Raw genomic sequence first — 243,793 nt, 5'->3', positions numbered from 1 at the left:
TGGAACGACCAACACCATGCTTGAGTAAATCATCTACCGAAAGACTCGCTTCGGTAACAACACCGTCAATTTCGACATCTTTGGAGGGTATGTAAACTTTATACTCTTTATTGAAATGTTCCGAAGAGACAATATCATTCGCGTGTTTCAAATTATTTACCACAACACGAATTTTATCGTTATTTACTTTTATGATCTCTTTGATTGAAGAGTATCGTGATGTCAAACCTTTATTAATTTGAAAAATGTTTAATGGCTTTGATATACGTCTAAAAAAGACTATCCAAGGCCCAGAAGAGCTCTCCTGATATTTTTTCGTTCGTGGGGGTATCGGATTCATGCTAGGATTTACGTCCATGGATTCATCCATTACATTAAAATTTTTAACTAAACTTTAAAATAAAATTTGAAACCAACACTACACAGTACTCAATCAAAAGGAAAAGAAAAAACTTCTACCTTGAAATTGTTGTCTATCTCCGTTGCACTGCCGTGTAGATCCTCGTTGCTCTAGATGTTCTTGTTGGATGTATCTGGACGTTGATGCAATGCTGAAGCTCACTGTAGCGATAGAATATGATGTGATGCTACTGCTACCTGACATCCAGCACCACTCGAATTCCGGTTTGCTTTCGTCTTCGCCAGCTGTAACCAGCGCAGGTCACCGGTGTATACCTGCGTGTTGTATGGCAGTGGAAAGACCGAGTTGTCTTGTCTCCTTCTTCCTTGTGCTCCGCACCGATATGCTTCTGCACCGAAGTGCCTTCGCACCGGTGTGCCTTTGCACTCTCCTGCTTCTATGTGCCTTTGCACTCTCCTGCTTCTATGTGCCTTTGCACTCTTCCTCTTCGATGTGCCTTTGCACTCTCCTGCTCAGCTGTTCGAATTTGTAGTAGTTTTGGTTTTCAAAGAGGTTCTGGGATGTAAATACTTCGATTTGTCATATTTTAGTCACTTTTTATAAGAATGAGAATTGAAATTCTGCTGATGCTCCCTGAAGACGTTAATTTGGTTTCGTTTTGTCATAGAGGAAAGAGTTACGTTGGCAATTATGCTCTTTCTTTTTTCAATGAGAAACGAGAATGGTTCGTCTCTCTTAGTTTGTTCTGGTGTCGGTCATTTACGAATGAGACAGCAAAATATTGAAAATGAGGTTGTTGGATTGGATTCTTTCATTGAGAATGCGTGACAATTTCAAGCTCTGCTCAAAATAACTGGTTCGACCAAATACTCCACTATAAGTTGTTTGATACACATTGAAATTAAACTTTTTTGACAGCAACACTTAAGCACTGCATAGCACTCTCAGTGGTGCCAACTCTCCCGAACTGTAACATTCTTGAAAATTGTTCATACATTTATCTATTTTAAAAATCTTGTTTGCAAATGACCAAATAATCTCACTTCAGTTATACCGGTCTTCAGTTTCCGAATCCGGAAGTACCGGAAAAAGTGATAATAACTCTGAAATGGAACTCACTCAAATTTCTCATAGATGGTGAGGTCGATTTTCAGGAACATATCTCACATAACTTCAATTAGATTTGAGTTTGATCCAGATCCGATTTCCGGCTCCGATATCATAAGGTGATAAGCAAATAATATAAAAACTAAAATAGTGCTATAAACTATTCCAGTATGTGTATGTTTGTCCTTGCTAGTTTATGACCAATCGAACTTTGACTATACCGGTTCCCAGTTTACGGTTCCGGAAGTACAAGAAATAGTAGTCCAGTATTCTCAAACAGAGCTCACTCCGATTTTTCATAAATTCAGATTCAAATGAACTCCCGGTTTCGGAATTAACAGGTGATAAAGACTTAAATTTGACTCAACACTGTTTGCAAATTGAAAAGGTTATACTGTTTCATGTCCAAATGATCTTTCATGATTTTATACAAGAAAAGTTTTTTTTACAAAATCCCTTAGTAATATTCATTAGGTGGATTGAAACAAGATTTTTTGGCAGGATAATGCATTCAATAATTTGTTTTAGTCTTGTTAAAACAGATTGGAAAAATAATATGCGAAAGCAACTATGTAAAGAAAATGCTACCGCAGGGACTGAACTCGAAGCCGTAGCTAACTCCTAACCGGGGACTATAAGTGACTGTTGTGGTGGCCAAGTAAAGCGAAGGATGCTTGGTTCTTCTAGTCAATTGGGCTGACATAAATTTTAGAGTCGTTAGTCTGGTTTATGTAATACGATAATTACCTAAAAATGCGGAAACGCACTTGAGTTTGTTTTTGGGTAGGTTTCTAGACAAAATTAGGTAGCGGCTGGTATTAGTGTATTAAGTATTCCGAAAATAAAATAAAAATATTGTTTTGAAAATGTCACAAAGTCCAGACGGACTAAATCCCATCGACTGCCATGCCAGTGGACATTTTTTGCCGTCGCGTCGAACCGTACAAATTAAATCGAGATAATTAATTTGAATAATTAATTCATTTCCAATTCGCTTTGCTCCGACGAATGCCGGTCGCCGGTGCCACCGACGCACGTACGCCTGTAAAGCACATGTATCTACAGAAATAAGGGACAAAGGGACGAAGATCATCGTCGTTACCGTCGACTGGCAATGTTTACACTGGTATTTTTGTCGGTTAGCAAATAAGGAGCAGGTGAACGTGCGTCCGTGCCTCCGAGATCCAACGGACAGATTTCGAAGAAAACCCATAGCGCCCTGGTAACGTTCCACTGACACCGAGTTTCATGACCGATCCGTGCTTGTCCGGTTGGTGCGTCTGTCGCGGTACAATAAAACCACTGCTCATCTTTTTTCGGCCTGTAATGGCAAATTTTACGAGGTGTGCTGAGGTAGGGATTGAAAAAGGATTGAATTTAGAATGCACTGACTGTTGTTAGCCGGAATGTCGCAGGCAATGCTAACTCCCAACCATCGGATTTCGACGAATTTGCTACAATTGACTGGTTGACGCCGTGTTGATAGACGTGTTACCAATTTTAATTTTTGTATCAATAGCCTTTCAAACGACCAAACTACATGCGTTAGACGGATTGTTTCGGGTCCTTATCTAATTCCAGCGTGATCTAGGTGTCTAGGTTTTAGTTTCAGTACCGGATCGGCAGTTCAGAGTGTAAGGCAAGCCGAATGACGTATGTCCGAATTCCGATCTGGAAGGATACTTAGCACATTCCCACATTATCGAAATGACGGAATGAGCAATGAATTCTTACTCGACTGCATGATTTTTTAGTGCTTGATCGGTTCAGTGCTAGAATTTTCGCCTGAGTTGTCATGAATATTCGCTCATTTTATGAATGTGTTAGTGAAAAATTTAGGCGACTTAAGCCATTTCACTACACTCCAGCTAGAGGAATGGATGATGCTGACTAAGGTAGGCCGTTTTATTAATTTCCAGAGAATTTCAACACCCACTTAGAAAAAAAACGTTCAATGGTGGTCCTTCATTGGTCCAATACGTTGGATCATTGGTCCAATGAAAGTTCAATCAATCGTTCAACGGGAGGCCAAAACGGGACTCTCGTTTGCCGATTTTGAAACAGACCGTTGAACCGAATGCCATTTTTTTCGTTCAACAAACCCGGCAGACAGAGGTCCATTGTTTAGCCATTTTTAACATGAGGAGTTGGAGCCCCGTTGGACTAGTTTTACTGCAGAATTTCTGAAGTTTATTCCACTTATTTGTTTAAACTAACAATACATACCTGCACAATACTTCTACTTCACGTAGAATAACAACAAATTTTCTTTCTATGTAAAGGTAACACTTAATTTTCACACTATTTTTGCAAGAAAAAAACAACAACAAACCGTTCCAGCAAATTGAACGAATATTTCGTGCAATATATCGTTCAACAAGCGCTCAAAAATCAACAAAATTGAACGGCCTGCTGAGAGGGCAGTTTATGTTGGAATTCTAAGAAGAACTGGTTGTTTACTAGTTCTGTATATCCGAAAAACAAGAAGATTTAAATTTGCATATTAAGTTATAAAATATTTTCGTTTAAAAATAAACTGAAAATCAGCACGAAAACGTGCGAAATCGGGAAAGAAGAAGAAGAAGATGAATTGACAATTCAGTTCACAATTCTCATTCAATTCCGACAGATTTCCGGATCAACCGGTTGTAGGCGAAATTCATTCGGAATCGGTTGTTGCACTGGAGTTGGAATTGATTCGGAATTCCATATGATTTCCACATGGAATTCCGAATGAAAATTTCTCGCCGATTCGGAATTGATTCGGAATCCATTCGGATCTGATAATGTGGGAAACATTGAACCGATCAAGCACTAAAAAATCATTCAGTCGAGTAAGAATTCATTGCTCATTCCGTCATTTCGATAATGGTGGGATCTGATAATGTGGGTTGTCGCAAAACTTAAGTACCGGTAGCGACATCTGCAAATGAAAAATGAAACCAAGAAAAGAAGGGTTCTTCCGAAAATTGTTACATTGGCAACATTTTTGTCGTGAATACGACTTACTTTACTATGGGGTGCCTTTTCAAAATTAGCCATATGGAAGAATGGGCAGAACTTAATCGTGAATATCTCGACTTGTATTAATGGTAGCAACATAATTCTTTCACCATTTCATCAAAAATATGATCAGGAATTCAGGATAATATTTTGAACAGTGTGCGATAACCACAAACAACTCAAAAATTAAGTTTTCTTAAAATTTGAAAACAACGCGGAAAACTTTTTACTTTCGCTTGGGTTTTTCGCGCAAGGACGACGATTTTGAGATAGTCAGGCACATATCTTCAACTGAATGCGTATAAAAGAGGAACCGTGGTCGAAAATCGATCATTTCTTTTCGTGCGTTCGATGGAAGCAGACGTCGTGGGAGTGGAATCATCAACCAGCAGCGAGAGAGAATGCACCTTCTGCGTGGTTAATAAAAACCTCAAACGCTCAGGTCGCATCTCTCATTCGCTTGCTGGCCATCGAGGCGAGAGGACCAGCCAGCAGCAGCAGCGGGAGTTAAACTTTCCACCAGCAGCGAGAGAGAATGCACCTTCTGCGTGGTTAATAAAAACCTCAAACGCTCAGGTCGCATCTCTCATTCGCTTGCTGGCCATCGAGGCGCGAGGACCAGCCAGCAGCAGCAGCGGGAGTTAAACTTTCCACCAGCAGCGAGAGAGAATGCACCTTCTGCGTGGTTAATAAAAACCTCAAACGCTCAGGTCGCATCTCTCATTCGCTTGCTGGCCATCGAGGCGAGAGGACCAGCCAGCAGCAGCAGCGAGAGTTAAACTTTCCACCAGCAGCGAGAGAGAATGCACCTTCTGCGTGGTTAATAAAAACCTCAAACGCTCAGGTCGCATCTCTCATTCGCTTGCTGCCCATCGAGGCGCGAGGACCAGCCAGCAGCAGCAGCGAGAGTTAACCAGCAGCGACGGAGAATGCACCTTCTGCGTGGTTAAAAACCTCAAACGCTCAGGTCGCATCTCTCATTCGCTTGCTGGCCATCGAGGCGAGAGGACCAGCCAGCAGCAGCAGCGGGAGTTACACTTTCCACCAGCAGCGAGAGAGAATGCACCTTCTGCGTGGTTAATAAAAACCTCAAACGCTCAGGTCGCATCTCTCATTCGCTTGCTGGCCACCAAGGCGAGAACCAGCAGCGACTGAAACTGGATTCTGAGTGTTATTGGATCTAAATTTAGGTCTTGAACTCAGGGTCCAGTTCTCTATTCCAGACTTCTATTCGGTTGTTCTTAAAACCATAATAATACTCCTAAAGAATTATGCGGAATTTACTTTACTGTACCTCTATACAACCCATACCCATACAACAACTCAAAAATTAAGTTTTCTCAAAATTTCAAAATAATGCGGAAAACTATTTACTTTCGCTTGGGTTTTTCGCGCAAGGACGACGATTTTGAGGTAGCCAGGCACATATCTTCAACTGAATGCGTATAAAAGGGGAACCGTGGTGAAAAACGATCATTTCTTTTCGTGCGTTCGATGGGAGCAGACGTCGTGGAAGTTAAACCTTCAACCAACAGCGAGGGAGAGGGCGCCTTCTGCGTGGTAGCAACTTTCATTCGCTTGCTGGCCTTCAAGGCGAGCAGACTGTCATCACGAGAGTTAAACCATCAACCAGCAGCGACGGAGAGAGCGCCTTTTGTGTGGTTAAAACCTCAAACGCTCAGGTAGCAACTTTCATTCGCTTGCTGGCCTTCAAGGCGAGCAGACTGCCATCGCGAGAGTTAAACCATCAACCAGCAGCGAGGGAGAGAGCGCCTTCTGCGTGGTTAAAACCTCAAACGCTCAGGTAGCAACTCTCATTCGCTTGCTGGGCTTCAAGGCGAGCAGACTGCCATCGCGGGAGTTAAACCATCAGCGACGGAGAGAGCACCTGCCATCATTTGGTTTTCGGTAGTCATAACGAGAAGTTCAATTTTCAGATTGTAGTTCCGCAATATAGGTTTAGAATTCAGAGCCTGCGTGCTGAAACTGGATTCTGGAACTGTATTCCGGAACTAATTTGAGTTTCGAAATTGCAATTCTAGAATTGAAACTGGATTCTGAGTCTGTTATTGGTTCTAAATTTAGTTCTTGAACTCAGGATCCAGTTCTTTATTCCATACTTCTTATATTCGGTTCTTTTTAGAACCATAATAATACTCCTAAAGAATTATGCGGAAATTTACTTTACTGTACTCTATAAAACCCATTCTGGTAGTCATGGCGAAAAATCGTCTTCATGTTTTAGAGCTTAGTTCTGGAATATGGGTTTAGAATTCAGAGTCTGCGTGCTGAACTAACTCAAATCGTCACCATTTTTTTATTATAAAGAACTATACTGCTTATTTCATAGTATTTAAGTGCGTTTCAGAATGTTTAATGTAACTAATCTGTAATTTAGTCTAGGCGCATCGTTTAAATTTCTAGTAATGAAAGAGGGGAAAGTTGCACAATTCAAACAATCGATGAACTACCAATTCGAATTCGGAAGCATAAATAAAGCGTGTCATATTCGTATTCACGACATCCAGTTATGTCTCTGACATTACACACCCGTACTTTTTTTTTCATTATTTCAATAGTACAAATAGATATCCGCAATAAAAGTGAACTCGAAGTAGAAGAAGATCGATTTCAAAGTGATTACTACTACTTTTTTTTAGTGTAAACTACGATTAAACATGGAAAATCTTCAGAAATGTGTAAAATCGGGTAAGGTTAGGTTTTTTCGGAGCAACATGTTTTCAAACAGAAACCAGTGTAATGTTGATTTCTCGAGTACTAGAATGTATAGCGTACGAGTACCATTTATTTTGGATACTTTATTTGTTATTTCCGGGCATTAGAAAAATGATGTTGAACCAAACGTTAGTTTTAGCAAAATAAATTAAGATCAACGTTACCACCTAAGAGTAAAAACACTTTTACTATGATTTTTCAAATGAATTTGCCCGTTTTTTTTAGGAAATCGTTTAAAATATGGAGTAATTTAAAATTTTCCTTCCATTTTGACAGCTCTTACTGTAGGTATCATCTTTAAACAAGCAGCGCCCCTACATCTCATTCTAACGTCATTGTGCCAATAGTGCTGTACACTTAGCTGTTGAAACAGAAAGTCTGACTTTGCTTTGCTATTAGAATAACTAATTTTCGGATACACATCACCATCATCATCGTTCTGCATTCTTCCGGAAATGCAGAATGGTGTCGCTTTTGTAAAATCTATAAATCCTCTCGAAGATTGGAGATTTTATCAAATGTGCATTTTGGCACCTGCAGATCGTTCAGCATCCTTTCGTGGATGCAGAACAATTTTTTTTCGTTGTTTTCTCACCTTCACCCACTTCACAATTCCCTTCCATATTCCTTTTATCATTCTTTCCCCATCAGGAAAATGTTGAAAAGCCACGGCAAGACACAAAACTTCAAATAACTAGGGGAACGTGCCATTTGAGCCAATCACTTCTGATTCCAGTTTCACCTGTAAATGTAAATGAATTTTATTATTGACGTGATTTTCAGTTATATAAGTTTTAACCTTAAGTTGGGAATCGAACCCAAGTGGGCTGCGTGAAAGACATCGACTATTCCATCACGTTATACCCACAGAGAACTGACATCCAAGCTAGTACAAACTTTTTCAAAAAAGCTGTGTAAAGCATTCAAGTAAAAATGTGTTAAAAATCACCATTGAGCACCACTTTGCACGCAAGAATTACCATTGTATGAAAGCTCGAACGCAAGAGCCTATAAGGGATTATTGGGCTGTTAGAAGCACCTCTACAGGAGAATTGCTTCTTGGTGGTTGCTTTCTAAAACCACCGTTAAATTTCTTACACAAATTGAAATCTCAGCATGGATATCTGTTCTCTGTGGTGCAACTGAGCAATGCCACACTTCCAGCGCAGTTACCTGCAGGTATGCATGAAAACAAAAAAAATATCACTTTTTTTCTCACAATTGTTCGTTTATTTGAACTTGAGACGCCCATTGCAATAAATATTTTTTTACTGATAGCCTCTTCGGGGGCCAGCGTTAACGGAGTTTTACTTATATTCCTTACACAGCTTTTTTGAAAAAGTTTGTACTAGCTTGGATGTTCGTTCTCTGTGGTTGCACAAGTGACACCTCATAGAAACGTTTCATTTTCCATTTACAGTCAACTGTAACGTTTCATTACTCGTTTGTGGTACGTGTCGTTGCTTGGTGTCATTGTTAAACTGCCAACACGGTAAATCAAAAATGACAGTTTGATTAAAACAACAATCGTTTAGTTGTACCAAATTTTAACCAGTAAAATTCAGAAAAACAACTAGCATTTTAGTTGTTTTGCGATCGTTGGCTTTTGCGTGTAGAAATGCTTAACAAACGATCCATTCTGCAAGTGACTCCACTTTCTAAATGCCCTATTAATATTACTTAATAACTACTTAGAAAAAACTTCGTTGTTCAAATTGTAAGTTCAAATAACTGAATAATTGGTTGAAAAAACTGAGCAGTGCTATAAAGTTTTTCAATTCAATTGAAATCAAACTACTGACGTTCACTCTACTGCAGTAAACTTCACATTTTAACACATAACCTTTGCCGTTGCACCGAATGAGCATCATCCTGTTCTTCATTCGTTTCACTTTCTAGCGAAATTCAGTTTATGATAACTGAAATATCAATTACAAAACAAACATAAATTAATAGTTCCCTCCTTCAGTTTTCATTTTTTATATTTCGAAACACATCTCAATACATTTCAAATAGTCGAAATTATTGATTTTACTCAAACCGCCACCCTCTATTCATCATTATGGCCGGAGAGAGTCTTGGTTATCGAGTAAATGTTTATGCCGATTCATTCGCACTTGCTCACTACCCTCAGTGAAGATAATGAAACAGGTAGACTACTTGGCACTACAAAATGAGCAAGCAAAACTTCAAGTGACGGTTATTCAATTGACGGTGCATTCTGGGAGCTTCGGTAACAAAAGTAAAATGAACGAAAAGGGATATGCTGACAGTCAACGGCCATAAATTTTATTTTCATCTAATAATATTCGATTGAAATGAAGTTTTACCGCACTGCAACTGAGACTTTTTTTTTGGTTTCATGCATGCAGGTAACTTTTCTGTTGAGCAAATGACACCTCAATGAAACGTGACACTTCAGTTGAGCGAATGACACCTCATTGAAACGTTCCATTTTCCGCTTAGAGTGTAGGTCAATGCTCAACTGTTTCATTTCATTTCCAGCTTGGGGTGCATGTTTATAAAAACAACAATTGATTAGTTTTTTTTAAATTTAAACCACTTGAAAAAAATAAAAATGTTCTTCCAGCGAGCCATTCTGTAAGTGAAGTAAAAATTTCTTGATGCTCTGTGAACCTTTTACTGATTAATTCCATCTTAGGAATTATAATCCATTGTTGCATTTGCGACTTTAGTGTTGAAACTATAAGCAGCTACTTAAGAAAAATTTCGTTGCTCAAACTGTGAACAAATTGGTGCTCATCAAACAAAAAAAACAGTAGTTTTAAACCGCATTGAGGTAGTGATGGGCAATACGGCTCATTTCAATGAGCGGCTCTGAACCGACCGCTCTTTCGTAAGAGCCGGTTCAATTGAACGGCTCATTGGCTCTTTTTCAATAAACGTCAATGTGGAGAATCGGTTCGAGAGAGTGAGTGTGAGATCCACGGAAATGAATGAGCGGTATGGGCGATCTAAAATTGTGTTTCACAACTAGAGGTGTCCGTGTGCGAGGAAGCGGGATATTGAAATAAATTAATTGAAATTCCATTTGGAAAAAAATCTATTTTTCTTCTATTACGACAGAATTCTTTGAAAATTCACTGCTGAATAAATGTTCCTATTTATTTTTGACAGTTTCATTAGAAAACATCATCGTTTAACCAACAATGCAATCAAATTTGGGGGTAAACAGTTACATAGATTTTCCAAGTTGAAACGCAGATTTTAAAATGACGGCTCTCTCTTGAGAGCCGCGGTTCAATTTTGAAGAGCCGTGGTTCGTTCGCTCATTGCTACGAGTCGGTTCAAATGAACGGCTCGTGAGCGCTCGCCCATCACTACATTGAGGTGCTTTGAAACCAAGATATCGTAGATTAATACAAAATATGCTTGATCAAAACAAAAGTTTTCCTGATTCAAAAGAATAAATCGACCTCAACTACAATGTCTAGGCTTCTATATGGAAATTGTATCCAAATACTTTATATTGCGACATATTCCGAACAGACTGACAGTAAAAGGCATTTATTCTCCCCGGTGAACGACCAAAATGGCTAAAGCCGGAGTAAAATAAATGATATAAAAAAAAGAAAAGTATTTTTTGCAATAGACATTTTAGCCCGTTTGAATATCCGCACAATTGGTTGAACCACCACAGACATTCTGTGCTTTCATGAATACATATAACCACAGATAACAGATATACAGGCTAGAACAAAAATTTTCGAAAGCCTTTATTAATTCTAAATTTGCTATACGTTTGAAACAAGGAGCTCACTACTGTCACATTCCACTACATTCCAGAACGATTACAAAGCTTTCCTGCCTATTATAGAAATCTTTAAACTACAACGATATGAACACTGAACTTCATCTCCATGTCGTTTAAATCACACGTGAATTCAGTCGGAGTAAACCCAAAATAAATTTGCAATTTGACCCAAATCCAGGCTAAAGTGAATGTAACACCCAAAATAGTGTCTCATATGATAGTGGCATACAAAACAATGTCGATTGTGGTGACATCTGCTATTATTCTCCACGCTGGAAAAGTAATCTTTACACATTATTCATATGCGAGCCTGTATGTCTGTTTCCTGTGATTCCGATATATAGCACAGCGAAAAATTGTTATAAGATAATGCTTAATTACATTTTGAATGCAAATTTAATGCGCATTGCTTTAAAGTAGGAAGGATTAGTATAATTTTACCACAGACTAACAGACAGGACACTCAAATTAGATTCTTCAATCATTTTAACGGTCATTTCGAATATTCCTCTAGTTGGGACAGTACACGCATATGTCATGACGTCGCCACTTTACCCTATCAAAAACATCCTGTCTGTCATCTAGACTGTGTTTATTTTTTTCATTTACCAACAGAGTTGCCATTCATACAAAATGACTTGTAATGTATTGATTTGTATACGTCCATGCGAATTTCATGCAGGATACAGATTTAAAATATTATTACCAAAATTATATACATATTTGTGCCTACTTCTCATCCTTCAACGAAATACAAAATCGAACCCGTTTTGTTACAATATTTACTTGCTTCTGCTCTGCCGCCACCTTATTTCGGGTGAAAACTATCAACACAATAAAAAATAGTCTAGATGAACAACGTTGAGTCAAATAAATGGTTACCTTCCAACATCGCGAAAAAGTTAAATATATATTCAACGTAATCCAATAATTTATTGTGACGATTCATTTTCAAATATTTTGATGAAATTATGCATCCCTGCAAGCAGCTGATCGGTGTTGACAAACGAGGGGAAACCAACTAGTAAAAAAAATTTTACATAACACAAGGGGTGTACCGATAGTAAATAGTTCGCGCAGTACAATATAGGTGGAACTAGTGCATCACGAAAAATTATTTTCATAAGAATTCACTCATACTGTCATGTCTGTTAGCCTGTGATTTTACATTAACAATGTCAAAATAGAGTTGTGAATGTGCAATGACGTAATGCATACACTCTCATTGTACATAACTCAAAATTGAGTGACACATCACTCAAATTCAAAAAAAGTGCACGCACTCTAAACTTGTGTTACCACCTATCTACTCATTTTTGCATTAAGGGACGAAATTGTCAAAACTTGAGTAATTTTTACTCAAAATAAGAAAAAAATATTCTGTTCGAAATTTGAGTAAGTTCAACGCAAAATTTGAGTGCCTTGCTCTCAAAATGAAGTAATTTTTCTTCGTAATTTTCATATACAAAGTTATTCTTCTTGCTTTTGAATGCGCAAAGTAGTGATTCAAAACCGTTTCCTTTTGAACGGTTTGGAGTGCAAATTGAATTGTTTTGATATCCTTATGTTGCGCTTTTCACTAAGCATAATTGAAACCACAAAACATCTATGATTGACGTTGATTCATGTTTTTAAAACCGGATCTAGAAACGGCAATGGAAAACGACGTATTCTTGCATTCTTTATTTCGATAAGAATATTCCGAGAATGAAAACACACTGAACTGCAAGAAGTATTTTTTTCACTCAAATGTTTAAAAACTCAACGCTTACTCTAATGTATGAATGAATACGAGAGTACTCATGGCAACTTCACTCAAATCCATACTCAAATTTTGACATATTGTTCCAGTTTATGAATTTGAGTAATCGCAACTCAAACCATGAGTTATGTTCAAAGAGGTGACATAAGAGGTGTTGTGTTGTGACAATATTTAATTTTACACCCATTTGAATAAAATAAATTAAATTTCAGTGAAAATATAATCTTGTATCGTCATGGTTTAATGTGCAGGAATACGGATGGTCAAATTTGTGTTGTGCAATAGTTTCTATATCAGAGCTGTAGATGCTTCCGATTCACGACGATCCTTATGCACGAATGATCGGGCGCAGTTGAGAAAGTTGTAAATTTTCAAATTTGTGTGTTTCGCGCTAACAGCGCCCCTATACACATCCTGTGTATTATGAATATTGATGAAATATTTTACAAACATATTTATTGATACTAGAATCATAAAATAAAACCAGTTCCGACAAAATCGGTTAGTTCTCGAAAAATGAGAGTTCAATTTATAGAGTGTAATTATCAGTGCATCAAAGCGTACAGTTGAGTAGATATCGATAGTAATAACTTTTTATTAATAAATCATTTATAATAAGTGAAAAACCCATGAAGATAAATGCATTTTCTTGCAACTGCCATTTCAATCAACGTCAAAACGCTCCATAGCAAGATGGCGTTGAAATTGACTCCATCCCGCATAGCGTTTTGGCTACCTGGGCAGCCATGGCCACCAGAAGGCTACCAAAGTTGATTCAGTTACGGTTGTCAAATCCAATTTGACAAAACAAAGTCGCCTGTATCCAAGTTAGCCGAGCGTTTTCATCTTCTCACCTTCGCTGAAATGTCAAAGATTTCAATGTGGAAAAATCCTGGTGGATACGGTTGTATCGTTTGAGTTGTATTCCTGGCAGCGGTGAGGCAGCCGGTCACCAGAATGTCTGCCAGCCATATTTTTCCAGCTGGCAGCGTTTAGTCAGCCATCTGGCAGCCATGCGTATGCGGGATGCATTTATTTTACGTCCAGATGTCACTCAACAATTATTGCATCGGCTCTCGGTCGTCGTCTGTCAGCGCTCATTCTACTGTCATCATCGTTTGTGTTTGTCACTCGCAAGAAAGCAAGAGCAACAGAAGCAGCAGCATCTTGCTTACATACATTTTTTTTTGTTGGCTCTCTGCCTGCGCTCTGACTTGCTCATTCAATAGAGCGATTCGCGACGATTTCAGTCATCAGTCCTCGTTTGGTAGTAAACTTCTTCGCCGTCGTCGTGTCGTGGCGTAGGAAGTCATTCCGCCGCACTGTCGTGGTGTATTTAGCGTATAGTGGAGTGCATTGTAGTAGTAGGCTACATTGAAGTGGATGCAGTGTGTAAAATTTTATCGCAAAAAGGAACGTCTTTCCTCCCATCTCACACTCGGTTCGTAATTTGTCGTGCAAAAGTTTTCATAATGATTTGAAAAAAAATGGAAGTTCTGTGATTTGTGCTAGAGTTGCAAGTTTTCTATTGTGGGGCAACAAAACCAGGGCGGATAAGAAAAAAAATTGAAGTGTTTCAATAATTGGAAAAAATAAGTCACCGAAGATGGCAATCGAAGTGCTCTAATGGTAAATTGGGAAAATTTGCTGGTTCCGTGTGTGTCCTGGGATAATCCCGGTTGGAAAGTGAATTTTTTACAGCTGTGAGGCGTAAATTACCAGTGGCTAACGCCCCATCCGAGGTGTATCTGGAGAAAAATCTACTCCCACCTACTTCACCACCGCCGTCTGCAGTGGTTCTTGTCGTGCGGCGACTGTCATGAACTCCAGAATAAAGTAAGTTTTCGTACCGTCTGTCTGGGGCACACGGAGCAGAGGAAAACAAACAAACGCGTACGCTAGGAACAAAACATCCGGCCCGTGTTCTGGGAGTCCCCGAATAGGCAGAATCCATTTAATTGTGACGTTCTCAGTACCCGCAGCAGCAGCGGCAGTAGCTTCGACGATAATCACGCAAAGGCCTTGAGCATTTAGCAGTGTTGCCAATTGGTGTGCGCTGGAGGAGTGTTTGACGAAAATGGATCAATCGAAAAGTTGATAAATTTTATATGTTGCTTTTCTATTGAAGAAATTTTGCGAATAAATTTGAGCTGAAATGTTGAGTTTTAATTTTTACTGTTTGTGTAGAAAGATCTTCATATTGAAGTCAGCACCAAAATAATTAAAAAGCCTACTTAAATTTTCCATTCTAGCTACTGTCAAATCGTTTGTTCGATAGCAGTGTCAAACCTCGTTTCAATGCCATTGAATTGAAATTCGGATCAATTTTTGACCTGATTCTTAAAACTGGTTCGCACACACTGCCGCTGCTCAAATGTGAAGTATCCAGGGTTTCCTAAAAGTAAACCACGTCCGAGTATTTCAAAACGACTAAAGCTCGAACCATGAATAAATACAATTTTCTCGCTTATATTCAAACACATGCCTTTTTACCCAAATGGCAACCACAGCGAAATGGCAAAAGCGAAGGCTGCATAAGTTGACAATCGGAACATCATAATGCCCAACTGGAGCATGAACTTAACAAACAGAAGCCTAGCCCTAGAAACCGGGGAACTTCGTCCCAGCTAGCTAGCTCACGTGAAAACTTCAGTCCGCATGAGATAACAGATAATGACAATGAGAGGAGTAGAAAGCCATCGATTTTCCTCTGCTCCAGTTACCAGTCGGACAAAAAAATAAGAGCCTTTCTCAACGTGACACAAATTGGACCTAACAGAGACTTCCATTTTCCTGCTTTTTTTTTATCTCTTTACCGTTTCCGTAATCTCAATCCGTGCCGTGATGCTGCCTTGGCGAAAAAAAAAACGAAAACCAAATCTAACGTAATCTGCCTGGCCCGAAACAGGGAGGATGTCAGCCGACTGTTCGAGTACTGGTGTGAAATTGCTCCCGGGACTGCGACGCCGACGACGGCATCGCCTTCGTCTCCCGGTCCTGGTGGGAACGACAACAACAGCTCGGGTTATATTGTGCAGAGCTTTCCGGAGTCGTTCAAAGATGCCAAGGTGATTGCCGATATTCCGGCGTTCGCCTATCCGTGCTCATTCGAGAGGTAAGTTTTGCTTGACCAGATGTGCCTGAAATAAATATACCTAACTAGGGAATAGTTTTTTTTTTTGGCAATGAGTGCCATTCGGACAACGGAAACGAATTAGCGTATAAACAGATTGAATCTGATTGTTGGCTCAAATTCAATAAAACTGATGCTACTATGTGTGTGTGTATCTTCTAATGATTTTTAATTAGAATTATGTTCCAATTAGAAGGGAGAAAGTGTCCCTATTTGTCTTATAACTTTTGTTTTCTTAGCTCAAAACTCACTTTTTAAAATTGTAATGCTCTCTGTATCGGCCACAAAGTGGATATTACTAATAGTACTTGAATTAGACAACATGTCGTCAGGTGGTTTCAAGCATTCTTACGCCTGGAATTGGTCACCAATTTGGATTAACTTGTTGCAGTTGGGGTGAATATCAATATATCACATTCGTCCTGATTCGAAAAGGAGAACTATTATTATTAGGATTAAGAATAAATTGACATTTTATGAACCGTTAAGGAACTTTCAAACTTTTCCGATCCGGTTCGGTACCGGCACTGATGTTATGCACATTGCAATGACGACAAAACTGATTCGATCAGGTGTAAATACACTCTCAGATCGGGGAATGGTTTGAATGTACCTAAATATCTCCAAATTTGACACAGATGTCACCTTCTAACTAGAAGCGTGGGATGTGTGTTTCTGGAATAATACTGTTCAAGTGGACCATTTCATGTAGTCCTTGTTATATACAGCAATGTTTTTGATTGTAGAACTCTTTGTAGCTTCGCTTTCCACAACGCTTTGTTTCCACAAGAATTCAATGATTTACTAATCATATCATTCTCACAACTAATAGATTGACTTAATTCTGAATTGTAATTAAATATTGAAAAGTTTTTTTTTACTTGTGAAGCCCACTATTTGCGATTCATTGACCACCTGTTGTCAATTTTGAGTGTATTATCCACTAAAAACGAACTAGAGCTCACCAGTGGGCTGTAGGGACCAGTTTAGGAATCACTGGTCTGAAGTCTGCACACCTAGTAGTTTGATTACATGTTAAATGTAGCTCTCTCTAAGATTGCGTTGTAGAATGCTTAGTACTTTCTGCTACACTCACTCATCAATCATCATTCATGCGGAAGCTAAAAAATACATCAACAAAGATAGAAACAATTCGCATAAAAGACTATACACTGAAGTCTTTTTTTATGCGAATTTACGTACCGCATAAAAAAAACCGCATAAAAAACCGCATAACTCTGAAAATACGCATAAAAAAAAACCGCATAACTCTGAAAATTCGCATAAAAAAAACCGCATAACTCTGAAACTTCGCATAAAAAAAAAAGGGCAAACCGCATAACTCTGAAAATTCGCATAAAAAAAACTGCATAACTCTGAAACTTCGCATAAAAAAACCGCATAACTCTGAAAATTCGCATAAAAAAAGTCGCGCAGAAAAAAAAAACCGCATAATAAAAGACAGCATACAAAAAGACCTCAGTGTATAAGAAATCAAAACCAAGATCGAATTTTAAATTTTCGCAGTTCTCTATAGAAAGGATATAGAAATGCTGGAAACCCTAACCTTTGATCTGAACTTCGGAGACCCCTAGTGCTATTCGATTCATCTCTACGAGAACGGAAATTGTCTGTATTCGAGATCGGAAAATTTTCCCTGAGAAGGTTGAACCGTTTTAAGCAAACTTAGGTTCATTTGAAAGCTACTATTGGATCATTGAACAGGTTCGAAAATCAAACGGCTGTCATTTCCGGTTCCGCGGATATTATGGTATAAGTGACGTAACCGACAAACCACACTTTTTTCATAGGAGGAATTTTCACGAAAGCTTATTTAAAAGTTGGTATGAGATTTTTTATCTAGTTCAGAAGGGTTATGGTAAACGATTCGGAAGATGGAATCTTATAGGTGACGTAACGTCTGAAGCAATTTCAGCAATCTTAGACGCGTTCGAGAGTTACTTTAGCGTTATTTGATAAGTTTACAGGTCATATGGCTAACGCTATTGGTTCCGGATATGAGTCCATTATGCGGGTACTTTTCATAGGGGAAACATTTTCTGGAAGAACAGTAAGTATAGATTTCACTCGTAAAGCGCGAAAATCCATATGAGACTAATGGTCGAGTATATTACCCTTCCAAGTCCCGCCTATATAAATATAGGAAATCTCTTAAGATATGGAACAGTAATGCGTTAAATTTCAGTATAGAAATGCACTTATGCATGATGCTACATAGCTGTTAAGACTTTCAATTTGACACGAGATATCTGCAATTCTTGCAGGCGTGTATTTGAAATACCTGCTGGTAGAGCATTCTTTCGTAAAAAAGGCGAGCTGGTAATGTCAGAGACATAACTGGATGTCGTGAATACGAAAAAAAAACTGGCACGCTTCACCCTTCACACTTCCGAATATAAATTAGTTGATCGATTGTGTGAATTGTGCAATCTTTCCCCTTTTTCATTACTAGAACTTGAAACGATTCACCTACTAAACTTGAAACAATTCCTTTTTAATTTGTTTATATAGGCAAGGTACAACAAATTTGCAGTTTATTTTTTTTTTAAAACTATGAAATTCGAAGATATCTGATTCTTCACGAAATTTCAGTAAGAGACAATTGTAATGGCCTGTTTTGTAATGTATTTACGATCTTGGTAATTCAATGGTATTTTTAATAATAATAATAATAATAATAATTAATGTTATTATTATTATGAAAATAATACTAATAATAATGAACAAATGGTCAATTTCCATAAAGAATGTTAAAATAATAATATCAATCATTCAAAATATCCATCATTCAGAGCCGATTCAAGCTAATCAACATGATGGAAAATTATTGGAATATATCAAGAACTTTAACTCCGCTATCCGTAATATTATTACACTTCGTAATTAGTATTGAAAAATCTGGCACGAATCCAAGATATAGGAAAACCAACATTGACAATAACAATAATATCTTATGATTGTTAGTATTATTATTATTATTTTATTATTACTATAACTTTCGTGAAAACCACATAACATCAAAAGTATGTTCATAACTATATTGAAAAATATATGCCAGACATGATAGAATAATTTAGCATGAACATACCATGTCGGCTTCGAATAAAAACCGGATTTTGAATACCGCTCACTCCAAACACTTTTTAAACAAATGTGGATTTTTAACGGTATTAAGAAACTCTCTTCTTTTGCAACATTTAAATCTTTATTTTACAGGAGAAATAAAATACAGATTAATATGTATAAGTGACACCCATACTAGTATAAAGATGTGTTCTATAACAATACTTTCATTTTCGCATTTCGAGGGAACCTTGCCGTCTTAATTGAATGTGTTAGTATCGGCGCAAACTTTTTCAAATTCCATTTTAATGAATCTGCTGCTTTTGGCAGAAAATGAAAAAAAAAATCAATTAATTCTTAATGATGATCTGTAGCACTGAAAAGTGCCTTGAATTGTCACAACCAACAGGATCTGCATTTAGATCCGAGATGGTTCTTGGCGTGTACACTGATGACTTTAGCTGGTAGGCATCTGGTGTAGTAACGCTGTGTGCTCGGCCCGATAGTAAAAGTAAAATCTTCATCTTTTATATCGATATTTTGTTCTCTTCCTCAAAACGCGTTCTGATTGGCTGGTGCTGAAATGGGTCAAATCAGACAGGTTTTTCAAAAGTGTACTATTGAAACACTTCAATGGTGTTGCAATGCACGTTCAAGTTGAAAAATTTCGATTCTACTGGTAGTTAGATCATATTAATCCTTCCACAGATCACTGAGCTATGAGCTTTCAAAATACGAGAAAGGTAAACAGTCATCATGTGTTTTCCTTCCATTTCTGAAAAGTTTAATTTTGAATTATTTGAGATTATGTCATACAACTGAAAATTTTATCATAAAATGATGATCATATTTCTGGTGGGATGTAGCAAAAATCATGTTGATTCGTTACCCGAGCAGAGTGTGAGATCAAATAGAAAACTCATTTTGATGTTGTGATGTTGGCATTTATCACAATTTGCTGTTGTTTTGGCCGTTCTAAGTATGTATGTATGTGTGAAGCCACCATCAGTTCAAGGCATTACCAGTGGATGCAGGTAGACTTACAGTAGATCCGAATTTGATTATCAGATAACTTTCATATTACTGCTGTTAAGAAGGCCAAAATGGGCTTTGAGGACCCGGCGCCTTCCAGCAATAACATCCGGCCATATAATAAAAGAATTCGCTGTACCAGCTTAAATCTGCCTGATGGTTTGTTTGTTAGAAGGGTGCGTCTTACTCATTTCAGACCTTCTGGGGAAAACACACAGCTTTCCCCTGTGAATCGGGTTGACATTTCACTCCTTCATCCAGTCATTCACTTGTAAGATACCCTGATGCACTCCCATCCCTCTTCCCTTACAATGTGCTTGAGCATAGTATTATATAATGTAACATAATACACTTTAATATAATTTCCGGCAGTATAATACAATAAAACATAATATAGTATAAAACGATGCAAAATCGTATGGTACAGTGTATTATAGTCTACTATAATATTTTATGATGAATATAATAGTATCATAATGTTATGTGACATAATATAGTAAAATATACCATAATATATTATAATATAGTTTGGTCACTATACGACACTGAATATAATAAAATATTATTATGCATAAAATATAAAAATGTAATACATCACAATGCAATATAATACACTTATAATTGTGTATTTAAAAAAATGCATTACAATACTATATAAAACAATACAAAACATTGTACCATAATATAGTATAATATAGTACAATATAATATAACATAATACCACAAAATATGACGTAATATAATATGATACAATTTAATAATATATGTGTAAAATGAAATGTGTAGTATGGAAATGAAAATGTAGCTGATAATGATAAAGATTATAATAATCATTCAGTAATAGCCGTTCAACCGAGAAGGTTGTGTATAGAAGCGTACAGTTTAATAACGCTGGTTAGTTTACACGCGTTAAATACGACAACGGTTGAACTACAGGTAGAGACCTGTTGGCAGCAGCCGTTAAAACGTAAAATATATACACCGTAACGTAAAATGTATACACCGGTAACCTGCGCTGGTTGCAGCTGGTGAAGATAAAAAAGTATCGGAAATCGTGTGGTGCTGGATGTCAGGTAGCAGTAGCATCACATCGCATTCTATCGCTACAGTGAGCTTCAGCATTGTATCAACGTCCAGATACATCCAACAAGAACATCTAGAGCAACGAGGATCAACACGGCAGTGCAACAGAGATAGACAACAATTCCAAGGTAGAAGTTTATTTTTTTCCTTTTGATTGAGTACTGTGTAGTTTTGGTTTCATTTTTTATATTAAAGTTTGATTAGAAATTTTAATGTGATGGATGAATCCATGGACGTAAATCCTAGCATGAATCCTATACCCCCACGAACGAAAAAATATCAGGAGAGCTCTTCTGGGCCTTGGATAGTCTTTTTTAGACGTATATCAAAGCCATTAAACATTTACCAAATTTCTAAAGGTTTGACATCACGATTCTCTTCAATCAAAGAGATCATAAAAGTAAATAACGATAAAATTCGTGTTGTGGTAAATAATTTGAAACACGCGAATGATATTGTCTCTTCGGAACATTTCAATAAAAAGTATAAAGTTTACATACCCTCCAAAGATGTCGAAATTGACGGTGTTGTTACAGAAGCGAGTCTTTCGGTAGATGATTTACTCAAGCATGGTGTTGGTCGTTTCAAGAACTCTATGCTTGAGGGTGTGAAAATACTGGAGTGCAAACAACTGTACTCAGTAGTTTATGAAGAGGGAAAAAAAGTTTATCGCCCATCAGACTCGTTTCGAGTGACATTTGCCGGATCTGCGTTGCCGTCCTATGTCTATGTCGATAAAATTCGCCTCCCTGTTCGGCTTTTTGTTCCAAATGTAATGAATTGTACGAACTGCAAAAAATTCGGACACACAGCTACTTACTGTAGTAACAAACCAAAATGTATTAAGTGTGAAGGACCTCATAAAGATAATGATTGCAACAAGGAAATTGAAAAATGTATTTATTGTGGGGAAAGTCCTCATGAGGATATTTCAGTATGCACTGCATTTAAAGTGCACAAAGACAAAATTAAGCTTTCTTTAAAAGCACGGTCTAAGCGCACATATGCAGAAATGCTTAAAACGGTCATTGATGTCCCCCCTTTGGAAACCGAAAACGGGTTTTCAAGTCTAGAGGAACCAGAGGACTCTGACTCTGACGAAAATAGTGAAGGTAATTCGTTTATCACTACCCAAGGGTCAGTTAAGAGAAAGAAGTCTTCTTCCAAATTACCAAAAAAGACACCTAAAGTTTCATCTTCAAAAAAAGATCCCCGTGTTAAACAAAAAAAGTCAAAACCAAAGACTGTGCCTCCTGGTTTGTCAAATTCACAAACCAATCCAGGATCTAGCACAGAAAAAGGTAATAATCCTGTGGGCTCCATTTCACAGCCACCAACAGGATTACTGAAGTTTTCGGAAATTGTTGAATGGATTTTCTCAGCATTCAATATATCTGAACCCTTAAAGACCCTCATAATGGCATTCCTTCCAATAGCTAGAAATTTTTTGAAGCAGTTATCAGCTCAATGGCCAATTGTCTCAGGTTTTGTATCTTTTGATGGATAATTTATCACCCGCCGCAAATGATACAATCACTGTCCTGCAGTGGAATTGTCGAAGCATCATGCCAAAACTTGATTCATTTAAAATTTTATTGCATAGTCAAAAATGTGATGTATTTGCTTTATGCGAAACATGGCTTACTTCAAACATAGCTTTAAATTTTAATGATTTTAACATTATACGTCTCGATAGAGACTCTCCGTATGGTGGAGTGCTTTTGGGAATTAAGAAATGCTGTTCCTTTTATAGATTAAACATCCCTTCAACTTCTAGTATAGAAGTTGTTGCTTGCCAAATAAACATTAAAGGCAAAGATATTTGCATAGCTTCGGTTTATATTCCTCCAAAAGCACAAGTTGGACAGCGACAGCTTAATGAAATGGTTGAAGCCCTTCCTGCTCCACGATTGATTCTGGGGGATTTAAATTCGCACGGAATGATGTGGGGTTCCGTTTACAATGATAGCAGATCATCTTTAATACAAAACATTTGTGACAATTTTAGCATGACGGTATTAAATATGGGTAGCATGACACGGATCCCAAGACCTCCTGCACGCCCAAGTGCATTAGATCTATCTCTTTGCTCAACATCAATTCGGCTAGATTGCATCTGGAAAATATTGCCTGATTTACACGGTAGCGATCATTTACCAATCATCATCTCAATTAGCTGTAACAAATGTATTGCTAATTCAGCTAGTATTCCATATGATTTGACAAAAAATATCGACTGGATTAAATACCAAAGTAGAATCTCTAGTATTTTGAATTCAATGGAAGAGCTCCCTCCACTTGAAGAATATGACTTCCTCGTTTGTTCGATTCTGGAGGCCGCAGAACAATCCCAAACTAAACGCTTTCCTGGGCCAACGACTAACAGAAGGCCTCCCAACCCCTGGTGGGACAAAGAGTGCTCAGAGGCTAAACTCGCAAAACAAAATGCTTGCAAGACGTTTCTAAAACGGGGAGGAGGAACTCCTCAGAATTTTGAAAAACTTATGGTTTTAGAAACCAAGTACAAGAGCATACTTCGAGCCAAAAAATGTAGCTATTGGAGACATTTTGTCGAAGGTTTGTCAAGAGAAACCTCAATGAGCACTCTTTGGAATACGGCCAGACGAACGAGGAATCGTAACGTGGGCAATGAGAGTGATGAATACTCGAACCGATGGATATTTGACTTTGCTAGGAAAGTTTGCCCAGATTCTGTTCCTACGCAGAGCATTATACGGGAATCTCCTCCAAATAATGGTTTTATTAATAACCCATTTTCAATGATGGAATTTTCTATAGCACTCTTGTCTTGTAACAATAACGCCCCTGGGTTGGACAGAATTAAATTCAACTTGGTGAAGAATCTGCCCGACCTCGCAAAAAGACGTTTGTTGGAATTGTTCAACAAGTTTCTTGAGCAAAATATTGTTCCACCTGACTGGAGACAAGTGAAAGTTATCGCCATTCAAAAGCCGGGGAAACCAGCTTCCAATCACAACTCATATAGACCCATTGCGATGTTGTCCTGCATCAGAAAATTGTTCGAAAAAATTATTCTACGACGTCTCGACACTTGGGTCGAGACGAACGGTTTGTTGTCAGATACTCAGTTTGGCTTCCGTAGAAATAAAGGGACGAATGATTGCCTTGCATTACTTTCGTCTGACATCCAAATTGCCTGCGCTCAAAAGCAACAAATGGCATCTGTATTTTTAGACATTAAAGGAGCATTTGATTCAGTTTCCATTGATGTTCTTTCAGACAAGCTCCACCAACATGGACTCCCAGCGGTTATAAATAATTATTTGCACAACCTTTTGTCAGAGAAACGCATGCATTTTTCATATGGCGATTTGACAACATTCAGAATTAGCTACATGGGTCTACCGCAAGGCTCATGCCTCAGTCCGCTCCTTTATAATTTTTACGTGAATGACATTGACAGCTGTCTTGTAACCCCATGTACACTAAGACAATTGGCAGATGGCGTGGTTTCAGTTACTGGGCCCAAAGCTATTGATCTGCATAAACCATTGCAAGATACCTTAGATAACTTGTCCGTTTGGGCTGTTCATCTTGGTATCGAATTCTCTGCGGAGAAAACAGAGTTAGTCGTCTTTTCAAGAAAGCATGATCCCGCGCAGCTTCAGCTCCATATGATGGGAAGAATGATCCAACAGGTTTTAACTTTTAAATACCTCGGGGTGTGGTTCGATTCCAAATGCACGTGGGGAGGACACATTAGGTATCTGATAACGAAATGCCAACAAAGAGTAAATTTTCTTCGAACAATAACAGGATCTTGGTGGGGTTCTCATCCGCAAGATCTAATAAAATTGTATCAAACAACGATACTTTCAGTGATGGAATATGGATGCGTTTGTTTTCGTTCCGCTGCAAACTCTCGTATTATCAAACTTGAGCGAATTCAGTACCGTTGTTTGCGAATTGCCTTAGGCTGCATGCATTCAACACATACAATAAGTCTTGAAGTTCTGGCGGGAGTTCTTCCATTAAAAGATCGATTTTGGGAGCTTTCATCACGCCTGCTAATAAGATGTGAGGTGCTGAATCCCATGGTAATTAATAATTTCGAACGACTAGTCGAGCTTCGATCTCAAACAAAATTTATGACAGTATATTTTAACCATATGTCACAGGAAATCAACCCTTCAAGATATATTCCTATCCGTGTCAGCATCCTAAGTGCCCCTGACTCAACTTTATTTTTCGATACATCTATGCAGCGTGAAGTGCGTGGAATCCCGGATCATCTACGCTCGACGGAAATCCCAAAAATATTTTCAAGTAAGTTCAGGCATATTGACTCTGAGAAAATGTTTTACACGGACGGATCGCGAATTGAAGAAGCGACAGGGTTTGGTATGTTCAACAATAATGTTTCGGCCTCATTTAGGCTTCAAGAACCTGCATCTGTTTATATAGCAGAGCTAGCAGCAGTTCATTATAGTTTGAGTGTAATTGTCACATTATCTCCAAACCATTATTTCCTCTTCACAGATAGTCTGAGTGCAATTGAAGCCATTCGCTCAAACATGACTGGCAAGACTGAACCGTTTTTCCTGGGCAAAATAAAACAGTGCCTGAACGACATATTGAACAATAATTATCTAATCACTATAGTCTGGGTCCCGGCTCATTGCTCCATTCCTGGCAATGAAAGAGCCGATATTTTAGCCAAACGTGGTGCTATTGAGGGTGAAATTTATGAGCGACCGATTGCTTTCAACGAATTCTATAGCTCGTCTCGCCAAAGAACACTTGCCAGCTGGCAAGCTTCTTGGGATAGAGATGATCTGGGTCGGTGGATGCACTCAATTATTCCGAATATATCGACAAAGGCATGGTTCAGGGGACTGGATGTGAGTAGGGATTTCATTCGTGTGATGTCCAGACTCATGTCCAATCACTACACGTTAGATGCACATCTCCTTCGAATTGGGCTCTCCGAGACTAATCATTGTGCTTGCGGAGAAGGTTATCGGGATATTGATCATGTCGTTTGGACATGCGTGGAGTATCGTGATGTCAGATCTCAACTAATAAATTCTTTGCGTACCCAAGGTAGACTATCCATTATCCCAGTTCGAGACATTCTTGCTTGTCGTGACCTTTCATACATGAAACTTATTTATCATTTCATAAAGAAAATTGGAGTTTCAATTTAATAAAGACCCCTTTTAAGACTTAGTTCTGATCCCAGCTGCTTCCATGAGTTCAACCAATAGCTAAATTAGAATAAAAATTATGTAATGATACAAACAAACTCGAAACAGTTTATGAAATTATCAACAAAATGTCTGAAAATAACAGCTTATTTTATAATTTATAGAAGTTAATCGTTTGGTTCAAATAATATTTCCGAGTAGATTTCATAATTAATGACGAGTTACCTAAGATGATATTTAAGCTATAAGAGAATATGTTTTAATAAATTCAAAACGTTGTGACTATGTTAGAATTAAATTAGGATAAGAATATTATGTAAAAGTGATGCTACGGCGAAGAAAAACTTATGTAAACTGCCTTAAGAAATAAACGTATTTATGGAGAAAAAAAAAAGATTATAATAATGGTAACGATAGTAATAATAATAATAATAATACTTAAATACTACAAAATTATATAATATAACATAATATAGTATAATATATTTTAATTTAATATAATATAATACAATGTCATACAATATAATATATTATAAATCAATATACAAAATAACAGTTAATGTAGAGTGTCAGTTATGCTCTTCTATCTTCGCAATACTGCAGGAAGTAGAATATTTCTCTTCTAATAACAATAATAATATCCACATCTATAAAAATAATATATGTTATTATTATTGATGACGAATTAATAATAATAACAATAAATATAATAATGAAAATAATAATAAAAAACAACATAATATAGTACAATGAATTATATAATAAATAATAGAATGAATAAAATGATATGTTGCGATATGCTATGATATTATTCAATGTATATGTCATTTCTCATCCTCTCATTCTGCCATCAACGCATTCCATCGACCAATTGTCACCACAGATACACGTGTAGGCATGAAACAGGAACCAGTGAGGACCAAGCTCACCTTGTGACGACCTTGATATTTAGTTAAAAATTACTTTAAAAATGATAACTTATAAGGATAACAAATTTATATTTTGCGCAGAGGTACGTAGTACTACTCATAATAAAGCCTATAATATAATATAATATAATATAATATAATATAATACAACATAATGAATACAATATAACATAATATAATAGAATACAATAAAATGTAATAAAATATAATATAATATAATATAATACAATATAATATGATATAATGCAATGCAGTATAATACCATACAACATAGTATATAATAACATAAAATAGTGTAAGACGATAATATGTGAAATAATATGCTATGATACAATATAACACTTAATGTCGCAGTGTGAGTTACGCTCTAATAATAATAATAATAATAATAATAATAATAATAATAATACATGATGTAATAAACAACAGAATAATATGTTGTAATATACTATGATAAACACTGCACTTCAGGATGGGCTTAAACCTACAAGCCATTTCGCACCCTCCCATTCTGCTACTAACGCAGAAGGCGATAGCACCCAGTCGACGCCGTTCTATTGACCTAATGTCATCATAGACGCTCGGAGAGGCATGAGATAGGGACTTGTGAGGACTTAGTTATCTCACTATTTGACGACCTGCTGTTGTTTTGGCCGTTCTAAGTGGCAAAAATTCAAAATCGAAAGCAAAAAGATATTCCGATGACATCAAATAGAAAACTATTTTTTTTAACAGTGAAAGCAAACTGAAATCTAGATAAGATACAGATTTTTTCTTGTTGATAACAAAACTAGTTCTCAATTTGAAGTTATTATCAAACAACGAAAACAAAACTGAAATGCATAATCAGTTATTGATTTGCTTTAAAAAGACATTACTGGAAACAAGCAAGTCGCGAGCATAAGCTAAAAATAGATTGGGCAAAAGACCCGGGATAGTATACCTTTAGGCGAGATTACTAGCGACAATATAAAAAAAAATCGCTCCACAGAGGGACTAGGTTCGAACCTAGGTGATTTGGACTGTGCCGTCAACCTGTAAGTGGATCGAAAGATCATATGACAAGCAGTGTTGATCCGCAAAGCTGTATACAGGTAGTTTTAGCCGATATATACTCGTTTCGTCGCATCCGTCCCGCAACCATCATGAATAGCAGTGCGGCTATTTGATAGGTATGAAAATGTGCTCTTCGTCTTTCTCGTATCCAGAAGCTGTAGCATGTGAACATCATAATATAAAATTGAGTTATTTATTTGTTCTGCTGAAAGTCCACGCATTTCGAAACAAACTAATGAAAACGAATGAACAACTGCACAAGTGGTTAGAGAAGAGTGTAAACAACAGGACGCAGCCATAAAAATTGACAGATTCTGAACCATTGCGAAATGGCAGCGGTTTTTTGTTGCGTCCATACTTTCTGGGACAGTCTTTAAGTGAGGGTCACAAAAATACTCACAAGAGGCAGGGGGAATAAATATTAAGAATATTTACCAAGGGAGGGAGAATATTTACCAAATTGAACTGAATTGAAATCATAAAATTAATATGCATTTTTTCATGTAAATTGATAAAACTGTCGATCCAAGTTGATAAAAATAAGTATTTCAATGGTCAGGACAATTTCAGCCTTCGAAATACTTATTTTTATCAAATTAAACGCGAAAACTGTTAGATAATTTGATACTTAACGCATGATACACCAGAAGGAAATCGTTAACGTCAAATGTATTTTTCATATCAAGTTCCTGAAGAAGGTCTTTCTGTGGCTGACGATCAGCGAGATGAGAATGCCCAAGCCGCTATTAGTCCTCGAAAGAGAATGAGGGCTTTTGGCCGGATCTGGTGAAGGCTCAGTGCGCCAGGAGATCGCTAAAAAGATAAACTAGCTTCAGATAAACGTGGCACCAATGATCGCCAACCTATCCAATGTCCTCCAGATGTGTGGTGCTACAACAATAATATAAAGGATTATTGGTGTGAAAGCTGCAAAAGTGTTGACAAAAATCTTTTCATTGATCACGGTTATGATTCCGGACAACATAGAATTAATAGAATAATTGTTCCATGAAAATTTATTTTTGCATTTTTGAATTTGTCCTATTTTCGATGCAGTTATTAAGTTGTTGCTTTTGAATAATCATTTTTGGAGTTTCCCAAAATTTTTGCCTCGCAAGTTTTTTTTCCTATAGTAACGGCAAAAAGATAACATAATGTGATATCAATTGAAAAATTGATGAGCTGAGAACAAATTAAGATTTCAATGTGATGGTGCTATCATAATAAGATTTCGATTTGCTCTCGTTTCGATGTTTGACTCAAACACTCTCGCAGAGGGTAAATTTTGAAAACGTGCCCCATATTAAAGTAAGTCGTATTCACGACAAAAGCTGCTAATTTACTTCTACTTCCTGTTTCTCAAGGTATTTGAAATTTGCTGAATCATAACGTTATTTATTATTTACTGCCTGTGAAACAGAAAAATTCTCTGATTAGTTTACTGTTGATGTTTGCCAATTTTTTTTTCGTTTCGTCCAACGTTTATCAATTGGTCATTCGAACACGTCATCATATGATCAATCAATATGTGCCATAACTCCACATTGGACATCGTATTTCTTCCCTGCACCTTCCTATCTTACCAGTTCATGCTTCGTCGACTAACCTTTTTGGGCAGGGTACTCGGCCAACTGTATCAGTAGATTCGAATCTACAGAAAGATAACGAAAATATGGTCAAAATCGGTTTCGTCCGATCCCACCGCGGATAGCTAATGTTTGTGGTCGGTTTTTACTGGACTCACTTTCATTGAACTTGGATTTCTCGGTAATAATATCGCCCGGTTCGTGCTTCAATGTTGATTATGCAAAAGTGTCGGCTTCATTTTCATTTCCCGTTCAAACCATCATTCGCTGCACCCAAAGTGGTCCGGTAGGTTTATGTTTCGAATCGGTCGGATGCCCATCGGTCGGTCGGTGAGTGTTTATATTTTCGCAATCTCCGATTTCAACATCGGTCGGGCAGAGACAGCAGCTTTGGAGGAGCACATGCATTCGAGTGTTGAATTTGTTTTCACTTTCACTTCGATACCCCGATAATGGGCCCAGTCAAGGTCTCCGGAAGTCTGGCCGATTTTGCCTAACGGTTGACATTTTAACTGAGAATAGGAAGTTTTCAATAATCAAGATATATGGCAATGGAACGGTCACAAGCTGGAAACTTTCCGAAATTTCAAACCGACACCTAATTAGCATATTTTCTTATTTCTAGGAAACATAAGCTTGCCAGAAAACCGTTGATGATTTGTAGCTACGGCGGTTCATTTAAGCGCACCAAGCTCCCATCCGACTACAAGTTGTCGTTTTGATTAGCAATTCTCATCGCCACCGCCATCAGCGTGAATCTTCGACTTCCTTGAGTAACCTCGAGGCGCACTTGAAGCGTATCTTCCGCATCATAAATCCACCTCCTCCTACGGGGGCACGCTCATCCATATACAATGGTGATCTGTGTTGCTGTACAAAACGAAAAAAAACCCCTGTGATAATACCCACTAATGAGTTAATTCAATTTTTATTGAACCGTTCTTCCCGAACAACAGCGGCGTACAAATTGTTTGCGGCTTCGGTTAGCCTCGACGACGACGACGACGGTGATGGCAACCGTTACAAGGAAAAGTGTTCATACACTGAAATGCACAGCAATCCAGGATGATTGAGTGCCATGGATAGCATAATCAACAGTGATCATAGCTGAACGACCGACCACCACTGAATCAAATGTAGTCGAAGTCATCGTTGGTTGAAATTGGAAATTGGAGCAAAGTGGGTTCCGACTGATGGACTCGCTGTTAGTTGCGCTTCGTTTGGTCAAGCTTCTGTGACCCTTTGCATTGATACGAAGAAAGTAGGCTAAAATGTTGATATATGCCATTTTGACTTTATAAATACGTTTCACGCTTGCTGGTTTCTCGTAGGAATCTATCCCCGGGATAAGGTTTTCCAAACGACAAAGCTGAAGCTGATAGTTCTAGCCTGATTCCATTCGGAATAAGTTACACAATCAAAACTACTAGCTCCGCCAATCGCATATAGGACTGATCGAAGCTCGAAATCACGCCACCACCGCCATCATCATCATCAGTGATGCCACATTAGCTGGAACGAAATGTCAATAATTCCTGGGAAGACCTGTGCGGTAACGACAGTAAACAAATGCCCGCAGTTTATGATAAATCAGTAGCGTATCAGTAGTAAGAACAACTTCCTTGAAAATAAAGAGAACAAAAAAAACACACACACACTTACGAGCATTAACCAAACGGCATAACGGGAGGGAACGGTGTTGAAACCGCATTGGCGCGAGAATGATTCATCTATGAATTACGCCGTCGAGCCGGTTTTCCCCTTCCGCACTGACCGCAGCAGATGACGATGATGAGGGGAGGTGATCGCGCGGTATCGATGTGTGAACGAATCGAATTGAAAATCGCTGAACAATGTTCAATCAGCTGCGCGAAGCTTGTCAAACACGATCTGGAGCTGGGTTTGAAGTGATTGGGTTAGATACGGATAGATGTGTTCATTCGTTACTGTTGGGTATTACTCATATCTGATTTTTTGGAAATACTAATAGCTAGATAGTTGATTTAGCATGTAGTGATAATGTTGAGGTAGTGCCGTTCAGATAAGATTTCTACTAATGGGATGACTATTGATACAATAGCTCTATGACAATTTGGATCCGAAATGAAGATTTTTTAATAAGAATCGATCACGATCTATGACCCAAGCATGGACATCGCTTAAAGTTGTTAAATCAACGAAAGTGCATTCGACTTCGATACTTGTGGAATGGCGATAACCTTCGGTAATATATCTAGACGATCGTTAGAAGCGAACCTGTAAGAACGATATGGAAACAATCGTAATAAGCAATTCACCAGCTGACTAGATCTCTCTCCACTTTTTTTTTAATTCCAACTGGTAACACTCATTGGTTGGGTGACAATTCTGGTTTCGGAACTACCAGTCGTTGAGTGCGGTCAGTTTGCTAAGTCCCAATAGTGCCACATCATGAACGCGGGGAAATATCTAAACAAAAGTGTGCTCAAAATTATCATTGATTAGCAGGTTTTGACGATTGATGCCTCACTTAACCGAATGCATTATATATCAAGATTGATCACTCTACGGAATCCAATACAAATCGAAATAGACATCGGAATTTTTAATCAAATTATTCAAAATTCTTTGGAACCTTCATGTTTTTAAGTTTGTTAATTATGATCATCTTGAGACAATACTTGAGTAATGCTTAAAGTTGTGTGAGATTTCGATCGGAATCATAAAATTGGAAAAGTTGTCGACTTTGATCTTGTCCATCGTTTGCAGGGAGTGTTTCATTTCCTTCCTTGGGAGCTGAAACTTGTTTCTGAAGACCAGTATAGGTTCTTAGAATATGGTTTGATTTGTTAAGTGAATTCATGTTTCACTTGGCTTCCGATATGAGATCTATATCCTAGCCGATTAGTTCTAAGGTGGTGGAATATATACCTGGTTGAATAAATCATTGCTTAACTTGCAATCCTGAAGTCAATTTGATTTGAAACTAGATCACTTGTAGAAGGATTTCTTCTAGAAGATAAACTAGTAGGGCTATTTGGAAATAAAACTGGCTAAAAACCAGCGGAGAGTTCATCAAGAAGAACTCGCACTTTCTGATTATTTTCCAGATTACTTCACGAGAGATGCTTAGCATTTAGAATCCTGTTAGGAAAAAATTGATCGATATCTAGTCCGTTCTTGCGGCTATCATTTGACTTATTTGCTCGTCAACGCATTGAAATCGTAAACGTGCTGCATTTCAAAAATAGGTTAACATGAAATTTCCGAAATCGATCATTTTTTACCTTTTTTTTATAAATATAAAAAATAGGTATAGAATTCGCTCAAACTTTAGATAAATTTTCCGAGGCCCGGAGGGCCGAATATCATATACCAATCGATTCACCTCGACGAACTGAGAAAATGTCCGTGTGTGTGTCTGTATGTGTGTTGTCAACTAAGAGGTCGAGATCTCAGAGATGGCTGGACCGATTTTGATCAAACTAGTCGCAAATGAAAGGTCTCCCCGTCACCCAGAACGCTATTGAATGGTTTTGAGATAGGATGTTTACTTTTTGAGTTATACGAAGTTTTATGTCAAAATATTCAGTTTTTTGACAGTATCTGTCACATTTGACCTTGAAAACAGAATATGTTCCCAGACTTAGATTCCGCACGGTTATAGCTATCCAACAAGCCATAGATTGTTAAAATTTGTCCATTTTTAACGGAGATATTGACATTCTTATATTAGCGACTTTTCCCCCTATTTCAGCAGTAGGAGTTTTACGCGTTTGATGATAAAGCACTGATTCGAAGCCAAATGAAACACTGTTTTTATACTGTTACATACAATTGTTTCTAAGTACCAAAAAGACTGTGTACAGCATCTTTTTTCATGGCATTTTACTTCGGATCGATTTTAGCACGATTCGTTTTTGGCAACATAATCGTTCAAGTATGACATGTAAACTAGATGATGGCAGCATTTTCAAGTTGAAAGTAATTCCATAATTATTTTGATTTAAACTTTTTACAGTAATAAATGCTGGAAGAACATACCTACCATATACCATTCGACTCAGTTTATCGAGATGAGCAAAAGCGTGCGTGACAAATAATTTCACTCCATTTACTCGGAGATGGCTAATCCGTTACTAGTATGGGAGGATGTTACAACAAGCTTCCTGAATTACGTTTGGATCCGACTTCTGATTGCGGAACCACAGGATGATATGTGAAATAAAATTAAAATAATTCAACTCATTTTTCTCGTTGATGGCTGAACCGATCTAAGATTGAAATGAAATCTAAGAACCATCTATGATTCAAATGAGTGGTTTTAAAATCTTAAAACATCTTACTTTTTAGTCAGATCCGACTTTCGGTTGAAGAGATTCAAAAACAAAAATTCAAATTAAAGGACTTATGGTCCCATACAAAATTGATGAATTTTATCCGATTCTGGAATTACAGGATGATGAGTTTTTAAAATTCATACAGATAATTTGTTAAAATAAATTGTTTGGCGTATTAACTTATGGCCATACAAATCATTTTGGGTTATGCTAGTTCCTGAATACCGGCTCTGAAAGTACCATAAATAATGACGAAAAACTCTAAAGTGGAAATTACTTTGACATCTCATGGAATGTTCAATGGATTGTCACACGTTAAGATTGGAATTCGATACGATTTGCAGTTTCGACATTACAGGGTAACGAGTGATTAAAATCTCAACTTGCCGTTTAAAACGACGATAATTAAAATAATGTCATGAGAACTAAAACACCGAAAAAAACACATGCGGATTGATAAAAAAAAGGTATCATCTCACTGCTAGGTGCATTGATCACGTTTTTTCAATACCATATGTCTTATAATTGCCTCAAACATCGAGATCTACTGTCATCTCAAAACAAATTTTTGAAAAAACTCGACTATGGGACCGAAATAGAAAATTTATGTTTATGCCAATTATCTTAGATCTTGACGTTCAATTTCGGAAATCTCAAAATTCAATGTCCCAGAGAGTTGATTTTTTTCAAAAAAAAATCGAGATGACACTAGATTAGGTATATTAGAGTTTTGGTATATTTACCAAAATTCTTGATGTTTTCTGTGAAACCGAAGTTTCATTTTTCTGCAAATTGTGGTTAAAATCGGTTTCTAACTGAAATAATAAAAAATATTTGTCATAAAATTTCAAAGACTGTGATTTTGTTTGGTAATTTTTTTCTAATAACATAAATTCTCTGAATTTGTACAAAATTTCTTGAGATTCTTTGAACGGATGTATAAATTTGTTCATCCATACATTATTTCTGGTCAAGATTCCAGTCTTTTGGAGCAGAAAAATGTAAATGTTATCGTTTTAATTTTCGACATGTGAAAAAATTGAAATATTCATATATATATTTATAAATTCACCGATATTTTAAGGTTTTCTTTTGATAGTGTGAAAATGGTAGTTGGGGGAAAAATGTAGCTGGTATCACTAGCAATCAAATGATTTGTGGAAATATATAGATCACTGCTTTGAATTTCGAGATATTTACGAAGTCTCACCTTTCACCATCTATCTACAGTTTTCATTATAACTTTGTGTAGACAATTTTTCGTTTGTTTCAGTGAATCTGAAAGTAGTACCTTTCCAATAGTGAACAAATTTGGACAATCGGTTGAAAAAACCTGGAACGAGAAAAATCAAATTTTCATTAGTTTATCTTATCCAAACGTAAGCTATAAAATTTTTCAATCAATCTACGAACTTCATAAAATTCGAAAGTGTAAAATTTATAAAGTTTTGTTGAAAAACAGCTGAGCTATGAAAGCTCGAAGTTACCGTTCCAACTTTTTTTAGGCTTGATATTTGGAGTGTTGAAAAAAACTAAACAGAGGCAATTCTAGCCTATTTCACAAACCGGGAATTTTTTTCTCGCAAACCGGGAAAACCGGAAAAAACCGGGAAATTGAAATCGGCAATTCACTTGCCACTCATCTCATTTTTCGGAAATGCTAAAAGCTAGATAATAGATTTAGCACACAGAGATAATGTTGAGGTAGCGTCAGTCAGCTAAGATTTAGGAGGGTATAAAAATAAGAACCCGAATAGAACAGATTTTCAAATAAGATTATCGATCTATGGCTCGAAACCGCACAACAATCGACCGAACGGTGCTTCGAAGGCGAGCCGTTGTTCTAAACTTTCATCTATTATAAAAATCGCTACACGAAAATTATTCAACTTCTTTGTATAGACGCCAAACAAAAACTAATCGTACGATATGCGTCAAAATTTGGTAGAATGTGTATAAAAGTGTTGCCAACGCTGAGAGGATAAAAGTTTACCGATTGGACAAGTGCGGAAATTTTAAAATGAAAATTCCGGTTCTTTTTTTTATCATAAGGTATATATATATATATATATATACCGGTCTTTTTATACGAATTTAGGTACCGCATAACTCTGAAAATTCGCATAACCAGAAGTAACGGCCAAAAATTCCAAAATGGATCTTACATCGATTTCTCAAAAAAGTCTGGACCGATTTTTACGAACTTAGATTTAAATAATTTTGTAGTCGCGCCTGATCTTGTCTGATTTATGGTCTTATTGTTTCAAATTATATATCTTGTGAATTGTTGTCCCAACAAACTTTCTTGATTTTATTCAAGAGTCAAGGAAAAGTGGTTTAAAGATTTCGACAATAATATATACGCCTATGATAATCATCACACAACATTGTGCACCATCGCCGACAGTTTGGTTACGCCTCCAATTTTATGAAAAATCAGTCAAAGCGCCGATTGTCTTGTTTTGACCGCACTGCCGCACTGATTTATTTGATCGCACCGATGTAAAATATTATTGTCATTGAAGTTGATTAAACTTTTTCGATTTTTTGTTATATTGTATCTCTCCGCAACCAATCCATGATTTAGAAAATATTTTTTCGATAATTGAACCTGATTAATGTATAAATCGAATAAATCCAATTTACTAGAACCAAATACAAATAAGGGACTGGGGTCCAAGGGCGAAAAACCGTGAAAAAATGATTGCGGTTGATGAAAATCGATTTATAATACGAAAAAAGGCCTAAAAATAAGATTACAGATTGATTCAATGACCGCACGAATCATGTTGTACCGTTTTACCCCAATTTATCCTTAAACGGTTACGGTCGCGTGGATTTCGTGGATTTGGCGCGATTTCTGCTCATATTTTGATGCGATGGCGCGGATTTCGCGCGAATTTCAAGAAACATCATTTCACATTTGTGAATCGTTTATTCGAAAAAAAAGTTCTTTGCAAATTTTTTATGCTTGTGAGTTTTATGAAACCCCAAAAAATTAAGGAAGGGCGCACGTTTAGGCAATTGGTCGAGCTGGTCGAACTGGTGAATTTTCACCTTGATAAAACCCAAATTTTCGAGAAGGCGGTTCTAGCAAATGTTGTCTTCTGTGGACATAAGTTCGATTTTATGTTCTCCGATCTTGAGTGGTACAAATTACTATTTCAGCAGAGCTGTTAGGGGCTGCCCATAAAAGACGTAACGCTTTTTTTTTTTGCAATTTTGGACACCCCACCACCCCTTTGTCACAAATTGTCACAGCAGCAAAAATACCCCCCCCCCCCTTATGTCACATGTCACGAATGCAAAATAAATAAAATTCATCTCAATACATACTCAATATGTATGGCAAACCATACAAATATGAGGGAAAAGTCGATTTATTACATACTGTCATTAGATTAAAAAATATCTCTGAAACTACAAAACCATCAAAATTATTTTAATAATATTAATTATATGATTTAACAAAAGTATTTGATTGAAATTGATGAAACATTTAAATCATCTGTTTTAATCCTCCTAGGGGTACATAGATATATTATTTCTTTAGCTAAACAATAATACTACCTTAGTGTAGCATACAGGGCTGTGAAAATAAAGATCAAAACCTCATCAAATCGAGATCACTGCTGAAGAAAATCGTTTGTGATCTTTCCCAATAAAGATCACTTCAGATCTGATCTTTTGAAGATCAGTTGATCAGTGATCGTTAAATCACATCGATCAAAATCGGTACTGATCTTCCGTCACACAAAATCGGTAGTGATTTTGAGCTAAAATGATTCTTGATTCATGTAAGTTCTATCATTGGATGATTTGATCAGCTTTGATCTTGGTAGAGGAAAATCACATATAATCAAGATAAGACATGACATGATCTACGTCTGAAATCGTTGATCCCCCGCTAAAGGGGTGTGAAAATTAGTAACAACAGCAATCCTACAGTAATTAATAACTAAGGATAACGCGTGTCAATGAGATTTTTACAAAATCATGGAACATTGTCAAATTTGTATCTTTGGGAAATTCGCAATAAAATGAATACTAGATTAAGAGAAATAAATGCTAGATTTAAGTTTCATGAAAATAGTAATTAATGATTATAGCGACAAAACACTTTGTTTTGATAGATTAGACAAAATCTATTTAGCATCAAGATTTGTTATTATATCTTGTTTCGTTATTGATGAGGCATATCAATTTCATTACGTACAATTGGTCCAGTGATTCCTTTTTCAAATGGAATACAATTGAATAAACTGCATCAGAATCAGATAAGAGAAATTCCTATGATCCAATGCTAGAAAATCAAATTACTGAAAAATTCGTCTTCTATAAATGTTTTGCTCTTGCTTTGATGTTACAATGCCAGAATTTTATATTTTGTTGCTATTTTCTCATGCAGACTTTCCAATGATTTTTTAAATATTTTAACTCTTATTTCAAACTAAATAATATTATGTTCTACCATTGAGATGTTTGGTTTTAATAATTGGTTTGCAAATCACTTCTATCCGGGCTGTTACTTCTGTGTATGATATTCAAGCTAACCGATGACTTTAAAATATTTCATATAATCAAATCTGCAGCTCAGAGTTCCTACAAGAACATTTGGATTATTTAACTAATTGGTGTAACATCAACAAAACGGTTTTAAATTCCACTAAATGCTCAGTCATCTTTTTTAGTCGCAAAAAGTCTGTTTTCAAGTTCAACTATAATATTTCAAAAACTGTTCTCGAACGCGCATCGTCTGTTAAGGACCTGGGTGTCCTTCTGGATTTCAAGTTAAATTTTAAGAAGCACATAGGCTTTACTATCTCCTAAGCCTCTTAGCTATTAGAATTTATTTTCCACGTTACTAAAAAAATCTCTGATGTACATTGCCTGTAAGCTCTGTATTGCGCTTTAGTTCGCTCAGCTTTCGGATATGCTGGTGTTATCTGGTCACCTTATTACCAAAATTTGTTCGATTCGCTCTCCAATGTCTTCCATGGACATATCCTTTAAAACTTACCTAGTTACCATGACCGCTGCAAACTGATTGGTCTCGGTTTATTATCTGTCCGTCGCGATGTTTGTAAGGCTAGTTTTGTGGCAGATCTACTTCAGTGTCGCGAATCGATTGCTCCAAGCTATTGCAATTGTTACAATTAGACATTCGACGTCGTAATCTTCGATACTATTTTTTTCTTCGGATTCCCTATGTTAGAACTTATTATGGATATAAAGAGTTATTAAGTAACCGTTCCTCATGTTATTGTCTCATTAGATTTAGTTGCTATAGGAAGCACTAGATTTAAGGAAATGTATCATTTGGATGATTGTAATCTGTTGATGCAAAAGATGAGGAGGTTTTATGCCTGCTGTAGAGCAAGTTTGACACAAACTAACTCCAGTGGGCTTTTCCCTTCTCCAAATAAACGAATAAAAGATGAGAAGGAAAAGGAAGACATTCAGAATAAAATCCGACAACGGGAGAAGCGCTGTTTCAGAAAACAAAAGCTAACCATAATCTCGGCGACAAATAATTGAAACTGAAATTAAAAAGAGATAATCAGGTGATCCTGATGTGGTCTACCTTAAAATCACAATTGTAAGCAATTTTAACTTTAACATTTTCCGTACATCGGAGAGTGTAAATTACCTAAGGACAACGAAAAAGATGGAGAATAAAAATTACAGTCGTTCGCCGGACATGAAATCGTTTTCATGGGGTTTCTCATAGTGACGTGTTGTATGCGGACTTATTTATTGTGTTCATATGACAAAATTACGCAGATTTTTAAATTATATTTATGTGGATTTTTAAGTTCTGTGGAAAGTATCACCTGCATAAAAATAGTACTCTAATGCTTCGCTCGAATATCGCACGTTTTAGTCTTCGCCTTAGCGCGGATTTTGAAATTTTTCGTAACAAACCTGAAAATAAAAAACAGAATACAGTTATGTGCGGTCATTTTTATTGGAAACAATCCATTTATCGAACTCATGAACATGCCAAGAGTAACTTCCGATTAGTCGAATTCATTTTTTAAGAGTTTCACAGTTAGTATTCGAAGTAAAGTCAGAAAAAAAAGAGAAATTGGAGCAAAACGGGCATGATAGTGCATTTTGCAGATCTTCTAACTATCACCAATCGATGCTACGGTAATTTTTGCATAAGAAACACCAAGTTTGAAAATATTTGCTTAGGTTTTTATGAAATTGTTGAGTAAACTCGCGTTTTTGGTCGTCTTTTCCCCACTGTGCTTTGGTGGGTATTTGTTTGACAAATTAGGGATCTGTCTGGGAAAAAATATGATTTACATATATAGTCTGAGTAGGACTTGGGCCCTTCGAGTGGTCTCAAGTCTGATTTCTTTTTGATTCTGACGTCGGAACTGTCTGGGCGTTTACTGTGATAGCAGGATATGTGGTAAGACGGCAGGGTAGTTCACTGTCTAGTTGAAAGTGGCATTTAACTACGCGAAAGAATACTTGAAGAATGGTTGGCATCTATTCGAATACTAGTAATTCGATCTACCATACGAACCAAAATCTATTCCTGATTCACATCAAACCTATATGTATGTAGGAATATTCTTAGAAATAATTCCCGACAATATCTTTTTTGCTGGAAATTTTATGATTACATTTTCTGTACCGTTTTGCGATTTTTTTTCAACGATCAACGAGCAGTCTAGTGACAATAGGAAATAACACTTACAATTCCATATTCAACCTCTTTCGTTCTCGCTTATGTGCAAGGTTAGTTCGAACAAACAGTTTTGTGAGCAAGCATTCCCACAAAACAACAAAAGATTTTTCGAATATACACAACATGCATATTCGGTACAAAGTAGCAAATCATTCATACGACTCAGCCCATAATAAGTCAGCCGTGCCGATAGCACATTTTCGCTATCGCACATTGAATACATTCGCTTCTATTGCCCATACACCATAGTTGGCAGCGGCAAAAAGGGAGGTTCTGAAAACATTGCTCGACTGAGAAATGGAAGAGAAAAAAAACATTATTGAATCATGACCTGTGCAAACGTCTCCGTTCTCCGCCTTTGTTATCTCAACTGTGCGAGAAACCCGTTTCGTTCGATGATTCAATTCACTTATTTTTAAATTACTATCCTTTCAGGCGCACGATCCAGGTGCACTCGTTCGTACTGACCAACATCGACTCCAAGTGGCGTTTCGGATTCTGCAGGCATGATCCGAAATCGCCCACGGCGATGGTCATCGTCACCTACCTGCCATGGCACGATACCTTCATCCGGTTTCTGAATGTGCTGGCTGATGTGCGGAAACATTCACAGACCGAGTTTGAGTCATTCCTGACGGAAGCCTACAACAAGGGTGTCCCCGAACCGGGCGGATGCCTCAAACTGCAGTACGATAGGCCCGTGCAAACGTTTAGCTTTCAGAGGCCGCAGCAGTTTCTGCTGCCCAGTATACCAGAGAATGTAAGATAAATGATCCCATACTGGTAAACTGGTACTACAACGTATTTTCTTTTTCAGCACAATCTGAACCTGTACTACAACTTCGTGGAGCCGAAGTTTATGATAGGGATTTTCGCCGCAATGCTGGCAGAGCGACGAATAATCTTCGTATCCCGTCGGTTGGACATTCTAGCATCCTGCATTCAGGCCGCCAATGCATTCCTCTATCCGATGGTGTGGCAGCACATCTTCATTCCAGTTCTGCCGATGAAAATGAAGGACATCCTGGGTGCCCCGATGCCCTTCCTGATCGGTGTACCGGAGGCCGTGTACGAATCGCTCCGCCGGGAAGAGGTGGGCGATGTCGTCATACTGAACTGTGATAAACGAACGCTGGAAACGCCGTTCGACGATGTAAAAAACATGCCACCGGAGCTGGTTGCCTCGCTGAAAAAACATCTGGCCAATCCGGCCGAACATCGGGGCGATCGTGTGTCGAAGATATTTTTAGGTAAGTTGCAGCGTCGGTTACGCGCCACGACTTTTCCCCTTGGCTGATGATGCATAATTTTCAATGCTAAATAGGTATATTAGTGCAATTAATTGGCGGGTATCGGGACGCGGTGAAGTTCAATGACAAGATTACGTTCGATCCGGACACATTCATCGACACTCGACCGTCGCACCTGAGACCATTCCTCACGAACATGCTACAGCTGCAAATATTCCAACAGGTAACCGGACGCGGTAGCACTGGATACTTGAATACTACTACTAAAACAAGTTCACTTTCAGTTCATCGAAGAGCGACTGGACATGCTCAATACCGGTCAGGGGTTTTCGGATGAGTTCGAGGTGGAGTGCTTCCGCTATGCGGAAAAGTCCGGACGCAAGGTGAAACAGTACAAGGATCTGCTGAAGAATTTTAAAGATAAGGTATTTTCGATTTTTACAAAGTGATGGTTCGATTGCATTTCGCTTTATTTTTCTGTGTTTTGTGTAACAAAGTTTTCGATAAAAGTTTTGGCTTAGCCTTCTTGTTCGACTTCATGCTCATTGTAAACGTTTGTCACATTTGATCTTCTTGCATAATGCCATCGATTAGCACACATTTCCGCATGCGAACGATGAAATTAGACGTGTCCAGTCAGCCGGCTACCTGGTCGAGGTGTTTTACGTTAGTTAACGTGAACTGAATGAATTATTAGCCTCTACCTGAGGTTGCGCGGTGGAACATTGTCACTGTTGTGGGGGTTATTTTGATTCAATGGCAACTCATTCACCACGATGTTTGTACCTAATTATTATCCAATTTATTTTTGATTTCACAGTGAGCCACGTTATTAGATTTTTTTGTAATTTTTTATGTGGACATACGTCACATGTAGTTTATTGTTGGGTACTATGCGTCTTTTTTCTTTCACACACATTTAAAACCTATTCCAAAGCTCGGCATAATGAAATGCCGAATTAAATCGGCAACACGACATTTGGCATAATATGTTACTGAACTTGTCAGTAAACAACTCAATTACTGACAAGTGTGTATCCATGGATGAAATTAAATCGTTGATTTGCACAATTTGCAATGCGAACTTTTTTATCTTTTTTTGATGAGATAATATCAGGTGTACAACTTTGCTTCCGCCCTTTTTTCCAAAATTTAAAGCTTTATTGCGAAAAAGTGCTTACAGATATATTATTCAAAGTATTGTCCGTCGCTAGCGACAACTTTCTCCCATCTTTCCGGCAATTTTCGGATCCCGGCTCGAAAAAAGGAGTCCTCTTTTGACGCTATCCATGAAGCAATTCATTTTTTCAACTCTTCGAAGGATTGAAAATGTTGATCTGTCAGGCCGTGTGCCATCGAACGGAATAGGTGGAAGTCAGAAGGGGCGACATCTGGGGATTACGGCGGGTGGGGCAAGACTTCCCATTTCAGCGTTTCCAGGTACTTTTTGACCACTTTTGCGACGTGAGGCCGAACATTGTCGTGTTGGAGGATGACTTGGTCATGTCGTTCTTAATATTGTGGCCGCTTTTCTTTTAGCGCGCGACTAAGGCGCATCAGTTGCGTTCGGTAGTGATCTGTGATGGTTTCACCGGGTTTTAAGAGCTCGTAGTAAATCACACCGAGCTGATCCCACAAAATACAAATCATAACCTTGGCGCCGTGAATATTCGGTTTTGCCTTCGACGAAATAGCATGCCCGGGCTTTCCCCATGATTTTCTGCGTTTAGGATTATCGTATCGAACCCAATTTTCATCACCGGTTACGAGTCGATGTAAAAACCCCGTACGATTTTGTCTTTGAAACAGTTGCTCGGTTTCAACTCGTACGGCACCCAGTTTCCTTCTTTCTGAATCATGCCCAGGGCCTTGAGACGTTTTGAAATGGCTTGCTGACTCACTCCCAACGATTCTTCTTGGGTTTGGCACGAATCTTCATCAAGCAATGCTTCTAGTTGTTCATCTTTGAAGGTTTTTTCTCTTCCACCACCATGTTTGTCTTCGACATCGAAATCACCATTTTTAAAACGTTGAAACCACTCCCGACACGTTCTTTTACTCAGAGCAGCATCACCGTAAGTTTCTGAGAGCATTCGATGCGCTTCAGCTGCATTTTTTTTTCGAATTGTAACAGAAAAGTAAAACTTCCCGCGAATGGCGAGAATTGGGCACATAAACAGACATTTTCGAGCGTGAATAATACGAAAACAAGAAAAACTGTCACTGAAACGGCGATGACAATTCGTTAGGCACTGTACACACTCACTTTAAAGGCATTATCATCTATGTATTTTGACCAGCCTCAGCCGGTACAGCCACCTATCGGAAAACGGCGGAAGCAAAGTTGTACACCTGATAGTTTACTAAATTGTATTCTAAGTTTTATAGAATTACCATACTAGCAAACATTTGCGAATCATAATTATTATGCCACATTAATTGAATGTCTGCAGAAGCGGGATCTCTGACTGTACCTTAGCATACTGTGAACTGTCAGTACACTTTTTTTATTCGATTGAAAGGAACAACCCAGAAACTAATTGCACATCTTTACTTCGCACCTCGTTACGAGCACGTGTTCGTTCATTTTTAGAACACACTCAAGCCCTTTTTATGCAACGGATACTTACGGAAAATATCAACTTTGAGACTTAAATTCTGAGATTTTTGGAATCGAAAATTATTTTTTGATTTCAAATGTTTAAAAAATTATGAAACATCGAGATTTGGTGGTATCTTGAAAAAAATTGTTTTAAATCGTAAATAATTTAGATCCCAAAGAGTCGACACAACAGAAAATAATTTCGTAATAATACCAGATCTCGATCTTTTGTTCAATATTCGAGCACAACGAAAAAACCGTAAAAATTAGAAAATTTGCATAAAAAACACATAAAAAACCGTATAAAATAACCGGGGAACGACCACAATTTGGTTAAAGCCGGGTATAAATAAACGATATTAACAATCTATCTATCTATCTATCTATCTATATATATAAAAATGCAGAGATCATTCTTTGTAATCGCATCACGTAAGAACGGATGGACGGATTGAGATGATTTTTTTTTGTTTGATCAGTTTTTACCCCCACCGGGTTCGTACATCAAAAAAATTAGGAAAACTTACCGGAAAAGTGGGAAAAACCAATAAGTTATTTTGTATGGACAATGGAATTTTCCACTGAAAAAGTCGCCAATGATTGCTAGATCATTGATAGATGTTTGGCGTTTAACGAGTTGCGTAAGTGTTTGGCCGTCGAAGAAAGGAATACTAGTTCGTTGAAAGAATCTTTTGGCGCGCAACGAGTTGTTTTGTATGAAGTTTTCACATGCATACTTGATTTATGTGATTCGTCATTCCGAGCCACGTGCTTAATTGGGTATCAACATTGTTGCCTACTAAATGACTGGTGGAATTCCAGAATGTGTGTAATGGAGTCAGATGAATACTATTGGTCAGTGGGAATCAACAAAAAGTTTGTGCTCTAGAAGCGCTGAAGTCAAACTAAAAGATTTTTCTTGCATTTTGCTTTCGAATGGTTTGAATTACACGAAGCGCACATAATAAGTGGCAATTAGATATCAATATTCAAGATGGATTGATACTATTTCTCTAAATTGTATACAACATCGTCAATCTGGTAGATGATGCTACAAGAACTCACTGCCTCTCAATGCATGAACCGTGAAAGATTTTTTCTACATTTTTTCGCTCCATCTCATACTTTGAGTATTTTACCGCCCCTTACCAAAATAGATACAGTTTTGCAATAATCGGCGCTGTGTGGAATTTAACAAGGGATAATCGCAATTTGACAATTATCCCAGAAAATCGAATCGATGAATCAACTTGATGATTCTCATACTAGGTTACAATATTTCGAAACCTTTGTGTTGAGCATTCACAGATATTTTCATAGACACAACTTATGCCGAAGTTATATGTACATAGTTAGAATAGGCGACAATAGTAAAATGATTCTATCACAATTATCCACTGCCCGTATAGAATCGGATTAACCGATTAGTCGTTTGACCATTCTGCTCTTCGAACACATAAATGCGAACAAATAGTTTTTGGGCGAGACGAAGTTCGACGGGTCAGCTAGTAACCGTATAAAATTCTCGAGTGTAAAGAACTCCATTGCCTTACATTTCCATCTCTCTTTATGGTAGGTCCATGAACTATCAGGAATCAGAACTAATTGGTTCAAGTGGCACGTTCCCCTACACACTTTAAAAAAACCTTGTGATTTTACATATTATTAGATGCACATAAATGGAGCCTCGCAGTTCACGCAAATTTACGTGGAAGAACATTTAATATTGTGTCTAAAACTCCATGACATGAAATTCATTGAAATAAAAAAAAAAATACTGATAGCAACCGCCGTGACTTGAACCGACAATCATTGGTTCGCAAGTACGTATGTTAATCGACTGAGCCACAGAAACATGCATTTGCTTGGTTGGTAAAAGGAGCATTTAAATTCATACAGTCGCACCTGCTAGCAGAACGCAAGTTACAGTCGAAACCAGTAAAATTCAAGCTCATCTAGCATTAAGTCAATACAAATAAAATTTTCCGTCATTTGACAAATTAGGTCTTTATGAATTACATCGTATGAGGGATTAAATCACCTGTAGAATTCAATTTTTTCGGAGTGTAGCTATTTGAAGATTTGTGACGGCAAGAATAAAAGGAGCATGGAAGGGAATTTTTGAGTGGGTGAGGTGAGAAAACAGCACGAAACAAAAAGAAATAAATCGTTCTGAATCCACGAAAGGATGCTGAACGATCTACAGGTGCCAAAATGCACATTTTATATAAACCTCCATCCCCCGAGAAAGCGGCACCATTCTGCATTCCCGGAAGAATGCAGACCGATTCGCAATATGCATGAGCAGAAGAAAGTTCGCCACCCCATAAGAGATGCCAAACATTCTGCTAAAGCCTTTTAAGGTCAATACAGCAAGGATTCATTCACTCTAGATGGAACGATGAACCCCTCTGACAATAGCTCCTTACCACATTGGGTGAGAAAAGATAGAATAACCTTCAATTTTAGCTTCCCATACACAGATTCAACCATGTATTGAGAACCAAAAATCCGTAGTTGTGTCAATGCAAGATAGTTGCTTATCAATTGCTATGAAGTACGCAAATGCCCTTACACAAATCACAAAAAATAATACTCAGCACACTATCGTGCAATGATGCTAGAAAATGCAATAGACATTTTGACATTTTCAGACTAAAATCTGGCAAAATACTGTTGTCTGAGCGCAAATTTGCAAGCTGCGCTATAGCTGACATGTTTGGATACAGCCCAAGAAAGAATCTTGCGCTTTATCCAACTAGTGATAGAGCTAGATCTTTCATTCGTGCTACCAGACTGACAATTCCCAGCATTCGAATTTTCAACCGCGGGTAAAACTGCATCATCCATATTATGAAGTCCTGTCTCGAAAACGCAATAGTTAAATCTTCCCGGCATTTAAAATTCAGATACTTGAGTGAATTTCGTAGTCATCTAAACAAGCCTTACAAAAAGCTTTTTGCTTTGCAGAACCCACAAACGACCCGTAATCGTCAGTGTTCAAGGATAAGAAAGATTATGTACAATATCACACTATAAAAAACTAAGTAACAGTTCGGCTGAAAAGTTCGTATCGTTTAATAGAAACACACATTTTTTTGCCAAAATTCGTTTTTATTATTCAACATAATTGCCATCAGAGGCGATACAGCGATTATAGCGATCTTCCAACTTTTCGATACCATTTTTGTAGTACGATTTGTCCTTTGCCTCAAAATAGGCCTCAGTCTCAGCGATTACCTCTTCATTGCTTCTAAATTTTTTACCAGCGAGCATTCTCTTGAGGTCTGAGAACAGGAAAAAGTCACTGGGGGCCAAATCTGGAGAATACGGTGGATGAGGGAGCAATTCGAAGCCCAATTCGTTCAATTTCAGCATGGTTTTCATCGACTTGTGACACGGTGCATTGTCTTGATGAAACAAAACTTTTTTCTTCTTCAAATGAGGCCGTTTTTTTTTAAATTTCGTCCTTCAAACGCTCTAATAACGCTATATAATAGTCACTGTTGATGGTTTTTCCGTTTTCAAGGTAGTCGATGAAAATTATACCATGCGAATCCCAAAATACAGACGCTATAACCTTACCGGCCGATTGTTAAGTCTTTCCACACTTTGGGTTCGGTTCATCGCGTGCAGTCCACTCAGCTGACTGTCGATTAGACTCCGGAGTGAAGTGATGGAGCCATGTTTCGTCCATTGTTATATATCGACGAAAAATATCGGTTTTATTTCGATATAACAGCTCCAAACACTGCTCAGAATCATCAATTCGTTGTTGTTTTTGATCGATTGTGAGCTCACGCGGCACCCATTTTGCACAAAGCTTTCTCATATCCAAATATTCGTGAATAATATGTCCAACACGTTCCTTTGATATCTTTAGGGTGTCAGTTATCTCGATCAACTTCACTTTACGGTCATTGAAAATCATTTGGTGGATTTTTTCACGTTTTCATCGGTAACAGACTCTTTTGGACGTCCACTGCGTTCATCGTCTTCGGTGCTCATATGACCAGTACGAAATTTTGCAAACCACTTACGAATTGTTGCTTCACCCGGTGCAGAGTCTGGATAACACTCATCAAGCCATTTTATGGTATCGGCGGCACTTTTTTTCATCAAAAAGTAGTGTTTCATCAACACACAAAATTCCTTTTTTTCCATTTTTTTCACAATAACAAAAGTAACTTCACTCAAAATGCATCAAAATTTATACACGTATCTTTTGAAGGTTGGTACTAACTGAAAATGGTATGGATTTAATGCTAGTGGCGCCCTCTCATAGAAACGATACGAACTTTTCAGCCGATCTGTTAGTAAGTGTAACAATATCGGAAAATCATTCAAATTTGGCCGAGTTGCAGGCCTTCAAAAACTGACCACTAGTTGTAAGGTTTAATTTTCCGTATTTTGAATTTGAAGCCCCTGTATAAAAAACAAAAACGTGAAGATATTTTTAGAATTGCGATTATAAGGTTGCATGGCTCTCGTGCATATGGGTAAAATGCTTAGCATAAAAAGGTGCAAGAAAGATTGGTAGCAGTCGAAACAAGTTTTGCAGCAGCAGTTGAAACAACTTGAAACACTTTTAAAGGTTTGGTGAGAATTCCCAAACTACGGAGTTCTTTTGTACCCGGTTAATGATGAAGGGATTACTTCACTCCTCATGATTAGCAACTAATTTCATTGCAAACCTTGGTCCGCTAGCAAAACTCTGCTCCGACAATCGCACAAAAAATGATGGGATTGATTGATAATCTTTAACTTTTATACCCATGGAGCTGAACGAATAGACTAACGTTCTACTCACGAACTAGAAACAGTCGTCCGTGATTGGGATATCTTGATTTTTTTCCATAACCTCTCACTGGTTGTAAAATGTTCTGAAAATTTGGTTGAACTTATTTAGAATGAATAAAGCAAAAAACATGTTGTTATATTTAAATACATTCAGCGATATTCACGACTAAATTGAAAATAAGTTAATTTGTGATTTGCTATTACTAATGGCGTTTTCGTTTTTAATTTGCACTACACCGGTGCAGTGCTACACTGAGGCATGAATAAACGAACAAAAATGACGAAAACATAAACAGTAACCATTGACTACAATACACGATTCCATTGCACAGAGCTACACCAAACTTTTGATGAGTGCTACACCGATGGTATCGGTGCAGAAAAAGTGTAGCACTGGTGTAGTGCAATTGGTAAAAACGAACGGTTTAGGTGGAGCTTTCGCTACACCGGTGTAGTGCAATTTGAAAACGAAAACGACATAAGTTAAATGGATTTTTAACACTAGTCACTAAATCTTCAAATTGAATTATAAAGTGTACAGCTGACACTTCTCAAACCAATAGTTCTAGTCTAGATTCTAACACAGTCCTAATAAATGATTGATTTGAATCTCGATATAATTTCGATCGTGTAAATATGATAAAGTCGCGTAACTGTACTACAAATAAACATGTAAAATAAACTTATTTCGTTGTGGAATATTTTATGTCTAGTTTTTTTTATTTACTTCAATGATCAGTTCCATGCCAAATCTCAAGCATGCTTTTTGTGACGTTTCATTCATTTCATATCAAACACAATGCGCTCCATCGAGGGTGTAAGAACGAACAAAATCATTTCATATTCGTACCATATTGCCACGGCTTCTAATTCGTGTTCCATTCGTTTCTATTGCCTATTTGCTACCATCGTGTGCTTCGAATTCAAAATATTCTCGGCACTGCTTTGTCCTGTTCCAGACCAATCCGGCTGTTCGATCAGCAGTGAAATCGGTGAGTAAGAATTTCCGATTCTACCGTCAGCTAACTCGTCGCTTTCGGAATAATCCAGTGAAGTCAGAAAATTTATACATTCTTTTCACTGCTTGTAGGTGAAGGAAGGCGGCAAAGGAGTCAAAACGGCCTACAAGGGTCTTCGGTCTAAGTTCCGAGAGACAACGCCACCAAAGTCGAAGCTAGATAGCAGTCTACACTCGCACATGTCCCAGTACGACATCGGGCACCAGTCGGCACCGAACTCACCCGTTTTTAACAAACGACCGCAAACGATCGCCCTGCCGGACGATTCGTATCACAATCACGCGCAAATGTTGACTCCTTCGAGCACTTCGCTGTACAACTCGCCGCACATCATGATGAGCAATAATAGCCATAACAATTACAACACCATCACCGGATGCAGTACCAGTGCGATGAACAACAATTTCAGCTCCAGCAACAACAACCATCACAACCACAACTACAACACCAGCAGCAGCAGTGACGTGCGCAGTCCGTCGCTCAGTTTGAGCCCTACCAGTTCGAACTCGTCGTCGGAGATGAACCTGCTCCAGGAGTTGCAACATTTGGCACTGTTTAAATCGCCGGCGGTCAACAGAAATGTAAGTAGCTTGATTTTTGCGCTGTAACACGTACCCTACCGTAGCTGTAGACCTGGGTTTCGGATTGTATTGCAATAGATTGCCTCGACTTCCAGTCCTTGTTTATTTCTCTAGTATGAATTACAATTATTGTTTTCCTTTAGTACAGTCTTTAAAATAAATCGCTTCTGTTCGAACCCTTCAGTTGATTGATCACTAACACATTTCACATGGATTGAATCTTTTGCATTAGATGAAAAATGGCTTTAAATACATACTAACCGGCATAGAAGGTTTTCGGCACGACACGAAAAGAGCATCAAATGAGTGAATGATTTGCGTTTTTTTCTCGGTACGATTAAACAAATTAAAACTTAAAAAACAGTAACAGTTGAATGTGTAACATGCATGTCACTTGCTTTGGAATAAGTGAAATATTTTGATATGATAGATTAAGTAAATAATGGAGAACATGGCCAGCACTAACTATCGAAAGTTGTTCGTTAGTGTAAGCATACGAGTTAAAACCCACCCGCACTAAGCCGATCCGCCGCAGGATGCGTAAATTTCTGCATTTTTTTGCATGGGTGCATAGAAAGACAATTTCAAAGCACCTCGGACACGCGGAACTCAATTCCATAAACGACTGCTCTCATCGAAGTTCCGACCACAGCTGAGGTAGATAAGTAACTGCGTTCTTCATGGGAATATCATCAGATTAGGAGATTTTTAAATAGGGTAACGGTACCCCCATTCATCTCAGCTCCAGTAGTCATCTCATATACGACGAACATTAGTTAGAGTGAAATCTATCTCAACTTCGATAGATGGACCTTAAGGGTAAGATGAAAATAGGATCACTCGCTACGAGTTTTCGCGTTGCTATAGCAGCAGTATTGTAAAATTTTCGAATGATCTTTTTGCGATATTGCTTCTTAGAACCGAAGCAAAGATATTGTATCCGATTTTATCATAACTTGTTGAAGTTTGCTAATGATGATCATCTTGAGACTTGTGCTATGGTCATAAGCTGGGTGAGATGTCCATAGGACTCACAAAATCGGAAAAATTGTCGACTTTGATCTTATCCACTGTTTGCAGGGAGTATTTGATTTCTTTTTTTGAGAGCTAAAACTGGTTTCTGAGGACCAGTATAGCATCTTAGAAAGATTTAGAAAATGATTTGATTTGTTCAGTTAGTCTATGTTCAATGTTCGTTTACAGGTTCTGAACTATTCCTTAGTAGTATTGTATCGATATTTCCCAAAACACATTTCATGGTTCACATTACTTTCGATATGAGATCTGTATTCTAGCCGATTAGATCTAAGGTGGTAGAATATAACCAAATTGAATTAATCATTGCTTCATTTAAAATCCTGAATGTTATTGGCAAATGATCGGAATCAAGGTCAGTGTGACATTGATCATCTAGAACTACATCAATTGTAGAAGGATTTCTCTTAGAAGATAAATTAGTTGGACTGTTTGGAAATGAAACTGGCTAAAAACCAGCGGAGAGTACATCATGAAGAACTCGTACTTTCTGTTTATTTTTCTGATTACTCCATGAGAGATGCTTAGCATTTAGAATCCTATTCGGAAAAAATAGATCGATGTCTTGTGCGTTTTTGCAGGGCATTGAAGTCGTAAACATGCCACATTTCAAAAATGAGAAGACATGACGGATGTACCTATTGTTTATCGACTAACAGATACATTAGAAAAAACGAGCTTAATCCACCTAGCAGTGAGATGATACCTTTTTTATCAAACCGCATTTGTTTTTTGCATGAATATTCTTCGGTGTTTTCATGACATTATTCTAATGGCAATTTGAGATTTTAATCACTCATTACTCTGTAATGTCGAAACTGCAAATCGGATCGAATTTGAATCTAAAAGTGTAACAATCGATTAAACATTCCATGATATGTCGAAGTGATTTCCACTTTAGAGTTTAGGGTAATTTAAAGTACTTCCAGAGCCGGTATTTAGAAACCAGCATAACCCAAACCGTATGGCCAGATGACGAATAAATTGCAATATTTTTGAGTCCAAGTGCGAATTAAATTTTTGGGTGCCTTTCGAAACGCAAACTGAATACAACCAAAAATGAAATAAGTTTATTTGGTTATCGACTATCCAAATCTGCTAACCCGATAAACCTGATTAATTTATGTGAAATAGACATTTTTATAGTAATCACCCTATATTTCCGAAACCGGAAGTTGGATCTGACTGAAAAACAAGATGATTTATAGAATTTCAAAACTTTTCATTTGAATCTTAGATGATTCTTAGATTTCATTTGAATCTTAGATCGGTTCAGCCATCTACGAGAAAAATGAGTTACACAGTTTTAATTTCGTTTCACATATGATCCTGTTGTTCCGGAACCAGAGGTCGGAACCAAACATAATTCAGGAACCTTCTTTGGGAGCATACGACTTTTCATATGAATCTGAGTTTGTAGAAATCGGTTGAGTCATCTCCGAAAAAATTAAGTGAAATTATTTGTCACACACGCATTTGCTGATCTCGACGAACTTATTCGAATGGTATATGGGTGCTATGTTCTTCTAGCATTTATTGCTGTACGTAGTTTAAAACAATATAATTATGGAATTGCTTTCAACTCGAAAATGCTGCCATCATCTCGTTTCCATATGGCATATTCGAACGATTATGTTGCCAAAAACGAACCGTGCTAAAATCGGTCCGAGGCAAAATATCATGCTGTACACAGTCTTTTGGGTACTTAGAAACAAATGTATGTAACAGTATGAAAGATAGTATTTTATGTGGCTCCCAAGCATTTCTTTGCCAGACAGCGCTCAAAACTTCTACTGCTGGACTAGGGAAAAAAGTCGCTTACACAAAAATTTCGATATCTCCGTTAAAAATGGACGGATTTTAACAATCTATGGCTTATTGGATAGGTATTACCGTGCGGAATCTAAGTCTGAAAATATATTCTATTTTCAAGGTCAATTGTGACAGATACTGTCAAAAAACTGAAAATTTTGACATAAACGTCGTGTAACTCAAAAAGTAAACTTCCATTCTCAAAACTATTCAATAGCGTTCTGGGTGACGAAGAGACCTTTCATTTGCGACTAGTTTGATCAAAATCGGTGCAGCCATCTCTGAGATCTCGACCTCTTAGTTGACAACACACACACACACACACACACACACACACACACACACACACACACACACACACACACACACACACACACACACACACACGGACATTTGCTCAGTTCGTCGAGCTGAATCGATTGGTATATGACATTCGGCCCTCCGGACCTCGGAAAATTTTTCTAAAGTTTGAGCGAATTCTATACCTATTTTTTATATTTATAAAAAACCAGTTTTATTCCACCTAGTGGTGCAATGATGCCTTTCTCATCTACATATAATATTGTGGTATTCTATTCAAAAAAATCCTCTTCGAGTTTTGAAAGAAACCAAGAGATTGTTTATGCATAACATACAGAATAAAACAGTGCTTTGATTGCGTAAGCCATCCTTAAGAAAACGAAATGGGTTCACTATTATATGCACTTTCCGGAATCCGGAACCGGATACCGGAAACCAGGATAGCCGGAAACAGTTTGTTTAGTTGCCTACTGATAATGACTATCGATTTGTGTAGTTTTGAGACCAGTTTAGACAATTTTTTACGTTTTTTGTTTCGCCGGTTTAAGTGACGGTGTACAATATTGAACACACTTTACCCTATAATTCCGGAACCGGAAGTCGGATCCGGATGAAATTCAGGAATTCCGTATGGGACCGGAAGACCTTTCATTTGAATCCTAGGTTGTCAAAATCGGTTCAGCCATCTCCGAGAAAACCTAGTGAGATTATTTGACACATACACACACACACACACACACACACACACACACACACACACACACACACACACACACACACACACACAGACATTGCTCAGCTCGATGAACTGAGTCGAACGGTATATGACACTTGGCCCTCCGGGCCAATTTTCACTGGTCGGTTTTTCAAGTGATTGCATAACCTTTCTATATGAGAAAGGCAAAAAGGTAAAAATGGTGTTTTACAAAAGCAAGTCGTGGCAGCCGAACAGTTTTGCTGAATCTTAGGTATATGTACATCTAATGATTTTAAATTAAATTTTATTACATAAGAATTTAAAATTTTTGTCTACTAGGACATTGTTAATAACTGGTTTTATGATCTCCAGCTCAATCCAAGCATGACATTTCATCTGAGGGTCTCGTTTATTGAACAGACGTGCTTGCAAGCGAATTACCACAATTTAAACAGCGTATGTCCACATGAAAATTTGTTGTACCATGGCCGAAAGCCTGGCAATGTAGATATTGCAGTGCCATCATGCCGGTCACAATTTTTTCGCCGAACTGAGATTTCTACTTTCACTTCCGGAAGGAATGAAGAAAGCTTTGTACAAAACGCTTCTTGTTGGTTTTCCAGAGTGGTAAGCAGAGTTAAAAAATTCATTTTCATTGACTGAATATTCTGCACCGTCATCGGAATATGTAACTGAAAGACACTTTTGTGAAATTTATTGATTACTACGATGAACCAGTGGCTACTCGTCCTTATGTGCACCTCGTGCACTGCACAACCGATCAAATTCAAGGATTTAATTACATCGCCATCCGCATTCTATATTTTTTTAGATTCTCAATTTAAGGACTATTCACACATATGCGGTCCGGTTCAGTGCCGGCACGACACCGTGCACGGATACTGACATTATTTCATTCGTTTTTTATGCGCGCATTCACACTTATCCGTCACCGTGCCGTTTCAGTGCAGCTCACCGTCAGTGTAGCGTCCATCCGGCAAACTCAAATTCGTCGTCACCGATATTTTTTATTTTCACTGAAGTCGGTATGTCATTGCATTTGCTGTGCCGGAACGGAAACAGCACGGAAAATGAACGGAATGGTTCCGATAAAAAAAGGTTTTGTGAGAACTTGTATGCACACGTTCAGGAGAGGCTGTGTTGGCTTATGTTTATGGCCGTCTCCAGAGATGCCTGGTTCACAGATTAATCTGAGTTTCACAGATTTGGAATATGCTGCATAGATTTCTGAAATCAATCACAGGCTGACAATGAGCCCCTAAAAGTTTTTGTATTACTAGGGAAAACGAAGTGTCCTACAGAGCGTTTAAATGTGGCGAGACCTGTTTTTGTGCTCAGACTGATTTTTAGTTCGAACCAGCGTTGCCAGGTTGCCAGATTTGTCTGGCAAATGCCAGATTTTTCTCGTTTTGCCAGACACTCAAACTAACCAGATCTTTTGCCAGATTTTCCAAATTTTCCCAGATTTTCAAATTTTCCTAGATTTTGAAGGATTTCGCTAGATCTCAACGATTTTAGGCCTCTATACAATATGTGGGGAGACCTTTTTTTCTTTTTTTCGCTTACTGAAAATGAAGCCCGGCAAAAATTTCCTTGTATATAGTAGAACCAGACAAATCCAGATATATTTTTGAGTTTTGACAGACTTTTGAAAAAATATCCTGGCAACTCTGGTTCGAACACCGATTTTAAAAAAATAACCTGGCATCCTTGGCTGTCTCAGATGCAACGTCGAAGCGAGAGAGAGATTTGCTATAAAGCTGCTCCAAAAGAATATCGCTATCTCACTGTAAAACACAAGCGAATATCAATTCCTGAATTTTCACTTATAACTAACTGTTACATCTGATATAATCAGCGCTAGAGATGGGCAATTCGTTCGCGAACAGTTCATAAGAACTGTTTCTTTTGAAAGAATGAATGAGCAGTAGTTCTTTTTTCGAGAACGATAGTTCCTCAGTTCAAAGTCGTGGGACCTTTTTTTTTGCTCGCTTAACCTTTTTTCGAGAACGGTAGTTCTGTAATAAGAAATCTGCATCTCGAAAGCTCAGTTCTAATTCGTGGGACCTTTTTTTGCTCGTCTAACCTTACAACATTAAATTTTCATTTAGTCTTTGAACAAACAAACCAACTATGAAAAGAACGAACGAACGGCTCTGGAGAACTAGTTCTTTCAATAGAACTTTGCATCACTGAACGGTTCTTTGAAATGAACTGTTTTGCCCATCTCTAATCAGCGCACAACCAGTAAATTTTGTCACGATACGCCACTGCGATGAACATTTTAGGTTCGAAAGTAAACCCAGTTTCATTCAACCCGGATAAACTCAAACTCATTACGAAATGAAAATACTGCTTTATTTAGCTGTGACACACAGCTATCTGACACTGGCACCAGCCATTTGAAAGTATACCGATTACGTTGAGCCCCTTGCGTTTCGAGCCCCAAACACTGCGATGTTTTGATACTCATCGCGACTCTCAAATTGTGAAAATTATCTCCACTTAATGTCCCAAAACACTGTCTGCTGTATTTTAGGTGAACCGACAAGTTATTGTGAGAGAGTCGACACAAAATTTACTAATTTTCGTGCACTGTACAAGTTAAACGCGTTAAACAAATGCATTACTGTTTGTTTGTTTACGTTGCAATCAGCTGATTTTGAAGTTCCGATTTTGATCTCATCAAAATGGCGTCGTGACAGAGGGCCGGTGATACACTGAATGTCAACTCATGCTTACTAGATTTAAATGTTCATGTTTAGTCTCTTTCATCGATCTTTTCGATTCTGCTTCTTCAATTTTTGGAAATTTCCAGGTATACATTTTTGTAAAATAACTAATTTTGTTGAAACAGAATATAAAACCGAGGTCTAGAATTGATAACCTCGGTAAGGAAACATTTCGTTCTAATTCAATTTCTAAAGCGGCCCTTACACGTGACAATATTATTGTCAATCCAAAGTATTGTCAATACCGTCAATCCAATTGACTTGGTAACTTGAGTCCGCATTTTTCGAACAAATCAAGCGTTTGAAGCTTCAAATATTGCAACTGAACATTGAAACATTGAGAGGAGAGTTCATTGCACATATTTGATAGTTTCTTCTCTGAAGAGAAAGTATTGTCGGATTGATGAGCAGTTTTGATTTTTTGACAATATTTTCGTCAATCCAATGAAGTTCATTACACGATCAAAAGTATTGTCAATACTCCTTGTATTGACAATAATATTGTCTCGTGTAAGGGCTGCTTAAATGTGTCAAAAACAGAGACTCTCTGAGTGTTATGGGAATTATTATTCACACAACAGAAAGAGATAAAAGTGCAAATGTGTGAGCTTCTGGATATGAAATGAGATTATGGAAAAATCGCAGATGGCTCTGATGTTGCCGTGGATGGGGAGTACTTTGAAAGGGACAATATCGATTTTGATGAATATTCTTGTATTTTTCATTCTCTTGAAAAATTTCGGGAATTTTTTATCAAGGTAATAATCTGCGAGTGGTACCACCGGCAAGTGAAAATTAAGCTGCTTCGTCAACGTCGATTTTTGAAGGATTTTAGCAATCCATTCCATGTTAGATTGTTTCGTTTTGATAACCTAGAGGAAATTATCAAAACCATCCAGCGGAAAATCATTGAACTCCACTTACTCTTTGCTCTGAAACAATGCGATCTCTTCTCCATTCTTCGGAATTCGTCGAGAAGAAAAGACAATTTAGTAAAGAGAAAGTCATTTTCATACGTTCTTTGCTTCATAGTTACAGATACAAAAACGAGTGCAAATAAAGGTTCTTTTTTAAACAAACGGATCTTTTTCGAATACGGTAGTTGATCAAGAAACGTGCAAATCAACAAAATAGATGTGACTCAAAACAGGAACATGCGTTAAAATTGTATCAACAGATACCTGCAGTAATTACTTGTGCGACTGTTACCTGATGAGAACCTAAAATATGTAATTTATCTGAAGTAGGCTAATCTATTATATATTTTCTTGTTAACATTACAGTAGATTATAGTATAGTATTGTATGAGTCAAAGTATATCAACGTTGTAAGAACTTATAAATCAACCAGTTTTTGTTATAGTTCTTTCATCTTTTAGAAGAATCGCGTTAAAAGATTGATATAACAAGTTAATAAACTTCCCAGACAAAATTCAAAAAATAGTTTGTCAAAGTTGCCTCCCGGTTGCTCAAAAACCAACGATGGTGAAACAGCTAAATTATCTCTTTCGTGCGGTACCACTGTTTTTTTTTTTTGTAAAATATCTAATGCATTATTATATTGTATCAATATCTCCTATGTAATATTTTTTTAAATATTTTGCTGAATATTATTACTAAAATAATCGTCTTTCTGATTTTTTTTTGTAAAAATCTGGAAATGAAAAATTTCATTGTAAGCAATTAGTTTCATTCACGACGTTATTCAATTCAAACTAATGGTAAGCGTCCATTGTAGGAATCGGTGTTCCTTATTGATATATTTTCTTCATTGATACGTTTTAAATCATATATACACCAAAATGTTATAAAAACAGTCATCTACGCTCGGAAAACCCCGGTTACGTGTAACCAAAACGCCTAGATGACTAGAAAAAGCTTTTTGTTTTTTTATGCATTAGTAACAATAATACTCTATTTAAACATCGAGATACCTAAGAAATACTTCAATCCTTGCCTATTACAATGAATTTTTTGGACATGGGATATCTGTTCAGAGCTTGAATTGAAGGAATATTAAAAAAAACCTAAGCAGAGGCAATTCTAGCCTATTCCAAAAACCGGAAATTGAGATCGTCAATTCACTTGCCGCCTTGAATATGATATATACAATATTCAAGTACATCTCTAGCATCTGGAAGTACATCATAACGATTTATGTCATTTGCGACATAACAAGATAAGTTAAGAATGCAACACTTTTCAATTGCAGCACATTTTTACTCCAGCTTAAACCACTGCCGGGCGAGCTTTTTTCCTTTCCACAATTAATGGATACTCTAATGAATATGACTCTGAATGAACTCAAATTCAAATATCAATATTCAAATATTCTTGGTAACATAGAGATTGAGTATTAAATAGTATGTCAGTATTTGACCTAGAAAATTCAATTTCAAGCAGAACAACAGAGTCATACCGTTTTCGTTTTTGAACCTAGACGCGGGCTACTCTGACTCCGAGTAAAACGAACACGTGGTACGCGCCCTAAACAACAACTCATGAAAAAAGATAAAATCAGCCATCTGACACCGGTATGTCAGCACCAGCCAATCGAAAGTATACCGATTACATTGAGCCCCTCGCGTTTCGAGCCCCAAACACTGCGATGTTTTGATACTCATCGCGACTCTCAAATTGTGAAAATTATCTCCACTTAATGTCCCAAAACACTGTAAACCGACAAGTTCTTGTGAGAGAGTCGACACAAAATTCACTAATTTTCGTGCACTAAACAAGGTAAACGCATTAAACAAATGCATTACTGTTTGTTTGTTTACGTTGCAATCAGCTGATTTTGAAGTTCCGATTTTGATCTATTCAAGATGGCGTCGTGACAGGGGGCCGGATAAAATAAACAAACTCGGCTGGATGCGTGGTGCGACCCGAGAAAATTTTCAGAGCGAAACTACGCGATTGGAGTCGGATCTAGAGCGACCTCAGGTTGCTAAAACAAACATATCAAACGTTGTTTGGGCGACTCTGGATCAGCTTTCGGGCTGCTCTGATCAATAAACGAAAACGGTATAAGCTTGTATGATAGCTATCGGGAGAATCATATAATCAAAAATGGTGAAGGTGTAGCATAGCCCATATATTAATCATTGTAAATAGGCTCTAATCTAGAAACGATATTTGATGCTCTTTAAGATCAAAATTGAACCCAAAAACATCAGTACACTTATATAATAAAACACTTCTCTATCGTGTGTCTAAATTTTATTTTATAATTTCTGCTTTCCATTTCTTTTCAAACCCATTCTGTGTCGCCACGAATGATAAAAACAAAACTCATCCAATGTCATATCTTTACCATAATTCAACTTTCGCATCGAAAAACATGCATCCACGTATCCGTTCATAACCGTGTCCGTGTCCGTAATCATATCAATCGTACTCGAACCGACCATTCGTAAAATGATAGCTCAAACCAGCGTACAGCATGGACTCAACCCAGCGGCCATCGTCCCGGACGGGAGCCCCCCTGAGTCCGCCCGGTTCTGGTCACACGCTACCCCGAATACAAGAAGCGCCAGTGCCGTTACAGTTGGATCTGAACGCTGATCGGAATCCGGTGGGATCCGGGAATCGAGAAAATGGTCGGACTGAAAATAGCTACAACAACAACCTCAACGATCACAACTTTGATCTTTCGCCAGACATGCCCTGTCCACCGGTGCCACCGCGCCGTTTCCAAACAGCAGCCGAAGCTCTGGCTGCCATTCAAATAACACCCCCGCCCATGTCTCCCCCTTCGTCTTCCTCGTCGACCTCGGCGTCCCCCTATCGAAACTATAACTTCCTTCATCAAACTGCCATCATGATGCAATCCAAAGTAAACCAAACAGTTCCGAATCCGAACACGACCGGACCAACGTCCCCGTCAGTGAATGGTCAATCGCCGCCGCTTCCATCGCCACCACCGCCACCGCCCCTGAAAGCGACCCAGAACGATCCGTTAGTGACGCAGTTCGACGACGACGAACTGATCACCTTAATGCCAAATAATTCCACCAATGCTAGTAGCCAAATCGTACTGCAATCGACGGGCGGAGGTGGTGGCGACGGTGAAGGCAACATCATCAGCCATCATTCCAGCAGTACGCAGCCACCACACGTTCCTTTTCACCATAACAACCACCAAAAGCCACAGGCTCCGCAGCCACCGCAGAGGCCACCGCTGGCACCGAAGCCCACCTTCCGAAAAGAGGTAACGCTGCTTTACTACCTTTACAACTTCATCCATTGCTTGATAATATTTTACCTGCTCTACTATTCGCTTCACATTGGATGATATGATACACGCTACTGATACTACTACTATTCCTATTACACCTTCCCCCCACCAATTGGAACATGATGATTGGCTTAGACGCTCGCAAATCGCTGCTAGAGGTCTTCACGAGTATGTGTCAAATTTGTGCGTGTGGAAGAATGTATGCAAAGAATGATTGATCAAAAATGAAATTCATTATTAATTATCTTGTCAAATTTTATCGTCCCGCCAGAGTGAAGTTGAACCACATTCCCCCCCTCCAATTTTGATCAAACGAAATTAAGCTTTATCTTGAAAAAAAAATCACCCCCAGCCTGAGAACAGTAGAGTAGATGATTTTCCGCTTGTTTAGCAAACTCCTAAATATATATATTTTCTTCTATTTTATGATTTTACCACCACCACCCGAAATGCTACTAAACCGACGTCGAACCTATGCTCCCTGTTCGATTTACGACTCGAATGGTCCCTACCGTAAACTGCTTCCCCAAACAACCCCTCTCACCAGTCGAGATTCCGCGTAGAGCGCAAGTTCAGCATGCAGACCATAATGAATCATGACGTTTGAGTACAGAGCCAATCCGTGTTGGGGTCCCAAAAACAGAATTGGGGTCGTTGAATTACGAAACCTTAACGAACCTAACGAAAGCTCTCTGTATGATTTTTTTTTCCTGCTCGATCTCACCACCCACATTCTCACCCGTTGCCAACGTGTAAATCGAATGCCTCGCACGGCATGCGGAAGACGCCAAATAATTGAATAATCCAATCGAATCGAACTGAAGGAAAGATGCCAAATAACCCAACCGCCACCACCAGCAACCGTACAATCCAAATAACCAATAAGCATTAGCCAGAAAGAACAGTAACAATCACAACAACAACAACAGCAACGATAACAACGAATCGAGCGCAACCCAAACAATGGAACAACAATGGTCCTGCCAAGAACAAAAATCCTTTAAAAAATCTAGCACCAAAATCCACAAAAAAATGCATTTAAGTAAGAGTTTAATTTTCCCAATGCTAGCTTTCACAATTGCAACAAAAAAAAAGAAAATGAAATAAGCAAATGTTTTAGATCACTGCTACCACCTTGTTATAGATTTCTGTTCAAATCACCAAAATTTATCAATGTTAGTTTTATCTCGCATTCTTTCACAATCCACTTGCATTTCATGGTGTTGTGGCACACGGTTTCAAAAATCATCTCGTCCATCATTCATCGTCGCTCGAATTGCTCAAACTCGGAAACCACACCGTGGTTGTTTCATCCATTTACTCATTCATTGCACACAATCTTCGATCGCTGGCTCCACTGTTCACTGTTCCTGTTCCTTCACCACTTTGTTGTTTTGTTCGTAGTTCGGGTCATTCGTTTGGTTTTCTAGCAATTGTACTTTCCTTCATGTTTGTGCTCAATGTGGTAGTGTTTTTTTTCTTCTTTTTTTATTGTCGTTCGATTGCTTTTTTCAGGTTTCGCGCTTTTCGGCTATTTTGGAATTTGATTGTGTCTGTGTGTGCGTGTTTGTAATTTTAGGACCGGATGTGTAGTACCTTGCAAAAGATTTCTCTGCACGTTTAGCAAGATTTTGATTTTATCAGCTTGAAAAACAAATAATAATTATACTAATGAAAACCAATTTTCAGCACAGTAACTTTTTTTACATTTGCGGGATGTTTTTTTTTGTTGGTGGGTAAAAATCGTGGTACAATCTTTGACGATGGTAAGCTCTTTGTCGCAGGAGTAATAAAAGCATCCGTAACTGGTAAGTAAATTACTAATTTGAGAAATAATAACTTGAACTTCAGTATGCTGATTATTAGCCAGTTCATGTACAATTTAGTCAACTTTGCGATCCAGATTTACACTACAGGTTTACTAAGATCGGGAAATTGAATTTTGTATTAACTATAGAGTAATAAAAAGTTTTCAGACGTTTTTCAGTCCTGAACTGGGTGCATTTTCAAAAATTTCACTAAACGAAACCGCAACGGAGTTCCTCCAGATTTGATTTCATATTTGCTGTTACTCTTTCACTAATCAGTAGTAAAATGTTGTAAAATTGTGGCCAATATCACGTTTATTTATTCTCTTACCATTTGAATAGTGTCATTAAAACATTTATAAAACTATGTTCTCGGTCATTAGTATTGTGAGCTTATGAAATATTCTAATAGTAGCTTTCAAACGCGCCTAAGACTTTCGAATTGATTCAGGTATCTCCGAGAAATTGAATGTTGATTTGTCGGTTACGTCATTTATAAGATTACCTCTCTCGAACTGTTAGACATAACTCTTCCAAACTTGGTCAAATGCCACATTGTAGCTTTTAAATATGCCTAAGTTCATTGAAATTCGTTAAGTCATCTTCGAGAATATTGAGCTGATGTAACTGTGCGATTAGTCGGTTACGTCATTTATACCATTATATCTCCGGAACTAGATGTGACAGGCATTGATCGTCGAACTTGATCGATAGGTAAATAGTAGATTCCGAACGAGTCTAGGCTCGTGAAAATCAGCTTAGCCATCTCGAGTAAATCGAGCGGAGAAAAACAGAAAGCGCTTATCCGATTACGTCACTTATACCATTATATTTTCGGAACCGGAAGTGACCGTCAACTGATCGAAGACTTGATTCACAATTCAACGTTTGCACGTTTGTTAACATCATTCAACGTGTGACAGCAAAGAGTGTTGTTTCGAGTGCCATTTATCGATATTCTAATGATTCTTCGCATTGAGCTTTGAGAAGTTCAACTATTCGGTCCTTTTAGGAACCATTAAATCAATTTCAAAAATCAGGTTTCTAGTTTTTTTCATTCAAACAAAATGAATAGTGCCACTATTAAATCAAGGAACAGTCTGTTTTGTGTTTATTACATTTTTGCTAAAGTTAACAATTCCAAAATAGACAACAAGTCAGCAGATTTCACCTACTCCAATTCGGGAGGAGCTATGCACACGCTTTCAGTATAACAAAGCATTCGTTTTGCAAGGATGGAGATCCTGATTCGACTCAAGACTGATTTTTAAAAAAGGGTCTATGTATGCACTTTCTTCTAAATCAGAAACTAATAATTTTATCGAAATGGTGTTCAAGAAGAAGATAAAGAAAGTTAAGTTTATTCTCTAAAAAAATATACACCGAAAATAAGCCAATGATTTTTCAATATGTCTCTATTTTTTCAATCTTGTCTTATCTTTATTCCCATGTCTGCAAGTTTTGCGTTCTTTTCAAACCATTAAATTTTGCACATCTTTTTTTTTTTGAATTGCCAGTTTTGAATTTCATGTCGTCTTTGCTAAAAAAAAGGAAACTGCAAACACTGACCTAAAAATTAATAAGGTTGCCAAAACTATGTAGATTCAGGTTGCCAAAATTATGTAGATCGGAGAGCATCATTTCGCTCATATATTTTTCTTCCCCAAGAGATTTACAGCCATTCTTGGCATATATTGTGTTCGAAGCAGTTATGACAACCGTTTATATCACAAAAAAATGTCAATTGACAAGGAAACTAATGAATGCTTTAGAAAGTTGGAGAGAAGACAAATAAAATAGTTTCCCGTGGAAAAACTTTTTAACAATTTTCGAAAAGCGATATTTTATTAGAATAAATGTATCTGAGCAATGAAATATTATTCTTTTGCTACGTTCAATGAAAAAGCTCATCGAAAGCTACTTCCTAAATGCAGTCATTTTCGAGAAAATGGATATTTCATGAGAATACGCCCTTTTTTAATTTAATCTGGGTTCTCCATTGTCAAAATTATTATTTCCGCAATCCTCATGAAATTTTGGATAAATTATTTCTTGACATCAAGACGATGCGAGTAGCTGTTTTCGAGATATTTTGAAAACAAAATCGAAGAAAAACCGGTGGTTTATAAAAATCACAGTGTAATTGATTACCTACAACTTCTTCTTAGGCATATTTTTGTAGAAGCTTTAGATTTCTAGTTATAATTGTTTGAATTGAGGCTTAAAACACATACACCCTTTTCATGAATTAGTCTTGAGTAAAAAAAATCTCTAAACCAGCGAAAAATACTTCATTTGCTATAACATGCAAAGTTTCATGCAAATGGAAGGGGGTCGTGCCAAAAGTCTGCCGATTCCGCATGGAATCGATCTTTTATCCAAAGTTTTATCAATTGAAACACTTTCAAATTCAACTATGATCAGAGATGTTAGGTGAAAATTTTATAATAAAATTGAACTGCAAGCTCGAAAGATGCACGGAATTGGTTTAACGAACAGAAAAAAAGACCGCGGCGTTTTCAAAAGTATGTAAATTTTAACAAATATCTACGTTTTAACAAATATAAACGTGATTTCAAAAGTCTCCAACGTAAACATGTCTGCAGCTTATTTACAGACAAATCTACAGACCTGGCATCTCTGATTATGATAGTTGAAGGTAGTTGTGACTAAAGGCACCCGCCATAGAGGGTGTCTAGCAGGGCTTGTATTGTGAATCCTCAAACGAACGAAGCAACAAAAAACATCTGCTGTGAACACTTTGCTTGACATAGCTGAATGAGAGACCTATATTAGAAAGAAACTGGATGCGTGAGAGTATATGCTACTGAGCAGACCAATTCCCCTTGCCAAGTAAATTGTCTGTGCTCTCAGTCTCAGTTAACACATGAACTAAGCAATCCATGACAATGTAATGAAATGAAGGGCTCGCTCTCGTTATAGTATTGTACGAGAAAGAAGACCTTGCTTCACGGCGTGCTACAAGACGCGAAGCAAAGTCATATAGGCAATGTTTACGGTTTATTTTTAAAGTGTAGGTTTACAGAAATCATTTTTAACATAATGTTCGCATTCCAAGACCAAATTTGATCACATTTCAAATATTAAAGTATATTTTATAGCAGAAATTTTGCATTTGAGTCCATTTTCAAAACGATCAATTTGTTTCTTGGCAGTTTACACTGTGTATATATCCTAGAAACATTAAAAGCAATGTTCTATCAATTAATATTCATCGGAACTAAAAGTTATGAATCTAGTTTCCTCATAGGCATGTACAATATGAGAACCATTTATCAAATGCTAACCTCATGAAGCATAGGTCTCAGCAAGCGGGCATATTTATGAACTAATGAACGAACGAAGCAGCTCTCCTTGCTTGGGTTTCGCTGTGAATTCTACCTGACATACGAATGTGTGTGAATAGCACAGATGGTGAAACCCTTTTGTTCATATACGTTGCTTCAATTTGCAAGCCCTGGTGTCTAGGGGTCAAATGTCAACATACTTTCAACTTCAATTTTTGTGTATAATTTTCAAAAGAGTTTGTTTACAAAAAATCACAACGAAGATAAATTTCTCGGCTTCAACTCGTACGCACTCAATGTCCAATCCCCAATGCTCTTATGCACAGAGAAATGACTTTTTGTCTTCCAAAAAAGTCTACACGAAACCGCAAAACAACCTAATTTTAAGTACATTCGACCCGGTTTGGGGTTCCGTTCAATAACCTAATTTTGGTTAAACGTAGTTTCCGTACACTCTTACCAGCCGCTATCTAATTTTGGGTCAACACCTAGCCAAAATCAACTAAAGTGCACCTCCCCAATTTTTGGTAACGAGTGATGACCTCAAAATTTAGACAAATGTAAGTTTACCCAAAATGTTATGCCATAACAAAGCACGCTACCCATTTTTTACGATCAAGTTAAAGTTTGAATAGATAACGACCTAATTAGTGTAGCTTATAGAAGAGCTCGACAATGAGTGATTTCTTCTCAAACAATTGGTAAAAATGATTTTCAGTGCAAGGCACGTGCAAAAAAATACTTTAAAATGAGTTATATCTACTCCATGGTAAGTTACATTTACTCTACAGTTGAGTCCCATTGACTCAATTTCAGGTTGACGTTTACTGACGGTTTACTTAATTTTAGTTTATTGAACGAAACTCTCACTGTTGGGTGGTTTGCTCTTTGTATTTAGACAACAATGGAAGAAGCGAATGAAAGAAGAGATTCAAAAGAACTCAAAATACAGTAAAAAGAAGTCAAATAATAGGTAGTTTCTATTTTCCGTGAATGTTTTGCATTAACTCAGGTTTTCCGTTGCCAGTAGTATTAGCCAGACTGTTCAGTATATTGCAAGAATTCCGCTAAACTTTTTTGTCCGAAATATAAGTTTAGAAGAACTTGAACAACGACGAAACAATTTTAAAATTCAATCCCCCTAAATTGCTCGGTTATAGAGTTACTTTACATTAGCTTAGAAACCAAAATCCCGTAAACAGCGACAAACGAGCCTTCCATCGTCCAAGAAACGTACCATAAACAAGTCAAAAGCAGTCAGACTGTACTCACTACCGTACCAAATTGTTCTAATGATCCTCTCGCTCCAGCTACCATCTCGCTTACAACTCTCCACTGTATCATTCCAGTCTAACATCGACGTGGCTGACGCTAATGCACTCACCACAACCGCTACCGCATCCATATCTCCTGTGCCCAGAACGGGGATCACTACCCCCATCAGACCCCCGTCGCCATTCGCCAACGAGCCAGACAGTTCCCAAGACCTGATCAACCTGGACACGACCAACTCCAGCTTTGAGCTAGAAGACTTTGATCCGCTGAATGACAATGCTAAGCCAATTCCGACCGTACCGTCGGTTCCATGTGCACTAATCACACCCAGCACTGCCCCGATCAAGGCCAGCCGATCCCCGCCAGTCGCACACGCTATCGGTTTCGATAATCCTATCTATCCCTACTTTACACCGACACATCTCCACGGTGCAACCAAATCGTTAACGTCGTCGCCGCTGTCCACGTCGTTCAATGCCGGCACCACAACCAACAATCCACTACTGAAAAACTTGCATCACACACATCATCAACATTCACTGTCACAAGGAAACTTCATCACTCCGGCACGGGGCGGACCACCGACTGTTGGTCCTGGTAGCGGTGCCACTAAGCTCATCAATAGCGCACAAGACGATTTCGAACTGCTACGAAACTACGGTCTAGATAAGTTCTCACTTCTAGATAGCGCTAGTATCGATACTGAGAAGCAACAACAACAACAACAAAAACATCACATGGCAAGTCTTCTAAGCAACAACACAGTTCATCATCAGCAACAGGGAAATACGAATACTAACGGTAGTAGTCATACTAGTAATGGTAGTAGTAGAAATAGTAGTAATAATGTTAGAGATATTGAATTCAGCAAGCTGAGTAGTGTAACGAATATTGTAAATGGTCGCGCGATTAGTGGCAGTACTAGCTCCGGCAGTACTAGACCGTTCAACAATTGGACCACCTTCGACTGATAGGTTTGTTTCTGTGTACATATGTATTTAGATAATCGGCATTTCGATAGGAGAATAAACCGCAGAGTAGTATTGTTTTTGTGAGCGTTTAGTTTTTTTTTGTGTTGAAGGTGTGTTTTCTTTCTTGTTATGAAGACATTGTTTTTTTTTTCTTCAGTGTGGCATCAGTTCTCACTAAATATTTGTATATAAAGAAAACAAGAATAAGTTGTTACATTATTTATATAGAGTAGACATTACAGTAGTAATTTATCTGGGAGGCTACGAAGCCTCAATGATGCAAGTACCGATAATCAGTGTCAGAATCGCGCGACAGTGCAAAATCATGCATTTTGGTAAGATCGACAACCAAAACTACAATCTATCTGTAATGGAAACAAAACTTCAAATGACAGTTATTATAAACACTGCTTGTCACACTTCTAATCATAGTGCTAGTGGAAAGTGATCGAATCGATATAGGGAATGTTTTAATAAATATAATTGAGAAGACGAACAGTTTGCGAACGTTAGAAAAGCAATGTTTTGAACGAAGGGAAGGGGGCGAGAGTTTGAACAGATACATATTTATGAAGTTAGTGATGAGAAGATACGCAAGACGGAAATTTTAAACAACAAAAGGCATACCTATATACTGATATTAAAGAACTCTTCTAGTGTTGATAACGTTGTTACGTAAACTTTTAAAAATGGATCGACTAAAAATAGAAAAGACAAGAAAAGTGTAAACAATTCAATCACGATGGTATTTTTAATACCGAACGGTACATCTCGGATGTGTAGCAAAGCACAACTTCACTATCTCTCCTAATATTTTCGATACTGATTTTGGAACGAAATTGAATGCTGCCGGTGATGGTAGGTAGACTGTTGAATATATTTTCATTATGGTGAACATCCAGCTGCATTTTATTTCAGTTATTCAAACATAAATAATATGAATCAAGAGAGGTCCAAAGAGTACATTTCATCACACTTTTCTGCATTTGTTATACTAATTTAGTTGTGATAGCTATTCTCAGTCCAAAATCAATTTAAAAAACCCTTCTTAATCCATCTAGTGGTGTGATAATGCCTTTCTCTTTTTTCATAACAGTGTCATGAAAATATATTTCATACTTTTATCAAATAATTTCGGATACCAATTTTGACACCAATTGATTCAGATTGATTAAAGTAGTTCACAAAAGCATGCTTCAGTGTTTATGTCACACAGTCACCATCATTTTTCCAAACTAGTGCTTGACATTTGCGTTGCCTATTTGTATGAGAACAGTGATGCTAATCTAAAAAAAACCCTTCTCAGTCCACTTAGTGGAATTTTCATATATCTTGAAAAATCACCATAGGGAGCACATGAAATTTTCGAAATCAAAAAAAAAATTGATGCTAAAAAGCTTAGAATTGCATGAAACGTCGAGATTTAGTGTCATCTCGAAAAAAAAAATTTTTTGAATAATCGACTTTTTGGGAAAAAATATCAAAATTCTCAGAAAGTCAATACTTTCGAAAATTTGTTTTTTTTAAATAACACTAAATCTTGACGTTTCATGCAATTTTAAGATTTTTGGCATAAAAAAAAATTTACAATTTCGGAAATTTCATGTACCTCTCCCCTATGGTGCTTTTTCAAGATCGAAAATTTTCAAACTTTAACCGCTGGGCAGCACTTCTTACTCATTCATCATTCATCATTCCGGTTTTTGCAGACATAAAACCATTTATTTTAAGCAACTTTTAGACTGATCTCTCGAATAGTGACCTAAAAACGAATTCTTACGTTAAACCTAAATTTAGAGTAAGAGTTACTCATTATCATTGACTGAATTTTTGACGTTTCCATGTATCAGTTGAAAAGAAGTAACTAATACTCAGAATCTGAGTAACTTTTTCTAAGCGTGTGGACATTCAGATTGGGCAGAATTGTCAACATAAGTGAGGGTCATGAGTACCAACATAACGATCAAAAATCAGTCAAACGTAGCCCGCGAAAATTCAAAATTCACCATATTTTTTAACAAAGATCGTGTCTTCATTTCGTAATGAATTTGAGTTAATTGGAGTTGAATGTACGTGGTTTCTCATTTTAACATCAATTTTTCATGAAAGTAATCAATGAAGGCTGTAATCGCAATAATTGACTTTCAAACATGTTCACAAGAAAGTTCGATTCTGTTGCAACATTCAGGAAACATCATTACATTGTTGCAACTCGCTTGCATCAAGAAATGCCCGCTCCTTGGCGTTGACACAAATTATTTTGAGATTAACTATCTATATGAAATATGTAAATCTACAAGTCCAATGACATATACAATGTCACTTTATTGTGATTTCCATTTGGAACTTCGAATGGAAATTTTTCGATCAGGCGGCATTAGTTCAAAATTTTTTCCGATCAAAATATGTGAGTAATTTGAAATGGTTTTGCCACTAACGCAATTTGTCAATGATGAGTACTTTATTATGTGAAATAGACCTTAGCTCCCATCGAAACGGGATGATGAACAGTGAACAAACAGATGATTGTTGAGCACAATCATTAGTAACTCTAGACACGATAATCCGATTGTAGTGATAATGTTCGAAAATGTCTTTTCATTTCCGAATAGAAAATTTCAAACAATCCCTACTTCATTCACGGCAGCTTTCAATGAATCAAAAACTTAATACTAAAATGTTTAGATTGCTACTCTTGGTTTTGGGTCACCGTCAGAGGAACAATTTTGTATATCAGCTTTTGTACTATTGTATAACGGAAAGAAATAAATCAACATGTATGCCCTATTTAATACAAATCTATTTAAAGTAAAACAATAATTTTGATACTTCGATTTCTCTAGTTAGTCTTTGAAAACCGAAACGCCATATAAACAACATTTTATCCACCAACAGCAAATAAGATTTGTAATCGTACCATATAACAACTATTAGGAAATCCGGCAACCAAATTGTATCTAGTATATATTAATTCTACTCTCGGATAGTGTAATGGAAAAACAAACCATTCTTATTATCAGCTAAAACAATAGAGCTTATGTAGATAACTCGTACTTGAGAGTGGTCAAGTTCAAGTTCAATTTGGTATTTAAAAGACTCGGAACACTCGTATCAAAACTAACACGTAATTTTTTCTGAATATCATCATCATACTTTTAAATTGCAATATAAATTTAGTAGCAATATGAATTTTTCTCTGAGTAATCCCACAACATTTGCGTGATAAATAATAGACACTTGAAAGCGATTTTAACCCAACAGAAAACCACCTTTATCTCGAAGCAATGCTGAATTAGTCTTTTTCCTCCACAGAAAAAGTTTTACAATACAAAAAGGTACTAGAGCGCAAACAGTACTAGATATATTTATAGCGAAGAAATTGATAGAAACAAAACCAAACAGATATCCATATAAACGGTTGCCAAGTTGACAAAAAAAGACACGTTTTAAAAACCACATACCCGAACACAAAGACGAAGTCATAGTTGAGAGTAGGTCATATTTAAAGCGGATGTATGGTGAAAACCAAGAAAAATTTTAAAGTTGAAAAAACGGCATAAACCAGTATAGCATCTAGGATAGTGATGAATGTTTGTCAAACAAACGCTACGTGGTGAAATTGTTCCAATGCTCAAAACCGATTCCCAAATTTTCCCAACCAAACCCTGACTCTATTCGTCCTTGGCCAGTTGTTCATTTTGCTTTTTCACATTCAGGATACTCTTCCCCTTTCGAAAGGACGCCAACTCTTTAGAGCAACAATTATATATCAAATATATAGCCAACGGTTTGAAAATGCTTTATCTCAACGATAATTAATCATATAGGTTTGTTTTGCAAAGCATTAAAAAACAGTTACGAAATTTATTTATTCAAAAAAACACCAGCAATGTTGGTAAACTAAGGCATCAAAATTTGTTCTCGCGTGAAACATGCAACAATGATAGAGGTTTAAATAAAAGTTAGAAATAAAAAAAACTCATGGAACACAAAAATATTAAGATTCATCACTTATGTGTACACACGTTTAACAAATAAATACATCCAAAATCAAGCATATTTATTAAATGTTTGGTCTAAAACTGCTGAAGTAAGTATAGATTTGAAGAAAAAAGAAACAAGCTTCCGATTGTAATACGTTTCGGAATTCCACGGTTGAAGACATTCATATATCTATTGTAACGGGAAGAGCCATAAGAGAACTGACAATGCAACTGAATGGAGATATTGTGTGCAGAAATGAAGGGAAAAATAAAAACAATTTAATGTTTATCAAAGCGAATCTCAGCGTGGTTCAAATCTAATATCACAACTCCTACCCAGTGTTTTCCCATCGTGTGATGGTGAACTGGACGGTATTGCAATCATCATCACATACAACTAATTTTCACACACTTTACCCTATAATTCCGGAACCGGATATCGGATCCAGATGAAGTTAAGAACTTTTGTATAGGATCATACGACCATCCATTCGAATCTAAGTTTAACCGCTTTAGCCATCTCTGAGAAAAGTTAGTACACACAAAGGCACATACATACATATCCACACAGACATTTTGTGATCTCGACGAGCTGAGTCGAATGGTATACAATACTCGGCCATCCGGATCTCGGTTCAAAAGTCGGTCTCCATTGTGATTGCATAACCTTTCTATATAAGAAAAGCAAAAATGCTCAATTGCGCTTTTATACCGGAACCTGAAGATGGATCTGGATCAACTTTTCGGGGTCTTTTTCAAGAATTGACCTTTTATTTGCATCTTAGTTTGTAGAAATAAGCAGCTCCGTAAAAATTGAGTGTAACACCGGAATCGGTGGTCGAACAAAGATTGCATTCAGTAGCAAGTTATGGAACCATAAGACCTTTCATTTGAATCTAAGTTTGTGGAAATCGGTGTAGCCATCACTGAGAAATGTGAAGAATTTTTTCATTTTTTTTTGTGCATATCACTCTCTAATTCACGAGCCGGGACCCTTACGAGCGACAATTGTTCGCGTCCGTACCCGCACGCCTACTGCGATCATATTTCCAAATCATCAACAAATGCTCTTATCAATAACTAGGGTTGATACCTGCTCGGGCCTCGCCCGGCTGTGTCGAGCCAAGAAGAAGCTGAACATTTAGGGTTTTTTGTTTTGTGCAAAAAAGCACATATTTTGTTTCAACTTTCTTTGCGTTTCGCCTTCGGCTCGTCAGTGCTTAAAGCAGTTCAAGTAGAACTGCCATCTCCGCCTAGCAGTCCAACTTGAACCGCTAAGCAGACGCAAAGTCCACACTACTTATGTGACCCTTTAAGGATATAACACTAGGTGCCATATCCTATCTGACGTCTCGGGCGTAAACGAATGACGACTGGCTACTGGTCGCCGCAGAGTTTGAACATTTAGGGGTTTTTTGTTTTGTGCAAAAAAGCATATATTTTGTTACAACTTTTTTTTTCGTATCGCCTTCGGCTCGTCAGTGCTTAAGCTGTCGGACTGCCGAACCATCAAAAACTCGGCCGGGTCACAGTACGACCGATGACTGATTTGTATGATTTAATTCCTTAAGACCTTAAGTAATCATAAACTTAGCCTAACTTCTAATCAATACCCAACGGAAGACTGCCTGAGAATCACTAGGTGATGAGCAGGGATGTCAGGTAATTTTTTCAAAAATCTGTGATCAAACCTAAAACCAATCTGTGAAAATCTGTGACCGGTTTTCGTACCCCAATAGCAGTTCAAAATCAATTTGGTGAGCAAAAAAAAACAGGTCTCACTACTCATTTTCCGTACCATTTTTGAAGATCGAATTCAATTTAGTGAGCAAAAAATAAATAAATAAAAAATACCTTTTGCCTCTACCGCTCTGTACTTTTTGGTGCTAAACTTTCTTCGATTTCCAAAAATCTGTGAAAATCTGTGATTTATTCAAGAATCTGTGAAAATCTGTCATCATTTGCAGAAATCTGTGAAAATCTGTGTCATTTTTAAAATCTGTGCAGAAAATTCAAAATCACAGATTAATCTGTGAACCTTACATCCCTGGTGATGAGATGGTATTGCAAACAAAAAATTGTTCAGAAACAGGGCTTGAACTTGCCTCCGAACCACAGATGCCGGTGAAAATTTCAAACATCCAGACAGATGTCTGCAAAATCACGATTCACATAAGTCGACAATTAAAACTTCTCTGCAGCTTATTTTAGAAATCTGCAGATATACAGACAAATCTGCAGATCTGGCATCTCTGTTCCGAAATTTCTTCTATCATTGGAACTGTTCTAACTATACTGGGATGCGATTAAACGCATCGCAGAAAACAATTCGATTTATCACAATTCTTTTATTGATAGATGAGTAATCCACAAAATAACATGGCCAATCTAGTAACTAAAAAACTAAAAGGAACAAACGCGAAGACGTCTCTTACAAAAAAGATGAGACTAAATTTAGATCAAACACATGAAAAATATCGCCATTCCCGAGAACTACTAACTGGGCTAACAATTGTTCATACAATTCAGTCCAACAGTATAAATAAAACCTTTTTTAATCCACCTAGTGGTGTAATGATTCCTTTCTCATATTACTTATATGTATTATTGAAAATATCACTAGAAGATTCTGTTAAGAATTTTGTTCTCAATCTTGAATAAAATAAGAAACTTTCTTTGGCTATAAACTAGCATAACCTTTTCAATTTGTAAACAGTTATGTCAAGTTAATAAGAATTTTACTTTATTTTGTATCGTCGCACTAAATGATCAAACACACTTTTCCGTATAGTTCTGGAACCGGAAGTCGGATTCGGATGAAATAAAACAGCAACCTATGAGACTATAAGAACTTTTATTTGAGCGTGTTTTGTGGAAATCGATCAAATCATTTCTGAGAAAATTGAGTGAGTTCCGTTTTAAATCTGTTGACCACTATTTTCGGTACTTCTGGAACCAGTATAGCCGAAGCCGGTTCGTTTAGTAAGTAACTAATATAGCCTACAAATTGAATCAGTTTTAAGCCAAATCTAGATGAATTTTACCCTTTTTTGCATCGTCGCTCTAAATGACGGTGTGAAATTCAATAGCAACCTGTGGGACTGCGAGATTTTTTATTTTATGAGTTACAATATTTGACACATACTCAAACACACACACACGCGCTCAGACACATACATTGCTCAGCTCGATGAACTGTGTCGAATGATATAGAACACTTAGCCCTCTGGGCTAATTTTCACAAGTCAATTTTTCAAGTGATTGCTTAAACTGCAATAAGTGTACTTTTAGCAAATATTTAGGAAAACTATGGAGCGAAATTTCGGACGACCCTGTTCGTGTGTCACATCCCTCTACTAAGCAACATCTCACCATTTCGAAAGCTTCTCGGTTTATTAGCCGGCGATATTTAGACTGATTGTTGCAGTTTAATACAGTAACGATAAACAAACAAGTTTGTTTTGCATCGTAGCAACTAGCATAAAGCGTTGCCAGAAACGATCTCCTTTCTCATTTTCACACTATCGCAACGAAAGGGAGATATTTGCTAGGCTTACTTGTTCATGCTGTGAACCAAACATTGGCGATTCGTTTGTATGGGACTTAAGGGTATTATTATTTGTATTTTCTTTTAGCATCGTTATCATGATCTTGTAATAACACTAACAAGTAGGTACAAATTGAATAAAAGAATCAGAAAACGACATTTTTTCAACTTAATAATATAAATTTTAATGTGATAGTAGTAGTATATTTATAGACAATGAGAGCTTCAATTTGAATCATGATTCATGAAAATCGGCTAAACCGTTGCTGAGAAATTGAGGTGAGTTCCGTTTTCGAACATTTTCTTCACTATTATCGGTGCTTTCGGAAGCGGAAATCGGGGACTAGTAGTCCCAAAGTATAGTTTTAAATATTCACTAACAAGATCTACCAACTAGGTGAATTTAGCAGTAAGTTGTATAAAAATGTGCACCTCGTTTCGCCACCACTTGTGAAAAAAACTCATAAAATTGAAAATTTTCACTAATCGCACTGTAATACCGGAACAGGAAGTCGGATCTGGATGAACTTTTTTAAGAATTTTATTTGCATCTTAGTTTGTGTAAATCGGCTAAGAAATTTCCGAGAAAATTGAGTGTGCATTTTTTAATAAATTTGCATATATTTCCTTTTATTTCCGGAACCGCAAGTTGGATACAAATGAAATTTCAACACACAGACATTCGTTTCACACACAGACATTCGTGACGAACTGAGTCGGATGGTATATGACACTCGGCCCTCTGGGTCTCGGTTGTAAAGTCGGGTTTCAAAGCGATTGCATAGCCTTTTTATATGAGAAAGGCAAAAAGACGGATAGGTAATGTTAGAGACATAACCGGATGACGTGAACACAAATAAAAAGAATCGTTCTTTGCTGTTAAATGCTGTTGAGTGCTTTTACCTTGAGTGCGAAAGATTAGCCGGACATGTACTTACCATAGGACTGATCCAAGTCCAAATTGAGATCTAGATCCAAGAACTGCTCTTACCATATTACTGAGCCTGAAGCAGTAATATGGTAAATTCATGTCCGGTTCCCTGTCCACGCATAGATTCTGCATCAGAACCAGAATTTAAAAAAAAAATAAAAAAAAAAATAATAATAATTCGGTACACCTTGATATCCCAACTAACCAAAAGTTCGGATAAAAGGGACTGATTTGGCTTAAGCAGCTCTCAAAGTTAATCAATAGCTGTTGTAGTATTGTTTGACCCCTTGCTTACTTACACATTATCACATATTTTCCCGCTAAATCAAGCTGTGCTTTTTCTCTTCAGCATTCAGTGTTAAGCGTATCCTCACCGTGTTCACATCGTTTGTTCATAATAAATATAAGTTGTTTAAAATAAAAGTTAGAAACAAAACATGGTGTCAGAAGTAGTCGCGTGCTTCTGAGAATATTTTTCGGCGTCATTGAGTGAAATCGCGGAAAAAATTTAGTAAACTTTCTCTTTCGACGAGAAAAGGTGGCGTAGTGTCGGTAGCCATCTTGTAAAAAAAGTGAAAACTGAACTTTAAAATTTTGTGAAGTGGTTATCCTCATCAATATGGATCCAAATCAATTCCGAATGTTCTTGGAACATCAGACAAATTTAGTTACGCAACTAATGAGTGCTATAACAACGTCAGCACAAAGCAGAAATCAACCGGAGCTTCAACCAAAGCCCATAAATGTTCCTGTTCCGCAGCCTTCACCGTTAGCAGGCCGCAATTGCGAACCAAAATGCTTACTATTCCGGAAATTTATCTGGAGAAAGCCATCGATCTGTGTCGTGCCGAACAAATTGCAACTAAATGTTCTTTCGATCTTGGAGTATCGTCACCGTCAGATGTAAATAAAGTCAGCATACCTACCTAAAGTCGGATACCTAAAGAACAAATCACTTCGTTGCAAATTCTGCGGTGGCATTCATGAATTTGCCAAAGGAATCTGTCCAGCATTCGGTAAACGTTGTCATCGCTGCAAAATAAAGAACCATTTCGAAAAAGTATGCAAGGCAACGAGAAACGCAAAAAACCGGAAGTCGAGTCGCATTAAAGAAGTAAAGGAAAACGATGAATTCGAGGAGGATTCCGAAAGTGATTCTTCATCAGAAGAAGAGGAATATGAAATAGGAAAAATCTACGATAATTCTTCTACCGTGGGAAGTGTTTTGGCCGAACTGAACTTGAAGTTCAATGATAAGTGGAGAAAAGTGATTTGCGAACTTGATACAGGGCCAAACACTAGTCTGATAGGACATGATTATCTTATCAAATTGTCAGGTCAGAAGAATCCACCACCATTGCTTCCATCGAAGTTACAACTCCAAAGCTTTGGTGGTAACCCCATCAAGGTACTGGGTCAAGTAAAAATACCATGTCGACGGTTGGAGAAGAGATTCCTACTGATACTTCAAGTTGTGGATGTAGATCATCGTCCATTGCTTTCCGCCAGAGCTTCTCGTGAACTTGGTCTAGTGAAGTTTTGTAATGCAGTTAGCTTCGGAGAATCAATGACATCGACGAAATCAAGCCAGAGCACAGAACAACTGTTCAATATCTATCGCGTAAAGGCTAAAGAGATTATCGACAGTCACCAACTGCTGTTTTCTGGTTACGGGAAATTTCCCGGCACAGTTTCTTTGGAAGTAGACGACTGCATTATTCCATCGATTCAAACACCTCGACGAGTGCCCATCGCATTGCGAAGCAAACTGAAAAAAGAGTTGGATAAGCTTGAACAAGAAAGAATCATTGTCAAGGAAACTAAACACACCGAGTAGGTTAGCAATATAGTTATTGTACAGCGGGGAGGACCCGGTTCCAAATTTCGTATCTGCTTGGATCCCGTTTTGCTCAATAAAGCATTAAAGCGTCCCAACCTACAGTTTATTACGTTGGACGAAGTACTACCCGAGTTAGGCAAGGCAAAAGTGTTCACCACCATAGATACGAAAAACGGGTTCTGGCACGTTGTGTTGGATGAGGCTTCCAGTAAACTCACCACATTCTGGACACCTTTTGGACGATACCGTTGGATACGCCTTCCATTTGGTGTCGCACCTGCTCCTGAAATCTTCCAAATCAAGTTGCAAGAGGTGATTCAAGACTTAAAAGGTGTCGAATGTATTGCAGATGATTTGCTCGTTTATGGAGCCGGTGATACGTTGGAGCAAGCATTGATGGATCACAACATTTGCTTGGAGAAACTACTATGTCGTTTGAAGCTCAATAATGTCAAATTGAATATTGCGAAACTAAAGTTATGTGAACGTTCAGTGAATTTTTATGGTCATATTCTTACCGATGAAGGTCTGAAGCCAGATGAAAACAAAATTGCGGCAATACGTGATTTCCCACGACCACTAAACCACAAAGAAGTACATAGATTTGTGGGAATGGTAACATATTTAGGCCGTTTCATCAGTAACTTCAGTGCCAGTTTGACTAATCTACGCAAATTGATTCTAAAATCAGTTCCATGGCAATGGTCATCTATCGAAGAAGAAGAGTTCAATAGAGTGAAATCCATAGTTTCGAATATTAAAACACTGCGATACTATGATGTCAACGAACCATTAACTATCGAGTGTGATGCAAGTAGCATTGGACTTGGAGTTGTAGTGTACCAGAAGAATGGAATAGTCGGGTACGCGTCCAGAACACTTACAGTTACTAAAAAAATTATGCGCAAATCGAGAAGGAGCTACTAGCGATACTATTTGCGTGCATCAGATTTGACCAATTAATAGTGGGTAACCCGAAAGCGACAGTGAGAACTGATCATAAGCCTCTCATTAGTGTGTTTAACAAACCTCTCCTCTCAGCACCTCGTCGGTTGCAACACATGTTGCTAAATCTGCAGCGGTACAATCTTTCAATCGAGTTCGTTACCGGCAAGGAAAATGTTGTTGCTGACGCGTTGTCACGAGCTCCACTTCGAACCTCAGATACACAAGACGAATATAAGAAGCTTGACATCTTCACTATTTTCGAGGATATCCAGGGATTAAAACTCACCAACTTCTTGAGTGTGTCTAGTTTGAAATTAAACGAAATAATGAGAGAAACTGAAAGAGACCAACATATGCAACTAATCATCAAGTACATTCAACATGGGTGGCCTAAAACCGTCGACCAGGCTCCGGACATAGCGAAGCTATACTTCAACTATCGGAATGAGCTGTCTACTCAGGACTCACTGGTTTTTCGCAACGATCGCATCGTAGTACCTCATTCTTTGCGCAGAATGTTGATTGATTGCTGTCATGCAAGCCATAACGGCATCGAAGCTACTTTGCGACTCGCTAGAGCTAACCTTTTTTGGCCAGGTATGGCATCGCATATCAGCAGAATCCACCAATGAAAAGCCACGAGATACCGGTGCACCCCTTTCAGCTGATATCAATGGACGTCTTTTTTGCAGAACAAAGAGGTAAAAGAGTAAATTTTTTATCAGCGTCGATCATTACTTTGAAGTGAATTTTCTAAAGGACTTAAGCCCCGAATCAGTTATCAACGCTTGCAAAGAAAACTTCTCGCGATTTGGAGTACCTCAAAGAGTAATAACTGATAATGGGACAAATTTTGTCAATAATAAGATGGTTATTTTTTCGAAAGAGTGGGACTTCGAGCACGTTACATCAGCGCCGCATCATCAGCAATGCAACGGAAAAGCTGAAGCAGCAGAGAAAATAGCCAACCAACTCATGAAGAAAGCAGAAGAAAGTGGCAACGACTTTTGGTTCTCGTTGTTGCTCTGGAGAAATATCCCCAATAACATTGGCTCCAGTCCAGCATCTCGGTTGTTGTCTCGCTTCACAAAACAGCTTCCAACAGCTGCAACTAATTTGGTACCAAAGGTAGAAGAAGATGTACCAACTAAAATAGAGGCAAATCGTAAGCGCACAAAGCTAAACTACGACAGAAAAGCACGAGCATTACCTGAGCTACAGATTGGTTCTCCTGTCTACGTGCAATTGAATCCGGAAGCATCCAAAATATGGTCAAAAGGGAGAATCACTAACCGTTTCAACGAGCGCTCGTATACAGTGAATGTAGGTGGAAATAATTATCGTCGCTCACTGGTTCACTTGAAGCCGCGTAAGGAACCTAATACGCTGCCAATCGATCAATCGTCATCCTGCTCGCAGCATCCACTTAAAGCCCAGGAAGGCACAGGTCGTGTTCCAGATATTTCACCTGGAGAAGTTCCTGCACGAAGAGAGCTGTTAAATCGTGAAGCTCATACGATACCCGATGTTTCAGACTTGACAGCTGAAATTAGTAGACTGCCAACAATACCGAACGCTGCTACACCGTCGCCGTTGCCGAGTGGGCTAGACGCGGAACTTGATCTGTACTTTAAAGTTCTCAAATGTTCCGCGTGTACTTTTAAGCAGCAAGAAAGTGGACTTTTTAAGTAATTGTGGAACTTCTGGTTGCTTGGGATGTTTCTCATGTTCTTCGGTTTATGTTGAACTGCCGAGTGGCATGCTGCTAAGCACTGATGTGTCGAAGGCGACACATATAACAACGCAACATGTTTCCATAACAGTCTTGTGCGCTTAGTAGGAACCGGTTTATTGTAACTAAAATCCCGGTTATTGTGTGTGCTAAGAGCATGTTCTCATTCGAAACAATTTGTGCTATGAAATTAGAATTATTTCAATCGCGGACCACTGGTTTCTGATAGTTTTTCAAAAATCAACCCTTACATCGTGTTAGTCCGGAGAAAATTCGAGTATTTCGCAAGAAGGAAAGGATTTTCATCCGTACTTTGACGATTCGACGCAGCCACACAGCAAGATTTTCGCTTGTAGTCCAGTGAAAAGAAAGTCCATTGAAAAATTAACTGGCAATATAGCCTTAGTTGCTGTGCCATCAAATCGGCGTCGTCTCAAGTGAGGTGACGCTAACCAGAAAAGAAGAAGACTGTGTGTTCGGTTATTAAAAAAATGATCATCGATCGATCACAACGGATTTTCCATTGATTGTAGGCCGAGTAATAAACCAAATAATTTGCTAACTCAACTAATGAGATGACTATTGGTACAATTCCTCTACAAAATTACAACTTTTCGTCTTCTATGCGGTCTTTTTTCTAGTACTACATTAGAACACTTGGAAACATTTGTTTCGCACTAACAAAACACAAAGCAAGTAAAATATGAGTTGTTAATTAAGTACATTTATTGGAGTAAAAAAAACACAAATGCTTGAAAATGGTGATTTTCTGTTTGACATTTAGCTTTCTGCTTGACTAGATTTTCTACATTCAGCTTGACTAGAAATCGTGATTCGTTCAGCCTGTGTCTCTTGGTTGGCACTGTTGTTCACTGTCTATAATTTTTCAACCACTACTATTGAGAAAGCAAACACTTCTGGCATCATACAGTGATTTTTTTTGGATTTACACTTAGAAAACATGAGTGACTTCGAACACAAACCTTAAAAGAATTCAAATAAATATATAAAATTTAAAATGGAATGTTTCATGAGATAAATCTCAAGAATCAATGTGACTAGTAATACACAATGGTGCTAGGCAAGACGTGTTTCATCTACTTATTGGTGGCATCTAGCTCATCCAATTCCGCCTGGGATACGAGATTAAAAATTTGCATTTTCAGTTCAATGGTTTTCCTAACTGAAAACTTGCGAATCGTCCGTTTAATCTGTGAGAAAAACATTTCCAATTCATCCACATTGTTGCTGTTGTTTACGGAAACAGGGCCTGCGAAAGTGACACTTTCGACGGATTCCGAGTTCGTCGATAGAGATGAGGACAATGGAGTTGGCAGATCGTCCAACGGTTGTTTTGAGACCATTTGTACGTCATAGATGAGCTCTTCCTCGATCGGATCGAAAAAATCGATGCAGTTGTCTTTGATAGCTGTAATTCGTTTTGATTAAATTTAACCTAAACATTTCTATTCTGTTAAATAAAACTTACTCGTTGTTCCGATGTCGGTCGAAACATCTCCACTTAGGTCTAGTTCGAAAGGTGCCGAAAATCCACTTGGTTCAAGCACCACCGCTTCTTCCCGACGCAGATACGGATCGAGAAAACTCATCAGATCCGCATAACGATACGGTGCCAAGGGATTGGCAAGTCTGCGCTGCCGTACGTATGCAGTGCGTAAACTTTTCCACTTGTGTTGAATTTGCAGCGATTGGAGTCGAGTGACGTCGTCCGGTTTGATGCCCAGCACAGAAGCGGTGATTTCTTTCCAAGCTGCCGACTTAGATTTTTTTCGGTTGTAGTTTTTATCGGAAGTATCGTAAAGAACACGATGAGATTCAACAAGCCCAATTAGTTGCAGCGTTTGTGTGGCACGCAAGCGAAGATCGTGCTGTTTTTCTTCCGGCTGGGCGGGGTCCATCTAGTAAGCAACTAAATGTTATCGATTGATCGGCAATATAGAATGTAAATAAAATAAAGCTTCCTCAAACAGGGTGACCAACTGACAGTTGTCATTCGGGATCTGGGGGCAATGACACGACGAATGCGCAATTTTAGTACGAAACTGTTAGCGTTTTGAAAACCAGGGATGCCATTTTGTCAGATTAGACTGAAACTTTACTGATTGGTAGGGAATGAAGAATTTTTCCGATTATTAAATTTGCATACATCAGCATGTATTTTTAGAGAAAATTCAGCAGCTGGAAATTTTCTATGGGAGATCCATAACTGTAACAAACGAATTCCCAGCAAGAGTTTTCAGTGTAATTTATTCGAGCCGTGCTTCTGCCACATTAAAAACTGCCATACGCTACCGTTCTGTTTTTTATATTTGCACACACTTAATACCATTTCTTGAGCTCGGCATAATAAAATGCCGAAACTGATCAGCAACACCTAAATTTGCTGATTGCCCAGCAATCAATACGCATGTTTCTGAACTTCGTTAAATGCATTCACTGATATTTCGGTAAAATGCTTCACTTTGCCGAAATTTGGCATAATTGCTTGCTGAATTTATCAGTAAACAACAGATATGCCGACATCAGCAGAGACGTTTGCCGAGATTTCGGAATATGCGCTAGCTGTTGCCGAAATTCAGCACGACAGCTGTCATTTATTGCCACGTTACACTTTCGCTACGCATTGCGCGATTATTTTCTGATGAATTTCTCGAGTGAAAAAATGGATAATCTTCGAAGAAACGTGGAACCACTTGCAAGTAAAAATATTGAATAAATATAGTGACATGTTTCGCTTTATAAAAAGCGACTTTATCAGATCACATTATAAGGGAAAAACACCCAACACGGGGCTCAAAGAGTCCTCGAGACAAAACTTTGAGGGATATGCGAAAAAATAACCCAATGCATGGACAAATTCAATAGATCAAAGTAAGTTTATTTTTTGAACAATACCGTGTATGCATCATTAAATATTGAAAGTTTTTGTATATTTATTTTTATTTCATATTTCCAGCTCGACTCAAGGTGGCCGCATTCAGAAACGCCGCTTTTTATTATGCTACATGTTTTAAGGTAGAGGCTGTAAGCACTACTGGCAACAAATTTGTAAGCTTCCTTTAAGTGTTAATAAAATGAATTTTTGATCCTGAATGGTGTGTTTATAATGTTTAGAAATTACAAACAAAATTAATTGACTAGATTTTTAATTACTGATGATTCGTTAATTTGTTTTTTTTTTTTCATTTTTTTGTTTTATTGGATTGCCGAATATTCAGCGAACGTTTCACTGAGCAAACAGTAAATCTTATGCTGGCGATTTCGGCAATATTTGACGTTTGTCAAATTTGAGGGTGCCGAGACGCTCAGTTATTTTATTTTTGCCGAGATGATTGCTGATTACTCGGCTGTGCGAATCTCGGCATTTTTTTGCCGAGACTCAGCTAAAAAATTTAAGTGTGCAACACGGGGTTAACAGTTTTTCTTGTTATAATTTCCAGATTTGAATGTCAAAACTTACAAAAATTATGCATCAAGAGCTAGAACGCCCCTGAACATGCCCTTGAGATTCACAGTTATTTTAATTCATCATTTGAATAGTGAACTTTCCAAATGCTATGTGAATATTTGCAAGTTTAGATTCGCTCTCCAAAAACTCGATACATACCATTAAAACCACTCTAAATCGAAATGTCAATTTTCTTTACTAATCAACTTCAGTTTCAACGATTTAGATTAGTCTAGTTGAGACGTAGATCAGATTGGAAAAATCCGACGAATACAACTATGAAACGAAAAACTTCGAAAAAGCTACCGCAGATATTACACCGTTAGTATCTAATAATTTTTTTAGTTCCAAAGTAAATCTATAAAACTATTTCTAAACTGTTAAATCCATAAAACTACTTATTTAGTTCTAGTTAGTTGACGATTGCGTTTCGAACAAGATTGACATTTATATTGTGTATCACTAGTGCAAATCTCGGTTAATTTTTCAAAAGGGCTTATAAGCAAGTGACAGTTTCTCTTTGCTTACTTTCTCTTCTATTAATTACCAAGCGGTTTCCACGTTTATCACTCAACTCTTTGCATGAAATGATACCCGAATCTTTCGACTTTCAAACAGAATAGTGATATCAAAGAAAATCTTTTTAATCACATCACAATAATCGAAAGAGAGAGTGATTAAAGAGAAACTGTCACTTGCTTATACGCCCTTTTGAAAAATTACCCGAGAAATGAGTGAAGCAATACCAAATGAAGGCCAAATTATCGAACCGACCAAGGTGGCAGAAACCCAAAATAATTCTTTTTTCTCCTGCACTAGATTTGTGTTTGAATTCTCAGATAAATGAAGGATCACAGTTTAAAGTACAAAAATTCTTGAATAAGAAAAAGACTTTCCATATCTATTCAAAGATAAGGTACTACAACTTTTTTTTTCATCCTCCCATATAAAATATATGGCGCAATGATGATGTTTTCGACTAAAGTTATCCATAGGTTGCTACTGTTCAATAGTATTTGATTTAATAGATTTTTTCTCCACTTTTAAAAAATCCTGCACATTTCTACACTTTAAAAGTTATTTTCAATTGTTTGCGAGGTTGACAATAAAAGTCTAGGGCTACACTTTCGTGTGATGATAATATTGTATATTTTATTTTTATTCCATTGTTTTAATAAACCAAATTATTAATCAAATCATTAATGAAATTCCGTTTAAAAATCATTAATATTATTCCATTATAAAAGCAGTTTTCATATTGTTTGAGCCAACAAAGTTTTATTCTGTAATTAGAAACTTTTGAATATTTTAAGCTGGTTCTTTTCTTTTTCTTCTTAGTTTTCTTTTTTGATTTATCGTATAACTATCCTTTTAAACGCATCAAATGTCGTTTGTATATGTCACCAGGTGGAAGAGGCTCATAATAAATACACGCCCAGTTGATTCAACCACATCAACTTTTCTTTTTTTATTGAAAATTTGGCGTTCGTTGGTAAAATAGATTCGAAGAACTATGTATGTTGAACATATTCCGAAAACCTACATTTTTGCGAAAGAACTTTTCCGTCTATTATCTCCCATCTTTACTCATAGTGCAATAAAACTCATTAGTTTTAAGTTACATCATATCAAAAATTGAATACATTTAGATAATTCCTTCTCGAGAAAATCGGTACTGAATTTCTCAAGATATAATAAAAAGGCATATTTTCAGTGTATACATTTTTTACACAGTATTAATGATTATCTAAAACACCAAATCAATCACGAAATCTAACAAAATACATAGGTTAATTCATTAAAAAATCGACAGTATCCGATGCACCATAGCAGGCAGTGCATCATGTTACTGCGAGGTGGATCGAATATTTATTCATGCAATTTCACGATAGAGATATGTTCAATAACCTGAAATTGTTAATACAAACAACTTTCGTCTAGAGAGGCATCACTGTGCTACGTCATTCCAATAGCGTGCTAAAAAGTATCGGTTTCTTTTGTTTCGATTATTGAAGTTTTAACCTTAAGGTCATTCATCACTTTGAGCCATAAAAACTTTCTGATCCTACACGCTCTTTGAACATAACTCATGGTTTGAGTTGCGAACACTCAAGTTCATAAACTGAAACAATATGTCAAAATTTGAGTAAAATTTGCTCAGGCCATGAGCTCTCTCACATATATTCATACAATAGAATAAACGTTGAGTTTTCAAACATTTGAGTAAAAAAAATACATCTAGCAGTTCAGAGCGTTTTCTTTATCGGAATATTCTTATCGAATTCAAGTTTTTCATTGCCGTTTCTAGATCTGGTTGCTGAAACCATAAATCATCCATCATATATGTTTTCAACAGACGTTTTGTGGTTTCAACTATTCTAAGTAAGAAGTACAACATAAGCATTTCAACATCGTTCAATTTCAACTCCAAACCGGTCTAAAGGAAAAGAGTTTGAATCACTTTTCTGGGTTTTCCATTTAAAAGAAAGAAGAATGACTTTGTATATTGAACAATCCAATCAGCGTGGTCACCACGAGATAGCGTTATGGTGAGTGTTTTGACATATCCCATGCATTTAGAAAATTTTTTGACAAGTTTTTCAATTTACTTGAGTTTGAAAGAATGCAGACGGCAAAACCTTACTAATATGGGTAAGAAAAACGATTATTCACGTGTTGTCATCAAACATATGATTTCAAATTGTCCTATACTCTTGACAATCTCGAATGAAATTTGAAATTTTCAGTTCACATACAGATTTGATGTAGATGATAAAACATGAGTAAATAGTCTAGCCATAAAACTTGTAATCATAATTTATCAAATAATCTCAAAATCCAACCCAAAAAACAAAGAATATCCCAGATATGAAAACAGTACCCAACCTCACTTCTTCAAATTTGGTATTTCATGTTACGATTATCAATATCAATATCATAAATATCAATCAAACATACCACGGAAAGTTATTGAATCATTAATGATCGATTTTTTTACCAAATTTTCACACGTTTTTGTATGTTAGTATTCGATTCATAAGAAAAAAAATAAAAACACAGCATTTTGTTCGAATCTTCAAGAAAAATTTGAAAATTATCACCATCGCTTAGTTCAAAGCTCGCCACTCGGGCAGCGCAGCGATCGCAAAAGAATTGGTTGAATTCTTCAATAAACATTTACGGATAAGAATGGAATCGAACCCAGGTGGGTTGCGGAATCTTTTTGACTAATCACGCTTTCAATTGGATAGAGAACGTGATGTTATGCTAATGTCAGAAATAGTTATTTATGTGCAGTATAGTTTGAAATCACAAATATGTTTTCCATGTTGTTCAATTCGTTTATATTCTGTCGCCATCGATTCAAAATAGTATCTAGATAGTCATTCGTATCGGATTCAAAAATCGAACACAAATTTACTAGGTTTGGTAATAAAGCGGAAGATCTGGCCACTCTGATTCGGGTTTATATTTTAGTACACATTCGTCCTGTCACTCTCTCTTAGCTGTCACTTATTGATCAGCGGTGAGTACCGCAGCACTCATCTTGCACAACTGCATTTTTTCGATTTTTTCACATTCACTGTGGTAGGCGAACTCCGGTTTTCTGTTCAGCTCAGTTTCTTTTCAGGTTTCGTGTCGTGTAGACGGTTCGGGAAGTGTGTAGAGTGGCGTATGAATTGCGTGACCAGAAATTATGCACTGAGTGTAGAAGCAGAAAAAATACCGTTCAAGGGAGTCAAACGTTAGAAATTGGCTTGGCTAAAGCCAAATAGCTCCCATTTTCGTTTTGTTTTACTGGTGAAAGAAGTTAAACATAGTTTTGCCTGCATGTTTGAAAGTGTAATCTCCAATGTGAAAGCTTAGCTGAAAAGAAGCAAAATCTTGTGCAATTTATGTTTTTCGAGAGGCAGTTGAATTACGGTGTGCCTCAGTTTTCTCTTTAGTTCTGGTGAATTTTTGGCATTTGAAGCAAAAATTGCCCGCCCCAAGATGTCCTGCAGCAAAAAGGCGTTCATTTTAATTACCGTGCTGACGCTGGGAGTGCTAAAAATGGTAAGTCAACGGGTCATTCGTTAGAGGCATTTTGATTTTTTCACTAGAGGTGAACATGGATGGGAGTCGTCACCTGAAGGCAGACCACGAACACAAGCTCAGCTGAGCAGCGCATTGCACACAGTGCCATGCCTTGCATCAGCCAAGAACGGTCGGACGAAATGAGTGACTGCGATAAAACAAATACCATCGAATGGGAAATGACAGCTCTAGGCAGGCAGGTCCGAAGTGAAATCGGCAAACGGTGAATGTATGATGGAAGCCGTCGTCGGGGCAGTGCTGCTACTGGTGTTAGTTGTTTGTAAACACGCGCACGCCTTCCGCCTGTTGTGAATGTATTGGCTTCCAAATGGTGCAACGATTGACGTCATGAGTCAATTTTTATGGCATTACTACACAGTGGAAGGGGAGATAATTGTTGGCCCAAACTTCTGCTCGTCGAGTCGAGACGGTTGATTGTTTGGGCTGAGGTTTCCTTGCTTACAACTTACGCTGCTGCAGCAGGTGTGCACGGGGATGCATTTTCACTTTTGTCGTTTATTGCGATTCGGATTTCGTATGCTAATTTGAATTGATTTTTCAACGCTTAACGAAAACAATTTGGAAACAATGGAAAGTGACATTTTCCTACTACACTGAGTGAAATTCGATGCTCCTGATTGGAAATAGTGACATTTCAACATTTTTCTTTGGAAAAGGAAATAATTCGCCTCTATCTGACTGGTTCGCCTTGAAATTCTCGATAGGCACACGCACGGTTGTTGAGAGAGCCGACTGAGCGGAGTTATTTTTTTCCTGTTTTCTTCATAAACTGACCAGTTCAACATTCCTCAGCGCTTTAGCTCTATCGCATAATTCAGTCATAACTTCTTGGTTGTTTTGTTGAGTCATTTTTTTTTATTTCGGAGAGTTTATTTGATAGGCTTTACGATTACTATGTCCACGTTATCATTATCCGTGCTTCCCCACTGCCAACCGATCAATTGGACACGTGTGCGTGATGGGATTGATAACACTTGAATGCGTCCAGTTCAAGGACTCTGCTATAAGCACACTCGGGTGGAAAACGGAAAACCAAATACGAAAGCCGTACCCGTAGCCGTAAATTTGAGCATCGATCGTCCCGAACAAAGTTCCCAAAAACATTCTCATGAATAAGCGATGCGAAAGAAATTACACATAATGAGGGGCTAGTCCTCGTTTTCGAGCAGCGGTTTGAGCAGGCCGTCTGCTGCGTTTATTCTTCAGGAATTTTCAAATTATTTACCCACCGGGAGTCGTGAAATTAGTTTTACCTCTCATGTCTCGTAAACCATTCGGGTTCAGATTAGATGCAACGATGTTTCCTCCTTTGTTAACATTCTCATTTTTTTCAGAAGCAAACTTCGCTCGAAGGAGGAAAATTATGTTCTTTTTTTTTGTTCTGGTCTTCTAATCAAGTCGGCAAGTTCACTGAAATTAGCTCCCGGACGGTATCAGCACTCTGAAACTGGAAATTTCCGGACGCTCTACTCAATTCCAATGCATTGATTGGAAAAGGAAACCATACAGTGGCAAGGAGAAACGACTGGAATGTGATCAGTCTCGTAATCAAATTACCACCAATGGCGAGTCCGGGCACGAGAGAACCTGCGGCATTATCACGTGACTCTTTGCGGTGCGTTCTGAACACTTTTTGGGATTCTTTTTCTCTCTCGCTTTCTCTAGCTTCGATTGCAGGCTGGGTTCTGCGAAGCGGCAGATTGTGTTTCTTGCACCATCATTATCGATTGTTGTGTCTGCAGCTCCTTTGAATGCAGACTGTTTAATGATTAGGATAACAGTCATCAAATATCGTATCGGAAATTTTCTACGAACCGAGCACTGATATGGAAAGTATTTGTCTGCTACAGTGTAGCAACAAACAAACATTTGCAGCTGCAGCGAACGTTCTGTGAAACACAACAAACCGCATAAAAGTGTCGTGCTGATGAAAATCGATAATCTTTGCCCTCGTGCTCTGCCACCAATACAACTGTGCCTTTAACACCAGCAAAGTCCGATGACTCACCGGAAACTAAGAGCTGTAGTAGTTTTCTTATTTCAAAACATTCGCTAGGTTTTAAAAGTCGCAATTGTTGGAACAATGCTGCTGTTTGTTTGTTTGTTACAAAAATTTAAATTAGCTAAAGTTCTCTTCCCAGTAACGACGGAATGATTTCACTTTAATTGTTCGCTATCTACTATGTTACACTATCCACCCGACTGTCTGTCACCCGAAACCATTCTAATTGGTGCGATTAGTTCCGGGCGCACAGCTAATTGACATCGGCATATTTTCCTCACTGGCGATGTCTGATGACCTTGTGATTGCCGGGGAACTGGCCGGGCCCTCTGATGATGATGATTCGGTCGGTGTCGGCGGTGATTTTAAGTAGTTAAACGAGATAGTGTTAGTTTACTAGCTTTAATTAGTTGGTCCTGTGCTGGCGGAATGAAAGTATTTGTTGGATAAAGTTAAGTCAATTAGCATTGAGCTGGTTGGAGTAGATGTCAATTGGGTTGGATTTATGATCATGCTAAGTTTACTGGCTACTGATTCTGGATCTTGTTTTGTATTAGTTCAGAAACAATAAAGTCAGCTCTACTTTCTAGATCTATACCCAGAGTGGTATAAAACTTATTTCTATTCTATAGTCTTAATGCGATTTTCACTCTGTTTTGTTTTGTTGAAGAAAAAACTATGAAATTAAAATTTTTGGACCTCATCGAATTAAAAAGCACGTTTTCGAAACGTTCGGTTTTTGTCCATCCGAAAGAAAAAGAAGTGAACAACGATTGATTTTTGATTGGATTAAATTAGTTGTGACGAGTAAAACCTCCTTATGCTTGGTTTTACTTTTTATCAACATCCTCAAAAAAGTTAACAGAAAAAGGCTGATGAATAAAGTAGCAAAAATAAGAATTTGCAAATAAGGCGGATGGGTAATATCAGAGCCATAACTGGAATTCGCAAATACGTCTTAAACTGGCACGCTTCCTTCACACTTTCTAATATCGATTATCGTAAAGTTAAGATCGATTTTGTGATAACTGGATGTCGTGAATACGAATAAAACTGACACTCTTTCTTTATACTTCCGAATATAAATTAGTTGATCGATTATGTGAATTGTGCAAGCTTTCCCCTTTTTCACTACTAGAATTTGAAACGATACACCTAAACTAAAGTACTAGTTACATTAAACATTCTGACACACAAATATTACGAAATAACCAGTATAATTCTTTATGATAAAATAATGGTGGTTCTAAAAAAACTTTTATTAAGACGTTCGTGATGGAGAGTGACGAGTGGAGTTCGAATCTACTCTGATTCGGAGCTATGCATTTTATATCAGCAAATCAGCAGAAAGTTCTACTACAAACTACAACCGGTTGAAAAATGGGCCGTATACAGTATAGTGAAGGAAAATTTCGCCTAATTCTTTGGGTATACAATTATGGTTCTACATAGTAATATACAGAATTTTGATGTCGATTACTTCATTTTAGATTTTGAATATTCTGTGAAAGAAACTATCAAATGGTAGTACCGTATTAATTTCTGGCATTCAGAAGGGCCAACTTATGTAATCCTCTAAGATACTGTTTGGATATAAACGATATTACACACTGTCGCGAATTTTGTACTGCGAAAGATGCACAAAGCTAATCAAATTATCCCAGATTGCCACTACACTGATGGTTTTAATTAACGATTTGCAAAGAAGCAATCTTTATAGTTCTTTAGATAAAATTTGGAGCTATTAGAGGAGCTGATTTTGCATAATGTTTCCCTTTGTTGTCCATTTTTCGCTGCATTTTGCTTCAATAAAAACGACCAGCAGCAGGATGACGCACACGATCTTTTTTTGGAATGCAAACTGGCTCTGCAACTTGTGCGTTTGAGGCTTTATACCACGCAGAAGGTCAGCTTTCATTGCCGACTGCTCCTCCTGACGACCGAGGTCCGAATGAGAGCACAACCCGAGCGTTTCAAGCTTTATACTTGGTTTGTTCTTGGTTTGTTTCTTCTTGTGTTGGTGAGAGAACCTCTCCTCGACATCCAGTTCCGTCTGAAGCACTAGAAGAAATGGACGACTTTCAAACAAAGCTCACCTTTTATATTTGTCCATTAGATAATCGGAACTGATATGTGCTTGACTACCTCAAAACCGTCGTCCGGGTGCGAAAAAGGCAAGCAAACGTAATGAACATTCCTCATTATTTCCAAAAGTTGTAGAAAACTTTTTTTTTCAGTTATTTAGTTTAATCACAAATTCCTTATCATATTTCCGATAACTTGTAGAAAAAAATATGTTGTTGGGTTAAGTACATCAAGAGATATTCGCGATAAAGTTCTGCCCATTCTTGTACAGGGTAAACTTTTAAAAGGCGCCCCAGTAAAGTGAAGTAAGTCGTATTCACGACAAAAAAAAAATACGCAACAACTTTTCCGGCCAACTAAACCCTGTTTACTGAAACGTCTCTTGAAAAAAATCCCACATTATTACCTGGCACATCTGGAGAAGTGTGATTTATTCATATCAAATATATTCTTCGATTGATTCTGAAAAGGGTCGGCTTCTTCGATGTTAAACATGGTCGTTATTTCCTTAAATGTCAAGCTTTTGCTGCTGAAAATTAATATTCATTTCCAACTGGTCCTTTCGCGGTTTTTTTGCAAGGCAATAAAACCACTTCGTGCAGAACTGAACTCGGTGCGAATTGGATCAGTACTGATGATGACTAAATAAAATGACTTTCTTTAAAGATTCGCGTCATTCCAACTTTACATCTAGTAAGGTAGAGCTAACGAGAGCAGCTGTAGGTTCGCTTATTTCAGTGGAAGATCAGGTCGAAAAGTTCTTTAGTTTTCGATTTATTGATGCCTAATATGATCGAATAGTACAATTTCTTGGATGTTGACCAATGACAAGTGCATTTTTCTTCAATGCGACGCTTATGCTGCTAAAATTCGATGAAAATTTTTGCAAAAAAGTACGGGTGTGTAATGTTAGAGACAAAACTGGATGTCGTGAATACGAATAAAACTGACACGATTTCTTTATGCTTCCGAATTCGAATTGATAGCTGATCGATAGCTGAATTGTGAAACTTTAGACGTCTATTATCTCATTTCATATTTGCATATTTCATTGAAAGAAACTATCAAGATGCTGTACAGGATTCATTTCTATCTTTTAGAAGGACTAAATTGTGGAATTCTCTACGATATTTAGCACAGTTCGGAACATTTTTCTCGAACGATTTTCACACAGCGAAAAGTGCACGAAGCAAATCAAATTATTTTGAATTTTCAACAAACTGATGATTTTTACCTTCGATGTGATAACATTTAGAGCCTTCAGAACGGCTGATTTTATATAATGTCCACTTTTCGTTTCTCGTTTTCTTTCTCTGCAATGCAAACGACCAGAAGCTTTGTTGTTTGATGCAATCGTTCTTGCTTGAATTGAAACTAGCTTGCGAACAAACCGCAAGACATCCGCTCGCAGTGCCAAATGCGAAACTGGTTTCATGTGTCTTCGCACCTTGACGACCGGAAAGCAAATGAGAGCTACGTTTGAGGTTTTACACCACGCAGAAGGTTCGCTCTCCGATGCCGCTGTTTGAATACGTTCTATCGCCTCGACGTCTGCTTCCATCCAACGCACAAGAAGAAATGATCGATTTTTGACCACAGTTTCCCTTTTATAACGTTCAGTTGAAGATATGTGCCTGACTACCTCAAAATCATCGTCCTTGCGCGAAAAACCCATGCAAAAGTAAAGAGTTTTTCGCGTCGTTTTCAAATTTTGAGAAAACCTAATTTTTGAGTTGTTTGTGGTTATCTCACACTGTTCAAAATATTATCCCAAATTCCTGATCATATTTTTGATGAAATAGTGAAAGAATTATGTTGCTGCCATTAATACAAGTTGAGATGTTCACGATTAAGTTCTGCCCATTCTTCCATATGGCTAGTTTTGAAAAGGCGCTCCATAATAAAGTAAGTCGTATTAACGACAAAAGAAACAATCATTAAATACCAACTATTTGTTTTGGTCTTGTTAAAGCATAGAGCCGTTTGGAGCTAGTTTTACATTTGATCAGTATCTAACAGAGAAAACAAATTGGAAAACGACATGTGAACGCAACTATGTGAAGAAAGCCGCGAAAAAGGTTTCCGCAGAGACGGGACTCGAATCCGTAGCTAGCTTCTAACCGGAGAAATTGTTTTGCCAATTAAACTACCCTGCATATGAAAACACATAAAGAGACAGCCTAATTGATTAAAAAAATCAAGCATGCTTCGCTTGACTTGGTTTTCGTTTTACTTGGGCCTGAGGTCTTGTTCACGTGGTTTTTATGCGAATTTCCGAAGTTACGCAGTTGTTTTCACGCGAAGTTTTAAATTTATCCGGGTTTCTTCTTTTATCTCAGAAATACATAAAACGTCGAGATCTGGTGTCATTCCGGATTTTTTTGTTTTTTAATTCGCCTCTTTGATACTTAGAAAAATTTGTTTAGATTATACCAGATCTTGATACTTCATGCATTTCTAAGACATTTGACAGAAACAAAATTTTCGGTTTCAGAAATATCAAAAGCCCCAAAGTCGATTTAAAAAAAAAATTTTTTTTGAGATTTGGACATTTCGTGCATTTCTAAAATACTTGGCATAAAAATAAATCTTCTATTTTGCGTTTTTTTTCTACGCGGATTTCCGAAGTTACGAGGACTTTTTACTCCAATTTTGTTTTATTACACCATGCATTTCTAAGACATTCGACATTTAAAATAAATTTCGTTTTCGAAAATCACTAAATTTCCTCTGTCCCAAAGTCGAATTTAAAAAAAAAATCACTGCTCTGCCCGGGCTTAAGTGGCTGGCGGCAAAGCAGAATAGTGAAGATTTTCCAATCTGTTTTCCCCGTTAGATACTGATCAAATTTAAAATCATTGAATAGATTCGAGTTCAATTTTTTCTTATGAAAAAGATCAGTAGGAAAATACTGGATACAGTTTTCACACACTTGGCGTAGATGAAATTTTGTCGTTGTGTTGTTTGGAAATTTGTTCATGTGAAAACACTAATCCCACTACTTAGAAAGCAATCCAAATACAATCTTTGCACAGCCGATGCGTCGTAGCTTAATGTTCAGTCTCATCCTTGTGTGTATTTTTATTGTGTTTATTTTGTTGTCTGGCGTGAATATGACCCGTACTTGAAGATTTCCGTAAAAATCACCTCAACGTATTTTGGAATGTTGGAAATGATTGAATATTTATAAAACATATTTTTTAAGCCGCAAATATAAATTCTCCGCAAAGTCGCACACTTAGTAGTTCGTTAGCATGATAAATTACTTGTAGACTCTTGTAGAGTGACCGTGACCTAGTGACCGGGCCAAGTACATTTCTGACGTAGAACCTATCATTTCGATGATGACATCGATTCTCCGTTACAAATGCTCAGGTGAGATATGTAACCTAGTTCGGCTGTTATGACATTTATCTAATTCGTAAGCACTCACCCTAGAACAGAGTAAACCAGAGAAGGACGAACTAAATATATTCCGATGATTCAAATAAGTTTGGGCACTTTGCAACTGTTAAAAAAAACAGATTTGAGATAAAAACCGGCAGTCTTCGACTTTTTGGATTATATTCATAGGTTTGAAATACTTTTGAAAATTTACAAATGTAGATGGGATTTTAAGTTTTGTATAGTTGGAAAATAGAAATAGAAAAATGAAAAATTCTAAAGTTCAAACTATTACTGCAATTTCCCAACTATTTCCTAGCTATTGGACGAGAATGTCGCGAGGAAGTTTTTTTTATAGTTCAAAGCGTTTAAGAAATTCAAGAATCAAATATTGTTTTTAGTTATATGTATGTTATATGTATATCGTACTATGATTCGTTTCTTGCAAATTTGCAAATTAATTCATCTGAACAGTTTTAGCTCACTGTTTTGTGCTTAATACAATTTTTATCCTTATATACAATTTCGCCTTCGACTCTTCTGTGCATGGTGAAGTACACACTGAACTGCTGGTGCAACCTAGCAATTAACGATGAATTGACGAAAATATTTACTCTTTTATTTTTAAGCCGACTTAACACGAAAAGACTGGTGTGGTGTGATGAGCTCGATGACAGAGCAGTTCAACTGATTGGAAATATTTTGTAGGTTCGAGTTTTACCTCTGAAAAGCAACGTCTTGACATTACATTCCTGTTGTGAGTTTTGACCTTTCTGTTTCGACAGATTTCGCTACCGATTCATAGCGAACGGAACCATTGCATGGCTAGTGCTACGGTTCTTTTGACGCTAATAATCTTTCGAGGTCGGGGCTGGAATACAGGATAATGGACTTGTAAGACCGACGGCATTTGTACTGAACCGTCAATACGAGACTTATCTCTAGAGGTAACATATTCCCTGTTTCGTTAATCTAAAGGGTGATTTTTTCAAATCTTGTTTTTTCCTATTGATTTTCAAAAAAAAGGCGGCTCTCAATTTGTTCATTGTTTCACGTGCCGTGTGGGATGTGGCACCGTCTTGTTGAAACCACATGCCAGGCATTTCCAATTCTATCCTTTTGGACATCGAAAATCGTCAACATGGTAGCGCCCGCCATCCACAATAACGTTCCACCCATCGTCGCCTTTGAAGAAGTACGGCTCGGTGATGCCACCGGCCCATAATCCACACCGAACAGTGACTTTTCTGGGATGTATTGGAAGCTCTTGCAATGCTTCCGGCTGGTCTTCACTCCAGATGCGGCAATTTTGCTTGATTGACGACCATCCAACCCGAAATGAGTTTCGTCGCTGAAAACAATTTTTCGGTAAAAAAGTTGATCTCTTAATCTCTTAATCGAGTATTAATTTTGATAGTAAAATCCAATAATTTGCAAGCATTATTCTTTCGTAAATCGATTCATGATTAAATTATAAACCAAACTGAACAAGTTTGGCAATGACACAAGACAACGATTCACGCGTGATCGGTCAAAAATAATGTTGCCAAAAAGATACCAGCAAAAAATCACCAAATTATACATCTCTTATCTGTTTTTCGATCCAAAGTTTTAAGGAACTGTACAAATGTTTTGATAGTCATAGCTACAAGGCTTCGGTTTGTGCTAAACGCACATAACTGTTTATATTTTTTATCTTTCGTCTTCTAAATTTCAGTGCATAGCAGTTCATGTTACATTTCTAAGCCACTCAGCAGTTTAACAAAACCCACAAAGCTGATGAATCATGTGAGCTTAGTACAGACCGGTTACGTATAACCGAACCTCTAGATGACTAATAACTGAAAACGCATGTCCGTAAACTTATTTTCGTTCGGGACTTCATCTGTAAAGACTCTGTATTTTGGTACAGTGTCTCAAGTAAAAATAACTTTACAGTTCAATGTGAACTGCCATGCACTAATGAGTCAAAGACGAAACGTAAAATAAAAAAGAGAATAGTTTTATCGAGTTGGTGCTGAATTCATAAATACCACCAGCGTATTTTTTAATTTGCAGAAATTTCTGATAACTACAGAAGTTAGTGTTTTTGAAATCTAAAATATAAAAATCTATGATTATTTATACTTTGTTGAGTATGGATGATAAATTTTAGAAAACTTCGTAGAAATAGTAAAACATTTCAGTAGCTTACATAATAATCTGAAAAATGAGCATGAACTTAGCGAGGCACCTCTCGCCGATGATAACGCAAATAGGTGATTCTAAATTTGTTGCTAATTAGTTACTGTAATTTTGAATTTGTTGCTCAATCTTTCATTTATTTTTTGGAGTACTTCGCTAACCTCATATGAACTTGGCGAAGCACTAAAAAAAAAGAGCAACAAATTCAAAAGTACCGTAACTAATTAGCAACAAATTATTCAGCTATTCGCGTTATCATCGGCGAGAGGTGCCTCGCTAAGTTCTGAGAATGACGAAAACTGCCGGATTACACATTTTAAAGTACAACGCGTACAACTCGTGATACGTTACCAATCTTAATATATGTCTGATTTCTCCATCCGTATATTAGTTGCTATTATTGCCAAAACAATGGTGTCGAAAGAATATCTTGTACGGAAAGTGGTTGCGTTCGGTATAAAAAGCTAGGATTCCCAAAGAGTACTGTTCATGATGTTCGGAAGTCGTTCTCTACATGCTACCAAAATTTGAAGGTAATGCGTATATTTGTAGAAATAAGTCCTCACCTCTCTGCTCGTTCCTACGTTCGATAAATTGTAATTTCGTTAGCATTCGTTCATACGTCCACATATGTCGTATAGGATTTTAAAAAGCTACTAGGCTTAAGTTGTTCATGGCTATAAAAAGGTAGGATTATCGAATGTTTCTGTTCAAAGAAGTCGAAGTTCCTAAAAAAATACTTCGTATAGCAAGCCATTTGCCGGTGTGGTAGTGTAAGTCAAATTGTTGTTGCAATCGAAATGGTAAGCTTGGGAATACATCTCTATTACCCTATCTGAAGATCACGACTCGTTACTGGTATTTTGGGAAGGTTTGGCATCATGCCATAACGCTAAAATTGTTGGTATGAAGAAAATTGCGTACATTATGCACCGTTCAATTATTCGGTTCAAAAGTTTTTCAAAAAATCGGTAATTTGGTATTTAGAAATATTTTGAGATTTCCGAAATTAATTTTTTTATACCAAATGTCGTAAAATTGCATGAACCGTCGAGTTCTGGTGTAATATCAAAAACTTTTTTTTTAACGAAAATTTTCAGTGTAAATGAGATTATTTAAAAAAAATCAGGATAACACCAGATCGCGACATTTCGAAGACAAAACAAGAAAACTGCATACATTTTAAAACTCGTCAAAAAAAATCTGCGTTAAAATAGCCGCGTAAATGAACCGCATAAAAAGATCTCAGTATATTCTTCATTCAGGGGTTTTGGTATCTCAAAGGTAGCGGTAGGATTAGTGGTTATTTTTATTTGTTTCGTTCTTCGAGTTCACATTGAACTGCTCATACCACAACATAAGGAGTGTATCGAAAATAAACTATCCACAAGTTTTTCTTTCAAATTATGATAAAAAACGATATTTATAGTTATTTCTTCACGAATTTTCGAGCTTTTGGTCGAACGCTCTTCATCAAGTTCCGGACAAGTTCCCAGCTGCCTTAACAGTCTTCTTGAAGACCCTCTTCATGATTGCCCAGTAACGTTCGATGGGTCGAAGCTGAGGGCAATTTGGTGGATTGATATTTTTCTCAACGAAATGTATACCCTTTTCCGCAATCCAATTGATAGTGGTTTTGGCATAGTGAGCCGACGCTAAATCCGGCCAAAACAGTGGAGGTTTACTATATAAAATAAAATATATATATATATAAAATATATTTATAGCTCCGGTAGTGTAAAAAATGTGTGACTTCAAATCACAGGAACATATTACTTGCCATACCAGTACCTTTCGACCGAATTTCTCCACTTGAATTGACCTGTCCGCATCGCTCACATCCTCCCCAACGACGACAGTAAAGTATTGTGGACCTGTAAATGTTTTTGAGTCCTCCTTTACATAAGTCTCATCGTCCATTAAAACACATGCATCCGGACACTGCAAAAGACGCGAATTTAATTTCCGGGCCCTTGTTGCTGCTCGCTTCTTCTGTTCTATACTTTTTTTCGAGATTTTCTGCTTCTTGTAGGTCTTCAGGTGATTTCGCCTCTTGATACGCTGGATCATTCCGACACTTGTTCCTGCTTTTGTGGCCAAATCACGTATTGACATTGATTTGTTCTTCATGATTAGAGATACCACTTTCTAGTTCAGTTTCGGGTTGGAAGAACCAGGTTTTCTGCCTCTTCCTGGTAGCTCATCCAAAGAATAGTGTTCCCCAAACTTATTAATAATGGTTTTAGCACTGGCATGATGAATTTCCAAACCGCTTCGCCAATTTTCGCATAGTACTACCCTTCTCATTTAGCCATGTGTCCAGAACATTAATTTTCACTTCCTTTTCAATACGTGACATTTTGAAAACGCAGAATTTCAACCGCACAAACAAGTAAACAAACGAAAGCTGACAGCCAAACGCACAGCATGCTGTGATCTGAGCATAAAAAACCATCACAAATACATACGTACAACACAAATGTATGTGGATAGCTTATTTTCGATACACTCCTTAAACCATGCACCTAGTTGCAGACGAAAACAAATTTAAGGAAATGAGACCACAGACCAAATGCAAAACAAACGAAATCAATCATGCTCATTAAACATAAACCCCTGAATTACTGCTATATGTTTACGGTCATGAAGTCGTAAAGTCAACATGAACTGCTAATGCACTGATGAATCGAAGACGAAACGTAAAACGATTGCATGTTTTTTTTTTCATTTTGATGACGTAAAAAGCATCAAATAATCTGTTTTGATAAAAATGCTACAGTTCCATAAATCGCAATTCATGGTTCAATGATAGAATCGTGAATGCAAAATTCGTCATAGCTGAAGTCGTTGGAATTAATTGGAATTGCATGTTTGATGGGTTGAAGTGTGTTTCGTTTCCCGTCCGCCGTTAGTCTAGAAACTGGGCCTTCGAATCGCTCAACACATCACTGCTGATGAGTGGCGAGGAAGGAACCGCAAGAAACAATCACCGGTTGTAATTTTAGCTCAAGCTCACAATCGAAGCGTTTGCTGAAAATATTTACCCGGTCAGTATTGAAAGTAATGGCTACGAAATAGCTTGGATGCATGTTCAACGGGAAAGCTTGGAATTGTTGTTTTTTCATTATGTTGATAAGTTTTTAGTTTCGTTACATTTGTGTTTGCTTTTTTTTTGGCCTAGCGACTGAAAATTTTAATTTTTAATCAAAAGTAAATGCAGTATGGCAGCTCGCAACATAAAGGACGATGTCAACGAAGTTTTGAGTTTTCGTTTTCATTGAAACGAAAATCATATAGTATAGCGTAATGGCAATTGTATTTCCTTATCCGTATTAAAAAAAACTTTGAAACACATAAGGTGTATTCTATAAATAAAAAGAGTGTTATGTTGCATATTTTACAAACCACCATTTTTCCAAGTGGCTCCAACGTGTACGTGTACATTTGTGGCACATGACAAAAACTACTCTATCGGAACCAGAGTACCCACATCCGGCGAACGGACAGAATTGACAGTTTGTTGGCGTTTGCGCCTTGCGCGGTTCCTCCAGCTTTGGAGTGTGAAGAGTGTTACAACCTCCTTCCGACTACATATGGAAAAGAAGAACTCGTACACCGACGATGTTTGACAGGAATGGAATTGCGCACAAGTAGTCGTTCGTTTTCCATGCCGGTCATGTCAAGGACTCATCTGGTGACGTCATCACGTAGGTATGTCAATACAGCAACAGATGTTTCTCTCGCTCCGCTCGGCGTTTTTTTCGATGGATGCTGATAATGATTACTATCATGTGATGGATAAAAATAGAGAAGGAGGGTTTTTTGGCAACACGGACACCGGATTCTTGACCGGCGATCATATTTCGATTGTTAAACTTTCAAAAGGGGTGCATCATTTTAGGATGGTAACACGAGAAAATAATAAATGAGATGATCAAATTAAATAATACAAAGTGAAAATCCTCACACTGAGTAAGTGAAAAAGCGATTCAACTTCTGAATGTAAAATTGCATTATGATAAACCGTAAGAAAACTAACATCTCGAAATCAGAATTTAAATTGCTGGGCACCGATAAGTCGAAGACGAAATGTGATAAGAACCTTTTCATGACACCCAGCAAGTTATCTTTTTTTCATCTGAATCCTAACGAGATGTTGAATTTCTTAGTAAAATTAAATTTTTCATTTATAAAGGCCATCGTCCAAGTACCACTCCAGATAATTGTGAAAGATCACAAAAACACTCATTTTTCAGAGCTATTTTTGATAAGACTCGGAAAATCCTCCGAATTATTTTCCAGCCATTTTCATCCTGTAGATAGATAAAAGTATTTCAAAGGTCTGTATGTTTTTGGTTTTGACAAATTTTTCAAAATTTCCATCGAAAATTTCCTAAAACCACCCGCGCGCATGGTACTTGGACGATGGCCTTAAGTTCTCTAAGCCATGTTGTACTGATTGTTTAATTTTTAGCTGCTAGGCACTCGTGACTCGCAGACGAAGTGTATTATTTTTTTTCTTTTGATCCGCAACTCAATTCCAGATTAGGGCTGAGAAATGCCTTTTCTCAAAGATGGCTGAACCGTTTTGCATAAACTTAAATTCTAATGGAAGGTCTCGTAGCTCCATACGAAGTTCCCGAATTTTTTTTTGAACATGAATGCCGGTTCCGGAATTACTGGGTGATATGCGCACAAAGAAAATAAAATAAGTACATTCACTTCACCTGTCTCGCAGTGCTGTAAAAAAAATATTTCTAAGCTCCCTGCCTAGTTCTCAAATGCTAAACTCAGTTAGAAGGCTAGTTTCAAGTCTATGAAAAAATATGTATCTTTTAAATTACTGTAATCTGTTGCTGTGGTTTGATGCCTGATGGAGAACGAACGAGACTATGAGATTTCAGCTCTATTGGGCTTTTCCCAGTTCCCAAATAAAATAAAATATTGGTGAAACTCGGAGAACGAGTGCAACTTGGTTAAAGCTGGGTATAAATAAACGACATAATAATAACAATAATAATAAAAATATTGGTAAATTCATCAGATTTGAAGATCAAAAGACGGTCATTTTCGGTTCTAATAAATTAAATGACATAAGTGACGTAACCGACAAACGCCATTTTTTCTCCGCTCTTTTTTCTCGAAGATGTCTAAACCGGTTTAAATAAGTTTGAAAGCTACTATTGGCTCACCGAGAAGAAGAGTTATGACGAACACTTCACATTCGGGAGATGTAATCTTATATTATTAGGCTAAATTTCCTCAGAGATGCCTAAACCGATTTCGAAAACCTTAGACGCATTTGAAAGCTACTGTTGGTTCATAGATTAAATCAAAAGATCAAAAAGCGATTATTTCCGATTCCGGAGATATAATGGTAAATGTGACATAACCGACAAAATAGTAATTTATCCGCGCAATTTTCTCAAAGATTGCTAAATGGATTACAACAAACCTATACTGGTTTGAAAGCTACTATTGGTTCATTGATCGAGTGGGTAGACGTTAATGTCTGTCTCTCCTGGTTCCGGAGATATAATTGTATAAGTGACGTAACCGACTAACCCTATTTTTTTACATTAGCTTATTTATCTCGGGTATGGCTCGATAAACTTATGTTGAAAATTTCTATGAGGTTTGATTAAGTTCTGAAGAGACAAATTTTCGAAGATGTAATCTTATAGGTGACGTAACCGACAAACTGCAGTTTTTCTAAATGCTAAATTTTCTCGGAGATGCATGAACCGATTTCGAAAATTTTTGACGCGTTTGAAAGCTACTTTTAGCTCTGATAGGTTCACAATGCTCAAGACGAACACTATGATCCGGAACTTTAATCGTATAAGTGACGTAAGCGACAATTTTGGCAATCTGTTTTCTTAGATCAGGAGATCAATGATCAAATTCAATTCTATTTTTGCTGATGCTTCGGTTTCACGAATGTCACCGAAAAAGCGACGTAAGCGTTGATGTAAGCTGGTTCCTACTTAATTTACCTTGTATTTGTGTCAAAAATGAGTTCATGAATAAAAATATTGTTTTGAGACTATTTGAATGGCGTGATAAAGCCACTATCGCGCAGCTAGGTGGATATGAAACGATTTGTTTTGATTTGCGAAGTTATGAGTTTTGTATTGTAAAAACCCTTAGAATGTGTCTTTAGTCGGATTTTGAAGTTCTGCGATTTTTTATGCGGAAACTTTCTCATCATTTTGTGCCAAGTGCTCACAACTATTTTCTTCTTGTTACGTTCCGTACTCGAATCGTCGATGTAGATGGGAGTTACAGAGTGATGGGTGTTTAAAAGTTCTAGTTGTCGTTAAAAGCGACGATGCGAAAAAATGTTTTTTTTTTCTAAATCGCGCATTTTGGGGAGATAACACTAGATCTTGACGTTTCTAAAATATTTTACATGAAACCATCATATAGAAAGGTGAAAACCGACTTTTGAACCGAGACCCGAAGAGCGGAATTACATATACCATTCGACTAAGTTCGTCGAGTACGCAAAATGTCTGTGTGTATGTGTGTGTAACGTTTTTTGCACTAACTTTTCTCGGAGATGAAAGTTTCACAAACTTAGAATCAAATGAATGCTGTTGAAGTCCCATACAAAATTCCTGAATATTATTTGGATCCGACTCCCGGTTCCGGAGTTATGGGATAAAAAAAGTACGGGTGTGTAATGTCAGAGACATAACTGGATGTCGTGAATACGAATAAAACTGACACTCTTTCTTTATACTTCTGAGTATCAATTAGTTGATCGATTGTGTGAATTGTGCAAGCTTTCCCCTTTTTCACTACTAGAACTACCTAAACTAAAGTACAGATTAGTTATATTAATCATTTTGACATACAATTAAATATTACACTGGTTATTGTGTAGTTCTTTATGATAAAATAATGGTGGTTCAGAAAAAAACCGTTTATGAAGGCGTTCGTGATGGAGAGTGACGAGTTGAGTTCGAGTCTATTCTGAATCTATTCTGAGTCAGTGCTATGCATTTTATGTAGCAAATCAGCAGAAAGTTCTACTACAAACTACAACTGGTTGACAAATGGGTCGTTCACAGTATAGTGAAGGAAAATTTCGCATAATTTTTTAGGTGTACAATTACGGTTCTAAATAGCAACATACAGAATTTTGATGTCGATTACGTCATTTTGGATTTGAATATACCAGTGAAAGAAACTAGGAAAAGGCTGTATGGGATTAAACTCTGGCATTCAGAAGGGCCAAAGTATATAATTCTACACGATATTAAACACTGTTGCAAATTTTGCACTGAGAAAATTGCACAAAGCTAATAAAACTATCCTAGATTTGCACTGCACTGATGATTTTAATTTCCGATTTGCAAAGAAACAATCTTTATCAGTGGCGTCTCGTCCTCATGTGCATCTCGTGCACTGCACAACCGGTTGAATTGAAGGAATGAACTGGGCCTCCAACCCCATCCAAATTTATTTAAGCAGGTTGGATCACACGTGTTTCATATATATCATATATTAACGCATCTCATATATATCAGACATTAGATTTCAAGTATCTGTTGTCGCTGTGTTAGTGTCTTTTCCGTGCACATGAGCTACTGCACAGATTTAAGAAGAGAAAGAATTACTCAGCTCAGCTCTGAGATTTGTTTGTTTAATAAAAAATCCCTTCCGAACGTATATCGTTATCTCGTTGTATTGAAAAACACAAGCGAATCTCCATTCATGAATCTTAAGGTTTCACTTACAACGGACTGTTACATCTGCTATCATACCACATAAGCAGTGCACAACTAGTCAATTTTGTCACGAGACACCACTGATCTTTATAGCTCTTAAGATAACATTTGGAACTATTAGAAGGGCTGATTTAGCATAATGTTCCACACTGTTGTCCATTTTTCGTTGTATTTTGCTCCAATGCAAACGACCAGCAGCAGGATGATGCAATCGATCTTATTTGATGGGAAACTGGCTCTGGAATCTGTGCGGTTGAGGTTTTGTACTACGCAAAAGGTCTGCTCCAAATGAAAGCACAACCTGAGCGTTTCAAGCTTTATACTTGCTTTGTTCTTACTGATGTTGGTGAGAGAACCCCACCTCGACATCCAGCTCCGTCTGAAGCACTAGAAGAAATGATCGATTTTCAACCAAAGTTGACCTTTTTTACTCGTTAAGTAGATAATCTGAACGGATATGTGCTTGACTACCTCAAAACCGTCGTCCGGGTGCGAAAAAGGCAAGCAAGCGTGATGAATTTTCCTCATTATTTCCAAAAGTTTTAGAAAACTTTGTTTTTTAGTTATTTATGGTTATCTCACACGTGTTGAAAATTTAATCACAAATTCCTGATCATATTTTCGATAACTTGCAGAAAAAATTATGTTGTTGTATTAAGTACATCAAGAGATATTCGCGATAAAGTTCTGCCCATTCTTGTACAGGGTAAATTTGGAAAAGGCGCCCCATAGTAAAGTAAGTCGATTTCGCAGCTATGGGGTAAAACGTGCCAAAATTGTGAAAATAAGTGCACCAACTTTTTTCGGAGATGGCTGAACCGATTTTCACAAACTTAGATTCAAATAAAAGCTGTTGAAGTCCTATACAAAATTCCTGAATTTCATTTTAGATCTGACTCCCGGTATCGCAGTTATGGGGTAAAATGTCCCATTTCGCAGCTTTTTTCGGAGATGGCGCGACTTTTTTCGGAGATGGTGCGACCGATTTTCGCAAACTTAGGTTCCAATTAATAGTCTTGTGGTCCCATACAAAATTCCTGAATATTATTTGGATCCGATTCCCGGTTCCGGAGTTATGGGGTAAAATATGAAAAAAATGTGAAAATAAGTGCACCAACTTTTTTCGGAGATGGCTGAACCGATTTCACAAACTTAGAATCAAATGAAAGCTGTTGAAGTCGCATACAAAATTCTAGAATATTATTTGGATCCGATTCCCGGATCCGGAGTTATGGGGTAAAATATGAAAAAATTGTGAAAGTAAGTGCACCAACTTTTTTCGAAGAAAGCTGAACCGATTTTCACAAACTTAGATTCAAATAAAAGCTGTTGAAGTCCTATAAAAAATTCCTGAATTTCATTTTGGAGTTACCCCGCAGTTATGGGGTAAAATGTGCAAAAATTGTAAAAATAAGTTCACCAACTTTTTTCGCAGATGGCGCGACCGATTTCACAAACTTATTCCTAAATTTCATTTGGATCTGACTTCCGTGTGTTAACAATTTTATACCAACACTGAAAAGGGCAAAAAACGTTAGAAAATTTTAAAATCGACCTCAAAACCAGTTGATAGTTTTTGTCAGTAGATGGTCAAACAAACCAATTTCGGTTATTTTCTCAAGAATCGAAGAAAATTATTTTGAAAAATACCACAGCATTATACTGCCCATACTTGCATATCAGTCCCATATGGAAAATCGGCATGTCGAGAAAAAGACGATCAAAATTTTATTTCCAAGTTTTTTGATTTATTGTGCTACCTAATGCTAAATCATGGTATTATTACATGGAATATCGGTAATACACCTTTGCTAATATTGCAACAAATGAAATTATTGAAATTTGCACTGAATGGGACTGACATGAGTTGATATTTTTTATCACATTTTATAGAACAAACCCTAAACTTTTATTGCAATTTCTGAGAGTATATTGAGCATAGATTTCATTCCTCAAGCTAACTCAAAATTGGCGAAAATCGATATGGGACTGATATGCGAGTATGGGCAGTATATATGATGGTATGATTGATATGAGAAAGGCATCATTACAAAACTAGGTGGATAAAAAAAAGGCTTTTTGCATTATTTTTTGTCAGATTTGAAGTTTTTGTGCGTGAATTTTCAAAGTATGCAAATATAAATTTGTGTATGTTTATGCGAATTTTTATAAGATTTTTTATGTGGTGCGTATCTCATGCATTAAGAATACTTTAATCCGTTTCCGGAAGTACCGAAAATAGTGATTAAAAACAGACGTACCGAACGAAAACATGTTTTGTTTTGTACTGGCCGATTCAGTGCCAACAATAGTGCCAAGCAGTTAAAAATGAATTGTTATGATATATGTACTAGCAAACAAATTGATCTGTGGTGCACTGAAGTATCTAAGACGAAACGTACAAACGTATTATACTCAAGGATATCTTTTATCGTATCAAAGAACGCTCTCTACCAACTCTTCACACGATTCAATCAATGCCATCAAAGAGAGACGGATATCATCTCAGCAACAAAAAACCGGCATGGTTCATTTAACATAGAATGGACACCAGTGCGAGAGCGAATTTCTCTCGATGACCCGTCTAAGCATCTCGGGTTAGCACGCTGTTGCGGAGACGCGCTCTGAAGTAACAAACGGTCGCTCATTCTCGTTTTGCGATCCGATTCTATACGGGCAGTGGATAATTGCGATAGAATCATTTTGCTATTGCCGCTCATTCTAGCTATATGCATAAACCCTTTGTATAAGTTGTGTCTATGAAAATGCTTCCGCACAAGGGTTTTGAAATATTGTAACCTAGTATGAGAATCATCGACTCGATTTTCTGCGATAATTGTCAACTTGCGATTCTCTCTCTTGGTAAATTCCACACAGTGTCGATCATTGCCACACTGTATATATTTTGTTAAGGGCCGTGAAATACTCAGAGTATGAGGTGGAGCGAAGAAATGTAGAAAAATTCTCTCATGGTTCATGCATGGTGAGGATGAGAGTTCTTGTAGCATCATCTACCAGATTGAAAATGTTGTATACAATGTAGAAAAATATCGAGCCACTTTCTGCCAAATTATCGGCAATCACCAACACTGATTATACTTCGTACAAAAATCCAAACCGCCTGAATAACTTAAATTCGGATTGTTTGTATTTCATATGCTCACTATTCAACGAGACTCATAACATAAATAAATATAAGGTCAAAATATATCGTACCCAAAACAATTCTGATTGGATGAATAAATTATGCGCGTATGGCAAAAAAAAACTGCGTAGCCTCAATTGTCCGATGGAGATATTCTCAGGCAACAGTCACGAACGACGTCCGTTACCTTCTCCGATCAGTGAAGGTCAATGCGAATTTTTTTTTTGGAACCGAATCCCAGTGGGTTCAAATGGCTGTCACCGGCCAATATTAATAGGCCATTACAAACACGTCGCAATTGGTAGTCGTCCCACCGTATCTAATGCTTACTCATGGTCACGCAAAATTACCCCACTCTGCTTCAGACTAAGTCAGAAAAGGTAAGTTCGTGTGATATGTGAGTTGTTGTTCGAAGTAGCAACAGCAGCAGCAGCAGCAGCATTGCCTTCGTACATGGCATGCATTGCATATATTTCACTGTTCGACCGGTCCAAGGACGCAGCACAACCACCACCACCATGGCGAAATTCGTGCATGACTTCTCGTTGACTAAATGGAAGCTTTTTGTTTTCCCTGGAGACGATCGGAGCAGGACAAAGGCGGCAGTGTAAGAGTGATTTTGTGGTATCGATCCGCGGCAGAGGTATCAATTACCCCGAACAGGAGCCCACACACGATGGCCTGGCAGTCAAGTCGTTTGGAAGCGCAGCCCATTTTCCTTGGACTTGCATTGCCAGTAGCGCTGGGAATGTTTACTGCGTGTATCAAACGCCAGTTTTGCTTGCGCTCACGGAAGGCAAAAAAACTGTCGGTATTTTTTTTTTGTACTTGACCGCACAGGAACATTCATTCTAGGGGGATAGCTGATGCTTTTACTTCCTCCCTTCCCACCCCAGAGTGTCACAATCTCCTTGGGGACAAACTTGGTTCCATCCATCGGCTAAGTAGGTTACATTGTTGGCTCCTCTGTGCTCCCCTTGCTGGCTGGCAGTGGGAATTTCAAGACTGAAAATTTAATTTCCCGCCTTGTTTTAGAATGGTGGAGTGTTTGGTATTGGGATTTTTTGACCTATTTTTCCTACTACAACCTGCGACCAGTTTCGCTACTTCGTGTTCACTGCATCAACAGCAAGGAGCAGATAGTAGGCCAGGGTTCGCTGTGACGTCGTCGCGGCGCCGGTTAGACGCCAGGTCGAGGCTATCGAAGCAGGGCAATTGCTAGATATACTGCCACTATAAATCGTATACCGATTAGCGTATCGCTGCCCCCCTAGCTAACATACGAACGATGAATTATTGTGGGCGAACTGTGCATAAGTCGTTATAGCTAGAGCCCATCGCTGGAGAACCTCTCCGATTGGTAAACAGCTTTGCGTGTCTCGCTTCACTGGATGATGAGAATACAAATAGCCATTTATTCGTGGGTGTTTGTGTTCTAAAGTGCGCTACAAAAGAAATCCCTCCAATCGATTAATTGCGCATCAATCGTCAACGAAACTTCTCCACCGGGCAACCGTTTTGGGTTGAGCAAACACATTTCAATTTTACTGGAAATATTCGGAATTCGTAGCAAAAATCGCACCACAACACACTCAAATAAGGTGACGGACGGCTTCGAAAGTTCATGACCGAGGACCTTACCTTAGGTGTACCGAAGCAGCCAGTTATCCTTGATAGATGGTTGATGATTGCAGACGTGCTTTGCCGGTGCCGGGTACTGTGGCGGCCTGCATTGGTAAACTGTATTATGTTCTGACACGAACTTTCTTCTTCCACGGTGAAAATTAACGGCGCCAAACAACTTCAGTTCGGATAATTGCTCGGTGTAGGGAAGGACATGTTTGCTAGCGTGACAGCAGCAGGAAAGTGCTTCATGGTCATTTCGCCTGTTCATGATGGGCATTTGTTTGGCGACGCCATCTCCGGTCTATGTACAGTCAAAAAACGAATATTTCGAACCACGCGAGGCACTGTGGGTCACGGGTGAGGGCAAAAAGTAGGAAGACTTTTGAATTATATTTCGTGCGGAAACCTTATTCGTCGAAATATTTTTTTTTCTAGGTTGGTATCACTGTCAGTGACATCTGTGGCAAGTGTCACGTCAAAATATTCATTAGTGTTTAGTATAAATCTGTCTTTCTGAAGTATTAAAAGTGCAATCGGCGATTTTCACAATGCGTGAAATTATTCAACAAAGAAGTTCCATTGAATTTTGTGTGCGGAATCAAATTTCTGGCGCCGAAACGTTCAGAATGTTACCGAAGGTCTTCGGTGTTAATTGGATGTCACGAACAAGTGTTTTTGATTGGTACAACTTGTTCCAAGAGGGTCGAGAACGCGTTGACCACGAACCACATCCAGAACGGCCATCAACTGATGATGAACACGTCAATAAAATCAAGGAATTGTTGCTCGAGAATCGACGAATAACAGTCAGAGACCTTACTGGGATCGTTGGAATATTCTATTCGGGAAAAAGACCGGGATTATTTCGCCAAAAATTCAACCAAAATCGTTCCGCAACCACCGTATTCGCCTGATTTAGCTCCGTGTGACTTCTGGCTATTCAACAAACTCAAACGACCGCACCGGGAAAACCGATTTGAGTCAATTGAAGACATCAAATGTGAATTGAAGGCTATTCCGGAAATTGACTTTTACTACTGTTTCGAGGAATGGAAAAAAATTACTTAGATTTGGGAGAATAAATAAAAATTATAAAATTATGATATTATGAACAAAGTCTTACTATTTTTTGCCTCTGCTGCTTTTGAGTGACTCTGCTAAATGAAGATTTTCCGCTATGACCGAAATTGTAACTTAATCTTTCCTAAATTAATAAATTTATATAACTCTAAATTTTGGAAAGAAATTAACTTTGAAATCCTAAATTTTATACATCAATATGTTTTCTTCCATCACAAAATATCGATAGTGATTTTGAACTAAAATGATTCTCGATTCATGTAAGATCAATCATTGGATGATTCGATCAGCTTTGAGCATTGTGGAAGAAAATCACATATGAGCAAGATCAGACATGAGTGCCGATTGATTTACGTCTAAAATCGTTGATCCCCCGATGAGGGATGTGAAAATTAGTGACAACAGTACAGAAATTCATACCTAAGAATAACTCGTGTCAATGAGAATTTTGAAATAATGCAAAATTGCCAATTTTGTATCAATATTGTAATCAATCATTTATGTCAATGTGCATGCGTTAGGGTGCTCAAATTGGGAAACATCGTAAATGTGTAACTTTCGGAAATGCGCTTTTAGCACTTCTTATTACCACCAGAGTTTGAAAAATACCGGTTTCGTTACGACACGGCTTACGTAGTTTCAACACATGTTCTCGTGTTCGATTTCACAATCGGTTTTTTGATTTGCAATAAAATGAATACACTGAGGTCTTTTTCATGCGGTCTTTTTTATGAGGTTTTTTTACGCGACTTTTTTTATGCGAATTTTCAGAGTTATGCGGTTTTTTATGCGAGTTCTCAGAGTTATGCGGTTTTTTTATGCGAAGTTTCAGAGTTATGCTGTTTTTTTATGCGAATTCTCAGAGTTATGCGGTTTTTTTATACGGTTTTTTATGCGGTACGTAAATTCGCATAAAAAAGACTTCTGTGAACTACATAAAGGGGAATTAATGGTGGATGAAGCTTTTATGAAAATAATAAGTTTGGATCGAAATCACATTGATATTGTTGATTTGACAGTTCTCACTACTCAATAGCAATACGCAATGCAAAACAAGTAAAAAATATATTTCACACGAAATACTTATTACAGAGATAAAGACTATGTTTTACTTCCAGCTGGTTGATGATGATGATGCTCATTCACTGTTTTGATTTAACCTAATAGAACGCAATTTGACTTGAATTTGATTTATAGAAGGAACAGGAGCGCAGGGTTTGGCATGTTTCAAACACACAGCAGGCGCAACGTTTGAATGGCGCGTTTGAAATGGCGTAGGAAAATCCTGCACTCCTGTTACTTCTGTATATGATATTCAAGCTAAATTGAAGAGCTGCATATAACATGATTTGTTATTGAACATGTTCTTCTTATCATTATAACTATTATTAATCACAGTATATATGTTGATATTATTTGCTGTTTTTATTGATGATATGACTCCGCCAACACGGTATTTGCTGAATAAATTTCAAATACATCACGAAGCATGGATTTCCGATGCGACCGACCAAGTAAACTAATTGAAATTCTTTCATTATTTGATTATTTATTATTTGATTACTATAGCTGAAACAAGTTTCAGTATTTTCGGAGGAATCGAAAATAGACTCAATTCGCCATTGAGCCAAAAAAAAATTTGTTTCGATTGATAAATAAAGATTGTCTTGATGTGGAGCACATGTTTCATTTCTATGTAGAAATAAACTTTTCAGAAACGAACAGTGGCGTCTCGTGACAAAATGGACTAGTTGTGCACTGCTAATGTGGTATGATAGCAGATGTAACAGTTCGTTGCAAGTGAAAACTAAAGATTGAGAAATGGAGATTCGCTTGTGTTTTTCAATACAACGAGATAACGATATACTTTCGGTTGTGATTTTTCATTAAATAAACAAATCTCAGAGCTGAGCTGATTAATTATTTTTGTTCTTGAATCTGTGCAGTAACTCATGTGCACGGAAAAGACACTATCACTGCGACACTTGAAATTTTATGTCTGATGTATATGAGATGCATGTAAATACATACAAATAAATATTCAAAAAAAAGAATTTTGATGAGGTTGGGGTCGCAGTTCATTCCTTCAATTCGACCGGTTGTGCAGTGCACGAGGTGCACATGAGGACGAGACGCCACTGGAAACGAATAAGAATATGTACAATAAGGTGGTTAGGTTTTGATCGTGATAATTCAGCCATTTATCAAAGAATGCACTAAACACATTTTCAAAGTAAAACTTTTGCGAACCGATTTCATGACGTAAATCTGTTCATTTTCAATCGTGAAATACTTGCTAAGCTTAAGAATTCTGATATCAAGGTTTTTTACTGCAGATTGCCTGCCAGATCGAACTTTTTTAATGTGCGATTGTTATTTACAATCATCATCCGTGTGTCAACATTTTGTAATTCTCTACTTTGATGTACTGTTGATGATTGTAAATAACAATTGAAATACGTATCAGTATTGTATCGTTGGTTATGCTTAGTGATACTACTACTAATCGCTCTAGCAAAAAGTTAGTGATTATGTACTTGTTCAGTAATGTTTAATCGGGTTGATTTCTGGATGTTTACGCATATATCAGAGTAGCTCAGTTAGTCATAAGAAGGGTGTAGGTTTAAGTCCTCTGGAGGGTACTTTTTCGCAAATTTTCATTTTTTAAATTTTTCATTTATTAATTTTTTCCCTCGGTATGTTTCTCGAAATGAAAAGTGAATGAAATCTTTTCTGATATTCCTGGCTATCAGTGTTAGTGGTTGCCGAAAATTTGACAGAAGCTGCTATATTGCTATCCATATTGTATACAACATTTTCAATCCGGTTGAAGATGCTACAAGAACTCGAGTCTCTCAATGCATGAACCGTGAGAGAATTTTGCTACATTTCTTCGCTCCATTCCATACTCTGAGTATTTCACGCCCTTAAAAAAAATTACAGTCTGATAATGATCGTTGCTGTGTGAAATTTCCCAAGAGAGAATCGCAAGTTGACAATTATCGCAGAAAACCGAATCGATGATTCAACTTGATGGTTCTCATACTAGGTTGCAATATTTCAAAGCCCTTGTGTGGAGCATTCACAGACATTTTCATAGACACTACTTATACAAAGGGTTTATGCATATAGCTAGAATAAGCGGCAATAGTAAAATGATTCCATCGCAATTATCAACTACCTGTATAGAATCGGATCGCGAAACGAGAATAAGCGACCGTTCGTTGCTTCAGAGAGGATCCCCACAGCAGCGTGCTAACCTTTGAGTCTCAGAAATGTCATCGAGAGAAATTCGCTCTCGCACTGGTGTCGATTCTATGTTAAATGAGCCATGCCGGATTTTTGTTGTTGCGATGATATCCGTCTCTCTTTGATGGCACTGATTCAATCGTGTGAAGAGTTGCCAGTGAGCGTTCTTCGATACCATAAAAGCCATCCTTGCTGGCTATTTATAGAACCGAGAGTCGTGATTAATTCCGCACTTTCAATGAGCTGATCCAACCAAACAGACTCGTCATTGCTAGTTTCCACTGTCTCGATTGTAAATGATCACATTTAAAACGATGGCGCAACATTTTCGCAAAATAGAATACCAATGTGAACATCATTCGGATCGTCAGTAAATCGTCAGTTCCAATTTGTCCCTAAAGAGATACTCAAAAGTAAAAAATATTAACTTTACTACATTCTTGAATTCGTTTGGAAACTAAAATGACTCGACACAAGCAGCAACAGGTACAATTATCGTAGAATGTATTTTGTAATTATCGAAATTGTAAATCTCGAAACTTCGGTTGAATATTGATCCTGCACAATGTACGTTCTTCGTTCAAATCCTAAAACCGGTTGCCAAGGAAACCAAAGATAGCACACAAGTTCGAAGCTACTGTCCTGCTTGTGTTGTTGACAGAGCATGGAACCAGCTTTCACAATTTGTGAGCAGGGTTGAGTGTAACATAGTTTCGTCTATTTTGAATAAAATTAGATGACTTATCACCTTTGATGCAAACCACATAACTTTTCTTACATACTATGTTTCTACTCACCTGTTTCTAAAGTTGCGAAATTTCATCGTTTACTGAAAAATTTATCCCAAACTTCGTACTATTTTTCTTACTCAAGACAAACTTTATTCAGACTAATTGGTTTACAATCTTAACGTAACCGGTTAACCGGTGTTTTGATTCAGTAGTACTAGGTTCACCATTATCTGGTTGAAAGTATCTTTTTCGTTGTTTCAGTGCAGGGTTGACATATAATCTGCTGATTCTTGTAAGTTACCAGCGATTTTCAAGGACACCTCGTACCTTGACCAAAGTTCACGTGAGAAGGGATAGTCTCGTGTAATCGCATATATAACATACGCAGAGCTAATAAAAGTCATTTTCATTGACTGAAAAATAGACGAAAATGACAAGAAATACCTGTCACTCTCAGCTTCGCTTGCAAATTATGAGAACGAAATCCATGTCCAGTGAATGACATAAGCGGGACAGTAGTTTCAAAATTGTATTTTTTCTTTCATTCAACCAAACAGACTCGTCATTGCTAGTTTCCACTGTCTCAATTGTAAATGATCACATTCAAAACGAAGACGCAACATTTTCGCAAAATAGAATACCAATGTGAACATCATTCGGATCGTCAGTAAATCGTCAGTTCCAATTTGTCCCTAAAGAGATGGCTCAAAAGCAAAAAATCTTAACTTTACTACATTCTTGAATTCGTTTGGAAACTAAAATGACTCGACACAAGCAGCAACAGGTACAATTATCGTAGAATGTATTTTGTAATTATCGAAATTGTAAATCTCGAAACTTCGGTTGAATATCGATGCTGCACAATGTACGTTCTTCGTTCAAATCCTAAAACCGGTTGCCAAGGAAACCAAAGATAGCACACAAGTTTGAAGCTACTATCCTGCTTGTGTTTTTGACAGAGCATGGAACCCGCTATCACAATTTGTGAGCCGGGCTAAGTGTAACATAGTTTCGTCTATTTTGAATAAAATTAAATGACTTATTACCTTTGGTGTAAACCACTTAATTTTTCTTACACATATTTAGTAGCTATGTTTCTACTCACTTGTTTCTGAAGTTGCGAAATTTAATCGTTTACTGAAAAATTTATCCCAAACTTTGAGCTATTTTCCTTACCCAAGACAAACTTTATTCAGACTCATTGGTTTACAATCTTAACGTAACCGGTTAACCGGTGTTTCGATTCAGTAGTACTAGGTTCACCATTATCTGGTTGAAAGTATCTTTTTCGTTGTTTCAGTGCAAGGTTGACATATAATCTGTTGATTATCGTAAGTTACCAGTGATTTTCAAGGACACTGTACCTTGACAAAAACTCACGTGAGAAGGGATAGTCTCGTGTTATCGCATATATAACATACGCCAATCCGAATACCAGGGAAAAAATTTCCACACGCTTCCTTTTCCACAAAAGAAAATCTTTCCGAATTATGACATATTTCTTCGAATGCAAATCTCAGTGACCGTTCGGGGAAGGTCATGAGCACGCACTTCTACTGTACCGTGCGTACACAAGGATTTTGTATTTGACGTTATCATATTCGACACTATGTACAGCATTATAAACCGAAGCAAATGTTATTGCATCATTTCCACGTTTAAACTGAATTTGGACTGTGCTACAAGTTTTGTCAAATTGTATCTATAATACTTCCCTTACGTTGAAGTGCATTTGTTTATTTGAAAAGCTTTTAATTTTATTTGTTGAACGTCTCATTTTAACAACGCTTGAAATCAATGCAGATTGAATTAGATCACGAAGGCAAGGACTCCGGTTTTGTTTATCGGATTTGTTCATTTCGGGAGCGTCCCTTTGTTCACTAAGCTGTATTGTCTTTGTTTGATTTTGAGAGTCAAATATCAAAAGAATGAAAAATAAAATGGTGGCTTTTGTTAAGTGAATCACTTTCCAACTTGCACAGAAGCGCAAAACTGGACTGGAATTTCCTGAAAATTTCGCCAAGTGATTATAACTCAATTTATTCGTGCTCTAGCAGTTCATATTAAATTGCTGGTGCGACTCAGTCATAACAAGTACTGGCAGATCAATATGAACTGCTAATGCACTGATGAGTCGAAGACGAAGCGTAAGAAACCGCTTAATTTAACGTTTGAAACGGTGTTTTTGCCTACGATGAAATGGGTTTTAGCGAAACGGTTCTCGGTAAAATGACTTCTAGTCCCCCTCTTTTACTGATTATTTTTTAAGACAATTATTTTCTAATTTTGGTTTTGTCCGTTTGCCAAACAAGAAAGCAAATTGTACCAATATTGTGAGAAAAAAAAACGAATTGAAGGAATTCCGTATATATATTTTTTTCAAACATTTGGCCAGCCTCAAGGTTCACGCCACGATAAACCTTCACTAGTGTCCCACAGTGCCACGAGTTCCAAGCAATAGTGGTACATTTATTTGCTTAATGTGTTGACGGCCACGAGGGTGCTTAAAAACAGTGATGTAGTAAATTTCCGCATAATTGGGTCACAAAATATTGTAATCATCATTGGCTGAACGTTCCACTTTTATTTCGTATGCACATAGTAGAAGCAGATTATAGTTGTCACACTATAATTTCGTTTTCAGTAGAAATAGATTTGTATCTAGAGGTGCCTGTGTTTCACTTGTCATGTCAGAAGGATATTTGGTTGAGAATGAAACATTTATAGTTCATTAAGTTCAACGAACTCTTCCACATCAACTACAATGATTGTGTGACATTCATACTTCATTCAATTATTTCATAGGGAAACTCAATTATTTCGACAAACTGATAAAATTAAAATATATTGATGCAAAATGATTCGTTCTGTGCCATGATTTTAGTTCAACATTCGAAGAGATCCACTTGAACCGGAAATAGAAGTAGTCACTGAACCCTTAACTCTCCTAGAACACTTCAGGCAAAGGCTTCAGATAGTATCTGCAGAGAATATTCTGGAGAGGAGTCAAGCACATTCAACGCGTCTAACTAGCGGCTCACAGAGCAACTTGATATATATTTAGAGTTCAATAATTTGATAGTATGATGTATGATGTAAGCATTTTTCGAATAAAACTAATATTTTATGCCACTACAATTAGTGTCAGTATTGATAAACTGACTAAGGTAAGATTTTAGTCTAGACAATCAGAAAATTTACCCGAACCAATAAATTGTGCTATTTTTCACAATGTGCCTTCCACTGCCGGTAAGCGTTAGAGTTTCTTATGACGCCAAATCAATTTTCGTTTTCGACCGTCTGGAAGTGGTGGGATGATGCACCAGATGCCAAATGGAAAGAAACGGAAAAACACACAAATCTTCGAAACCATTCGCCCCCTCTGACATGTACGAATAATAATTCACGTGAAATTACTTCAACTTGTTTTTCGTTGAAGTGCAGTGTGTTTTAGTACAGTCATGCATGTTTACCTTTTTTTTTATTTTAGCTGGCACAATTGAACCTAAGCTAAAAGTAGTTAATTGGCAGGTCCGATGTTTACCTGAACATAATTAGCTCATCTGTAAATTGTACTACTGATTACGTATTGTTTTACATGCTTGATGAAAATTTACTAAATTTCGATCAGTTTCTCTCGGCAGTACATTACTTAACAGTTCGGCTGAAAAGTTCGTATCGTTTAATAGAAACACACATTTTTTTGCCAAAATTCGTTTTTATTATTCAACATAATTGCATCAGAGGCGATACAGCGATTATAGCAATCTTCCAACTTTTCGATACCATTTTTGTAGTACGATTTGTCCTTTGCCTCAAAATAGGCCTCAGTTTCAGCGATTACCTCTTCATTGCTTTTAATTTTTTTACCAGCGAGCATTCTCTTGAGGTCTGAGAACAGGAAAAAGTCACTGGGGGCCAAATCTGGAGAATACGGTGGATGAGGGAGCAATCGAAGCCCAATTCGTTCAATTTCAGCATGGTTTTCATCGACTTGTGACACGGTGCATTGTCTTGATGAAACAAAACTTTTTTCTACTTCAAATGAGGCCGTTTTTTTAAATTTCATCCTTCAAACGCTCTAATAACGCTATATAATAGTCACTGTTGATGGTTTTTCCCTTTTCAAGGTAGTCGATGAAAATTATACCATGCGAATCCCAAAATACAGACGCCATAACCTTACCGGCCGATTGTTGAGTCTTTCCACGCTTTGGGTTCGGTTCATCGCGTGCACTCAGCTGACTGTCGATTGGACTCCGGAGTGAAGTGATGGAACCATGTTTCGTCCATTGTTATATATCGACGAAAAAAATCGGTTTTATTACGATATAACAGCTCCAAACACTGCTCAGAATCATCAATTCGTTGTTGTTTTTGATCGATTGTGAGCTCACGCGGCACCCATTTTGCACAAAGCTTTCTCATATCCAAATATTCGTGAATAATATGTCCAACACGTTCCTTTGATATCTTTAGGGTGTCAGCTATCTCGATCAACGGTAACAGCCTCTTTTGGACGTCCACTGCGTTCATCGTCTTCGGTGCTCATATGACCAGTACGAAATTTTGCAAACCACTTACGAATTGTTGCTTCGCCCGGTGCAGAGTCTGGATAACACTCATCAAGCCATTTTTTGGTATCGGCGGCACTTTTTTTCATCAAAAAGTAGTGTTTCATCAACACACGAAATTCCTTTTTTTCCATTTTTTTCACAATAACAAAAGTAGCTTCACTCAAAATGCAATATCTCACAAACTAATAATCAGACAGCTGTCAAATTTATACACGTATCTTTTGAAGGTTGGTACTAACTGAAAATGGTATGGATTTAATTCTAGTGGCGCCCTCTCATAGAAACGATACGAACTTTTCAGCCGATCTGTTATATTCACTTCGGTTCGATTCCGAGCTAGGTGAAGACTGGTCAAATCTGGTGAATATTCATCATTCGTTCGGGTCGTTAAGGGTCCTCCAACTATTCCTAGAACAGATATCTTTGAATCGAAGGATAAGAATTGTACGAAACCCGAGGAACGGTGCAAAACACGGAGAGAATACTGAATTTTCAGCTGAATCCGAATATATTGATATGGGACTTTGCCAAAAAATATGATGTTTCGCAAAACTTCATCCCGAATTCGGCAAGCCATCTGTACTCGTGGTAAATGAAGTGAATAAAAGGCATCATAGACAGTGAGATTTACAAAATGCAGTACCTGTAGAAACAGTAGTATTTTGAGACCCAAATCTACCAAATTGTATTGGTTTGTGTCCAATCAGAACCGTTCAGATCAGGAATGGTGCAAAACACTTCGAGAATACTGAATACTCATTTTCAGCTGAATCCGAATATTTTGATATGGGACTTTGCTAAAAAATATGATGTTTCGCAAAACTTCATCCCGAATTCGGCAAGCCATCTGCACTCGTGGTAAATGAAGTGAATAAAAGGCATCATAGACAGTGAGATTTACAAAATTCAGTACCTGTAGAAACGGTGCAGTATTTTGAGACCCAAATCTACCAAATTGTATTGGTTTGTGTCCAATCAGAACCGTTCAGATCAGGAATGATGCAAAACACTTCGAGAATACTGAATACTCATTTTCAGCTGAATCCGAATATTTTGATATGGGACTTTGCCAAAAAATATGATGTTTCGCAAAACTTCATCCCGAATTCGGCAAGCCATCTGCACTCGTGGTAAATGAAGTGAATAAAAGGCATCATAGACATTGAGATTTACAAAACGGAGTACCTGTAGAAACGGTGCAGTATTTTGAGACCCAAATCTACCAAATTGTATTGGTTTGTGTCCAATCAGAACCGTTCAGATCGCTTTGAAGCGTGAACTTCGAAACATTGTGTTCTGATCGGAAGTCACATGAGAAAGTATAGGATTCTTTAAGCGTACATCAAATTCAATTGTTTTGCACTTGTTATAGAATTGAATTTAGATAACACTTTTCGTTTTATTCAGTCGAACCAAATGCACCTGCTTCAAATCGAGATGGATTTGTTTCCTTAGTAAAGTTCCAGTTTCTAGTACCGAACGTCATAAACAAACCCGTTTCAAGGCCATTTTTTGTGTTGTCGGCGGTCCCGTTTGTTCGTAAAGTTTACTAATGTCAAAGTCGTCTCACATATTGTATTGCTTTTTATGCCTTTCTCTATAGAAAGGTATTAGAATTGCTCGAAAAACCGACTTTCGAACGGAGCCTCGGAGACCCATAGTGTTATACACCATTCGATTCAGTTCGACGAGATCGGAAAATCTCTCTCTCTCTCTGCGCGCGCGTGTGTGTGTGTGTGTGTGTGTGTGTGTGTGTGTGTAATTTTTTCGAAGATATTTTTACCGCTCAATTTTCTCAGAGATGGCTGAACCGATTTTAACATACTTAGGCTCGTTTGAAAGCTACTGTCGGGCCATTGATCAAGTTCGAAGATCAAATGGCTGTGATTTCTGGTTCCGGAGATATAATGGTATAAGTGACGTAACCAACAAAACGTGTTGTTTTTTTACCGTGCCTGTTTCTCGGAGATGGCTTAACCGATTTTAACTGTCAAGCCATTGATCAAGTTCGAAGATCAAATGGCTGTGACTTTTCGTTCCGAAAATATGATGGTATAAGTTACCCTAGGCTTTGGATGATGAGCTACAGGGTGCGTACCCCCGCTTGGTGGATGGGGGTGGGAGTCAATTTACACTTCGCGTATTTACAAAGTCTGACCATACCGAGATCGATCGTTAGCTTATAAATTTAAAAGATGAAAATTATTGTGTTGTCTGAATCGATCACGGAGTGGACAGGACTAATAATGCTTGAAATTGACAATAGGTCATTAGGTGGTTTCGAGCATTCTTATGCCTGGAATTGGTCACCAATTTGAATTATTTTGATCCAGTTGGGATGAATATTAATATATCATATTCGTCCTGAGCTTGGTGAATTTAATTCTAAAAGGAGGACTATTGTTATCAGGAATAGGAGTAAATTGATATCCTATGAACCGTTTAAGAACTTTCAAACCTTTCCGATCCGGCTCGGTATCGGTAATGTTTACAAATTGCAATGATGACGAAACTGATTAATCAAGTGTGAATACACTCTCATATCGGGAAAGGTTTGAATGTACTTAGATTTCTCAAACTTGGACACAGATGTCACCTTCTAACTAAGAGTGTGAGATGTGTGTTTCTGGAAGAGAGCGGTTCACGTGGACCATTTCATCCAATCACACCTAGTATTTCTTCACGAAATACATGTAGTTCTTGTTTCCTGGATGCGTGCTCAACACTAGAAGGCCCAACACTTAGTTTAGACCTAGACTGCTCAAAGGCAGTCAGAATGATGGAAAGAGAGAAAGTCAATAATATAAACTGTGACAGAATAAATAAAAGCTAGTGCAGTATTCCTAAGTGCATATATCGTTAAATAAAGAATTAAAAAAAGTTCACAGAATTTCACGCGGTCCTTCCATTGTTTACATATTGTGACTTTCCTGGGCAATCTAGTGTTAAATGCGCATCCTTACATTATATAATTTAACAAGCTTACTAACACCTAATTTTCTTTTATTCTTATCACGAGAAAATATCAAAATAAAAGATTATAGACAAAAACGATATGGATATACTAGGATGCTACAGGAATACCAAAAGGAAATTGAAAACAAATCAAGAGCCCCAGTGAAACGACGAAACATTGGTATGTTATTGTAATAAATCTTTTGATGACATATTAACTTTTGGTAAGTCACAATATTTCTATTTTTATTATTACTTTTATTATTATCATTATTATTATTGTTGTTGTTATTGTAATATTATAAATATTTATTTCTTTATTCTTGATAAATTATCACATTGAGATATTAACAGGTTTCTCCGGCATAATAAAAAAGCGATGCAATGGGGAAAAGGAAATGTAACGTAACTTCGACAAAGATAGAATTAATCAGAGCAGATTAGAATGGATAGTGTTAGTAGATCAAACATATCTACATCTGTTTAGGAACTTTAAAGTAATAATCGTTTGTACCGCTTCAGACATATAAGACTATTTAGGAAAGCAGGGACAAGACCGAAGCGGATACAATGCGAAATTTGCAAAGTTTCATCGACGAGGACATTTAAGACACAGAAGCAGCTGGTAGGATGACAAAATACGAATACGACAGAGACGCACGACTCAATGATTGACTGGTTACAGGGTGAAGCACACACTTCCTGCTCAAGTGACAAATTCTCTGGCGAACTTGCAATAGAAGATACTCGTATCTTTCGTTGCAAATTGATAGCCGCAAAGGAATCTGTCGCTTGGGTTACATGCTGGAGGATTTCCTCCTTCGTTACTAGTGTTCATTTGGGCACCATAGCCTAGTTCGTCTGGTATGGAAAGTGTGGATCGTTGTAACCACCCCCCTCGGCCAGAGCAGCCCATAAAGGGGAAAAAAAAAAAAGAAAATATGATGGTATAAGTTACCTCCGGACGTAATTTTTGTATAAAGTCAGTTGCTGCATACAAAATCCTATACACACTTCAAACCGCAGCTACAAAAATATGCTATCACCGATCGATCTCAAAATGGAACACGGGTTGTGGATCGAGTTATAGGATCATATGGCCGATACTTCAAATCTCGGAGATGTAATCGAACAAATGACGTAATCGACAAATCATTTTTTGTTCTTCTATTGGCATAATTATTTCACAGAGTGACCTATGATCATGTTCAAATATGTTATTTCTGATAGACCGGTTTTAAGAATGTTGCCGAATATGTGACGTAAGTGTCGATGAATGCTTCTGTGAACTACCCGAATTAATTTTGATGCATTGGTATCAAAAATAAGTGTCAGAAGTTATCTTAAAAAAGGGATAAAATGTTTTAATGAGACAAGAGGTACATTGAGAATAGGCATTTTAAATTCCCCTTTACCTTAAAAATCTCTCTGAGTATCACAACTCGACGCAATTCTTGTAGCAAAGGGTCCAGTTTAATTTTTTTTCTGTACATTTCATCTTCGACTTGTCATTGCATAACAGTTTATGTGGAACTGTTCTATCAACTAGCAGTTCTACATAAACCGCTAAGCAGACGTAAAGCTCCAATTCTATTTGGGTTGCAACTAAAAAAAAAACACAATGTATCGTCCTTGCTGACGTGCCGAACGTAAACAAATTCCGACTTCTCAGGGTTAATGTTGAAGTAAAAGGTGTCTTAACAGTCCAACATTCACTAACGTGTCGAAGACGAAAAGCAAAGCTAGAAAAATTTGATTATGTGCTCTTAATACAAAATTAGGTTAACCTCTGAATAATTAGTACTGCTGAGCTGCATTATCACTGCTAGGGATGGAAAATTGGATAAACAACAACAACAAATATCAATCTGTTAATAAAAACATTAAACTGATTCAATAAACAACGTCAGGCAACGTGAGTTAGTAGATGCATTTTTTTTACTAAACAGGTAAGTTCAAAGTTAAATAATGAATGAACAGTAATAATTATAAACTTTGTTTTTCGTTTAGTTTTCAAAATAAATTTCAATGTAATCATCACATAATTACCTCTCAAATAGTTTATTCAACTACACTCGGGTCGAAAATTTAAACGTGCTTAATCCACCTAGCAATGAGATTATATTTTTTTTAAATAACCGTTTCCCTCTTAAAAATTATGACCAGAAAGACTGGTCATCGATAGCTTTATTAAAATAAATACGACTAAATATTTATTAAAACAATCAGAATAATATACAAGAATATACATATTTTTCAATAGTAGTTGAAGACAGTTACAATCTTTTCAGTTTTAAAAGAAGAAGAATAATGAAGAATTTTTAATATAAGTATTAACACGACGTCACAGTTGAACAATCATATTGCCGAAAAGGAACCGTGCTGAAAACAAATCAAACCAATATAGTATGCTGAAGAGTACTGTATTCAATTTTTTAATCACTCAGAAATGATTGTATTGAAAATTGTGTCTAAATTTGAATTCCAAGCATCATTCTATCATTCCATTATGCTTCGTTCAAAATCCCAACTATTGGGATATATTAAAAAAAAACAATATCTCCTGTGAAGAGTAGACGGGTTCTTACAATCTACGACTCGTTTGATTGGCATTACGATAAGGTAACTAAATATGGAACATTTTTTTTGTTTTCAAGGTAAATTGTGATAGATATAAAAAAAAATGAAATTTTTTACATGAAAGTTTGCATAACTCAGTGAAAGGTCTTCCTGAAGGTTTTTAACGCTTATGTTGTTGTTACACAAATAACAAAAACATAAGCGTAAAAACTTTCAGAAAGACCTTTCACTTGCACTTGCAATCGGTCCAGCCATCTCTGAGAATCACGCCGAGAAAATTTTTCAAAGCTTGAGCTATGCTTTATTTGTTTTTTATATTTATAAAAAAGATTAAAAAAACGCATAACTTGGAAAATTCGCTTAAAAACCGAATCGAATGAAAACTGAAAAACTATGGAAAAACCTGTTTTAATCCACCTAGTGGTGTAATGATGCCTTTCTCATACTACTCATTACATTATAAATATTACCGTGAAATTCTCAAAAATAACAGTTCATTGAATAGAAATACGAACAATTTGTTCGTACCCAATCTAACAAACTCTACAAATCCTGTTCACCCTGTAGTTCCGGAAATAGTATCCCCAAAAAGCTCAGGAATTCCGCATGAAACTGTAAGATTTTTCCTTTGAAAATATAAATATGTGAAAATCGATTTGACCATCTTGAAGAAAGTTTGGTGATTTGCAGTTTTCAATCACCATTTAAAATTTTTTCGAAACCGGATTCAAATGACTGGAATAGCCGAAGCAACCATTATGATCTCCAAATTGGAACAGTTTTGAATTTAGTTAAACCTAGATTTACTATCTCATGCTCTATTTCGATTAAACCAATTAAACGAAATTTAACAAATGAAACTAACCTGCGTTTCTGTTACTTCTGCATATGTAAGTCAAGATTAAAAGCATGAATCAGCTGCATAAAACATGTAGGATTATTATTATTATTATTAATATTTTTATTTTTATTATTTTTATTATTTTTATTATTTTTATTATTATTTTTATTATTTTTATTATTATTATTATTATTATTATTATTATTATTATTATTATTATTATTATTATTATTATTATTATTAGTATTATTATTGACATCACTAGACCACCGGCACGGTATTACTGCACTACCGGTTGTGAAAAATGCATATTTTTTTTTCAAATAAACTTCAATTCATTGATATTCTTTAATTTTTTTGTATCATTTATTTTACCCCGGCTTTACATTCTTTTATTTTTTCTGTCGCACTTATAAAATTGCAAAAATTTTTATCAACCGTCTTTTACCAATATCACACACTAGTAGCAGACATCCGTAACCGTTTCGTTTTCTTTATAGTGCGTTTTGTATTTTCTTCTTCCACGTTACACGGTATTGTATTGTCATTCTATATGCCAGTTTGGAAGCTTCGGCACTCATCGCCCTGTAACTGCGGAAGCGAAGGTTGGATCCGTATGATAATATGAGCTTTAATTCAAATTAAAATTTGTGAAAATCGGTTCAAGCAACGCAGAAAAATCGAAGTGAATTCTATTGTTGAAGTTTTTCATCACCACTTTCGGTGCTTCCGGAACTGGAAAAGGGGGGACCGAATTGAGATTTTATGCCCTCAAACTAACAAGCTCTGCAAACTAGAAAAATTTATCAGACAGTTTTATAGGATTTGTACCGGTTTTTGACCATCGTTCGTGAAACTATACTAATGCAGTTGGTAATTTTTCACTTATCACGCTTTAGTTTCGCAACCGGAAGTCGGATCCAGATAAAATGTCTAACATTTTTTTTAGGAAACTGTAAGACCTTTCATTTGAATCTTAATTTGCGAAAATCGGTTGAGCTGTTTCAGAGATAATTGAGTGCAAATTTTTTCTCAAATTTTCACATATTAGATCACTATTTCGCACAATTACACTACTATTGAATGCTGGATGACTTTATAATTAGTAATGTTCACTTGCCACTTGTTTAATTAACGATTAAAAACTTCAAAAATTACCCGACAAGCAATAAAAGTCTTCAAGAATATGAGATGAAAATTTTTCACTTAGTTCACTTGATTGCGCTTTGTTTTCATCTCATTTGTTTTCGCAAAGTTGCCAAGTTTTCTCATAACAGAAAAAAATTATTTTCCTTCTTCGAATTATCATCAAGTATTTTTTTGGTATCCGTTACATCAGTTTAATTATTTTGTTGATATTTATATTTCAAAAAAACTGTTTCGGCTCCGAATATTACCAGAAAGAGCGTGTTAAATACAAACGAAATAACGATTGTGGCAAATCTAGTAGCACTGGTTTCTTTCCGCTATACGTCACCATAACACTGTTTAGTGTGTGTGTTTCATCGGCTGTGCACAGAGATGCCAGATATTTTCATAGAAAATATGTATCTGCTCTATCTGTTTTCACTAATAGAATGAATCAGTTAAAATTGGTTTCAAATTTTAATATAAATGTTTATCAGTGTTCATCATCAAATATTTGATTAATACACTTTTAAAGCAATCAAATACTAACAGATACTTAGAGAGAAAAGTCAAACTTTTTACTTCTCACTTTTTATGAGCCTTTACAAATCTGTATTAAATTTAGAAAATCTGTATAAAATCTGTAATCTGATTCAAATCAGTATACGAACGCAAAAATCTATACAATACAGAAAAATCTGCATAAATGGCATTTATGGTTCTTCATTTGGCTATAGAAGGGCTATCGCCTAAATAGTAACAATTCTTTTTTTTTTGTTTTTCTAAAGTTCTTCAAATTAACTGCACAGTAAAATTTGAAACTTAAAACGAAAGGTAACGAAAACTATCCAAAAAATTTTAAACGTCGAAATGATTCCAAACTGTTTCTAAAAATATCGTGTGTTGTCTCATAGTTGGCATTAGGCCCTTTTTAAGGAAAATTCTTACATTTTGAACCTGAGAGTGTAATAGTGCCATATTTTGGTGTAACAGTGCCTAATTTATGGGATGAGTAAAAGACCAACGATAGGATGAATATAAAACCTTTGAGATGAAATTAGGGGCACAGTAGTGAACATATCAGAAGTGTTTTTTGCAGATTTTTTAAAATATTATTTTAATTTCCAAGGAATGTTAATCAATTCCCAATGTGGAGCAAAGCGAATTAAGCAGAAATACGAAAAAATCGTTGTAATTATCGTGGCTAAATCAGGTTTTTAAGGTAACGTCCTTACAAATGAGATGAAATAGGGAGCCCTTACCTTACCATACAACTCCAGAACCGGAAGTCGGATTCAAATGAAATTCAATAGCAGGCTATGGGGCCATAATAACTTTTATTTGAATATAAGTTTGTAAAGATCGGTTAAGCCATCTCTGAAAAAAGCGAGTGCATATTTTTTCTATTATTTTTGGTGCATATCATTCTATATCTCCGGAACCAGAAGTCGGATCGAGATGAAATTCAATAGCAGACTATGGAGCCATAAGACCTTTCATTTAGTCATCTTAGTTTTTCTGAAAATCGGTTCAGCCATCTCTGAGAAAAGTGAGTGCATATTTTCGTTACATACATACACACATACATACACACATACACATACACGCACACAGACAGACATTTGCTCAGTTCGTCGAGCTGAGTCGAATGGTATATAATATTAAAAAATCGGTTTTCACAGTGATTACATGGCCTTTCTATATGAGAAAGGCAAAAACAGCATAGCGTCAAAAATCCACATCGGAAAGACGCATAAAAACCGCCTTACTTTGCACAATTCGCATTGAATAAGTTGCATAAAAAACGAATAAAAAATTGCATAAAAAGAGACTTGAGTGTACTACCATTTTCATTCCAATAGCCGTTCGATTGTCGTTTATTGTGCAGTTATGAATAGAAAAGTGCTCTGACCAGTAATAATTAGTTTTATCAGTGCATTCTCACAAAACCCACTCGTTCTGCCCCTACAAGTACTGGAATTTTCATTATGACTGAATTTTATCGGTCAAAGGATATTTTTAGCTCTGTCGGGTGGCACATATATTCATAAACCTTCCCCCTTCTCCAAACCAGCATGAATATGGCGTCAAAGTGCCGGCGGTGGGTGGTGAGTTTCCACTTTTTTTTCTATTCATTCGAGTAGATTTTTCATTATAGAATTGGTGTGGAACTATACTTACGACAGGAGTTCAGCTCAATATCAGCTCAGCGGCCAGCCCCCACGCACATACAGACTCATGCAAAACGCAGAATCGCAGCTCCTGATTGAATTAAATTAGTTGAGAAAATGTCATATCGCTCGAACCCAGCGGCCGCCACCGTTGCGGGGTGTGTGTGTGTTTGTGTGTGGAGTCACAATCAGGCAATATCAGATTTACCGACCGATTTGAGACCGGGGCATAATGTCAATTACTAACTCAGCCGAGCTTGCCATTTTTAAATGGGGAAGGAGACCGGCGGCTTTCCACAACTGGAGTGAAAACTGCGGACGTTCCGAAAGCGTATCGAAGTAATGTTTTAAATTATCGAGTGACCTACTCAACATCGATTTCATCAGTTTTGGAAGACAAAAAAAGATCGAATGAATATCGATCTATAATCACACTAAAGGAATGCCACTAGAAGTCAGTTGAATGTTGTATAATGTCAAGCTCGTTTTACATATGAATATTTTTTCCGGTTGTAACATTTGTATTCTACTTCGAACGATTCTAACAAAGAAACTTTATCCATGTATGAATAATGCAATTGCTCAACTAACGGTGAATCCAAAGAAATGTAAGTTATACGGCATTGTGTCGACTTTTGCGAGTCAATCAAGTGTGAGCTATATAGCTTCTGTAGGGCTACATCCGACCGCCGTCGAAGGATGATTCAGCAAGCATCCTACGTCTCACGATCAGCCCGTTATAAAATGAGAAACACTTCTGGTGATGAAATTATTATTAGCACAAGTAGCAATTCGCATGGACAATTCCTCTATCGATCCTTTTTTCGCAGGCTTTCGCAAAACACACAATGGAACCATTGGTGGAAAATACCGACACGTCTCGGGCGACAATGATAACCACCGATGGTTCATGATTCGAGTCAACAAAGCAAAAATTGTCGCCGACGCAACAACACTTACAGCACGTTTCAACGGGTATGATTTATGTCGGCGGGGACAACTGATAGTGGGCCGAGCGTCTCTCGGATTGATAAAACCGGTTTGTGATTGAATACAATGTGCTAGAAGACATTCCTTCGCGGGCCGAAAAATCAATTTTCTTATGTTTGTTTTCAATTTCATTAACAATGTAATGAACCTGAGAAACCCTGAAGGGACATAAACATAAGTCAACATAAACCGAAACGGTTGGGAAGTAGGATACACATAAAATTACATAATCGAACCGCACCTACTAGATTAGTTGTGATTAGTGGCATTCCACATGGCACTTAACTGCGAAAAGTTTCGAATTACTGCACTCTGCGTTGTCAGCAACAGCCAACTTCAAGAAGCCATAAAGTTCAGCCCTGAACCAGCTGTTTCCAGTATTGCCGTGATCTCGCGTGTTCAAAGGTGGACAGGAAATTATCGATTTTCCTGTTAAATCAGCTTATCCGCAACACTTTGCTTGCGCTTCATCGTGACATAACATTTTTACTGTTTTGCTTCGCCCCTCACACCTATCGTGGTCTCACACGAGCCCCGCGTAAGTTTAGATGACTCTCATGTTGTACCAGTATGGAAGAACAAACAACTCCCAAATGTTGCTGCCTGCGGTAAATGTGCTACATTCGTCATCGTGAGTTGTCGTCAGCGCCTTCATACTTGAGAAACGATGACTCATGACGCGATGCTTACCGTAAGCTCACACGCACAGGTCTTCTAGATTTGCACGGAGGTTTTTTATTTCGACGTATTTATTTTGTTTTTGCTATAGTGGCGTTGCTACGTAGGACCACTGGGGTAAACGGGAAGTGTCTTGTGATTCGATTACCAGTGAAACGACAATATAAATCAAGATGGCAAAATTCATGTCTAATTAATTTAAAATAGAATTGTGAAAGCATTATTCCGAAACTAGATTCCTTATAAAATCATGAACAATCTGGAATATGACGCAATAGTATTGCAAGAAACACCCCCTAACTACACCTACTTCAATATTATTCACTTGAATAGAAAAATTTCTTCTGGAAGAGTAAAAACATGAACTTAGCGAGGCACCTCTCGCCGATGATAACGCAAATAAGTGAATAATTTGTTGCTAATTAGTTACAGTAATTTTGATTTTGTTGCTCAATGATAACGCAAATAGGTGAATAATTTGTTGCTAATTAGTTACAGTAATTTTGAAATTGTTGCTCAATTTTTAAAATTTGTTTTGAGTACTTCGCTAAGTTCATATGAAGTTACCAAAGCTCCCTTCCAAATATGCTTCAAAACAGATCGAGGCCCGGTAAATAATTTGTTGCTAATTAGTTATGATAGTTCTGAATTTGTTGCTCAATTTTTGTTTTAATTTTTTTGAGTACTTCGCTAAGTTCACATGAATTTAGCGAAGCCACACTTTCAAATATGCTTCAAAACAGATCGAAGCCCAGTGAATAATTTGTTGCTAATCAGTTACAGTAATTTTGAATTTGTTGCTCAATTAGTTTTTTAGTTTTTTGAGTACTTCGCTAAGTTCATATGAAGTTAGCGAAGCCGCACTTTCAAATATGCTTCAAAACAGATCGAAGCCCAGTGAATAATTTGTTGCTTATTAGTTACGGTAATTTTGAATTTGTTGCTCAATTTTTGTTTTAATTTTCTTGAGTACGTCGCTAACTTCGACTGAACTTAGCGAAGTTCTCAAACAAATAGAAAATAAAATGAGCAACAAATTCGAAATTGTCGTAACTAATTAGTTACAAATTAGCTATAAATTATTAACTATGCATCGATCTGTTTTGAAGCATATTTGAAAGTGTGGCTTCGCTAGCTTCATATGAACTTAGCGAAGTTCTCAAACAAATTAAAGAATAATTGAGCAACAAATACAGAATTATCGTAACTAATTAGCAACAAATTATTCACTGGGCTACGATTTGTTTTGAAGCATATTTGGAAGGGGGCTTCGCTAACTTCATATGAACTTAGCGAAATACTCAATAAAATTTAAAAAAAAATTGAGCAACAAATACAGAATTATCGTAACTAATTAGCAACAAATAATTCACCTATTTGCGTTATCATCGGTGAGAGGTGCCTCGCTAAGTTCATGCTCATGAGTAAAAATGGTATGCTTTAATACTTTTCCGCAACACAAGTTCACGAAAGAAGCACCGTTCCCGATGATAGTGTTCTCACTTGCGTTATTCAGGGTGGCAAGTGACCGGGAAAATCGGGAAAACCGTGAAAAAGTCGGGAATTTTAGTTTTAGTCGGGAATATTAGTGCAAATCCGGGAAAAAAATTCATAGTCCTAATCTTTGTAATGATTTTCAGCGTCATGATTTTCCCGATACAACAAATGAAAAGATGAAGGCCATATTTGAACTAGAAGTTCAGTACAAGCTTTGAAACTTCTTATTGTCCCTCACAGGTTCAATGGTGCACAGTCCAGCCAACACCTCAGCAATTTTAAATCAATAAGAGCTTTCTTAGTTGTCATCAATGACAGCATAATCAATGCTCATAAAGACTGTCCCAGAAAGTATGGACGCAACCAAAAACCGCTGCCATTTCGCAGTGGTTCAGAATCTGTCAATTTTTATGGCTGCGTCCTGTTGTTTACACTCTTCTCTAACCACTTGTGCAGTTGTTTATTCGTTTTCATTAGTTTGTTTCGAAATGCGTGGACTGTCACTGAGAAAGATAACAAAAATGGAAAGAGTAAGTGAAAAAGCCGTGCGAAATGCAATCAGGAAGCTCGGTGAGGATAACACCTTTGAGGATAAACCGAAAACGGGTCGAAAAAAAGGTCCTGCTAACCCTCAGTTAGATAAACGTATACTGAAGGCGTTCGAGCAACCTACGTGAAATTCGATTACAAATCCTTGCCGGGACCACAATATTATATGGTGCGAGAAGGGCAAGTGTTAAACCAGTCCGAGACATCTATTGAAGTCGAAAAATTTGTTAAGAAAGCTATGGTCTGGCAAGCAATTTGTAGCTGCGGTAAGATTTCGAAGCCCTTCATCACCACTGCTTCAATGAACAGCGAAAAATACATCAAGGAATGTTTACAAAAACGACTTATACCCATGATTCGAAGCCACAAGGATCCTGTTGTCTTCTGGTTAGATCTTGCTTTCGTGCCACTACTCGAAATCAACGGTAGAATGGTATACTACCAAAAATGTCACTTTCGTCCCAAAAGACATGAATCCACCAAATTTCCCACAACTTCGACCAATTAGGTAATTTTGGGCATTAACGAAGGCACATCTAAGGAAACATGTCTCTGCAGCCGAAGCCATTCAACAGTTCGAAAAAGATTGGAAAAAAGTGTCAAAACTTGTCGCCAATAAGTCTGTACGGCATTTAATGAGGAACGTTCGCAAGAAGGTGCGCCAGCTAGTCTACAATAGCTAAGTAGCAAATGTTGAGAATAATATTCTGTTGTTGTAGTCTAATATTATCAGTATATCGAATAAAGTTTGAATATCTAACACTTGTGAATTATTTACAGTGAAATCAAAATGCGTCCATACTTTCTGGGACAGTCTTTAATGAAAAATAAGGATAATTTGGATGCTTCTACTGGATTTCTATTAAATCTCGACAAATATTAGAAAAGATTCCAAGTGCAAATGACAGTTTCTCTTTGTTTATTTTCTCTTTAAATTATGATGTTTAACAGCAGATCGAAAATTAATAGTTTCAGTCGTTATTCTATACGAAGTGTAAAATAGAAGGATTGCCTATAGGACCGTAATAATCGAAAGAAAGAGTAAAGAAAGAGGAACTGTCATTTGCACTTAGGACCATTCCCAGTGTTTTTCTTCAAATTTCAGAATGAGTATGCGTAATGGAAAAAGTAACATCAGGTAACAGGTTTGATAATTTTTTAAAGAATTCTTAGGGGCCGTGTTTTTAGTTGCCAGTCAATGATTTCCCTAATTTCACCAAAATTTGTCTCAGTAATGTCAAATTGTGACAATACTTGTTTAGTAATCTTGGTATTGATTTCAATAGGATTCTCAAAATCGACAAAGCAATCGACTTTCATTTTATCCACCGTTTGCAAGGAATATTTGATTTTCTTCTTTGACAGCTGAAATTGGGTTTTCAGAGTCCGTAACAGCTTGTTCAGTGTCGATGATGGGAGTGTCAAATTTAGATCATCTCAGTCACTAGAGGCATAGATTGTTGTTGTATTACCAAAGTGACAAGCGTACATTTTAAGAATTCTAGAAGGATTTTGTTCTCTCGCCAGAAAGCAACTCTGAAACAATATCGTATATGTTGTTAGCAATGGCCTTTCCTCCTCATGTGCACCTCGTGCACTGCATAACTGGCCAAATAGGCTCTGTGAGAACTTGTATGCACACATTCAGGAGAGGCTTCAGTGGATTCTGCTTATGGCAGTTGGAAACAAATTGCTGTCTCAGTTGTAACGTCGAAACGGTTCTGATATCATACCATATAAGCAGTGCCCAACCCGTAAATTTTGTCACGAGACGCCACTGGTTATTAGAAGTAATCGGGTTTGAGGGAGGAGTGTTGTGCTTTAGTTCATTCATTTTTAATTTTTAACCTTATACTATACTACCCATACTCGCATATCAGTCCCATATCGATTTTCGCCATTTTTGAGTTAACTTGAGGAATGAAATCTATCTTCAATATACTCTCAGAAATTGCAATAAAAGTTGAGGATTTGTTCAGTAAAATGTGAAAAAAATATCAACTCATGTCTGTCCCATGTGCAAAATACCTGCATATCAGTCCCATTCAGTGCAAATTTCAATAATTTTATTTGCTGAAATGTTGGAATAGTAAAGGTGTATTACCGATATTTCATGTAATAATATCATGATTTAGCGTTAGGTAGCACAATATATCAAAAAATTCGGAAATAATATTTTAATCGTCTTTTTCTCGACTTGCCGATTTTCCATATGGGACTGATATGCAAGTATGGGCAGTATACCAGGGTTAAAAAGTATTGAAATATACTAGAGATGGTCAGTCCGCGTACGGTTCAAAAGAACTAGTTTTCCTCGAAGATTGAGTGTACTGGGTTTGTTGAAAAATTTGCCTGATTCTGTCAGAAGGTGGGATTTATTCAATACGTTCCTTGAGGGTAACAGTTACCACTTGGCCGGAGAAAAGCGAGTCAATTGAACAGTTCCACCAGAAATCGTATTTTTTAATGGATGTTACATTTTTAATATTTTGTTCAAATCTTGCATACGTATTCATCATTACGAGAATTTATCTGAAAAACACTTCGTCTGATGAATACTTTTAGATAATTACTGGGGCTATATAGAGAATATAGGCACTGTAAAACAAATCGTTTATTATCATGTTTTCGTTGTAACTTAAAAATGTACTCAAAAATGGGTGCTTCGGATTTGATTGGGTTATATATTCAAATAAATATATAACCATTGAAATCCTTCAAACTGTTTTTTAATTTCTGAATTTCGTGCGACATTTGAACAGCTGCATAGTATCTTCGTAGCAAGGTTATAGAATTGCTAAAAAAAACGACTTTCGAACGGAGCCATTCGGAGCTGTTAATACCATTCGATTCAGCTCGACGAGATCTGAAAATGGTAATTTTTTCGCACTAAATTTTCTCAAAGATGGCTGAACGTATTCCAATAAACTAAGGCTCCTTTGTAAACTACTATTGTGTCATTGATCAAGTTCGAAGATCAAAAAGCTGTGACATCTGGTTCCGGAGATATAATGGTATAAGTGCGGTTACCAACAAAACGCATTGTTTTTTTCGCGCTCACACTCACTTTCAACAACCTTGGGTTCGCATGGAAAGTACTAATGGTTTATTAAACGGGTTTGAAATTCAAATGGCTGTAACTTAAGGTTCCGGTGATATAATGGCATAAGTGACGTAGACGTCAAAACTCATAACCGCTTAGATTTCTTATATATGGATTAACCAATATCAATAATTTCGAGACCACAATTCGTATCGGCCGATTTTCATGCTTTCCTGCATTTGAACAGACTCCCTTTCGTCTATATAATTTCAATTAGGCCGTGACGATTGTAACGTGCTGTCCGATACACGTTCAATTGGACGAAAGTCCGGGTTTATGTCTTTCGGAGCCAAATTGCCTACATTAGTTTGGTACCACTCCAATACGTTTCCAGCGTAGTGGCAAGATGCTAAATCGGAACAGAATTAATCTTTTATGTTTCATTATCATTGTTTGTTTGGAATGTGAGTTACGCTTATATCAACACATCCGCGAATTGCCTGCCAAATCTGGAGCTTCTTTGCAAGTTTGGATAATGTTTTGCTGGGCACATCCTCCGGAACTTGGCAACGCGATAAACTTTAACAACCACCAAGTGTAAAATCGAACAAAGTCGATGGGAAACAAGATTATTTATGTGTGTGTGTGTGTTCGTTACTGTGTCTAACTTTTTTACTAACTTTTCTTACTAACTCTGGATCAAGCAAGATTTTTATTGTTAGTAATATGAATACCTCCATCCCAATTTCTTGAAAAAAATTGTTTTTATACTCGACTTTAACTTAATTATGGTTTTTCACCGGGTGAAAAATATTTGATTACTTCAAAAGAAATAACATAACCTTATTTTGCGACAACAACGTAAATTTTTTTCCATCATTAAATTGACAGATTGTGAGATTTTTTCTTCAGTTTTGCAGAGAATAATGAAATTGAGTATTTGATAATATGATTTTTTAGATTTTCGTAAATATCTTGGAATGCACAAGACATAGACAGGCAAAGACATAGTCCAACGTCAAAATTAGTACCGAAAAATGTGAATGACAACTATTATATTTTTTTCTCATCTTTATAATGAATGAACAGTTCTGAAAACTAAGTGGATACGTCTTACCCTCTTCTCCCCTATTTTATCACAGAACAACGGCGAGTTGTAGGATGTGAAACAAGCATTTTTTCGGCTTGTCATTAGAAGGAAATGAACGTAGAATGCGGTCAAACTTCTATTTCAGAAACTGGTATCGTTCAGATAACTGTAGAACTGTTGAATGAGTTCGAAATTGGTCAATTACCCTTCAGCCTTCATGAGGCTGACTCAACATCGTCGCACCGGTGGTTTCAACAACACCGACACAAAACCTTTGTGCTGGGCAAAAAAACCCAACTTTGTCTCAACGAAGACGATGCCAACGGTAACCTGACTGTACCATTTGCCGTTCAAATATTGACCGAACAAATGACAACCTCGTCGTACAAATACGCAATAAAAAAAAACCTAATTACCTTGCCGGTTTTCATACCTTCCACTACTGCCGGCAATCCAAAATATAAACAGAATGCACACTCCTAAATTAGAACTGAATACCTTGTTGTGAATGAAAATAGCTTCTGCCGTCGTTCGAGCTTGATCTCTGAAAGGTCGGCAGTCGGCCAGACGTGAATTTTCTTTTCTTGTGTAAATAAACACCACCCAAGCAACCAACCAACCAACCCAGCAGGGTTCCATTTCCAGATCCCGCTGGTACCACCCTCAAACTGCAACGAATTGGTTTACTTTCAAATCGATCGTTTGCGGTTATTTGTAACACTCATGACAGCGTTCCAAGGCGGTAGGTCAGATCGCTTAGTTGTCACGGAAGTGCTCGAAAAAAAAACTATACACGGAGGGAAAAAGAGTTTGAAAACTAACCAACAACTTTTGATGAAATGTAATTTTTTTTCTTTGCGTAGAGCATTTAGTTATATTCGTTTATTTAACCCTATGTGGTTTCGAACACCACTACTTAAAAATATGTCTGCGCTTCGAGAAAGCAATACGCTACATATTTTTATCGTTAATTTAAAATCAAGAGCAGTGCCGAGATATAAATCGGAGACGCACTCTTAAATTTATGGTTTTGTTCAACACTGACGTCAAGAGCAAGGGCAAGAGAATCAGTGTCATATCAGTCGACACAGCACAGTGCTGGATGACGGTGCAGAAATGTCCGAACAGTAGAGAGCAAGCTCCACTGCATCAATTTACAATAGGGTGACTTACAAAAACAATCATGTTTACATTATAAAAGGAGTTCATACGGTTTCGCATATACATGAGCCAACACACATCAATGATATACTGGATTGCATCGCGTCGCGTACAAAGGCCCCTTTCAGGGCCACCGCATTGTGTGTTGTAATGAGACGATTGCCTTGCTGGAAACTGCTCGCATAATATTGTTGCAAATTAGTCGATATAAGTTGCTCACTTCATATTACATGCTAACATAAATCACTCGCTTTCATCGTAGTTGTTTTCAGGAATGGATAAGCGATAATCATCGACAAAAACCCTTCTTAATCCACCCAGCGGTATTACTGAGGTCTCTTTATACGCGGGGGATGCCTATCGCGTAATAAAAACCGCGTAAAAAAACGCGTAACTTCGGAAATCCGCGTAAAAAAAACCTCAAAACTATTTTTTTTATGCCAAATATCTATGCATGAAACGTCGAAATTTGGTGTAATCTGAACATTTTTTTTAAATCAAAAATTTTTTAAGTGTCTACGAGTTGACTTAAAAAAAATGGGAATAACACCAGATCTCGAAATTAAATGCATTTATAAGACAAAACAACAAAACCATGTAACTTGGGAAATCCTCGTAACTTCGGAAATCCGCGTAAAAAGAAGCCGCATTAAAAAACCGCGTAAAAAAGACTACAGTGTACTCCCTCATATGGTGATTTTTTAAGATCCTAACCACCGGGCAGCACCACTTACCCATATCCGATTTAGCTAAAATTTTGCATGAGGACTTTTTTCGAAGTGCTTAAACTTTTGAGCACTAGCACTTTATGAAATTAGAATTGATTGAACTGTCATGAGTTTCGTCATACGTCATACGTCACTTATACCGTTACATCACCGGAACCCGGAGCTTGGATCCACTAGGAGATTGTGTGGAATCCGGCGGAAAAAAATGAGCCAAGAATATATCAACTGGGTTCCTGTTTCCATGTCGTAAAACGCAACAATTGCAGGATTATTGATTGATAAAAATCAACAGAAGATGTACATTGAAGGATGATTTACCAGTCCCAGGTCGAATCATCTAGAAATTCCCTGTATAATTTCAGCTAATCCCGATCAGTAACAGAGTGGCAACTAGGGGTGGTCGCTCATGCTCAAGCTCAAGCTCAAGCTTATACCGTTATATCACCGGAACTGTGACAGCTATTTGAACTTAAAACCTGTTTAATAAACCAATAGCTACGAAAAATTTGAATAAGGAGACAAAAGGTGCGATGTTTTGATTGGATCATTGTTGTCGTTGAACTTGATTTCAAAAATTCAATACAAGCTTTCAAACAAGCTTAATTTCATAAAAATCGGTGCAGCCATCTCTGAGAAAATTGAGCGCTAAAAAGTAACGCGTTATGTCGGTTAAATCGTACCTCCGGAGCCAGAAATCACAGCCATTTGATCTTTGAATTCAAATATTTACCCAAAAGTAGTTTTCAAACTAGTTTGTTGAAATCGGTTCAGCCATCTTCGAGGAAATTGAGCGATCAATATAAAGTGCGCTTTGTCAGTTACGTTAGTCATACCATTATATCTCTCCGGAACCAGAAATGGCAGCCATTTGATCTTCGAACTTGGTTCAATAGTAAATTTTAAACGAGTCTAAATTTGTTAAAATCGAAAATTGAACGGTAAAAAACAATGTGTTTTGTCGGTTACCATTGTATCGTCGATGCCAAAAATAACAGTAATTTGATATTTATGTTGATAAAAAAGTAGTTGAAAACCCTTTTATTTCGTTACAAAGTAGGTACCCTTTCAATTTTTCTGTAAAAAAGTAATTTGGGTGTAAGATTTTTTTTTGCAATTTGAAAACTTCATGTTATAAATGTATAGTTTGCACGTTATTTAAAACAAAGTTTCAATTTGGCAAAATGACTCATGCGGTGAAGTGACACCTTCAGAGAAATGATCCTTTTGGTAACATGATTTTTTTTGCGAAACAGCTTTCGATCTTGGTGAATTCATCTACAGGGTGGCAAGTGACCGGGAAAAACCGAGAATTTGGTTTCACCGGGAAAAAGTCGGGAATTTTAGTGCAAATCCGGGAAAAAATTACTAACCCTAATCATAGTAACGAATTTTAGCATCATTTTTTTTCCTGATCCAACAAGTGAAAAGTTGAAGGCAATATTAAATTTTGTATTTCAGTGAGAAGTTCAGTAAAAGTTTTGAAACATCTTATTGTCCCACACAGGTTTTATGGCACAGAATCCATTTGACAAGGGGCCAACATCCCATGTTTCGTTTAACGATGTTTATTTAAGAATAATAGTTCTCCATTCTTCTCAATAGAAATGGAAGTAATCGAATTCTTTGAGGATGTATATAAATTAGTTGCGTTTTTCGAAGTATTCACTGGTTTGAGGACTTTGGTTGAAGTTACATACACTCGTGACCTTTGATAACGTGTACAAAAGAGAATGATTATTGGTAGAAGTACATGCAAAAAGCACTGACTGTTTTTGAATCTGTAATTTGTAGCTCTCATACTATAGCAATATACAATGTTTCAGAACCAAGAAGAAGAACGAAACCAAAAAGGTTAGAACCAAGATGAAATAAATGAAATATAGAAAAAGAAGAACGATAGAACGGTTCAATAGAACTAATTCTTTTGGTAGAACTATCAAGTTTTGAGCGGTTCTTTGTAATGAACGGATTTGTCCATCTCTAGAAAACATTCTTAGTTTCAATAAGTCTTAAGAAGGACTGATTTTCCAGAAAGCCTTAAAAGACTGATTTAGTGGTAGTCTTGCAAAAGACTGAGTAGTTCGGATCGCGCGGATTTAGTGGTTTTCACGGATTTCGCGCGGTTTCTGCTAAGATTTTAAAATTTTTTAAGCTTGTGAGTTTTATGAAACTCTAAAAAATTAAAGATGGGCGAACATTTCAGCAATTGGTCGAGATGGCCGAATTTTCACCTTGATAAAACTAAAATTTACTAGAAGGCGGTTCTAGCCAATGTTTTCTTCAGTGGACAAAGTTCCGATTTTATGCTTTTCGATCTCGAATAATACAAGTTGCTATTTCAACATTTTGCACTCAAGAATATTGATGTCAGATGGAAGATATTATCTCAGTGATAATACATTCAATAATGCAAAGAACGTAATAACTGGAATGCGATTCTATGGTATGGTATATGGTAACAAATTTTATGGTATATGGTAACAAATTTTGTGTATGAAAGCAAAATTTACACGACGAATTGCTTACGAAGCGATGTCTGACAATAAAAGAAACGAAGATCTGGAATTCCATCCGTGGTGATAAGAAAGTGTTCTAATAGTTTGTTGGTTCCACTATCCAACATTTTCATTTGTTCTTTGCGTTCTGGAATTTTTCCTGAAATATGGAAGAAATCCTATGTGAACAACGGTATAGTATCCAACTACCGTGAAATTGTTGCTTTGTGCGCTGTATCGAAGCTGATTGAAATTATAGTTCTTGATTTTATAACACATAGTTGCTCTGACTACATATCAGAGACTCAGCTTGGATCCATGCCAAAGCTTTCAACTTCCCCTGCTGCGTTCGACGGAATCAATCATCACATAACGATCTTCAAGTTAAGTAGACTGGGATTAAACGGATCATATCTAACTGGTAATGAAATGATAGTGAAAATAGGAACCTCTACAACCTCACCATGTGCTGTTACATCTGCAGTTCCTCAAGGAAGTCACCTTGGACCGTTCATAATTTTATTATATCTCAGCGATCTAAGTTTTTCGATCAAGTGTATGAAACTATCGTTCGCCGATGACTTTCGTATTTCATATTTCAAAATGGTTTAAATGCCACTAAATGCTCCGTCGTCTCTTTTTGCAGCAAAAAGTCTGTATTCAAGTTCGATTATTATATGCCACAAACTGTTCTCGAACGCGCATCGTCTGTTAAGGACCTGGGTGTTCTGGAAACCAAGTTAAATTTTAAAGAGCACATAGAGCTTTCAATTGTTACAATTTGACATTCGACGTCGTAGTTGTCCTATTTTTTTCTTCGGATTCCCTATGTTAGAACTAATTATGGATATAACAAGCCCATTGCCTGCATGTGCCGTATATTTAACAAATGTTTCAATGCTTTAGACTTTCATTTATCACGTAATGTTATCAAGAAATCGTTTCTTATGTTACTGTCTCATTAGATTTAGTTACTATAGAAGCACTAGATTTAAGGAAATCTATCATTTGGATAATTATGATCTATTGATGCAAAAGATGAGGGGTTTTTATGCCTGCTGGAGAACAAGTTTGACAGAAACTAATTCCAGTAGGCTTTTCCCTGATCCAAATAAAAGACTAAAAGAAGAGGAGGAAAAGAAAGACATTAAGAGTAAAATCTGACAACAGAAGAAGGCGCTATTATAATTGAAACTGAAATTAAAAAGAGATCATCCTGATGTGGTCTACCTTAAAATTCTTCTTACCAAGAAGGAGATGTTTGCCGAGCAAAAAGATGTCGAAGCAAAAAAAAATATCTTCGATGAAATCTGTTTAACTTCTTTCAAAATCACAATTGTAAGTATTTTTATTTTTACTGTAACATTTTCCGTACATCAGAGAGTATTAATTAATGATCAAGAGTAAACCAAGTTAACTTGTGTTGGTAATTTGTGTATTACGTACATTTTATTCAGTACGTATGTCATAGATTGATATATGCAGTGTAACGAGTTTATTAAAGTTTCAAACAATCTTTTTTAACAATAATTTATTCTCAAATAAATGTTAAGCCTGACATTTTGGATGAAATATCAGTTTTGATCAATTTTTCACCAACGTTTGATGCAAAATTGCATACATTTTTTGAATGTAGATTTTAATTCCCTAATAAAAAAGTTAGCAACAATGCTTCAATGCATTTGTTTTAGATTGCGCTACACAAAATAAACAAAACTAAATATTTTCTGTTACAATAAAAGTTTTCCGGAAAAATAAATAGTTTTACGATAACCTTTGATACCCATTGCCTTTCGCGTGTTAAATTAAAGGTTCCTATTTTGCGGATTTACTTATAGAAGGTACGTCAATCTTTATATCCCAAAAATTTCCGCAAGAGGAAATCAATATAGGAATGTGTTTGTTGCTAATCAAATTTGTTAGTTAAAGTAAGCTGAAACTGAAATATTTTTTCTCGAGCAGTTTTAAGGAAAAAGGAAGAGTTTTAGACTGAGATTTTCGCATTTCTTGAAATGCAATTATAAGTACAATGAAATGATTGGTTTATTTTTCAACCATATGATAGATTTATTGATTAAAATCAGAAAAAGAAGCGCCGGAATTTGTTTTTACGCACACGTTGGAAACAGTCTTGCTCCTTAAGCCTGTTCTAAAAACCGGGAATTTATTATCTCATGCAGCGGGAAAAAACAAGAAATTGAAATCGGCAATTTACCTTCCACCCTGGTTTCGGTGCAACTTATGTGTATCTCAAATAGAGATAACTTTTCGCCTGCTCAGCGGTTTATTTTGAACTGCTAAGTGGCGTGGAAGCTTAACCTGAACTGCTATGCACTGATGAGTCGAAGACGAAACTTTAGAAGTACTAACAAAAACACAATTTTTAATAAGTTGGGAATTCTATTTTTGTGTATAACTTTTTCGCGAAATTATTCTTTAATCACATCCACGAAATCAGAACAGAACGAATCACTCCGTTTTGTTCTCAACAAGAAACTCTTTAACCGCCAGCAAACGTCTCGGGTCTTTTCCAATTTCAATATCAATTACTGTCTATTTACGTAAGCTTTCGTAGTAATTGATAAAATCAACCCCCTCATGGAAGCGTTTGATCTTTCCACACGAAACTGGCGAGCTGCGCCAGTTCCCACTGCACCGACTAGACAGTTCTGATCAATTGCCAACATTTTCATCTACAGCAAGCAAATAAACAACAAGTGGCGCTGATTTGGCGGTGTTTCTGGCAAAGGTTCGATGGCAAACGGTGAATATTGAACTTTCTACGACGGTGTCGGAACGATATTTATAAATGTGCAATCAGTGGCAAATGAAGCGGTGTTGTAATAACTGATCTATTAATTTTGTTTGGGGGCATTCGCCTTGTTTTGATTTGAAGTAGTTGAATAGTTTTTTTCGAACAGTTAAGAATATTTTATCGATATCTATTTAACTTGAGACAATTTTCCTTGAATGAAAATGAAAAGAGCGCATCTAATTATTCTATTATTTTTTTTCAATCTTACAGTCGTTGGCACAAATGACACCAGTGGACACTGGCGGTGGAAATTCTTTTTCGTCGGCAAGGGACGGAGGCGGTCAGTGCATATGGTACGGGGTGTGCAACCAGGAGACGGCAATAACATCCCAGTACTGTAACTACAGCGGTCCGGCCAAGCCGATCGAAGACAAAACGCGAGACCTGCTGCAGGTCTGGTGCAAACATCTACTCGTCGACGAGGACGGCGATGGGGTCATCAATACCTGCTGCGACTCGGAACAGGTAAGTTTCCGTGCGATTCTGAGCCTGCGACGTTCTTAGTATGCCTCGTGACTCGTTTAAATCGAACAAACGGTGCGGAAAAACACTCCACACGAAACGATGCAAATCATTGCATTATAGGATGATGTGTGAACCGAGCGAAACAATGATTATCTACTATTTCTCGAAGTAAAGTGTCTGAATCATGTTGTAGATTAGTATTGAAAACTTTGTAGAATAACATTCCTTCACGAATACTGGCATCGAACTACACAACAGAAAGAAACTAACATCAGCAATAGGGCTGGGCTGAGCCGATCGAAAACATGAGATGAATAATAGCTCCATTGTTTTCAGTTAGTGCTGATCCTTTCGAAAACATATCGAGCTCGGCTCATGTTATCGATTAGTGCATGGTTTGCGACTTATTCGAAGCAACACTAAAAACCCCTCTGAAGCAACTTTGAGCGTAAACAAGGCGAAGTGCGGGGAATAGATGAGCTAATTGTGTGTGTGTGTGTGAATGTTGCACTGCATCTTGGCAGGGTGGCTTGACTTGCCTTGGCAATGAAAGCGTACGTTTCCGTCGGCAATCGCGCAAACTGCCTAAATGTAGTTCACTCACTCACTTACTCACTCACACAAAGTACAATCGCTTTAGTGATTTAGTGATTTCGGGTTTTGTAGTGACGGGTGCTGTGCATTAATGATTTATGCCGCTAGCAAACTAGACACCGAAAAGGGTTCAACGACATACCATTGCAAGTGTTTGGTCGGTTTGAATTGAAATGCTTATACAAAAATTTTCTCTTGTAATAGGATGAGAAACACGACTCTGAATCAATTGCATTGTCAAAATTCCTTGGGAATCATTGAAACTTGTTTTTTTTCTCGAGTTGTGATGAGCTTCAATCGCAGATGTAGTGACTACCCTAGAAACAAGAGCGAATGCAGGGAAATTTAAACTGTGATTTCTGCATTTTATACGCATTTAGAAGAGGATTTGATGGTTACATGAGCAAGCATCTTATTCACGACGCTTGTCGGTTATTCTATTTCAAGTCGTCAATCTGTTATTGCACTCCTAATGACGGATCATCCTCTTCAATTGAGATGATCTCATAGGGTCTATCTAAGTTTTTATTGTAAGATTATCTGAAGAAATATTCCATACTTCCTATACCTAGAAATAACTTTGGCGGATTTCTCTTCCGATATTTGTACTACAAGTCAAACTCTCTTTAGTTTATCATATTTTATCAGTCTTCAAATGTCAGAATGTTTATATATTGAACAAATTTTTCAACCAGTGTGTGTCAGTGTGTGTGTGCGTGCGTGCGTGCGTGTGTGTGCGTGCGTGCGTGTGTGTGCGTATGTGTGTATGTGTGTCAGTTTGTGTGTGTGTGTGCGTATGTGTGTATGTGTGTCAGTTTGTGTGTGTGTGTGTGTGTGTGTGTGTGTGTGTGTGTGTGTGTGTGTGTGTGTGTGTGTGTGTGTGTGTGTGTGTGTGTGTGTGTGTGTGTGTGTGTGTGTGTGTGTGTGTGTGTGTGTGTGTGTGAGTATGTGTTTCTTTTTTAGGGTTTTATCCTAGAAATGCATGAAACGTCGAGATCTGGTGTAATCAACAAAAAAAAAACGGATAGGTGGTGTCTCAGATATAACTGGAGGACGTGAATACAAATAAAACTGACAGGCTTCTTCTACACTTCCGAATATAGATAATCATTCGTATTAATTTGTTGTGTGAATTTAGCAACCTTTATTACTTCACTTTCAGAATTGTAACGGTGCATCTACACTAAAGTACGACTTATGTCGTTTTCGTTTTTAATTTGCACTACACCGGTGCAGTGCTACACTGAGGCATGAATAAACGAACAAAAAAGACGAAAACATAAACAGTAACCATTGACTACAATAAACGATTCCATTGCACAGAGCTACACCAAACTTTTGATGAGTGCTACACCAGTGGTATCGGTGCAGAAAAAGTGTAGCACTGGTGTAGTGCAATTGGTAAAAACGAACGGTTTCAGTGCAGTGCAATTTAAAAACGAAAACGACATTACTGAAGACAAGCATATTCTACCAAACAATCGAATAATACGAAATAAATAGTTCTCGTATTCACGTCCTCCAGTGATATCTGTGACATTACCCACTCACCCTTTTCTCGAACGCGAAGCAGTCAAGTGCAGCCTTTTTTCGCACTCGTTTGGTGCGAATTTCGTAGTGCGAAAAGTGCACAAAACTAATAAAATTATTCTAGATTTGTTCAAAACTGATGATTTTTGTCGCAGATTTGCAAAGAAATAATCTTTATAGTTCTTTCGAGCCATTAGAAGGGCTGATTTTGCACAATGTTCCCCGTCGTTGTCCACTTTTCGTTGTATTTTGCTCCAATGCAAACGACCAGCAGCTGGTTGACGCAATCCATCTTCTGTGAAGAGAAACGCAAACGTCCTGTAATTGATTCACTACTGAACTGCATTCCTGATACTGGAACTGAGCTCTGGACCTGAACCAACCGGAATGATGTACTTGCTTTACTTTCTGCTCAGCTAACTGCCCAAGCTAGAATGAACGAAATATTCACGATCGAAAACTTATCACTCTCTCAGAGGGTCAATCTTGGAAAGGCGTCCCATAGTAAAGTAAGTCGTATTCACGACAATAAACTAACTAACTCGTGAACTTAGAAATCCGCATAGAAAAAAAACCGCAAAACTGAAGAAATCTGGTCGCCCAGATCTGGTGTAATTTCAAAAACAAATTTTTAAGAATCATCGACTCTGTGACTGGGAAGTTTTTTTTTGATTCCCCAAATCGAGTTTATTTATGCCAAATGTCCTAGAAATGCACGAAACGTGTAATCTAAAAAAATAAGTGTCAGAAAGTTGAACTACAAAAAATTCTGGATAACACCAGTTCTCGACGTTTCATGCATTTCTAAGACAAAGCGAGAAAACCGGATAACTTTGAAAATTCTCGTAAAAAACGCGTAAGTTCTGGAATCCGCGTAAAAATCTGCGTAACTTCGGAAATCCGCGTAAATATAAGCCACCTTGAAACCGCATAAAAAACCTCGTAAAAAGACCTTAGTGTAGAGCTCATATAATTTTCTCGGCAATGTTGGAACTGATTTTAATAAACTTATATTCGAATAAATGATTTTGTTTGCTATTGAATTCCATTCGGAATCGACCTCCGATGTGTGTTTTCAGCTTCAAACCATCGTTTTTTAAGCGACGGTACATAAACCCTAAAAATTACAAAAACTATTCAAATTCAGTTCAAAATTGTTTCCATTTGATATTATATTAGTTGTTGTCAGTTCTTTTGAGAGACAAAAAAAAAGAATTTTGAAGAATACTTATGTGTATTCGAGTGATATGAACTTTTTTATGTTTAATATCATGCTAGTTCACACACGACCACACTTTCCTGAACAATTTTTTTTATGAATTCCTCAGTAATATTTATAAAATGCTTAAATTTGGGCCAGATAAATATATATTATGTTTTAGAAAAAAACTATGTTTTCCACTGATACAGCTCTGATGATTTTTCAAAATGAAACTCTTCAAACTTGCCCCGCCATGTCCGTTTTAACTCAATTTTTTCATTGGAATTTCTTTTAGACGTATTAAAGATGCTCAATGGTAAAGCAGTCCTACGATTTGAAGACGTTTGTAGATTCAAGCTCTTTTTTGCAGAGTATTTTTTCGCAAACATTCATCGGTGCAACACGATGTCGAAAATATTTCCCAGTAGATTGAAAATTTAATAATTGAAGAATTGTTTAGGCCAACATTCAAATAATCAAACATTTTCATGCGCTCAATAAAATCCTTTCGTTTTATATTCCAACAGGTTCAAATCCTGAACAACAACGTAAAAATAGCAGCGAATTTCCTCGCACGCTGTCCGTCCTGCATGGCCAACCTGGTGCGGCATATGTGCGACTTTACCTGTAGCTGGAACCAGTCCAATTTTATGCAGGTGAAGGCCACTGAAGTGAACGATAATACCAGTAAGTCATCATTTCGTTTTGTTAATCCATCCGGAAATAAAACACTTCAATTTATTCACAGAAAAAGAGTACATCACAGAGATCGATCTGCACGTCACGGAGCAGTATTTGAATGGCACGTACGGTTCGTGCAAACAGGTCTCGGTGCCATCCACCGGTCAGCTAGCGTTGGACCTGATGTGTGGTGAATGGGGAGCCTCACGGTGTAGCGCCACGAAGTGGTTCAACTACATGGGAACCAAGGAGGGAAACCTCTACGTACCGTTCCAAATCAACTATATTGCCCATCCAACAACCGATCCGGGAGTGAATGAGTTCCAGCCTTTGAAACCCAGAGTGGTACCATGTAGCGAGAGATTGGATGTGAGTAAAATATGAGTGCATTTGAAATAATCTCTACTGTACACTGCCATGCATGCGCAAAAACTAAAATACAACAATACACTCCAACTAAAGTACCGACGTTGACTTTTGACCTTTTTCGGATCGTCAGTCACCGTAGCATCCGGATAAACAACGAGTTTAATCTATTTTTTCCGCTCGTGCTCTTCCGTTCCCTCAGGATAAAACACCGGCCTGTTCGTGCATCGATTGTGAAGCGTCCTGTCCACGGCCACCACCCCCGTCGCCTCCGGCTAAGCCATTCATCATCCACGGTTTCGACGGGTACGCGGTGGTGATGTTCTTCGTATTCATCGTCGGCAGTGGCCTTTTCCTGATTGGCGCATGTCTCTGCCAATCGGATGGCGAAAAAGGTGCCGGTAAGTGCCACCGTTCCCCGCCAGTTCTCTGTCCGTTCCATTAGCCGCCCCCCCCCCCCTTTCCGCCTAAGCTTTTACTTCCTTTCGTTCTATCTATTTTTGGAGTAGTGAAAACATCAATTCAATTTTTTTCCTTCTTAATAATATGAAAAATACAGGTGTAAAATACAGGTGCACTTTTATTAGAGCTTTTTTTCGGAGTAATTATTATACAGTACTTGACATTCTTCGGTACAATAGAAATTTTGAAATAGACCGAACGAATGTCGATTCAATTTTGATCAATAATTTAAGAATAAATAACATTTTTAACGCATAAGAGATTCGAAAAATGTCTATCCGTCTAATCCGTTAAATCGTGAATTCATAGAGAGTGCTTAGATCCAAAAGATAGTAAGCTTGTAAATGTTTTCCTTCAGAACTCTTTTGAGCAGAGCTCTAGAAATAAAAATTCAGTTCAAATTTCAACATTAGAGTAAATGCAGTAAGATGCATTATTTGTTAGCTTATTTCGTTCCACGTGAAATCTAATCTGCCATCGTAAAACTGGATCCTTGCTTATCCGTAGGAATTAAAGCTCGATAATATGTCTGTTCCTAATGATAAATACTGACTAAAATACACTCGCTGATAAACGCTAAACCACCAACCAAGTTTCGAAGTAAATGTGTCATATGTTGCGATTGAGAGCAGCTGCACAGCACTCACTGCGGCATTTATGGGTAATGATGTGAGCGCTATCGCCTTTCGAGGTAACAATACCACTGCCCGCTGTCGATGTTCATGTACAGATGATAGGCGCGACACCACCTTAGATTGTGGAGGACCTGTTTTATTGAGCCGCAATTACGCGTGGCTCCTAGCGGAATGAGTAATATTCTGCCAAAGTCTGCTTTACAAGTAAACACAGGTGTTCCGTAGCGGTAACATGAAGTAATTTGAATTTTATCTCTTGCGATAATGTTCTGTGTAAAAACTGCTGATTTGGCCGTAGTGTATTTGGAAATGATATTCACATTGTCATGCTAGCAATGATTCATCCTTTTCTATCATTTTAAAATCTGTTGATTTTTCCAGATTATCAATGAAGCAGTTTCGTTTTCTCCAATATCAAAGGTACAGGAAACAGTGAATGAATAACCATGGATTTGTAGCATATTCTGATCGATAAAAATAAAACATCAACGACTTCCTAAAATTTATCAAATTTCTTTTAATCAATTGAATTTAAAATCACCAGAATACACAAGTCGAGAACTGTTTAATTCAAGATGATCGCTTATTCATCGGTATTTTGACACCCTCAAATCCTTCTGTAGAAAAAAAGTCGACTCTTCATAGAAATTGCTTCGTTAGCATACCGCTAATTCCCAGGTACTGAGCTGTTTACATCAGCATAGGAAATCACGCCACCCGGCAACAGAATTTCACATCTTTCCAAAACGTCACATTCGCTCCCGTCCGTGTAACGTCGATCACTTAAGTCATTACGGATGGACAAAGGTGACCTCCAATTCGAATAAATCTCTGCAATTTAAATTCTCACCAGTTGGGGTTGATATGTATGCAAATGATTTTTTATTCGGGTCCCTTGGGTTGTGTATGTAAATGTGCTCTTCGATTTCGATACAGTTGATTGAATTGCTCTTTATTCAATAAATAAAAATTCAATTCCAAGCGACGCGCCGGAAACCCGTTTTTCTTGAGCTATCACTCCGAATGCAAATGAATTCTTCGCGTTCTGGAGGACGTCGCTCGGCTTACAATGTTACTACTAGCTTGGTGATTGCAGCATCCGTAATTGCTTGTTTATTGGTTGCAGTAGATAAGTGAAAGTGACTTTTCAGTAATTGGTTTCATCAGTGAAGACACATGCGAGATTTGAAATGTTTTATTTTCCTTGTCGTGACTAGATTACGGCTGTGATTTGCACATTTAAGCAGTTATGAATGGTAGAGAAATTAGGCATAAACGATGCTAGATTTTGATTATCAGGGTGATAGTTACCGGTAACCGATTCGTACGGGTATATGAAGTAGATCATCACGCAGCTTCAGTCGGTATTTAACAGTGGTTTGCGAAATACACGCGAAGCTCCGGGTGTCAAGAATATTTTCCTGATCTCCTACACTGCCCATACTTGCAGTTAATTCTGAGATCGATTTTCGTCAGATTAAGTTAACTTTCAATGATTTTTTTTAGTCTTGTTAAGACGCTGAGCTGCCTTGAGCTAGTTTTAAATTTGATCAGTACCTAATAAGGAAAACAGATTGGAAAAATGACATTCGCATGAAAACAAACAATGTGATGAAAACCGCGAAAAAGCTACTGCAGAGACTGTACTCGAACCCGTAGCTAGCTCCTATCCGGGGAAATTGTTTTGAGCTTGAGCTTGAGCGACCACCCCTGGTTGCTACTCCGTTACTGATCGGGATTAGCTGAAATTGTACAGGGAGTTTCTAGATGATCCGACCTGGGACTGGTAAATCATCCTTCAATGTACATCTTCTGGTAATTCCAGAATTCATTTATCAGTACCGGCGCCGGCCAGTACCGAATGTAGATTGTCTAAGGAATGGGAAGGGATGTTAGTTCAACACTTGTTGTTACTAGAGGCCGAGGTATATACTACTGCGCACTCCACAAGTGTCACGGCAGAAGGATATTTGTTAGTAAAAATTTTAGTATTGGTAATATTCGTGCGCGACTCAGTATGTTCCGGTTTCAAGATGCTCGGATGCACCACTGACTTCCCGAGTGAACGTTTCAACAATATCCTATGTTGAAGTCCCGGGAAGTCTTGATTCACAGCCCTTATTCGAGGAAACTGAAGAAAAATTTGCAACACTATCGCGTAAAGAATAAAAATTTTCCTATTTTTTGTAAATGAAATTACGTGATACAAAATAAACGAGTGAATAGGATTTAGACAAAATAGTTGATTCATTGCATTGACCTATTCTAAACAGTTGTTATAAAATCATTTTAAATCAGCAAATAAAGGTCAACAGATTTCACGCGCGTCTTGATTCTGTATTATTTCCGCTTTATTATTTTAATTATTTATTAAAATTATTAATTGATTATATTGGTTGATCTGGGCAGCCGGCTACCGAGAAAAATATTAATTTGTGGTTTGAAATATTAATATCTAGTTGTTTTTTTTATTATGTATTCAATATACCGATATTTGTTATCTCTGTTATTAACTTTGTAATATCAACGGATTTGCGCAATAGTTGATTTTTATCATTCAATTTATAATCCTGAAAGACAATCAATAACATGCAATAAGAAAACATTCCAAATAAAACTTTTCTCCGAAGCTAGACGAAAATTGATAGGTTGAATGAAGAGATAATTTAGTAAAATAGAGTAATCAGAAGTGAAGCATTGTAAATGTCTGATAACTGAAAGGAAAAAGAAACTCCTGCAATTGTCGCCTTTTACGACATGGAAGCAGGAACCCAGTGGATCTATTCTTGGTTCATTTTTTCCGCCGGATTCCACTCGGCATCTAGGCTGGTACTGTCCGGAGAGAGCTAATAGGTACTATCAATCTCCTAGTGGACTGCAGCCCCTACCTATCCGGGGAAATTGTTTTGTCAATTAAACTACCCTGCATATAAAAACACATGAAGATACAGCCTAATTGAGCAGAATAACCGAGCATGCTTCGCTGTATTCTCGCATTACATTGAAATAACATCTAAATATTGGTAATGTATTTCAAGTATTGCCCCCAACAGTACTAAGATTTTGCGTTTTGTGTTACAAAAAATCATACATTTTGAAAATCTTATATAGGTACCTTATGATCAAAAAAGAACCGGAATTTTCATTTTAAAATTCCCGCGCTTGTCCAATCGGTAAACTGTTATTCTCTCAACGTTGGCAATACTTTTATACACATTCTGTCAAATTTTGACGCATATCGTACGATTAGTTTTTGTTTGGCGTCTATACAAAGAAGTTGAAAAATATTCGTGCGGCGATTTTTATAATGGATGAAAATTTAGAACAACGTGCGTGCATCAAATTTTGTGTTGCAAATGGATTTAAGTGTTCCGAAACGTTAAAAATGTTAGAAAAGGCCTTTGGGGTGAATCGTGTCTAGAAAAAAACACAGACATACGAGTGGTATAAACGCTTCAAAGGTGGTCGTATAAGCTTGGATCACGATGAGATCCCTGGCCGCCCAACAACATCTGTTACTGAAGAAAACATTGAATCGGAGAAGCAAATCGTGTTGCAAAATCGTTCTGTACCGATTAGATTGCTGTGCTGTTGGGCATCTCTTATGGATCAGCCGAACACATTTTAACTGATGTTTTGGGTTTGAAACGCGTCGCTTCTCGGCTGGTGCCAAAAAAGCTGAATTTCATTCAAAAACAGCGTCGTGTTGATGTGGCCAAAGAGATGATTTCCAACGCTGCATCATAACTGGTGATGAGGTGTGGATCTATGAATATGAAGTCGAAACCGCACAACAATCGACCGAATGGCGCTTCGAAGGCGAGCCGTTGTTCTAAATTTTCATCCATTATAAAAATCGCCACACGAAAATTTTTCAACTTCTTTGTATAGACGCCAAACAAAAACTAATCGTACGATATGCGTCAAAATTGGACAGAATGTGTATAAAAGTATTACCAACGTTGAGAGAATAAAAGTTTACCGATTGGACAAGCGCGGGAATTTTAAAATGAAAATTCCGGTTATTTTTTTATTATAAAGTATTTTCTCAATGTGACAATTTCTCAAAGGAGAACCAAAATATGAGTATGGGTGATAAAGTTGTGTTCAAATTAGCGACTTTGGTCTAGAGTGATAAATTAGGCTTTTTAAACACAGAAATTCAATGTGTTTTTTTGTAGGACTCATTGTTCGAAATGTGCAACAGGATAACTGAGGTATTTTGGCCATTTTGAAACATTTTTCTGTATGTAATCAAAATAAACTACATCATTTCTCAGAATTTGAAAGACTATTCCATTCATCAACATATTAGGTATGAATATGAACTTTATTTTTTTACAACTGAAAATATGAGCGCCAGGCCACAATATATTACAGTGACCAAAACACCTCCGTTAGCACTCTATGGATAATTGCAATCTTTTTCTAGGCTCTCTGTCAGTTTTTTTCAAAAATATTTATAATAAGATCTTCACAAGACTCGCTTGCACTAGAACGCCAAACCCAGTTGAAGCCAAACAATTATTCTTCGGGAAAGAAAAATTTAATAAAAATGCTCTCGGAGCCATGTTAAAACAGAAAATGTCCAAGTATCCAATAAACATGGACTAGTACCATATTATGACAGCATATAAACGTTAATTGGTACATTAGTCGCTCTTGAGACTACTTAAATGCTAGCTTCGGTAATATTCTGCAATATTGATAATGCTTATTTGAGGCTAACGTGCATTTAAAATTCTGTTTACTGAACGATTTATGACAGAAAACCTTTCAAGTTACTGTTTAAGAATCAAACGAATTTTTTATGCCCGTGAGAAGCTTTTTTCTGCTAATATCAGTGCTTATCAATGAGGAAGGACACCCTTTCTAAAATGCAATTGCATATAAGCAATCTGATAGTTTGTAGGTCAGAAGTAAGAATATTTAATGTAAACTGGCTGCATATAAGCACAAGAAATTATTTGAAGCTAATAGTCGTATATTTTGTCAAATATGACAATCAAGTAGTAATAAAAGTGACTAAAGTCAGCTATTAAACGACATCCGAATGTGACATAAGTCGGTGTTTTATTGGTTATCTGGGTCGATCGGCCGGAGAGAAAAACATCGAATCACATTAGTCGGATTAGTTGAAGAGAAAAATCGCCTTCCGTATTATTGCCTTCCTCTATACAAAAGCAGTACAATTACTAGAGAAACCGACTTCTGGTGTTATATATCATTCGACTCAGCTTGACGAGATCGGGAATTGTCTGTACATGCACCTGTCAAATGCTTTTCTCTCTGCTCAATATTCTCAGATATGACTAAACCGATTTTAACAATCTTTTTTTGAAAGCTATTCCTGGGATGTGAATCAAGTTCGAAAATCAATTCAATCAAACTTCCGATTCCGGAGATGTGATGGTATAAGTGACGTAAACGACAAAACGCATTGTTTTCTCCGGTCAATTTTCTCAAAGATTACTGTACCAATTGAAAGCTATTATTTAGTTGTGAATCAAGTTCGGACATCAAATGACTATCACTTCCGGCTCCGGAGATAAATCGTATAAGTGACTTAATCTGCAAAACGGATTTTTTCTCTACGACCTATTTTCTCGGAGGTGGCTGAATCGGTTCGTAACAAGCTTAGGCATAATACTTAATTCAGGTACCAGATGTCGGATCCGAATGAAATTCAGGAATTTCGTACAAGACCACAGGACCTTAGTTTGTGAAATTTGTTCAAACAATCACTGAGAAAAGTGAGTGAGATCCGATCCGATTTCGGTTATCCCGGAAAATGGGAACCAGGATAGCCGAAATCGGTATGTTTGGACGTCTACTAATAATAACTATCGAATGGAGTAGTTTTAGGATCAGTTTAGAAATTTTATTTTTTATTATTCCGGAACCGGAAGTCGGATTCAAATTAAATTCAGAAGTTTTGTTTTGTATGGAGACATAAGTCTATTCATCTCTATGAAAAGCGAGTAATTTTATATTGGAATTTTTACACTAAACACCTTATAATTCCAGAACCGGAAGTCGGATACAGACAAAATTCAGAAGTTGTGTGATGGACCATGAGACCATTCATTTGAATCTAAGTTTGTGAAAATCGGTCACGCCTTCTCTGAGAAAAAATAGTACACATATTTGGATTTTTTATCACATTTTACCACATAACTCCGTAACCGGAAGTCAGATTCAAACAAAATTCAGGAATTTTGTATGAGACCAAAAAAGCTTCCATTTGAAACTAAGTTTGTGAAAATCGGTCCAGCCATCTCCGAAAAAAGCTAGTGCAAAAAGTGTTTGTCTTGGTCGCTTCCAATAATTAAAAGGTCGACAGCTTGAACACATTTTTTCAACAAAATTTTACTTTAATAATAATGTGAATCATTGAGTTGTGTTGGAAAATTCTGCTAACATTAAAAATGTTTAACAACTTGTGAGCTGAGAATTTCTTAGTGCCAATGCTAACAATTGATAATATCGCATTACAGTAACAAGTTATTAGAATATTCGAAACGCTTCAAAGAATGATGACTTTTATCAGAAAATAAATTTTTAATACTCTTATTCATTGTGGGGCGGATATAGCGTGATGGGTAAGTCGATGTCTTTCACGCAGCCTGCCTGGGTTCGATTCCCAACCCCGCACATAGGGCCAGAAAGTTTTTCTGGCTCAAAGAGGTGAATGACCTTAAGATTGAAACCTCTATAATTGAAACTAATGAAAATTGTTTCTAGCAGATACTGTAAGATTTTTGAATGAAGTTTTTCATACGTGGGATTTTCCAAATTGTTTTTGAATCGAAACTGCAACATGTGGTCGACAATTGTAGTGATAAAAAATTCTGACACTTATACTTGAAAAGGTGTATGGTTTTTTTTGCATTTCTCCACTGATTGCGATGCTGAAACAACTTTTCTGTATGCCATTTTAAAAATATTTCGGGTATGGATATAAATAGATTGCCGTTATCCGGTATACGTGATCAAGATATTGTAGAATCATTAAATCGATCGCTCTTTCCAGTCACTAGAAAAAGTAATCTAACTCGCTAACCAAGCATTGTCAGTAGCAATAAAACAACAGATGTTCAATCACTTTTGTTTTTTTAGAACCATTTTATGTTAAACATGCAATGCGTAGTGCGTTCACTGTCCGCTAATAAACCATGACATCAACTGTTGCACTTTGACCTTATATACGATCGTCAACCGCGTTTCCACTGTGAAGACTGAACAGGACAAAATTGTTATTTCTCGCACAACAATCACACAAAGCGTCAGCCAAAGTCAAATCCGATGGTGACCAATCATCGATTCGTCGATTTGCCATTTTTGCACATTCGTCCCGTGACCTTGCCCGGTGGTTAATAAAGCAGAACGGCGCTGCGGTTGGTTTTCGGTTCACTGTTTCACTCGAGTGACTGCCTATCACTGGATGGATGGATGGATGGATGGAAGTATGTACTCGTATGTGTCTATTTTCGGAACAGCATAAAATTGGAAATGAAAACACTTGTTTTGCTTCGTCAAATGAAAGATTTGTTTTTTTTTTTCTTCTTCTGAATTCTTTGTTTTCGATACCATGGACTGTTTGAATTAAAGTCATAAATCAGCTGTTAAAAGTAGGAAAACAGAAAAAAATGCTTTTCCATATCACAGAAATTACAACATTAAAATTGCAGTTAGTGTCAAGATAAGACAATCTAGCAACTACAGGGAAAGTGAGCCGTCTATCTTGACCTTGGTCCAAATTATATCGTTTGTTGCTTTTGCAACCTATCTCACAATTACTCATTCCGGAATTGAGTAACTTTAATTGGAATCACTATAAAGCCGACCGGTCGGAAATGGCCCAGGTGTTTCAACGTGTGTAATCTAAAAATAATGTCGCAAATATATGATTGATGAGATTCAACCGCGGCTACTGATCAAATTTAGTGAGTAGGGAGTAGTATAGCGTGTGTATTTGGCCAAAACCGTTTATCTAAGTAGCAAAATACTTCCGGCGGGAATGAAATTATATTTTCATGAATGTCTGTTATCAGTCAATAATGTATGTGGAAGAAATCATTTTGTGATATAGAATCAGATAATGGAATGACTCGTACTCCACATGAGATTTTTTTTGTTGATAAGTGAACGCCTCCTGATAAAACCTAGCCTCATTATTTCGCGGGTAATAACTAATCAATCAAACTTCTGACAAGAATAGAACACTGAAGTGGGGTCCGATTGGAATCCAGACACGGAGAACCAGGTCGCGCCAATTTTAAAAGTCTGTAAATTTTGACGAACGTCTGCGAAAACCTCGGTTTTCAAAAGTCTGCACAGCAAAAAATGGCTTCAGCACTATGTACGAAATCTGCAGATTTACAGACAAATCTGCAGATCTGGCATCTCTGCTCCGACCATCAGTCGATTGGTTATCATTAAAGAACAGTGTTTGCAACTTTGAACCAACTTTGCAGCGCCGGCAAACGATATTGAATTTAGGTTAAAGCCGGGTGAAACGGTTAAACGATATAAATCAAAAATGACCTTGCGGCGTTTTCATCTAATGATTGATGTTCTTATTTTATTTGTCCTTAATTTTGGTTTTTTTATTTTTAGAACAAACGAAAATCGACTGGAGTTAATATCTTAATTATCGAATTATGAACTATATTTGAAACTGGTAATTTGCAAATATGTTTGCAACTTTATTTGTAATTTATTTTACCAGATTGATACTGATTAGTAACAGTTGAGGTAGAGTAACCACTTCTGGTTGCTACGCTGTTACTGAAAGAATGAACAAAGAATTTCTTCATAATCAGTCTTGAACGTATTTTTTTGTTGCATCTTGGTAGCCGGCTACCGAGAATATAGTATGAATATTATTTGTTTTATATTTATGTACGTACAAGTCGTGATGACTCTTATGATTTTGAAACAAGAACCTGTTGAATCTATTTTAGGCTATTTTATTTTGTTTCCGTCGAATGCCTCGCGTTCTCTAGGTTTGTCCTGTTCGAACAAAGACTATCTACTATCTACTATCAGTCTCCGAGTGGATCTCAGCCCCTCAGAATAATTATTTCCAGTTGATTGTTTTTTGCTGAGAAGATTCTTTTCGAAAAATGAGCAACCTGATGCAATTGGTTGCCATGGATCAGGGTCATTTCGCCGAAAGCCATTCCGCCGAAATGGTCATTTCGTCGAATGTCAAATGTCAAGTACACTGAGGTCTTTTTTATGCGGTTTTTTTTACGCGACTTTTTTTATGCGAAGTTTCAGAGTTATGCGGTTTTTTTTATGCGAATTTTCAGAGTTATGCGGTTTGCCCTTCTGCGGTCTTTTTTTATGCGAAGTTTCAGAGTTATGCGGTTTTTTTTATGCGAATTTTCAGAGTTAAGCGGTTTTTTTTTATGCGAATTTTCAGAGTTATGCGGTTTTTTTTATGCGGTTTTTTTTATGCGGTACGTAAATTCGCATAAAAAAAGACTTCAGTGTATATGACTATTATTTCCCGTCGTTAATTGAAAACCAGAATAGCTGAAATCGGTTCGTTTGGACGTTTACTGACAATAACTACAGCTTGGAGTAGTTTTAAGGCAAGTTCAATTTCCTGTAATTCCGGAACCGGAAGTCGGATCCGGATGAATTTCAGAACCACAAGACCTTCTATTTGAACCTAAGTTTGTCAAAATCGGTTCAGTCATCTCCGAGAAAATTTTTTGAGATTATTTGACTAATACACACACAGACATTGCTCAACTCGAAGAACTGAGTCGAACAGTATATGACTTCCTTCGTCCCAATTTTTACTAGTTGATTTTCTATATGAGAAAGGCAAACAATTGATTATAGGGGAGACCGGGGCTAGTTGGCCGAGTTTCGCTTTCGGAATTTCTATTCTCCTTTTGGTTAGACTTTTTGATAAACAGTTTTTTGTTCGAGCACATGTGTGAGTTTTATCATTCCTGAATAAAAATCAGGAAAATAGCTATTAACAATGAAATACGGAGAAAAAAAATCGTCCAACCAACCCCAGAGCCGGGGTAGGTTGCCCGAGTTTGAAAAAGTATGTGCAACACATCAAATGTATCAATAACCTCTTTCCTGATTTGGAAAATGTTAGTATGTATCGTTTTTTGTTATCTAGGTACGTGACAAACTTGACCTTCTTGGTTTTTTAGTCTTTTTAACGGTTTTGGACTTAGTTTCGACAGCATTAGTGAACTTTTTCAACTTTACTTCTATCTTTTCTTCACCAGCGATCGCACTTACGCTTGCTTTCGTTTTTCTATTCTTCCAATGCTTCTTTTTTTGGAGCATTGATAAAATTTTGGATCCATTCGCGATTTACGGTTTTGACGCTCCTCCGAATCAGTTCTCATACTCGCCTTGAGTAGAAGTCTGACATTTTCAGAATGGCCTACATCTGCAGCAGGTTCTATTCTGATGGACGAGTTTTGTTCGGGGTTGGGTCAATCTGCGAAAAATCCTGATAAAAGTTTTGATGGCATTTGATTCATAGAACATTGGAATCATCTTTTCTTTCGACAATTTCCAGCGTTTAATGTTTCTTTTCTCTTATTTCTATTTGTCAATAATGTTTATTTATTTTCATTACTTAATTCACGTGTATATATTTCGTTATAATCATAAATATAAGCATAAAATCCAATGCCGTCCAAAAAAAGGATGACATTTCACGAATATCCAAGTGCAATTTGCTCTAAGCTAAAATTACAACTTTTCGAGAATAATCACGATTAACAAAAATAAAAGTTGGGTTATACTGGAAACCGATATGCCATTTTGTAAAGTGAAACTGTTGAATACATTCCACTAAAAGCTCCAGGTAAAAAATAGTGGCATTTTGTAAAGTTTTGAATACCTTTTATAATGGTACCACGTTTTTGGAAATCGTATATAAATTGATTCGCGTTATACGTATTACCTTACAAAAACAGAAATTTACTCGCCAGTGCCGAAAAAAGAAAAAAAAACGTGTTCTTGCACAAACAACAACACAAAACCACATGAAGTTACGTCGGTACGTTGGTGACATAATGCTCCACCAAAATCATTATAAATGTCACCACTGCGCCTTTTTAGAAAAGCCACTCGGCCAACCTACCCCTTCGGCCAACTAGCCCCGGTCTCCCCTACATCTTTGTATACTGAAGATTTTTCGTATTTTGATTGAGTTGAACATTTTAAAACGTATGTGAATTATCTGAAAAATTCACCTGGCCTTGAAAAACGAAAAGTAACTTTTTTATCCATCCATTCTCTATTTTGACCGCCAGTGCAATAAAACTACATCAATTGACAGCTATAACATATGTAAAAAGATAATCGAGAAAATTTGCCTTTTTCGAACAAATTGATTTTTAAGTGTTATTTTCAAAACAATGTGCGACTGTTTTTTTACCAGAGAACATTTATTCCTCAGGGTCGCGATAATTACATAACACAGTTTTTATAGCGATAAAAGGCTTGATTTTGAGTCCGCAGTTACAGGTAGCTTGCCAGTCCACTTCTATCTGATATATTAATCGACGAAAAACTTGAGTTAACCGAAGATATTTTCATCATGTATGTTTAACGAAAAAATGATAATTTGTTATCAATTTTAAACAGTTCTGCAAATTTGTTTTTTTTTTTGTGGAAACCGTTTCATAGCATCAAAACGAAAAAAATCGTTCTAATCTATTTTCTGCAGTCCCGACCATTTATAATGTTTTTTGCCAGAAATACAGAAAGGTAAGCAACCACTGTGAAAATCGATTTTTGAATCGAGGTCCGGAAGTCCGAGTGTCATATACCATTCGACTCAGTTCATCGAGTACGCAAAATGTCTGTATGTGTGTGTATGTATGGATGTAACATTTTTTGCACTCGCTTTTCTCGGAGATGGCTGAACCGATTTTCATAAACTTAGATTCAATTTAGAGGTCTTGAAACCCCACGCAAATTTTTTGAGTTTTTTTTTTGGAATCCGACTTCCGGTTCCGGAGTTACAGGGTGAAAATTGAAAATAAGTGCACTAACTTTTCTCAGAGACGGCTGTACCGATTCTCACTAACTTAAATTGAAATGAAAGCTACAATCGTTCCACACAAAGTTCCTGAATTTTATTTTGTTCCGACTTCCGGATTCCGGAATTACAGGGTGATCAATGAAAAAATTCTTATTTCAAAATATTTCCTCCCTTTTCTCAGAGATGGCGTGACCGATTCCAACAAACTTAGATTCAAATAGAAGGTTGAGACCCATACAAAATTTCCAAATTATAGTGTTAAAAATTTGATACCGTCACTTGAAGCAGCGAACCAAAACACGTAAAAAAATTAAACTTGCCCTAAAACTATTCCAATTGGTAGTTATTGTCAATAGACAACCGAACAAACTGATTTTGGCGCAGTTGGTTCTCGGTTTCCGATTCCTGAAGCACCGGAAATAAAATGTAAAATAACTTGTCTCAAAATTATTCCAATCGGTAGTCATTGTCAGTAGACGGCCAAACATTAATTTGGCGTGAAAACGTGAGCGGACTTCATAAAATTATGTCATATCAAAATCTTTCAAATTCAGTTCGGTTTCACATCTCATCCAAGTCAGTAGATAAAACAAAACCGCTTACGTTCGGGACAGAAGAAACCAAGTACAGTATTGTGTAGTGAACAATAGACCTCGAAATGAGTGAGCCAAACGAACAAAAGCTACCGCCGGTACGAAAGAATACAATTATTGTTGACTTCAGGTAGTGCAAAATTCGATCTTCGATACGAGAACTTGAAGGTTTGCTTAAGGAGCAAATGTATCTTGACATTAAACGTGTGCATTTACTTCAATGCAATAAGACAAATAAAGTTGTTTACATCCAGTTTTATAAAGAGTTGGATGCAATTCAATTCGCAAAAGACAATTATAATGTGCTATAGAAGTGCGTGTGCATGATCTTCCCTCAAGCGTCACCAATTCTTATATTCGCAAAACTATGTCCCAATACGGAGAGATTCTCTCTATCGAAAAAGAAAAGTGGAAGAATTTTTTCCCCGGTATTCTAAATGGCGTACGTTTATTACGCATACACTTGAAGAAGCCTATACCTTCGGTCAAGATACAAGAATTCCGTGCAAATCACTTGTTACCTATGACAATCAGATGGCCACATGTCAATATTGCCAAAAAGCTGTTCATTACGGTAAGCCATGTGATAAACTGGACAAGGAGACAACTAGGGGACGGGTATAGTGTGATGGGTAAGTCGATGCCTTTCAAGCAGCCCACCTGGGTTCGACTCCCAGCCCCGCACATAGGGTCAGAAGGTTTTTCTGGCCCGAAGAGGTGAAAATCACTATAATCTATATAAGGTTAAAACCACTATAATCGAAACAAAAAAAAGGAGACAACTACACCAAAGGACAACGGTGCTTTTTTTCTCACTAACCCCAAGCAACACCTGTGACAGCCGCCAACAACAATGAAGCATCCCCTTCAACGAAACCATCAGTATCCTCTGTAGAACAAAGTACACCGGCTGCAGTTAACAACTTATCCTCCAACCAACCAGCAATTGCAACCAATATACAACAAGGTGCATCTACAGCAACAAGCAACGAAAAGAAGACGGAAATTGACAACAATACCATCGATGCGACAATGGATGACGAGACGAACCACGAACGAAGAGCCCCTCAATCCTCGCAGGAGGGAAATGGAGGCTCCTCTCATCCTGGAAAAAGGGTGACAACGAGATCCAACTCAAAAAAAAATCTATTTAAAAAATCGGCTCAATCGGCCACGTAAAGCTTGTACGTAAATAGGTCTGAATAAAAAAATATCTTTTAAATAAAAATCTTTCAAATTTGATGGTTCTGAGCTCCCATATAATTGTTATCAGCGCCGTCTATTTGTATGTGAGCAACTGCTTCAAAGACAAAATCGTAAGGGGTTTTTACATCGAATCGTAACCGGTGATGAAAAGTGGGTTCGATACGATAATAATAAACGCAGAAAATCATGGGGAAACCCCGGGCATGCTACTTCGTCGAAGGCTAAACCGAATATTCACAACGCCAAGGTTATGATTTGTATTTGGTGGGATCAGCTCGGTGTGAGTTACAACAATCTCTTAAAACCGGGTGAAACCATCACAAGAGATCGCTACCGAACGCAACTGATGCGTCTTAGTCGCGCGCTAAAAGAAAAGCGGCCAAAATGTCAAGAGCGACATGACAAAGTCATCATCCTCCAACACGACAATGCTCGGCCTCACTTCGCAAAAGTGGTCAAAAAGTACCTGGAAACGCTGAAATGGGAAGTCTTGCCCTACCCGCCGTATTCCCCAGATGTCGCCCCTTCTGACTTCCATCTATTCCGTTCGATGGCACACGGCCTGGCAGATCAACATTTTCAATCCTTCGAAGAGTTGGAAAAATGGATTGTTTCATGGATAGCGTCAAAAGAGGACTCCTTTTTTCGAGCCGGGATCAGAAAATTGCCGGAAAGATGGGAGAAAGCTTTTAATTTAAAAAAAACGACGGAAGCAAAGTTGTACACCTGATATGTTTGTTTAGAAAATTCGAAATGTTCATGTCTGTTTCAAGAACACTTTCATATCTCTCATATAAACCAAATAAGCTCTAAGAGAATAGAATAATACTTATATTATAACAACAAAAAAGCTGACATTTTTCCACCAGTCAATTCTCTATCAGTCGATGAATTAATAATCAGAATTTTTTACCTACTACTTATTACGATCAAATATTTCTCTGATTCACTAAATTACTTGGGAAGTGCTTGTAGTTTATTATTTTACCAAGTAATATTGGATCCTGCTATTTATCAATTAATTTGGATGGTTCAGCAAGTACGACCGTGATTAATTTTCATGGCAGGAGAGTTATTCCTCGCGATATAGATCATTTTGATTATAAAATCATAATTTCAGGAGAAGGTGAAACGATTGATTTCATGATTTTTTAATCATGGCTGCATAAACAGCTTTTTTTCTCATTTGGAATACATATCAATTAACTCTGAATGTCAGTTAAGGAATGCGCGAATCTCAATCTGAAAGTTCTCAAAGATCATTAGAACCGTAACATTAGCGGCTCGGTTGTGTACTGCGAAGTTGTTAGATACACATAGAAACCTATCACGAGCGCTTTGCTTCCAAGTTAATAATGCTTTCCCATGTCGCTCAACGACCGGTGGTTTTCTCACTATTAGCATGTACAATTAAGTGAATTCAATACGTTGCAAATGTCTAACAAGTATGACATTGTTCGTCAAGACCGTTTGCTCATTCCAGTGGATCGCATCGCAACTCCCGACCAGCATATCAGCGAGTGTTTATCTATAATTACAGTACAATTAAAATCGTCTCATAGTTTTCACTTCACGTTTTTACCTTGAATAACTAAATATATACTCCGAATTATTTTTAGCAAATGATTTTAATTTTTTAAATGCTGTTTTCTTCCATGACAATCGTGCACACAGGAGTTTTGGTTTACACTAACTAATATTGGTGTCACTAATGACCCTTATCCCTAACATCACCATTTCATTCCCTCCACAGATTGTTCACCAGAACAATCAAAACTCATTCAGCGCAACAACGAAATCAAATCATGTGGGTACTAAATATGATCATTTTTCTCTCTTTCTATTCCATATATTACGGATGATCATTTGGTGCAAAATCGGTTATTCCCATGTCATTTGAATAATACAACCCCAACACCAACCTCAACCAACAACAACTACTACTACAAAAAAAAAAACAATCTGCATCTGAAATGCTAAACACCCTCAGAACTTCTGGTGCCGGGTGACAGCTTGCACTCCGACCTGCGCTCGACCGTGGGTCGCCGTTTGGCCGGTGGACTGTCTAACAGTGGTGATCTGGGCACCGACCGCGAAGATTCGCCCCTTCAATCGAAGAGATCGAGTAGGTTTTGTTTTTTTTCTTCTACAATTTTTTTCTGTTATCTGTTGTTATCGTCCTTTGCGTACTTCATTTGCGTGTCGTTTTCCATCATAGTTAGATGCCGCCTGTTGTAACGCATTAGCACATTTCTCACACACATAATAGTACAAATGAAAAACATTTAATTATCATCAGTTTTTTTCCGTCGCGAAAACAATCCCTAACTGGTGCCGTGCAATTGCCTCTGCCAGTAGTGCAGAACTCTAGCAGGAAGTTGCATTCCGAACCACACAAAAGATTGTTTATGTGTCATCTAGTAGCTAGTCCATGATCCTAACTAGCATTACGATAATTTTTATCGCTCCTATTTCACGCTGTCACGTCTTGTTTACGTTCTTAGATTGCATGTGTAGTCCTACTGGCATACTAACATCTCATTATTTCATTGCTAAGATCTGCTTATCATTCTTTAGAATAAAATGTTGATACATTGATGAATTAGCGATTAAATTAGCGTTTTTTACAGTTAATATTATAAATAGCATCTAAAACAGCCGAAAGGAAAAGAATGGTTTTTTGTATATTGAGAACATACGCTTGCATAACAGATTGCCAATTTTTTTATTGTATTTGATATAGTTTTCCTGGAAAAGACATGAGATAGGTAGGTAGCTGCTGCCACAAGTATGTAATTGGTTCAATAAGACTTCACCCAATTTGTCCGAATGTTATCTCACCGAGCTGTACTCCATCAGTCTCAATTTATTTACCCAATCTGGAACGCTTCACAGATCAAAACGGCACACCAAAATTCACACGAAGTACCAAATATGACTATATTTAATCTACCAACAAATAACTATGAAATATCATTGATAAAATATCGGTCTCATTATTTTCTTTGCAATCGCAAAATCGCGACTCAAACGAAAGCACACAATATGAAATTGTGTTTGGGCGACAGTAATGCCCTAGATTTGTCACAAAATGTGAATTCGTTTAATGAGTTCCAATCTACTGGACTTGTTGGAACTATTTGAACTGGAATGAAAGATATTTTATTCTAAAATCCAAATAAAATCATTAGGAAGTTAGAAAATAATAGCTCTGATGACACGTTCCCCAAGTTTCTCATTCACATCACCAAAAGGAAAACCTAACTCTGTAGAGGACTAGAAAATTTGATGAAGGCTGGACTCGAAGGCATGCTTGAAATTTTCGACTTTTTTCAACTATTTTCGGGTGCAAAACATAAAACTGACCGTAGTATTTAGCATATGTGCAAATTAAATACTGTTAACCAGTTATTATATACACCTCAAACAATTGTTTAGGGCCCAAATGTCAAACTCCGAAGATCACCACAAAGGCAAAGATTAACCGCCATATTAATTTTTAGTTGGTTTGACGTAAAGTCGCCATAACTAAGTTCAGTGTTTGCAATGACTGCGTGGAAACATTTATTGGAGAAGCCAAATGAATGAAAAACTTACAGAAAAGATGGTTTTGTTGGAAAAATATACGCTCAGATACAGGACTCGAACCTGTGTTCTTATGCATTCTGTGCATACGCGCTACCATTTCGCCACCCTAAGCCTTGTGATAGACACACGACTAGGCATGATAAAGTGTACGTCGAACATGGTCTACATCCTAGCCGTCTCACGACCGGTACCATACATCCAAACATCACCCTCCACTTGTTCGATCCACCTTGCTCGCTGCGCTCTTCTTCTTGTACCAGTCGGATTAGATTCAAGAACCATTTTCACTGGGCTGTCGTCCGACATCCTTATTACATGCCCAGCCCATCGTAGACGTCCGATTTTAGCTGTCCGTACGATGGGTGGTTCTCCTAGCAGCTGTTGCAATTCGTGATTCATACGCCGTCTCCACGTTCCGTCTTCCATCTGCACTCCGCCATAGATGGTCCTCTAGACCTTTCTCTCGAAAACACTGAGGGCGCGTTGGTCCTCTGCCAGCATAGTCCAGGTCTCGTGGCCATAGAGAACAACCGGTCTAATGAGCGTTTTGTAGATGGTCAGTTTCGTGCGGTTGCGTACTTTTCTCGATCGAAGGGTTTTTCTGAGTCCAAAGTATGCACGATTCCCTGCCAAAATACGTCTATGAATTTCTCTGCTGGTGTCATTATCGGCGGTCACCAGTGAGCACAAATACACGAACTCGTCAACCACCTCGATATCGTCACCGTCTATCAATATTCGTGGTGGGAGGCGTAGTGTTTCTTCTCTAGAGCCTCTTCCTCTCATGTATTTTGTTTTCGACGCATTTATGGCCAGTCCGATACGCCTAGCTTCAGCTTTCAGTCCGATGTAGGTTTCCGTCATCTTCTCAAGGTTACGTGTCACAATATCAATATCGTCAGCGAAGCCAAAAAGTTGTACGGACTTTCGGAAGATAGTGCCACTCGTGTCGATCCTCGCTCTTCGAATCACACCTTCCAGTGACTGGATATCGTCAGCGGAAATAGGTATAGAGTGAAAGAGAACAGTAGTAAACGAAAGAGAAAACTGTTTATCTTCGATTACAGCCTATCAATGCCTTTAATTAATAACTACATTCACTCTTGTTTACGGTCGTATGCGGTACGTTCGAAAGTACACTGAGTTTTTTTATGCGTTTTTTTACGCGGATATCCGTAGTTACGCGGATTTCCAAAGAACGGCGTTTTTTTACGCGGATTTCCAAACTTACGCGGTTTTTTACTCTGATTTCTGAAATTACGCGGTTTTTTGCGCGTTTCAAGAAAAGACCTCAGTGTATGTCAAATTCTTATTACCGTTTACGTTCGAATCAATCACACTTTCAAACATCGTACGGACATAAGAACAACGCCAATTCAACTTTAAACCATCAGTTCTGGTACAGATTTAAGTTGTAATGAAAAATATTTGATATCATTTGCTATTTGACTTGTTTTTTCGCTGATTTTGTATCATCATGCTTGTTTACGGCCGTTTTGACTGTTCGACGAACACATACTTTCGAACGAATGCGAACAAGCCATTCTTGTTTTCACTCGAATGTGTACGAACGCTATTACTGTGCAAAAGAAGGATCGGTAGCGCAGGTAGTTTTTTTTAGGAAGATTCCAAGCATCAAAGAAGTGACGAATGCTACAAAGTAAAAAATGCATTGAAAATAGCAGTCCGATCAGCAGTATCTACGAAAAATATGTGGCTTTTTTCTTGGAATTTATAACATCGGTAAAATCATGCACCTAATATAAAATAAAGCATGTTTACCCACAGAGTATTTTCCATAAAGTACCTAATTGATATGGTAAAATTTGATGCGTAAAAACTTGACACCGCGAATATATTGGAAGACACGAAAAGTATTTGATTGCAAATCACCTTCATATTCAAAAAGGAAAATTGTTGGAAATTGGTTGAACTGTTTTAAATGTGTTCGTACGGTTGATTCGCAACATTAAACTGTCGAATCCAAACCGTGGCATTTCGCCTATTCATCTGTAAACGGGAATGGGACTTTTCGTGTTCGAACACACGTATCGCTCAAAACTAAACTGGCATACATTCTAGCGTTTCGCATAAGGTTAATCACGAGAATTGGAGTCATGTCATTTCATCATGACTTAGCATTTATTTGAAGAAGTTTACTGATATTTAAATATTTTGTGGCAAACGAGTCACCTTTGAATTCATTCGAGTGAAAACAAGAATGGTTTATTCGTATTCGTTCGAAAGTATCTGTTCGTCGTATTGTCGATACCGACGTAAACATGAATAAGGGTGAATGATGATTCGTTCAAAATCCGTCCCCGTAGCAATTCTCGAGAATCGCCCTCCCAATACTAGTCTCGAGCTAGGCCAGATATCAAAACATTTAATAGTTTAATAGCCCTATTTTAGCAACAACAAAAAAAAATACGTATTAGCTGCTAATGCTGCAAATGGATGAACCCTACTCACTGTTTAGAATGCTCGATTCGCTTACGAAGCATATTCGGAAAGTAAGTACCGTTCCGTCATACAAAAATACCGAGAAACGAAAAACACATTTCATTTGAACATCTGATCAAAAAGAGCAAGGTAAAAAATTCCCATTTCCATGAAATCGATTTCTTGGATAATAGGGGAAATGGGGGTAATACCGTTACTCTAAGGAATTGGGTTATTTGTTAATATCAGCGATCTGGATTCACAATCCGATCCATGCCATATCTTAATATAGGTAAATTTCAATATCTGGGCTATACGGCGGGTAACATTTCCCCTTTGAGCGATTCTAAATAAGTTTAACATGTGGACGAGCATTGTCATGTTGCAAAATTACTTTGTCGTGACTATTGGTGTATTGTGGCCGTTTTTCTTGCCATGCTCGTCTCAAACGCATCAATTGTCGTCGGTAGATCTCTCATTCGGTTGCATCCTTTTATTCGGTTACAGTAGCTCATAATAAACAACACCCAGCTGGTCCCATCATATACAGAGCACAATCTTCAGGGTATGAATATTCTGAACGGTCGTCGATGGTGATACATGGCCGGGGTGTGCACGGACCTACTTTTCGTCGCCAGTAATAATTCGATGGAAATTTTTTTTTCGTACCGTTGAAGCAGTTTAACGCACGTGAATAAACGGAGTTCGACGTCTCTTGGCTTCAAATCATACGGCACCCGATTGCCTACCTTTCGGATCATTCCCATTGGTTTTAAACATTGGTAAATGGCTGACTGAGTAACTTCAAGTGATTTTGCAGGTTCTTCTTGCGTTTGCAACGGGTTTGGATCGAGTTTTTTTTCTAATTTTTAATCGAATTTTCAAAAATATCCAGTTTTTTGTTTTGTCTTAGAAATAATGAAACATCGAGATCTGGTATTATCCCGATTTTTTTAACTCTATGATAATTAGAAAAAAATCGCGATTTTTTTTTAGATTACACCAGATCTCAACGATTCATGCATTTCTAAGACATTTGGCATAAACAAAAATCGATTTCGAAAGATTCAAAATTTCGACTTCGAGCCAATTTTTTCCAACATATTTTTACTGGGATCACACCAGATCTAGACGTTTCATGCATTTCTAAAATACTTGGCATCAAAGAAAATTTCTTTAGTTCTTCGGTTTTTTATGCGGATTTCCGAAGTTACTCGGTTTTTTTACGTGGGACATATTCCCCGAGTAATAAAAGACCTCAGTGTATTATGAAAGGTAAATAACTGGAATTAAAAGCAAGTTGGTAACCAAACGGCACGAACTTAATTTTACACACCTATTTATTGTGTACACTTCCCGTAGAAATACCTATTTGTCTCAGATAAAAATTGCAACACAGATCGGAATTGTGAAACTTTCGACGATGTTTTGAGACACTTTGAGGAGACTAAGATCTCCAAGCCAAAGGATCTAAAGAAAAGAAAGGCACAAGAGATATGAGACAGTGAGCTGATTCAGAACGTCAACAGATATTCGAAGCGAAATCCTGAACAGTGATTTTAGCTCAAAGAGACGAAATTTATTAGTTAACTGCTACAAGAGAGCTGTATTGAAATTTTGTTGTGCCATAAAAACATCAACCCGTAATGATATACAAGAAAAAACGTAGTTCAAAGTTTCATGAAAATCATCATCACACAACTCCTGTGATATCTTTTGATCTGATGCTCTAGGCAGTTTTTCTCATCATTCGGTCCGAAGAGGACTGCATTGTTTTGCAAAAACAGCTCGATGTTTTCTGTGATTGGTGTACGTGTAACCGATTGACGCTAAGTGTATCCAAAAGTTCTGTAGTTACCTTCACACACAAGAAAAAGCCTGCTCTTCGGAGTTACACTGTTTCCGGAGAAAGTCTCGAGAGAATATCAGTTGCCAGTGATCTTGGACCTTGGTATATTACTGGATACTCAGCTGTCCTTCAGAGACCACTACTGTCATATTGTTGCTCAAGCCAACCGAAATCTTGGATTTATATTCAAAATAGCGAAAGAGTTCACAGATCCATATTGTCTTAGATCACTGTACTTCACCCTTGTGCGATCAGTCCTAGAAACTTCATCTGTAGTTTGGTGTCCTTACGTAGATGTCTGTATTAACCGAATTGAATCAGTTCAAGCTAGGTTCATTCGCTGTGCTCTTAGATCTCTGCCATGACGTAACCCTACAGAATTACCATCCTATGCAGATCGCTGAAAATTGCTTGGTATGGACACGCTTACCATACCGAAGGCCGCTTTTATTGGAAAATTATTAATCGGTCAAATTGACGCTCCATATATACTTTCTGAAAAGAGCAAAGAACTTCCCAGGACTAGGCTGATAGCTACAGTGCGTGAAAATCCTAGAAGCGTTCTTCACCTGAGAATGCAAATCCCAACCCTCGCTGGATGTGTGCAATCGATGAGAGACAACGAAACAAGACCAGGAAACCTGGAAGTCTGCAGTTCGGTCGGTTCTGTTCCGGAGACGGAATATGATTCTCCAAAGAAGAGTTAGGGTGCGTCGAGGCGGGAAGATGTCTCAAAAATTAAAGGTGATTTTTCATAGTTCAACAGCACACCAAGATGTCGGAATCGCGCTGGCAGTTAAGCTCCTGTCTATCGATTTATTAGAATTTGAATAAGAATCGCAGCTTCCAATCAAGTAACCTGATTTCAAACATCCACCAGAGTGGAGTCGGTAAAGAACAGTATAAATAGTAGTGGTTCTATATCATCACCTTGAGTATTGTTTTTAAATTAAATATAATATTCAAACATTCGACAATTTTATCCAGACTCTAATCTGTTAGTATTTTTCATAAAATTAAAATTTGGGGAATCTAGATTCGGTAATCTGTTATGCAAAAATAAAATGTATGTTCTCGTGTATGTTGTTGTGAATGTGTGGAATCGTTACTATTCTGTGCTTCATGGTGGTGCATGTTGGTATCTCAATTTAAAACTTCACAGTTGTATGTTGTTGAATGTGTTCAAAAAATATTAAGTTCCATCAAGTAAAACTTACCTGAATTTCACTGTATCTACCGCAAACAATAAACTAACGGAAAATTCCCTTCAACTTCTCCACAGGTGCCAGCTGGGATGGTGAACAAGAACTCCGTCCGCATCCTTCGGCTCTGCACGGAATTGAAGACACCGAGTCCGGTTACTTTGAACGGTTAGGTGCGAAGACGGAAACCGTGCTGGAGAAATTCTTCACTGCCTGGGGTACGACGTGTGCCAGAAATCCGTGGATCGTGTTGCTACTTGGTAACTAGCTCCGTTAATATTCTCCTAGTGTGGTTGTTTACACCGGCAACTGTTGTCATTCACAGGCACGATCTTCATCGTGGCAATGGGCTTCGGTATCATGTTCCTGCACGTCACTACCAATCCGGTTGAATTGTGGGCCTCGCCTAATTCACGGTCCCGGGTCGAACGTGAGTTTTTCGATTCTCACTTCGAACCATTCTACCGGATCGAACAGATCATTATCAAAGCGGAAAATATGTCCAACGTGGTTCACAACACCTCCAATGGCGTGATAGAGTTTGGACCCGTGTTCAACAAACAGTTCCTGTTGGATGTGTTCGAGCTGCAGGAGGCAATCAAAAAAATAGAAACCAAACTGGCTGACAATAGCACCATCGGTTTGAAGGATATCTGCTATGCACCGCTCAGTTCCGACTATCGGGGTCCTATCGAAAGGGAAGACTGCGTTGTGCAGTCCCTGTGGGGTTACTTCCAGGATGATATTGAAACTTTCGAGGCTGAGGACGAAGATCCGCAAGGATATCCAGTAATATATCTTGACAAACTGATGCAGTGCTTCGGCAATGCATACAATCCGGACTGCTTGGCACCGTATGGTGGACCGGTCGATCCAGCGATTGCCCTCGGGGGTATCCCGCAAATCAAAGCATCGGATGATAAACCTAAATATGAACACGCTAGCGCTGTCATTCTTACCTTCCTGGTTAAAAATTATCACGATAAAAGTAAACTTGAAGCAGCGTTGACCTGGGAGGAGAGCTACGTAGATTTTATGAAAAACTGGACGAGAGCTAATATGAGTATTGCTTTCACATCGGAAAGATCGATCGAAGACGAGTTGCGACGAGAGTCGCAGTCAGATGTTTCCACTATTCTGGTTTCGTACATCATAATGTTCGCGTATATTGCCGTTTCGCTCGGTCATGTTAACCAGTGGAAGAGGGCACTGATCGATTCCAAGATTACGCTTGGTCTAGGCGGAGTCATAATTGTGCTAGCTTCTGTCGTAGCCTCTGTAGGAATATTCGGCTACATCGGAATCCCTGCCACACTTATCATAGTCGAAGTTATTCCGTTCCTAGTGCTCGCCGTTGGCGTGGATAATATTTTCATTTTGGTACAAACGCATCAAAGAGACACCAAGAAACCGAACGAAACACACGCAGAACACATTGGTCGTATTCTCGGCCGTGTAGGACCATCCATCCTGCTAACGGCAATCAGCGAAAGTTGTTGCTTTTTCCTGGGAGGTCTCTCCGATATGCCTGCGGTTCGTGCCTTCGCTCTCTATGCTGGTATGGCCTTATTGATTGATTTTCTCCTACAAATAACGTGCTTTGTAAGCCTACTCGCGCTGGACACTGCCCGACAGGCGGACAATCGGTTAGATGTTCTGTTTTTCTTACGGGGCTCCAAAAAGGACATGCCCACCGGTGCTAGCAAGGAAGGTTTGCTGTATAAGTTCTTCAAGAGTATTTATGTGCCTTTCATTATGAAAAAACCGGTTCGCGTCGTTGTGATGGTCATTTTCTTCGGTTGGCTGTGCAGTAGCATCGCTGTGGCGCCTCACATCGACATCGGTTTGGATCAGGAACTGTCGATGCCCGGAGATAGTTTCGTACTCAAATTTTTCCGCTACCTGGGTCAATATCTTAGTATTGGACCCCCGATGTATTTTGTTGTCAAAGGTGGCCTAAACTATTCCCAGTCATACGATCAGAACCTGATCTGTGGTGGTCAGTATTGCAACTTGGATAGTCTGTCCACGCAGGTGTACATCTCTAGTAAGCGACCAGAGGAAACTTACATAGCACGTCCGGCCGCTTCCTGGCTAGACGATTACATCGATTGGTCTTTGGCAGAATCGTGCTGCCGGCAACAAGCGAATGGAAGTTTTTGTCCCCATGAATGTGAGTATTTTCGAAGACGCTTCAGAGCTATTCAGGTACTAAAATAACATTTCCTTTTGTAGTAACAAGCTGCCACAAATGCAGCATAAATCTAACTACGCAAAACAGGCCGAACGAGGACAGTTTCCGGCGGTACGTGTCATTTTTCCTTCAGGATAATCCAGATGAGAATTGCGCCAAGGCTGGACATGCAGCGTACGGTAGCGCGGTGAATATTAAAACTCCCATGCAGAGCAACTATAGCGATGTTGGAGCCTCCTACTTCATGGCATATCACACGATTTTGAAAACCTCGTCCGATTACTACGAAGCACTGCGATCGGCTCAGAAAATCTCTGCCAATATCACCAGTACGATTCACGCCAAACTGCGCCTGGACGGTCGAAGCGAGTCTGATATACAACAGATTGAAGTATTCCCGTACTCGGTGTTCTACGTTTTCTACGAGCAATACTTAACCATGTGGCCGGACACGCTCAAGAGTATGGGCATTTCCGTGCTGGCTATTTTCATCGTGACATTCCTGCTCATGGGCTTCGATATCCATTCGTCGCTGGTGGTGGTCATCACGATTACGATGATCGTGATCAACATTGGCGGACTGATGTATCACTGGGACATTTCGCTGAACGCCGTATCGCTGGTAAATCTTGTGATGGCAGTCGGCATCAGTGTGGAGTTTTGCTCTCATCTGGTGCACAGCTTTTCGGTGTCGGTGGAAGACACGCGCATAAAGCGAGCGGCCGATGCGTTGACCAAAATGGGCAGCTCGGTCTTCTCCGGCATCACGTTGACCAAGTTCGGTGGCATCTTGGTCCTAGGGTTCGCCCACAGTCAGATCTTCCAGGTGTTCTACTTCAGAATGTATCTGGGTATCGTACTGTTCGGTGCCGCTCACGGTCTGGTATTCCTGCCGGTGCTGCTCAGCTATATCGGTGAGTAGAAATGCTCGTGCGACTGTGAATGCTCGGTGTTGTGAAATAAAATAAGTCAGTATTACTGGTAGTGTGAGAAAGCTTCATCCCGAATTTCATTAGTGCCCATTCTAGTTAGTAAACGTTAACCTTGATTTTGCATGGCTTTTAACCAAGCCTGAAACAAGTGTGTGCGTTCAGAGCATTTTTTTGTACTAGATTGTGGTACGTTTAAGCATATACATACTTTAGTATTCAAACCGAGCCGATGTAGCCACGTAACTAATTTTAATTTTTTAAGACACATATAATTTCCGTTTTCAATTTATTATCATTTGTGTTTAGCATTTATGCTTTCGTTTAGGTCAACTTTCATATCAATATTTCATAATCAAGTCATTAAACAGTTCTAGTAAACAATTCATTCACTTACAAGACTTATGTTTGCTATGTTGTTAGAAAATAACATGCATTTCGATATTTTATAGAAATTTATCACTAATAAATTTTGCCAATCTTCAAAATCCCAACATACACGATTTTATGATTCATAAACAAGCTGCTCATCTAAACTCAATACAATTTCTTGTTTCGTGGATCGAAAATGAATGTTGAATATTCGACGTTTTAATATTTGATGCTATCCATATATTTGCAGTGGCGAACATGATAGTGAATGAATCGAAAGAAAATCCTGTATTTTGGACTTCAATAGTAATCTTTTTATCATCTCTTTCCGTTTCTTTTTGGCTCCTCCGTTCAAACAAAAAATCCATCAATCCCAAATCTCGTGTACGAACTTGCTCTTATGCTCGGATAATGATGAATTCGTCCCTGGGAATCATTTAACCATTGACACTCACTAACTGCACACTTACACACTCCAGGCGCTCCCATCAACAAAGTGAAACTGGCGAACCATCGACGACAGGCGCTGCAGGACACCCAGGAGACCTCACTCTCAAACGTAAGCAAACCGATCCGTTCTGTGGTTTTCATTGTTGAATATTGAATATTGCACCAAGCTCTCCAACCCGACTGTGGTTCTCCCAGCTGTACATAGCTTAGTCGCACCAGTAATATCATTTCTAATAGCACCTGTGTTAATAGTAGCAGTAGTTTCCTAAGAGCAAGCATGAGGTTTTTTTCCGTAGTATTTATTATAATTAATTTAATAATTCAATCGGGCAGGGTTAGTTAGTTATTGTAGACTGAGAAACATCATACCTAATAATTGTTTGTTTGCTTGAATGAATTATGGTCTTAAAAATAGTATTTTCCAATATGTACTAAATTTACTAATGTCAATCTCCCAGGAACACATGTTCCTTCACAGAAAATCATTTATCTAGGATTATCAAATCCCAAAAAATAGCCAATGAACGACCCACACGTGGTTTAAGCCGTTAATAAACGACAACAACAACAATTTATGAACTTATACACTCATGTTTTTTTGCAGTTTTTTCATGCGAATTTTTAAAATATTCGCTTTTTTATGTGGTTATTTTGATGCGAATTTTCAAATTTTACGACTTTTTTATGCTAGTTTACGAAGTCGTGCGTTTTTTTCCAAGTCCCAGAGTTTAATTTTATTTGAGAAAAAATATTTTTCGAGATCACTCCAGATCCAGATATTTTCATAAACTTCTAGTAAAAAAAAAATATTGCCTTAGTTTTGTAGTTTTTTATGCGACTTTTCGAAGCTACGCGTTTTTTTTTTGTGCAATTGGCTGCGAAGTCTGTTGAAACAGAAATTCAACCTTCTGTAATGCCAAGACTTTGCTTATTTGTATCTAATACCGTTTTCGTTTATTGTTCAGAGCAGCCCGAAAGCTGACCCAGAGTCGGCCAAACAACGTTTGATATGTTTGTTTTAGCAACCTGCGGTCGCTCTAGATCGGACTCCAATCGCGTAGTTTCGCTCTGAAAATTTTCTCGGGTCGCACCACGCATCCATGCAAGTTTGTTTATTTTTTCTTTTTTTTGTGAGTTGCTGTTTAGGGCGCGTACCACGTGTTCGTTTTACTCGGAGTCAGAGCCGCCCGCGTCTAGGTTTAAAAACGAAAACGGTATAAGTAACTATGAAAATGTTTATCGTTTTTACCTTTGTAATATAGAAAGCATTTGCAATCACTTGTAAATTTAACAAGAACAAAAAAAAAGCGCCCAAGGGCCAAGCGTCATATTTTGTTCGACACAGTTCTTCGAGTTGAGCTACGTCTGTGTATGAATATGTCACAAAAAAGGTTACTTCGAAAGTTACCATTGAAATTCCGAAAATAGCGAAACTTACTCGGATTTATCAACGATGGCCCAGGTTCAAATGAAAGGTCTACTGATACCCTCGGCTGTTATCGAATTTTAATTGAATCGAGCTCCCGGTTCCGCAGTTACGAGGTAATGAGTGTTCGAATTTTTAAACCGTCATTGAAAAAAGCTTGTTCTTAATCCACCTAGCGGCTTAATAATACTCTTTCTTTCTTTCCGTTCAAAAAAGTTTTTTTTTAACATTCATAGAATTATATCTTCGGAACAAAAAGTGTTAACTCTGAGCATAACGAACTCATTGAATAATCAAATAGTAGCCTTCAAACGTGTCTAAGTTTTTCGAAATCGGTTTGGGCATCATTGAGAAAATCGAGTGTTGAAAAAAATGCAGTATGTCACTTATAAGTTCAGAACCGTGAATATTCGCCTTCCATAACTTGAAAAACGTCCTCACAGTAGCTTTTAGATAATCTTGAGTTTATCTAAATTATTTTAGCCATCTCCGAGAAAATTGAGCGGGAAAAGTGTGTTTTGTCGGTTACGTCACTTATGCCATTATATCTCCGGAACCTCAAGTGACCACCATTTGATTTTTGGACTTGATCAGGGTGACAAGTGACCGGTAGCATAATGATTTTTTTTTCAACAATCGAAGAGTAAGAGACAATACCCAATTTTGCGTTTGAGCGAAATGTTCAATACAAGTGTCGAAATAACTTATTGTCCATTGAAAATTGGGCCAACACCTCATGTCTCGTCCAACGAGTTTTTTAAGTTGTTATCAATAACAGCATAATGAAAGCTCATTTTGAAAAATAAGGATAATTTGGATGCTTCTGTTGGATTTTTATTAAATTTTTAAATAAGTATTCAAAACACCTGCAAAATTTATGGCAAAATCTCTAGGTAGCATAGGGAAAATATGTAAGTTTTAAAGTTTGCTAATAATTGCCCTTGTTTTATCTTAATTTGTCTCAGTAAGGTTATCTTGAGATAACCTAAGGTTATCTTGAGATAACCAGTAAGGGGCTCGCAAAATTGGAAGAGTTGAAACTGGTTTCTGAGAAAGATTTAGAAAATTAATTGATTTGTTCAGTGGATCTATGTTTAATTTTCTTTTAAAGGTCCTCAACTATTCCATAGTAGGATCACAAGAACAGTGATATGGATGTAGATGAAGGTGAATTGAATCAAGTTTGAGCTTTTGGAACTTCAATAATGATTTTAATTATTTACGGCTGTATCTATATTTCCCAAAACAAATTCAGGGTTTACATTCGATAGTATTCTAGTCGATAAGTTCTAAACTGGTAGAATATATAATTAATTGAACTAATCATTGCTTAATTTTTTGCAAAATCTTAGATATACATACATCCAATGTTTTTATATTCAATTCTATTACATGGAAATTCATCTGAGGGTATCGTTCATTGAGCAGATGTGCTTGCAAGCGACATAATTTAACATTTTATATCCATATAACAATTTATTGCCGATAATTTGGCAGAAAGCGGCTCGATATTTTTCTACATTGTATACAAAATTTTCAATCTGGTAGAAGCTGCTACAAGAACTCGCTGTCTTTCAATGCATGAACCGTGCAAGAATTTTTCTACATTTCTTCGCTCCACTTCATACTCTGAGTATTTCACACCCCTAACAAAATATATACAGTCCGGCAATGATCCAAGAGAGAATCGCAAATTGACAATTATCGACTTGATGATTCTCATACTAGGTTACAATATACAATATTTCAAAACCCTGGTCTGGAGCATTCACAGACATTTTCATAGACACCACTTATACAAAGATTAATTGCACATAGTTAGAATCAGCGGCAATAGTAAAATGATTCTGTCGCAATTATCCACTGCCCGTATATAATATATACGAGAATAAGCGACCGTGTGTTGCTTCAGAGAGAATCCCCACAGCAGCGTGCTAACCCGTGATGCTCAGACAGGCCATCGAGAGAATTTCGCTCTCGCACTGGTGTTTATTCTATGTTATGTGAACCATGACGGTGTTTTGTTGCTGAGATGATATCCGTCTCTCTTTGATGGCAATGATTGAATATTATGAAGAGTTGGAAGAGGGCGTTCTTTGGTACGATAAAAGCCTTCCTTGCCCATTCTGCCGTTTATAATTTTCCCGCTGATCTGAGATTTCCACTTTTACTTCCGGAAGGAGCGAAGAGCGATTTGAAGTTGCAAGCATAGGTTGTTGTTGTTTTTTCCGAGTGGCAAGCGTCCGTTATTGGCCGAAAATAACATGTTTTAACGATAGTAATATAAAGTTAAAACCGCACTGTTCACACTAATACCGACGACACGACCTGCCACTCGCTTTCAAAACTGTATCGTAAATTTAACTACCCCTCAGTAACTCGTAATGTCAAACTGCAGTCTTTGAAAATATATTTGAAACTGGCAACCCAGGATTATAAACTGTTGTTTGTCTAATAACAGTTACCAGAGCCATGGTTACTTATATTGTATAATGAAAAATGTAAATAGAACAAAACGAACCAAGATGCAGCACCTAATTTCACCACGGTTTTAGCGTCGTTGGCATACGAATAAGATGAAAATATTTCATATTGGTTTAACAGAAATATTTAATTTATATAACACCTAATGATTTATATTATGTGTGTTTTACATAATCTGAAAGGTTTCAGAATTGAGCTGTAATTGCTGATATAAGACTTCCCTCCCAAATACGATTTATTATTTTCTTATAGTTGGACAGCGTGCCGCGTAACAAGTGCCGCGAGTCATACCTAAGCTGATTCCCCCGGTTTGCACCCGGTACTTGTGAACTAATTGTTGCATATATTTTGAATAATTTTTTATCTTGAAAAAGTAGAAATATACCATGGTAGGATCAACATTTACCATATAGACTGAACACGCTCAGATCTTGTAACTGATCGAATTTCAGGGCATCATATCCATACTTTAGATGCTTCACGCATGTCGACATAAAACAGTGTATATCCATCTTTTTCCAAAGAACAATTGGATGGATAACTCTAATTTAAGAACAGGAAACAAATCTCGATTCAAGATCAAGGAAACAGATGCGTGTATTCTGAGGCGGTTTTGTCTCTTACAAAATTGAAGAACTTGTTGGAGCTTCCAAATAATGGTTTCGGTTTTATTCATGAAAAGACATGCTGCTAGATGACAGAATTATAAGTCGTTTGAATAAAAAGTAATAGTTTTTTCAAACTTACGCAGAAGTAATCGAGCGATACTCGAAATCAGAATAACTTTTCCAATTTGTTTGTTTATTTACTTCACTAGAGCGTCTTGGTAACTAACTTGTAGCAACCAGAACAGTGTTGTCTGAGAAATTTGTTTTATTGATTTACGAGGGGACGCCCAATTTGCGGTAACTGGAGGTGAATCACTCACGAACACCTTTTTTCAGATTTTTCTTCGGAGTGGCTGGTCGTGTCGTCGCTAATACCGTTTTCGTTTATTGATCAGAGCAGCCCGAAAGCTGACCCAGAGTCGCCCAAACAACGTTTGATATGTTTGTTTTAGCAACCGCCAGGTCATTTTTCCATTATCGGTATTTTGGAAGAACATATCTGTATTGTGATATAGAGGTCAAAAATCTGTATAAATACCGAGAAATCGGTATACCTGGCAACGTTGGTACCAGTTTTCAGTTTTGTTTTATTATGATTACATGGCTACTTTGATGGAAAACTGCTGTTGTTGAACAGCTTGTCAATTGACATAGTCGAAAAGTGAAGAAAAATGCTAGCAGGGTTGTGCTTTACTGACAATTATATCATGTTATTTCGGAAAAATCATGTTTAAATGTGACGTTTATGAATATGAAATAACGCAAAAGTAAAACATGTTATTTCGCTTAAAACATGAAATCGGAGTTATAACATGTTTTAACTCAAAGTGTGAACATAGTATAACACTAGGGGTCTCCGAAACTCGTTTTTTCAGCAATTCTATATCCTTCCTATAGAAAAAAAATCATGAAGATACATACAAATACTTGATAAAAATTGTTGATATTTTTTTATAATGTGATAGTGTATTTCCCAAATAGATCCCTAAAAATTTTAAATTTTCATATATTTTTCTACGCAAAAAAATTGAAGTAGAGTGAAAAACGCACACCACTCGTGGCAAATACTCCCAATTTATTAGTTTAATAATTTCAGATGAGGGTATGCGACCTAGCATGTCTGCTTAGCAGTTTAAATTGAACTGCTAGATGGCAATGCGGTTTGAACTACTTAAAGTACTGATGAGTCGAAGGGGAAACGTGGCGAAAATGAATCTACTTCTATTTATAACGTTTCAACCACAACGTCATTCGCTACGATTTATTTGTGGTTATGTCGAACAGCTAATTTGCACTAAGTAAAACTGTTTGAATAAATACTTTGAAAGAAACAGTGGGTGAGCGCATTTGCTCCGGTCTCGCCATGTTTGATATATTTCACATCAATAAAAAACAGTAGGTGGATTCAAAACAAGACCTTCATACCGAAGTTCTTGTGATCAGTTTAAGTGTATGGCTTTAAATTTAATTTTATAAATTAATCTGGGAAATCGGACAATTTATGGAAATCAACCGAGACTCAACATATTCAAATCAGAATTTTTTTTTAAATTTTCTTATAATGATAAAGTTCATCACTTTTTTTACAATTACATTTCTTAGCTCTTAACTTCCAAACTGGAATTCGCATCGGGACAATCAGAAATATGGCCCAAATGACACGTTTACATTTACATGCCATTCAGAAATTGTTCTACTCAATTCCGAACTATGTGCTCTTTAGGTTTAGATGCTCAATTAAGCCCAGTTGTCTTTTTGAAACTCGTTACAAAAAGCACTCATGCATGTGGAATGCATTCACCTTTACTACATACATCATGGAGTCAGGGAATGTAGCTTCATAGGTTGACTTTTCTAACAGGTGTTGGTGCAGTGGATTTTCACTTATACTTTATTATTATCATACCAATTTAGAACTGTTTGCTATTTTTTTCCCTGTGTTTTGGATTGCTTGATGAACTCGACGACAATATTATAAATTTATATGTATTCTGTATGTTTACTTTGAACATGACATTATATAGAATAAATAACCGATATTTGAATAAATTTATTGGATTCATCAAGTACATAATATGAAGTCGATTGATTTTCATGCATGATAAACCATAACTATTTCAGATGTCTCATAACTTACTAGCAATAACAGTCAAGACAAATTTGGTAGAGGTTAAATGAGAACTACTGGGTATTAAGGAAAAGTTTTATTTTCAAAAATCGGATAACACACTCAGATTACAGATTTGCAGAAGTGTCTTCGTGAAGATCCAAAAATATATTTAGGTTGTTGTATAGGTAGCTGATGGTCATTTCTAAGTACTTACTTTTTATATACTAAAAATGCGAAAAACGTTTCCATTATAATCACCACAAATCAATAGGTTTATGTACATTTTCAGTTTCACCAATCTATACTTGTTTTAAGCGAATTGGATTAAATATTTGGTCTAACTTTGTTTGATTACCACCATGTTTTTCTTTTTTCGTTTTGTCTTATTTTTCTTACAGCGCTGGGAAGAACGAATCTTTGTCTTTGATCAAATCGAAGCCGATGTCCACGGTCAATAAGTATTCCATGTTGCGTGTATAGAAGCTACCAAGCCAAAGCCTTTAGCGAACAAAACAAAAAAACCACCGAATCTTTTAAAATTAATGTTTAGAGAGCACATCAGATCACATCCTCGCTTAACATATTTTCAGTGCAATGGCGAATGTTTATTTTAGTTCTTATTTTAAGTTGCTCTGCCAAAGAACAGTGCCTTCTAAAGATAACTTGTAGTGTTTGTAGGCATCGTAGCTTCTACTGCAAAATATTGACCCAATCGGCTGCTGTGATATAGGTCAACTACGTAATACTCGTTATTTGCTTGGTCAATTTGGTAAGAATCGAGAATTTGGTTGTTGTTTTGAATGTTAGATGCACGGTGCATTTTATCGTAGCAACTAAAGCAAACATTGTTGGCAATTGCATATCGAACTTTGAACGTTGTAACTCCCAGTCAAATGACTTGCGGTGTTGGAACGGAACAGCACTAGATCATAACCGAGAAATCTGAAAAATTCAATCATGAAACTTTTTGCCCTAAATAGTTTTCACGAAAAAACCTCGTTTCTAAAATATGCGTTTCCTGTTTCTGTTTATTCGAAACTGCTTAATAAAATTTGCAACATCAAGGGGCAGTGTATTCATAAACACATGGTTGATATTTTCATATTACTCAATGTAAAATCGATGACGCACTGTAAATATGTAAATATGTTTTGTGAGGTCGCTCCAAAATAGTACAATAAGCAAGCAAACCAATATCGAATTACCTAAATCTTTCGCTTGTCTCTCATCTTTCTTAACTTTTTTGTTGTTCACAGTCTTTTTAACGAGTAAGACCAAACGTATTCTAAATTTTCGGGTCGCCCAAGACTGTTTTGCACTTCTGGTCCGCAAGCATCCGTCACTATTGCACACTCTTAGTGGGTTCAAAAACAAAAATTGGGCTCCTAAAATAATTGAAAATTACACATGACGTAAAACAAAGCATGCCATATTTTTGGGAAAAGAAAATTTGATATCACAACGAATAACATTTAAATGTGAGCTTTCTGTCTGCTTTGAAGTCAAAATCAGTTAAATTAGCTATGGAATTATTGACATATTTTTTATGTGTATTGAGACGTAAACTTGCATAATTTTTCGTGTTGTGCACTACACAAGTCTTTTCAATGTTATTTTTTACCTTTCCTTCCCGTCAGGAAAATGGTGAAAAGTCATGACAAGATACAGCCTTTCAAGTAACCAGGGAAACGCTCCATTAGGGTCAATTAGTCCAAACAGTTTTGCCTTTCTCATCACTGTGAAAACCGACTTGAACCAAGGGCATAGTGCCATGTATAATTCGAATCAGTTCGTCGAGATCGCAAAATGTCTGTGTGCATAAAATTCCGGTTCCGGAATTACAAGGTGCTATGTGCAAAACATTTAATAAAATAGATCATTTAAATCTTTTTTTTTATCCCGCATTTGATTATTCTCTCGTCAATGTGTCGATCGTTTTCAATTGAATTTCAGTATGAAGAAAATATGTTGTGTACTTACAATCAAAATCCAGAGGCATCTCACCAATGGGATCGTTAGAAATCTTGGAATGGCCGAAGTTGTCGAATAGACAAGGCAAGTTATACAAAAGTTCAAGATCCGTCATTTCAAGAGGTCGCTAAAAATGCCAAGGTGTCAGTTTTAGGTCAGCCATTGAGAAAACACAAGCACCGAGAAACTTCAACCGAATTTGCTCCCCAATTCTTACGTCATTTTGCCGTCAACTTCCTGGGCAAGTATATTTCGTTGATCAGTTTAAGTTCGATGTTCCGGAGGATGCTCGCAAGGAGAAATTAAATAAAATTTGCCAAGAAGTGCCAAGATAAATGTTCAATACGGAGCAATCAACGGTGCGTTGTTAAGAATCATAAGAAGCGTCTTTTGTCATTCGTAAGGAAGCACAAAGGAATGTTGGCCTGATCTAGCATCCTGCCACAACGCTTGAAACGCGTTGGAATGGTACCCCGAGCCAACGGAGTCAATTTTTTGCTATAAGTCATGAGGCTTCCAAATTCATTAGAACTAAGCACTATTGAGAAATTCTGGAAAATCATGAAGACAACGTCGCGAACATGATAAAACAGAGCTGAATTTGAAGAAAAGTTTGGTATCAGGTGTACAACTTTGCTTCCGCCGTTTTCCGATAGGTGGCAGTACCGACTGAGGCTGGTCAAAATACATAGATGATAATGCCTTTAAAGTGAGTGTGTACAGTGCCTAACGAATTGTCATCACCGTTTCAGTGACAGTTATTCTTGTTTTCGTATTATTCACGCTCGAAAATGTCTGTTTATGTGCCCAATTCTCGCCATTCGCGGGAAGTTTTACTTTTCTGTTACAATGCAGCTGAAGCGCGTCGAATGCTCTCAGAAACTTACGGTGATGCTGCTCTGAGTAAAAGAACGTGTCGGGAGTGGTTTCAACGTTTTAAAAATGGTGATTTCAATGTCGAAGACAAACATTGTAGTGGAAGAGAAAAAATCTTCAAAGATGAATAACTAGAAGCATTGCTTGATAAAGATTCGTGTCAAACCCAAAAAGAGCTTGCCGAATCGATGAGAATGAGTCAGCAAGTCATTTTAAAACGTTTCAAGGCCCTGGACATGATTCAGAAAGAAGGAAACTGGGTGCTGTACGAGTTGAAACCGAGGGACATCGAGCACCGTCTATTTGTATGTGAGCAACTGCTTCAAAGACAAAATCGTAAGGGGTTTTTACATCGAATTGTAACCGGTGATGAAAAGTGGGTTCGATACGATAATCCTAAACGCAGAAAATCATGGGGAAAGCTTGGGCATGCTACTTCGTCGAAGGCAAAACCGAATATTCACGGCGCCAAGATTATGATTTGTATTTTGGTGGGATCAGCTCGGTGTGATTTACTACGAGCTCTTAAAACCGGGTGAAACCATCACAGGAGATCGCTACCGAACGCAACTGATACGTTTTAGTCGCGCGCTAAAAGAAAAGCGGTCACAATATCAAGAGCGACATGACAAAGTCATCATCCTCCAACACGACAATGCTCGGCCTCACGTCGCAAAAGTGGTCAAAAAGTACCTGGAAACGCTGAAATGAGAAGTCTTGCCCCACCCGCCGTATTCTCCAGATGTCGCCCCTTCTGACTTCCACCTATTCCGTTCGATGGCATACGGCCTGGCAGATCAACATTTTCAATCCTTCGAAGAGTTGGAAAAATGGATTGCTTCATGGATAGCGTCAAAAGAGGACTTCTTTTTTCGAGTCGGGATCAGAAAATTGCCGGAAAGATGGGAGAAAGTTGTCGCTTTCGACGGACAATACTTTGAATAAGACATCTGTAAGCAATTTTCGCAATAAAGCTTTTAATTTTGAAGCGGAAGCAAAGTTTTACACCTGATAAAACAACCAAAACACGTAACGAATCGGATTTTCGAGATGGCAGACGAAATTAATAAAAAAAATTTGTCAATCATAATTCATTGATAGTCTTTACGGAGTGTATCGAAAACAAGCTATCCACAAAATTTTCTTTCAAACTATGATAAAAACGATATTTTATTCAAACTAAAAAATCATCCTTTATTGTACGAGGTTAAACTTGAGCATAATAAAAACCGGATGAAGTTTAAGTTACTCCTTCACGAATTTTCGAACTTTTGATCGAACGCTCTTCATCAAGTTCCGAACAAGTGTTGCATCGCATTTTTTGGACGTTTGAGTCCAAATTTTTTTTAAACTCCTGCATGTTCCCAGCTGCCTTGCCAGTCTTCTTGGAGACCCTCTTCACGATTGCTCAGTAAAGTTCGATGGGTCGAAGCTGAGGGCAATTTGGTGGATTGATATTTTTCTCAACGAAATTTATACCCTTTTCCGCAAGCCAATTGAGAGTGGTTTTGGCATAGTGAGCCGACGCTAAATCCGGCCAAAACAGTGGAGGTGTGCTTCTTGTATAAAAGCAGTAATTTCTTTTTAGAATCTCAGATCGATAGATTTCTGCATTTATAGCTCGCTCACATCCTCCCCAACGATGAAAGTAAAGTATTGTGGAAGGGGTTTTGAGTCATCCGTTACATAAGTCGCATCGTCCATCAAAACGCATGCATCCGGACACTGCAAAAATGCGAATACAATTTCCGGGCCCTTGTTGCTGCTCGCTTCTTCTGTTCTAGTTTCGAGATTTTCTGATTCTTGTAGGCCTTCACGTGATTTCGCCTCTTGATACGCTGGATCATTCCGACACTCGTTCCTGCTTTTTTGGCCAAATCACGTATTGACATTGATTTGTTCTTCATGATTAGAGATACCACTTTCTGATCCAGTTTCGGGTTGGAAGAACCGGATTTTCTGCCTCTTCCTAGTAGCTCATCCAAAGAATAGTGTTCCCCAAACTTATTAATGATGATTTTAACACTGGCATGATGAATTCCAAACCGCTTCGCCAATTTTCGCATATTAATACCCTTCTCACTTAGCCATGTGTCCAGAACCTTAATTTTCACTTCCTTTTCAATAAGTGACATTTTGAAAACCGCAGAATTTCAACCGCACAAACAAGTAAACAAACGAAAGCTGACAGCCAAAAACACAGCATGCTGTGATCTGAGCATGAGAAACCATCACAAATACATGCGTACTACACAAATGTATGGATAGCTTATTTTCGATACACGCCTTATTCCCTGGTGAATTCTGGAAAATTCGATGATCTGTAATTCTGATGAGCAATTTTCATCGAATACACCCTTCATTCAAGCTCCTCCGAACATTATTCTTTGTTATGGAGCTTCGCTTTATTTCACAAACTCCAGTGTAATGTCGTCTTTTGCGAACGACTTCGAAAAGGTAACCAGTGAATCAATTTGCTAAACAAGCCTTGACGGAAGAGTTGTTTCTATCCTTCCTCGTCTGGTTCACTTTAGACGATTTTACTACAAGAGACACGGTAGAATTGTCGATTCCCAACTAATTCGCGGTTTACCTGTGAGACTAGACCGAATTCTCCACGAACGCGTCCATAATTGTGACGTAATTCTGCGCATGTAAACAAAACACTAAAATCGTTTTAAGTTAATTATATCAAGTTTGACCTGAACAATAACACACAAAAGTCCTTATATATTTTTTAACTATGATGAACACATCAATGTTATAATAATAATTATTGGCGGTAGTTGGGTTCTCTTTATTTTTAATGTATAGCCGTTCAAATTGAACTGTTGGTGCCACTTTTTTGTTCAGCTTTGATCGCTTAGTAAATCGAAAAAAATGAACCTGTTTCAAACGTATACGCTTTGTTTAGGTGAAGAATGTGCATATCTCTAGTATAAAAACTGTAGCTTATGGATTTGATTTTGTTCGATCGCGTTTCCCTTGAAATAACGAATTAGTTATACCTGGATGATTTGGAATTGGTATCTCATTTTTTTTAATAATTGTAAATTTTCATAGTTTCAAACTAACTAAACATAATTGAAGTAGCTTTATTCGTAATTTGAAATTTGCCTTGTCAATCACGGCCAGTATTTTTTTTTCATATGCTTCTACAATAGATTTTCTGTGCGCTTACTTGCTTAAGTTTAGATAAACAACACTGCAGTATTTCCTGATACGCTTTTTACCCATGCTTGAAAACGAGTAAGCATATAATTCCTACTTGTTTTTCACACCCTTTCTCTTCCGATGTCTCCGCAGGCGTGATGTACCGCAGAAGACGTTCCAACGACAACGTCAGCTCCCGCAACACCAACAATGAAATTGAGGACGATGATAATGATGAAGATGAAGACGAAGAACATCACTACCACCAACAGCACCACTACCACCACCAGCAGCAGCAGCAACAACAACAGCAACGTGTCCCTGAACGTCCAGCCAACAGTAAGCTGGGACGGGGGGGACAATATCAGCAGCAACAACAACAACAACAACAACCGCACGAAACGCGAGCCTTCGTCCATTCGGAAGCGTATACAGAGCAACTTACCGAACCTCTTCTGCAGCCATCAACCAGTCAGTGCGGCACCACGAACCGATCTGTAGTAGGGGAGGTGGCAGGAAGAACCGCGACAGCAGTAGGGCCTCCGTGTGACAGACATGTGATTCTCGACGACAAATCAGTAGGCATCAGCTAAGTCATCGAAGGTGAAGTCATCGTACTAACTTCCTACTTAACCTACCTACTGTTAATATTTATTCGAATTTGAATTGTTGAGGCTGGTTCATCGAAATTCTGGCTCTAGCATTTGTAAAGGGAATATATATAATATCATCAATTCAATCATCATCTGGAACATATAAACTATCACAGATCAATAGATCAAACTTTTCCTTGAAGATTCAAACGAATCGCGTGCGTGAGCGTGGCTGATAACTAAGATAGTAGATCTATTATATTTGATAGAGAGAGAGACAGAGAAGGCAAGATATGATGCACGGAAGAACTGGAGTTCTAATAGTAGCCGTTAAATTTAGAACATTATTTTGTACTGAATAACTAATGTTTACAAAGATTAAATAGCGCGTTGAAACGGATCTTTAGATAGACGATAACGAAAGAGTAACATTCTTATGAGTAATTTCAAGCAGCGAAATGTTAGGAAAGCAAATTCAGCAAAATCAAAATTGTTGTTCTGACCACGAATCACGGATACGAAAAGGTCGTTGGTAATGTTGTTATCTACTGGGGAGAAGGGCAAAAACGCATTACATCTAAACCAATGAAACTGTCAATGTCTAGGAAATAATCAAATGAAAAAGGCTAGTTTTTAGTTATATAAGAAAGTAAAATATTTCTTGCTAAATGTTACTAAGAAAAGCATGAAGAAAACAGCGAAAGCTTGTACACGGTCTTGTGCGTGTAGGACAAAAAAAAACATTGTTCATTGTTATGGTTGCGGTTGATTCGAAGTCGCGATTGGATGCCGTGGGAAAGTGTGCTAAAGTGAATCGCCTTAAATAACCGGTTCCTGATTTCATCGTCGTCGATGCAGTTGATCTGCTTGTGCAAAGGTGTGCACGTGAAGTATTACGTCCATGTGTCACAACGCCAGTTTGCAAAGCGGTTCCGAACTGACATATCTGCGAGTGTGTATTAGAGTATGTTTGAAAATAAATCGAGTAAAAGTCTACATATATATATATTTCTGTATTTATGAACAGTAGGTTACTGGCAGGCTTCGCGTTTCCGACCAAATAGAAAAAATTCTAGAATATAGGTAGGAATGAAACAGATAGGAAAAACTAGGTGACTCAATTTATAGGCCACAGAAAAGTGAGAAGAAGGCGGTGGTATGGCGGCTTCAGCGATGCACGGTGGTACCGATAGTTCAATATTTTGGATGGCCAACGTCATGGTCTCGAACCGAAAGTTAGACCCTTTCGGAATATAATTATTCTGACTTTTGAATTGATCTAAATCCATCATAATGACGATGTGTCAGACAGTACACATTATTAGATTTGAAAAACTTTTTACAGTCCATCCGGTTGAGTTAGTACATTTGTATACGTATAACGGTAGCTTATAAAATTTTGTTAATGTGTAAGACACGTTGAATTTTCGGGATTAGAAATCCTTCTGTTGCAATGTGCTTAAATAACTCGATTACTGAACCACTAAACTGCCCTATTTCGAACGTCCCAACCGCTCAATTTTGTTTTTGTTTGTTTTTATGCGCCCCAGGCCTTAGGCTCTGTATTGTGTTCACCGCTGGAGAATGGGTCAAGTACCTTACGCAGCTACACAACTGGACAAGTTTTAATTCATTAGCCAGCCATCATATTGAGCTATGTATTATTACCTGCACTCACTCGTTTCCACTGTGCAATAAAGCTGTACAAAAGTTTTGCCCTGTGAAGTAAGTGATTTTTGTTTATTTTTGCATCTACTGAACATTTCTGTTTTGTACAATGGTTACAAGCTTAATCCGGTCCAATAGTTGATTTTCTTTTTTCTTATGGCTGTAGAATTATTCTAGCATAGTTTTCGGGAGAAAGGTAGGCTTTCTTCGTGATTCCAATTATCGAAAAGTATTTCTAGACGATAGGATGCACATACATTGTACTAGGTTTGTATATTTTATCAATCACATTGTAGGACTTCAAAAGCATTGGCGTAGAAAGGAATTCTGAAATCATTTATACCTAGGTGAATGTTGTTCGTTTTAGTTAAACATTATTTTAGGTCTCAACTAGCGGTGTGTCCTTATGAATCAACAAACCCACAGTCGTTATGAACGGTTCTTGGGTTGGCGATTCGAACTGTATTTTAGACCATTAACTTTGCAACACGTGGCAATAGTGGAATCAAACTGTTAATTGTATTTTACCAAAAAATAAATGTGGAAAATAAACGAACTGAACTATTATACTACAACAGGTTTTTGTTTTATTGTTTCCTCTTTTTGTTGATATTCTCGAAAAGCGAAAGGTGTTAAAGGTTTGCCAGGAAGAATAGAAAAGACATGTTGCTTAACTCTTCGAGAGAGAGAATGACAGTAGAGCGTTTGTTAATCTGCAAAACAAAATAAGACTAGTTAAATCTGAGGAATGCATAACGAGTGAAATAATGAGACACGATTGCCTTGCGCACTACTCGCACTGAAACGGACGTTCAGATATCGATTTCTGCTTACCGACAAATATTGCCAGTTGGCACCGGTGTCAACATTACCGTTCTTACGAACAGTGGTACTAATCAAAATCGAGCTTTCCTAATAAAAATAAAACATGCATACCATTCATAGTCGAACGATAGGCTACCTGACAGAAGATGTGTATTAGGCAAGGGTTTTATTTTTCTATGCAAAACGGAACATATTAAACAGGTGTGTATAGGGATAGAACTAGAATTCCGTTTCCGATGGTTAGTATTTTGTGAAATGGTGCCCCGGCTGCACGCAAAAGAAAATAGGTATCAAGGCGGATTTTTGAACTTTTGTAGCACATCAACTATCAAAGGTAATCCAGGAATAACTCCAAATCTGTCTTGTATAATGTTGTAATAATTCACAAAATATAGAGTTGTTTTTGTAATAAAGTCCTTATTTCTTTTGTTGAGTTGAGAAATTCCTCCAATGCAGATCTTTATTACCGGTTAAAGCCGGGGTAAAATAACGATATAAAAAAAGTTTTATTCTAAAACGTGCATTCTGAGTGAACGATAAGCGATCCACAAAGCCTAACTACAGGCGATTTTTCGCTTATAAACGATCATCTACTTTTGTGGTTCCCAAAAAGGCCGTTCTATTTGGTTGGTCTTTGAGCGCTTGTTGAACGACATATTGCACGAAATATTCGTTCAATTTGCTGGAACGGTTTGTTGTATTTTCTCTTGCAAAAATAGTGTGAAAATTAAGTGTTACCTTTACATAGAAAGAAAATTTGTTGTTATTCTACGTGAAGTAGAAGTATTGTGCAGGTATGTAGTGTTAGTTTAAACAAATAAGTGGAAAAAACTTCAGAAATTCTGCAGTAAACCAACTCCTCATGTTAAAAATGGCTCAACAATGGACCTCTGTCTACCGGGTTTGTTGAACGAAAAAAATGGCATTCGGTTCAACGGTCTGTTTCAAAATCGGCAAACGAAGGTCCCGTGTTGGCCTCCCGTTGAACGATTGATTGGACTTTCATTGGACCAATGATCCAACGTATTGGACCAATGAAGGACCACCGTTGAACGTTTTTTTCTAAGTGGGATAACGCTCACTATTCCTATAGGTGTCATGCACAAATTACGTCATTATCGTATTTTCAAAGATGATTTAGTACATACTAGAGATGGTCGGGTATCGGGTATTTTACCCGAAACCCGACCCGTACCCGTACCCGACGGGTTTTTGGTCGGGTACGGGTAAAAAATTTTATTTTCAATCGGGTACGGGTCGGGTACGGGTAAAAAAAATTTACTGCTTACTCGGGTACGGGTCGGGTCGGGTAAAAAAATTTACTACTCACTCGGGTACGGGTCGGGTACGGGTAAATTTTTTTTTCTGATCGATTACCCGACCATTTGTACTTCACATAAATATGTTTACACGTTGACGAGAATTTTTTATTGCAAAACAGTTGTTCCGAAAAATAAACAATTTGATTCAAGGGGTTTTGACATTCGCGCCTAGAACCAGACCTGAAAACTGGCATCTTTTTCCAGAAAAAAACATTTTTTTTTCATTTAAAAAAAACGATCAATCATAGTTACGTGAAAAGTTATGTGAATATTTTCCACCCTACTTTTTTATAACATATTTAATAAGACACACTGCCTTAGCTCTAAGATGTTGCGGTCAGACCCTACTTTTCACGTAGGTTTTAATGGACTGCCATTTTAAAGCTGTTTAATGCACAATCCAGTAAAAATTATTTGATTTATATATAAAATGTAGTGTAGTACTCATATCACATTTAGATACCAGAAAACTGTTATTTTAAATATTGGTTGGAGATTTTCAAAATTTACATATAAATCATTAGGATTCTACCCATAAAAACATGAATATTTATTTCAGAAAATCTGCATAGAAGTTCTTCTTATTCTTCACTTTTGGGTGGTGTCACCTCACTTGAAATGACACCGATTGATGGCACAGCAAGTTGAGCTATATTGCCAGTTCGATGTCAACATTTCATAAGGGCACATAAACCAATGAGAGTTGCTCTTTGTTTACTTTCTCTTTTGTGAATATCTCCTTAATTTTCACGTGTACCTACAAAGTATTCGTGTAGGATGAAAGATAATATCTCCATGTTTCAAACATTACCAAATATGTAACGAACGTTTGTATAATAACGCAGATATAGTCGAAAGAGAAAGTAAACAAAGAAAATCAGTCAATTGTTTTTAGGCCCTTTTTTTTTTCATAAATACGTTTATTTCATAGGCAATATACATAAGTTTTTCTTCGCCGTGGCATCCACAATACATAGTAGTTTAAACCTAATACATTTCGAATATCATATTAGTATGTTGGTACTCATTAGTTAATCTAAACACTGTTTTTATCAAGCGAGTTGCTATTTTAAATTACATTAAATAAAATACAGTTATTTTGTACATGATCTTATAACTATTTCAGGTTTGTTTGTATCAGTTCACCACTTATATTCAATATCCTATAGTTGGCTATTGGTTTAACTCATGGAAGAGAAAACAGTCTAACATAAAATAAAATTCAAATTGGAACTCCAATGGATTTAATGAAATGATAAAGAAGTTTCATGTATGGAAGGTCACGACAAGCAAGAATGTCGCGAACTGGGACATTGGATAGTCTACCTTGGGTACGCAAGGAATTTATTAGTTGAGATCTGACATCACGAAACTCCACGCATGTCCAAACAACATGGTCAATATCGCGGTAACCTTCGCCGCAAGCACAATGATTAGTCTCGGAAAGTCCAATTCGAAGGAGATGTGCATCTAACGTGTAGTGATTGGACATGAGTCTGGACATCACACGAATGAAATCTCTACTCACATCCAGTCCCCTGAACCATGCCTTTGTCGATATTTTAGGAATAATTGAGTGCATCCACCGACCCAGATCATCTTTATCCCAAGAAGCTTGCCAGCTGGCAAGTGTTCTTTGGCGAGACGCGCTATAGAATTCGTTGAAAGCAATCGGTCTCTCATAAATCTCACCCTCAATAGCACCACGTTTAGCTAAACTATCGGCTCTTTCATTGCCTGGAATGGAGCAATGAGCCGGAACCCAAACTATTGTGATTTGATAATTATTATTCAATATGACGTTCAGGGACTGTTTTATTTTGCCCAAGAAAAAAGGTTCATTTTGGCAAGCAGCGTTTGAGCGAATAGCTTCAATTGCACTCAGACTATCTATGAAAAGAAAATAATGGTTTGGAGATAATGTGACGATTACACTCTTTAGGCCCTTTTGAAATGTTGACGTCGAGTTAGTTTACGTTTCTTTTCACTGAAAATCTCGATACGTGACAGTCGCAAAAGTACGGGTGAAAATCTTTTCACGCGATATGCTCAAATTTTCACCGTGTTCACTCGTTGAGGGTTCCAAGAGAGGTGGAACAGAAGTTCAATGGCTGTAAAAACCACCAGCTCCCGTTAACATCGTTGGTGTGGGTTTGTGAGGCTTACAAAACGGGCATATTTGATAGATTAATTTAAATCAAAATCATAATTCATTTTGCTTTGTAGTAAAAAAACGAGCTTAATCCACCTAGCAGTGAGATGATACATTTTTTTATCAATCCGCATGTGTTTTTTGCATTAATATTCTTTGGTGTTTTAGTTCTCAGGGCATTATTTTATTGACCGTCATTTCAAGCGGCAAATTGAGATTTTAATCACTCATTACCCTGTAATATTTAGTCTAAAATTGTGACAGTTGATTGAACATTCCATGAAATGTCGACGTAAGTTTCACTTCAGAGTTTACAGTTATTTAGGGTACTTCCAGAGCCGGTATTCAGGAACCAGCATAACCCAAACCAATTCGTATGGCCAAAAACGAATAAATTGCAATAGTTTTGAGTCCAACTTTCAAGTTTTTTGGAATTGTCACCTTCTACATCGGTTCGAATTTTGAAATTTGATCACTCTGTAATTCTAGAATCGGAAGTCAGAATCGGATAAAATTGACCAATTTTGTATGGGACCGTAAGTCCTTTAATTTGAATTTTCGTTTTTGAAATTCGAGTTGGCATTTCTTGAGAAAACGAGTGAGCTTTGAGAAACGATTCGGACTGGAACCAGAATTCGAAAATCGATGTAGCCGAAGTCAGTTAAATTCACCTAAGGAGCTGTACAGTTTACATTTGAATCAAAATGTTTGAAAATCAGTGCAGACATCTTTGAGAAATCGTAGTACCTTCTGAATCAAAAATTGAAAAACACTAAAACTGAAATAAGTTCATTTGGTTATGAATTATCCAAATCTGCAAACCCGATAACCTGATTAATTTACGTGGAATAGACATTTCTATACTAATCACCCTGAATCTTCTAAACCGGAAGTCAGATCTGAGTAAAAAGCGAGATGTTTTATAGGATCTTAAGGCCTTCAATTTGAATCTTAGATGGTTCTTAGATTCAATTTGAATCTTAGATCGATTCAGCCATCTACGAGAAAAATTAGTTATATTATTTTAAATGGATCCAAATGAAATTCAGGATGCTTGTTTGGGAGTATACGGCTTCTCAGATGAATCAGAATTTGTAGAAAACGGTCGAGTCACCTCCGAGAATATTGAGCGAAATTATTTGTCACACACATATTTGCTGATCTCGACGAACTGATTCGAATGGTATATGGGTGTTATGTTCTTCCAGCATTTATTGCTGTAAGTAGTTTAAATAAATTTAATCATGGCATTGTTCTCAACTCGGAAATGCTGCCATCATCTGGTTTATATATATCATATTCGAACGTTTATTATTGTTATTGTTGCCAAAAACGAACCGTGCTAAAATCGGTTCGAGGCAAATTACCATGAAAAAAGATGCTATACACAGTCTTTTTGTTACTTAGAAATAATTGTATGTAACAGTATAAAGAATCGTGTTTCACTTTGCTCAGAAAAATCGCTTTATCACTAAGTGCGTGAAACTCCTACTACTGGAATATGTCCTACCCAAAATATCGATATCTCCGTTAAAAATGGACGGATTTTAACAATCTATGGCTTGTTGGATAGCTATCACCGTGCGGAAAAAAAGTCTGAAAACACATTCTGGTTTCAAGGTCAATTGTGACAGATATTGTCAAAAAACTGAAAATTTTGACATAAAACTTCATATAACTCAAAAAGTAAACATCCGATCTCAAAACCATTCAATAGCGTTCTGGGTGACGGGGAGACCTTTCATTTGCGACTAGTTTGATCAGAATCGGTCCAGCCATCTCTGAGATCTCGACCTCTTAGTTGACAACACACATACGGACACACACATACACACACACACACACACACAGACATTTGCTCAGTTCGTTGAGCTGAATCGATTGGTATATGTCACTCGGCCCTCCGGGCCTCGGAAAATTTTTCGAAAGTTTGAGCGAATTCTATACCTATTTTTTATACTTATAAAAAAAGGTAAAAATGTAACCATAAAAAATGTCTCACAAATGTTCAAACTACTTACACCTCACAGTTCACCATTTTCAAAATTGAATTTTTCACACCGGGAATACACGTGAATTATTTGATGTTTGGTCAATTCACGTAAACGAACCGATGATACTCTATTAATTTTAGGGGATGTTCGTGATTTTTCAAGTGATTTTAATGTGAATTTTTATTTGTGTGTCAAGATAATGAGCACGCTTACTTGTGGTTCTAAAGAATTAGATCAAAAGTCGCACTGTTCCGTAAAAACCATACTTACCCAAAATTGAATACAACGGGTATTACGACATTTTGGATCAATAAGCTTCTCGAAAAATTTGAGTAGATATTACTCCCGTTTTGTTGACATTTGTAAATGAGTATAAAGTTCCAAAGACATTGGAAATCTATTCATGCTTCACAGTGTATTTATATGTACAAATGTACACAAGCATTTTAATGTATTTTACTTACAAACTAGAGCCTGATACGCTCCATCTAGCTCGCTATCTAAAACATTTTATTTTTTCCATCCTGAATTTTGGTAAACTTTTTACTACTCATTCGGGTCGGGTACGGGTACAGGTAATTTTTAATCGGGTACGGGTCGGGTACGGGTAAAATTTTTTATTTTTTATCGGGTACGGGTCGGGTACGGGTAATTTTTTTTTATTATTGACCGGGTACGGGTCGAGTACGGGTAATGTTTTAAATTTTTAATCGGGTACGGGTCGGGTACGGGTAATTTTTTTTGCTGATCACTCGGGTACGGGTCGGGTTCGGGTATAAGAATTTCTATACCCGACCATCTCTAGTACATACAAAATTATTCTCTTTTAAACGTTGTTCCTGGCATCAAATACAAGCGATTGTAATAAAAACGCATACACACAAATAATTGTTTACGGACGTCGGTAAAATTTTTACTGTTTTTCAAACAGCTAAAGCTTCGGTAATCAGTTCAGTAAAAGTTTCGTTTGCTGTTTACGCGCTGGAGGATGGTTTAAACATACTGTCCAGTAATAAATGATAATAAAAAAGATTAGAGGGTTGCATTCAAGACACGACCGAGCACAATAGCATAAAAAATGGAACGTTTCTAGCAGGCATGTCCAAACCAGCGATGCCAGATAGTAGTAGTGTCATTTCCGTAGATTGGCATTTTTCTCGGAAACTCTCGCGGTGAAAACCTTTTTTTTTTTTTTGCTCTTCAGACCAAACTAGTTTCCGTAGTTCTCCGTAGATAAATTTAGATTTCCGTAGATTTCCGTAGAAAAAATCCAATTTCCGTAGATTTTGTCTACGGATCCGTAGATCCGTAGAAAATGGTCGAATCCGTAGATCTACGGAGATTTCCGTAGATCTGACATCGCTGGTCCAAACACTGCACTGCACTGCGTGCTTCATATAACCACCGCCACCGTGTGTATTGAGAATGCCATTGCGTGCCAGTGCACAAAGAGAAACACGAAACGCAATATCCGAAGCCACGGTGCTCGTGGCGCTGTTTAATTTTCGGCGCTGGTGTTTCAAGCTTCGGCATACACCGAAACTGCGTGTTTTCAGTTTCGTTAAACACCGGAGCCGAGTGTTTTCAATTTCGCGAAGGCACCGAAGAGCACCCATGCGTTGGTTATAATGTCAATCAATTGAATTCAATCAGACGCGTACTGATGAAAAAAGAATTAATCATTCAAACGCATTTTTCGTCATACCGTGGTGCTATAGGTGCTTATAGTACAAGCAACGTATATGGCAAAATCGGAAACACTCGGCTTCGGTGTTTGCCGAAGTCAGGAACACTCGACTTCAGTGCTGCCCGAAAATCCAAACACCGTTGCTTGGCAATTACACGACCACCGGTACGGGTGCTTTTTCTACTGCGTTCGGTGTGTGTTTTTCAACACGGGCACGAAGCGTAGCATTCAATACTCCTGGTGGTGTGCTCACGAGTGATGGTGAGTACCGTGCAGAACGGATCCGTGTTTTTGCCATGCCTGGTTTCTAGGGTTTTGTTCGTATGGGAATGGAGATTTAAGTATGCAAACCGATTCGTTGACAAATTAAAACATTTTTAAGCTTACAATATTGAAGCTTTGGAATCATTTAAATGAGAAAAATCCATTAACAAATCATCGAGGAACAAGCGCTGCAAATTAGATCCGCAAAAAATCTATCGCCGATAATTCTAAATTGGCCTGATTGTCACCAGAGAACCAAAATAAAATACTCAATTCAAACCAATTTTTCAATGGTATGCAATTGAAATATTCAAATGTTATCTCATAAGTTTAAGATAAAAGTTTCCGAATCGATTGGTTTTTGAATTATATAAATCCATTAACAAATGACTGAGTTATAAGCGTTCAAAATTATGACAAAAAAATGTTACGCGATTAGTTTTGCATGTTTTAAATTGACACCCAGCCTCGGGAAGCGAAGTGTAAGGCATTTTTAATGACAAAATCGACCAAAAATTTGCTAAATACATGGGATATTTCAAAAGAATAGGTAACCACGCTGATTCGGTTCTTCAATAGCTAGATGATATACTCAAGTGAACACGGTGTTGCGTAGACAACAGGAAATTTCACCAACACATAATGCAAAAGCGACAATCCAGCCAGTGAACGCATATACAATCCAGTCATCAGCTCACTGGACAAGCTACTTGTTTCATTCATAGTCAAACATCAACTAGGCAAAAAAATATTGTGCAGCATATATTTATAGATTTCTCTTCATACTACGCATAACGATACGGTGTGACGCAAAGCCTCCTATGCCGAACAAGAAGTTGACGTCATTTTGTACAATTGGGATTGGTGGATGAAAACATAGGTCGATTCTAATCATTTTTTCAATAGTATGCTTTTAAATACTGAAACGACGTTGACATACATGTTTAAGTTAAAAGTTTCCGAATCGATTCGGTTGTTAAATTATATCAATCCATCAACAAATGGCTGAGTTATTAACGTTCAAAATTATGACGAAAAAAGGTTACGCGGCTATTTTTGAAACTTTTAATTGACACACGGCCCCGTATAGCGAAGAGTAAGGCATTTTAATGCCAAAAAAATGTAGCTGGTTCCATGCAATTTGTGACAACTTACTATTTTATTGGAGTGCTGAAATTAGAATTCGGTAGAAATAACGAAGAAAGTCTTTCATTAAAATATTTTACTGTGATATTCTCCTTTCCGCAGATATCCACTTATATTCTAGACACTCGTTCGCGGCCTTTGACTCAATGCATGCTACCGTTATTCCGCACTCTCACCCACTGCTACACGCTAACCTAATCATACTCAATGTGGATATCACATAATTCAGGATACCACATCCTCCCCATCAACAACAGTATTAATAAATATCAGTTATTAACAATTGTAATTGGCTGCTAGATATGTTGGCTATTTGCTTAACCCAACGCATCTCTTATGGTTTTTTTTGCTAATTATTTTTAATTTTATTTGCCATGAGCTGAACTTGGCTTACTCATTGCGCACTTCTGGCAACACTTAAAAAAAGCTTACCATCGTACTTTCTTTTTTTCGACTTTCTCGTCGTTTGTAAATCGTCTTAATCATACTTACAATAAAAGTGAATTTAAGATTCTCCAGTTCAATTCATCATGGCAGGATCGCCAAAGTGATATTCTCCTTCCGCAGATATCCACTTATATTCTAGACACTCGTTCGCGGCCTTTGACTCAACGCATGCCACCGTTATTCCGCACTCTCACCCACTGCTAACCCAATCATACTCAATGTGTATATCACATAATTCAGGATACCACATTTACCATATAAGAGATTTTCAGGAATCAATTCGAAATGAAGTTGCCGAGTATTTTCGTTGCATGCTTAAATTTTCTCCTTTTCGCTACCGTAAATTTGTCTATTTGACAGCTAAGCTGTTTACCGAAGCTTCCAGTAATCTTTGCTGAAATATTTCACTATTTTCAAATGATTCACTGAAAATTGGCAAAACTTTTACTGAACCGGGAAAAAGTAATAATATTACAAACTATGTCAGTGAAATAGAAACGAGTGTTCTGTAATATTTTAACAGTAGTTCGTTGATTGAATTAAAATTTTACAGATCTTAATCGTAAACATTTTTACTGAACACCAAAAGAGATAGTTGGTGTGTAAGACATCGCATTGATCTCAAAGATATGGGTAAAATTCAAAGTTCTCGATCATTTCCGCTACGACAATAATAGACGAATTTTTAGCAGAGCTTTAATCGGATGATTGTAGTAATAGCTTAACGTTTTGCTCGACGATTTCTTTTCTCTATTTTTTCGAAGACTATATCACATATCAAAGCCGAAAAATTCGAATGAAAAACACTTCCTTTGGCAGTCCAAAAAAAACCGTGACTTAACGTTTGGGGTTGTCTTCTCAAGTTCTCCAAGAGTTATAACGCCTTTTAGTTTTGATTCATGGTTCAATGGGCTCTTCTTTCATTTAACTATTGGTAAAATTTGAAGGGAAAAAAATCAAAGCAGCATGATGTAAGTAGCGCAATCCTGGTACGGTGGCCTACCGAAATTACTACCAACCATGAAAGGCACTAGTAGAGCAAACGAATTGATTCAACGGCAACAGACCCGGCATCGAAATAAGGACAACGATTGGAAAGTCGGATCTTGGAACGTGAGAACTTTGAATGAACCGGCACGTGTTGGGCTCTTAGCTCGTGGTGAACTGCAGAATGTGGGCGTAAGTGTGGCAGCAATTCAAGAAATTCGCTGGCCCAGAACCGGAGAATGCGAATTCCGAGTGATGGATTGAATCGCCAACACTTCATTCAAGTATCACATCTACTAAAGCGGCGGCGATAGAGCAGAACGTGGAGTTGGCTTCATAGTGATCGGGAAGCAGATGAAGCGAGTCATTCGGTGGAAGCCGATAAAGCGACCGAATCTGTGTGTTGAGAATCAAGGGCAAATTCTTCAACTACAGCCTGATCAGCATTTATGCGCCAACGAACGACAAACCCGATGACATGAAGGATGCGTTCTATAAGTACCTGGACAAGGCCTACGGTGAGTGCCCAAAAACAAGACGTAAATATAGTCATCGGAGTTGCATCACTCCAAGAGCGAGTCCATATCTACACACATGGAGTGTGAGCACTCTTCCAGTGTACTGGCAGTGTGCTGCGCACGGTAGTTTTTTTTTTTTGGCAAATCGAACCTTATGCGAGCACCATGATAGTCGCTGGAGTGTGCTACAACTTGACCCCAGTTATTGTTTGTACGTATAGTATCAACTGATTAACGCTGCTGATGTATTTCACAGCTCCTCGAAAAAACTACAAGGATCAGCCCCATGGGGTTGTTCGAGCCATTGATGTGGAACAAGGCAACCAAAATTTCTAATGATCGATGTTTTCAATTAATCGTCACACTTTTGAATCCGCAAATGCACGAGAGTCTGCTTAGATTGATCTTTATTAGGAACCAACACCGAACACGCGAACCCAGAATATAGACTCTAATTGTCGTGATTTGTATTTGTTTTGTATCCGACGAAATTACATCAATAGCCCAAATGTATGCAATTATATGTTTGTACATGCATGCGATACGGATATCGATATTTAAGCTTCTCTTCGCCAAACTTGTGTTCAAGTTTTGTATGCAAGCAGTTATTTTTATAGCGTTTCCCGACCATTACTATCCTTCTGCGATTTCGGTGGTTGAAACGATAAACTTTATCTCATCATCAATCGAGTTCATCTTATATAAATTAGAAATTAACCTTATGTACTCAAAATTTACCCTGGGGTAGTTGTCAATTTCTCAGGCGAAACGACATAACATAGAATTTAATCCGATCTTGCATGACACAAGATCAGAGCATACCAGTTAAAGCTTCAAATCGTTTTATGGCACTTTTTGTCTTGCTGTCTAACAACAACCTACCTTTAGCATACTACGCGTAGGACTGAAACGTTAGCTATAATTTTGCTTCTGTTTATAGATTCGCGCGCTTCCAACAGCTTTGCTTTTGCATCGATTGACCAATCAGAGCGATGCTTTCCCTTTGATATATAGCTTACTCCTTAAAAATCGTCGACTATGGCAGGGAAATCCAGTATGCCGGAGTTTTTTTGCAGACAAAATAGGACTCTGCTAGCTATTAATCAACATTTCATTGATATACAATTGTAAATACATGGCTATGAACATTCAAATCAATACGTAGAAATATTTCCAATCAAATGATGAAATAATATTAATAATTGATACAAAACAGACTGAGCTGTAAGTGTTCAAAACCTGACCACATTTCTACGTGTAGTTTTTCTTGAGTTTCTAATTTGCACCCCTATATAGAAAACAAAAATGTGTTCCACATTAAATTAAAAAGGACGGATACGATTTTCACTAGCAGATGATAATATTCAAATGTCGAAAGTCCAATACCCAAAAAAACATTCTGAATATTGATTACCGAGAAAAACATTTCGTTTTAATTCCAGGATTGTTTTACTCTCATGGTCTAATTGTATTGAACCCAATTAAACGCTATTTAGTATGAATTTGATTTATAGAACAGGAATTCAGGGTTTTGCGCAGTGTTTGAAACAGCGGTGAGGGGCTGCTTTGAACGATTGTTTGTGTTCGCTCTAGTCCTGTACTCCTGTTAATTCTCTATACGAAATTCAAGTAAATAGCGGTAATATGGTTGAAACTGCTGCATGAAACATGCTTTGTGATTAGATATTTAATTGTCGTAATAACGATAACGAATGGAACCTCAACGCAGCAATAGAACTTAGAGTTCGAATGAGAGTTCGTGTGGGAGCGAAAGAGCGAGTAGGAGTTTTCATGTGTGTAATAATCAAAGAGTAAGCAACAGCAAGAGTGCGAGAGTGGAAGAGCAACGGGTGCAGTAGGAGTGTGCAGGAATCAGAACAAATTGGCTCAAATGGCACGTTCCCCTTGATATTTGGAGATTTGTGCCTTGCTTGTCTGTACACGAGTGATTGAGTGAGGGCCAAAAGGAGCCCGACTGAGGTAGAGAATGTTCCATCGTCACTAACCAGTTAAGAATGCCGTAGAGCAATCATGCGAAAAAAATGTGTGTGGAGCACGCTCACAGGAGAGTCTTTGATGTTTTTTTTTTCATTATAGAAGTTTTAACCTTAAGGTCATTCACCTCTTCGGGCCAGAAAAACTTTCTGACCCTATGTGCGGGGTTGGGAATCGAACCCAGGTGGGCTGCGTGCAAGGCATCGACTTACCCAACACACTACACCCGTCCCCCACTCTTTGATGTTTAGGTGGCACATGAAAGAGCAGAATGTGTGCAATTTGAATGAGCTTAGCAACACGGCCTAAAGCAATTCGCAAACAACGATACTAAACTCGCTCACGTTTTATAATATGAGTGTTTGCAGCGGAACGAAAGCAAACGCATCCATATTCCATCACTGCAAGTATCGTTGTCTGATACAATTTTATCTTGTTGGCATTTTGTTATCAGATACCTAATGTGTCCTCCCCACGTGAATTTGGAATCAAACCACACCCCAAGGTATTTGAAAGTCAAAACCTGTTGGATCATTCTTCCCATCATATGAAGCTGAAGCTGCGCGGGATCATGCTTTCTTGAAAAGACGACCAGCTCTGTTTTCTCCGCAGAGAATTCGATACCCTGATGAACAGCCCAATCGGACAAGTTATCTAAGGTATCTTGCAATGGTTTTTGCAGATCAATAGCTTTTGGTCCAGTAAATGAAACCACGCCATTATCTGCCAATTGTCTTAGTGTGCAGGGGGTTACTAGACAGCTTTCAATGTCATTCACGTAAAAATTATAGAGGATCGGACTGAGGCATGAGCCTTGCGGGAGACTCATGTAGCTAATTCTGAATGTTGCCAAATCGTCATGTGAAAAATACATGCACTTCTCTGACATTTCCATATTTTATATGAACGGCTGAAAGCAATAATCGGATAAGTGCAACGTAGTTTGGAAAACCCGTTTAAATATTTTTGAATGCAAAATCGAACAAAACATTGAAAGCAAAAACCGGACATGGATTTTGCAATGCAGGAATCGTTGAAAAACATCTTTTCTGCTAGAACCAGACAGAATAACGTTGAATGCAAAAACCGGACAAAAACTTAACCGGTTCTTCCAAAACAAATGTATTTATCCGGTTTTTGCATTCAAAGTTTCGACCGACTGTCGCTGTGGATGAAGCATGGTTTGCTTGTTTGTTAAAGGCAACTTGATCTATGCTGCGTTCCCACAGCCAGCGATTCACTCCTCCTCGGAAATCGGATAGAAATATCTTTCATATATTTTCATACATACATAGCATGTATAGTAATAATCTATATACATTATTATCTTGTTATACACTATATTAATTTGAAAGCTGGAAAGAAATTGACACTGGAAGCAATTGATATGCTAGAACTTATAACAGAACAAGAAAATACGGAGCAAGAAATTAGCGACTGATACTGATTGATCGAATGCAATAGTCGCATTGTAATGATTTATTAGGTAACATCAATTATTTATTAGATTGTGAAAAGTATTGGGAAAAGTTACTCATTTAAATGCTATCTAAAACTTTGTAGGGGCTGGAGTCCACTAGGAGATTGATAGTACCTTTTATCTCTCTCCGGACAGTACCAGCCTAGATGCCGTGTGGAATCCGGCGGGAAAAAATAAACCAAGAATAGATCCACTGGGTTCCTGCTTCCATGTCGTAAAAGACGACAATTGCAGGAGTTTCTTTTTCCTTTCAGTTATCAGATATTTTCAATGTTTCTCTTCTGATTCCTCTATTTTACTAAATTATCTCTTCATTCCACCTATCAATTTCCGTCTAGCCTCGGAGAAAAGTTTTATTTGGAAAGTTTTCTTCTTCCATGTTATTGATTGTCTGTCAGGATTAAATTGAATGATAAAAATCAACTATTGCACAAATCCGTTGATATTACAAAGTTAATAACAGAGATAACATATATCGGTATATTGAATACATAGTAAAAAAACACTTGATATTAATATTTCAAACAATAAATTAATATTTTTCTCGGTAGCCGGCTGCCCAGATCAACCAATATAACCATTTTATAATTTTAATAAATAATTAAAATAATAAAGAGGAAATAATACAGAATCAAGACGCGTGTGAGATCTGTTGACCTTTATTTGGTGATTTAAAATGATTTTATAACAACTGTTTAGAATATGTCAATGCAATGAATCAACTATTTTGTCTAAATCCTATTCACTCGTTTATTTTGTATCACGTAATTTCATTTACAAAAAATAGGAAAGTTTTTATTCTTTACGCGATAGTATTGCAAATTTTTCTTCAGTTCCCTCGAATAAGAGCTGTGAATCAAGATTTCCCGGGACTTCAATATAGGATATTGTTAAAAAACGTTCACTCGGAAAGTCAGTGAGTTTAGTGGTGCATCCGAGCATCTTGAAACCGGATCATACTGAGTCGCGCGCGAATAATACCAATACTGAAATTTTTACTAACAAATATCCTTCTCCCGTGACACTTGTGGAGTGCGCAGTAGTATATACGGCCTCTAGTAACAACAAGTGTTGGACTAACATCCCTTCCCATTCCTTAGACGATCTACGTTCGGGCCTGGCCGGCGCCGGTACTGATCAATGAATTCTGGGATTACCAGAAGATGTACATTGAAGGATGATTTACCAGTCCCAGGTTGGATCATCTAGAAATTCCCTGTACAATTTCAGCTAATCCCGATCAGTAACGGAGTAGCAACCAGGGGTGGTCGCTCAAGCTCAAGCTAAAAGCTATCTAAAACTTTGTAGTAGATACTTTGGTAATAGAGGTAAATTCTAAGTAGATAAATTAAAAAAAAAACTGTTGAAATGTTTTATTTTTGAAGCGAATAAATCCCAAAAAATATTTTTTTTACATTATTCATATCTTCAGCAAAAATTCTTCAAATGCTTTTTTTTGTTCAAAATAAGATAGAAATTTTTTTTCTCAGAGATGGCCATATCGATCTGAGTACTCACAGAAAGAAACGATGAAACTTACACGACATGTAAACCAGTAGTACTATTAAACAGACATCAGTTGAAACGAAATTCTGATTTAAAACCAAGATTGATGTAGAATTACATTGATTGATGTGAAATACAGTTTTCATTGAACAAGGCTGTATATTTACAAATCGCTTAATTTTGTAGTGTAACTTTCCATTCAATTACCTGCTCCAAATATGTGCATGAAAATAAATGTAAATTCACAAAATATTTTTTTCTGTGCTGTTTCAGGCTGTAGATTATACTAGTTTATGGATAAACCTTTTTCTTTTTCAAGAATCAAAGAAAATTATTTGGAAGAATACCACATAAACTGGTTTGTTGAAATTTTTTGAGACATCCTGTAGTAAATCAAACAATCTAGGGGAACTTTGCGTTAATGATACGGCTTCACCTGACGAAATGTAAACTTTACGTACATTTCACTGATAAGAGAACTGATCTCCCGGACCGCTGCCCATGTTTCGGTAGTACTTTTTCTCCGCGTCAGCATTCTCTAGAGAGTGAACGTTAGCTGCATACAATACATATTTGCGGCGCAGTTGTTAGCGCTTATGATAACCTTAATTCCCCGTTGATTATTTAAATAACGTTCCGATCGGCTAATTAGGTTCCATTCCGGTAGCGACCATCCGACGAGCAAGTTGAAGCAAGTTAAAGATTCAGTGATGAGCAGGATGTGTTCGCGTACTGAAGAATCGACACCGTTCAAGCTGTGGGGTGGCCGGTATTCCAAAGCGACGGATCATGTTCTGTCGCGGGTGAATAACTCACTGTCGGTTGATAAGCGATTGTTCTCGGAGGACCTGGACGGGAGCATTGCCTATGCGAAAAGTTTAACCGATGCCAATCTGCTGACACAAAGTGAGTTTAAGGTGATCCGTTACGGGTTGGAAACCGTTCGCGACGAATGGACAAAGGGGACAATTAAGCTGATGCCCAGAGACGAAGATGTCCACACCGTAAACGAACGGCGGTTGATCGAAATCGTGGGACCTCATATCGGCGGGAAGTTGCATACCGGACGCAGCCGCAACGAACAGGTAGTGGTCGATATGAAACTGTGGATGAGAAACGCAGTTCAGGATATCCTGAAGCAGCTGCGTTGTCTGATCGACGGAATCAACGCGATGGCGGAGCGGCACATCAATGTTCTGATGCCGGGTTACACGCATATGCAAAAGGCTCAACCGGTTCGGTTCAGCCACTGGCTGTTAAGCTATGCATTCTACTTCAAAGAGGACTATCAGAGAATTTTTGAGTTTACGAAACGAATGAATGTACTTCCTTTGGGTACGGGCGCCCTGGCGGGAAACCCATTCAACATAAATCGCCATCAACTGGCCGATGATCTAGGATTCAAAGGAGTTACCTCCAATAGCATGTACACGGTGAGTGATCGTGACTTTGTCGTTGAGTTCAACTTCCTCTGCACCTTGATAGGAGTGCATATGAGCCGATTGGCGGAAGATTTGATCCTGTACTCTACGAAGGAGTACAATTTTCTGGAGCTGTCCGAAGAATATACTACCGGTAGTAGCCTAATGCCACAGAAACGTAACCCCGACAGTTTGGAGCTGATTCGTGGTATATCGGGATCGGTTTTCGGACAGCACTGCGGCCTGTTGATGACATTGAAAGGGCTCCCATCGACGTACAACAAAGATCTACAGTGCGATAAGAGCGGTATGTTTGCGGTGTACGACCAGAGTTTACTTTCGCTGACGCTGATGACTGGGGTGATAACGACGATGCGAATCGACGAAGAACGCTGTCTCAGTGCGCTCAGCTACGATATGCTGGCAACCGATGTGGTAAGTTCAAACCGAAACGGCAAAGTAACCATTGCCAAATGGTCGTCAGTTTACGGGTTTTCGTTCGTTTTCAGGCCTACTACCTAGTGCGCAAAGGAATTCCCTTCCGGGAAGCACATCACATTTCCGGCGAAGTAGTGGCATATTCCGAGGGGGTGAAGATTCCGATCAACAAACTGACGCTGGAAGATCTTCGGGAGGTGAGTCCCATTTTCGATGAAACCGTCAGTGAACTGTGGAATTACGAGAATAGCGTTGAGCAGTACACGGTTGTCGGCGGTACATCCAAGATCTCTGTGCAAGAGCAAATCAAACTGCTGAAGGAGTTTCTCTCGAGCTGCGAATGAATTGTGTTGCTTAGTTTTGTAAATTATGTTTTTTTATTGTTTCTAAATATTGTATAAATATCGTTCGCGGGCGCATTGTAAAACATTGTAAGTTGTGAAATTGTTCATGAAAAGAAAAATAAACTCAAATATCTGTGCAATATTTCCCTGTTGTGACAAATAAAGACACACGTTTACAATCCTACAATAAACGCTTTTTTCAATGAATGTTTCCATAATCGATTACTGAGCTTTGTTAGTAACTCGTTAGTGCAAAAAATGAAAAAAAAACAATTGAGACTGTGCGAAAGCGAAATAATAATTATATGACCAGTCGAATTCCTTTCGCGTCAATTTCGTTTGTAGAAAGGCTTATCGGCTATTCAATCGTCGTAGTTCGGGCATTTAGTGGCTGTAGCTCTCTACCTTGTGAAAGACATTAGAATCAAACCGTACTAGGAACACAGTCAATGTTTCTATATAAGAAGCTTCTATTCCAAAAACAAAACAAAACCATAATTAATCAGCTTTGCGTTCTGCGGGGCGGCTTATAAATCTAATAAACGGATCGGAAAAGGTCGATCGCTCTAGTGTCAGCTTGTCGAAATATCTCGTGGCGTTTTTTTTTCTCTCTCTCAAGTGATAGCACCTATCACATTTGTTTTGCATTGCATTTTCGGCTTTCGGCTTTGTGTTTTCGTTAATTACATCGAATTGGTTCGAGATCTGTGTTAGTTTCATATACATGCTGGCGTTTCGGTGTTACGTGAATGTTCTTCTAGACGTTCGCGTTGACAGCTTACAGATGCGATGACGCAAGTCTGTGGCATTTCACCACCACTTTGTCTGACAGGAGGCCTGGGCTCACCGGTGATGCTTTTTGGATGATCTGAAATATTTGAAATTCGACTTTTAAAAGATCATAGCAAGAAATCGATTACAATAATACACAGTTATACAGATGTAATCTATTCAGCAACAGAAGTGTTACAATGTTATCTCCCGGAGTTTTTAAAATATTTACTTTCTGGATTAGTTGACGCAACTGGAGGTTCGTCTTAGTTTGATTCATTGGTATTCTGATTGAGATTAGTTTGTTTAGAATGATTATGTTTAATTTTCCCCCAAGTAAGCTTGAAAGCAGTTTGAACCGGTTTTGAAATGTACGCAAGCGATTCAATTGTAAGTTAATGTTAGGGTTAAATAGTTTTGAAACATCACACTATCAACATGCTGATGCCGAGACATAGACTTAGTAATTGTTAGCTCGTTCAGTCGGGAATTATTACTAAGTTTCTATTGCTTCTGATATTAGATTACATATTTTTACAGGTCTTGTTAGAATTTTGTTTCTCAGCTCAATGTTCAAATCTACTTGAACAATAGGCATAACCAAAATAAAAGACATACAGGGCGAACACAATCTTATGGCAACACTTGCTACTGGTTGCTACTGGGCGCTGGTCTTACAAGCAGAGATGCCAGATATTTTCATAGAAAATCTGTATTACTCTGTATAAAAAATCTGTATTTATCTGTATGAACTAATAAAATAAATTTCAACAATAAAATGATGTTAAAAGATGTTATTTCAACACATTATGGCTGTAGAATGGTAGATTGAATGAGCAATAATTCTTTTTTCATCTGTCTGTTGGAACAGAAGGGTTAAATTCCACATAAGGGATATAATGCCAAAACTTTGCTTCTCGTCACTGCAATCAAATACTAATGGATTGCTCATACGAAAAAGCTTTTTTTTTGTTTCTTGGGAAATCCGTATTAAAAAAATTAGAAAATCTGTATCAAATCTGTATTCTGTATGCGTATGTAAAAATCTGTATAATACAGATAAATCTGTATAAATGACATCTCTGCTTACAATGCCCATTTCGAATATATTCGTTCTACTGTCCACCAAATTGAATAAATCCTCTGGAAATCGTTTTATCATTTTTGCAGTAAACTTGAGATTCAAATAGAAAATAGGGTAAGGGCTCCCTATTTCATATCATTTGAAAGGACGTTACGTTAAAAACCTGATTTAGCCACTAAAGACTGTCCCAGAAAGTATGGACGCAACCAAAAACCGCTGCCATTTCGCAATGGTTCAGAATCTGGCAATTTTTAGGGCTGCGTTCTGTTGTTTACACTCTTCTCTAACCACTTGTGCAGTTGTTTATTCGTTTTCATTAGTTTGTTTCGAAATGCGTGGACTTTCAGCAGAACAACGTCGAAAAATTGTGTACAAATGGTGCACAGAACGCGGACTGTTAATGAGAAAGATAGCAAAAATGGAAGGAGTAAGTGAAAAAGCTGTGCGAAATGCAATCAGGAAGTTCGGTGAGGATAACACCTTTGAGGACAAACCGAAAACGGATCGAAAAAATGGTCCTGCTAACCCCCAGTTGAATACACGTATACTGAAGGCGTTCGAGCAAAAGAGCAATGTGGCCAAAAAAGTGGGCACTTCGAAATCAAATGTTCTTCGTGTTAGAGAACGTTTGAATCTTCGAACCTATGAGAAGCAGAAACAACCAAAACGTAGTCCGAAACAAGAAGCATCGATCAGGCCGAGGGTTCAAAAGCTGTACAATACGATTCTTGCTGGAAATTTGAACAGCATAATCATGGACGACGAAACCTACGTGAAATTTTATTACGAATCCTTGCCGGGACCACAATATTATACGGTGCGGGAAGGGCAAGTGTTGAACCAGTCGGAGACATCGATTGAAGTCGAAAAATTTGGTAAAAAAGCTATGGTCTGGCAAGCAATTTGTAGCTACGGTAATATTTCGAAACCTTTCATCACCATTGCTTCAATGAACAGCGAAATATACATCAAGGAATGTTTACAAAAACTACTTCTACCCATGATTCGAAGTCACAAGGACCCTGTTGTTTTCTGGCTAGATATTGCTTCTTGCCACTACTCGAAATCGACTGAATCCATCAATTCGACCAATTGAGGAATTTTGGGCATTAACGAAGGCACATCTTAGGAAACATGTCTCGGCAGCAGAAACCATTCAACAGTTCGAAAAAGATTGAAAAAAAAATGTCAAAACTTGTCGCCAAGAAGTCTGTACGGAATTTAACGTTCGCAATTAGGTGCGCCAGCTAGTTTACAATGACTAAGTCGCAAATGTTGAGAATAATATTCTGTTGTTGTAGTCTAATATTATCAGTATATCGTAAAATTTGAATATCTAACACTTGTGAATTATTTACAGCGAAATCAAAGTGCGTCCATACTTTCTGGGACAGTCTTTAAAATCACTACGATTTTTCCATATTTTTACTTAATTCGCCTTGCTCCACATTCCTTGGAAATTGAAATAATATTCGAAAAATCAGACCATTGCGACGTTTAAAACTTTTTGGATCGTTTTCGTTACCTTTCGTTTTATGTTTCAAATTTTACTGTGCAGTTAAGGAGCAAGACTCTTTGCAAGTGTATGAGTAATGCAAACAATGTGTGCGTAAAAAAAAAATTCCGGCGCTTCTTTTCCTGATTTTACTCAATAAATCTTGAAATAAATGGTTGAAAAATAAACCAATCAATTCATTCTGCTTAAAATTGCAATTCAAGAATAGCGAAAATCTTCGTCTAAAACTCATCCGTTTTCTGCTCGAGAAAAATTACTTCAGTTTCAGCTTACTGCCACTAACACATTTGATTAGCAACAAACACATTCCTATATGGATTTCCTCTTATTGCGATATAAAGATTTACGTACCTTCTATAAGTAAACCCGAAAAAAGGAACGAATTTATCCGGCTGCTCGGCCATCCATGGAAGTTGACCATCAATGTTAACTTCCCTCTCTGAGCAGCCTAGATAGCCGTGTAGTGTCGGTAGCGGTTTCCCAACTGGCTAAGAATAACGCTACGGTCCACCTGTACCGGTGGTATAAGTCCTCCAAACAGGTAAGCCGTGTGGCATCCGGCGGTATTATTTTTTACCAAGAATTGATCCACTGGTTTCCTGTTCCATGTCGTAAAAGGCCACAAAAATAGGAACTCCTAAGTCAAGGTGTATTTCCGTGCCGATGGCTGAATGGCTGCAGGAGGTTAAACATTGCAGTCGTAAACGGAATATCTTGGGTTTTTCCTCAAGGTGGTGTACTATCCCCACTTTTATGGAGCCTAGTCGCTGATGGTTTGTTAAGGAAACTTAATAACCTTGGATTTCCGACTTATGGTTTTGCCGACGATTATCATATATTGATGACCGGTATAAGCATTAACACTCTCTTGATTTGATGCGGCAGGCCCTGCGATCTGTTGAACAATGGTGTTGTCAGGTTGGATTATCTGTAAGTCCGGGCAAAACATCAATGGTGCTTTTCACTCATCGTAGGATAATTACAGGAGCTCGTCCGTTGCAGTTCTTTGGTTCAGAGGTCACTGTGGTCGATCAAGTTAAATACGTCGGGGTTATTCTTCACTCAAAACTGAATTGGTCTGCTCACATTGACTTCAGGATTGAAAGAGCTTGCATGGCTTTCGGCCAATGCAGACGAGCTTTTGGAAAATCATGGGGACTCAAACCCAGATATATTCATTGGATCTACACAACTATTGTTAGACCAATTTTAGCATATGGATGTCTTGTATGGTGGCAGAAAGGAGAAGTCGCGACAGTTCAGTCAAAGCTAAATCATCTCCAAAGGATGGTCCTAATGGCGATGACAGGAGCATTCAAGACAACTCCTACTGCTGCTCTAGAGGCGCTACTGTGTATTTAACCACTACATGTGTTCCTAAAACAAGAAGCATTATCTTGTGCATACCGTCTTAGGGTTACAGGGCTTTGGGACAGTAACCCATTAGATTATGCTACCAGCCACACTCGCTTGTGGTCTCAAATGGTTACGTGGGATGAGTATTTACTCGCTCCTAGTGACCTAACTCTCACATGCAGTTTTCCTTTTAAAACATTCAATGTGAGCTATCCTCTTCGTTAGGAATGGTTGTCTGGTTGTCTGGAACGACAACTTGATGAACACATAGTTTGTTTTACGGACGGTTCTCTGTTGAATGGTCGTGCTGATGCTGGTGTCTACTGTCGTGAAATGAGGCTGGAGCAGTCTCATTCACTTGGTAGATACTGTACTGTGTTCCAAGCAGAAATCTACGCAATTCTGTGTGGAGTACAATCGGCACTTCAGCAGAGGATCTGTGGTAAACGTATTTATTTTTGTTCCGACAGTCAGGCAGCCTTAAAAGCACTCAGTTCGAATGACTCACGGTCGAATCTAGTGATCGCATGTCGAACTCAAATTGAAGACCTCAGCATTTCAAATGCTGTTTACTTCTTATGGGTACCCGGCCATTCTGGTATTACTGGAAATGAATGGGCTGATGAGTTGGCTAGAGCTGGTGCAACGAATGATTTCGTTGGTCCTGAACCAGCTTTACCACTTTCAACTAGTTGGAAGCTGGGCTGCATCCAAACATGCCAGCTACTGGCGCAGCTTGCAAACTTGCGCTCAGACAAAAGCATTTCTACCAGATTTAAATCTGAAAATGTCAAAGTGTCTACTGCATTTCTCCAAGTATCATTGAAGTATTCTGGCCAGAGCTCTGACTGGACATTGCAAACTCAATTATCACATGGCTACTATTCAACGTGCTGAGTATTATTCGTGTGATTTGTGTAAATGCGATTATGGTACTTCATATCATCTGATATGTAACTGTCCCGCATTGACGCAGCTACGTATCCGGGTTTTTGGTTCTCCATACATGGTTGAGTCTGTGTATGCGGAGCTAAAATTGAAGGATATTCTCTCGTTTCTCACCCAATGTGGTAAGGAGCTATAGTCAGAAGGGTTCATCGTTCTTCCTGGAGTGAATGAATCTCTTCTGTATTCACCTTAAATAGGGTTTAGCAGATTGTTTGGCATCCTTTGGGGGTACCGAATTTACTTCTGCTCGTACATACTGCGAGTCGTTCTGCATTCTTCCGGGAGTGCAGAATGGTGTCGCTTTTGTAAGATCTCTAAATCCTCTCGGGGGTTGGAGGTTTTATGAACAGCAGACTGTTCGGGACCTCGTAGAGGTTCAGAATTTCCTTCTGCTTCCACTAAATGTGATCCTCAGTAGATTGTTCAGCATCCCTTAGGGGTGCAGAATTTACTTCTGCTTTTATGTGTTTTTGTGTCGTCAATTTTTCCCATCCTCCTAGTCCAACCCTTACCATCTCCTTTCAATCCTTCCCTCTTATATATCGGGAAAATGATGCTAAAAACATATTGATGGCAAGGCACAAATCTCCAAATATCAAGGGGAACGTGCCATTTGAGCCAATTTGTTCTGATTCCTGAAGTAAACCCGAAAAAAGGAACCTTTAATTTAACACGTGAAAGGCAATGGATATGGAATGTTGTCGCGAAACTATTTATTTTTCCGTAAAACTGCTTTTGTAACAGAAAATATTTAAAAATATTTATGAAAGACATACAGGGCAAACATGATTGAAAAGTCATGAAACCAATAAATTTATATTCTCATTAAAACATGACGAGTATTCATGATTCTATAAACAAAATAATCATGAGCAAGAACCTTTTTTTCTCCTGAAAATTCATGAGAACGAATTGGATTGCTGTCCAATTCCCAGAGAAGAATGTTCTTGAGGACGGCCTTACAGGAACAAGAAGGAACAAGCACAGCGAACACGGTGGATCAACCAACTAGAGGGTGAGTGGTGTAGCAATGTTCCAGTTACAGTAGTTTATCGAGCAATTTCGTAACAGTTTTTTCGAGCTGTTATTTTCGAGTAATTTATTTTGAGTTTTTTTAGTCTTTTTTCGGGCATTTATTCCGGAGGGGCTGGCGTCCACTAGGAGATTGATTGTACCTATTAACTCTCTCCGGACAGTACCAGCCTAGATGCCGTGTGGAATCCGGTGGAAAAAAATGAACCAAGAATAGATCCACCGGGTTCCTGCTTCCATGTCGTAAAAGGCGACAATTGCAGAAGTTTCTTTTTCCTTTCAGTTATCAGATATTTTCAATGTTTCACTTCTGATTACTCTATTTTACTAAATTATCTTTTCATTCAACCTATCAATTTCCGTCTAGCTTCGAAGAAAAGTTTTATTTGGAATGTTTTCTTCTTCCATGTTATTGATTGTCTTTCAGGATTATAAATTGAATGATAAAAATCAACTTTTGCCAACTCCGTTGATATTACAAAGTTAATAACATAGATAACATATATTGGTATATTGAATACGTAGTGGGAAATACTTGATATTAATATTTCAAACAATAAATTGGTATTTTTCTCGGTAGCCGGCTGCCCAGATCAACCAATATAACCAATTAATGGTTTTGATAAATAATTAAAATAATAAAGCGGAAATAATAAAGAATCAAGACGCGCGTGAATTCTGTTGACCTTTATTTGGTGATTTAAAATTATTTTATAACAACTGTTTAGAATATGTCAATGCAATGAATCAACTATTTTATCTAAATCCTATTCACTCGTTTATTTTGTATCACGTAATTTCATTTATAAAGAGCTGTGAAATTTCGAAAACGAGCTGTGAATCAAGACTTGCCGGGACTTCAATATAGGATGTTGTTGAAACGTTAACTCGGGAGGTCAGTGAGTTTAGTGGTGCATCCGAGCATCTTGAAACCGGAACATACTGAGTCGCGCGCAAATAATGCCAATACTGAAATTTTTACTAACAAATATCCTTCTCCCGTGACACTTGTGGAGTGCGCAGTAGTATATACGGCCTCTAGTAACAACAAGTGTTGGACTAACATCCCTTCCCATTCCTTAGACGATCTACGTTCGGGCCTGGCCGGCGCCGGTACTGATCAATGAATTCTGGGATTACCAGAAGATGTACATTGAAGGATGATTTACCAGTCTCAGGTCGGATCATCTAGAAATTCCCTGTACAATTTCAGCTAATCCCGATCAGTAACCAGGGGTGGTCGCTCTAACTCAAGCTCAAGCTCTTTTTTCGGGCATTTATCCCGGGTAGTTATCGAAAAAAAATTTATAGAAATTTGAAAAAATTTTTATAGAAATTTGAAAAAAATTTAATAGAAATTTTAAACCGTTTATTCAAGCAGTTATCCCTGACAGTTTTTCGAGTAGTTTTTCCACGGAGTTATTCCGAGTAGTATTATTAAGTAGTTTTTACAAGCTGGTAATATTTCGAGTTATTTTTTCGAGTAGTTTGTTTTCTAAATTTTCCATAGCTATAGCATACCAGCAGTTTTCTCGAGTCGATTTAATGAAACAAATTTCCTCTTGCAGTTTTCTTTGAGCAGCTTTTTTCGAGCAGTTCTTTGAACCGCGAATTCAAGGTGTTTCGATCAGATTTCTTTGAGTAGTTTTTTCCAGAACACTTTCGAGAAATTTTTTGGAGCAGTGTTTTATCAAGTAGATTTGTTTTGAATAATTTTTCGAGGTGTCTTCGAGCAGCCATTTTGATCAGTTTTTCAATCAATTTTAGGATCGTTTGTTCTAGCGGTTTTTCTAGTCTTTTATGACGGTTGCTTCGAGAAATTTTTCAAAGAAGTTTTTTGAGTTGCTTTTTTCGAAGAGTTAACTAGAAAAATTTTCACAGTTTTTCGTGAACTTTTATCGAATAGATTTTGTATTCGAGTAGTTATTCCGAGTAAATTTTATAATCAGTTTAGTTTAGTACTTTCTATTGACTACTTTTTTTCGAACAGTTTTTCGGAACTGTTATCGAACAGTTTTTCGGAATAGTTATTCCGAATAGTATTGTTGAGTAGTTTTTACAAGCAATTTATTTTTCGTATTATTTTTTCAAGTAGTTTTGTTCGAAATTTTTATTGAAAGCAGTTTTCTTCAAGCATTTTTACATACGGCAAGAGATAACCTTTCTCTATTGGTTTCTGTGACAGTTCTTGATTTTGATTCTTGACAGTAGGTGGTTAGCCTAAGGTCCCCTATCCTTGGGATGGGGCTGCCATCTTAGATATAGCTTCCGAGGAATGGCATTTCTTATTCAGCAGCTGGGTACCAGGCAGACGCTGTTTGAGCCGTCCCTAACATGGGAAACAGACGCTCGCATTGCTAACAATCGCCCAGGATGGAAATCTTTCTCGTTGGCCCTTTGCACCACTGCCGGTGCACAGGACACATAAGTAAGTAAGTAAGTAAGAAACAACGTGAATCTAACCTGCTCGGTAAAGTAAGTAATTCATCAACTGATCTAGAATTGTTTTCATAAAAGATCATAATCGACTTGAGCACGGCTATACTTGTTATTTGCTAAAAGCCAAAGTAATGTTTAGTATTTTTTCGTTGTTGTTGTTATCTAGGATAATCATGAAAAAAATTTAAAAAACTTTCTACTGCGACAAGTTTTAAATTCAAAACGCATTTCTTGTACTTTTATAGACTGTTATTCAGATTAATTGACTTTAAAATCGGTCTTTAAAAGTAATATGTTCGAATAGACATTGCATCTATAACAATAATCATCGTATAAGATGTGAAAAAATACAAAAAGTGTTGCAATCATGCGAAAAAATGCACTATTTTCAATACAATAATTGAAACTGTTTCATATTTTAAGACATAAGGGTTGAGACAGGGAACTATCAGAAATAATAACAGAAATAAGGAAAAAAAAATGATTACCTTCCTTTCCAATATTTTTGGAACTTGCCGTCCCTGAATTCAACGGGCAATAATGGGCCGGACTTCAAGTCTTCAAGGTAACCACGGAGTCTAACCGAACAAATGTATTGAATACGATGGCCAAATCCCGAGCAAGAAAGCTGTACTGCGAACGATTGGTGCAGTCTAAATGCATTGTAATGGATGACGACACGTATATTATAGTGAGTGTTCCTGAAAAGTTGACGAATAATTTTGCAAGAAGTATTTGGTGTGGTAAGTGATCTGGAGATGCGGTAAATGCAGCAAGCCGTATCTAACGACAGGCACCATCAACAGCCAAATATATGAAGAAAAATGCCTCCAGAAGCGCCGGATGCTCTTCCTTCGATTCCTCAAAGGTGAAGCTTTATTTTAGTGGGATCTGGCATCGTGCCGTTACGCGAAATCGGCGATGGAGTGCTACGAAGCCAACGTTGTTGGTTTTGTACCAAAGACCAGAACTTCGCTATATGGAAACAATTTTGACGATTATAAATGGAAACTTCATGATAAAACTTCGGAAAACAGGGAAGGTCTTCGAAACTGACAAGGATTTGACGAAAGAAGGAATGAAAGTATGCAAGTGAGAAGAAGCAATTGTTGCTCTGAAAAGACTGGAAAAGAGACTAGGGATTCTTAGGCAATGAATAGATAGTTAAATAATTTAGACATTGAAGTCGGCTAAAAATGTCGCGTGATATTAAAAGAATATTTCGTCATTTCATCAAAACTCAAATTTGCTATAGTTTTGATAAAAAGGGTTCTCTACTGTCCGATGTTAAATGAATCCAGCTCTATAGGTCATATAGTGACAAAGCAAAAAAAAAAAAAAGAACGGCTCCTGCAAAATGGATTTGATGCTACTGTGTATCAGCTGTTGGTGAATCCAATTTATTTATGGTTCGGTATCTCGATTATGACAAAAAAATCATCTTCTCGGATGAGGCACATTTTCCTTTCGGCGGGTATGTTAATAAGCAAAATTGTCGCATCTGGGGGACGGAAAACCCGCACGTTATCATGGAGAAGCCGATGCATTCTCAGAGAGTGACAGTTTGGTGCGGATTTTGGTCTGGCGGCATCATTGGACCATTTTTCTTCGAAAATGAGGCAGGAGCCGCCGCCACGGTCAATGGCGAGCGCTACCGCGCCATGATTAGCGATCGATTTTTCCCGTTACTTGAAGAGGAAGACTTGGACACCATTTGGTTCCAACAAGACGGCGCTCCGTGCCACACAGCCAACGCTACGATCGATCTTCTGCGCACAGTCTTCGAAGATCGATTTATCAGTCGATGTCGTTTGGCTGCCTTGGAGCTGTGATTTGACGCCGTTAGACTATTATCTTTGGGGGCCTGTCAAAGATAAGTGTTATGTGGACAAGCCAGAGACAATTCAAGCCTTGGAGGACAACATTCGTGCAGCCATAGCTGAAATAAAGCTGCATATAATCGAAAATGTACTAAAAAACTGGACCGACCGTATTGCGTACTGCAAGGCCAGCCGAGGCAGCCATTTGAATGAAATTATATTCCACAATTAACCGGACGGATTGTACTTTAATATGAAAAAATAAATTTTGAAATCGGATGAACCGTTTGTGTTTTATTGCATGTTTAAAAAAAGAAGTTACATGGCGGACCCTGTATATTCTTATACAAGGACCAAGGGAAAGTATAATTGGGCTACGCAGATTCGATTAATCAAACATGAAAGCAATGTTTGAACTCATAGAAAAGGTTATAAAATTTAAAAAAATCCACAATTACAACTTCCTTTTTTGAAAAGCCTGTCAATATGGGTATTTTTGGTATTTTTTCTTGAATCTAATCACCGAATCCGTTCCAAAAATACCAATATTATAATGATTTTCAAGAAATATTAAAAAATCGAAGGTCGCAATCTTGTATGTTGGAACAATTTCAAGTATCGTTTTTCAGTACCGCCTCTTTTCATTCGTTCCCAAAGTATCAATATGATTAGGCTTTACAATGTTAATTGCACAATACTTTTTTTTCAAGAAACAAATTCTAAATAATGTAATCTTTTTATGGAATAAATTTCAAATAACGTAAACTTGTTTTACAAACTTTTTCGACTTATGAACCCCCGCTTTAATTCGTTAACGGAGATTTGGGTGTATAATCTGTTTCTCTATAAGAGTTAGAATTTACGTGTGCTTAACATAGTAAACTATTACAAGAAACATTTCATTAAGTATATTGTTTCACATTAATGAGAATTCAATTCTTCTGATTGACCTGTTTGAACTTCTACTTGAGCGTTCTATTACTCATCAGCACTGTCGGTGCACGTGCTGCCATCAGAATCAGAACAAATTGGCTCAAATGCTGCCATCATACTTTGACAGCTGATTGTGTCAGAACTAGGGTAACTGGGGCTTTTGCGACAAAGTATGTAGTGTAGGGCTGATAATCAGTAACATCTTGGTGCTTATCGCAAGCTGCAACCGCAAGCTGCACCGGATTCCAAAACGGGTCAATTCAAAGTTCATCCATTGATTTCTCTCTAGCAACGAACTGCAACGGTCGGTCCTGGGTGGTGCATTAGAAGCTTATCATCATGACGCTGTGCATGTAGGTTTAGTGCAACTTTTGCGTTTTACACAACTGGCGATCGTTGCCGGTAAATTGAGCGTAACGTTAGTTGCTCATCTGTTTTATAATTTTTATATACTAGAAGAGTTTCTCGTAAAGGTCAATGAAACACATCATCTGGACTGATTTTCTGTGCCGTTAGATTAATCCACTTGAAAGATTGTTTGGCCAATAACTAGCATAACCTATAAATTGAAACAGTTGTGAACCAAATTTAGAGAAACTTTTACATTTTATGTATTATCGCTATATATGACAAGTTGTCATTTCAAACACACTGCCCGGTATTTCCGGAGCCAGAAGCCAGATTTGAATAAAATTCTACATCAACTTATGACAACATAGTACTTCTCCTAGTAATCTGAATTTACGAAGATCGGTCTGGCCGTTTCTGAGAAATTAGAGTGATTTCAGCACATTCCCGGTACTTCCGGAATCAGTAACGATGATCCAGTATACCGAAAATCAAAGTATTTGATCATCAACTAACCATTCCTGCCTAATTGAAGAATTGTACGGCCATTGGAATGTATTTGGCTTGATTTTTCCGTGTCCTTTTTGAAGATACGCTCCTGAAAATGAAATTTTTTAATACTTATCAGCCTGTAACTCCGGAACCGGAAGTCGGATCCAGATGAACTTCAACAGAAATTTTTAACTATAAGGGCTTTAATTTGAATCGACGTTGAAGAAAATCGGTTGAGCAATCATTAATGTCGTTTTCGCTTGAGAAAACTGAAACTGACCCAGGGTAGTTTCATCAAACAAACACTTTTCACGAAACTGTGTTGATTTCGCACTTAGCAACGGGAGTTTGAACAAACCTGGTATAAAAACCAGTTTCGAAACTGACTCGATTTTCAAGAATCGAGTGAAATGAAATGAAAAATGAAATTAGTTGGGGTAAAGAAGGTTTAACGGATTAGTACTGTCATTCCAATTGTGTATACTTAAATCGCTGAAGTTTTCTAAGTAATATCACAGAAAACAGATAAACAGGGTCGTATGTGAACTTTGTGTAAAATTTGCTTATTCAGCGTGTCGAATACTTGCAGATGTAGGAAACGCGTGTAGCAGTTATTACAGATGTCATCTTGATCAACACTATTTTGGGTACTACATTTACTGCACACTAAATTTTTGTTTAGCTGTTTGAGATGCACTTTTATTTCATTTCATGATTTCAGTTAATTTTTCTATCCGGTGTAGGAATGAATTGGATTTTTTTTGCAGAGTTTCGTGATATAAAGCTTGCCTTATTTAGAATTGGAACAAACTTATGCTCATATTGTGCCGCTCCTGGTGGACGGATTTGGAAGTTCTTGGCGCCCACGTGTCGGGAATTTTGTCAGCTTCACGTATGATTTTTGAGATTCCGACTGTACTTTGTAAACAATCAACATGGAAGCCGAAAGAAGGGAAAATATTGTGCACAGTTATTTGGTAATCCATTGTGGTCTGCATCTAGGCTAGCTAAACAGCTGAAATTGCCCAGAAATACCGTATGGCGCGTTATCAAACGGTATAAGAAAACATTGACGACGATTCGGAAGCCTCAAGCCAATCGTCGAAGTGGAACTGTCGACCGGAAACTGCGTGGTAAGATTTTGAAGACGAATAACAGGAATCCTAATCTGTCGGACCGTGATTTGGCCAGAAAATTCGGTGCTGCCCATAGTACCGTGAGGAGAACTCGACTCCGGGAGGGAATTAAGTCGTATCGAGCTAGCAAACAGCCAATTCGTACCATAAAACAGAATAGTGTGGTCAAAATTCGTGCTCGGAAACTATATGACCAGGTGCTGACCAAGTTCGACGGGTGTCTTCTGATGGACGATGTAACCTATGTCAAGGCTGACTTCGGGCAAATCCCATGTTAAAAATTTTACTTGGCAACGGCTCGGGGGGATGTTCCAGCCAAATTTAAATTTGTTTTTGCCGACAAATTTACAAGAAAATTTATGATTTGGCAGGGCATTTGCAGCTGTGGCAAAAAAACGAAAGTTTTCGTTAGAAATAAGATATCGGAACTATACCAAAAAGAGTGTCTCCAAAAACGCATTTTGCCGTTCATTCGATCCCACGACCATCCCGTAATGTTTTGGCCAGATTTGGCAAGCTGTCATTACAGCAAAGTCGTTCAAGAATGGTATGCAGAGAAAGGGGTCCAGTTTGTTCCGAAAAACCTTAACCCACCCAACTGCCCCCAGTTCCGCCCTATTGAGAAATACTGGGCAATCACGAAGAGGAGACTCAAGGCAAAGGAAAAGATTGTCAAAGACATCAATCAGATGACGACCTGGTGGAATAAGATAGCTAAAACGATGGACGAAACCGTGACGAATAATTTTCTCCGTATTTTTTCTTAGAAGTTTGAAGAAAATGCTACATTTGTATAAAAAAAGATCTAGAATTTGATAATAAATAACTGAAATACAGGTAATTGTCTTTGTTCCAATTCTATCTGAAGCAAGCTTTATTATACGAGTATCATTACAGTGCCGTGATTCGAAATATTTTTTTTCGATGAAAATGGAAACTTATTTTCCGAAGAAATTTTTCAGAACGCCTAATCGTTCTTTGATATCTTTATCTTACAAATTACAGTTTTTCAGTTACATTAAATTGAAATAAAATGTTGATGCAATGCTACATATCAGTTTTGAGTTGAATTAGCCTGTCCATAGTGCAAAGCAAATGGTTTATCACAGCGAAGAAGCGTATAAGGAGTGTACCGAAAATAAGCTATCCACATACATCTGTGTTGTACGCATGTACTTGTGATGGTTTTGCCTTTCTCATATAGAAAGGTTATGCAATCACTGTGAAAACCGACTTTTGAACCGAGGCCCGGAGGGAGTGTCATATACCATTCGACTCAGTTAATCGAGTACGCAAAATGTCTGTGTGTGTATGTGTGTGTATGTGTGTGTATGTGCGTATGTGCTTATGTGCGTATGTGTGTATGTAATGTTTTTTTGCACTAACTTTTCTCGAAGATGGCTGAACCGATTTTCACAAACTTAGATTCAAATGAAACGTCTTGTGGTCTCATACAAAATTCCTGAATATTATTTGGATCCGACTTCCGGTTCCGGAATTATGGGGTAAAATGTGCAAAAAATTGTGAAAATAAGTGCACTAGCTTTTCTCAGAGATGGCTGAACCGATTTTCACAAACTTAGATTTGAATGAAAGGTCTTGAGGTCCCATAGAAAAATCCTGAATATTATCTAGGTCCGACGTCCGATTCGGGATTTATGGGGTAAAATGTGCAAAAAAAGAAAATGTGTGTTCTAACTTTTCTCATAGATGGCGCGACCGATTTTCACAAACTTAAGTTCAAATGAAAGGTCCTGTGGTCCCATACGTAATTCCTGAATTTCATGCGGATCCGACTTCCGGATCCGGAAATATAGGGTAAAGTGGGTTAAAAATTGTATACCATCACTGAAAATGGGGAAAAAATTTAAAGAAATTTCTAATCGACCTCAAATCTTTTCCAATTGATAGTTGTTATCAGTAGACGGTCAAACAAAGCGATTTCAGTTATTCTTTTAAGAATCGAAGAAAATTATTTTGAGGAATACCACAGTATTATATATGATAGTATGATTGATATGAGAAAGGCATCATTACACCACTAGGTGGATTAAAACAGGTGTTTTATGCTTAGATCACAGCATGCTGTGCGTTTGTCAGCTTTCGTTTGTTTACTTATTTGTGCGGTTGAAACTCTGCGTTTTCAAAATGTCGCGTATTGAAAAGAAAGTGAAAATTAAGATTCTGGACACATGGCTAAGTGAGAAGGGTATTACTATGCGAAAATTGGTGAAGCGGTTTGGAATTCATCATGCCAGTGTTGAAACCATCATTAATAAGTTTGGGGAACACTATTCTTTGGATGAGCTACCAGTAAGAAGCAGAAAACCTGGTTCTTCCAACCCGAAACTGGACCAAAAAGTGGTATCTCTAACCGTGATGAACAAATCAATGTCAATACGTAATTTGGCCAAAAAAGCAGGAACGAGTGATCCAGAGGCGAAATCACGTGAAGACCTACAAGAAACAGAAAATCTCGAAACAAAGTGTAGAACAGAAGAAGCGAGCAGCAACAAGGGCCCGAAAATTGTATTCGCATTGGCATTGTCCGGATGCAAGTGTTTTGATAGGCGATGAGACTTATGTAAAGGAGGACTCAAAAAACCCTTCCAGGTCCACAATACTTCACTGTCGTCGTTGGGAAGGAGTACACATTAGAACTGCACAGAAATCTCGCAAATAGTATACGGTACAAAATTTTAAAAGCAAAAATGTTGCGGCTTCGACAGTTTACAATATCCTAAGATGCCCAACAACTGCTCGTAAGGAAGGTAGTGGAAGACCAGCCAAAATTATGGACGCAAAAGGACTTCGTTCTCTTTCTCGTGCCTTCAACAGCAAGGATTCACTGAGTAAAGGGATGCCGAGAAAAAGTTCAACTGTTCTCACCAGTGCATCTGCAAAACATTGAAAAGACTCGGAATATAGTACCGAAAGAAGACACGAGCCCCGGAACATACTGACGCATAGATTTCAACGCTGAATTCCCAATGCCGCTGGTTGATTAAAAATTTTTCTGGAAAAAGTTTTATTTTGGACGACAAAAGTTACTTCCCTCTTTCAAAGACGCAGATTCCCGCAAACGATCGATACTATTCAACGGATAGTTGTACTGTACATCCGAATATAAAATATTAGTTTAAACATAAGTTTGAACAGAAAGTGATGCTGTATATTGTCATTTCCGAGAAAGGCATTTCTAAGCCATAGTTCAAGCCATCTGGGTTGGCAATCAATCAAGATGTGTACCAGAACGAATGTTTGTTAAAAGTTTTGATCCCGTTTTTTTCAAAAACATCATGCTGATGGACAATACGTGTTTTGGCCGGATAAAGCGTATTCGCATTGCGCCAAAAAACACAATCGTTCCTGAATACCCATCCGATCCCATTTGTACCCAAAAACCAAAACCCGATAAATCTACCTCAGTGTCGCCCAATCGACGATTTCTTCGGGGTTTTGAGCTCCTTGGTGTACAAAAATAACTGGAGAGCCACGAATTGATAACAGTTGATTGGTAGAATCAAGAGATTCATTCGCAAAGTTGACATGAAGGCCGTACAACGCTCCTGTTCCGACATCAAACGGAAGCTTCGCCGAACATCCGATTACGGACCGTTTTGAAATGTTCACTATTTTTTTTTCAACAATGAACAATGTATCTTTAATTTCAATGAATCAGATCTTCTCCAAGTATGTTTGTCTTTTTTTGACAGCTTGAGAAAGAAATTCCACAATTTTAGTTGGCACCCGTTATAAATGCAGAAATCTATCGATCTGAGTGTCTGCAGAAAAGATTGCTGCCTTTATATTAGAAGCATAGTACACCTTCACTGTATTGGCCGGATTTAGCGTCGGCTCACTATACCAAAACCACTCTCAATTTGTTTGCGGAAAAGGGTATAAGTTTCGTAGAGAAAAATATCAATCCACCAAATTGCCCTCAGCTTCGACCCATCGAACGTTACTGGGCAATCGTGAAGAGGGTCTTCAATAAGACTGGTCAGGCAGCTGAGAACATGCAGGAATTAAAAAAAAATGGGCTCAAGCGTCCAAAAAATGTGATGCAACACTTGTCCGGAACTTGATGAAGAGCGTTCGATCAAACAAGTTCGAACATTCCTGAAGGAATAACTTAAATTTTATCCGGTTTTCATTATGCTCAAGTTTAACCTCGTACAATAAAGGATCAATTTTTAGTTTGAATAAAATATCGTTTTTTATCATAATTTGAAAGAAAAATTTGTGGATAGCTTAGTTCCGATACACTCCTTAAAGTTTCGTCCGTACCGAAATAATTTGTTCCTGATTTCGATATTGGCCTCTGTCAAAGGTTGATATACCTTCCGACTCGAGAAATCGATTTTCGATTATTCTAGGGAATGTGAGAGTGATTCTATTTCATTTGATGAATTAAAAAGGATCAAATAGTACATTTTTTGATTAGTTTGTGAAAATTTTTTATCGTTTGACTGGGGCAAATAGTAGTAAGACTTCTGAATTATATTTCGAGCGGAAACCTTATTCGTCGGAATATTTTTTTTCTAGGTCGATGTGACTGTCAATGACATTTGTGCCAAGTGTCACGTCAAAATATTCATTAGTGTTTAGTATACGTCTGTCTTTCTTTCTTTTTCTTCAACATCAACTGATCGGAGGTGTGGTGTACTCCGAATTCCTTCCAACCGGCCAAACTATCAACAAGGAATACTATTTGAGTGTGATGCGTCATTTGTGCGAAGCTGTTCGTAAAAAATGGCCGGAATTATGGGCCGACAACTCTTGGTTTCTGCACCACGGTAATGCATCGTCAATGCATACTGCATTGATTCTTCGTGATTTTTTCGCCAAAAATTCAACCAATATCGCTCCGCTACCACCGTACTCGTCTGATTTAGCTCCGTGTGAATTCTGGCTATTCAACAAACTCAAACTACCGCTCCGGGGAGTTTTGAGTCCTTTTTGAGTCAATTGAAGACATCAAACGTGAATCGCTACGCGCATAGAAGACTATTCCGGAAATTAGCAACTATTTCGAGGATTGGAAAAAACGTTGGCACAAGTGTATTGGGGCCGTGGAAAATTATTTTGAGTGGAACGAAATAGATTTGGAAATAAAATAAAGAAATAAAGAATTTTGAAATTATTAACAAAGTCTAACTATTTTTTACCCACAGTAGTATGTGGAATATTGTAGATACCCAAGATACGGCCCTTATCGAAAAACGAAAACCTTTTCATTTTGAAGTCATTTGCAGTGAGCACGATATATTAAAAAAAAAAAATAAATGGATTAATGAATTCCAAATTTTCGTAAATTCTATTGCTAGTTCGTGAAAAAGGGCTTAGCGAAGCAAAGATTTTACTTGATTGGCAATATTTTTCCGTAAAAATCAATATTCAATGTTTTAGGAAAAAACATTACCAATCATGCAAAAAAAGTTTTTCCCGCTATTATCCTTCGTTCACGAAGTAGCTATAGGGACCGTGCACGACAACAAGTAGCGCTATTAGTGGCGAATAGGCGAAATAATAATACCATAGTTGTATACTGTCACCATATGTTTACGCTGAATAAAATAGTCAAGAACTTGTTTTAATCCACCTAGTGGTGTAATGATGCCTATTAAAAATATTTCTCTTCGATTCTTAAAAAAACCAAAGAGATTGTTTGTGCATTCACTAGTATAACCTACCGAATGAAACTGTTCTCTGACATCCATGAGAAAACGAAGGGAGTTCCACTATTGTAGGTATTTCGGGCACTGGAACCCAAGAACCGGTATAATCGAAGTTGATTCGTATACCAACAAACTCTACTAGTTTTTATTCAAATTTTGAAGATTTTATACGATTTTGGCATCGTACTCTAAACGCCATTTTTATTGCATTCGAAAAACATGCTTAATTTTCGGAAGGAGCATAAGATCTTTCATTTGAACCTAAGATTAGGAATACCGGATTGCCATCTCTGAGAGAAGTAAGTGAGATCCTTTTTGCCTTTCTCTATAGAAAGGCATTAGAATTGCTGGAAAACCGACTTTCGAACGGAGACCCATAGTGTTATATATCATTCGACTCAGTTCGACGAGATCGGAAAATGTCTGTGTGTGTGTATGTGTGTGCACTTTTCGAAAATATTTGAACGCGCTCAATTTTCTCAGCGATGGCTGAACCGATTTTTACAAACTTGGGCTCGTTTGAAAGCTACTGTCGGGCCATTGATCAAGTTCGAAGATCAAATGGCTGTGACTTTTGGTTCCGGAGATATGATTGTATAAGTGACGTAACCGACAAAACACATTGATTTTTACCGCTCTTATATATAAGGGTGCCAACATTTGTGGATCACCTCTATTTTCGTTAAGCTCTAGTGCTCAAAAGTTTAAGCACCTCGAAAAAAGCCTTCATGCAAAATTTGAACTAAATCGGACATGCGTAAGGGGTGCGCCCGGTGGTAAAGGTTTGACAATTTTCGATCTTGAAAAAGCACCATAGGGGGGAGTACATGAAATTTCCAAAATCGAAAAATTTTTTTTATGCCGAAACTCTTAAAACTGCATGAAACATCGAAATTTAATGTCATCTCAAAAAAATAATTTTTTTGAAAAAATCAACTTTCTGGGATTTTTGATATTTTTTCTAAGTCCCAAAAAGTCGATTTTTTCAAAAAAAAATTTTTTTTCGAGATGACACTAAATCTCGACGTTTCATGCAATTCTAAGCCTTTTGGCACCAAACATTTTTTTTCGATTTCGAAAATTTCATGTACTCTCCCTTATGGTGATTTTTCAAGATATATGAAAATTCCACTAAGTGGACTGAGAAGGGTTTTTTAGATTAGCATCACTGTTCTCATACAAATAGGCAACGCAAATGTCAAGCACTAGTTTGGAAAAATGATGCTGACTGTGTGACATAAACACTGACACATGCTTTTGTGAACTACTCGAATCAATCTGAATCAATTGGTGTCAAAATTAGTATCTGAAATTATATAATAAAAGTATGAAATATATTTTCATGAGACTGTTATGAAAGAAGAGAAAGGCATTATCACACCACTAGGTGGATTCAAACAGGTTTTTGAGTATATGACTATTATCTGCCTTCGTTATTCGAAAACTCGGAACCATGATAGCCGGAATCGGTTTGTTTGGCTGCCTACTGATAATGGCTACCGATTGGAACACTTTCGAGACCAATTTAGAAAACTTTTTACTTTTTTCGTTTCGACTCTCTAAGTGACGGTACACAATTTTCAACATACTTTACCCTATCATTCCGGAACCGAAAGTCGGATACGAATGAAATTCAGGAATTCCGTGTAGAACCACGAGACCTTTCATTTGAATCTAAGTTGGTCAACATCGATTGAATCATTTTCGAAAAACACACACACACAGACATTGGTCAGCTCGACGAACTGAGTGGAATGGCATATGTCACTTGGTCAATTTTTACTAGTCGTTTACTAGCGTTTCAATAAAATGATTATTTGTTGTTAATTTTTGTGACTCGAACTGGCTACCCATGAGTTTGCTTGCATTTTCACGAATGCAATTTATTTCCTTCCTCTATTCTTAGAATATGGACTATCCTGTGAATTATTTGAACTTTTATTTAAAATTTGACAGTCGAGCAGTTATTCAATATTGAGTATTAAAATTTATCTAAAACTGCGACCAATTTCAAAGTTTGACGGATGGAAATTCCCGATCAACAGAGCATAACAGGATTCAATCAAAATTATATGTGATCTTAATATTTATATCTCATTATGTTATAAAAATGATTCCAAATCAGAAGCAAACATTCAGATTTTATTAAGATTATAGCAAGTCCAGATATTATATTAAGGGCCGTTATATTGCAAGTAAAACTATTACTAGAGAATTGAAAAAAATAGAGTTCAAACACTTTTGTCGATCAATCAATAAAGAGCAGTAACAAACATTTTATTCCAAATTCACATACCTGAAGATGCTTTTGAAATCAATAATTTGATATTTGATTTTGAAATGACAGCCTAAATTTTAAATTTGAGAACGTTCCTAAGTGATTCCTACTTAAATTGTGTAAAGTTTTTATTCAAATATTAATTTTAAATTGAAAATAAATATTTTTCAAGAAGAATCTGCGCTTTTTCTCTTACGAACAATGAAAGGTAAGGCAAAAGCTTTAAAACTCGACTGATGAATATCGGAAATAGTGATAAAGCATTCGACTCAGTTCATTGAATCCGCAATGTTTCCTAAGAGATGATTTTCACAAGCTTGGAGTAAAATGAATGCCTAAAATCTTCAATTTTTTCGGTGGCCGATTTTTGTTTCCGAAAACACAGAGTGATAAGTGTTAAAAGTTGCAATAAACGGAAAACAAAATCTAAACTGGGCTCAAAAACAAAATCTAAACTCAGCTCAATACTTTCTCGATTTATAGGTCTTTTAGTTGCAGATTGAAAATAGCGACTTTAGTTTAACGGACCCCGGATGTACTGAAAATAGAGAAAAAAATCTTAAAAAATCCTTATCGATTTATGCTTAGTTCTTGCCGTACTTTATACTATGCTGATCTGATGATTTTTAACGTAGTTCTAAATAAAAAACTTTGTTAATATTATATTGAAAAATGTTCACTAGTGGCGCTGATGATATCATCATGGCCTAACGCAAACTAAAGTAATATCGAATCACTTTAACAATTTTTGGATCAGAAAAAGTTCTGCGGATATCGCAAACTAATGTGACTAATAGGCAATTGGTTGATCATCAATCATAAAAACTAGCTATTCGAATCGATTTTATATACACTTCTGATTTTTCACTGACTTTCAAACGAATTTTCATTCTAATCTAAATTTACGAAAATCGATTCAGCCATCTCACAGTGGTTCAAAAGCGCAATTTCACGCTCTTAATTGATAACTCATAGGAACGTGGTTTTTGAGGTACAGTATCTTCAGCAAAGTTGCTCAGAATGATAGACGCCATCTTTCAGCCAATTTTATTTATGTGATTAATCCCCCTAAAAGTGAGATAAAAATATTATTTTAGTTCAGAGCCAACATCGGGGCTAAGTTACTTCGACAAAGTTGTTCAGAAAGATATTTCAAACAAATTTGCTGAAGATACTATTTCCGTAACTTGAGCGTAATTCATGATATAATGTATTTTCTGAAAAGGGTGTCCTAAAACCAGGTTTTGTGAGAAAACACATATATTTTCAATTTATATGAGTTTTTCATATTATACAAAGTTTTTCATCATTAAAAACTACACAACTTTTTCAAACATACTATGTTGCTATCATTTCAGTTTAATGAAATAGAACTATTTTTCATGTCTATTTTTACAAAATTTCAACTTGTTCATCATAAAAAGGCGCAAAAAGGTGCAGATGAGACTACTTACATATTAAACTACTTCAAAAGAGCTTTCATACCGTGGTGGTATTATTCGTTTGCGATCGTCTGCAGGCGAGATATGTTCTTTTCAAATATCCTTGTCCTTGGCATTTGCAATGATAAGGTTCACTTCATATAAGATCAAATTTCAGTAGTTTAATATGTAAGCAGTTTCATTTGCATCTTTCTGCGCCTTTTGATGATAGACAAGTTGAAATTTTGTAAAAAAAAACTTGAAAAATGGTTCTATTTCATTGAACTAAAATGATAGCAACATAGTATGTTTGAAAAAGTTGTGTAGTTTTTAATGATGAAAAACTTTGTATAATATGAAAAACTCATATAAATTGAAAATATATGTGTTTTCAAATTACGGGAATAGTATCTTCAGCAAATTTGTTTCAAATAACTTTCTGAACAACTTTGTCGAAAAAAATTAGCCCTCATGTTGGCTCTGAACTAAAATAATATTTTTATCTCACTTTTAGGGGGATTAATCACATAAATAAAATTGGCTAAAAGATGGCGTCTATCATTCTGAGCAACTTTGCTGAAGATACTGTACCTCAAAAACCACGTTCCTATGAGTTATCAATTAAGAGCGTGAAAATGCGCTTTTGAACCACTGTGCATCTTCGAGAAAATTAAGTGCACATTTTAATCAAATATACCCGCCAATCGACATACATACACGTACTTCAATTGAACTACTTGAATTGAACGAGCGAACTGATTCGAATTGAAAGTCGGCCCTCTAGGTACAAAGATACGATAAATGATTTGCACGATAAATGATTTGCACGATAAAGCCCTTCCCCCCCCCAAAAATGGGTAATAACAGCTGAAAAGTCGTACTAAATTTGTAACAAATTTAGATAAAATATTGATATTTACATATCAAGGTTTGTAACAATTTTGTTATGACCTAGGTTAAATTGAGTTATAATTTTTGTTATTTTAACTATTAACGAGGCCAAAATTATGACTAATTTAGATAGAAAAAACGAAACAACCCCAGATACAATTTTGTTATCCCTTGTTGATCGGGAAGTTATTTTGGTCTATTTAGCTCTGAAAATAAAGTAATAGCAAGTGGTGTAAAAATTGCAATTCAGCGAAAGTAAGAAGAACTTCGAGATAAACTTACTTCATTTAACAACGTATTTAAACTTCTTGTTAGGGTATTTTCCTTAAGTGAAAGTATAAAAAGAAATTACACAGAAGCAATTTTACTAAAGGTCTGAAATTAGAATTTTGTTGCAAGATTTTTTTCAGAGTTTCCAGTCCGGTCGATTTAAAAATTATTTAATGTGCTGGGAATATCGGGATAATAGAGTATGTTTGAGAGAATATGATCAATACTAGAGATGGGCAATTCGCTCCTGAGCTGCTCCAATGAATCAAATCATAAAAGTGAGGTGACAGCTCACGGCTCTTTTTAAAGTATCCGCAGCTCACCAGCTCACTCATTTGCTACCCAGTTCGCCGCATTGTGAAACGAGGAATAAGATACGAGCTGAACGGATCTTCGAGAAGAAATGTTTGCACCAAGTTTCGTTATTTCTTCCACGCCTGCATCTATCCTTCTTAAACGGATTAAATGAGACATTATCAGTAAGAACTCTTACCTCTCACGGCACAAGAAAAACGTGTCACAAAATTAACCATGAGTGCAATCTAAATGAGCTGATGAGTTGATACATCGAATCGATTCATTTTGGTGAGCTGATCTGTTCGGAACTGCTCATCAATATGAGCTGTTTTACACATCTCTAATCAATACTACACACAAATCCAACTGACATTACAGAAAATGACGTGGCCGTTTTTAGATACAGAACGAATAGTTCGACTCAAAATTTAATAGCCGGCTCGGGAAAAAATACGCAGTGAAAATACGCTAGAAAGTATTTTCAAACTCAGATTACAAGTTTTGCTACGATAGGATTATTTTTTCCACTCGCCACCTCGTGTGCTGTCGTCGCCGGGCCACTAAATCACGCCCTCGTGCATGGTCCCTATAGCAATTAGGAACAACACCTGGAAATTTGGAAATAATCAATACAAAGGTTCTTGAGATATCGTGCTCACCGCAAATTCGCGTTTGCGGTAGGGGACGTACAATCTGGAATCTTCCACATACAACGATTCTAATTCATTGAAATAAAATCATTTTCTTACTGTCTGGAATAATCAAAAGATTAGGGTTCTTTTTCTCAGGTCCCTTAAATATGCACGCACAAGACATTTGGAGTGAATGAGAGAGATCTGAAATTTTAAAATTGGGATTCCAGAATCAATAGTAATTCTGAATTTTCTACCAAAGATTTATTGATACGGAACAAAATTAATCAAGGAAAAAAACAATAAATTTGTTTGCGCAGTGATACATAATCTATTTTCTAGTCTGGTCTAATAGCTAGATTAGTGTCAAGCATTAGTACGATAAAGACCCATAGCTATTGTTATTCGATTAGTGAGTGCTTCACAACCATCTAATGCTGGGATATACAACTTTTATTTAGACTGATCTCAAGAACTTTAAGATCATAGGGAATTCAATTGCCTTTTGGCAGCAAACCGATAAAGTTTCTTAGTAGTCATGAAGAATCAACCATCGGTAGTAATTATGGAAACAAATCCGACCAAACACATACAGAGAAGCTCCCAAACCAGCATGTCGAAAGAGAGCAGAAACTGTTAATCCAATATAAATGATGCAAATGAAAGAAACGGAAACAACAACAATAACAACAACAACTAAAGTAAAGCAAAATAGATAATCATTCACCTACTGATTTTATCACAAATTATGCACAGTGCACACAGGTGTCCATCTGCCATAGCTAAACTATCATTTGGCTCTTGTTTGGTTGGTTTGATTTTAGCGGAAAAGCCCTGAAGGAAGCCACAAAACAGTTCGATTAACACAAAAGAACGCACCTACACAAATGTAGCTAACCCGCATAGGAAAGGTGAATTACTAGGTCACCAAAGAACCACACAAATACTCGTACGACGCTCTTATATTTTGCTACGAGCAAATGCACAGCTCTAGCTGGCGTCTTCGTTTAAGCGTTTTAGTAACATCGGCATTGGCACGAATGGCAGAGGAGGAACGTAAGCGTGAGGAATGCCGGCGCACAATGGCTTTCGAGGATTGTTGGCGCCGACGGTGGCGACGTGGCGGTGGTACGATAAACGATTGCAATACATACGTAGTGGTCAGGACGGACGTTCCGGACTTGCTGCTGCGATGAACACGATGTTGTGGATCTGCGGTGACCGGAAGGACGCTGGAGGACGGACGAGAACTGCTCGTGAGACCTGAAAGGATTGATAGTTAGCCGTTGTAAAGCCATCGTCTAGGACGATCTAGGAGTTAGTTACCTTTGCTCGTTCTGGTGGAGGATCGTTCGCTGCGATGCGACCGACTAGATAAAGTTCGTTCATCACTTCTTCGGCTATCTGCGGTTGAGGATTTGGACAGCCCGATTCGAGGACTTTCTTTGTCTTTGTCGCCTGAGCTGGGATGATGTCTAGTTCGGCGTGGTCTTCGAGGAGGCTCTACTGTGGTTGAGTTGGGTAAATCTTCCGACGAGCTTGCATTTGATTGGTGCAGACGTTCCTTGCTACACATTCGTATCAATCGACGGGATTCACTGGTCGAGCTGGTGACTTTACGACGGCTGTTACCGTTGCGAGTATCGAGCGGATGTGCGGTTCGAGAGCTGGAACTTGGCGTTGGAGATGGCCGCAACAGACTCTCGTTGGAAGATGCCGACGAAACTGAAAACGTGGATGTTAGTTCTAAGCTAGATGAAACTTATCTATGATACCTTTATCCGTTCGTTGATGTCGCTTCAGACTCTCGTCGAAGTTTTTTGAGACTTGTATTCCTCGCGATTTCATGATCTTGTTCGTTGTAGAGCATTCTCTGATCGTACCCAATGTGCATCCACTGTTGGAATTTCGAAACTCGTTGAGGAGACTTTCCGTACTTTCAGCATTGGACATGTTGTTAACAACCTGCAAATGTATAGTAGACTGTAGTTGGATGTTTTGATTTGGTAGGATACCATACATTCATAATCTCATCAGCTGCGCGTGTCAGCTCCTCGAGAATTTCTTCGTCACGCTTAAGATCTTTCTTGCGGTCATATTTTGTAGCTGAAGGTTCCCCAACAGGGTTGACTAGATTCTCGTAGTGTGGTTCGGCGGATGGCACCACTGTCGTATCCGCTCTCAGGGCAGTCGTTGTTGAGGAATCTCTGCTAGTTTTGTAATTCGTAACACCATCAATTCTTTGACTGTGCCGCAGCAAGTCGGGCTTGTCATTAGTTAGCTGCCATGAGGCCGAAGTCTGTGGTTTCGCGTGGCTAGAAGAACTGGCCGAGGATGTCGTGGATGATGGGGTCAAGGGATTCATGTTAATCGAGTTACGCTTAATGAAGGATGATGTGAGGGTTGTGGATCGGGTAAATGTGGTATTCACGGTCGATTTCGTCGACGAGGACGAAGCGGAAGCCGATGATTTTGATGATTCATGTTTTTTGTTCGGATCGACACCGAAGAATGACAGTTCATGTTCGCGAAGTTGTCGTGCACCCGACGACAGCCGAAGTGATGCCCGTTCTTCGTTTCGTGCTGTGCCGTTCGTTTCGCTACTGGTGGCAGTCGGAACGTGCCGCTTGAATGGTGATGATGGTTGTGTCGGTTGAGTGGTGATTTGTTGCGGTTTGATCGTTGGTTGGGTTTTCACTACGAAAACGTTACTGTTGGCTTCGTTCTTTGTAGGGATTTCTAACTTTGACATACCTGGGCTAGATGGTGGTGGCTCTTTCCGCAGAGGCGTAGGACTTTTCAGAGCAATGGACATTATGTTACTGCTTTTCTGCTGACCGTCACTCGTGATGGTTGTTTTTGTTGTTCCGATCGATGCTGGTTTCACTATATCAAATTCTACAGAAATTTATGAAAGTAATATGCATAAATGTAGCTTTCATTTGAAACCCGTGGGAAAGAAGTATCAAATATGTACACCGCGGATGAACTATCAATAGAATCGTGCATGCACTCTGAACTTACCTGACAGAGAGTTTACCGTTATTTTTACGTCCTGGTCGCGATACTTTTGGAAATTTCTTTTAGCTTTCAGTCGACTCCAGCTTCCGGACAGTTCACTGCCGGCTTTCTCTTCGCTACTTCCAGCCAGATTACCTAGGTACAGTTTGACCTCTTCGTCAGCTTTTGCGCTGTCATCGCTGTCGTATTGTTCGGCGGCGTCATACAGTCGCTTCAGTTGAGTTAGCTGATGACTCAAAACGCTTGAACCAAGTTTCTTCATCCGGGGTGCTGCTACTGGTCTAGCCGTAGTAGCATTTGACACCATACTGACGGATGGAAATTCATCTGTACTGGACCGGCGTATACTATTTTTGCTGATATACGCTTCGAAGTCCGACAGTCGCGATTCGTTTGTGGATCGTCTGCGGTAGGCAGCTACTGGAGCCCGATAGGACGGTCGTTCATCGTTGTCGATATCACCGTCCAAGGAAGCCGCATATTTGGCTACCCGTAGCTTGGGTGTCTCTTTGTAGATACTACTGGCAGAGTTCGATTTTGCAATCGTACTGGAGATCAACTGAAATGCCGAACGACGATCCTCTTCGGTATTACTGTCCAACGAATCTCGGCGGGCTGCTTCGAGTTTTCTCATAGCATTATCAAACTGAGTCGCCGAACGCATCGTACGCATGATCAGCGATGTCGATTTAAGCGGATTGCGTTCGGTCGGTACTGGATCAGAGTTTGACATACCGATCATTATCTTGGTGGTGGATTTTGGACACGATTCTGACGAATCTACAGTTTGCAATAGAGGAAAACGGTGCAAAAGAAAAATGGTAGATTTAGACCAGAATGGGTGACTGTAGCACAGGATTAGTACTGTATTGGTCCAATTAGGCGTGCGACGTGAAAGCGTTAAAACCAAAAAAAAAACAAATGTGTTACGTGCAGCGATAGTTCATCCTCTAGAGAGATGTCAAGCATTCTACAAATTTAAAAAAAAAAACGCTTTTGCTGAGAAACTTACCATCAGCCCTGCAGGATACCACAGTAGGTTGAGTCAAATTAATTTTTGTTGAGTAAGCACCACCTGTGGCAGTGTCATCTGTTTTATGCATCTTCTCATCCGATTCACCATTCCAATAATTCAGTTCGGTCGAAACGGGACGCAGCTTGACGCCCCATAAACTTTCACTACTGTCCAGATTTTCACCCAAAACGTACGGTTTTGGCTTAGTAGGTTTATTTTTGAGTATTCCCCGTAGGGATATTTCATCTGCTGAATGACTGTCACTGTCATCCGAAGCCGTCACGATAGCCTTGCTAGGATTATTTATATCAGAACGACCGACCGAAGTGGTCACAACCGAAGGAGGTGCCGAATAGACGGGATTTTCTTTCAGTTCTGATTCGTTAACCTCTTTTTCTAAGTCACCAAAATGAGTCACCGGAACGCCCGAGTTGATCGCCTGTAGGTATGTCGATCCAAGGGAACCCCCCGAAGATCGACGTCGTCGACGGAAAACATTAGTTGGTGGTGGTTTTTCGTCGGTTTCAACTATATTTACTCGTCCCGAATCGGCTGTGAAATGTACTTCTGTTTTACAAAACTCAACCTTCTTTTTGTTCCTGTTTAAGTCATCAATGAATGTGTGGGTAAAACCATTCACACTAACCGAAGTCTTTTTTTCGAACATATTCTTCAGACTATCACGCACGTAACTGGTCTCGTCGACAGCAATCGAGTGACGTTTCGTCTCTTCGTCCCGTTGATTCAACTTTACACTGTCCTGTGCCTCGTTGGTAATCTTTATGACCATGGCCGAGCTCGTCGGTTTCTCCTTTCCCAAGTCACCCAACGTAACAATGGTCCCTCTGGTATGAGCGATGTTCTCCGTTCCTCCGCTAGACCAGCTAGAGCTGAGATCTGACGAGCGACCGATTCCGCTGTCAGTTGAAGAGTCCATTTTTGCCATAAATCCTGACGACTGGTGCATTCGTTCGAATCCGTATGATTTACGTCTCGAGTGCCAATCTTCCGAATTACTGTCGGTAGATCCCTTCCGATTGGACTCCAAGCTGTTGCTTTTGTATGAACTGTCGGACGAACTGCTGGTTTGAAGCTGACCCATCCGCGTTTCCACCTCCGTAATCGTAACCGAGTCATCGTCGTCCTTACGTTCCTCACCGGGGCTCATATCGTCCCGATAGAGCGATTCGTTACTTAATCTCCTAAGTTTTCCGCGTATGGCTTTGAGTGATTCAGCGGTCAGAAAAGTACTCGTTGGAGGTTTGGTCGTCGTAGGCGCAGTTGGCGTTCGGGGAGCGTCAACCTTGGGAATTGGGGAATCCACAACATTCTTCAGAATGTTATCAAGAGCCACGAAATCGATGTGATTGTTTCTCATGGCGGTGTTCAATCGGCGACCGTTTTCCAATTCCTGTCGAATTTTGCTCACGCTCACAGAGTTCTCGGGCAAGTCGGCCGGACGGGCGTTGCTTCTGTGTAATGCGAAATACATAAAGAAATAAAAATTAACTCATTTGCGGCAGCCGAGCACCTTTTGAGGTGCTAAAAAAAACAAAATGCACGGGAGAGCACTTACTTCGGGGTGGTTTTCCTTGGGAATTGAAGCGAACGGCGAATCTTACTAACTCGCTTCCACTGCGTGGGTTCGACGTCGTCATCGAAGTTAGTTTCGTCGCGTTCTGTGGATAGATCTTCGATCGAAATACTCTTACCACGACTTAGGAAACTACAAAACGAACGAGAAAAAAAAATACATTAGCGATGGAAGTGGAATTGAGTGAGAAGGCATGTTCGATCCGCTATTCAGGTTTAGTGAATTGCAAAT

The 243,793-nt window shown here is 37.6% G+C and overlaps 5 protein-coding genes across 18 annotated transcripts in view; 3 read left to right on the top strand and 2 right to left on the bottom strand.

Moving 5' to 3' along the window:
• The first annotated feature begins 13,886 nt into the window (after positions 1–13,886).
• Positions 13,887–73,587, top strand: LOC131431004 (DENN domain-containing protein 1C). Of its 6 annotated transcripts, none has more exons than XR_009229624.1 (11): positions 13,887–14,580; positions 15,653–15,859; positions 41,294–41,618; positions 41,676–42,108; positions 42,183–42,331; positions 42,393–42,533; positions 50,470–50,502; positions 50,601–51,110; positions 61,131–61,916; positions 62,768–62,985; positions 68,409–68,547. XR_009229624.1 is itself a non-coding variant. In XM_058596353.1 (10 exons), the coding sequence occupies exons 1-10, from the start codon at positions 14,564–14,566 to the stop codon at positions 69,303–69,305; spliced, it is 3,498 nt and encodes a 1,165-aa protein (XP_058452336.1). In that variant the 5' UTR covers positions 13,888–14,563; the 3' UTR covers positions 69,306–73,587. The 6 variants fall into 6 exon arrangements, 3 of the variants coding, with proteins under 3 accessions (XP_058452337.1, XP_058452336.1, XP_058452338.1); XR_009229625.1 differs by having other exon boundaries at positions 62,728–62,985; XR_009229623.1 differs by having other exon boundaries at positions 62,491–62,985.
• Positions 73,588–82,994: 9,407 nt separating this feature from the next.
• Positions 82,995–84,273, bottom strand: LOC131431002 (uncharacterized). Its single transcript, XM_058596350.1, has 2 exons — positions 83,776–84,273; positions 82,995–83,715 (listed from the first exon to the last, which is right to left on the bottom strand). The coding sequence occupies exons 1-2, from the start codon at positions 84,203–84,205 to the stop codon at positions 83,384–83,386; spliced, it is 762 nt and encodes a 253-aa protein (XP_058452333.1). The 5' UTR covers positions 84,206–84,273; the 3' UTR covers positions 82,995–83,383.
• Positions 84,274–89,369: 5,096 nt separating this feature from the next.
• LOC131431001 (NPC intracellular cholesterol transporter 1) lies at positions 89,370–194,636 on the top strand. 4 transcript variants are annotated; one of them, XM_058596346.1, is made up of 12 exons: positions 89,370–89,811; positions 146,584–146,838; positions 150,691–150,850; positions 150,912–151,213; positions 151,413–151,611; positions 168,137–168,271; positions 175,308–175,487; positions 175,553–177,400; positions 177,463–178,335; positions 179,202–179,281; positions 186,199–186,250; positions 191,954–194,636. In XM_058596346.1, exons 1-12 carry the CDS (start codon positions 89,749–89,751, stop codon positions 192,391–192,393), a joined length of 4,587 nt encoding a protein of 1,528 aa, XP_058452329.1. In that variant the 5' UTR covers positions 89,370–89,748; the 3' UTR covers positions 192,394–194,636. The 4 variants fall into 4 exon arrangements, with proteins under 4 accessions (XP_058452329.1, XP_058452331.1, XP_058452332.1 ...); XM_058596348.1 differs by lacking the exon at positions 168,137–168,271; XM_058596349.1 differs by lacking the exon at positions 186,199–186,250 and having other exon boundaries at positions 191,954–192,096.
• A 16,388-nt stretch (positions 194,637–211,024) lies between these two features.
• Positions 211,025–212,778, top strand: LOC131430997 (argininosuccinate lyase). Its single transcript, XM_058596341.1, has 2 exons — positions 211,025–212,240; positions 212,315–212,778. Exons 1-2 carry the CDS (start codon positions 211,095–211,097, stop codon positions 212,585–212,587), a joined length of 1,419 nt encoding a protein of 472 aa, XP_058452324.1. The 5' UTR covers positions 211,025–211,094; the 3' UTR covers positions 212,588–212,778.
• Positions 212,602–243,793, bottom strand: part of LOC131430992 (serine-rich adhesin for platelets) — a 371,249-nt gene continuing 340,057 nt past the window's right edge. For 3 of the 6 annotated variants that reach the window (XR_009229618.1, XR_009229616.1, XR_009229615.1), the window contains 10 exons: positions 243,545–243,694; positions 241,966–243,440; positions 240,957–241,733; positions 240,687–240,830; positions 239,953–240,629; positions 239,708–239,897; positions 239,259–239,657; positions 239,087–239,195; positions 238,660–238,766; positions 212,602–213,455 (listed from right to left, as the gene is read on the bottom strand). Coding sequence is in view for 1 of the 6 variants with exons in the window: in XM_058596336.1 (XP_058452319.1) it covers positions 213,431–213,455; positions 239,087–239,195; positions 239,259–239,657; positions 239,708–239,897; positions 239,953–240,629; positions 240,687–240,830; positions 240,957–241,733; positions 241,966–243,440; positions 243,545–243,694 (3,946 nt within the window). In the remaining 5 variants the exon portion in view is untranslated. The remainder of the gene's footprint in view (positions 213,456–238,659; positions 238,767–239,086; positions 239,196–239,258; positions 239,658–239,707; positions 239,898–239,952; positions 240,630–240,686; positions 240,831–240,956; positions 241,734–241,965; positions 243,441–243,544; positions 243,695–243,793) is intronic. The other 3 variants (XR_009229617.1, XR_009229620.1, XM_058596336.1) reach the window with 3 other exon arrangements.

Source organism: Malaya genurostris, chromosome 2, assembly GCF_030247185.1.
Source record: "Malaya genurostris strain Urasoe2022 chromosome 2, Malgen_1.1, whole genome shotgun sequence".
NCBI classification, from domain to species: domain Eukaryota; kingdom Metazoa; phylum Arthropoda; class Insecta; order Diptera; family Culicidae; genus Malaya; species Malaya genurostris.
This window is presented reverse-complemented; position numbering and strand designations above follow the sequence as displayed.

What these genes read in the sequence shown, in the direction of transcription:
- LOC131430997 (XM_058596341.1), top strand. Translation starts at nt 211,095, where the DNA reads ATGAGCAGGATGTGTTCGCGTACTGAAGAATCGACACCGTTCAAGCTG. An exon ending in ATATGCTGGCAACCGATGTG is followed by an intron (nt 212,241 to 212,314) that starts GTAAGTTCAAAC and finishes GTTCGTTTTCAG; the next exon opens with GCCTACTACCTAGTGCGCAA.
- LOC131431002 (XM_058596350.1), bottom strand. Translation starts at nt 84,205, where the DNA reads ATGGACCCCGCCCAGCCGGAAGAAAAACAGCACGATCTTCGCTTGCGT. An exon ending in GACCGACATCGGAACAACGA is followed by an intron (nt 83,716 to 83,775) that starts GTAAGTTTTATT and finishes AACGAATTACAG; the next exon opens with CTATCAAAGACAACTGCATC.
- LOC131431001 (XM_058596346.1), top strand. Translation starts at nt 89,749, where the DNA reads ATGTCCTGCAGCAAAAAGGCGTTCATTTTAATTACCGTGCTGACGCTG. An exon ending in GGTGCTGCTCAGCTATATCG is followed by an intron (nt 178,336 to 179,201) that starts GTGAGTAGAAAT and finishes TACACACTCCAG; the next exon opens with GCGCTCCCATCAACAAAGTG. An exon ending in AATCGAAGCCGATGTCCACG is followed by an intron (nt 186,251 to 191,953) that starts GTCAATAAGTAT and finishes ATGTCTCCGCAG; the next exon opens with GCGTGATGTACCGCAGAAGA.
- LOC131431004 (XM_058596353.1), top strand. An exon ending in TTCGATCAGCAGTGAAATCG is followed by an intron (nt 50,503 to 50,600) that starts GTGAGTAAGAAT and finishes CACTGCTTGTAG; the next exon opens with GTGAAGGAAGGCGGCAAAGG. An exon ending in AGCCCACCTTCCGAAAAGAG is followed by an intron (nt 61,917 to 68,408) that starts GTAACGCTGCTT and finishes GTATCATTCCAG; the next exon opens with TCTAACATCGACGTGGCTGA.